Genomic DNA, 288,358 nt, shown 5'->3' on the forward strand with positions numbered 1-288,358 from the left:
AAAAGGATTAAAAATGCAATAAAAAAAAAAGTTCCCATAAATTAAAAGATTTCTTTTCAATTTATCATTAACTTTCCATCTAAATTGCAGCAAAAAAAGCCAATTTAAAAAATTTGCTATAAAAAATGTTAATAAAAATGAGAAGTTATCATCACAATGATATCATAACGATGTTCTTTTAATGTTTCACAAGATACAGGAACAAGCAGCAGCAAAAAAAATCATTTAATTATTTTCAACGAGTTCATAAAATGCTCATCAAAGGAAATTAAGGAGCGATGTAATTGCTTTTTTTTTATTCATTTTCATCTCCCAAGATGCTTTTGCTACTTTTTTGTGTACGTCTAAAATGACAGCGGACGCGAATAATTTTCACCCTTAAAAAAGGAATTCTTTTCAGATTTTGAATCCCCCGTGCCTGAATTTAAAAAAAAAAAAATCTTTTTAAAAAAGATAAAAAAAAATGCGGTTTTTTCTCAAATCTTTCACATAAATTTTGTTCCTAAAAAAATCCTCGCCTTTTTTTCATCCCCTTCCAAAAAAAAGAAATTTAGAAAAAGGGATTGATTCTGTATACATATCTGTGCATGCATTGCGAAGTCTAAAGAGGCCCATGAGTGATATCAATTTATGCAAATATTGTTTGATAAACACATGTGATCGGTTGAGGATTACGAAAGGATTTAAATTTAGAGCATTTATGCACAAATTTTCGTTGTCTATGAAAGCTATATTTTCTCACATATTCAATGGAATTTAGCAATTTTCTGACTAAAATATGTAGGCAATGTTTTTGGATAAAATCGTTTGTTTTGTCTGTGCATTTTGGCACAAAATTTGTTAGCATGTATTGCTTAATTTCAACTTCAAACCAGTAATTACCAAACTATGTTCTGTGAAACATCAGTGACTACAAGGGCTTTGCTACAAATTTACACTATATATGCGATTTTATTCAATAAATTGGAGTGACTTGATGGCGTAGAGGTTTAGCTCTTGTGCACTTAGATTTAACTCATCGACCGAGCGATCATGGGTTCGAAACTTGGAATCGGAAATTTTTCACGAATCCGTTTTTGAGATGTTCTTCTAGTTTGGTTCTTCAAGCAAAATTTGATGTCTAATTTAGGTTCTCAATCCGGATTCAATCTTAGGTCGCGTTTAGTTTGGGGAACTCATTGCTTATTTCACTGAATTTAGTCAAAAAGCTGGATTTTTGTGTTTGAAGTAGGACTGTAGTCTTCGTAATTAAATGAGTCTTTTTTTATTAGTCCTAGTAACAAAATATTTGAATGCTAGTTTAATATGAATTTGTCCTTGCTATACGTGATCTTAACACCAACAATTCAATTTTCTAGTTATTAAAATAGATGCACACAGACATATTAGTGTATTCATGGTTTCTTTACGTCAATTTAGCGCGTAAGAATTGTAATTAGGTTCATTTTAGGGTAGATCAAGTATTTTCAGTGCAGTCAAGGGTTCGTTCAAAATTGCTAGTCGGCATGTAAAAAATAAAAACTTGCAGGCTTGGACGAACTATAATGTACAACCAAAACCTGCAGGCATGCCCATGTAAAACGCAGAAGCGCTGATATTTGCTTTTAAATCTAGCGCCATCATATGTATCTAAAACTAGGACGGGGACCGAGGATACAAAGGAATTCTTTTAAGTCTCGGGACCGACGAATCTTCAAAATAATGCGCTGTTGTTCTCACACTCAAAAATATTCTAATTTAACTTTATCCTTTTTTTTGTTTATTTGATAATGGCCCTCAATATTTCAACTCCCTTATCTTAACTGAAGATGTATATATTCACGAGAAAAAAAAAAGAAAAAAAACATCACATAAAAATTGTGTGCGACTGTTTTAGAGCAATCTAAAGTGAGAAGGGAAAACATTTTTTTTTTCAAAAAGGATGAAAGGATAATCAAATTTTAAGAGTCTTGATATTACAGCATCAGCAACGGAGAAGACTTGAGAGCAAAAAAAAAATGAAATAAAATAAAATTCATAAACTTTTTGTTGCGTAAAATGACATAAATAGACATCAGAAATGTAAACTCATGTGTAGCAAATCGAGTGAAAATTGATGTTGATTGCTGTATATCAGGAAGCAGTCAAGTGTCATAAACACATCGTAAAACACGCAATTTATTTATTCATATCGGAAAAATTTAGACATTTTTATATTGTTGTTGTTTGTTTGTTTTTCTTTCTGTGAAAAAACTTAGGATGGAGTCCTTTTGGATGTTCTTTTGGGATGTGAAGTTGTATGAATAATGAGGCATCGGAAAGGATTCTTGACAGAGAAGTAGACAGAAGGAGTAAATCTCACGTTTCCTTTATTCCCTATTGAAAATTAATTTAAAAATTTGATAACTCAAAACAAAAATCTGAAGTTTTAAAAAATTTGAAAAAAAAAATTGAAAATTTGAAAAAATTGAAAAATTTAAAAAAATTCAACAAAATCGAAAAAATTTGAAAATATTTAAAAATTTAAAACAACTTTTTAAAATTTAAGAAATTTGAAAATTTACAAAAAAAATTGGAAAACTTACATAAAAAATTTGAAAATTCAAAAAAATTTGAAAATTCAAAAAATTTAATAATTCGAGAAAGTTTAAAAAATTTAAAACAAAAAGTTTAAAATTTTAAAAAAGTTAAAAATTATAAAAATTTGAAAGAGTTTAAAAATTTAAAAAATAAAATAATTTGAAAAATTTGCAATATTGAAAAAAATTAAAAATGTGAAAATTTAAAAAAAAATTAAAAATTTAAAAAATATTAAAATTTAAAAAATTGAAAGTAAAAAAAAATTAAAAAAATTTGAAAAATTATAAATTAAAAATTTGAAATATTCAAAAAAATTTAAAAATTTTGAGAAAGTTTCAAAAATTTAAAATTTTTGAAAATATTCTTCATTTTAAAAAAAAACAAAGAAATTTAAAAAATTTAATAGATTTAAAATATATGAAAACATTGTTAAAATTTGAAAAAAAATTTAAAAAAAACCAAAAATTTAAAAAAAATTTAAAATTTAAAAATATATTAAAATTTAAAAAATTGAGAGTAAAAAAAAATTAAAAAATTTGAAAAATTATAAATTAAAAATTTGAAATATTCCAAAAAATTTAAAAATTTTGAAAATATTCTTTATTTTAAAAAATTCAAAGAAATTTAAAAAATTTAATAGATTTAAAATATATGAAAACATTGTTAAAATTTGAAAAAAATTTAAAAAAAATCAAAAATTTAAAAATTCAAAGAATTTTAATCTTTGTATTAAAAAACTCAAATGAATTTAAAAAAAATTTAAAAATTGAAAAAATTTGAAAAATTACATAAAATTCGAGAAAATTTTAAAATTTTGAGAAAGTTAAAAAAAAAATTAAAAAATTTAAAAATTTAAAATTTTTAAAAAAGTTAAAAATTCGAAAAATTTGAAAAAATTCAAAAATGCGCTCTAAACACCACCATTCAAAGATCATACCCAACAGACTCCAACTCCCATTTTCAATTCCACCGAGAACACTCAAAACAGCATAAAACGTAACTTTCTTTATTAAACAAACACATGACAGCACTTACCTTCGATAACATTTTGATTGATGCTATAAATGTTTGAGATGAGAGTATCTTACAGAAAATATCTGCATAAAAGACAAGAGAGACATGGAGACTGGCAAAAAAGGAGATGGCACTTGACGTTCTTTTTACATTACAACAAGGCAAAGTCAAACAATTTTTTTCCAGGATTTTGATTTTTGTGCAGCATGAATTATGCATAAAATTGTGTCTACTGAATGAGATTCGCGACTTCTTTTTTTTTTGAGATGGCACAACATGTCAACATGTGAACAAAAGGAATTGGAAGTTGAAGGAGAAAATATTTAAATTTTTTGTTCTTTTATGTACGACATCATAAAGCCTATCATGCGCATGAAATCAATAGCAAATTTTAATTTTTATGCCTTGCTGTCACGATGATGCCTGCATGATGAAAAAAATCTTATCAAATATTCAATCTTTAGTAAATCCATCATTTCACCAATGAACAATTCAATGGACTGATTTGCATTTTTTACATTCAGGATGAGCATCTTTTTATTGAAAAATCATTTCTATCCCTCACAAAACATGAAAGTCATGTCAATTGATACAATATTGCTATCAACATACTCGATTCTTGAGACATTAAGTCTCCTACTGCTTACCATTTTCGGTCAAATAAAACGAAACTTGACTTTTTTTTTCTTCTCTTTTTTTTATTATTTGACGAGCTGCCTTATTATTGTGCCAGAGTATCAACGTATTGCCATGTCAATGAGACAGAAAGGAAAGGCAGCTATAACAGTATACACAAAAGAAGAGAGAGAATGAAAGATTTATTAATCCAATTGACATTCCATTCAGTTTTACAATTGAATCTTTGTTGCCTCTTTAGATGCTTTTGATTTTTTTTTTTTGGGATGTTAAGTTGGTGCGAGTATGTTTATGTATTGATGATATTGGGAAATAGATTAGAATAATGGATATGATAATGGATTGGTATTCATAAATATGTAAAGAGGATAGATAAATGAAAAGTCATATGAAGAAAGTGAAATTGACCCTAGCAGACTAAGAATGTGCCTTTAATACCAAGGGCAAGATGAATCTTACACTCGAGAGCATATTAGGAAAAAGGTCGTTCACTTATTGCATAACATGACATATTTAATTTTTAGCTCTTAGTTTGACATCTTAAACTGCTGTACCTATAACTAAACCTATCTAAATTTTCTGAAAATTCACTAGGCTGGTGGTAGGGAATTTGAAACAAGAATTCTAAATTCAACACCAATTTTGGTGACCCGAACCTTCCCAACTGAGCTATCAAGGCTCTTTAGCTTTTAATCAATTTGTGAACGATCTTAGTGTAGTCATAACATTAGTACAAACTCTCATTATATCTCCTCCTACTGTTCTTAGCGGAGTAAAATTTTAGTCCAGGGTCAGAGACTATCGTGAATATGAAGAGTTTGATTTAGATTTTTACGATTGAATCGGTCCTGACCCTTAATTCAACAAGACTAGTGTGACGCTAAAAATTTATGGAAATGCAAAGGTTGCCCTATGTCATAACGTTTAAAATAAATATTAAAAAAATGCAAGAAAGGAGGCAGGAGCCTACTGAGGGAGGCCATAGATCACACTTGATCTGTACGGCAAGCGAATTAAGTAAGTAAGTAAATGCAATAATTTAACGAAGCATATTGAGATAATGATAGTATTATCATATGTTAAGTCAGAAATCGAAGTTCGAATCCTTCTTAAATTGTCATTTAAAAATTATACCATCATTTTTCTGATATCATTTTTTTTGAAAACTAATTCAAATTCATTTTTATTACTTTTTGCTTGATTATCAAAACCAGCACCCAACTCAATCCATTAATATCCCCAAATTCTCATCTGGATCCTTTAAAAATATACATTTTCCACCAGAGTTGCAAAACAGATGTCTGTGACAGGCAAAAACCGTACAAATTCTTGATATTTTATATGGTTTTTCCCACAAAACCATACAAATTATCAAGAATTTGTACGGTCTTTGTCTTTCACAGGCACCTGTTTTGCAACTCTGTTTTGCAACTCTGTTTTTCACCAATTTTTCATTTAACACTCTTAAAACATTTTATTAATCATCTCATAATCAGCTCTAAATACTCAAAAAATTACAATCAATTCCTAGCGATGACAAAGATACCCACCGCATTCCAAAGGCACTCATAATCGCTTTTCGCAAAATATAAATAAATTTTCACTGTCAGCTTTCATAAAAATCCACTTTTTTCCACGTTGAACCCCCCAACAAGATATATATCACTTTTCACCCCTCAACTATCTATTCTGTACACAAAAAATCGGAGGAATATTGAAACAAGGAAGGAAAAAAGACGGTCGTTGTTGTTGCTCATCAATTCATTTCATGCGAAGCGAAAATGTCTTTGAGAATCACAGGAATTAATTTAATAATCAGTGACAAAATAAAAAAGGAAGGGAAAAAATTTTTTCTTTCTGGTCGCTTTGTTTATTCCTTAATTAAATTACTTGCTGTTTGTATAAACACAGTCTGAGAACGAAAAATGTCACAAAGTGGCGAGAATGAATGTCGTGTGTACAAGAAGTAGCTATAAGCATTTATTGCTATAAATATCAGTAAAACATTCATGCGAATATCGTTGTCGGGGATGTCAAGTACTTTTTATGTATCTACGTAGAATTTAATTCATTATCATTTCATCTGATGTTGTGCTGCAAACTGTTTTACAGATGAAATCATTGACATTTTTAAAAATAAAAAATCTCATAGAATGTTCTCACAGATTGATTAATAAGCCTTAAATTAATGAGTAACCTTTATGGGGTATCTACTTTGTAATGACATATGTCTCGTATGTGCAATAAATCATTTTGCAGTGTCAATGTCTATAACTCAAATCTGGTTTCACACTCGTTTTACTCATGCTGGACGCACCTTAGATGCAGGGATGTTGGAGGAAGTGGATGTATTGGTATACAATTGATACCGTGTAGTTCGATTACTTTGTCATACTAGGTTGTCCATTGTACCCCTGATTGTACCGTACCTATTCCATAGTTATCAGATTAGTATGGAACTGACTGTTGCTTGCTGTGCCGTACCGTACCACACCAGAGATATTGCCACCCAGGCAACATTGATTGGGGCCATGTCATTGATACATTTTCAATAAGAATTGTCGTCAGTTTCTTAACTGACGACTTTTCAAAACGAAGTCAAATATTTCATCAAATCCTATCTTCTACTATTATGATAAATAGGAGAATATTAAAACTAGTTACCAAATATAAAACAGTAACTCTTTTAAAATTGTGTAATGTATTGGGTTCAAATCCCATTCTGGATCTTCAAGCAAAAATTATAAACTCAGGATGTATGTTTAGGTAATTTTTTTTTTTTTTTGAATTTATTTTCAATTCTTTGAAGGTTCAAATCCTAAAAAATATAAATTTTTAAAATAACTAACTAAATACACGCAGAAGCAAGCAGACACAAAGTTAATTCAAAACCTCTGTCTTTCCAGCAAAACAGAGCACTAACAACAAAACAAGATTATGAAAGATGTAAGAAGCTTAATACAACAACTAAGAAAAGTCGGCGGAGAATGATGAAGAAAAATAAAGTTGATTTACTTATGGAATGACACTAAAGCAATTACAGAGTGTCACCTGCATACATCGTTAAGTATTAATGGCAACAAAAAGTTATACTTATGCTGCTCATGTTCTGAGGTTTGTCAATATGTTTCATCATTTTTTCATCATTTCGTGATGTGATTTGGGAATGTTTTTGAGGAACTGCTTCTTCAATTTTTTTTTTTTCAATCAAAATTGTTTAAAAAAGTGTAAATAATTTCAATTTTATCCCAATCACGACACTTGAAAGGCACTGCAAAGGAATCTTTTGCCATCGGCAGTGAAAAAAAATCCTTTAAAGGAGAGAAATATAGTCGTTTAGGGGTTGATGACATTGCAGCAAGTGCGAAAAAAAAATCATTTTTTTATTGCCATTTCTGCTGTACGAGGATGAAAACATCACATGACATGATGATCCAATAAAAAAGCAACAACAAAATCGATTAATGAATGAAATTGAAAATTTCTATGCACTGACTTGACTGTGAGAAAATATGATAAATGATGTTGATGTGCTGATGAAAATAGGAAAATTTTAATGCAGAAAATTTTATGCACTTTCATATTAGTCAGTAACATATTGCGGTGATAAGAGACTTTTTTGACTTTTGGAACGTTGAGAGTGAGGAGAGAAATTTTTGAGGTTATAAATTGGACATTTATTAATGATTTTTAGTCTGTAGACTGTTGTACTTAGAATATTGAGTAAGAGTTTAGGATTATACAATTGAAAGAGACTAAGGAACGACACAATACTGAGTAGAATTAGAGATTTTTTGGACTTGCCATGTATTTTTAAATTTCTTACTAGATGAATGGTCAACTAGTCGCAGGATTGATGTTAAGTTACAGTCATAACTCCATTAAGGCTTACGCTTCTATTTAGCTTCCAAATTATCATATAATTATCATATAATATTAGAAATTGTCAAACTTTTGAATTACGTATTAAAACAGTTTATAGGATATGAACTGGAAGACGATAATGATGGAAGTTCGACTCTTACAATTTAACAAAATTAGTTTTCAAAATCGCGAGTAAATAAATAACTTTTTTTTTTCAATTTTCAAATTTAAAAATTGTTTATTTAAAATGAAAAAACTTCAAAACACCAGTTTTTATAGGAATTCCATTATAAAAAACCAATATTTGGTTACATAATTTATAAACAGCCCCATATTAAGTTCAACTTTTTTGATCAAGCTTCATATCACATCACAAACATTAAAACTTAAAATTCCAACTCAATCAAAAAAAAATTCAAATAATATTTTAATTCCCAATTCTCCAAAAAAAAGCCTCATCAGACATCATCACAACAAGTCATAAAATTTTATATTTCACCTTACAACCGAACATGATGGATCATTAATAAGTTGGATTGCATGGTCACTATAAAAGAGAAATGAGAATAATAAAGACAACTATTAGCACCCATCATCGTGACTACAGACGAATTTTAATGGTCAGCCACAATATGCAGGCAATAATAAAAAAAATCATAAACGTATCGCGCTCCTTTTGATGAAGTGCTAAGTAAGTGCCGCACTAAAATCGTGCATTTCAAGCTGTAAAAAATGGAAAACTTTAAATTTATTGATTAAAAATTTTATGAAAAAAAATTAATGTAATTCAATTAGTTATGCTCACAAATTGTATGCTTATGTAGCTAATGACCTAAAAAATGACTTTTTATTCCTCATTGGATGGATTGGCAACATAAGTCAGCAAAACATTTACAGTGTTTTGTGTACGTATATCTTTCAATTCGTAACGGTATAGAATATTTATATATGAGGGACGTCGTTTGTCAAGGCTCAGACACTCAACAAAAAATTGTAAAAATTGTACAATTTTTACAATTCGTATGGAAAAAATTGTGAAAATTGTAAAAATTGTACAATTTTCACAATTTCGGTATGAAAAAATCTGGTACAATTTTTACAATTTTCACAATTTTTTGATGTAAATCTCAAGAAACTAATAATTTAGTAATCCAATTAATAGATGGGATTATAGTTTTGCAGGAAAATTAATTTGTGAAAACATGGAAAAGGTAAAAAATGTTTATTTTAACTGAATTTCTTGAAAAATCATGTTTTGATGCATAATTTATTGGCAAAATGTGATTTTTTTTTAATGTTTTACTTACAAAATGGGAAAAATATCTTGTAAATTGCTATTTTTCGCAATAATTTTCTTAAAATATGATGAAAACTCCAACGGAAAAACGGAATTTCACCTCGGTTTTCTTATTAAGGGTAAAAAATGTCTCAGAAAAGCAGAATTTTACCTCGAATTTCTCAATTAGTGTGGAAATACTTTCAAAAAAGCCGAATTTTGCCTTGATTTTCTTAATTAGGGTAAAAAAACTCCTCAGAAAAGCCGAATTTTGCCTCGGTTTCTATATTTGGGGTTAATTACCCCTCAAAATTGCCGAATTTTGCCTCGGTTTCTATATTTGGGGTAAATTACCCCTCGAAATTGCCGAATTTTGCCTCGGTTTCTATATTTGGGGTAAATTACCCCCCAGATAAATCAAATTTTGCCTCGGTTTCCATATTTGGGGTATATTATCCCTCAGAAAAGCCAAATTTTGCTTCGGTTTCCTTATTTGGGGTAAATTACCCTTCAGAAAAGCCGAATTTTGTCTCGGTTTCCTTATTTGGGGTGAATTACCACCCAGATAAATCAAATTTTGCCTCGGTTTCCATATTTGGGGTGAATTCTCCCTCAGAAAAGCCAAATTTTGCTTCGGTTTCCTTATTTGGGGTAAATTACCCCTCAGAAAAGCCAAATTTTGCCTCGGTTTCCATATTTGGGGTAAATTACCACCCAAATAAATCGAATTTTGCCTCGGTTTCCATATTTGGGGTGAATTATCCCTCAGAAAAGCCAAATTTTGCTTCGGTTTCCTTAATTGGGGTAAATTACCCCTCAGGAAAGCCGAATTTTGCCTCGGTTTCCTTATTTGGGTTGAAAAATCTCAAAAAAAATAAAGCATAAGCTTTGATTTCTTTATTAAGGATGAAAAACCTCTCGAAAAATTCAAATTTTGTCTCTATTTTCTTATTTGGAATGAAAAATTCCTCGTGTAAGCCAAATTTTGCCTTATTTATCTTAAATTAAAATGAAAAATCCTCGGAAAAGGCAAACTTCACCTCAATTTTCTTATAAAAAGTTGAAAACCCCGTGAAAAATCAATTTTTCACTTACATTTCCCAAATATGAAAATCATTCGAATCAGTTTGTGTTGATTTGAAAATTGTACAATTTTGTCAGTTTTGTATGAAAAAATTGTGGAAATTGTACAATTTTTACAATTCGTATGGAAAAAATTGTGAAAATTGTAAAAATTGTACAATTTTCACAATTTCACAATTGTTGTATGAAAAAATTGTAAAAATTGTAAAAAATTACAATTTTGATTGAGTGTCTGAGCCTTGTCGTTTGTAAATTACGTCAAGAATTATTTAATTTGGTATTCTGGAATTTTGGACGTTTTTGAAGAGTTGTGCATCCATTTTTATAACGTTAGACATGGGTGGCTCTTCGATTTCTGTTTCGTAGCTATTGACTGTCTAGCGAAGGTGGGGTCGCCAGGTTTAATACTCAAACTATCCTCCTCCATTAGTACTGTACTGCTTGAGCGATTTGGCATAGCCAGGAATGTACTGCAATGAGGTAAAAGTAGGTACTTGGGTAGAAAAGGCTAAAGGGCGTTAAAGATCCTGCTTTCGACGAACTCTAAATGAGACAATGGGCCCTCGTGCGCTTTCACCAAAGAAGGTAAGTAAGTAGGATTGTGGCGAATTCAGGTAGGGGGAGGAAATTGAGAAAAACCACACCCCATCCTCCACCAACCCCTTTCAGATATTTTTCGAATTTTTAAGGGTTCTCTTTGAAAAACTCAAATATTTCCCTTAAAACAGACTCTCTTCGGATCCACACCCTTCTACCTAAGGAACTACTCATTCTCCCATCCGCATCCACTCCCTTCGCACCCAACTCCTCCTATCTCCGCATCCACTCGCTCCCCCCCTTTTGCACCCAATCTCACTCCCCTCTGTACTTGCTCTGCAATCACTCACTCCGTCTCCAAAAACTCTAGACTATGCCCGGGTTACTTTGTGGATGGCAAAAATGCACTTGGGTATCCAAACAACTCATGGACGACAACTGTCGATAGAGTCAGTATTGCACTTTGAATCAGGAATTGGCAAACTGCCGCCAGTCATAGAGCTAGTTTTAGGTAACATCTATGGGAGCCTATAAATCACAATTGATCTGACCGTACAGAAGCGAAGAATGTAAGTAAGTTTCCCCAGGTACACCCCTAAAACTAGAGTTATTCTCCGTATAGAACATGCAACCCCGAGAGTAGTGACATCATTCTTGAATAACCCCCCATATCGAAATCTGCACTCATAATTTATTTAATGTCTAAACTCTTTCACATGTTTCCATATAAATAGACATAAAAACTATAACAAAACATGACACAGAGAAATAATATCTCGCATCAAAAATTTTATTTTAATCATTTCACAATTTTTGTCCTGTAATGAAACAAAAAGTGAGTGAAGTGGGAATATATATTTTTAGGGTTGGCAAAAATTATGAAACGTGAGGTGCCAGTTGTCCATAATTGTTGTTTAATTATGATTAGTTATTTATTTGTGTGCCCACAGTATAATTTGATGATGATGATGAATTTTGAGTTTTCTTTTTGGAGAATTTAAAGATATTTTTTTGGAAATTTATTTGATTTTTAATAGGATTAAAGTTAGGAAAATGTGATTTTGATGGAAAATTTTGAATTGTTTTAGTGATTTTGAAATGTTGAATTTAAATTTGTAAATTGTTAAAAATTTATTAAAAAAATAATTAATTAAAATGAATATTCTAAAGAAACTACTTAAGTCAAGAGTTCGAATCCCTGACAAAGAATAAGCTTTTACGAATTTAACCTTTTTTACACATTTTTGTTTAAAATTCCATTCCAATTCTCCACGCCTCATTTAAATCTACATTTAAAACTTTCATTAAGTTGTACATAATTTTGAATATGTTCAACATCACATAACCAAAACCTTTTTCCCGCTTTTTACGCCAATTATCCATTTCAAAAAATATGTCAGTTGACTAATTAAACCCAATTTTTCTACTTTTTTCATGACATTTTATTTTATTATTCTGGAATTTATCCAGCTAACAAATGAAGCCAGAAGGGTTGAAGCAGCTACTTTAAATTGAATTCTTACAAAAATGTTGGGGTTGACGTAGCTGCGAAAATAAAAATGTCAAAACAAATCGAGTCATTTAAGGGAGCATGTTACGAAAAATTTTGGTGTTTTGTTGCCTCATTTTAAATGTAAAGTATGTGTTTTATTTTTATTAATGTGCTAAGGGATGGAAATTAGTAAGATACTGATGAGATGACATTAATTTAATGAGCAAACAGTTGTTCTAATCGATTCTCATTTTCTTTGTATGTTTGATAGTTGATTTTGTGATTCTAGTGGGGTTTATGTTGTGTAGTTTAGATGGATGGTTAATAAAAGAGGATGATGATTCGATATGCTAGCTTTATAGACATTAATTTAGAGTAAATTGTTAAAATATGGTGAAATTTGTCACAGAATATGTCTCTTGTGAAGTATGTAATTTTATACAAAAATCCTGAAATTGACTTTTTTTGCCTCTTGTGAAGTATGTAATTTCATTCAAAAATCCTAAAATTGTCTCTTGTGAAGTATATAATTTCATTCAAAATTTCTAAAATTTTCTTCTTTTGTCTCTTGTGAAGTATGTAATTTCATACAAAATTCCTAAAATTGACTTTTTGTCCCTTGTGAAGTATGTAATTTCATTCAAAATTTCTAAAATTTTCTTCTTTTGTCTCTTGTGAAATATATAATTTCATTCAAAATTTCTAAAATTGTCTTCTTTTGTCTCTTGTAAAGTATGTATTTTCATACAAAATTCTTTAAATTGACTTTTTGTCTCTTGTGAAGTATGTAATTTCATACAGAATTCCTAAAATTGTCTTCTTTTGTCTCTTGTGAAGTATGTAATTTCATTGGAAATTTCTAAAATTGTCTCTTGTGAAGTATGTAAATTCATACAAATTTTCTAAAATTATCTTTTTCATAAATTTTGCTTCCAAAATCCTTCATAATTCTTTTTTTACCCAAAAAAATCCTAACCTCAAAAAAAAATTCATTTAAATTTTAAATGCATTCAACTAAAATAATATTTGACATATTTTTCTCCTATCCGAACCAAAAAAAAAACTTATTAAATTCATTTTCTATTTCATTGCATAACAAAACGAGAACAAAATCTACAGCAATGGGATCAAAAAAGAAATTTTCATCTTCATTTTAAGCTTTTCACATCTCAAAAAATTAAACATGAAAATCCTTTTTTTTTTCATACATTTCAACATAATCATATGTTGAATGACATGATAATGCTATGATCATAGTTTTTTTTTGCATATTTGACAGGGAAAATCCCAAGTTTTTTCATGCATAATTTTGTACTTCAATTTTTTTCTATGAATATTTGTGATATTGAGTCGTGCATGAATGATATCTTTTGTATTCCTTATTTTGTAGATTATATTTAGGGAGGGAGGAAAAATGATGAAAAAATATGCAGAAAAAAATTGTTAAAATTGAAGAAAAAAAAATGTAAATCAACAAAATTCACAAACATTAATATCTGTTAGGATTCGAACCCAAATTTAATGAAAGTGCACAATTTTTATTTTTATATTAATTTGTTAAATTTAATTATTTTGCACAATATTAACCAATAATTTTTATAAATTCAAATCCATTTGATTTCTATTTTTCCACAATTTTTAAACTAATTTCGTACAACAATCAATTCACTTTCTCAACAAAATCACATGCATGTAACTCACACAGCAACTAAACGATCAACAGCAAGAAAACAATGAATGAATGGAAATGAGATAAATCACAGAAATTGTGTCTATTATTAGAGAGTTTTATGATATGAGGAAATAAATTGTAAAAATTCCACACCAAAATGTATGAGTGGGATAGAAAATCGATGATGAAATAATAATAAATCCATAAATTTTGTGAGAATTAGAATGAAAATGAGTCATGAATCATGACCCTAGAATGGGGGAAATGGAAGATGTTGTTGAATAAATTTTTGACAGTTTTTGTTGATTTTTGAGGAACAAAAAAATGACCCAAACATTAGAATTGTTTTTATTTAAAAGGTTTGAACTTTTACCAAAAACTGTTAAAAATTTTTCTTAATTTTTTTAAGAAAAGTAATTTTAAAATTTATAAAACAGTTTTAATTTTTTAAAAAAATTCAAATTTTAAAAGATTTTAAAATTTTTGAATTTTTATAACAAAAAATTTACATTAAAAAAATTGGATTTTTAAAAAAAAAGTTTTTAAAAAGATTGAAAATTTTTTTTAAAAAATTATCGAATTTTTAAAATTTTTGAAACTTTAAAACAATTAAATTTCTGAATTTTCTAAGAGATTTTCAAAATTTTAGAAACTGTTTCAAAAATTTAACAATTATGGAAAAAAATGAATAGTTAACGATTGAGTTTCAATCGTTTAGTTGGTTTCCCAGTAATCTACACTCTAGATTAAAAAACTATTCATTAATAAATCACAAAATTTCAATTTAAATTAAAATTCAAAAATTAATTTTTAAATTTTTAAAATCAAATTTTTAAAGTTCAGCATGAAATCAGCGTAAAATCTACCACAACACCATCTTATTCATCATAAAATCCTAAGATACTTCCAAAAATCCTAAAGACACACACGTGAGAATAAACACACAAAAGAAAGTCAAAAAGTAGAGTGAGACATAATAATAATTAAGTCATTTAGCAACAAAACCATGATTCACATTAAAGCAGTGAGGAATGTATTGTAATTATTTTTATATGAATGCGACACACAATTATTTATTAATTTAATATTTCTGTTCGGTTGTTTTTTTTTTTGCATAAATTCATTTATAGCAAAAGTCAGTTGAGCTCATACATGCAGCACAGCATTAGTATTTATTTAATAATAAATGGAATTAAATACAACATTTTATTTTTATTGCCACAATTCCTCCTTTTATTTCTCATTGCTGTACTGTGCTGTATACACACCCACGTTGTGTAACTTCTACCTCGAATATATGTGAATGTTGCGGTATGTTTTTCAATTTTTTTTCATTTTCATTCCATATGTACACAAATCTGTATGATATAGGAGGTTAGGAGTGAGGAAAATTTGTAATATTTGCGAAATATGAGGGTGCAAAAAAAAAATATAAAAGAAGCAGTCACAAAAATCATTTTTCATTTCTTCTACCCAAAAATTTTTGTTGACATGAGGAAGTTTTAAAAATTTTTTTTTTTTTTTTTCAATTTTAAAGCAATAAAATTTTCATGGTTTTTATCTTTTAAGGGCATCTTTCAGAGTCAACAGTAGTGAAGTGCATTTTTGGAGGTAAATATTTGACATGTTTTGTGATGTGTGAAGTGAGTTAAAAGTATTTTTTATGGCTTACTTCTTAATAAAAATTCAATAAAATTGTTTAAACTGAATTTGATTAAAAAAAATTTATGGGATGAAGTTCTGGAAGGGTTGAGTATCTTGATACTTCAATTTAAAGAATATTGAGATTTATTCCAAAAATATCAAAAAAATTCGATTGATTAAAAATCTTTGGTTCACAAATTATCAATTTAGACTCAAGTTGGAACTGTTTCTCAGGTACTGGTATGTTACCATGCGGTAGAGTCACATCATTAGAATTTTCTAAGTTCACACTTATTTTGATAAATTGGTACATCTCTTGATCGGCACATATTGAAATGTTGCCACCACTGCGACGAGGTGGCAGAATACTTAAAGCAAAGTGGCTGCCACTTGGCGAAAACAACCGGATTTGCCAATTGGCAGCCACTTGGCTTTAAGTATACTCCCACCTCGTTGCAGTGGTGGCAACATTTCAATATGTTTTAAGATGTAGCAACTTTAAAAGTAACAAAGGTTATTAGAAATTTATCTTAGAAATTCAAAGTGTCTTGATAGCTAAATTAGCAAGCAACAATTCATAGAAAATGTTGATGAATTTGTAATTCCCGTGTTTGAATCTTACCATTAGACTAATGATTGTTCACAAGATTTGATACTTCAGTTTCTTCGTTCCGTAGACTTTTCCTCTTAGTATTATAAGAATTTAAGTAAGAATTTAGAAAAGTGTAGCTAAAAATGTTGCTTTGAGACGACAATATACTTAGTGAAAAGTAACGGTCACTTGGTGGCTTATTACATCCAAATCTATCGTATTCGTCACTCAGCACTAACTGTATTGCTTTGATGTCAACATTTCAGTAGCATTGAATGAATGCCGATCAGGAGGCAATGTACGTTTAAGAATAGATCATGCATTATGTAGTTAGGATAAGAAAGTTAGGTACAAGAGCTGCAAATTCATCGTTTAGGACTTTTACTGTAATTAATCTAAATCGAAGCAGAAGGTGACATTTACATAATTTAAGTACACATATTCTTAGACCTGATTTATATTCAATTAGCTTCTGTCTACATTCAGAGATGGTAATGTGCTATACCGTCAGAGCAGATGTAATGAATTTGCTGCCAAAAAACGGAGAAAAATCTTAAAATTTAACTGAAATTATTTGAAGGATTTAAGGATTGATTAATTTTTCAAGATTCAAGTTACTAGCTTTCCAAAAATCTCAAAATAATAACAACCGACCATTGAATCTGAAAAAGTCATCTTCTCAAAAGCATCCAAACCAAACCACAATCATTCCTTCTTCTATTTCATTTCATTAATATTTCATTTTACGCATCATCTCATGAATCACAACAACAATAGCTAACCATGAAAATTAGGCTGCAAATAACAAGAAATAACACGATGTCATCCCTACATTTGTCATTGAACTGATTCAAATCTGTAAAGTACAAAATTCAAAAAGGCAACAGCATCACAGAATAAAGGAAAAAGAAGCAGAGAAAATTCAATAAACATAAATTTCACACTCGAAATACAAACAACAACATGAAAAAAAGTCAATAGTAAGTATTAGCATCAATGATCATATTATGAGACATAAAGAGAGCACCTGGGATATTTTTTCAGCAGTACTGCATTTTAATTGTCACATAGGCATTTGCCGCAAAAAAGTGATCATCAAATTTGTCTCAATGAATTGTTGGCTTTCATCGAGAGATAAATAGACATAACAATACGAAACAAGGGGATGGAACGAGGCATACGAGCATAATGAAATTTGTTCCGGTTACTTACATTTTACTGTTTAATGCTCATTGTTTGCCAAAAAAAATATGAAAATACAGGAATCTCTCCAGTCGTAGCATGAAATTGATGTTTACCGACACAGATAATAATTTTTTACGTATTTTTTTGTTCAAAAGTACAAAAATTTAGTGACAAGACAGAGATTTTTTGTTGACTTACAATGATTTATGGCAGTTCAATGATCTACTATAGTAAAAAAATTAAAAAAAGGTTCTCGATCTTATTGAGCAGTTTCAGTGCATTTTTGTCCTTGCGATCAGAATTTGAATGCTAAACTACTATCCAAGCTAACCCTAAGACCAAGCTAACAAGAGCAGAGTAAGCTAAGAGCACGCTTGTGAGCACCCATAGCTTGTACTCTGTTAGGACACTTCAGCATGATCTGGTAAACTCTAAGTCACTATCCCAGACTGTAAACCAAGATCCAGTAGAATCTAAGTTACTTAAAAACCCATAGAACAGGATCCAAGTCCATTCCCTTAAGAATTAAAGAATATTATGACTTAACGGTTTTTTGAAATTCAAATTTCCTAACGATTTCAAAAAATTCTAATTTATTGAAAGTAACGCTTTAAAAACACGTTTTTTGTTGGTTTTTTGCGTGTGGAACGAAAAAATCAATAATTAATGAATATAAACTTGGTTTTGTGTCTATAGAACAATCGATAACGGAATAACTCGACAGCACAGAGCTAATTCTTCAAACTAAAGGTTTCAATGACGTCTTGTTGTCGAGATTTTGTTCTTTATACAGCAAGCAAGTCACCTACTTAACCAGCCAGGCAACCAACTAACCAACCAACCATTCAGGCTATCAACCAGCTAAACGATAAGTAAGTAAGTAAGTATAATTTTATTACCGCTGAGGTATTTGGAAACAACCAGGTGTTGGTTGGCAACCAACCAGCCAGTCAACCAACCAGCCAGTCAACCAATCAACCAGTCAAGCAACCAATCAATCAAGCAAGCAACAACCCGGGTAATCAACCAACCAAGCAATCAACCAGCCAGGCTACTAACAAACCAGGTATTCAACCAGCCAGGTAGACAACTAGCCAGATAATCTGCCAGCCAACCAACCAACTAACCAGGTAACCAAACAATGTGTATTATTAAGCAGCCTTTCTATTCAAAAATGCGTTAAAAAGGCAGTATTTGTTATGATATTAACAATTATGCATGATCGAGAATCGAGAATCCAAAACAAGAGAAGTCACATTACTTTATTGGGCTTTCAACTTCTTATCAGCCATCAGTATGATGGCAAACGAAACTCGTTTCAGATGCCAACCATATTCATATTTCATTAGTGCATTCAACCAACTCATTTCCATATTTTTTCATGCTTCAATGCACAAAACTTCCATTAGCAACTTTTTTTATGCTTGTCTCATTCAAATGTATTAAAAAAAAACTATTAACTTGCTTGATGTCTGCTTGATAAATGGAAGGAAAAATTATAGCTGGAGGTGTGGTTTGGTGTATCATGCATCTTATAATTCATTTCATATACTTCGGTTATTTTTAACTTCTTTTTTTATTTTTTCGAAAAAGCGCACATAATAAAAGAAAATTTACATAAATTTATGTATGTTGTTCAGCATTCATTGGCTCAATTTTTTACACTTAGTTCTTTATGGCACTCGATGAATAGTTTTTGTGTGTGTGTCTGTTGATGCTCATTTTGAAGTGAATAAAATATTCATTTAGTGATCTTTAACTCTATTTTGTCGTTAATTTATTTGAAAATTTAAATGTAAAATGTCTGTGATTGTTTGCTGTTATTAAGCATTTTGTGGATAAATTAACACTTTTTAGGTCATTAAGTAGGTTGTTGAATTTGTTGAGATAAACTTTTAGTCTTTTTATAAATTTTAATAAATTTCACTATTCATTTAACTATTCAATTATTTTTGTCGTCGGATATAGGATTCCACTCTGAATTGAGAACTTAAACAGCATGATCTACGCAACATAACGGTGCCATGGTGACCATACTAACCTAAGATACTAGTATAAGCTCAATTCCGGCCTGGTCTCAATTTAAATGCTTACTAGTTTCCGTATTTACATACTTCGCTTGTTCAATTGTGATCCATGACCTCCCACAGGAGTTGCCTAGAGCTGACTCTATCGCTGAAAAAAAAAAATTTGCGATACCAAGCGCAATACTTTCTCTATCGACGGCTTCCTTACAAGAGTTCTTTGGACGTCCACGTGCTCTTTTAATGTCCAGAAAGTCAGCTTTGTATACCTTAATTAATAAAATTTCCCCTGGTAGCAAGTTTCCGTACAATGAGCATATTACTGTACAAAATATTTGTAGAGAGTATTCTAATTAATACCGTAAGATGCTCGTTGATCACATGCACTTATGTTAGGACTGGGATGGTCCTGGGATTGCGAAGCTGTAGACATTAATAAACCTAGCTTCAAGCCAAAGCTAAGTATAAAAGGTCATAACAGATCTGCCAAATAGTGACGGAATTAATTTACATCTAATACCATTTATCTTGTAATATTAACAATGGATTGTTTATTGGCAATAGGCAACTGGCTTGGGATGAAGCCAGTTTCAGACAGAAACTAAGAGAATCCATGGATCAAAGCTGATCTGGAAAACCAGCAAAGCAAGTAAATAACTAATACTATTTTAAACAAAAACATTCTAGAGAATAAGAGTTATAAAGAATCTGTTCTATAGATTTTAAAAAAGTTTTAAGGTTCAAATCCTAAAATTGGAATAATTTGGCAAATACACGTCAGTTTAGCTTTTTTGTAGTTTTTTTTCCCTAAAACCATCATAAACGCCTTCAAACAAAAGCTTTTTAACAAACTAAATAAAAATTGATTTATTTTTTTATTTTTAAAAATTCATTTTTTATTCTAAATCATCAATTCCACCGAAAAAACACACTTCTTACTTAAAACACACAATTTTATTACAATTTCAATTTTATTTCTATTAAAATCACTGAGTCATGATCAATTTTATTATTTTTTTCACAACTCACTTCAATAAAAATATTTTTTCAGCTCTTAAATTTCAGCATCTGATACACAAAAAAAAAGTATTTCTAGCTGACTTTGCCAAACACTTTGTTTTTTGTTAAATTTCTTTCAACAAAAATTTCACATTTTAGAAGTTAAAAAATTAAAATTTATTAAGTAAAATTAGCGCAACAATAAATTTTGCGGTAGCTGTCGACAATCTCAAGTTAGCAGCCAAGTTTTTTCCTTTATATTTGAACTTTAAAGTGAGATACAGCGAAGAAAAATGTAGTAAATGGCTTGTTTGCGATCATTTGATCAGGTCGTAACTTTTGATGCTTAATAATGATGTTGAAACTTTGTATGAAGGAATGTTTTCGTGGGTAATTAACAGATTTTTGATTGGGATTGGTGCCAAAATAATTTTGATATTTTTACTTGGGAGAGTTGAGTCCATAATTGAAACTTTTTGATGGCTGAATTGAGTGATCGGAACGAAAATAGCTTTAGAAATTTAAGCAGTTGTATTTTTGGCTAGATTAGGTATCCTTAATTGAGTCAGTTGGTGATTCTGATTCTATTTCGAGCACCAATAATGAAATAAGCTCTTACACTACTCCTATAAGATGAATTAGGCAGTCATTTGTTGTTTACAAAAGAGGCTATGAATAGCAAGGGCACGGCTAGTAGTTGTTTAACTTAGTAGTTAAGCTAATGAGGGTAATCCTGACCTCTACACTTAGGAGACCTACAGTTTATAGTTAGGGCGGATCATCTGCTGTATTTATGCCGAGACGCAAGTGTTCTTTTCTCTACTATAACCTGACAAAGCCAAACTGAGAAATTTCCCGATTTTTTCTTATTGTGTCCCGATATTTTTTGAAACTCGGTAGATCTCCAATTTATAGTTGGATTATAACCACTTCTTTCATGACTTACTACCTATAGGTTACAAAAGGAACACAGCCTCAATTCCACTATAAATGATTCGAAAAAGGACAAGCAAAGAATTTCTCTTGTCTCGAACTCATAACATTGGCAGAAGCTATCGAAAGATAGAGCTGTCTACAGACGTTCTTTAAACGCGGATATGGGCCCCCGTGTGCCCCAGCCAAGGAAGTAAGTAAGAAATCATGATCATATCACAATAACTGAATACTGAAGTACTTAACCTTAAATTATGTCACCGATGCACTTCGAAAAAAAGATTCTCTGATTAAACATTAAGGAGGTCGTAAAAATCTTTTATCATTTATGTCGCTCGTGTTTATTGTGTTTTACAAATTTTTAACTTTAATTTCATACAAAACAGTAACTCTTTGAAATATATGCCGAAGAATTGGGTTCAAATCCCATCAAATCTTGATTACTTTAAGATACTGAATCTATTAGAAAAGGGTTTTTTGCACGAAATTAAAAATTATTTTTTTTTTTTTTTGGTATTTTAGTAAATTTTCATCCAAAGATCCTTTATAAAATCCAAAAATCCAGCACAAAAATTCAACAAATTCCCGATCAGTCAGCCATTTTTCCATAGTTTATTCTACACATTATTTTATTACATATTATATAAACCATATTATTCCTACTAAGTATCAAGTAGAAAACAACAAGAATATTTAGTTTCGAGAAGAACAAAAAAAAAAAAGACGAGAAAACTCAATAAATTAGCAACACAACTACTTTGAGTTAAAGTCCGTCGAATCACTTCAACTTGATTAAATATTGTGTAGTATAATTTTTATTATGTTTAGTTGGAACTTCCTTCATGTGTTTGTATTTAAAAGAAAAAGACACACAACCCAACCCAAAAAAAAAGAGATATAACAATACAACTATATATGCGAATAAGAAGTCAGTCAGTCCGATGAGTACACTTAAAGTATAGAAATATAATATGATAAATTGTGAGATCAACTCAACTCAACTCCTAGACTTTTAACTTTGTCCGATACTGCTACTGCTTGCCAGTTTTTGTGTGTTATTAAATCTAGCTTGCTTAATTCCTAATAGACTCCACCTCTCTACCTCGGCATGTGTACGGCAGAGAAAAGAAAAAGCAGTGCTTTCCGCTTGCGCTTACTATATACAATACACAGACACAAAAGGAGTGAAAAAGAAGAGAATAATTTTTTATGATGTTTCACTGTGAGTAGTACAGTCATGCATCAGAGTGAGACGGCAACTACCCGAAACAACAAAAAAAAAAGCAGCAACTGGGAGTTCTGTATGTAGTTGTTAAATACACAACCGAAAAAGGGGATAAATTAGTTGTGTAACGAAGTGAAGTGAATAAAAAATAGATTGAAATCAGTATATTTTCGGTATTGGATATAACTAGACGTTCCGCACCTTTTTTTGTGCCTCTCTCACTCGAACTACACGAAGTACTTTTTTATATTCTTTGCAAATTTTTTTTTTCTTCTTTTTATCAAATGAGCAAAAAAAATCAACTTTTTTTTTATTGTGTTTATGGTGATTAAACATAGTCCGCGACTGGCATTGGATGAAGTGACTTCGTGCTAAAGACACATTTCTTGAAGGTTCATATCGTGTGCTTATTTTTTTGTTTTTGCAACTGCTACTGCCTTCATTATTGTACGAAGGTTTTTTAGTGAAGTGGAACAATTTTTTATATTGTCAAAAAAAAATAAGAGTATAAAGGATAGAATACATGTGAATTATGGAAATGGAATTCATATAAAGAATTATGATTAGTAGTGTCAGTTGTAGTTAATTAATCTTCATGTTGTGTGTGGATTTCATGTGATATTGTATTAACTATATAGAATACCTTAGTTTTTGAATTATAAATTCAAAAGGAAGTTAATTATGAATTTTAGTAAAGTGAAATTAATTGGAGGATTTTTGAAAGGAATTTCTGAATAAATAGGAATGAGATTTACAGTTCAAACTCTACTGTACAAGCTGCAAAAATACAAAATTGAAAGAAATCAATTGAAATTAATTGAAAAGTGAAATAATTTCTAAAAAATACGCGATTTGTTAAAATTTAGAAGCAAATTCTTCAAAAGTGCATAATTACGTCCTGCAAATCATCAATATCTGAACTAAAATTAACAATTAAAGGTTTCCTGAATTTCAAAATTGAATTCAGAATTGTCAACTGACTAAATAAACAAATATAACGATTAAAAGTGAATTATAAGGATCCAAATCATAAATAAATTGAGTTTCCTTAATCAAACTCATGTCAAACTCAGCAACAGTTAAAGACAAATCAATCTAATTTGCAAATCTAAATGCAAATTGTCAAAAATTAAGCAAGGATTTATTAAAATAGCAAAAATTCTTGTTTATTCAGCAGTAAATCTGTCTTGAATAATCAAATTAATTCAATCTACAGTTTAATTTAAACTTCAGTCAAACTGCCGCATTTGAAACGTTAAGTGAATTGAGGAAACAACATTTTTACGAATGCTTATAAGGAATCTAATTGATCAAGTTAATTAAAATTGAAAAAAAAAATCGTGAAGTTGAATTGATCAAGTAAGCTTAAGTTGAGAAAATACTTTTAAAAGTACGTGAAGTTGAGAAAATACTGTTAAAAATACGGGAAATTGAGAATATATTACTGACTTTGAATATAGAATCAGATTCAGTCAACCAAAAAGAACATAAAGTCAACCTAAAAATTTACAAACATTTGAAGATTTTTACTCTTAACATCCAAGAAGATCAAAACATCATTTAAAAAGTATCTTCCTTGTTCAACGCGGAAGTAAAAAGTCAACTTGAATTTTAGAAAGAATTTTTAAATCATCAAGGTTCAGAAGCTACTAAATTAAGGTTCAGAAGCAACCAAATTAAGGTTCAGAAGTTCAAACTACAAAAAAAGCTCCTTAAATCGTCAAGATTAACTTAGTTTTGAAGCTAACTTAAAGTTAGGAAGCTGTAGAAGAAATCTTTAAATAGTTGAGATTATCTCTAAAAGCAACATAACGGAACTTCAGAAGCTCACCTTCGAGAAAAAATCTTAAAACAGTCAAAATCCGTCTTAATAGCAACAATATCAAACTTTAGAAGCACAATTTGCTAATCTAAAGAACAATCAATCAAACTCAACTTGATAATCAAAAGAACAAACTTCAAATCAATCTAGAGATCCTGAACAACTTCAGACAATGACATAAAACTCCTAGATTCCCAAAAAATCTATTAAAAGTCATCAAATCAAACCAAAAAAACAAATTAAAATCAAGTCATGGACAATTCAAATTTCGGATCATCACATCTCTCATCCCCAGCCCTCGTTGTATTTTCACAAGCCGCAAATGGATTAAGTGATGCACTCCGATTACAAAGACCATTTCATTCACAATTACAAGATGCCAAAGATTTGCATCATTTATCATTAGTGAGCAGTTACGGTACACATTTATTGCATGGCTTTCAACCGCACTTTTTACATCAACATTTAAATCCAGCTGTATCATCAGCATCTAGTCCATTTGGTAGTGGCGGTGCATTTGTTAAGCCATTTCCATCAAACATTTCCCTTCCGTCTGCCTTTCAACCACCAAAATGTTTAGGTTTTGGTCTTGATCAAGTGAGTATTCTAAAAGTCAACGACAATGAATGTTTCCAGGCAGACTAAATCTAATTATTAAAAGTTCTCCAAATTTAAGGGCTTATTATTTGGCTCGGGAAATAATTCGACAAGTACAGGAGGCGGCGGTGGTAGTGAATCATTTCGTACCGATTCATCAAGTCCAGCGTGTGCCTCATTATCACCACCAGCAAAGGATGAATCAATGGAGGGACATACGAGCGAGGAAGGTGATCGTGATAGAATTTGTAGTCCATCTCGTAGTCCCGAGACACCTGGCTTTCGAAGTGAGTAAATATCTTTTAATTTTAATGTTCTTAAACATGCCGAATATAGAAAATTTCGTGCCATTCCTTAATGGAAATTCATTTAACACATTTATGAGAAATAAAAAAAAATCTCAATGGACTGAAAAGGCACACACGAAAAAATCTCGTCGAGATGATATGGACAACATAAAATTATTTTAGAACTTTTAGTATGTACATATCGTCATGTGTGTTCAGGCGGAAGGTCATAAAATCATTTAAGTAACAAGACTGAGTAAATGTTCTTGTTCGGCAACCGATGAAAGGACTTTTTAGTGTGTTTTATTGTTGCTAAATCCTAAAAAAGTTTACAACACTAACCAAAAAATTAGTTTAAAATGTGCATCTCTTCGTGCTATGTTCCTACATCTCTTCCGATTTATTTGTGTTTATAAAAGTTTTTGTTGTTGTTGATGATGAGATGGGAAGATAGGGGCAGGCTAAAATATGGATGTTTTAGATAATGTAGTGATTTTAGAGTATGAATGACGCAGTTATGGAGAGTATATGATTTGACTTAATCATAGGATCTGAGATTTTTAGCAAATTCCTGATCCTCAAGCATTGAAATGTGGTCATTATGTCTCCGAGATGGCAAATTTGTTCGTTTTGCAAAGCTGCCGTTATTTGGTAAACTGATACTTAGTTAACTCCCGTCTTAGTGCCATGGGGACAATATATCAATTTTTCTATATGATTAAGTCAATGTAATGTCGAATTTGTCATCAATTGTCAAATGGTAAAATGAGCCTATGACCATTTAGGTACATATATATGAAGGAGTTGGCTCGATTCCCTTAAGAGATCAATTCCTCAATTATTATCAAACAGTAATGTCGTTATGAATTATACAAATCAATTGGGATTCATGACTTCTTTCAGATAATTCCTAAATTTGCCTCAATCGCTGATTTTGATCAGTCCAATAATGTCTTTATCCCAAAAGGACAAAAACACGTTATAACAAATTAAAGGCAAGTTAATCAATGACTAGTTCCAATGGTCTTTCGTTCATTCGGGCATAATATCGGTATCGATACTTTACCCTGGTGCAGAGCTTGGATTAACCTCGATTTATAAAAGTTATGGATATATAGACATCGTCTGCTCATAGGCAACTTGAACAGATAAAGAACATGCTATTATGAATGATCGTACTCAATTGGTATAATGTGCTCATTTGGTGACCATACTCATTAGCACAGTCTATATTTTAAGGGATGTATTTTAATCTGAATTAAAATTCACAATTTAGTGGACATTATATGACACCAACTTATCTAGTGAATCACTCATCAACTTCAATACGATTAAAATTCAATAAACTTGTTGAAACAAACTGATCATCTTAAGCACATAATTTTCATTGCCAAAAAAAAATTGCTCCTCATAAATATTAGACATGCACATCTCTATCTCTATTTCACCCTCACATTACAAACCTTTTTCCTTCCTTCTTTTTTTTACTGCCTATATAATTTATATTGAGAGACTTATGAGTGATGATGTAAACAGTGTGGCAACATATTGCGTGAATCTTCCTAGTGCCATTCATACAGCTATCTAAATCATATTTTCTTCTTCTTTGTCGTGGTTCTCCTCTTAAGTGCTCACACTTGTATGTGCCGAAAATAGATGAAACGTTCTGAGGAGGAGATGATTATTATTTAATTTTTAATATTTTTTTCATACAATAAACAAATTTCTTTTATATTTTCATTGTTTAGACTTCATATCCACTTAAATAATTATCATTTTTGAAAATCTTTTTATTTTCATGTCTATGGGATTTGTTTACACATTTTAAGAGATGAATCTATAAATTATGACATGGATCTATTTAAATTACAAGTTAAGTTGTTTATATTATGAATTGTATGAGTTTTTTGAGAACTCGTGCTACTGGAATAATGTAATTTAATTACTTTTATGGGAGTTTTATTTAAATTCAAATTTAATTAAAGAATTGTAATTTAATTACAGTTGAAATTATTTTTATGATAAATTGGGTTAAAAGGAAATGTGGGTTGATCGCATTTTAAAAGTTATAATAAAAAAATGGAATCGGTATTTTGAAGCTTTTTGAATCTTAATTTCAACAATTCTGAAAAGATTTTAAGCACAAAAAGTTGAAAATTTCTCACTTTGCTTATGATTGAAATTGAAAACTTACCTCTTCAATTCCTTAGACAAGACATATGCAAGCTTTGTTATTGTCACAACGCATCTCAGGACTAGAAATTTTCCAGATCAAATCTGAGAATTTTTAAAGAAAAATCGTATTTTTAAGAGTTTTTGGTACATTTTTGCGAAATACCTGGAATATTCTGAAACGCTTAGGTTGCCCACTACTGCTTTAGACCTAACTTGACCTAACCTTAGATTACTGGGTCTTAATTTCTATTATTGAGTATTCTAGTTTAGTCTAGTTTGGTCTTATTCTAGCTTAACTTTCAATTAATTAAAAATTTCTAAAAATCATTAAAAATGATTTAAAATGCTTTTTTTGTTTGTTGGCTCGAAGTTTTGATAAATTTGACGAAATAAAATTTGAATTTTCAATGACCGTTAAATATGCCATTTTTAGATTTTTAATCCGAAATAATCAAATTTGTATTTTAAGAAGGAAAGGATAGGAAGTGTAATCAAAATTATGTCTAATAAAGCATCTAAATTAAGGATTCTTTTAGATTTTCTTAGAATTTTTAAATGTTAAAATTGAATTAAGCAAGTTTTATTTTTTTAATTGAATTACGCCATAAAATCAATGATTTTGTCTTAATCACAGCTGAATTGCTATACATTAATCAGTGGTATACATTATATAATATTCAAGAAGATCTTAATTTAAGGCAAGATTGATTGTTTTGCATGCACATTTTATTAACTACTCAAAATAATTCCCCATTCATTTCCTACTAATGTTCCACTTTTATTCAGCCTATATCAACAAAAGAACATCATTTAACCTTTTGCATACACCTCAATCACTTCAAAATTTCAATTCTATAACGACACATCTAAACTCTCATGTACACTTACCCATAAAATAACATATTAAATTGTAATCATCGATTTTTGTAGCCTACACGAGGATGCTCGGTAAAAAACCGCGAAACATTTGGTGGTGGATATAAATTTTTCATATGATTTTCTCCATTCATCCTGACTTTAACATCCTGCCACTTTTTGGCTAGTTACGTGATATGAAAGTGTAATTTGATAAAAATTATTAAATGTTCGTGATTCTTTTCAAATTCAACGCCGTGTTTTTTACGTTGGATATGCTACACGTTGGGATATACACGAAAAAAATAAAAGATTTTATTAGTGATGCAGATCATAAAAATCAAAATTTTTTGTGATGAGTCAAGAATTGAAAGATTTTTAAATTGAAATTTTACAACAACTTAATTCACTGTCCGTCTGGATTGTTCCTTTTGTTAAGTTTATCAGACAATGACTTTTTCGATACAAGAGACAATAACGGAGTGAATAGTTCTTTTTTTGGGATATTGACAGGGACATAAATCATCAAATAATCTCCTAAAAAATTTTACTGTGTGTATTAACGAAACATTTATTGCGCAATTTATGATCACTAAAAGGCTTCTAAAAATATTTTTTTTTACAGACTAAAAAGGAATTTAAATACATCATATTGCCCTGCTTTTTGTGACTGGATTGTAAAAGGGGTTGATGGCTTTGAAATGATTATTTGTAGATTTATGAATTTTGATATTTTTTCTGTTTTCAAAATTTAAAATTTATAAACTTGAAAATTTGAAATTTTAAAATTTAATAAATTTGAAAATTGAAAAATAAAAAAAAATTAAAATTTAGAGAATTGAAATTTTAAAATTCGAAGAATATGAAAGTTTGAAAACTTAAAATTCAAAAAAATTTAAAAAAAATGTTTGAAAAAAATTGAAAACCTAAAATTTGAAAATTTAAAATTCAAAAGGTTTCAAACAAATGAAAATTTAAAATTAAAAAGTTTTGAAAATTTACATTTAAAAAAAACTAAAAGTTTGAAAAAAATTTCAAATTTAAAAAAGTTGAAATTTTAAAAATTTTAAAAAAGAAAAAATTTAAATTCCTAAACTTTGAGAATTTAGAATTCAAAAATTTGAAAATTAAAAAGTTTTGAAAATTTAAATTTTAAAAAAAATTGAAAGTTTGAAAAAAATTTCAAATTTAAAAATGTTGAAATTTTAAAAAAGTAAAAATTTAAATTCCTAAAATTTGAGAATTTAGAATTCAAAAATTTGAAAATTTGATAACTTAAAACTTGGAAATTGAAAATTCAAAAAGTTCAAAATTTTCAATCAAAATTAAAGGTTAAAATAAAAAAATTATAGATTTTGAAAAATTTAAAAAAATTTGGAAATTTATAATTTCTAAAATTTCAATTTCCCCAGCTAGCTTCCCCTCGTCATCCACACATCCAAATCCATAACATTTATTAGGTTCATGATTCATTGTTCACAGTTATAAACGCTTCATTCTTCAGCTCATCTTTAAGAAAGAAGAAAAAACCATTTAGTTTTTTTGTACCCTTTTTAAGGAACATTAACCTCATAAAAGTATCACCATCTATCCATCTCACTCACTTGCTTTTCTTCCTTTTTTGTGTGTCCGAAAAAGATTAGGAAATTGGATCATAAAGCGCCATAAAAAATCTGTTACATTTACACAAACTTTTTTTTCTTTTCTTCTTCTTTTACGTCTTTCTTTACTTTACTTTTTTTATTGCTGCGATGATTTGTGAAAAGAATGTGGACGTCTTACTTTAAGAATGTTGAAATGAATGAGTAATTGAAGTCGTAGATGTAAAATTATTTATTTTTGTTTGAATGTTGGAGATGCAAAATTTTATTGGCATTTCTGGATTTTTTTTCTTGATTTTCGAACTTCGTCCTGGATTTTGCGTGCAAAATTCAATTACCTGAATTGAAAATTTAAAATAAATTTTTATCACATAAAATTCACTTAATTCAAATTAAAAAGTTAAAATTTCAATACGTGCGCGAGTTCGAAACTCAAATTGACTAAAATATTATTCTTTACGAAGTAGCCTTTGAAATATTTTTTTTTTTTCAAATTTAATTCAACTAAACTCATTTTAGACTAATTTTCCCCAGACAATCTACCTATAACTGTAATCTACCTCACATCCGATCCAACCAAATTGCCCTCAAAAAATAAATTTTACAGTAACAAAAACACAAAGTGCAATAAAAAAGTAGAGAAAGAAACAGTACTTTTATTTCAATATTTGAGTAAAGGATTACAATAATAAAAATTTATGAATGTGAAGTATCATAAATGTAAAGAAAGGGTTGAGTGAATACACACACGAGAATGTACATACATACCATAAGTTGTGCATAACTATTTGCTGAGCTCGATGAATTTTCAATTTTTTTTTATTTTCGGGATGTAATAATCTTTCCGTTAAGAGAATTTTGTCAGAGTTTTTGGTGGAAATGGGTCATGCTGCAGCATGCTGTCCAACTTAAAGTAGCTCTTGGCATAGGGTTCATAGAGAATATTCCTTAATTACTTCGTTGATGGTACAGATCAATTGTGTTAAATGATCTATCTTAGATTGTGGCTAGTATTGAATATAATAGCTTATAGCAAAGTTTGCACTGTGATCGATGATCTGTAGTACCATCCCAAAGTCTCTACAGACTGCCTATGTCATTGATGTGCAAATAGGGCTTTCTCTTTAGCTTATGTCTGCTAATTTTCAAAGCCAAGCATGGCTAAGTGCGATGGACGTTCAGAGTATTCAAGAAGGAGGCAGGGGTAGGGTTGGTGTTTGAGGGTCAACCCCTTCCCTCCATTTTTTTGGCAAAATTCTTTAATAACGGACTATTCTCTGCTAATTATTGTTTGGCAAATGAGGGTATACCAGACCTCTGCACTCAGATGATCTGCGGTTAGGATCGGGAACCACTCTTATGTTGACATTACTACATCAAGTCTAGAGGTATGCGCATGTGAACTGCATATGATTTGAAAAAGAACTAATGAAAAGAAACTCTCCTTACGGGTCTCGAACCCGTGATCTCAGGATGGGTATAGAAATAATAAGATATCGAAGTCCTAAATTATTCCACTACTGAGCCATTTCAGCTCAATAAAAATCCTAAACAATCAATAAACTTAAATACAGCATCACATCGATAACAAAAACCCTGACAAAATTCACCACAACATCCCCAATTGTTGTTCATATTTCGGTCCGAAACAGAACAGATTGAAAAAAGAATTTTCAGGTATTTCACGTAACCACAGAAAACAATTGTTCGGCGTCATATTAAAAAATGCATTAATTGGATCGCGAACAGCACACAATAATTTCATATTTTTTTTTTTTTGTTGTCCTCTCCTCGTTCATATACTAACCAGCAATATCAGCAGCGGTCTGAAAATTGATGAAAAAATAATTATGTCTCATTGCACAAAACCTCGTTTTTTTTTGTCGTAGCTGGAAAAAATTTAATTGACGTGAATTTTAATTCCTTTTTTTCATCTTGTCGTTTTTTAGGGATTGGTCCAAAAAAGCCAATGCAAATCACAACGCCGTCAGCAACAGGTCACAATTCATGTCCAATTTGTGGCATACAATTATCACTTGATGAGCTGGATCAGCATTATTCATCGGAACTCCAACGCTTAGCTAAACCAAACATGTACAATGAGAGACAAGAAATTCGTCGAACGCTCAGCATGGAGCTGCATGCTGTTCAGGGCAGTTTACAAAGTCGAACTAGTCGATGGGAGGTTTGTGCATGCATACATCCTTAATTAAACTTGATAATTTTTCAATGTCATAATTTTACAGACATTTCAACGCATTCGGGTAAATCGTCAAGGGCGATTGCGAGGTAAATTGCGTAAGAGGAAATTTGAGGAGGAGGCATACGCAAATATGACATGTCAATCATGTCCAGTTTGTCACGGTCGTCTGCAGAGAACGCAAGAGGAAATTGCACAACATATTGAAGAGTGTGTACGAAAGGTAGGTAAATTGTGGCTTTTCAACTTCTGATTAGTATGTAAATGATATGGGGTGATGTTGGGAATTAAGGTGAGGGAAATCATTATTCAGACTAGATTTTTCAAAATTCATTTGAAATTAAAATTTCAAAAATAAAATTTTAAAAATTCAAATAATTTTTGACCGTTAATTTTTTTCTTCAATTTACAGCAAAACTCGCATTCTTCGCAGATGCAAGATGAAGACGAGACGGTTGACGTCGAGAGCTATGGCGAGGAGACATCAAATGGTGCTATCAACATGACATCACAGAATCATCATTTCAACAACAGTAACAATAATAATAATAACAATAACAGCATAAATAATAACAATAATAGCAATCAAGTAATAAATAATAATAACAATAATAACAACAATACAATCATGCATAGTAAAATTGATAAAACAACTCCAGAAGATCATCATACGATAACATCACTTAATCGAGCCGCCACAAATTGGGATCATAAAAGTCGCATGTCATTAAACATGAATTGTACAACACAACTAAATGAGAATGCAATAACACGTGTGACGCCAACCAGCAGCGATCAACGTATTGATGTGGAATATGAATTGGACAATGAGCGTGATCAGAGTCAAGAGCGAATGAGTGATAATGAGGAAGAGTTGATTGTTGATAATACCGATGATGAGATCGATTGTAATGGGATGAAGAGGAAGCAACTTCAACAACCGCCGTCGGCTCAAAGGATTGTGAATGGATTACGTGAAATGAAGAAAAGGTAGATGATTTAATTTCTTGGGAATGCATGAATGTTATGGTTTTAAGCAGAGTTGCAAAACAAGTACCTGTATCAAGCAAAAACCGTACAAATTCTTGATAATTTGTAGGGTTTTATAGGAAAAACTATATAAATTATCAAAAATTTGTACGGGTTTTGCCTGTCACAGGCACCTATTTTGCAATTCTGGTTTTAAGTAGGAAATGAGGTTTGAATATGATTTTATTTTGAGGTCCAGTTTAGGTCCTTTAAATTAAGGAATTGTCAAGATAGGCGTCGTATAACATAATTCATGATTTTATTGTGAACAGCTTTGAATAAAAATTGAGGGTTCGAATCTCATATATACAAGTTTGACATATTATATTCTTTTGAAGAATTCCTGATATTATTTTTTACTTTAACTATCCTTTTTTGGCTAAATTTCTATATCCGGGTATATCCAAACCTCAATTTAATAATAAAATTTAAAAATCACCCCTAATAACTCCCCAAATACCTAAAATTAACGAATAAAATCTAATTAAGATTTTACAACAGCACAGAAGAAGCAACATCATCAGTTGAAATTGATTCCGCAACCGAGTCCAATAATCACACAATAATACGTACACCAAACGACACAACGCCAAATTCAGACTCATATGTGAGTACATCAGAGACGATTGAGCCGCCAGCATCAAAGGCTCAGGTTTTAGAAGAGCTTAAAGCTCGCATACGCGAATTGGAGGGATCACCGCATTATAAATGCTTCATGTGTAAGGTTAGAATTACAGTTTGGAATTGAGTGATAGAATTTTAATTTAATTTCTCGTCTCATGTCTTTAAAATGTATAGGAAAAATGTAAAACATTCATTATCTCAACAATCTGTGGTCATTATCTCTGTGAAGACTGTTGGATTACTGTTTCTGTAAGCATTGGGAATTACTGTTTCTGGGAATTTGTATCAAGTGTGAATGATATGTGATTTAGAGTTGGATATGGAACGTTTATAAGTGATGTTAAGCAGAAATTTGTTTGTAGTGAAATTTGTCTTAGTGGCGCATTGGATAGGTGCTTAGGGCAAACTAACATAGTAATGCACTTGAGGCGCATGGGTTCAAGTCTCATGAATAATTTTCAATTTTTCCACAGAACGTGCAAATTTTGTTCATTTTTTGCCATATTTCGAAGAAAATTTCCAGGAAGAAGGCTAGGGTTCGAGTCAAGCCTGTTTTTTTTATTTTTTGGCACTTTTTTGCAATTCAGAACCGTAATTTTGCTGGTTTTCAAATATTAAGTCATGTTTCTAGCTTTGTCAAATTATTGACATCATTAAAGAATAGAACCCTCATTCAGACTTCCGTGATTCAGATTAAAATGGTTCTTAGTCTTCTCACTGATAAATCTCACAAAATTATAGTCATAAAATGAGAAGTCAAAATCAATCAGTTTGAGTTCGTCACAATTCGCTAAGAACAAAACAGAATTTGTATGAAATGTTATACTTCACAAGAACCTGCAGAAAAAAATTCCATACAAACTTCAAACGATTTGAACCCAATTTGAGTTCATTTGCTAAGAACCGAATGAAATTTATTTAAAATGTTATACTTCACAAGAACTTGCAGAAAAAATTTCCATGCAAATTTTAGCCAGCTCAAATCGTCTTTAATCTACATAAAATTATTAAACTGAAATTCAAACACTAATCTTTATTTCTTTTCATCCACAGGACATCGAGAAGCAATGCCCACGATGTAAAATCACAACATTAAATATCGACTTTAGGAAAATATCATGTTTAAACTAATAACTTAACGTAACACACAAAACAAATTATTGATCTAGTTAAAGAAATTTTAATTTTTATTAATTCATAAAAAAGATTTCTGTTGATTAATTGAGTACGTTTTAAGGCATAAAGAAGGAAGAAAAAAAAGTTTTAACGTGCAATAGACATTTCATTAAACAAAATTAAAAATCATTAAATATGTGTACATAGTATAATTAATAAAATTAGCACAATTTTCTCTCTCTGAGTCTCTCATTTTACTTTAACAATTACTGTAAAAGAGCTTTTTTCCCCAACAGCACCCACAAAAGAATTATTGAAAATTGGAAATTAAATGTTACAGAATTAGAGGATGATTGGTTGGTTCTTTTGGAAATGTTTTGTCAGAATTTGGGGTACATCCCGAGTGATTTAAATGAAGAAGACTTCGCTAAACCTTTATTATTAACATCATTTGACGTCCATATGGTAGCCAAAAAAGGCTGGTTCCATTTGATGCTAATAAAAGAGGTTTGGCGGAGTCGCAAAAGTTCTGTGGAAGAGTCTTCTTTATTTGTGTCGCTCGGGTAATATAGATTTTTTGAATTTTTTAAACAAGCTCATCATGATCCGTCGGTTTCCAGAGTATTTCTATGTGGAACATAATAAGCTAATATTGGATCTGTTATCTAGGCAACAGTTCGATCTAATGGATGAACCAGAGTGTGGCCGTCTCAGATTCGAGTTTTTCGACATTAGATTATCGAAAAATTCGAACATTTCAAACTTAACTTATTTTAAAATACAAATTTCCGGTACGAAGAAAAATAAAAATAGCGGTCAAAATAAATTCAAATATTAACGACAAATAATATTTTTTTGAAAAAAACTAACAGTCGTTTTTGAGAAAGCCACACTCTGGGATGAACATTAGAATATTGTTTGAAATTCAGTACATAAGCAACACACATTTATAAGGCTCTTTCAAGGAGTCGTCATGACCACATGAAAATGCAATCTATCTGAGTGAGGCAACCATTTGAAAGCCACAAGAAGACAACTTTCATTTAGCGTTATTAACTGTCTTCGTGATAACATTTTAACGGAGTTGTTGCAAAGTCTTTTTCAAGACATATTTCAATTTTCGTCGTAAAAATGGACTGAAATCAGCAGTTAGGGCACTAACTTTTAATATTCACATCGTTTTAACGTGTGTTTTGAATTTGTTCAGATTGAGAAACCAGTTTTTTGGATTTTCTAGTTTTGCCATCAAAAAGATCACATGATGACGCCCAAGCGACTACATTGAACTGCATAGGTTATTCATTCTTTTACAATATATCAAGGCTCGAAATCTCCTTAATTTTATATGGACCTGTCGATTTGAGTCGACTCAAATTTTATATGGAGTTGAGTCGGCTTCGAGCTCAAGAATATACGTCGACTCCTATTAACTTAGAGATTATCAAAAAACACAAATTACTGTAAACTTGCTGAAAACAATCTGTTCCAAAAAATTACAGTTAAACAGAAACAAATTCAAAAGTCGAACAATACTCGATCCCTAAATTCTGACAAAGTATTCCCATAAAGCCTCCCATAAGCAAAAAGGTTAGAAATTTTATGTATCAAAGTGAACAAAAAGAAATAAAGAAAAAAAACAAATAAATTCAATGGAAACAAAACAAAACAAAAACTTTTTCCTTTATTAAATTTCTTATCAGTCTCTGCTCGTTTTTCCTATCGTAGCCATTTTGTACCCCAAAAGGAAATTTCCTTTAAGGAAAAACTTTTTTCAAGATCGTTGACTTTTTCCATTAAATATTTTACTCACACTGACGCAGACAAAGCTGTAAGTATAAAAAAAAAGCAGCACAAAAATTATCTTACACACTGCCTTTCTCTCTCTGGCGCACTTAAACAATGGGGAAAAAAATGAAAGAAAGAAGACAAAAAAAAGAACTCCAACAAAACTCTTTTTTTATGCTGTATCGTATTATAGCGCAAGCGGAAAGTATTGTACGTATATGTGTGGATGCTCTTTGTTGAACGTATAGGTGGAGTCTATTAGGAATTAAGCAAGATATCTAGATTTAATAATATGGAACTACAGTATCGGATGAGGTATAAAAAAAAAGACTTGGGATTGAGTAGATTTGAGCTCATAATTTATGGGTTGGAATTTCTTTTGCTTTAAGTGGAATAGTCGAATGACTTTAATGCTTTGGTTCTTTGTTATATGTAGGAAATATGCTGTATCCATTTAAACAGGAAAATGACATTTGTAACAAAGATGACAAAAATAGAAGCATTTAGTGAAATGTTGTTTTAGATCTTTAAATATCAAATTCTTATTTAAATAGCAGTTCACTTATTGCTGCTTATTCCAATATAAATTTTGAATGATAAATCGTGAACAATCCTTTAATAAAATGAAGTAAACCTCTTTTAAATTGTCAAGATAAATCGATTATGCCATAATCAAGTAGATTCGAATATGAAAACTTAAGTTTACTATCGACAATTCTGAAGCAGATCAAGAAGTAGACTTGAATTTTATATGGAAAAATCGGTTTGACTTCATATGAAATTTGAGTCGACTTCAAGTTCTGAATTTCTGATTTATTTTTTTGTCGATTCTAAAAGTCTAGTTTAAGGCGTATTGCACAGTATCATCGGAAGAATCACTAAATAAAATCCAATTGAAGATACATAGATCGAATTGTAGATCCAAAAATAATCTAAATTACTGAGATTATTTGCATAACCATACCTACCCACATGTAAACTATTCTCGAATATACCCTAGTTCAGTGATTTCTTTGTGGCACGGATCACTTTAGTTAGATCACTGCTATCACCGCTTATATACTCATTCCTTCACTATTTAATGTACATATAAACATATTTCTTAAATACAAAGCTGTAATCTGAGGTGACGTATATTTCATAGGATGATGCTATTATTAGTGGTGAGTCGAGGTGGCTCGGTGGCGGAATGGTTAAGTACTTCGGTACATAATTATTGCAACACCGATCTAGCGATCATGGGTTCGAGACTCGGCATGGGAAATTTTTCACATGTCCTTTTTCGAATCATATGTAGTGGAAACGCGGCTCACAGCCTCCCTTTGAAGGCTACAGGCAGTAATGTCATCAAAGAAGTGGTTCGGATTCCACTATAAACTGTAGGTCTAGGTTTGAGCGAGAGATCTGGCGAATCCTCCCTCGTTAAACTCCCAATAACCATGAAACGCATATAAACGCGCAGCTATGGATCTTAAGGTCTGCAAAGCTAATGTTTATTTATTTTTATTTTTATGCTATTATTAGAGGCAGCGTTGTACTTGGTATTGATAACAAACCAGCAAAAGTGTCAGCTTCAAGGATCACAATTGGTATGTTCAGTCAGTGAAGTACAGGTTAGATTCAGCAAATAAGCTTCTAAATACTCAATAAAATAACCTGACAAGTGTTCGGACTAGAGCTCAAAGTCCACTCGGATTTTATTTGGATGAGTCGACTCGATTACATATGAAATTCTAGTCAACATCGGCTCTGGTTTGTACCAGTTCATACTTAATAAATTGCATCCATATGCCTCAATCCAGCAATCAAATACAAGTAACTAAACACAATAAAATTACATAATTTACAACATTTAATCAAGTTAAAGTGATTTGATAAACAACAACAGGCAAGCAAAGGAAATAAAAGAAAATTCACGTCTCATATTTTTATGCCTTGTACAAAGCCTTAAATTATCATAAAAAAATCCCGACAAAAGAAATTGACGAACATCAAAGTTACTTTTTTTTTGTGTTGTTTTATTCTTCTGACCCTAACATGCAATAAATATGTTCATGTACAGAGAGATACATAAGCTTACATATGTCCGTAAAAAATATTTTTTTTTTTTATGTATGGACTTATGGAAGCAATGAAAAGGCAAAAAAAAAGAAGGAGAGAAGAGTCATGGCAGATTATATTTCATAATTTTCATATTTGTATGATAATCACTAGCCAATAACAAATAATACATGTATAAAGTGGAAGTGGCAGGATGGATATTGATCGTAATTTAATCTTCAATTACATGTGCTGGATAGGCAAATAAATATTCGTATTCGAACCCTTATCAATGGGTCAAAAGGGCAATAAATCCCTTCATGTTATCCAATCATCTCCTTTACTCCCATTGAACTGCCTGCTCGCTTTCCATCATTTCTCATTCCTCATTCAATTCTTTCGATTCGGTTCAGTTCAAGAAGATGAGTTGAACAAATTTGTTTTCATACAATTTCACAATTTATCATCAAACAATAAAATTGGGATTATCATGTACATTGTACATACATTTTTTTGCTTCTTTGTATTTTAACAGGATTCACTTCTCTTCTTACAGATGGGATTTTTTTTTTTTTGTTCTTTGGAGAATTTGATTCTTATTTTTGGAATAATATTGACATTAATGGTAGTGTCTTCAAATTTATATAATGTTCTTCATTTTTAAGCCGCCAATGTTTTAAACTATACCGGATTATACCGGAAAGCACATGTCGTATTAATGACTGAAGATCAAGCCTCCATCCAGCATGACTCTGGTCTTAGCCCAGAGTTACAGGTCTAGAGACGGTTTTCAGTTTTTCAGTTTAAACCGCGTGTCTTCTGGGTATATACACATGTTAATATGGTAGGTCGGCTTCCTCGAACTCTAAATTTTTTTTTGCATTGAACCATTAGACACGACACTAAGATAATCACTGATTATAGTGAATCTGGAGGGAATTGTGTTGATTTCTTTTTTTGGAAATAGTCATTTGTAAGCCCTAACATCCCTAATTAATTGTAGGGCTGTTACGCTTCAGACAAGGTTGTGTTAAGATAGCCCTTTTAGTATTTCCGTTATGGCTCATATCTCGTCTCTTTACTAGATCTCGACACTTTTTCGACGTTTAATCAAATTTCAGTTTTCTCAACCGCAGTCACAAGGGATTAGCGTTATACAAAACAAAGGGAATTGACACTAAATTTCATCCGGATGAAGTTTCATTTTTTCGGACGACAATTTCTCTTAGCATCGGATGAAATAACTTTGAGTCTCAATGCCTCGGACAAAACTTCTTCAATTTGCTAAGTGGTGCTCATTAGCACTTGTCTCTATCATATCTGACTAGTTGCAAATGACTGATCTAGTGAAACCGTACCACATTTAGTAATGTCGAGAGCATTACACGAATCCTTGTAATATTGAGAGCACTCTAGATAATGAATGATAAGATCGCTCTCTGGTGAGAATCAAACCCACGAACTCACAGAAGAGTAATACTGATATCCAGTCTGTTACCTAATCACTCAGCCTCAAAGGTCATACCATCGGTCTGGCAGATTCGCAAATATATAGTTTTATACCCCAGATTCCTATTTGCATTCCGCACATCTCGATCATAAACGTGTTGTCAAAATTTATATTTTTTTGTAAAGCTTACTAAGTTCACCATAAATTCATAAAATGATTAACTTAATTACAATTTTTCAATATCATCACATATTTTATACAAATTTCCCGAAAATTCTCAAAAAAATCAATTAATAACTGATAAAGTGACTCAACGACAGGTGTAATTACATGCCTGATTACACATTTATCATGACTATAGATTACAAATACTTTTTTTTTCTTTTATGTCTCTATTAAATATCACCGTATATCATTTTATATCCATAACAACGCAAAAGAGGCTCATAAATCTTGCGAACTAATTAAATTCAACCGAAATAAAAAAGTCAGCATAAACAGCGACACCGAAACAAAAAAAAACCTGAGTTGTTGATATGTATAATAAGTTCTTATCAGTTTTATTACCGCACCGGGATAACAAAATATGAATAAACGAGGCGGACACTTTTATGATGATCATATTGGAACTTATGGAAATGAGTTAAATTGATATTCAAAAAAGGATTTAAATATTCACATAAAAATGTATATGATTAATAAATTTCAGTTTACTTTTACATTCATCGATAAGCATGCATGAGACCTGCTTTGACTTGCTTACAATATCATGAATAATTGTGATAGAAAAAGTGTGATAATACAAGTTGCGAAAAATTTGCATTCAATTGAATATTATGATACTTGTCGTTTTATTGTTGGTACTTCTGTTGTCTGTTATTGGGGTTAGAGAGAGGAAAACAAAAAAAAAAAAATTGGGAAGTGATGAAAAGTTTATGGAAATTTATGCAAAGAGTCGGAAGGTAAAGTAAAGTAGGTTGGAATTTTGTACTTTTTTGCGGTTTTGACGCAGTTTTTGGATGTTTTGGCTTGGTGAGGGACATTAGATATTCAAGGCATGCAACTTTAGTAAAAATACCAGTTTAAAAGCATGATTATTGAAGATTAATTTTCGAAAATATAGTTTTAGCTGATATCTCTGGAATTCTTGTAATTTCGGACGTCATAGGGTTGAATTTTGAAACCACTCGGAGTTCGGTGTTCATCAGGGCCTTCTTATGAATTCCTTTCAAATTCACAATTTTTACAAAGATATGCTTTGGATAAACTCTGGTTCTCGTTCAGATCTTCAAAAGGCATGATGTGTACTATCAGATAAGTTCAGTTCAATATTCCCCCAATTATTAAAGGTAATCAAGTAAGCTCTTGTCTTTTTATCTCTTGCTACACATCAAGTTTCTGACTTCTTAATCTAATTAATATTTCGAGCGACAGAAACGAACAAGGCTCCGACCATGAAGCTATTAACAAATCCCTTTTATTAACACCAAATCGAGGAAGCTGATTTTCATTTTGTGTCTTTTTGGCAGCAGTATGGAGCCTTAAAAGTTCCGTGGAAGAGTCTGCTTTATTTGTGTCATTCGGGTGTTGACCAAAACTCCAATTTAGACTTAATTTCGTACATTAAGCAACTAAAGTATCTAAACTTCCCCATAATAAGAAATTTGGAATGTCTGGGATTCGAACCGACTAGTTTCAAGTTACCATCCCAAATTTGAGGCAAACACTTTACCCACCATCAAGGCATTTTACTGCATTAATGAAATGTTTGTCTTATTTTGCAGAATAAATTAGATCTATTGCAGATAGTGACAACTATCTTGTTCGTCTTGAATGCAATTCATCAGTTTCCAAAGATATACGTTTTATGCAAAATGCTGATTCCTGACTCAAACAAATCAAAAAGTGGAAAAGTTGACAAACCAGGAAAAATCATCATAAAACCCAAACTGCTCAAAATTCCATCAAATCTCCACCTCAAAAGCAATTCCAGCTTACGTAAAAATTTCAAGAGCACTTTTTCTCTCGTATTTAACATAATCCACAAATGCAACATTTGGACGTTAAAACATTATCATAAGTAAGTGGAAAAGATAGAATGAAATGAGAAATTTATTGAAGTATCTTTTGGTTTCGCGCAATGCAGTAAACAGAAGCAGCAGCTGAAAAGTCTCCATCTAGAAAAAACATAAGGAAAAAAAAAATTAATGCACAATCGCAAACAATAAGCAATTTTGGACAAATATTTATGAATGAACAATTGAATTTTCCGCAGTAAATGTGAATGCAAAAAAAAAGTAGACAGAACAGAAGGAACAAAAAGACAAAACAAATTCAAGTATCAAAAAAAAAAAATAAAATGCATATAAAGGCAATCGTTTTAAGTCTGAGGGAATTAAGAGAAAACCATTGAGGAATTTTGAATAATTTTTATGTACAGAATACTTATTTATGTGTTTTATTATGTTCGAACTACTTGACATATATGGTAAGTGTGTGTGATAACATTTATTTCGCATTTGCATTGAATATAATAATAACAGTCGTTGGAGAAGCTGGATAACTTAAAAGTTAAGAGTTGCATCTTTTGTCAGCACATTCTTTGGAATGACTTCGACTGTTTAGTAAATATGCGAACGGATGTATAATATAAAATAAGCATAACAGTTGAATTTGATTGTTGATTTAGAAGTTTACTGAATTTAACCAAGTGTAACGACTGCTTAGTCGACTATTTATTACTAAAGTCGACACCTTTAGACAAAGTACATCGCCAAAGTCGAGTTTACTATTTATTAGACGCCTATTGTTAACCTTGCTACTAAATAGGCGACAAATGTCGATTTTACTTGTTAGTAGATGACTAATGCTGACCCTTTTACTTAGTAGATGGCTAATTTTGACCTTACTTCATAGGACGATTACTAATCTCGACCTAATTACTTAGTAGTGTCAACTTTACTACATACTATTCGACTAGAGTAAACCTCACTACTTAGTAGACGACTAGAGTCAACCTTACTACTTAATAGACGACTAGTGTCAATCTTAACATCAGTAGAAGTCTTAGTAGACGACTAATATTGACATTAGTAATTAGTAGACGACTAGTGTCGACTTTAGTACTTAGTAGACGACTAATGTAGACCTTAACTACTTAGGAGATGGCTACTGTCGATCGTTACTACTTAGTAGACTACTGGTGTCAACCTTACTATTAAGTAGAAAACTAGAGTCAACCTTACTATTTAGTACATTGACTAGTGTCGACCCTATTGCTTTGAACGCGACAAATGTCAATCACTTAGTTGCTACTTACACGATGAATGTCTTAGACTTAGTAGACGACGAATGTCGACCTTAGAAGACGACTAATGTTGACCTTCGTCTAGGACTACTGTCATCTTTAGAACTATGAATACATTTTGTCAAATCCAGTCAAATTAAAATCCATCAACTCAGAGTAGTTTAAAGCAAGTCTAAAAAAACTTCAATTCACATTCAATCGATTAATTAAATTTTTTTTAATAAACTTCGTCATGAAAACAATTAAACCAAAAATTAAGCGAAAAAAGTGATATTTTTTGTTAACGGCCTGGTCGAAAATTTGAGGAAATTTCAATAACGGTTTTTCATAATTTAAATATTTTAGAAGAATTTGTGTGAATGCAACAAAAATTTGGATTGAAAAAAATCACTAAATCTATTCCATTACCTTTGATTAAAATCGATCATCGCACAGAATTAAATTCATTTAATCATTTTCTGCCTGAATATTAGTTTAATTCTATTTAATTAATTAGTTTTCCATGAATCTTTGTTTGTTTACATTAATTTTGCCGACTAAATTTCGTTGAAAAAATTCAAATTTATGGCCAACAGTTACAAAATTTTTCAACAAAAATGTTAATTTAACTATCTTAAACAAGGTTAATTCATAAATTTAATAGTCAGAAATGTCAGCGAGAAGCTCATACACAATTGAGTCCAAAAATTTTTAAATTAGCTGGTACACAAAGAAAGTTATTAATGGCTTCTTAAGCTCAAATTACCAAATCCCTAAAATTCTTCGTCAGTAACGGTCATATAAATGGCTCTAACTAAGGAACCAAGAATCGAAAATGTGTAAAATTGGTACCAAAGTGTGTGTTTCGATGAGTTCTATAGGATAAAAATATAAAATCATATTGCATAATGGAAAATATTCGAGTAAATTAGCAAAAACTATCCGTTACTGACGTAGAATATTTTTTCGACCAGGTCGTTAATAAAAACTTGTAATTGCAATATGTGGTTAAATTGCAATTTGACGAGTTATTAATTTCTAGTCAATCAATGAAACAAGTTGCACAGCCACGTACGCAAAAATTCTACATCCACATACAAATTTTTTTGTGTCATAATTCCCCATTCATATAATGACATGAGGTTTGAAACAGCATCATTAATTTTCATTTGTATCGATTTACACGCAGAAAATGTTATGAGAATGTGTGTCTCGTATGGAAGTTGGGAAAATTGTCGTCATACTGCTAATGACATCATATTTTTCAATGACATTTGTCACCCTCGATTTCTTCACATTTCACTCATTTATTTTGTAAAACTCGCACAATATTTTGATGCCATTCCGTCCTCGTCGTATGATTTTTTTGGATTTTTGTCGTTTCTATAAACAGTCGAAATATTATTAAAATTAAACCCGCAACAGCTCGTTACAATTGTGTCTGTTTAGAGCAGTGGTGGACAACTTTTGTGTCACGGCACATCTCTAGCGAAACTGAACACAACACACAGTTCATGGCATTTTCAGAAAAATTCAATTGAGTCTGTTTTGACCAGTGGTGGACAACCTGGGATCCGCAGCACATCTTGATTACCACCAACTGAAAATGGCTAGGACACACAGATCTTGACCAGCACTGGACAGCACTGGTTTAGATCAGTGACAGACAACCTGTGTGCCGCGACACACCTTGGTCTTGACTAAAACTGCATCCTGCATACGGTTCATGGCATATTCGAAAATATTTTGGCGTCACATTAGTGTATTGCGACACACAGTTTGGACAACACTAGTTTAGACTAGTGACAAGCAACATGTGTGCCATGCCACACTAGTGTGTCCAAACTAATGTGCTGTCAAAATTGTTTGGAAATCCCATGAACCGCATGTAGTGTGTTGTTTTGGTTGAGGTTTACTATCAAGATGTGTCGCGACACAGGTTCCTTACCATTAGTCTAAACTAAGAGTTGTCCAAACTTTGTATCACAATACGCTAATGTATCGCAATACACTAGAATGTCGCATTACACTAGTGTGCCGTAATACGTTAGTGTGATACAGAATGGTGTGTGCCATGACACAAAAAAGGTTGTCCACCCCTGACAAAGACTGTTTCATAAACATCTATCACATTCAAATCTAAATATTTTCTAAAGCTGGAAATGTTCTTTATTTATTTTATATATTTTTTTGGGTAAATGATACAAAAATAAAATAAAATAAAAAGTTTCAAGCTGATTTCATACAAAATTGCGTGGTGGGGTGGCACCAGCTTTAACCTTTTAAAATTTATTTGTTTATTTTTCTTTCTTTACATCCATTTGAAAAGGATCTGTTTGAGGATAAGGAGGCAAAATCATGTAAATGAGATGACGACAAGATAATTCCCTTTTAAATATAAACATACATGGATGTGAGGATATACATGCGTGTGCATCAAGCGTGAAAATTCAAAGACGAGATTTTTTTAAAAAGATGTAAAATTTTTTCCAATAAAAAATCTCATAAAACGATTAAAGGTTAGAGTCTTATTTTGAAATTGAGTTTTTTTTGTTGGTGGGACGAAATTATTGGATTTGTTGGAAGATGGCATAAATGTCCTTACTTACTTACATACTTACATGTAACCATGCTCCTATGTACTCTATTGCTGGTGCTGTCACCTAATTTGTACAAATTCTCTGTTCGCAAGTTCTCTGTTCACTGCTCTGCGCAAATTAACATAAATGTCTATGTAGTCTAAAAGTAGCTGTCATACGCTTGATTTGTCTAAAAATTCACACTATGAATTCGATTTTACGCATCTGAATCCAAAGAGTACTCAAGTGAGGCTAGAAGTGCGCATCTGAAGCCAAAAGTCAATTTAGGACACAGGAAAGCATCTGAAGACAAAGGTACTTTGTTTCATGGGCACAGTTGCGTGGATGAAACTAAAGAGTACTCAATTGAAGACACAAACACGCATCTGGAACCAAAATTACTTCATATACATTGATGTGTAGTTGTCAATTGAAAACTCTTGAGTCTAGGCTCAGTATTAATGTTAGTTCTCTTTCATATTATTCAAGAAAACTACAGTATACCTAAATCCGAAAAAGCAGCAGAGGCGTGATAGTTAGGTTTTCGGACTACCGACACTAACGAACCGGAGTTCAATCCAAAGGAAAGTCTAGCAGGATTCGGGTACTTTTTGCTGTTTCTGGTCACAACAACTCGCCTTGTGGGTTCACGACACACAAATTGTGGCTAGGTATATTACTTTGGTATACCCTGAGCCATGTAAATGGTTTCCGTCATTAATCTGCTACACTATAGAAGCCGAAATATCTAAATTTCTGAAAGAAATAATGATAAAACATCACTAGTTTTATGCTAGGATTCGAACCCAGGAGTTCAAATTCCACTCCAAGTTTTAATACCGGCTCCTTTCTAAATGAACAATCTGGGGACTTTTGCTTCTTGCCAGTTATGGCGTTTTCTGGTACAGGTCACAACTAGTAAGAATTCACAACTAGTAAGACTACGGGTTCTATTTTTAATCAATGCTTCCTAACTTCAAACAAATCCTCAATTTTTGCACAACAATATTTCCTTCACACATGAATATTGCAAAATTCCAATGCCTTTGATATTCACTCAATAAACAAATTTGATAATCTTTTACCCAAAAAACACAGAACAAGAAGGAAGAAAACCAACCCCAAAAATAATAACATACGATGAGTCTCGCATATAATAGTATTTGATAATCAAATTTTCATTCATTCATACCCATTGCATGTACACGACTAGATGAAGTAATCTATTGGAGGCAGGAAATCAGCTGTAAACTAATCGCAATATCGATCGTAAAATTTGCACGATATGTGTCGTAAATTTTGACGCAATTTATTGAAGATTGAGTTAAATTTATTTATTTTTTTGTATTTTTAAGCATAAAAAAATTGGAAAAAAATTTTCGAGTTCATTGAAAAAACTTAAAATACATAAAAAATGTCGTCCCAATGGGATTTTTGCCGACAAAAAAGTCTCGCAGTCTCTGAATCAAATGGCAAATTTTGCTTGATGCTCAAACATAACAAAAGGAACAATCGAAATAATAAAAGAATCGAAATCCATAAAAACATTGTAAATTCAGATATAAATTTTGATAAAATAATTTTCTTAAAGTCTCGAATCCTTTTTTTTTGCTCTCGATGCTCACTTGCCAGCTACTGAATTTTATTTTATTGTGTTTCATTCACATTCCATTTAGGCATTCTTCACTATACTCCTGATGTTGCTGTGCATGCTTTTGAGCGAGCATTTGCTTTTAATCATTTAATACTTATCGTTTTTTGTGTTAGCATTTATTGTGGCTGTTTTGTCTTTGATGGGATCTTTTGGGATAGTGACAGGAGGAGGGTGGCCAGAGGATTTTCGCAAAAAATCGGGACACTTTTGGAAAAAATCGGGGCACTTCTATGTTTGGCACTATTGGCGTACTTTTGGACTATTTTGGGTCTTAATATTTAAAGAACTAGTTAAATTACGTTTGGAAATTCGGAAAAAAATATTTTTTGTCATGAGCTTGAACCGGGACCTTCAAAAGGAAAATGTTCAAAATCCAATATTTGTATGGAGTTTGGACATTTTGAAAAATTGGGACATTTTGAGGCTTTGTCGGGACACAGCAGCAAGGTGGAAAAATACAGCAGCAAAAATACAGCAGATGGCCGCCCTAGACAGGAATGTTTTCTATGGGGAAGGGAATTTGGGTAGCTATTATCCTTCACACCTTACCTTCAACCCTCTTGTGAGGACAAAATTTTATAGATGCACCATTTACCCGACTCACTTAATGTTCATCATCTCAATATCTCAGATCATCTTTCCCCGTTCCCACCTGGAAGTTATTTTTCTTCCAATTTTCAAACATTTGATCTTAAAATTGATGCAAATTGCTCTAGATCGCGCTTTCCAATCCCAATAAACAGATCGTTGATTCCCGTTCACGCCTGGAAATTATTTTACCTCACATTCTCAACTTTTCAACCTCAAATTGATGAAAATTGCTCTACATCGGACGTTTGCATCTCGATAAGCAGATCATTGCATCCATTTACCTGGAAGTTTTGTTTCTTAACATTTTCAATTTTTCAACATCAAGATTGATATAAATTGCTCTAGATCTGACTTTACGCTAGTCAAATTTCAGTTATCATTGTCAAGGTATCCCAAAATTAGACAATCTATAGATGCTCATATGGTCCTGTGATGCATTCAAATGTGAGCACGTTCATAGTCTGTTACGGGAAATTTACCGTTAGCACGACAACGAAGTAGCACATAAGCGACTATGTTGTGCCATTTTGAGTTAGTTTCTAGTGAGGACATGCATGTTTATTGAGGCAAACAATTCAATTCAGTTTAATCAGTAAACATATCCTAGTAGGACAGTAAGCATAAGACTGACGGAAGTTATCTAAAGACAGATCCAGCTTTCGACGAATTCTAAATGCGGCAATGGGCTCCCGTGCGCCTTCGCCAAGGAAGTAATTAAGTTAATCATTAAACATCTCCTAATTTCAATCAATAATCTTCACAAAAATGCGCTTTATTCCCTCATTCCTTACCATCTTATTTAAGATAGCACGCGGTAAATGCAAAAAAAAAAAATATCAATAAAATTCAATTCAACGACTACTGTTACACATTCTACTTTATCTCTCTGTTCATGCTCTTTTGCGTTCTTTTTCATAAGACTTAAGTATTTCTTTTGTCCTCTTCATTCCTTTCAATTCACTCATTGCTGCTTCTGTTGATGCTTTTTAACCGAAAAAAAAAAAATGAGAATTACCAAATAACACCAAAAAAGAAGAGCAAAACGTTAGCATTGTGGTGAAAAAGAAATTTTTCAAACAGCCGAGAAAGAAACATGAAATATTTGTTGTCGATTGTGTGTATAAAGATCGCACAAAAATATTCCTTTTTAGTGGCTGTTACTGCATTTAATTCCATTACAATAAAGAAGCGACACATAAAAATATTAAAGTGAAAAATGAATTCACCAAGTTTGGAGGGAAATGATTTGTTGAGAAATTAGGGAGGTTAGGATGGAAGGATGGGGTTTTGGGAATAAGAGCTTCTTATTGCGGGAACTAATTCTTAAGGGTTACCGACAAAATCCCACTGTACATTTGCCCACTGTTCATTAGCCCACTGACATTTTCCCACCGGTACATAAGCTCACTGGTTCATATGCCCACTAGTAAAAAAAAATTACAAAAGTCCTCGTGTTATCGATCGAGGGACTTAAGCGCATTTTTGTCCCAGCGATCAGTAATTGATTAATAAGTCTCTTTCAGACCTAAAAAACGAGATCCAGTTGAATCCAGGTCACTTCCAAACCACAAAGCGAGATCCAGGAGGATCCAGGTTACTTCTCGATCCACAAAACAAGATCCAGTACGATCCAGGTCACTTCCAGACCTACAAAGCGAGATTCAGGAGGATCCAAGTCACTTCCCTACCCACAAAGCAAGATCCAGTAGGATGCAGATTACTTTCAAACCCAAAAAACAAGTTATCAGATAGGTGCCTGTGGAAATGTGTCTAGCTGTATCATGGTTGTGTGCCCCAGTATATAGAGTAACCTTTGCAGACTTTATGGATGGCAAAAGATCAAGAGGAAGACCGAAAATGTCCTGGATTGGTTGTGTGGATAAGGACGCTAGAGTTCTCAATATCCCTAATTGGCAGAAGTTATCGAAAGTTATCAAAAAGGCATGTGATGGTCATCATTAGTGAATTATGTTGTATTTTATCTATTAGTAGTTGCTATACATTGTTAGAGATGATGAAATCATGATAAACTCTCAAAACAGAAGACTCAGATTGATTCTCTCGATATTTGGTACGTCAATAAGATTATTGCCCGAATAGCATAAATTGGTGACCAATGTGACTCTGAGAATTGATTTAAATCTGCAGTCACGCCAACCAGGTGATGAATTTTTGATCCATTAACCAAATTGCGCTATTTAGTGACCATTTGTATCAATCAGAACTAACTCTCTGAATATCTCACAAGTGAAAATCGCACTAAACATCACATCCAAAAAAAGAGAAAATAGTCCATCGTCCATGAAGGAGAAAAATCTATAAACCTGAAAGTAAAGCAGTCGAAAAAGAGAGAAAAAGGCACACAAAAAAAAGAGTGGAAATAAAATTTTGTTGGAGTAATAAATTAAATGCTTCTGATGGATTTTTTAACTGTCCTGTCTGCAATTCTCTCGTCTCTCCACTTTTATTCACATTTCCAAATGAATCTGCTTAAATGTGATGAACTGAAAAAATGCTGTTGAAAATGCTCACAGAACATTATTTCAACTTCTTTTTTTTTGCACTGTTCCTTTTTTTCAGCTGCCTGAATTGAAAAATCATAATGAATCTGCGAGATGACTTTATTTTCGCCTCGAATCGGTCTCAATTCCAATGGTATTTTTGCGATATCAATCAAGTGCAAAAAAATGCATACACAAAACTCGGTGGAACTTCAAAATTGGTTTGTGCTGATTTTTTTTTTTTTTTTTATCTTGACATTTTCTTTCGTGTTCTTGCCTCAATATTATCATTATTTATTTCTTTTTATAGAAACCTGATTTCTTTATTGAATAACTTGCAACCCTTTCTTGTCCATCACATCTTTATCTTTTTTGTCGTCTGAATATCATCAATATATTTAACACGCTTTTGTTGATGCCATCCATTGGTATTCTACTCATTGTTCATCATAATTGAATTTCATTTGAATAAATTAATTTACACGTATGGTCCATGATAACTTAATTGTCAACACTTAAAATAAAGTGTCTGTATGCTGCTGAGATGAGGATTGTGATGGACTGAAATGAGAAAGTTGAATTTTTGGAATGGAATATCAGCAGGGTTTTAAGGCGCATAGTCTAGTTTAAGGGTGGCAACTAGTGTGGACCGGTACAATGGTATGCCTTGAAGGATTCCAAGTGTGACCAAAAAAGGTTCGCATCATCCACACTAGATCCACTACTTTACATACTTCGTTGAATTGTACAGATCAACCGTGATTCATGACCTAGGCTTTTTCGCTTGTTGTTAAAGTTGTCGGCTTACTGGACCCAGATTCTCGTTTGATTTCACCACATTATGAGTCTTTTATTGACGGCCTCCATCGCGAGAAGATTGACGATGTTAAGATAAGAGCAACATAGAGCTGCATATAATCTACGTTAATCTAATTAAGGAGATCAAATTATGGATGATTCGACTTCACCAAAACGTTGCATTTGACAAGTTCTAAAGCTACAAACAAGAAAATTTGATGCTAAACAGTGATGAGTGATTAAATCACACAGATCTTGGATAAGCTCTCTGTACTAATCAGCATACAATCCCAAAACTATGGTTTTTCGATGCTGGGACGGAGATAGCCCCGTCCAGGTCTCGTCCCGATCCCGAAAATCTTCATGGACCATGATTTCGAGAAAGCATAACCAAAACTATGCAGCTTAATCAGATAGAAAGCATTTCATCCAAGCAACACAAACGAAAAGTAGTCGTTTGGTAGAAAAGTCTCCGGGAAGAAGACAGGAACTTGGAGGATTCTTGGCAGATTTCGGATTATAAGCAGCTTATAGCCCAGTCCTGAAAGATACATGATTAAACTAAGGGAGTATATATAGCAATTTTATCCTCCAATGTCCTAAATCACAACAAAACTCAAAATTCATCCAATGTCCCTAAATTCCATTCATTGTACTTGAAGAGAAACTCAAAGACAAAATTCCCCAAAATTGCACACAATCTTAAATCCAAAATTCACAAATCAAGACAAGAATTTTCCCAAGCCTCCTTACAAGACGAATAGAAAATTCAGTCTTAAAATTTATGTTCTATCACATGACCTATGGCAACTTTGGAATTTGACATCAATGTCGCCCTTAGTCTTAAAGTAATTAATTAGATATTTTCTCTTAAGTAAATTTTCATGTATAATACAAAATGTATCTAAAAGTAATCATCTTATGGCAATAAGATATATAATAAGAAGGGTTAAATTATTTCTTGTGAAGTTTATTTAGGATTTTCTCACACAAGAATAAGTTAAAATAGAAGTAAGTCAAAAAAGGAAGAGAATGAGATGTAAGAACAAAAAGTATAAGAAATTCCAAGACGTCTGTGTGAAATTTTTTCATGTCTCTTTATAAATGAATTTCATCGGTCGAGATATTTAAGAATTATGTTAAAGCGGCTTATGACAGAAAGTTATCACGTCAAATCATTGTCATCAGCATAAAAAATCTGCACATTCAACTCAACTTATCTTAACTGGTTAGCTCATTTTTCTTGTATTGTGGTATTGATAATTTGTATGGATGTGCTGTTTGCTGGAAGTCTGTATGTGTGCCTTTGATTTGACAGACTGTCTGGGACTAAGTGCATTGGTGAGTAGCCTGTGTGCCGCGACAAATTAGATGCAAGGTTTTAATCCCAGAAATTATAAGGCTAGATACACAACCAACATATAAGTCCTTATGGACTACACGTGCAGATTATAATGTCACATACAATTACTCCTGGCATTATGTTCTTGACTTATATTTTAAAGTGACGTCTGGGATTATAATTTCTTGGAATAAAACCTAGCACCACAAATTAGTGTGCCATTGAACCGCATGACCTGTGCTTGATTTCAGTCGAGACTCAACACCAAGATGTGCCTCAAAAATAGATGGTTGCCCACCACTGAATTAGTGTGTTGCTAAAATCAGAGTGTGGCCGTCTCAAATTCGAATTCTTCGACATTTGATTTCGAAGTCAACTTATTTTGAAATAAAAATTTACGTTAATTAGAAAAGTATAAGTAACGGTCAAAAAAAATTTGAATTTTTGCGTCAAAAATACTTTTTTTTTGAAAAAAAATTAGCAGTCATTTTTGAGAAAGCCTCACTCTGGCTTAAATATGTAGTTTTGCAAGATAAATACGCAATTGAATGAATAAAGAAAGACATTACATCTTCGAATTAAGAGTTCGAATCTTAAAATTAATGAATTGATAACTGAATGATGCGTCAACAAACCCGTATCTTATTTCTTTTTTTTAATTAAATCCTTAAAAAATGCTGTCAATTACAACTTATTCTTACTTGTATGGCTGAGGCACACATGGTCTCTCATGCCATGCAGAGAGAACGTCTAAAGCTGACTCTGTTCTTTGAGAACTTCTGTCGATTCGGAATGTAAAGAACATTTGTATACTTTTCTGCGCATCCAATCTAGGATTGGTCTTCTTCGAGACTATAGGCATCTATATGTTATACATGTTAAGCAAATGTCCAGAACCACCTCAAACGATTTAGTCGGAGAACTTTAATGATATCAGCCTCTTGGAATATCTGATATAGTTTGTCATTGTGTTGTGAGCGATACAATTGCCTAGTCTTATGCTTCTGCCTATTCGCTCCTGAAATGCGCTTTAAAACCCAAACCATCGACAATCTTCTTATTCACTCTCTTACTAAATCAAAATACTCTTATTCCTCTCTTATTTCCTTTAAACATTAGCAAAGTAACGCGCAACTGAGTAAGTATTTCAAGCACACAAAAAAAAACTGAGAGACAAATATCGCAATAATGACTCAGACTTGCAAGCTCGTTAACATTCGCATGAATAAATTAATGCATCACGACAAGTGAGACTGACTGCAGAGAGTCGGAGAATTGAAAATTTGTGTGATGTGAGAATAAATTGTCGTAATGGAATTAAAATTAGCACTTAATAAATTCAATTCTTTACAGCTTCTTTGTTTGATGCTTCAGGCAATTTATTTCTATCTTGTATGACCTTCCTTCCCCCCCTTTTTCATGTTATCGTGATGGTCATTTTCAATTACATATAAGTCATGCTTCCTTGACCTAATCGATTATGATTCTTCCGGACACTCTCTATCGACATCAATGTTGAGATGAAGATTGAAGAAGAAATTGGATTTTTTTTCTTGTGTTGAGGATGAATGGCAAGGGGTTGGTAACTATTGAATGAGTATTGTTGGAGTGGAGTGGGACATTAGGGTATCGAGTAGTTTATAGACAAATTTACCATTGTGAAGGCAAATCTGCTGTAAGGTCCTCAAACAGCACAACATGTCTAGGGCCGATTTCTCCGAGAGTGATACGGTGCAGCACAGTACGATATACATACTCCAATTCCTGACAGACATGATCACACTCATCTAATTGAGCATGCATATACTCATATAATTGAACATACTCAAATTTGTGGGTATACTCATGAGCCTTCCTTGTCTGTTCGGAACTCGAACGACAAAATGGTAAACCTGGTATGGTAAAGTGATATGCATGACATGTATCAATGATGCACCGTTGTTCACCGAAGAAATTACCTTCTGATTGATACCGCAACATCACCGTACTAACGTGAAGACGCGAAATTACCCTGATGGAATGATGATGACTGATTCCGATCCATTTTTATGGCAACAATATCAATTAGTCTTATTGTGTCACTTGGGATGTTAACAGCCGAGTGGATAAGCAACATGTTGGTTTTTAGGCTCATCTGCTTTAAACTGGCATGGGTTCGATTCCTATTCAAAGTTCATAATTGTTGCTTAGGGTTGTTCACCTACGACGGATAAAGGAAGAAGCAAAAATATGAATTTAATCTGTTCTGAACTGCTTTAAAAGTCATAGAATCCGAAAATTCTTAAGCAACATCCCAAAAAAACACAGCAACCCACCCCCTGATCAACAATAAGAAAACAGATTATCATCAAAGCATGAAAAAAGGGTGAAATAAGACGAGAAAATTACTTTAAACATTCAGTTCAGCAGAACATTTATTTCCTTTACATTTAAACTAGATGTAGAACGATTAAGGATATTTTTAGGGGTAGAAAGTGAGATATATAAATTTATAGGCATAATATTTTAAAGTTTTTCCCACTAGATTTAACCACAACATGTGTGCAAATGTTGCTTCCTCGACAAAACAAGAAGAAAAAGTTTTTATTTTTTTTTTTTTTGTTCCTTATTTTTTCAGGAATGAGACTACAAAATGTACACACATACAGCATTAACCATAACAAACAATTGCTGTTCCGTTATATGAATTACAATGTGATACAAGATAAATCTTTTTGTCGAAATGGTTATGAGGAACAATAAGGAAGGAATAAAATTGTTATCGGAATTGAGATTGAAATTGTGGGAGATTTTAAAGGAAGTATGGAATTGATAAAGTAGTGGTTGGGATTGGAGAGGATGTTGTTGGAACTGAGATTATAGCTAGTTTGGAGTAAAAAAAATCCTAAAGGATAACTAACATCTTATACAATAGTTCTAAATTTATTAGGATTTGAACCTTTGACAATAACAGATTTTCATGAATTTCATTCTATATTTTAGGTAATCAACTGTTAAATGCTATACTTAAGCTGCAGCCAATTTCCAATTTGCTGTATCAAAAATGTTGTATCAAAATGACCGTTAATTTTTTTTTTTAAAAATTGTGGTTAAAATTCAAAAATTTTTTAACCGTTATTTCTTTTTTTTTCTTCGTAACGTAAATTTTTATTTTAAAATAAGTTGAGTTCGAAAATTTTGAATTATTCGAAAATCTAATGTCGAAAAACTCGAATTTGAGACAGCTACACTCTTGTTAATGCTTAGGTATTGCACCTTACTTATCGACCCCTTATTCAAACTAATATCCCCAACTCATCATCCTTAATTCCATTAACAATTTTGATTTATTCACTTTTTCAATATCCCCAAACTCACAATACTCAAACTTATTCATCCATCACTCAAAATTAATGGGAAAGTTAAATAGCCAATAGGCAATTTAAAACCTAATAAAACGGTTCATCCCAAAAAGCACATGACTCCTCAACTCTTAAGACACAACAATAATAACATTTAACTCAATATACAGCTCATCTCTGATCTTCATCTAAACGTGTACATATACACAAATATGAGATGCTGTTGGGAAGAGATGAAAGAAGAAACGATAAAGATTTCTTCCTTATATTGCTTGCCGACAAATGACGATGATGCCGCCAAGTTAATAAAGCATTTAAATAATAATTTTTATGATTGCCTTTTTAGCTGATTTGGGATGCTGGATTTTTTGCGAGATAAGATGGAGTTAAGTGATGCTATTTGGGTTGAAATGCAGTTTCAATCATGCTTTTTCAAATTTCTCACAAAACACTTGAGATTGAGATAATCCGGATATCGGGAAAGTATGGTTCCATTTGATATTTTCAAAGTTGGTTCTTAGATTTTTCTAATAGAAAATAACCTCAATTCAATATTTTGTTATTTTTTGTAACATTTAGGCAATTTACATTGTTCGTTTGTCTGTTGATCTGTTCTTGCCATTTTTTGCTGTCTATTGTACTAAACTAACTGTCAAAATTAGTTATATATAGCGTTTAATTTGCAAAAAACTTTTCGAAGTGAGAAAATTTTTCACTAAAATAAAAAACACGTGTTTTGTAACAATTTTCAAATTTCAAAGGTTTGTTAGATCAAAATTCAATGGAAAGTAATTTAAAATCTGGAATTTTAAGAAATTACTTGACAATTTAGTCAACTTTTGATGATTATCTTAAAATAACTTAAAAATTCAAAGGATTGAATGCGTTTCTATGATCCAGCACAAACTTTAACCCTAAAAATTCACTATTTTTCTCCTCCATATAATCTTCATATACATGTCGTTAATGCATTTTATGGTGAACAGCATTAAATCAATAAAAAAAAGTATATACTATATTTTATATGAGTTGAGGATTTAGCAATAGAATGAGGTAGAAGGAAAGAAATATTATTATGCATATATGCACACAAGCAATTCATAATCGAGATTTTATTATCCAGCAAAAAAATGTTTAACGATCCAACAAGCACAAAGCGATTGAAATGAGTTTTTAAATGGCTATTTTAGTTGTCAAAATATGATGACTTTTCTTTTAAACTGATAAATTATGTGCCAAAGTTTGCACATTTATAGCAACTTATGAACTCCGTCCAAAAAAATAAAAAAACAGCTTGAAAGGATTTTTGCTACATTGTAACACCTAATAATGTTGTAAATCATAAGATTTCTTTACTTCATCCTCTGTAAAATGATGATGCTGACTGATACTTTATTAGAGAGTCTTTAAATGTTTGTGCCTCGCTAAATGTGAACAACGTGCTACATTGAGTTGAGGATTAATGAAGAGTTAATGATTTATAATCGATATAAAAGTTTAAATGCTAATTATGAATTTTTTCCGTTTTTTTTGTTAAAGGAACAGAATGTTGTTCATCATCGTCGACACTATCATTATGCGGAGTCATCTTTTGAATATGAAAGTTTATGTTTATGGATTTTTAGAGGTTCTTTGTGGTTTGTCTAATGTGAAACAGGAATTCGGTAAGAGTTTTAAATATGTTTTTGTGGTTTGTGTCAGTTATGAGTAAATTGTATGTTTTTTGGGGTCGAGGTTTGCTGATGCATAAAAAAGGTTGTTCAGCACTAGTTCATGTTAGAGTAAAAAGTTGGCGGGACTCAAAATTAGACTGCAATTAAGTCTGAACTTTGCTGGAGTCGGACTTTGAAGTCCAGTGAAATTCGACTCAATGTGTTTTGCCAACTATGTTATTCTATAAATTAAGAACTTCTCTAAGTACTTCTCAAATACCTTTCAGTATTAAAAAAGGCAATTTTCTCATCTCATTGCCAAAAACGGGCTAAAATCAGCCGTGAAGTAGCCCTCAGGACACCCTAACAATTTTCCATCAATACTGCGACGTAGTGCCACTCTGACTCACATTGTGCTGCTCAGAATTGTAGGTAAAAACTGTAGTACTGCAATGACCAAGTCTATAAAACTAGACGACTCAAAACTCCAATTGACAGCTATTTGAATGATACACGTTGTAAAGAGTTATTAAAAGAGCTCTAAGTCGACTTGAATTTGGAAGGAATCGAATCGATTATTCCATTCAAAATTCGAGTATGGTTATAAGGATTTATCCTAATGGATTCTAAAAGAATCCGATCTCACATCTTTACAGCATAAAGGTTAAATAGTTAACTTTAATACAATAGTTAAAGGGCATGGCCGTTTAGAAATTCACACTCAGTAATTTGAAGTTAAAGGCATTTTTCTCCTTAGTTGGACTTTTTAGGATCACTTTTGATTGTTATAATTGTAGAAATTCATAAAACCAACAATTTGGCATATAATTTGCTATGATTAGTGCTTTAATTAATGCGAAAATTCAAAAAATATCTCAATTACTGAGTGTGAATTTTTGTTCCATTTTTTAAAATTTTTCAGAAAAATTAATAAAAATCGCTAAATTTACGTGTTTATTATGATTTAAATTGTGGGAGCATAAAGATTTTATGTTCCTTTTTAAGATTAGATTACTCTACGGAAGCAAATCATGCTTTAAATTAGTTTAATTAACATAATTAGTAATCTGTTTTTGAAAAAAATTATTTTTTTCCGTTGAAATTTTGAAAAAAAATGGAACGTTATTTGCGGCTAAGCCCTAAAAAAATAGTTAAATATTGTCGTGTATAAATCAATCAATGGCTATTCCGAACAGCACAGCGTGATCGCAAGGGCACTGTTAATTCGCTGTATTCGCGGTGAGACGTAAATTTGCCTTGATGACATCGTAACGGCTGATTTCGACCCATTTCTAAGAGTAAAAGAGGTGATTTGTCATATTCTGCTGCTCATGATTCTCTTTCCTTTAAACTTTAACATGATTTTGTCCTTCAGATTTCACTCATCTCTGAATCCACAGTACAAACTATGGATCCGAAAACAATCAAAATCTCATGAATGAGACTGAATTTTTATCTCCAAAATCTACTTTACATCCATTAGAACCTCTAGACGATCCTAAAATATGCTCATTTGTGCTCCTAGACAATGCCATTGTTTACTCATTCCTCTACATTAGCAGAGAAGCACATAAAAATAATAAAAAAACAAAAAATTTTCACACATCATAAAGTTTTATTTGAGACACAGGACGACGGAGAGAAAAAGGATATTTTTCTACTGCCTGCCTGCATGCATGCTTGCTGTACATTCAGTCTTGTATTTACTTCTCACATAATTTCCCATTACATAAAAACATACAATGCATGTAAAAAAGGAATTTAAATTTATGCTGTACGCAATGATTCATGTATTCACAGTATGAAGTTTTATTTCTGTATCCAAAAAGACATAAGACACAAGAAAATTGTGAAGGAAAAGCACCGCGACAAGCATAAATCAAAAATATAAAGTCAATTAAGCTTATTAAAGGTTGATATTTTTTTTTCGGTGGAAGGTGTTGACAATCACAGCATGACTTTCAACAATTTCATTGCCTTGGTGCCACAGCAATAGCAATGACGACAAAAAAAAATCCGTACATAATTGATGTTTGTCAAAAGAAAGGCAAGAAAAGAAACAAACAAGCTATAAATCTGATTCAGATACAGATAGGAAGCTGTTACTTTTTTGTGATTGTTGTCCTACATACTGTAGCTTGTCGCGCAACATTTTACAATTTCCAATCAATATATCACTAACAAGCGACAATCTCACGTCTTTTGACGTGTTTTTTTTTTTTTTTTTTAATTACCAAAAAAGCAACTTTTCCACAAACACCGTCATCGTCAGGCAGCAACTGTCTATCTGTAAAATGGGAAAAATTTTTTCTTCTTGCTGTCGAATATTTCATCCATGCTATTTGTTTTGTTAACGCTCACTGGTATTAGCAAGTGGGCGCAAAATTTTTTCTAATTGAATATCTAAACAGTAATGTGAAATAGGCAATGTCTGTGTAAATTGAGGGAAAAGATTTGCATCAACAACATTCATTAGACATGGAAATCCTCAACGGAAAAATTTCATTTGACGGCGTTTTTTACGGTTAGTTAGATTTGCAAACCAATGAATCAAAGTTTTTTTTGTTGGGTGAACATTATGAGGAAGTAAGATGAAGTGATGTGGCAGTTTGGACATGTGGCATTTAGGTTAAGTTAAAATGTTCGTGATTTTTGGAAGATTTGTTTGATTTTTGATAATTATTTTGATTTGGTTGATATCTTGCCACTTTTTTCGATTGATTACAACACAGAAACCATTGATTTTAGTGAATTAAATGCATTTAAATTGAAAAAAACTTTTTGAGGTGAAGGAAATTTTTCATTAAAATTTTTCAAAACCGTTAGAATCATTTCTTATTTCTAACTGATTAAGGATATAGAAACCAAATTCTAATCGCAATACAGAATTTAATCCCGTATTGAATTAGAATGCGCAAAAAATCCACTCCCCGTCGGTGACTTCACAACTCTATTTTACGTATTTCGTTGCTCATGAATTTTTGATGAAATTGTTGGTTTTGAAATTGGTGCGATAAATCTTAAGAGCTTTCTTTCTCTTTTCTCGTTCTGCTTTCGCACAATAAAATTTATTTCTGATGATGAAAAATCTACCAATTGAGCCGATACCGGTAATATTTACGGACACAAAAAAGTAAAATATGAAATTGAAATGTTTTCTCCTTCATTTCATCGCATATCATTTATGTTTATGAGAAATGTTATAAGTTGAATGTCTTCCGAAAATGAAAACATTGTGTGAAATGATAGGAAAAAAAAAGAAATTTCATCTTTGATGTTCAAAGAACAAACTTTTTACATTCTTTTGTGTAAACAATTCGTCTTTCTTTTGTTTTTTGTGTGTAGCTCATGGGGAAAATATTATTAAGAAATTGTTGTGGAAGAGAAAAAAAATTGATTTTTTATAGATAGAGGAAATTATTAAATAATTGAATTCTGTGCTGTTGATATTCAATCAACGAGTAATGAATTGTAACGATAAAAGATTCTTGAATTTTTGAAACCATACAAATGTTTATGTGGTGATATTTATACGGTTGTTGAATTTTAAAGTGACATTTGTTTATGTTAATCCTTACAAATGTCTTTTGAATGATTACAAAACATTTGTACAGTTTTGAGTTTTGAAATCACAATTACTTAGAATAAACCTTACAAATGCTGTTGTTGTTGTTGATTATCTTTATTAAGGTCCTTTTTTTGATAAATTTTAAGACCGTTTACATTTTCATTTTAGTGTTACATATTTTGTTGTTTTGATAGTGAGAGGATCAGGACAGTATGTGCTTTGGTGTTATATTTTATCATAAATGTTAATTTCATGTAAAAATTTTAAAATTTTATCTGTTTCGTTTTTGTCTTCCGATTTTAGTGTATTAAACGTTATATTAAATTTATCTATAGCTGGTTGGTTGTTTGTACACTCAAAAATATGTTTTATTGTAAGAGGTTCGTCACAAGTACAATTTGGGGATGATTTTTTTTCGATTAGATGGATGTGTGTTAGTCTTGTGTGTCCAATTCTAAGTCTGGTTAGTATGGTTTGGTCTTTTCTATTGTATAAGTTTATGTTATTCCATTTGTTAATAGTTGATTTTATGTTACCTAATTTATTTCCGTTTCTGATTTCCATTTCCCATTCTTCTTGCCATTTATTTTTGATATGAACTTTAATATGTTTTGTTACATCATCAGATAATATTTTGTATTTTGTGTATGGTCTTTGTTTAGTTGCTTCTTTTGCATTTGTGTCAGCTTCTTCGTTTCCTATGATTCCTATGTGGCTTGGTATCCACATTATTGTTGTGATGTAATTGATGTCTCTAAGTTTGTCTTGCAGTTGCTGAATCAGTGTGTTACTGGATCTTGAGTTTTTTAATGCTTGGACGGCACTTAAAGAGTCAGTGCATATTAATGTTTTGTCTGTTTGTCTGTGCTTTAGAGCTTTAAGGATCGCAAATAATTCTGTTGTGTATACTGTACAGTAGTCGTTGCATTTGTATTTGTATGTTTTGTCTCTTGTTATAACTGATGCTCCAAAACCATGTTCTGTTTTAGATCCATCTGTGTATATTATTTCATATCCTTTTCTGATATATTTTGCTAGTGTCTCATTAAATGTTTGTCGCATGACTTCATGTGATGTGTTGTTCTTGTCATATTGTGTCATTTTCAGATTCGTTTTGAATTTTGACTTTCTCCATGTTGGATGTGTACTTTGTTGTTGATTATTGAACTTTGTGTGTTTATCAATGTTAATATGTTGTAGCTCTCGTCTCATAGTAAATGTGATTGGTGGATTTGTTAGTTTACAGTATTTGTTGTCTTTTGTATCATCATTTAGGCTAGAATATAAAATATTATTGCTGTTACTTTTAATTTTACATGCATACTTTATTAATTGTATTTTCCGTTGGTGCTTAAGTGGCATTACTCCTGATTCTGCATGGACACTTGTATTAGGTGACGTAATAAATGCTCCTATTGCGTATTTAATGCTTTTTGTTTGTACTGAGTTTAATTTCTGTTCGTCCTTTTTTGTTAATTTCGTGAAGATTAGGCCAGAATAATTATGTATAGATGTTGTAACTGCTTCGTGAATTTTTATTAATGTCTGTCTTTCTGCTCCATATCTTGTGTGTGAGAGCATCTTAATTAGATTTATGTTTTTCGTTGTTTTGTTGACTAACTGATTAATTTGTTCTGTCCACTTGAGTTTGTTATTAAATATGACTCCCAGAAATTTGTAGTTTTTCACTTGTTCTAAAACTACATCGTTGAGTTTTAGTACAGGTATTTGGATGTTCTTTTTTTGTTGGTTTGTAAAGTGAATAATTTTGGTTTTGTCTATAGATATTTCAAGTCCGTTTTTGTTCATTTGTTCGCTGGTCTTTTTAATTGTTTCTTGTAAGCTTGATTCTGTTGATTTCGTGTCTTTTCCGTTATGGAAGAGGACTAAATCATCAGCATAAGCGCAATATTTTGTTGGTGCCTCTATGTGATTCAGTACATCGTCGAACACTATATTAAATAGTGAACACGATAGCACAGAACCCTGGGGGATTCCATTTTCCATAAGTCCAGTTTCTGATTTTATGTCTCCTAATTGAATGTTGAATGTTCTATTCTGTAAGAAATTGTGAATGTATGTGAGTAATCGTCCTTTGAATCCGAGTCTCTTCATATTTTCTGTAACTTTGTGAGTCCAGATTCTATCGTAAGCATTTTTTAAATCTATAAAAATGGCTGTTGTTTGTTCCTGTGCTGCAAATGCTCTTTGTATATTGTCAACAAAGTATGTAATATTGTCTATTGTACCTTTTCCTTTTGTGAATCCCGATTGATATCTGTTTAGCAGTTTTTTGCTTTCAATTGTCCATTGTATGCGCTGATTAATTATTTTTTCCATAAGTTTGCATGAACAGCTTGTTAATGCTATCGGTCTGTAGCTTGTTGGTTGTCGGGGATCTTTTCCGGGTTTTTTTATTGGTATTATTAAAGAGTGTTTCCATTGTGTTGGCAGTCCTTCGTCTAAGACTTTATTGTATAGTTTTAGCAATGCTTGTTTTCCGTTTTGTGTTAAGTTTTTGATCATGTCATAGTGAATTTTGTCAGGTCCTGGTGCTGTCCCTTTTGTTTGTGAAATTGCTTCCTCAAATTCTTTCATTGTAATATTGTCGTTATATGCTTCGTTGTTTGTGTCTTCTGGGATTGGTTGTTGTATATTTGACTGTTGTTTTAGGTTCTTAAGATTTGAATTCAAGTTGTTGTCGCTGTAGATAAACTCAAATGTGTTTTTAATTGTATTTGCTATTTCTGTCTGGTCTGTGGTGAATGTGCCGTTCTCTTTGTAGATTTTTCTTATTTCAGTATTTTTGTTTTTTCCGTTTAGTGTTCGAATTTTGTCGTAAACTTCTTTTGTGTTGGATGTGTGATTAATCGATGTTGTATATTGTCTCCAACTTTCTGTTTTTGCTTTTATTAGCTTTTCTCGTATATCTTTTGTAAGTTCTGTTATTTTAACTCGTATATCTGCATTGAGTGTATTTTTGTATAGTCTGATGTTTCTTTTTCGTTCGATTACTTTTTGTTTGATGTCGTCATTCCAGTATGGCAATTTTCTTTTGCCTTTAAATGGATTCGTCAATGGAATTGATTTGTTAGCTGCATGAAGAATTCTTTGAGTTATGTCTCGTTCCATGTTATTCACGCTAGTTGTGTCTATGTTTTCAAAGTTCAGATTTTGTTTGTATATCTTCCAATTGGCTTTTTTGATGTTGTATATCTGTCTTTGTGTTTTTTCATATTGTGTGAATGGGAAGGAAATCAGAATCGGGAAATGATCGCTACCGTGTAAGTCATCAAGGACAGTCCAATCTAAAAAAGATACTAAATTTTGTGTGCATATTGTTAAATCAATGGACGTTAGTCTACCATTAGTTGCTATATGTGTTGGTAATTTTTCATTTATTATAGTTAGTGAGAATTGGTTTGTTAGTTCTGTTATTATTGTGCCCCGTCTATCTGTCTTGTGAGAACCCCATACAATATTGTGTGAATTAAAGTCTCCTGTAAGGATAAATGAATGACCCAATTGTTTAATTATGTTTTCTAGTTCGTCTTTTAATGTCTGAATAGGTATGCCGTGGTCTAAATAAATGTTGCATAAAATAAAATCAAATGGATAAGTTATGTGTACTGCTATAGCCTGTAAATTAGTGTTTATTTGAAAAGGGAAAGAGTAAATATTTTTATTAATCAATGTCATAACACCTCCACAAGCCATACTGTCCTGGAGACATGTCTTATTTTTAATATATGTAGTATAATTATTTAAATTTGTGTCTACGTTTAATTTTGTTTCTTGTAATGTTATAAAGGATGGTTGAAATTCATTAATTAATACCTGCAGTTCGTACTTGTTTGTAAAGTACCCACGAATATTCCAGTTGATTAGTGAGATTGAAGTATTCATTATGTTATCATGTCATCATCGTCCCTCTCATTGTGATCAATATCTGTTGTGTTAATTCGTATCTTCTTAGATACCTCTTCATCAGTCGTCAGTTCTTGAATATTTGTTCTTAGTGGTCGTACTCTTTTGTTTTTGCTGTTTATTGGTGCTTCTTGTTCCTCATTGGCATTTTTGTTGTGATAGTTGCAGTGCTGGCACTTGCATTCGTTTTCTTTTTGGGTTGTAATCATTTGTGCGTATGTGTTTTTGTTAAGGTTTGATCTTTTGACTGCTTCAGCCATTGATACATTTTGTGTGGTTTTAATTGTTAGTATTTCTACTTGTCTTTTGTATTCCGTGCAGTTTCTGTTGTAACTGTTATGTCCATTTTCTTTACAATTAACACAAAACGCCATCTTTGTACATTTTTCTTCCTTGTTGTGAATATGTTTTGATTCGTTGCAGTTATAGCAGACTGGTGTATCTCTTATACTGCAATGCTTTGAAAGGTGTCCAAAATTGTGGCATGCGTAGCAACGCATTGGTGTTGGGATGTATGGTCTGACTCGAACACGAAGAAGTCCAACCGTAAGATACTCGGGGAGTATGTTGACACCGAAAGTGACAAACACTACTCCTGTGTTGATTGCATTGCCGTTAATTGTTTTTTGATGCATTCTTATGTCTATTACGTTTTGTGATTTTAGGTATTCAAGCAGTGAATCTTTGTCTTCATGTTGTAGTTCATATGCTCGAATGACTCCTTTGCTGCTGTTTTTTGTTTTGTGTTCTGTAACTTCGATAGATGCATCAAAAATTCCTGTTAATTTTATTAAGTTTTTTGCCTGTTTTACGTTTTCAGTTTTGATGAGGAGGTCTCCACTTTTTAAGAATTTACATTCTGTTGTGCCGTTTTGTGTTGCATTTTTTATTACTGTTTCTAGTAGAATAGGTGAAAAATCTCTCATCGTCTTGTTTTCGTCTACTCTATGTATAATTAAATACTTTTCGCCTTCTGTTTCGTTACTTAATTTTTTTGTCGAATCGTATCGCAAGTTCTCATTGTTTTTCCTTATGATTTGTGTTGAAGTTTGACTTTGTTTTACCTTGTCTATTATGCCTTTCTGTATACTTTGCAATTGAGCTGGAGTGATCTTTATCGTTGATTTGTTGTTCTTAGTCAGGGCCATTTTGGCAGTTCCGGCTGTGCCGGGACTTGACACTTTTCCTTCACTGAAATTTATTTTTAGTTTTTTTGTTTCTTATTTGTTGTTATTTATCTTATTTTAACTGTTTTTGTGTTTATCAGTTGTTTATATATATTTTACGTCTGTTTACGTAGTTATTTACTTGTTTAAATCGTCTAAATTTAGGTATTTAGCAAAATTGGTTGTGCTCAATCTAAGGGGCAAGCAACTTTTTTTGGCTTACAAATGCTTCTTCTTAATTATCTTTATTAAGGTCCTCTTTTTAATAAATTTTAAGACCGTTTACAATTCTGTTTTTGGGTTTACATTTTTTGTTTTTTTTTCAACTTTTAAATACGAATTACAGGGTTGAGAATTTTATGTTATATTTTATCATATAAATTAATTTCATTTAAGAAACTTAAAATTTTGTCGGTAACTTTTTTGTCGTCAGCTTCGAGTGAGTGATAACTTAGATTGTGTTTGTTTAAAGATGCTTGATTATTACTGCATTCAAAGATGTGTTTGACTGTAAGAGGTTCATTGCATGAGCATATTGGGGGTGAAGTTTTTTCAATAAGATGAATATGTGTTAGGTTTGTGTGTCCGATTCTAAGTCTTGTTAGTACTGTTTGGTCTTTTCTGTTATATGTGTTAATTTCTGTCCATTTGTTAGTAGTTTTTTTAATGTTACCCAGTTTATTTCCGTTTCTGATTTCCTGGTCCCACTCATCTTGCCATTCTTTTGTTACATGTTCCTTAATATGCTTTATTACGTCTTCAAGTAAAATTTTGTATTTTGTGTACGGTCGTTGTTTTGTAGCTTCTTTGGCGTTAATGTCTGCTTCCTCATTTCCTTTAATACCAGTGTGACTTGGTATCCACATTATTGTTGTTTCTGTGTTGATGTCACGTAACTTGTCTTGTATCTGTTGTGCCATTACATTTTTTGTATGTGTATTTCTTAGAGCCTGTATAGCACTTAAGGAGTCTGTGCAAATTAGTGTTTTGTTGGTTGTTCTATGTTTGAGTGCTTTTAATAACGCGAAAAGTTCTGTAGTGTAAACTGTTGAGTATTCGTGACACTTATATTTGTATGTTTTGTCTTTCGTTACTACTGCTGCTCCGTATCCTTGTTCTGTTTTAGATCCATCTGTGTAGATTATTTCGTAACCGTTTCTTGTGTATTTGTGCAATGATTCGTTGAAAGATCTTTTGATTTCTTCATGTGATGTGCTGTTTTTGTTGAATTGTGTCATTTTACACGCTTTTATTTAAGTCACTCTGTTTGTATGTCTGCGTCAAATCTTGGAATCGATTTTTCGACCACTTCTGTTGCTCCTATTGAGCTCAAAATTTTTCTACAGGTGTATTCTCGATGACAATACAATATTTAAGCAATTTGAAATCTCAAAAATTCTTAATTATGCTATAATTAATTAAATAACATTTGAGATGGGAAAAAAATCCGAAGTCAATTAAGTATATTTCCAATGTACATGAATTAGACCAAATATAAAGTTGAAAACCAGTTTCTATGATTTATTGTGAATTGATTAATAATACCAACTATTAATTATGTTAAATATAGTATTCATTCAAAGTATTTTTGGAAGAGAAAAAACAAAGCTAAGTATTTTTCTCATGGAATATTTAAAATTCAAAAAACCGTTATCGTTTGAATCTTAAAAAACCGTTAAATTAAAATGAAATTTCCATCAAAATTTATTCAGTAACATTGAATCGGGACATAATGCGCCTGGATCTTGATATTATGGAAATAGTGTGTCTGGATGTTAACTGAATCTTAACATAATGTGCCAGGATGTTACTGGATCTTTCTAAACTGTATAAATATGGTTCTAGATGTTACTGGATCTTGCTACATTGTATAAATATGGTCTTGGATATTACTGGATCTTCCTAAACTGTATAAATACGGTTCTGGATGTTACTGGATCTTCCTAAACTGTATAAATATGATTCTGGATGTTACTGGATCTTCCAAAAATGTATAAATATTGTTCTGGATGTTACTGGATCTTCTTAAACTACATAAATACGGTCCTGGATGTTACTGGATCTTTCTAAACTGTATAAAAATGATCCTGGATGTTACTGGATCTTCCAAAACTGTATAAATATGATTCTGGATGTTACTGGATCTTCCAAAATTGTATAAATATGGTTCTGGATGTTACTGGATCTTGCTACATTTTATAAATATGGTCCTGGATATTACTGGATCTTCCTAAACTGTATAAATACGGTTCTGGATGTTACTGGATCTTCCTAAACTGTATAAATATGATTCTGGATGTTACTGGATCTTGCTACATTGTATAAATATGGTCCTGGATGTTACTGGATCTTGCTACATTTTATAAATATGGTCCTGGATATTACTGGATCTTCCTAAACTGTATAAATACGGTTCTGGATGTTACTGGATCTTCCTAAACTGTATAAATATGATTCTGGATGTTACTGGATCTTGCTACATTTTATAAATATGGTCCTGGATATTACTGGATCTTCCTAAACTGTATAAATACGGTTCTAGATGTTACTGGATCTTGGAGTGAAGTGGAGTCCGACTTTACTGTGACCTATACACAGTCGGACGAACGAAGCGGAGCGAAGTGGAGTCCGGCACCACTGTGATCTATGCATAGTCGGACGAACGAAGCGAAGCGCAGTGGAGTCCGACTCTACTGTGATCTATGCATAGTCGGACGAACGAAGCGAAGCGAAGTGGAGTCCGACTCTACTGTGATCTATACACAGTCGGACGAACGAAGCGGAGCGAAGTGGAGTCCGACACTACTGTGGTCTATACACAGTCGGACGAACGAAGCGGAGCGAAGTGGAGTCCGACACTACTGTGATCTATACACAGTCAGACGTACGAAGCGAAGCGCAGTGGAGTCCGACACTACTGTGATCAATGCATAGTCGGACGAACGAAGCGGAGTGAAGTGGAGTCCGACACTACTGTGATCTATGCATAGTCGGACGAACGAAGCGAAGCGAAGTGGAGTCCGACACTACTGTGATCTATACACAGTCGGACGAACGAAGCGAAGCGCAGTGGAGTCCGACACTACTGTGATCTATGCACAGTCGGACGAACGAAGCGAAGCGAAGTGGAGTCCGACACTACTGTGATCTATACACAGTCGGACGAACGAAGCGGAGCGAAGTGGAGTCCGACACTACTGTGATCTATACACAGTCGGACGAACGAAGCGGAGCGAAGTGGAGTCCGACACTACTGTGATCTATACACAGTCGGACGTACGAAGCGAAGCGCAGTGGAGTCCGACACTACTGTGATCTATACACAGTCGGACGAACGAAGCGAAGCGAAGTGGAGTCCGACACTACTGTGATCTATACACAGTCGGACGAACGAAGCGGAGCGAAGTGGAGTCCGACACTACTGTGATCTATACACAGTCGGACGAACGAAGCGGAGCGAAGTGGAGTCCGACACTACTGTGATCTATACACAGTCGGACGAACGAAGCGAAGCGAAGTGGAGTCCGACACTACTGTGATCTATACACAGTCGGACGAACGAAGCGGAGCGAAGTGGAGTCCGACACTACTGTGATCTATACACAGTCGGACGAACGAAGCGGAGCGAAGTGGAGTCCGACACTACTGTGATCTATACACAGTCGGACGAACGAAGCGGAGCGAAGTGGAGTCCGACACTACTGTGATCTATACACAGTCGGACGTACGAAGCGAAGCGAAGTGGAGTCCGACACTACTGTGATCTATACACAGTCGGACGTACGAAGCGAAGCGAAGTGGAGTCCGACTCTACTGTGATCTATGCATAGTCGGACAATTTACGTAAACGAATTGAATACACATGGGTCGAAAAATCTATTACTTCATATGACTAAAAAGAATAAAATAAATTTATATAAAAAAAAAACTTTTTTTAAAAAGTACACGCTTTTATTCAAGAGTGAACTAAAAAGAAGAAAATAATTTTTTTCCGGACACACAAATATAAAACAAAATTTTTAACTAAAAATAAAAGCGTGGGGCGCTCATAATAGACATAATGTTATACATTCTTAGTTACTTGTATATTCAAGCCCCTGATCAACAAGCTATAACAAGCAGATTTACTCCAATAGGTATTAATATGTTAACTGATAAGATTCTAAATGTACTTCATTTCAAATGAGTATAACCTACTTTAGAATATTTTAGCATTAACAAGAAAAGTTATGTTAGTGCATAAAAAGAATTAGGAAATTGTAAGCAAGTATTCCGAAGAGACAAGGAGCATGCTCATGAGTATGCTCATATAATTGAGCATGTTCAATTATATTAATTCAGTATACATATAAGCACGCTCATTAAAATGAGAATGTTCATTGTCTGCTAGGGAATGCGTTAACTTTATATGGTAAACACTGAAATATATACAATTTCAAAACTATATCCAAGTAACTAAGAATGTATAACATTATGTCTATTATGAGCGCCCCACGCTTTTATTTTTAGTTAAAAATTTTGTTTTATATTTGTGTGTCCGGAAAAAAATTATTTTCTTCTTTTTAGTTCACTCTTGAATAAAAGCGTGTACTTTTTAAAAAAAGTTTTTTTTTTATATAAATTTTTTAGATTAATTTTGAAGTTCGATTTTCTCCAGAAAGGATGAATGGATGTTTGAGGTTTTTGGAATTTTGTGTCTTTGTCAATCTTTAGTTTTTGCAATTCTTGTCTCATAGTAAACGTTATTGGTGGGTTTTTGAGGTGTTTGTATTTGATGTCTTTTGTGTCGTCATGTAGGTCATTATGGAGAATATTTTTGGTGTTTTGTTTGACTTTACAAGCGTGTTTAATGAGATGGATTTTCCGTTGATGTTTTAGAGGCATGATTCCAGACTCTACGTGGATGCTTGAGTTTGGTGAGGTCACAAATGCTCCAATTGCATACTTGGTGCTTCTTGTATGGATAGTATTTAATTTTCGTTCGTCTTTTTTTGTGAGATTTGTAAATATCAGTGCTGAATAATTGTGGATTGATGTTGTGACTGATTCGTGTACGCGTAGCAAGGTTTGTCTTTCTCCACCGTATTTGGTATGTGCAAGCATTTTTATCAGATTTATGTTTTTTGTTGTTTTGCTGTGTAATAGGTTTATTTGTTCCGTCCATTTCAGTCTGTTGTTAAATATTACTCCAAGGAATTTGTAATTGTCGACATGTTCAATGGATTGGTTTTGTAGTTTGATGTGTGGTTTCTGAATATTTTTTTTATACCTTACAAATGCTTATTGAATGATAACATTTGAACAGTTTTGAATATAGAAATGGCATTTGCTTATATTAAACCATACAAATGTTTATTAAATGATAACATTTGTACAGTTTTGGATTAAAAATGACAATAACTTTTCATGCTTGGCATGCTTAATCATTACCACTACACTTATAAATGTCATCAGAATTTGTCATCTGAAGAATCTTAATGAAATAATTAATAAAAATAATATATAACACAATTTGGAATCAAGAGTAAAAAATAACACAGAATGAACCATACAACAGTTTTTTGAATGATTACATTTGTATAGTTTAACTCTTCAAAGTGACAGTTTTGAATTTAAAATGACAGTTGTATAGATTGAACTGTACAAATGCACTTCGAATGAAAAACCATACAAATGCTTAATGAATGATAGCATTTGAACAGTTTTAGGCTGTAAAATGGCAGTTACATAAATTTTCAATTAAAAATCAAAACTCAAGTCAATTAAAAATCAAACTGCTTCTGTTTCTCATTAAGCACTACTCCTGCAACAAACTTGCATGCCAACTTACTCAATAAAATTCAATTTATGGTCACAATTTAACTCGTAATACCTTAAATTCTCTCATTAAATACAAAAATTTACACACCTAACTATCATAAATACCTTAATTCAATTAATCAATGCAACATATTTTTAATATTCAATGAAATATTCCACCCAAAGCAGTAATTTACAATTTTCAACTAGTCGACCTCCAACACAAATTTTCTATTCCCCTACATACTGGATATCCAACAATATTTATGAATTTATGATATTTTATGTGTTTGTTATGTGAGTATTTTTTGCTGGAAATAAAAGAAATCTAATGTGAAGCAATTCTTTATCGTCATGTGACGACAATGGTATCAAATTTATATGGACTGAGAGTCTTGTAAGTAAGCAGTAGGACGTTTTTATTAAATGGCAATATTAGGTGCAATAAATTGTGTCAGACTGTAAAGGAAAACCTCACTTTTCAAGCCACATGTGTTAAGTCCACACAACCTTAATTATTATTATTATTATTATTATTATAAAGTTAATAATTCTCTTAAAATGTAGCAAAAATAATGGCCACAAACTTCACTGTTAAATGAACATAAATCATATTAATGTAAAGTGGCGACCGTTTAACGTGAAAACATGAAAACCTTAATCTTTACTTGATTGGACGCTTAACCATCACAATACAAAAATGCTGACCATTTCACAGCTAAATTTAAATTTATTGCCATGTATCCTAATTTATGGGTGAAAGATACAACAACAATATAAAGCGACATAAAAAAATGAGAATTTTGATGGGAAATTCTTCAAACCAAAAAATCCCCATTTCAAGCATATATATGAAAAACCACAAATTCTATAAGTCATATCATCATGAAAAGCGGCTGAAAATTGACAGTCGAATTGGTCGTTAAATTCTGTTGTGGCTGTAAATATGTTTGTGAGTTGGAAAAGACATTGAATTATTATTAGAAAATTGCCTCGTTTTAATAGAATGACGAGATGTGAAAATGTTTGATGGATATGATATTGTGTTGGGGATTTTAAAATCGTCATAAATGGGATTTTGTGCTTGTTTGCAATGTGAAATAGAAGAAAATTTGCTGAATTCTCTATTAACGGTCGTTTAAAATTCAAATTTCAAAATGGAAGCATGCTTCCACCTCAAAAAGTATTTTCTACTTTAAAATGCTTAAATCTCATAAATCTAACAATCTATATCTTAAATATCATACAAAAAGATGGCAAGAGCATAAACTACAAACCCAAATACACATAACCGATGTCTAGTCCTAACTAATGCTTCTAAAAGTCAATTCTAAAACACAATCCACACCCGAAAACCGCTTAGAATCCTCTCCAGAATGAAGAATGACACAAAAGCATTTGCTAAAAATTTTATAAGAGGCATCAACAAATTTAATAACCATGAAATTTAGATGATGCATATCCTCAAAGTAAAACATCCAGTTTTTTGTGCAATAAACATAAATTCATTTCACACTCGAAATGTAAACAACAAAAAGTCAACAATAATGATGACAATGATGTGAATGAGAGTGAGACAGCACCTGGGGTTTTATGCTTGCAATTGTTGTATTATTGAGAAGCGAATGGCACTGCATTTTAATTGTCAAATTGTGATTTGCCGCAAAAAGATCATAAAATGTTTGAATATCTTGTCTCTTGAGGGATATAACATGGCAATGGATAATGAAATTTGATTTGGTCTTCTGTATCAATGTCTTGTTGTTGTGTGTTTTATTATAAGCTTATTATAACTCTCATCGGTTGTTATCCATAATGGGTATGGATGAGGACGCATACATCACTTTTAGTACCGTGAAATTTATATTTACAAACATTTAAATTTATCATGGAAATCAAATTGATTCAATTAATTTTTGGGAAAGTTGTCATTTTGATGTTTTTGAGAGCCATTGATTGTTATTTACTGTAGTAATTTGTTTGAGGGGTGATTTTAACGGACTTTGTGTGATTTTTTTGAAGATTCATTAATGATCATGGATTAAAAATGGTTGTTTTCTCATGGATCTTCCATATCAGATTTTTGAGGATCGATTTTTAAGTCAACTTAGGTTTAATAATAATTATTTTAATATATTTGTGTATTTTGGTCCGGAGCAAGCACATTTCTGGAAACAATTCTATATTTTAAGTGATAATCACGAAATGACAATGATTTTAACAATCTCTGTGTGATTTTTGAAGATTCATTATTGATCATGGATTAAAATTGTTGTTTTTTTACGGATCTTTCATATCAGGTTTTTGAAGGCCGATTTCTAAGTTAGTTTAGGTTTTAAAATGATTATTTTGGTATATTTGTGTATTTTGGAGAGGAGCAAGCAGGTTTCTAGCATAAATTCTCTAGTTTATCTAATAATCATGAAATGACAATGATTTTAACGGACTTTGCGTTATTTTAAAAAGTTCATTATTGATCATAAATTAAAATTTTGGTTTTTTCATGGATTTTCCACATCGAGTTTTTAAAGATCGATTTCTAAGCTAGTTAGGATTTTAGAATGATAATTTCAATATATTCATGTGATTTAGGATGGAGCAAGCACGTTTTTACTTTAATTCTTTATTTTAAGTGAAAATCCAATGAAAATTCTTCATTTGAAGCAAAATAACCTCACTTTTTTTTATAAAATGTATACAAAATTGGATAAAAGTCAATTCAACTCTTTTGATTGCCAATCTAAATCTTCAGTTACGAGCCAATAAATGCAGCATTTTAAAATATATTGTTAACTTTTAAAGCATAATAAAAAAAAAAAACCCGAAAATTTTCTGCACCATTTAATTTTCGAATCATCAAACCACATAAATACAATAAGAATTATTTTTATTATTCACATCATATTAATTTTCGGACATTAAATTTAATATTCATAAGCATAATTCAACAAAAAAATAGCAAAATATATATAAAAAAAAATTTAATAAAGCACTCGATTAATCATATTTTTTTCTATAATATAACGAACGTGATGAGGCTTTTTATGATCTTCGGCATGGAAGCGATAAATTAATGATATTGGCAATTATAACAATAACAGATTTCATTCCCCTACAATGACTTCTACCCTCTCGACAATATGTATGTTCTCTTTTAAGTGGCTGCCGTCAAGTATCAATCTTCAGTATAAAAGTCAGTTGTGTATTTTATTTTACAATTGGCTGTGTATTTTTAATTTTTTTTTTTTTTTCTGTGGTGATCCAGTTTTTATGTTTTTCACATAGGATGTGTAACTGTAAATGAGCACACAACCCTCTTGTAATTTGTCAAATTAGTGTTTTATTAAAATGCACTGAAATGAAATTCTTCTTAACTCTTGTTATGTCGCATGATGCTTGCAATTCTTAGCTGAATTTTCTGGGATATTAGTCTAATGTATGGTTGTCAGTTTGGGGTTTTCCATTAAACCGAAGTCACGATTAATGTTTCCGAAGTCACAGTTTCGACAAATTCTCGACAATTTTTCGAAACCAAACTACATATAAAGAGTATCTAAATATCTAAATATTTTGGACTTTACTTCTTAATGCCAAGATTGAAGTATTAGAATGTAGAACTTTACTTGCTCAAAACCTTCGCCCGAATGGGATTCAAACCTATGTCCTTTTGAATATATGTTTTTCAAGGTGAGTCGAGGTGGCTCGGTGGCGGAATGGTTTAGTACTTCGGTACATAATTATTGCAACACCAATCTAGCGATCATGGGTTCGAGACTCGGCATGGGAAATTTTTCAAATGTCCTTTTTCGAATCATATGTAGTGGAAACGCGGCTCACAGCCTCCCTTTGAAGGCTACAGGCAGTAATGTCATCAAAGAAGTGGTTCGGATTCCACTATAAACTGTAGGTCTAGGTTTGAGCGAGAGATCTGGCGAATCCTCCCTCGTTAAACTCCCGATAGCCATGAAACGCATATAAACGCGCAGCTATGGATCTTAAGGTCTGCAAAGCTAATGTTTATTTTTTTTTTTTTTCAAGTTGATATATGTTAGAACTAATGATCAATTACATGGCATAAGGTTCAAGGCATTCCCAAAAAATTTGACGGCACGCAGATTGTCTATCACTGTTATAACTCCTTTTTTGCCAAAATTTCCTTCTATCATCCTCAATAAACAGCTTCGATAACAATTTTTGATGGATATCATGGAAAACCATCAAGACTACCTTCATTGTCTCCAACTCATGATTACTGTATCTGCAATATGGATCATGAAATTCAATATTGAATTTGATCAGTCAAGTGCCAAGTTGAAAGCACTCTTAAAAGGAGTAAGTAAGAAAGTACCAAGTTTTATAGTGATCTAAATTATCAAAATGTGTTTGATCAATTCCTCTAAGCTCCACATCGTTAAATCAGTCTAGTGATTTATCAGGAGTATATAAACATATTTCAGCTTCTTAAGCGACTGCTGCGAAGGGTTTCCGAAGACTCTGTCTCGTCATATTCTCGACACCGAGACTTATCGGGAAGTCTTGGTTTCGGTTTCGGGAACCCTAATTCCTGCGCTTATTAATAGAAGACAAAGATATAGGCAATATGAGTCGGAATAACGAATAATTGATGTTATTAGACTTGCATGCTCAACTTCACTTAAAATCAAAAATGCGCAACAATCACAAAAAACTCCAATTCTAACCTTAACTTTCACTCTTCACTCTTTTTTCCTACACATTTCGATTCTATAAACATTGCAAATAAAAATCCTCGTGAATGTTCATACACTTCAGCATCAAGCATCACATATAAAATAGAGTATAGAGTGAGTGAGATTGATAAATTATAAAGTCAACCTTTTGATGTGGGAAAACACTGAATGTGGCAATAATGGCAACAAAAAAAAAAAACGGCATGTCGATTTCCAATATTTATGATGTTACTAATTAGTTGGCTGAACAATAAAAATAGCTACTATATAAGCAATAATGTATGTTATATACATAAATCGAGAGATATTGAAGCTTATTTTCCTATTGTGATGTGCTGCATAAAAAAAATTTAAATTGTACATCTTGACACATTGAAGAATTACGTGCTAAAACTTTACGTTTTTGAATATTTATTGGCATTTCAATGTAAATTTTTGTTGCTGCTGCTGCTGCTCATTCTTCTGTAAATTGTCCGAGAAGCAGCAGAAAGGAAAAGGCGATGATGAAAAGAAGAATTTCCATTTGATGTGCGATAATGCGTTTAAATTACTCGAATGGACTTTTTGCTCTCCCTTCATCAACGCCCGCACACTTCTTTTTAGTGAAAATTTCAAGTTTGTTGGAATTTATGAACGTACTATGAGACTGTAGAAGTGAGAAAGTAATGGAGATGCTTATCACAAAGCTAATAAAACAGAGGAAACCAAAAATTTTTAATCGTCTCTCTGTTGCTGTCTTCTTTTCTTCATTAACGGTAAGTTAGAGGATGTTGGGGTGATTCTGGAAAAGATTAGGTTCAGTTTAGTCAGCACATTATTGCTTGCTGCTTAAAATTCACAAATACTGGAGAATTTTGTATTTTGAAATCTAAATAATAACGAATTTTTTAAATTTGAAATTTTTTTCTCCACTTCGAAAAGTTTTTCTTGATTTTTAGAGCCATAACAGCTTATCTTTATCCAGTAATATGGTTAAACTATGTAAAAAAGTGGCAACAATCATACCTTTCAAAAATTATCTAAACAATTGCTTTAATTTCAAATTTATCATCAAAAATTCAAACCTAACCTCAAAACACTAACAACAACTTCCCAAAATGAGCTCAAAAGTCACAAATGCTCATCAAACAAAAGAGGAAAAAAGGCATCAGAAGATTTGCAGTCAAAAAGGCATGAAAAAATCGGCAACATTAAAGGAACCCGAGAATTTTATTACATCATTTCAGAACGGAAGATTCATCTCCTTTTTACTCACTAGCGATGCTGTTGCTGTTCGTTCTTCCGTGAAAAACAAAGAAAAAAAGAAATCAGCAATGAGGGGTTGAACAGCTCAAAGATTTTTCACAGTTTTTTTATACAAAATAAAAATTAAATTAATTCCCAAAGTCGAATCATTGCAACCTGACGAGACTCAATTGCTGCCCTTACACATTTTGTTCCTTAAATCTGGCAACTATAGTCGCATCATTGAGATAATTTGAATATTCACAAGAAATTTAAGGGACATTTAATAGCAATTCTTTTTGATAACAAGATGCTTAATTAAAAACAAGAAGAATGTTCCGAGTTCCAACACCTTTTGACCATTTTTGGTACCCTCTTGAAAATTTAATTAAGAAATTAAAAATACGAGGAATTTTTTTTATGCTGCTTGGAAGGAAAGGCAAGAAGGAAAGCATGAAATAAATGTAGTGAGAAAAGGGCATTAAATTACTTACATTCTTATGTTGTACAAACGATAAAGATACATGATGATGACATGCTGATTAAATACTTTCACTAAATTAAATGTAAATTATAATACTGTTCGCAGTTGATAGTTTTCAAGTAATTTAAATGAGATATTTTTGAATGGGTAATTGAATTTTCGCTGATTATCAGGCTGGACACTTATAAGTATACAGTAATGGACCGGAAAGAGTGTTGTTCCAAACTATATTTATGATAGATAATTGGTCATAAAATGCGTTCGTAAGCGACCTCCCCAAACTGGCGAAGAGACTTCTTTTAGGTACCGTAGTGGTGTTACTGTACCATGAAAGCATGCCTTTGTCTGTTCTTAACCAAGAACTCTTGAAAGAAGACTGTTGATAAAAATAGTGCTGATCTTGGCATTTTGAATTGGTAAGTGAAAACCAGGAACAAACTGACTTCAGGTGATATCTATGGGAAGTCATGGATCACAGTTGACGTCATGATACGGCAGCAAAGTAAGTAATCAGAGATTTATATTAAATAAGAGTTAAAACATCTTTCTATAGCCACATTAAATAACTATTGACTTCATCATTAGACTGTTGCAGCACTACTCAGATTTTGCATGAAAAATCGATTCAAGTCGACTTAATTCCATGCAAAATTTGAGTCGACTTCGAACTTTGGACAACCTAACAGTCATTTAATATTTAAATTGAATTCGTAACTAAAATTATGTAGTTGATGTTCCCCTTTCGTAAATAGTTGCAAATCCCTTTCATTAGAAAAATTAGTGTGTTTTCAATCTTCAAACAATAAACTCGTTTGTTTGTTAAAATCAACTTCATTGTTCTTGTGCTGTACAGCATTAATTAAAAAGCAGAATTCATATTATTGTTAAGAAAACGTTAAACATTCAGCAAATCAATGCATTTTTGGATTCAAAATTCTCAAAATAAAAATTTTTCAATAAATAATTCTCAGTAAACAGTGCTACAAATTCATCAAAACAGGAACGTGTGATTTTACAGGAATCATATCTAGATTCATTGAGTATTTAATCTTTCATTTACAAAATATTCCATAATCTCAACTACCATGCAATACTTACTGCTAGCGCCATCTTCATTATGCTCACGAAAACTCATCGGCCAGACAAAAATTTTCTCAGTTCCTCCCCACTCAATACTCTTTTTATTGCTTATGTTTCTCAATACGCAATCCACAGGTGATTCCCAGCAATTTGTGATTTTTTTCAAGTAATAAAATGTGATTGCAATGGAATCAAAAGACATCGCAATTGAAGATTTAGTGTTTTTAGAGGAAGATCTTTTGCCAGATGAGTTGATTTCAATTGCCTTCCTATTATTCGGTACAGAAAGACCGAAATGGGTGCTGGAACAGCTGAAAGAAAAACAAATTGGAAACAGCTTGCTGCAAGAATATGCAAACTGTCATGATAACTGGAAATCGATAATAATTGAGGCACTTGGAGCAATTAAAGCATTCGAATGTATTCAAAACTTGGGAATTCCCCTCTCAATGGCTCGTGAATTTGTAAGAAAAAGTTCCTTAATAAATCCAGTTCTTAAGTTACTTTATCAGTTATGTGAGGCATGTCCAAAAGCTTTAAATGATCAACTTATTAAATTTATACAAGACGAATGTGATTCATCGACTTTAACATTAAACGATCAACTGGAACTACACTTATTGCAAGCAATAATTGAACAAAAGATCAAAGTAACTCCAGCTGGATGTGATTTATCTCTGATCAAAAAGTTCGAGAACAGCACCACGATTGATGATCCTGCAGTAATTGAACTTTTAAAGAAGTTCCCGACAAAGCTTAATACATTGGACACATCAGCAAATGGTGACTTTAATTCTATAAATCGAGAACAAAGCAATTCAGCACCACGATTAGAACAAAATGATGTACAAGCTAATGCGAATCCACTTGAAAATTACAGGACAAAGAAGATGTTTGCTTTGATCATCAATCAGCAACATTTCAGGAAGTCAACAAATATTGAATTAATTAATTTACTTCCAAAAGAAGTTCTTACAGAAAGAAATGGAACTGTAAAGGATATGGAAGCACTTAAGAAACTCTTTGAAGACTTCAAGTATCATGTCGTAGTCAAGAATGACTTGACACATGTTGAAATAATCAAGGAAGTGGACAAAGCAAGCAAGCAGAGCTCAAAATATGATGGATTAATTGTCTGTGTATTGTCTCATGGACATGAAGGTTTATTTTATGGCAGTGATTCAGTTCCTGTATTTGTTAAGGACATTAAGGCAAATATGTCATCAAAAGTTTTGCTTAATAAACCGAAAATTCTGCTGATTCAAGCTTGTCAGGGTGACAACTTACAGCCGACCGTCAAAAAGATTGTTCAAACTGAACTTGATGGACCGAATCAATCGAATTTAATTTCTGGATCAACACGAGCTGACTTCTTGATCTTCTGGTCGACAATTGAAGGATTCGCTTCTGTTAGACATGTTGAAAATGGAAGCTGGTTTATTCAAGAGTTGGTGAAAAAGATTCAAGAGCTTCATAAGAACCAGCACTTAATGGACATTTGTACTTCTGTCATTAATGAAGTATCCATGAAACGTGGATATAGAGATCAGTGCATGTTACCCAAATTGGAAAGTACATTCACAAAGAATTTCAGATTCCAGACATAAAACATTCCGAATTTTTGTGCCTTACAAACTTCCAATAACTTAATATTTGCAATTTTATAGACAAAATTCTATTGTTACCTAAAAATTTACAATAAATTATACACAAAAGGAACTTAAAGCTTTCTATTGAGTGCTATGACGTTATCAAATAGTCGCGTATTTTTGAATTCTCCTTTCATGTCCAGGAGATAATAAAATCTTGTGTCCTTTACTTTAATAGGTAAATATGCTCGACTGGATGTTCTGGATTCAGATACACTGATATTCTTAATTGGTACATCCATGATTCTGTTCTTTCCAAACGGTGTATAGCACACTAATGAGACTGTTTTACCATCCTTTCTCATGATTAAGTATCTAAGAGATCGTAGAGTAAATGTCCATCCTAATAGGATTGATAAGTAGCCTAAAGATTAAGATAGCTATAAAATTAGGATTGCACTATGAGTTAATTGATATTCACCTATCAGAAAACATCCAGCAGCTAATGTATTCTTGTATCTAGCTTCTCCAAGATTGATTTTTCTGTACCAAGGCATCTCTTCATGCACTTCTTTTACCTAAAATACAAATATCTCATGATCCAGATAAAGTAAACATCCAATAATACTCACTTTAACGTTTCTCATCTCTGTATAAGCCCAATTTCCTAGATATCCCCAAAATATCATCTGACTTATTGCAAAAACGTTAATTAACTTGAATCTTCTTGGATTCTCATAGCTGTATACTATTACATCCTTTACAAATTCATTTTTTGCCGATTTTGGTAATTCTACTGCTAATTGCTTTGATGTGGATGAAAATTGCCTACTTATTGTAGGTATTACACTAGGTAATCTGATTTTATCAAATAGGAAGCGAATCATTGCTGTTTTGATTGATTTTTTTGATTAATTAATTTTTTTTCCTTCCGTTCGTGGATTTTTTTGGATGTAAACAACAAAGTTATGAAAGTACTCGACATTATCGAACGACTTCTGCGCATTTTTGTAGCAACGATCAGTAATTGGCATACAAATAAATGAACCAATTCAATTTTATAATTCAACGGATTTCTTAAATTCAAAATTTTAATCGGTTTTGGAAAAATTTCCGGCAAAAAGTTGTTTACATTTTGTACCGATACCAAAAATTCATTAATTATCATACTAAGACACTGTTTCGCGGCATTTAAATGTATATGAAGCCAAAAACTCGATAGAACTAAGCTAGTGAAATAAATCCGAGCTCTCTACAATGTTTATTTTTACTTTTTTTAGCAGTTGAACAAAGTGAATTATTAAACTGTATTTTGTTCAAAAAATTTGCTAAAAATACTTGAATACCCCTCAAATGTGACAAACAGTCAAATAAGACCAAACTCAATATTTTTAATAAAAACGTGCTAAAAACATTGTGATTTTGTTCTCGTGAATTTTTAAATTTAGTTAGAATGGATAAAATAGCTAATCAAACAATTTTACAACCACTGACACTCGATAGGCAATCACCGGAAGGCTCAAAGCAACATAAAGATGATGACTGGTTGTGTATAATTTGCGATCATATTGAGAAAAACGAAAAAGACAGTAAAAAAATCCTGCAGCACCTCTATTTTACTCATCATTTAATCATATCTGATGCTAATGATATAGCTGATTTAAGGGAATATCTTAAGTTTTGGAATAAAGAATATAAAGGTAAGCAAAATGATTCACAAAAGTAAAAATTCAATATTAAAATTATTTTTCATAATAGGGCAAAAAATCGAAGAATATTGCACGACAATGCTATGGAAACAGAAGCCTGACGGAACTAAAACTGAAGAGGATGAGAAGTACTACTTGTTGAGCGACATAGTTCCCAAGGACAAAGAGCTTCGTATGAATTTACAAAAGAAGAAAGTTGAAGTTGCACTTGCCAGGCATCAATTTGAGCGTAGTGACAGAAATTATATTCGTGGCTGTCTATACTGCCGGTCAGCAATCGATCCAACACGATACAGCTATATTGAGCATCTCTATTCAAAGCATTTCTTACATCTTGGAAAGCCAGAAAATCTTGTCTTTATAGACGAACTTATTGACTTTCTGGAAGAGAAATTAAGCAACTTGGTGTGCATTTATTGTGAGAAAATATTCAAGGATCGTGCAACATTAAAGGAACACATGCGAAAGAAAGGTCATAAAAAGATTAATCCTGAAAATAAAGCTTATGATAGATTTTTTATGGTAAATTATAAAATCAAGGAACCGACAATAAAGTCACAAAATCCTCAAAAATCATACACGCCACGTGATTTACATGAAAATAATTTCGATGATGACGATAAGGAGATTTTTGAGAATGAAGATTCAGAATGGAATGAATGGAACGAACAAGATAAGGAAATCCTTACAACATGCCTGTTCTGTACACATAAGGATAAAGATTTTAACGAATTACTAGGTCACATGAAATTAATTCATAATTTCAATTTTGAGGAAATTACAATTAATTTAAATTTTTATAAAAAAGTCAAGCTCGTGAACTATATTAGACGAAAAGTCCATTTAAAGCAATGTTTATCATGCGACGAGAGTTTTGAGAACGCAGAAATTTTATTAACTCATTTAAGTCACGAAAATCATAACCAATGCGACGTAAAGTCATTTGACAAGCCTGAATTCTTCTTTCCAACATTTGAAGACGACAACTTTTTGTGTCATTTAGATAATTTTGATGAGAATGATGATATGTCGGATGATTCATTTGGTGCTGTCATTTCGGAAGATCGATTACTCTCAATTAATGAAGATGCTGAGATGTTATCTCGTGAAAAATTTATTGATATTTAAATAAAGTGAAATATCAAATTGGTTTATTTACATAATTTTTGAGTGTTGTTTGATCTAGATTTGTGTTTGTTGTGTTCATTTTCAGGGTATTTAATACTATGCTTGTTTGTTTTAATCAAATTAATGAACTTGACTGGAGAATCTGTGAATCATGTTGCACAACATGTTGTGTGACATAATATTTCTAAATGAAACCTTTAAAAACCGGTACAAAATCTGATGTTTCATGTGTTTCATGTCATATTGTTGCTGTTTTCTTGTCACACCACGTCAGTGCAACATTCATATGACAATAATTTATTGAATGAAAATCAATGTTTCTTGCATGTCATCTCAAAGCTGAATTGCTCTATTGTTTGCCACATTACTGTTGCATCTATGCAACATTTCTGTTGCATCTATGCAACATTTCTGTTGCATCTATGTAACATCATTGCTGCTTCTATGTAACATAGTTGTTGCTCTAATGTCACACGCATGTCAAATCCAAATTATCAGAAAGACAAATCAAAAATTTATTAAGTTCGTCAAGGTTTCACTTCAAAATCTGAAAATTTGTTGCATGCTACACGAAATGCCGTTCATATTCATTTTCCATGATAATACAAATATCACTTTCCAAACAAAATGAAATGAACAAGAAAGGAAAATCAATGGAACATTAAGCCAATTTAATTTAAAAATAATTGAAAAGAGAAAGGCATTAATTTGCATATCAAAAGAACTATTCAACATCTGTTGTAGTTTTGCATGAATGACAATTCTTACGTCACAACAATGCACGTGCTAGATAGCGGGAAAATATCCTCGAGATGTAACAATTGCGCAAGGCCGGGAAAACTTCATTTGTATACATGAAAAAAGAGGAAAAAGTCTCCAGAAGTGGAGGAAAAAAAGTCTTATCAACCTCATTCTCTCCCCTATATTTGAACAAAAACATACACGTAGAATCAGTATGACTCACAGTTTCCATCCTTGTTGTTGTAGAAAATTCATCTCGTGTGGAAATGGGAAATTTTTGAATAAATTTAAATAGTGCAAATTTTAATTTTAATGGAATTAAATGTTAGATATTAGTGAAAATAAATATTTATCTTAGTACTTGTGCAACAGTTGAAGGTGAAAAATGATTAAATTAAGTGAAAATATTGAGGAAAAATCATTTAAGATGAGGGAAATTTCCAATTTTCATTCCTCTCCTCAATATTGTTGCCAAATATAATTCAAATATCGATAAATGTCGATTATTGAATCACAGACCATCAATTTTTTTACAATAAAAACTATGCGTAAATGCTCAAAATGCGAGGGAAAATGTGCGCCTTGTTTTTAATCATAGCTTATCGGAATAATAAAATTCCTTTTCGTGATTTTTCGTCCCCCCATAAATAAATTTAACATAAAAACATAATTTTTTTTTTTACTCGCTCCTTTCATGTTCATTGTCACACACGTGATGCCGTTTCTGATGGTCTCGTTTTTCATTCCCTGCTTTTCATTTCCTCAAACACTTTTTGCTTGCCGTCTATTTTTTGAAGACAAGTGAATTTTTATTTACATTTTGACTGGGTATGATTGACTATATTTAGCATGATAAGATCTCCGAGGACGGGTTTCATGTTTATCGGGGTATGAAATCTTGATTAGGTAGCTTATACCATTGATGTGGGTTTAAAGACTATTACTTTGAAGGGAAATTGGGAAAATCAACGAGTTTAAGTTACTAGAATCTTCAAAAAAAGAAGAATTGACAGTGGAAATTTCTCAATTTTTCATTATTTAGGGGAAAATGTGAATGTGGTGAATTTCAATGCTTTCTAACGTATTTTGAAATTTTAAATTATTTTAGTTGTGTTGAGTCGAGAAAAAAATTCCGTGAATTAAAAAAATTGTAAAGTTTAGTTTAAGTAAGCAATTAAGCAGTAAATAATGAACAGAACATTGTATTTTATTAGTGGGACTTGAAGAACAGTGAAATCTCATGTGATAAGTGCTTAATTTCATTACATTAAAGAGTTTTACAAATTTTTCATTTTTTTCGAGGAATGTGTCTTGGCTAAATTCATACAAAAATTGTGTCTTGAGAATTTTCAAATAAAAAATGTTCGTTTATTGCGCTTTTTTAAACTATTTCAATTAAATTGCTGCCATTTACTGTTCTTGCTGAAGATTCTTGATTGATTCTTATTGAATCACTAAAATATAGTTCAAGAAGTCAAATGCGTCTTAATTCCATACCATAACACAATTTCACACTCTCCTTTTCGCGTAAATTTCGAATCTAAAAGCCTTTATATCTTTGACTGCTTCTATACAGAACAGAATGAAAAGCATACACACGAAAGGAGATGAACGCGAATAAAAATTAAAAATCGTGCGGCGACAACATTTGAGCATTTTTTTTCTCTTCCAACATATTCTCTAATCAACAAAACAGTCTTTAACAAACCGGCCTTCTGTTAACGTCGTAACTTGTGTATGTGCAATTTTTAGCGCATTTTTGTAAACTTGTTTACAAAAGGGAGCTTAATAATGCACTTTGTTCGTTCGTTCGGCTGTTCGGTTGTTCGGCTGTTCGGCTGGAACGCGAGATCTCGAAAACTAGACATCGTAGAGTGCTCTGGTTTGTTTTAATAGCTTCGTTCTATCAAGTTATTGGGTTATCGGTCATTTAGAAGTTTCAAATCAACGCATAAATACTATAATTAACAGTTTTTCATTTTCATATACAACAACAACAAAAACAACAACACGTTTTTTCATTGTTTTACAGTGTTTTTCAATGTTTGTCGATGTTTTCACAGTGTTTACTGAACAATGTTTGAATTTTTTTTGACCGTTATGAGGTTTGAATTATGAAAAATTCGTTAAATAAAGTTCTTAAATTTGTGGAAGTTTTATATGGATCTTGTTTTTAAGATCTGGAAGTGACCTGGATCTTACTGGATCTTGGTTTTTAGGTCTAGAAGTGACCTGGATCTTACTGGATCTTGGTTTTTAGGTCTGGAAGTGACCTGGATCTTACTGGATCTTGGTTTTTAGTTCTGGAAGCGACCTGGATCTTACTGGATCTTGTGTTTTAGGTCTGAAAGTGAATTGGATCTTACTGGATCTTGTGTTTTAGTTCTGCAAGTGACCTGGATCTTATCGGATCTTGTGTTTTAGGTCTGGAAGTGAACTGGATCCTACTGGATCTCATTTCGTGGGCTAGGAAGTGACTAGAATCCTACTGGATCTTGTTTTTAAGGTCTGGAAGTGACTTATTAATCAATTACTGATCGCTGGGACAAAAATGCGCTTAAGTCCCTCGATCAATAACACGAGGACTTTTGTAATTTTTTAATTGTTTTCTCTGTTAAATTTTTATTTTAATTAAGGAATAAAAGTGTAGAATCTAATTTTGGATGAATTAAAGTAGCTATTGTGAGTGGATGTCGATGGGAATGAAACACAAAAAATAAATAAAATTTGAAATGCAAATAACGCTGCCAGTGATAAATTAATTGTATGGAAATTTTATATGGAATAATTATCATTTGTGCCAAATTAAGACAGTGAATATTCTAAGCCATGGATCAAATGAATAATTTCCCCAGACATCGAGTGCTAAGAAGCACATCAAGAGGATTAAAAGAAAAGCCATGGGTTCGCGATGAGCTCAACGTCCTACAATTGGATTTTATGGATAGACATGTCGCAAAAATTGCAGGTAAGACACATAATCCACTCATATGTCTGACTCAGATAATTATAATTAGTTGTTGCATAAGTAAATTTGTGAGACTGAGTGCAATTCCCGCCTTAAAAGCCTACTAATTTAATTACAGTTTAAATTTAAATGCATTTGGAATTTTTATGTCTTTTCGTAAGCAAACAGAGTCTGTGTGATAAAAATAATCATGCATGTAGAACTGCAGAGAGTAAATTGTGATAAGTAAATACTTCAACATATAGAGCATAATCTATTTAAAGAATTCTATCGCAAAATAAAATAAAATAAATAATACGAAACGTCATTAACTCTTCGCAGTCGGTATCAGCACAAAAAGGGTCTGAATTTTAAATTTCAAGTAAGAAAAAAGTCAATGTGAAATATTAAATGGGACGATAAATGGTTAGCAATAATAATAAGTCGACCCCTTCAATCTTTACTTTTAGTACTTTGTGGGATGTTGTTAGAACTGCTGAGAGGGTTTGTTCTGTATTTTAATGAGAAGAAAGGAATGTTACATTGAAGTTTTTTAATTAAATAGCTGTAATCTAAAAATGACTAAGTGAAGGATGTTGAGATTCTGTAAATGTAAGGGATTGTGACATGCTGAAAAATTGTTGTTTTGAATGTTTAAATACGCCAGAAGCAATGCTAGAAATCTTTCAAGTTTGTCTTATCTCTTCAGGAAAGATAAGAGATGAATCCTGATTTATTTTTCTCGTTTATATTTTGGTCTCGAAGGAAAGTTTCGAAGCATTCGAACTTTAGGTTACTGATGACTCAAATTTGACAGAATCTTGAGATTGTGACATTCCTGCACTGTCTAAATGATCGCAAGAATAACTTTGAATCGAAGTATACCTGCCATAAAGCAGCGAAAATGCAACAATGGTCCAGTTGGTTAGGAATACTTGAGATAACTCAGTCTCGATCCCATCTCGAGAACAGTCAATTAGAAACCTACGTTTAAAACCCTTTTATTGGCGCATTTGTGAAGATTCATTACTAATCGTTAAGAGCTTATGCTATTTATTTTTGAAACATTCATATTCTCTTGGTTTTCTCTTTGAGTATTTGAATTTGACAATTAAAATCGACTACTCCTGAGTTTCCCATGCAGGAATTGCCAAAGTACTTGTCTGTCACGACAAAATCTCACAGAGAATTCGTAGAACTACGTCTAAAATCAGACTAAATTCTTTCGCTAACTAGTTTGAACTTAAGAAAGGGTCAGAAACGTCTATTTTCATTAATTTTTGATAAACTGAGCTGCATTCTCGAGAAACACATCATAATCACTAGAATACTTCAACATAGCCTTATAAACGAACATCAACATGACTTGAAGGTGTTATAATAGCAGCCACTGTTGCACAAAAAATACGATTTTCCACACTGTGTAGTTTGGAAGTAAAGATTATTGAAATACAAGTGTTGATGTCTTTTCGGTACAAAACAATTATCTGTAATTATCTGTGCTTCTGAACCAAATAGTATTGACATCAAGAGCCCTTGCACAGCCTAAAACAACTCAACTTATGACAAAATGCAACCTTATTGCTCATTCTGTCTTAAAAAATATCAAAACATAAAATTATCCCTCATTTTATTATACCTGGAAATGATCAGAAAATACAGACGTTCTAGTTTTTGCATGGTTGAATTTTAGCATATATTTACACATTCATACCAATTCGTGTTCTGACCTTGAAAATTATTCCAATTTCTTGTGCTTCCAATTTTTTTCTTACCTCCCAAAACAAAACTAACTCAAACATCACATCGCATTGCGTAACTTTATTTTCATTAGCGGTAGTGACTAAATTCTATTATCATACCCTAACAGACAATGATCATGATCACTAGTTTGTGATTGCAATCACATTACAATCACAAAGTGTTTTTTCATGATCACAGCTTGTGATCACAATCATTATCGTATCTGATCGTGATCACTCTGAAAAAATTTCATCATCACCGTATCATAATCACTGAACATAGTCACTGAGCGTAATCAGAAGTCATCTGAGTACGATCACTCCAAAAATATCTGAGCATGTTCACTGATCGCGATCAATGAGCGCAATCAGATGTAACCTTATCATAATCACTACTGGAAATTTTTATTTTCAAATTATCATAATCACTGATTGTAATCAATGATCGTGATATTTGATCATGTTCACTGATTGTAATTAATGAGCGTAATCAGAGCATAATCACTTCCAAAATTTTTCGAAATTTTTCAAAGTCATATGACCATGTTCACTGATTGTAATCAATGAACATAATCAAATGTGTTCTGAGCATGATCACTTCAATCAGGGGGAAGATTACTTGGCCTTACTGGATCTTGTTATTTAATCGGCAAAGTAACTTTTACCTTACTGGATCTTGATATTAGTTCGTGGAAGTGAATTTGACCTTACTGGATCTTGGTGTTTGATCGTAAAAGCTACTTAGATTCTACTGGATCTTGATTTTAGTTCGTGGAAGTGATTTTGACCTTACAGGATCTTGATTTTAGTTCGTGGAAATGACTTTGATCTTACTGGATCTGGAGTTTTGTTTGTAAAAATGACCTGACTGGATCTTGTTTTTAGTTCGTTTAAGCAAAAAAAGATCCAGAAAGTCCAAAGTCATGTCCACGAACTAAAAACAAGATTCAGTAAGGTAAAAAATAATTTCCCGATCAAGTAACAAGATCCAGTAAGGTCATGCAAGATCCAGAAAGACATTAAAGCAAGATCCAGAAAGATTTGAGTCATTTTCAAGGAACTATCATAAAAAAAACTTGAAAAAATGTGAATTTTTGCAAAGATATTCGCAAGATTTTCATTAGGATGAAAAACGATTAAAAATACATTTTTGATATCGATTTTCCTATGCTTGTAAGAAAACCCTTCAAAAATTTATTTTCTGCCTTAATTTTCTGAAGTTAAAAAGAAAACCTTATAAAATGTAAGGTTTTGCATCTTTTTTCTCAAATTAGGATGAAAAACCTTAATAAATCCAATTTTCCGTAAATTTTCCTTTATTTGACTAAATAATGGTTTTAAGGAATCACTAATTTTAATTTGTATACATACGTATGCATATGTATGCATATGTATGCTTGCACATGCAAGCACATATTTCTCGAACCCTACTTTTTTCATAATCACATGATTATGTTCACTGATCATGATCAGTGAGTATAAAAAGTAAAAAAGTTAATTAAGTTAACTAATAAAACCCGAATGGTATCCGAAGTGATAAAGAATCATTACTTCTGGAAATTTGCATCATCAAAAAATATAATAATTTAAATATGTCTTTTGCCATATTTTTATTATTATATATTTACAGATGGTGGCTTCAAGGAAAAACGTGAGATCTCGAAAGTTAAGCAACGCAGCAATAAGATGGGTGACCGAAAAAAATTCTAAGTTTTAAAATTTTCAGAAAAAAAAAATTAATAATTTCTACTAACACACATACAAAAAAAAATACTTAAAAAAATTCAGCTAATACCAAAAAAAAATTGGTTAACTTAATTAATTTTTTTGTTTTTTCATGATCACTTACCCGAAGTGATCATGATCACTGATCACGCTCAGTGATTGCAATCACTGATCATGTTCATGATTGCGTCTGATTACGATCAGTGACCACAAAAGTGAAAAAATTGCATGCAAGTTTGCACTTGCATACAAGTTATGATCGTAATCAGACGCAATAATGATCATGATCAGTGATCATAATCACAAAAGCGCGATCGCGTCGGTACCGTACCGTCATCAAATAATGTATGGAGTGATGATGAAAATTTATCGTGATCAAAACTCAGTTTCATCATCACAAATATCGCATCTGATCATGCTCATTGCCTGTTAGGGATAAAGTCTCACGACAAAAACATTTTACTGTTCATCATTAGAATGAAGCTAAATTATTATTATGAATATGATCATCAACTCGAATCTTCATAAACAACACGAAAATTGCTAGCGGAATGTTGAAGGCGTTTATTGTCTCTGTGTTGATTAAAGGAATGAATTTATATGTCATTCAATTATCAGTCGTGATGTATATTTTAGAAATTCGACTCGGTCAAAAATATTAGACATAAATCCATGGGTTATTGGGTATAATAAAGAAAGCTATGAATAACAAATGTTGCTACTTTGCAGGCTATTTATAGCTGAGAATATGGAATGAGAGTTGTTTTGATGAATGTTTGGGTCAGTTAGACTAGTTTATATGCAGAAAAATCACATGATTAATGATTTGGATAAGCTAGAATGGGAACATTCGGAAATTACATAACATAATTGTTGCTTTTTTAAAGGAAATCTTGAGTTGAAGGTTTTCTGGGCATTGCATAATCTACCCTACTCGGAAGCATAAGAGATGGACTCTAGCTTCAAAACATATTTGATTAAATCCGGCTGTCCGGTGTCACCAAAGTCAAATCGATCAAGGGCGTTATATTTGGTCATTTAATTTCCATGTGCTTTTTGATGACAATAAATTCCCAACTGTCCACACTGCATGATCCAGTGTATATCAATACAATGTACCTATCCACAATTAGGGTGTCACGAATGACACAAACCGAATTTACGGGGCTGAAACAGCGAAAAAGCATCCAAATAAAACTAGTCCTTTTCTGGGATCGAACCCGAACCGTTAGAATAGATTGGCTGATATAGAGTATCACTGCGCCACTGTTGCTTTTTCGTTATTTAGACTTTTGGGTTACCTTTACTACATAAATATTCGAGACATATCATAGATGTACAATTTTACCCAAGATCCTATAGATCCTATAGAAAATAACCAAAGTATCAAAAAGTCCAAATTCCTTTCTAAAGGTTGTATCCTGTCCCAAAATATGCGCTCTATTCCCCATCCCTTCAACTGATTTTCCCAACAATACATTTCCATTTATTTTGGACATAAAATGAGTCATAGAATCATCAAAAATTCATTCAATGGATATAGTATTCATGTCTAGTAAAAAAAGCATTCTTTCATTTTTTGTTCTTCTTTGTTTATCGATTTCAGTCACCGAGAATGACATAAATAGAAAAGAACGTATTCAAAAAAATCAGTTTGAACTTGTGTGTCAATTTAATTGATTGAGAATCCCATTGGCATATAAAAATCTCACTCAATAAAAATGAATTGACGAGAGAGAATTAAATAGTTTTATGGAACGAGTAAGATTGGCTTGATTTTCAAGGTTTGGATCTATGCTTGAGTGCAAGACACAAATTAACAACTTTATAAGAATTAATGAAGCAATAAATGAATCGACATGTGCCAACAAATGTCACAATAAACTTGAATTGTAACTATTGAATATTATCTGTAGCTGCAAATGACTACTTGGGTTTCATTAAAATTCATAAATTTTCAACTTAGCAATTATCAAGTCAGTTGTGTATTTATCATACGCAACTTATTTATGAGAAAAAAATGTTGTGTTAATTTTCATTGTATCAGTTTGCATGCGATCATCGTGTTTGTTCTTGTTATTATTTTTGATTGAAGCTTTGATACACAGAAATTAATGTATTCAAAACAATTAATCAATGTAAAATCAATATTTTTTCTATGAATCGCATTAACTTGACCTATATTTATCTGTCGATAACTGGGTATGAAATTTTCGTGTTGTGTAAAATGTTTCTGTTAATGTATCGAATGTCTACAATATTACGTGTTATCCGGTTCGATACAAGCCCGTGCCTCTCCATGACTGATTATATGCGGATTCCAGATGTACCCAGTTTGGGTGCTGAAAGGCCGTCAAATGTGTCATACGTCGCTTGAGTATTCAATCTGCACAACATTTGCTAAGTACAGTACAATCCTAAGAATACCCTAGTATTCTGTTCTGAATAAAACCTAATGTATACTATCTAGAAATACCTAAGAACACATCGTGTCTGCTAAGGTACCACTAAGTCACCGCATTAACGCTAGTACGTGAAGTTGCCCACGTGGCATCGTAACGGTGAGAAACCAAACCTTTTTACGGCGAAAAATGCAAATCATTGCATTATGCTGCTACTCCGGGGCACCAGATACAAAAGCCAAAATAGAATCCCATCAGATCTTTGGTGGGCAATCTGTGTGTCGCGGTACTTTGTGTCTGTGTGCCGTTAAAAATTATTGAAATTGCCAAGAATCATATGTCGTTTGCGATTTTGGTTGAGACTTATTAACAAGGTTTGACGCGAAAAACAAAAGGTTGCTCATCATTGCACTAGATAGAGATCATACCTGAACACTCAGTCTAATGAAACCTGATTTCTTTGATTCATTACTGATCAATCCCAAAAATCGCTTTTAAACCTAATTAAATCAATTATTTTCCAACTTAGACACATTTATCTATGTTGATACATATTACATATTGCATATAATTATACTGACAATAAACCTAACAATCTTATGTCTTTCCTGTATCATTTTAACATGAAAAAATTTCTTAGAGACATATCAATTAGTTTTACTTTGTAAGTCGTTTAAGAAATGTCAATTTATAAAGCATAAAAAAAATTCCTGCATTCAATAATTTCACTTACACGCTTTGATTTTAATGATGCTGTACATTTTTTTTAGATCAATGATAGGTCAATAAATTGCGATAATTGATTTAAAACTCATAGAGAATATGTTAATGATCTTTCATATTCCTATATAAACCTTGCTGAAGCTGCATATTACAAAACATTTATCTTATTTATTTACATACAATCATGTGCATTCTTAATTGAGATGGGAAAATAGTAGTAAAAAGCAAGGATAAATGTTTCGCATTGAGCATGCTTTGTGGGTGGATTAAACGCATAATTTAATAATAATTTAGAATTTTTCATGCATTTCAAATTATTAGTACAGCAATTAAGCTTAAATTTCAGTTATTTTAGTTAGATTTTTAAATTTTTAGTTTAAAAAAATTCAACGGATTTTGAAAATTTGAATTTCACAACTTTTCATTTTGCATTAAAAAAATTAACGGATTCCCAAAATTTTGAATCTCGATTGAATCTCGAAATTCTTCCTTTTTGAACAAAAAATTTAACGGATTTTGAAAATTTAAATTTTCCACTTCTTCATTTTGCAACAAAATTTTCCCACTTCAAAAAGTATTTTTCAAAAAACTATTACAAATCTCAAGGTTTTTGTTTTCCTTCAAGTAAACATCTAAGCCATAAAATAGCACAACTAAACCGCAATAGACAAAAAAGTCATTAACGTTTGTCGTTCCTCAGATATAGACAATTTATCATCCAAACAAGCAAAGGTAAACAGAAGCACGTGCAATTTTTGTACAAAAACAAAATAAAAACAGTTAAAAGCTTTCGCTTACAACTCACGGACACATGATAAATGGACACGATGAGAAACCTATTAAATCACTGCATTTTTCAATCAACCTTTCTACTGCATGCTTTTTTTGTTTTCTTCAATTTTCTTTTATTTACTGCATTTTTTTTACTTCTCGAACATCGACTAGAAACATCAATTGAAATTCCATTTTATCAATTAACAAACATTAAATTGAGGATTTTTTTTCTTTTCAAAAGAACGAACAGAATTTTAAAAATAGAAAATAGAGAGTAAAGAGACTTAAAAAGAAGTTCACGGCTCTGCAGCCTCAGATGTTGTTATTTTAGGTATTCCATCGCCCTCATTTGAGTACTTTTTCTTTAAAATATTTTTCATCGCACGCGTTAGTAACAATTTTTTGCGATCAGCTGAATCGTCGACTAATGTTGCTGTTATAGTTGGCGCTGTCATCATTACGGATGGCTTTGATATGTCAAGAACTTTCTTCCATCTCGCTGATAATCTATTTTTTGAGATACTTACTTCATTTATTTTATCTTCCATTAATTTCATCATTTTCTTTCGTTCCTCGGTTCGCTCTTTGTGCAATTGTGTCTTTAAATCTTGATTGGCCTCACGTAGTGCACCAGTTAATGATATCAGATAGTAGATGAATAGTATTAATAGTAACAAAAGTGGAATAATTGCCGCTGGACTAACAAAATATTGTAAATATTTGTGCGTTGTGTCGGGCATCAATGACATGATTGTATCAGTAAATAAATAGTACATGAGTTTCTTCTCGGAAAATGGTCCGCAATGTTTTGATGGTGCGACCCATACGATTGCGTATGAGACCGGCAGAACACATAGGAATAACATTGTGAGAAGTAATGTAAGATAGAAATTATTTGATCTTGATGCTCTGAAATTGAAGAGATTAATGAAGTCAGTGAGAGTTCATATGAATTGCGAATTAATTTAGCGCGGTTTTCTCGAAGAGAATTTTGAATTAGAATTTGACACGACTTGAAATTTTGAATCTTATTGACCTAATAGCACAAATCGGTTGATTGATTCATGTTCTAACCGAACCAGTCACCAGGCTGGCATGACTTTAGACCGAATCTGTCACGATCCCAAATTCAAACCGATTCTGGGATAGTGCCAGATTTAAGCCGAATCTGATATGGTGCAAGATTCGAACCGACTCTGGTACGGTGCCAGATTCAAACCGACTTTTGCATAGTGCCAGATTCAAGCCGACTCTGGGAAAGTGCCAGATTTAAACCGACTCTTGAATAGTGCCAGATTCCACCCGATTATAGTTTGGTGCCAAATTTTTACCGACTCTGGTATGGTGCCAGATTCAAACCGAATCCGACACCATGTTAGTCACGTCATCCTGCGCCCGAATTGATTGATTAACCGATTTGTACAATTCAAATTCCACATCAATCCTTAAGAGAAAACCGCGCTCAAAACTATCATTTCGAAACAAAATTCCGAAAACAGCTTGACAAAAAGACTAAATGTGCATACCTAAAAATAACCTCATGCGGTACATTGCAAGTAAGAACAGCCCAAGATCTCAAATACATGATTAATACGAGCTTAATCAGATTAATGATTGCCAAACCGGGAGAAAAGAACATTCCCTGATGAGATATAAGAAAATAATATTAAAGTTAATTTTGCATTCCATTTTGGCAAATTTATTCGTATGTATGCTCACCATCCACACCATTCCTTGATTGTTCACTAAATGCAGAATATTTTCGGCAATTTTAAAATCGCCGTACTGCAAAAAGAGAGAAATGAATTTAAAATTTGTCAGTAATCACTTTTGAGATATCTTTAATCTGATTATTTACGGACACCATACCTTGGGAAATTTCTTTTCCAAATCCCAACACCAACATCCATTCATGTATCGTACGAATAATGCACGAAAGAAATCAAACATGAGAATTTGCATAACTGTCAGTAACTGTAATTATGTGAAGGAAATGAAAGATTATTATGCATATTGAAAGTAAATTAAGTATGTACGTACCAGATCCATGACAGTTAGCTTCACCAATTCTGCAAATGAAATGAAGTGTTAATTAACATTCAAATTAAGAAGAAATTGATATGAATTTTGGGTTGGCAAGTTTTGGAATGACTGATTTTGGGAAATGTTCAAGAATAGGAGGTCGATGGCTTGATATGACATAAAGTATAGACAACCATATAGCATAGGAACATTCAGGGAAGGGTTTTGACACCCAAACCACATAACACCTCCCTTAGGGCATATTGAAGAGGACGAGGTTTGGGGGCCCACTCTGAGTACGCCATATGCGAGAGTTGACTCTTTTGAGTAAGGGGTACACAGCTCTTAGATGTAGGAAACACAGCTTTTGAATAATGGGTACACAGCTTTTGAGAGTGGGGGTAAACAACTGTTGAGTGTAGAGAACACATCTCTTGATTAAGGGCTACACAGCTTTTGGTTAAGGGGTACACAGCTATTGAGTGTGGATACACATATCTTGCTTAAAGGTTTCACAGCTTTTGGTTAAGGGTCGCATCGATCTTCAGTATGGGGGACACATCTCATGGTTATGGGGCACACAGCTCTTGAGTGAAACGTACCCAGCTTTTGATTAAAGGGTGTGCATCCCTTGATTAAGGGGTACACAGCTTTTAAGTGTGCGGCAAAAATGCAATTTCTAATGAACATTGACGTCAAAATAGAAAAATTCTCATTCCAAAACTGCTAAACCCTAATTAACCATAATTATACATCACCTTGACCGAACATTGTTTCCCAACACAACTTTCTCATCTCCTCCTTCGTTGATGCATTCAAATACTTCATCTCATCATTAAAATTACTATTTTGATAATCATACCGATAATAATTAAATTTATTAGCTAGCATGCTTGAATATTTTGTATCAGCATTTGTTCCATTAACAGCATCTGAATCATTATAATAGTCATAATAATATTGATCCATGTCAAAAAATGGCGTAACACTGTTAATCAAATTTGATATATTAAAATTAGTTAAGACTTCGGATGTTGCATTTGTAATATTGACAATATCATTTGTAAAATTTGCATAGTCATCGTAGATCATTGAGTCATTAGGTGTCGTAAATGTCGTTGAAAATATATTAATTGTTGATGAATCAACTTCAAAGTAATCAGGATTGCTGTAATCATAAATGTCTGTTTTATCATCAAGTGGATATTCCGTGGTTGTTGAAAAATTTACAATTTCCTGCATTTTATCGAAAACAGCTTCGGTAATTGATTTTATAGTAGAACTGGTCGTTGTTAAAATTTCACTAGATGTTGTTGGTTCCGTTGTTGACATTTGTGTCGTTGATGTTAATGTTGTCGATTTCGTGCTAGTTAATGTGGATAGGATTGTTGAAGATAAAGTAGTTTGAACACTTGATAATGGTGGAACAATTGTGCTTGCAGCTATTGATGCATTTTCCATTAGACTCTGATAATATTCAATCTCAGCTACTCTCTTCATCATGCCACGAACTTTCTCGAACAATGCCCAAATTAGAGAAATTAAATTCAACAAATTAAGGCTCATGATCCTAGCTAGTTGAAGTCTTAACTGCATCCTCGGATGATAATATTCAATTAGTCCAAGAATCTCAAAAAGCATCGGAAAGATGAATGATATCAATGACATAACAATTGTAATCTCATTTCGTCGCCACCAAGAACCTCCATGATCCTCTTCTGAACGCTCAACAACTCGAATGACAGCATATGCAGACACAACTAAAAGAAATATTACATTGATGTTCGCAAATATGCGTAAAATGATTGTTTTCCAACTGAAATGCAAGAAAAAAGTCACAATGAATTATTGTTATTGGATGAATGACAGACCGGAAACAGACAACAAATATGAAAGGCTTCTATTTTTGATTGTCAAACAATGGTCACTAATTTTAGTATAATTAAACAATTTGCCGCGACTCGTGTTGAATGAAATGAAATTCACGTGATGGTATTTTAAAAGGTATTAATTATTATCAAAATGGAATTGTTAATTATAAGAAAGGGACTAATTATGGTTGTGTTGAGGGTGGCCATATGTATTGTCAATATTGCGTCTAGTCTACTTTTGATACTTCTATGTACAGTGGAATACCCTAGAGTATTGCTTCGGTAGGACAACATTTAAGAACCGCTACCGTTGTAGCTAATTGGAATTAATTTTGTACGAATTTGCTCCCATAAGCTCGACAATTGAGGCCATTTGATGATTATTCTAGACATAACCCGGAAGGCACACTACAAAAATCACCGAAAATCTAGTCTTGATCAACTTTACTCCCACCTCAAGCCATATTCAATGAAATGCGGCCTCATTCCAGAGTGAAGGTGGCCAGTAGCTGAACCATTTTTGTGCTGTGTGAAAAATTGGAAATACTCCAAAATTCGTTCTGAATAGATGCTAACTGCTTGTCTAGGTTAGCATTAGTACAGAAATTAGCTTGTTAAAAAGAAAAATATCTTCTAGATTCAATTAAAATTTCTAGTCAGCCTAGCTATAAATACTTTAATGACTCAAATGAATCATTAAATGTATCATCTTAATGGTCATAATTTGATCACTAGACAGTAAATTATTCTAATTGCAAAATTTTGTTGAAAAAGAAATGAGCAAAAAGAAGTCATGATCAATATTTGACACGTGCTTAGTCTTTTTTCTACTTTTGTAGGCAATAATAAGAACTGCTAAAACTTTTTCAAGCCATTATCATACTTGTAATCGTATTTCATTATTTAATGTTATGAACAGAGTTGGGAATTGGTTGACGGAAATCAACAAAAGTTTCTAATTGGGATAGAGCATTCTTTCATGATACAGAAACACTACAAAATCTATAAGCAGCCTCTTGGGCTGTTAGAGCGTCCGCTGAATATCAATTGTCATTGGTAGTCACCGGCGGTTGATGACACGTTCCAACAACAGTTGATTGCTTGCCCGTAACACTTGCCCCCAACAGTCGGAATGTCGCCGTTGGCTACCGATGAAAGAAGACAAAAGGTGGCCAAAGACAACCAATTGCCAACTCTGAACTCATAACTAATAAAACTTCTCAAACAAAAAGCACTCACTTCTTTTTATCCTTCTGCTTTTCGGCTTCTTCAAGCAACGCCTCTTTAAATCCCAATACAACAGAAGCAATCCTATTAGCTGCCGTTTCAGAATGTCCAATCATATAATCCCATCCTGTAAATAGTTTCCATGAAAATATACATTCTTCTTCTTTACTGCCCAATTTTGATGTTCGCGAATTTTCAGCCATCCTATAATATTTAATATTATAATGGAAATGAAGAAGCTCTCGTTAATTAATGAGAAACGTAAAAGTTGATCGTAAAAAAAAAAGTTAGGAAAAAATTCTTACTTTCGTAATGTGGCGAAAAATGAGTAAACGTAGACGAACACGCCAGCAAGAAAGTAAGCAATTGGTAGATTGTAAATTCCAACAATATTCAAATAGTAGCTGAAATAGATAAAAGAAGTTATTACTATTATTATCATAAAAAAATTCCATCACGCACGAACTATTTATTACCCATAAAATATTGGTGAATATTTCAAATATCCTTCAAAATCCCAAACGGTGAGGAAATTTGGTGCAATTTCTTTTTCACTTTTAAGCATTATTTTCCTCTCGTAGAACTTTACCGTCTCATTTGAACTTAGCTTTATATTATCAACAATCATTACCTTAAAGTGTGACGTTGGATTATTAATAGAATTTAATTGGAATTGTTTAGACATTTTTAGGTCAGTTTGTTGCGACTGGATTGAATATAGCTTTAAACTGAAGAAAGTAAGAGCATTTATAAACTGCACAAGTGTTCTAAAGATAGATTTTCTTCATACTATCCTTACTATTTGGATTCGAATCTAGGAAATAATATTGAATTAATGAATCTACTGTAGAATTATGAATGGCTGTCACCTGAGTTCAAGCGACCAAAAACATGTAAATGTAGATAAAAACGAACGAAACAAAAGTCTGACAGATTTGGAATTTTAGGATAGAACGAATTAATATTAAATTTTTGATTGGAAAATTTACGTCAAAAAAATTCCATCTTAAATACCCCGAATATCACAAATCTGTTAACCGATCCAATATCCGACACCAGAATGGCGTGACTTTAGATTAGTGTCGGGTTAGGTTTAAATATGGCATCATAAAATCAATGCCTTGCTGTCTTCAAACCGAATCAGACACCATGCCAGAGTCACATCGGTTTAATGCCGGACTTCGGATTGATTACCCGACTTGTACTATTCAAGTGTACTTCTTAATCTGACATAACCTCCGCGCGAAAAGCACATGTTAAAAAGTTGTTGGACATGAATTTAAAATTACTATTTTTTGCATCCTTTTAATGTTAACATCCTTTTGATGTTGAGTAAAATTTCAAAACTTTTGCATGTGTGATCAAACTTTTCGTGCTAAATCTGAGGATTCTTCACAGCAAACCAAAGTTCTCCGATGCATCGTTTGACCAGGATCGATCATTCTGGTAAACTGGTGGACAACCTTTTATTTCTCGCGACATGATGTTCATGGCATTTCCAAAAAAAATTGACGATACACTAGTGTGCCATGAAACACCGTTTGTCAAGTACTGTTCTAGTGCATTGATCACTATCTATTTTAAGCATGCACTCATCTAGTATTCTAGAATTTTCTGTCACACTCATGATATTTAACTAAAACTATGCCATTATCAAGGTTTCCACCTTTAAAGACTCTATTCAAATAAATTTTCAGCCCAGTCACAACTGTCAATACATCAACTTTACATAAAGAGCATTTACCTCTGGTACAATAACAAACCATATGAAAATGTTTGCAATGACTATATTCACCCAGAATAGCCATCGAAGGAAAATGAAATATGATGCCACAACCGATCCAAAGCGCGATTCAATTTCTTTTATACGTATTTCCCATGGTATCAGTAAAGCGCAAAAATTGAAAAACTCGCGCTTCAAATATTTGAATCTCTATGGACGATAAAAATAAATGTGATTTTTATTCATTGGAATGGAAAGTTTTTTCGAGATTTTTTTAAGTTCAAGGGATGGTAACTTTGAGATTGAGTCATTGACTTGAACTGAATGTTAAAAAGGGAAGATTATGAATAATGAGAAAACTTTACAGTGTTGCTCAATTTTTGCGCCAAAAATTTAAATTTCCTTGAAATTTCTTTCACAAAAGCATATTTAAAGGGAGCAAGATGGTGGTTCAAGGAGTTTCCACAGTTAGCAGGACTTTGGGAGTCCGAAATCCAAAATGTCAAAAAGACGCATCCATCATGGAATCCGTACTCCAGTGGAGAAGCCTCCATCATAGAGTCCGGACTACACTTGAGACGCATCGGTTATTGAATTCAAACCCCATTGGAGACGCCTCCACATTTCTTGTGTACTCTGGGGGTTTCTAAAGAACAAAATGTAAAAACCTTCCTCTAAAGTTGGCGATCTACACAAAGAAAAAAACTCCTACCCTCTCCCCCTCTGGCTTTACCCATCTCTCCAGATTTTCTGGCTCTACCGCTCCTCCCCCATCACAAGTTTCCATCCCTTGCACACAATTAATTCCCTTACATCAGCCAAAACGATTTTAAATCGTGCATATAGATCCTTAGTATTTCCCGATTGTGCAAATCTCTCCTGCAATGTATCCTCATGCTTTGCAACATACTGCTTTGCTCGCTGTACGATTTTATACTTTTTCGATAGACTCCATGGCTGCAATTTAACTGACTGTATTATTTCCTTGTGTAATCTTATATTGTCATATAACTGTTCCTGTGTCGTTATTGACAATGAATCATCAAATGATTCTAATGATTCAGCACTTGAGCTGAATATGCTCCGCTTTCGAACTTCTAAACTTTCACGTTTCACATTCATTTTAATCCACAAATTTGCACTAACTTCTATCCATTCACTTTTAACTCAACAACTAACAGTAGCAAAATAAAATATGTAATATAAAATAATCAAACACCATTTGGAACAGGAAGGATCCACTCACGTTGAAAGATGGAAACACAATGATGGGACAAATAGTTCAACATAGTACGATGAAAGGGACTCTATTAGCGAATGATATCGAATACACTGAAAAACCGAAAAGGATTGTTGCACATTATGAAAATATTCATTTATTGTTGTTATACAACACTTTTAGAAGAAATTCTATAAAAGCCGCGCAAAAGGTCCCACACCCTGTTTTTTCCTTCTCTTTCTGTTTTTCTGCTATGTTATTAAAAAGGGTTTCCATCGTCCATCGCCGATACTGTCGCTCATATTTTACATAATATACAGTTTTATTTTATGGAATAGAAACTTTACAATAGACAAGGTGATAGCCCTGCGAGAAGCTCAACTATATCCATATTGATTCATAGTTGTTGTCTATATGGAGCAAAAAAATATTATAACACACCCTGATTCACTTTCACCCCCGCTAAATAATATTTAATGGCATTCCTTTGAAAAGAGAATTCCGCGCCTTTGAATGAAAGTTTTGTTTGGGAGTTGTTGAGGTGATTGGGCTTTTGGTGGCGCATTTGATTTCGCTGATATAGAATTGATTGTTGAGTAAATTGAGAGATTTTTTGGGGATTTTCTGATTTTGCAGTGATTTGATTGACCACTGGAAGTTGTCTCTCATTTTTACTGGTGATGACGATGGCATAGCTTACTATTAGCAATGTTGTGAACAAAGTATTGAGTTACTATGTAAAGTGAGAATTTTTTGGTGATTCTTCTTGTATTGTGAAATCAGTAGAGTAAATTTTTGGCTTTGGAATTGTTTGCGAATGTTCAATATTGGCATAAAGTTCCTTTAATTCTTTGTCTTTGTTTCTCACTGCCAGTTGTGTTCTATGAATTTAAATTGGAACTTCCATTGCGTACTCTAATGTACTTGATCTATCTCTGACTGATTTCTACTGAATTCCTGTCTCAAACTGTGTATTGTCATTTCCATCAGCACTTATTTAAGTTATTAGTAGCTGATTCGATTGTTCTATTAACAATTTAGCTACAAAGAAGTCGAAGTCTGACACCGAATCCTACCTCTTGTTTACTTTTCTCTGAAATCTCTATGATATTGCTGAACATTTCATTAACCGCCATACTTTGTCCCGAAAGACAGACGCTAAAGGATAGATTGAAAGCTTATTCAGAATGTAGTAGCTTACCATGTACCAATTTTACCGACCATATCCGAAATTAATTTGTATAAAGAAAACTGAAATCAGTGCTGCAAGTCACGCTGGGTTTAGTATGGAACATTCGAACTAAAAGTGTCAGGATTAGCTTTTTATCTTATGAAGAGATTATCCGAATAGTACAAATCGGTTAATAAATCCAAAATTTGACATCTGACCGATGCGATTCTGACATATTGCTAAATTTAAACCGAATCAGTCATCAAGACAAAGTTATGCTGGCCAAATTTTTAATTGATCTGTGCTTTTCCGGTATGCGCTATGCAATAGAAATATCAAGCTCCCTAGTTCGCACATCTCAATAGTGACCATTATTCCTTACAATATATAACACCATGCTTTTAACTACCCAAAGCGTCTAACAAACACTCCATCTTATCATAAATTTCTGCACAATAAAAGCACCTTCGAGTAGAATATGATTGTATCCTATTCCTATGAAACAATATGAAAGAAGCACATGTGTATGAGAATGTATTTGTTTGAACTTTTTTTCGTATATAAAACTTATACATTTTTCTATACGATGAGAAAAGGGATTTGTCCAATTATACATCAGTCATTAGTGAACGTTCCACGGAGATTTAAGTCAAAAAAAGTGAGAGAAAAAAGCCAAAAAGTAAAATATATTTTTATGGCTCTATGTCATGAAAGAAATAACTTTCCTTTCATATTTTTTCATATTTTATTCGACGATGAAAAGAAAATTCTTTACAATATATTTTTTGTGAGAAAAATGAGTCGTTTGATATAGAAATATAGATATAGTCATTTCGGTGTGGTCGATGATGTGTATAAATTAGCAATTTATGCTTGGCTTTAAATGAAGGAATTTTCGTAGCTTGGTGGATGGAAAGGCAATGGAAGGGACTAAATGTTGAGAATTAGAGACGCTTTTGGAATTTTAAGGATTGAAATATTGGTGAGCATTTCTAAAGGTCGTGACTTTATGTCTTTATATCTTTGCTTACTTACTTCGCTGGTCGTACAGATCCATTGTGAACCATGAGCTCCTTAAGTAATCCATGGGCTTCTTTAGCGATCCATGTGATCCTTTAGTGATCTATGGACTCCTTCAGCTTAATTCTATGAGACATTAAGCTTGATTCCACTATATGCCAATCTAACCTTCTTGCGATGGAGATCGTCAGTTTAAGCCATAAAGTGGAGCGACACTCTTGTTAATACAAGATGAATTGACCTAACAAGCCGTAATCTTTAAATTCAAGCTAAAAGAACCAAAGAGAGAGTTGTTCTGAAACTTAAAATGAGGACCAAGACTAAACGGAAACGGATAATTGACTTAAACTCAGCAGTTGGAATATGCAGATGTTCTCAGGATTGTGAGCGTTATCAGCATTAGTGTTTGAGCTTCGGTACTGTAGGTTGCATTTGGTATTACAAATTGATAAGCGATAGCCAGTGGTAGAGTTAGTTTCAGGTGATATCTAATCTAGCCATGGATCACAATTGAGCTGTACGACCAGAATAGGAAGTAACTAAGTATTCATAGATGACTTCAAGTCTAAATTTAGAAAGATGTCGTTAATATTAGCACAAATATCATTGCATTTCTATTTATGGCAGTCAAGTCAACAAAACCGTACGAAACGAATTCGCAGACTTAAGATTCATTCTGCAAACATAGACACAATGACGATACAGAAGACATAAAACAAACAATGTTCCCATGGTTCTAAAAAATCATGTATTATTACCATCCAATTCCACGAAAACACAAAAATTTGTTTTTATTTTTTCATCAGCAACCACAGCTTTAAATTCAATTCATATCATAAAAGGCTTCAAAATCATTAAAAAAATATTCTCATTATTTGCACAAACGCGACAGTCAATCAAAAAGTTTATTGATCTTTTAACAATAAAAAGCCTGATGCCAGCTGTAAGTAAATAATTATTTTTATTCATATCGTAATGGCAATGCTGATGCAAAAATTTAATTCCATTTATTGCGTCTCGTCGAGTGCTAAAATGATTTTTAAGTCATGCATAATATTTGAGTTGTTGCTTGATAAATTAAACTAACACGAAGTCATTATGGACTGAAATAATGAAAATTTAATATGAATGGACATGAATAATCTTTTTAATGGTGATATTGATGAGGATGTAAATTAATTTTTATGTCTTTGACTGATGCAGGAGATGAAAAATGTAGTATTTTAATTAAAGATGCATTTTGAGGTGCACATGGTGTATAGATTGAGTAAAGATGGTGAAAAATGCCTCTGTATCCTGGTCTGGTGCTAATTTCACCGGTGCTGATACTGTTCTGTGGTACATCAATAGTAAGGCACATGCATACCACTTTGCCGTACCAGGTGTACCATACTCGAGGTGTACCTAAACCGCACCCGTATCAAAAAAATCGGATTCTGACTCCAAATTCGATGAAATTCTTCCTCTGACCAGAAGCCAGACTCACGGTGACCTAAAACTTAAGGGACAGCCCCCAAAATACCCAAGCAATATTGTTTAACATACCCGCACAAATACCGCAAATGGTGAAAACAAATTTCAAAGCTATAAACTGGCTTACCAACTGATTTGACACAAATTTTTCTGCTGATGTTATTTCAACCCAAATAAGCATTTCAGTTCAAATCACCTTGGTGAAATATTTTTTAATTAATTAAAGTAATTTTCGTGATGATATCAAAGTAAGCTGGCAATTTTTCAACTCATAAAAGGCTTTTGGCTTTAAAACCAGATTAAATAAGATATTTATTTTAATTAAGTTATCAAGTCCGAGCAGCACAGTGTAATCGCATGGGCATCGCTAAGTCGGCTTATTAACGGTGAGACACGAAGTCGCACTGCTAGTTCTAGACGGCTCACTTCGTCCTGATTTCGTAAAAATGTGGCTCGTCTCATTGTGCCTCTCGGGAACTATAGGAAGGGAAATTGTTGGGCTATAGAAAAAAGATTATACAGGATTGTGGAGCCACACATGGAATATATTGATAATGATGATGATAATATGATGATGACGTGACTGCGAGACATTAAGATATGTGTTAAAATGTGTTATTCACTCATGTATGTCCTTATTCACAAAAAAAGAACATTGTGGGAAGTTATGAAAGTTTATTTACAAGAGCTTACAAGGGCGCGTGCTACAGTCAATCAATTTAGATGTAGATTAACTATCATAATTTCTGGAATTGAGTCTAATGATATGGAATTTTTATTCTTTAATTTTATGATTATTTTACTGAAGTTTTATGGAAAAAGTTTTCAGTTGTGCTGGATAGATTAGGGCTGTTTAATAAATTTGCATGATTTGATCAATTTGAATTACTTACTTTGGTGACAAAACCGATCAATTGTTATTTATGGTATGTACATATCAGATGGCGCCTTAAACTTGCTCTATCGTTGACTAGCATCTGTCAATTATCAATACCAAGTACAAGACTGACCAACTTAATCTTATTTTAATATAATAACAACTCTTTAATAATTCAAAGTTCATTTCGGTTTGTTCACAAATGACGTTTCTAGTGAATCAATAAAGTATGACCTTGACAGTGGTCAATTGTCTCGGATAAGCCACAGACTTGGACTATAAGATCATTTTTCTATGTTTTACACGCATAATATTTTGGGAGAAGATAACCAGCGATGGAGTCAGCTTTAGACGTCAACTAAGCGAGTCCGTGAATCACAGCTGATCTGTACGGTCTGCAGAATAACTAAATAAATTCAATGAACACTTCAAATCTACAACAACACCAACTCTACCTTCAAGCATTGCATTCATATCATAATTAATTTCAAATAAATAAGATAAATAGACAGCAATGTCAATAAATTTAAAATAAAAAGGTATTTAGCTACCTTACGTTGTCATATTACAAGCTCGTTACACGATCTTATCTATTGGTAATAGACAAATGACGATTTTATTACGAATTTAAGTAAACGAGCATGATAACCTTGCTGTAGGCATAGGCATGAATCAGAAATGCGGAAGCTATGTTGTGCTACCTTAATGTGTTATTTGTCAATCGATTACTGATAATAGGTATTAATTTTATTGATATAGAGGTTTTTGGTGGAAGAAATTTGTTATTGCATCAACAAGAATGATTCATCATGTAATTTGGATAGATAAATCATAGTTAAATGTGTGATAAACTAGAATGTAAGCCCATCAAGCAAGGTTGGGAAGGTTTAAAATCAGCGGTTCCCCGGGTTTATAAGAGAATCTACATATTGCAATGGAGCAAAGGATTACTTAAGGAAAGGACGGGTCTTGAGTCCCCATCAATAGGTTTCTGGTTGCGCTCCTGCAACTGAATATCTGAGATTCTCAAAGGTTTAAGAAAAATGCATAAAATTAATGGAAATCCGCCAATAATAACAATTTAAGACCAGTAAACTCAGTCAAAACAATAACAAAACTCATCCATCAGAATCAAAACATCGCAATAACATTCAAAAACCATTCACAACCAAATAATGCACGTCGTAAAAAAATTGGAAAAAAAATAAACACGCAATTAAATCAAAAAGTAATTCATTATCTCTACAGCTTTTACCCCAACATGCATAAGTTATTAAATTCTTTATGAGAAACAACGACACGTATGCCGTGATTGTCGCATGGTTTTATATTCTATTCTGTAATGCTTTATCGATCGATAAGAAGATACAATTATATTGTAGTGAATAGTTTATGGTTTTTGTTACAAAGAATAACAATGGGGTTGTAAACAGAATGTAAATATAGGTATAGAATGTATGAATTCTAAGAAGATTTACGTTATCTATTATTTGGTTTTGTATTGTGTAAAAATGTGCAGTTTGTGGTTCACGTTTTGAATGAATTTATGAAGTTAAATACTTAAAGCTGCTAACCAGAGTTGCAAAAACAGGCAACTGTGAGGGGCCAAAACTGTACAAATTCTTGAAAATTTATTAGGTTTTTCTTACAAATTTTCAATAATTTGTACGGTTTTTTTCTAGGTGGCTGTTTTGCAACTCTGTTGCTAACATGTTTCATGCTTGGATTGTTAAATCCTTAATTTTGATACTTAATACCTTGTTTCTTGACTGTATAGCAGAAAAAGGAACACTTTCACAACATGTTGATCCGAATGAGGATCGAACCAGCGCCTTCTGATTTCCGGTCGTATGCTCTTACTGTTTGAATTGTCTCTTACCACTGAGTTATCTGGGTTGTTTAAATTGCTTGACAAAATGCTAATTTAAACAATTATTCAACTCTGAAGGTGTCTAGACAGTTTATACAATGTAGCCAACACTGATTGAATTCATAATTTACTTAATTAACTAGCTCATACTTTATCTTGAATACCAAAACCCATCCCCGCGTGAATTCTTCAAACATTCTTCAGAATATTCCAATTATCACCCTGTGACACGCCACCGAGCACTCAACAACCAGATCAATGTTAAAGAAAAGATCACCACATGCCATAAAAAAAATCATTCAATTCATTTCAATATTTTTATGGGTTATTTGCTCTTTACATGTCGACTTTTATAGTAATTTTTCCATTACATTACAACTTCATTTCCATTCATCTATGAATAAAAATTGGTATATTAAATAGTTCCTTGACCTCGACGCAAGGCTGTAAATTACATTTGTCAATTATTTATGAAACCATAACAGATCAATAGAGATAATCATTCATCATTCAAAAAAAATATATAAACTTATTAATTGTTTACTTTTTTAAGTATTTATCAATTACTGCATTTATTTTTCCATTTGTGAGTGAGAAAAATATCGAGCCAGAGAGTATTTAACATACTAAACTGACTTACAGTGCTAATCAATTTACATCCCATACATGGAAGTAAAATAAAAATAACTAAAAACACAAGGGAATGAGTAAGCGTGCATAATACTCTCATGTGCAAAAAGGTATGTGCTCAAAAGAAATCCGCAAAAGTGGTCTCTATTTATCTTTCGACATACGAGTTTAACTCTTGCTGGTTCTTTTATTGTTCGCGATGATACTGTTTCTTGTAAGGCAATCAGGGTATGGAAATTGGAAATGTTTTTTACTTGGAACGGAAATTTATGAGGCTTCGAAATAAAATAAACTTTTAAGATTTAGTCTTTCCGGGACATACCAAAACAACGCTATTTTGACATTGTTGGCTTCATCAAGGACATAGGCATTTTGTAGAGAATTTGGGATGGTACAACAGATCATCTATGGCAGTGCCGTTGCTATAAGCGAACCCAACATTATATTCTAATATATTCTAGTCTTTCTGGAGTATTTAAGGTCTATTCAGTACTTCTATGAGTTAAAGCAGTGACGTTAGTGCAATACCGATGCTGCGATCATGGATTCGAAACTAGACAGGAGACATTTCTCCCAGAAGCCTTCCTTTGGAGGCTAAATGCAGTACTGTCTTCAAAGGAGTGATTCTGATCCTACTAAAATCTGTAGGTCTACTAAGTGAGGAGTCCTAGTTCTCCCTGAATCGTTAAACAATCAATAGCCAAGAAACGTCTTATGTAGTGCTGGATCTCATTGATCTAACCAGCTGAAGGCCTATCTAGAGGTTTTATTAGTACTTCTCAACCCATAATCCATGATTAATTGGTGTGTCGCCAAAAGGGCTATTTGTATCGCACCGCACAGGTTGCTCACCACTTAATTAATATGCAGCGCTTTCAAAAAATACACTTGCCTATTTCAAAGCATCCTTAATAAATTAATTCCTTATAACAAGCCATAAAATGCAAAATTTCATATACCTAGCAGTTCATAATTTAAAAATTATACTGAACTGACACATCACTAATAACTGTTTTTAATGCGAGACATTTAAATCGCATTTGGCATTAGGATCACTGAATTAATTAATAAATATCTTAATGCCAAACTTAAAATAACTTCATCGTCTGAAACCTGATAGTCCAATAAAACACTAAAAAGTTCATCTGCTGCTTCAAAATTCAGCTAATTTGACGATAAAGATGTAAAATCATAGCTTTTAGTGCGAAACTTCTAACTGTTGACTATTAAAAGTGTATATAAAACTGGCAATTTTATGTTTTGGCTAAAATCAACATACATAAATTTACCAAAAAGTCATTCAGCAGAAAGTTAAATATTGAGTATCATGTTAAGTCATTAATTTACTGTATGATGTAAATTTTTTTCATAAGCAATGTCCATACTCAATGTTGCATAAAAATGCTTAAACATATGTTTTATGTCTTCCAATTCCTGTTCTACATTCATCAATATTTAATGTTTTTATAGCCCGCAGCAACTTTATCTCTCGATTTTAAAGTTGACCATTATAATTTACTCTGTACAATTGCATGCAATTATTCCTTTTTATCTCTCATTCCTAAAACTTAAGAGACATTTGAAATTCCATAGTGACTTAATACGCGATTAGCTGTCACAACATTCCAACAGGTATTAAATTTTGTGCTTTACGAAATTGCGAATTGTGAATCACATGCGAATGTTGACTCTCTTTTACGTCGAAATAATAAATCATCATATGCTGTGTGCTGTGTTTCTGTTTCATGCGTCTGATATTATTTTATTGACGGTACATCGAATTCATAATAATAAATTATGACACACAAGAAGCATGACTTCAATAAAAAATGACATTCAAAATAGTACCAAGAGAAGTGGAAAGTGTAAACATAAGTCATTTTTCACCGTCTTTCTGTCTCTTTCTGGTGTCTTGAGTACATGTACAATCGCAATTTTATGTTGGTTGATATATCCGTCATGGTTTGGTGTTTTGTGCTTAAGTTTTTGCGAATTTAAAGTGTATGAAAAATAGTATTACGTTGATTGAACTAAGTTTGATAAAAATTGGAGTTTTAGTGCGAAATATCAAGTTCGAATCTCAAGAAGAAGAGCAAAAATTCGCATACTTTCATGCAGAAAATTAATCAAATTTATTTGAATTGAAAATTTCCGTTATAAAAAAATTGCACTTGAAAGAAATTTAAAGGAATCATTTGTTAATTACGTCATTTATTACCAGATATGCTCTCTCTAAGTTGCTTGATTTACCTCCTCTGAAACATGTTCTACTATTTGAAATATTCTGCCATACCTGATATTGCGACTGATATTGCCATAATTAATGATCCTGAATAACATATATCGATTAATCGACCAAAAGTCCGGCTGCAGACAAACTTGAATCTAATTCGATTTAAATTAAACACCAGACCGATGTGACTGTAGCAAGGTCAAATGACTGTTTTATGGTGCCGGATTTTTAACCAATTAACTAGGGTGGCCAGAGGATTTTCGCAAAAAATCGGGACACATTTGGAAAAAATCGGAACATTTCTTAATTTTCCACTATTGAGGTTCTTTTTTACTATTTTGAGTCTTAATATTGAAATAACTAGTTAAATTACGTTAGGAGCTGGCAAAAAAGTAAGGTACGAATTAGTGTCCTAAGTTTCTGTCTCTGAGCATATATACGGAAAGCAAATGACGTAAAAAAAGGCTGAAAATCAAGGCCCAGGCAAGTGTGTATCCGACCCTGGGCCAAATTCGATAATATCTTGTCACTTGCTCACTCTTAGTGACAATATAATTAAGTCAGACTGGATTTTCAGACTTTTCTATTCCGTGTGCCTTCCAGCCTAATTGCTCTTATCTACAGCTAAGAGAATCTTAATGTTGCTGTTTCAAAAGCTCAAATGATCAGATCTTCAAAACTCAATATTTTGCCAAACATCACTTCCAAATGAACCATTTCCAATTCGCAGTACTCAAACAAAAGCATCCGTTAATCCAAGCGAACTTGCTGTTATACAGCAATGCTCAACAATATCCAATTGTAGATAAGAATATTATGTTGTGTTTCTTATTCTCCAACTCTCTTCTTTCTCTCATTATTTCTCATGTTCATTAACAGATACTCTGTTTGAGAATTTCTTCGCTTATCGATAATTTATCAAATAAAAGGCACCGTGTATGGATGTGATTGTAGATAGTTCTTATATAGTTAAAGAAAAAAAAATACATACATGAAAAATAATCGTATATTGAGTTGAGTTTGAGTTGAGAGCTTTAAACAAACTTTAACAAAAAAAAAATCATTTTCAGTTTCATTCCGACTGCGGTCTACGATTCAACTCCGGCAGTATTTCCTTCATTATTATTATAAATAATATATTTTTTTTACTCTCTTATTTGTACTTTCCGTCAAGTCTTTAAGTCGGATAAAGTGATTTTTTGTTGTGGTTAATTTAACAATTTATTTAGTGCTTCTAGTGACTTGCTAAGTGCGGCGTTCAAGTCTAAAGTTTATGTTTATTTAAGATGTAATTGATTTTAATTAGTGATTTAAAAATGAGAAAAATTGAAGTCAAGTGACATGAAAATTATAAATTGTTGATGATCAGTTCTTGGAAGTGAAAATTTAAAAAATAAAAATGTGAAGCATAAGTGCTCGAAAAATGACTTCAAAATCGTCAACAACTCTTCTTATTTTCACATTTTACAATCATTTTTTTGGAACTTAAAAGAGACCGTTATTGTGAATTTTTACTATCATTATACTGTATTCCTCAATGTGTAACTTATGTGTTATCATATTACTCATATGCTTAAATTTAATGCCCACCGTACACATTTTGTGGCTCACTTTATTCTCAGGAAATGTGATAAAAAAAATAATGAAATTCCTGTCACAGTCAATGCATTCGCGTAAAATTAATTAAACTTCAATGGAAGTGTGGATGTTGCTTCTTCTTACAAAATATAAATTCTTATTTGCCTCTTTCGTAAGAAAAAGAATTGATTTAATTGATCGATGAATGAATGAATAAACACAACAAACATTGGGGGGCTGTTTATAAGTGATGTGTTATGTTTTGGTATTTTGGAATAGACCAGTGGTAGGCAATGCCTGTGTGCCGCCAAAAATATTGTGAAATGTCAAGAACCGTGTGACGCGTACGGTTTCAATCGAGGCTTTTCACCAAGCTGTGTCGCAAAAATAAAAGGTTGTACACCACTAGAAAGGCCCTAATGCTGTTTAACTTTTTTTTGTGCTACGAAACCACACAGGACATGCGGTTCATGTCATGATATTTCCCAGTAAGGCCAACACTAGAATGGTCTTTCAATGGTATTAATGACTTTTTGTGATATAGTCGAATAACCCTCTATAGTTCAGAAGTGGAGGTATGCGATTGGGACTCATTAGGCGTTGGTCTGAGTCCAACTCGAGACCCTGACTTACTTCGCCATTTTTACTGATATATTATGGTCCAAGGCTCTCTCTGATGGCGTTTGAGCTGGCTCCATATTTGGCTTGCGTCTGCCAATTATGCCGAACCAAGTTCAATAATAATTCGGAACCCGTTATTCGGAAGTATACTTTTCCTCGTTAGATCAATATGATGAATCAGATTTGAACCTTATTTATGCAACCAGGGGTACGTTGCCAGAATTTTGAAGTTGGATTTGTAGAAAATGCCAAAATTTAGCAGGGATTTTAGGATTTTTCGCAAATTGAAGAATTTTATCAAACAGGGAAGAGAGCTTGGGAGTTGACCCTCACCTGAATATGCCCATATATGCAAACAGGGGGTGGCAGGGATTGACATCACTTACAAACACTCTCAGAACAAAAGAAGTCTATTTTCATTCAACAAGATTGATTATCAATTACTATCATGAATTACGTCATCGTCTGGTATCATACACACACTTGATAACACACAATAAGTTAAGTGATTTAATAAAAAAAAAATTTAGAGAGGCTTTTTGATAAAAATGGTGATAAGAAGAGAAATAATAGAAATGATTGCATTGAGGAAAGTCCATTGTAATTGAATAGGTTAAAAATATGTCATTATATCCCACTGATAACATTAAAATTGAAGATTATGGACAAAATTTACAACACAAGCCTAATAAAAAAATTACTTTCGTGATCGATGATGAAATGTTTGTTTTTTGTGCAAAAATCTTAATATACTTGCTGATATCATAATTATGAATTGGCCATTTTTTTGAAGGTGATCGAAGAATTATTTTATTATTGTTGATGTGCCTAAGTCCATATGCCACAATTCCATTTTCAAAAAGTGCAAAAGCGCAAAATCGCAATTAAAGTGTATATCAATAAATAAATGTATATACACCATATGGGCTATAAAGTTGTCATAAATTGAGTTGGTTTTATTCTGGCGCTCGCCTTCTTATGACATTCTTTTGGTGCAATATACGTTTAGAGGATTTATTGCCTCAAAGAAGGCTGAGTTAAATTGCAAAGTGCATGACAAATGGTATTAATTGTGAATAGGTTTGACATAGTCAAAGTTGGTCGAGGAGGTTTAGTTCTGCTGAGTTTTCTGATGGAATAAAGTGAGAATAATCTTGTGGCAACAACTAGAATGCTGAGTTAAGTGCTTCTGTAGAGTAATCGGCAAGATACTTGGCTCTAACTTGAATGAGTAACACAGAAGTTTTCGGTTCAAATCCTACAATTTACACATTCGAAATTTCGCAATATAATAGGTCCTATAGCAGTTGTAAGGCACCCGATAGTCGTCAATATTGCTTGGGAATGCCATGAGTCACAGGCCGTCCGTAGTTTAAGTCGTGCCTAACAAAAACTTGCCCAACACTGTTCTATAGAAAAATGCAAATCAATTAAAAATGACCTTCAGCTACGTAATAATTACAAAATTTCCCAAAATGTCAATCCTTTTCAGCTGGATCCTAAGATATCTGGATTATTGTATCGCTATTTTTCAAAAGCAAAGCTTGAACAAAGCTTCTCTCAATTTATCTCTAATTTTTAAGCATACTTAATAGTTTTGCGTATCTAGTTTTTTTCCCGTATGTGATCACTGTTTTTAAGAATAAGAAATACGCTCGACTTTGCCAAAAATTCATGTTTCTTGTTCTGATTTAAAATTCACGAAAAAAAAAAGATAAAAATCTTTCTTTTTTACGACTATCGCTACCGTTATGTTGAAGCATGCAAATTAAATTAAGCAATCATAAAATTTATGAGGAGCGATTTATAAATGATGTCACAAATTATGACTATTATCAAAACACAGATTGTCTCTCTAGACCAGTGGTGTGCCGTCAGAAATTCTTGGAAATGCCGTGAACCGTACGTCGTGTGCGGCCAAGAAATATAAGATTGTTCACCACAGCTCTAGACTGACCAGAGAGACTTCCATTTGAATGTAGAATGCTTCACCAAGAATGCGTTCTTTAATACTAAAAAGAAAATACTTGCCTTCATTGGGAAACCAATCTATTGGGCATCTAATGGGATCTATTAAAAATTTCGGTAATTTAATCATAACTCATCAAAAATGCTTAAAATTACTAATAAATCTTAATTAATATCTAGTCATAAGCACGATCAATGAACTCATCACATTTCGATTAAATTAATATATCCATTCGTCAAACAGGCATAGAAGAAGCGTCTTATCGCGATCGATTAGATAAAATAGACATTTCGGAAAAGTTACAAAGCGAAAAATAATGAAGCAACAGCTCCATAGGAAGGTGCAAATATCACCTTTGAGAATGCTTTCATGACAGAAAACAAACAGAATCGTTCTTTATTTAGGCATTGCATTCTGATTTACATAAAACTTTTTATTCTTATTTTTTTCAACTGTTTTGGTTTTTTTGTTGATGCCGCATTATAATTTCCGCATAATCTAACTGGTTTCGTGAGACCAATTTCCATGCGAATAATACAAAGATGGACTTAATGGACATTAAAAAAAAATATCATGTCAATTTATGAAATTATCAGTGATTTGTGAATGAAAAGAAGTAATTTATGAGTGCTTATTTTGATTGTATCTTGAGTGGACATGAAAATGCAAAAAAATCACTGAGTTTGCTTAGGGAGTTGTTCACTGGTGACGTCCAATATTCTTATGAGGTTCTTTAGCTGATTAGTTGGTCCAAATTTTGACACCTACTGACTTAGTGTTAGCGTGACTCTCACTTGGTGTCAAAGTGACTATGACTTGGTGTCAGCGTGACTTAGACTTAATGTCAGCGTAACTCTGACTTGGTGTTAGTGTGACTCTGACTTGGTGTCAGTGTGACTCTGACTTGGTATCAGTGTGACTCTGACTTTGTGTCAGCGTGACTCTGACTTGGTATCAGTGTGACTCTGACTTTGTGTCAGCGTGACTGTGACTTGATGTCAGCGTGACTCTGACTTTGTGTCACCGTGACTGTGACTTGGTGTCAACGTGACTCTGACTTGATGTCAACGTGACTCTGACTTGATGTCAGTGAGACTCTGACTTGGTGTCAGTGTAACTTTGAATTGGTACCAACGTAACTCCGACTTGATGTCGGTCATGTCAGCCTGGCTCAGAATTTTTGATCGATTAATCCACAACATAAAATAAGTTTTATTGTCGTCATTTATGATCAGCCCCCTAAACAGCAACCAGCATTAAGTTCAATGAATCTAACATTTTTATCAATTCTCAAGTCACTATGCCACCTTGATCCATTACGTTCTATCCACTTTACATGTTCTTTTGAATTGCGTATATGCACCATTCGCATATATTTCAATTCTGTATTTTTACAACCGCAATGAAATTTCAATCAAAGAACTGTAAAATCAAGAATGGCAATGAAGAAATTATTCAATCAACCGTCCAGACAGACTACTAGATGTGTGCAACATGTGAATGCATTGAACTAGATTTGCAAAACCTACGTAAATTTTTATTTAAAATCTGACAGCTCAACACAAATTCTAACGTAATTTCTAAGGTCTTTAATTGCATAAACAAGAAAAAAATATAGAATTTCAATATTTAAATCTATGTGCATAAATAATATCAGCGTGAGGTATCGTGGGAGATTACAATTGTGGATTTGTGAAAAAACAACAAAATTGTGATTCGGTAGAGGGAAAAAAATAACAAATTTCAATGCTTAAATAAAGGCGAGAGAGTCATTAATACTTTTTTTTCTTTTATTATATCCATACGACAATCGAATCACATAATGGCATTCTCTTAGAATCAATTAACAGACGAAAATAATAAAGGATGAATAGAAGTAAAAATTGTCCATAAAAACGAACAGTTTTAATTGATTTTGAAGTTAAGCTCTTTTGTCATTAAATGTTAATACACGAATAATCTTTCTTAGAATTATGCTGGATATAATGAAGGTTCATAAAGTGTCAATTTGCTGTTTAAAAAAATTGCATGGTTCTCTTCGTTTCCTCTTTCATGCTAAATAGAATATTATTGTAAAACACGATATAGAAGAGAAGAGAGAAGATGGAGTAAAATGAGCAAATTTACATCAATATCATTAGTATTTTGTTAAATAAGCATGCAGAGTTGGGAAATTTGGAAGAATTAAACGCTTGCCACTTTTTTCTAAACGAATTTTAGTTTAATTTTGTACAAAAAGCTGATAAATCTAGAATTATTCAATTTTTAAAACTCGAAGTGAGAACATTTTTGAAAAATGGCGCTTGAGAAATTCAAAATTTTAAGAACCGCTCAACTTTTTTCAAATAACTTTTCTAGTATTTAGCATTTTTCTTGGAGTTTCAAGCTTAAAACGAGTGTTTGGGCGAGTTTACCTTCAGTCCTAACATTGTCTATCTTCAACTCTGCCTTAAGAAATCTGAAGCATTAATTACATTCGCAACATTTTTCTTTTGCCTTTAAATTCTCATCCTTCCCTCTCCCTCTCTCTTTCTCGTTCCTAATGATCTCTGTTTTTGTTGTTTTCATTTTTAACTTCTTTGGTCGAGATTCGCTGTTATTTTGCGAAGCTTTAGTTTAGTTATAATTACATTCAACCTGCGAAATGACGTAGAAAATATATAATCAAAGTGTTGCTGTCTAAATTAATAAATTAATCAACAAAATGATTAATGATAGTAAATTTTCATTGAGTTAATTATTTTAAGCAGTATAAAAAGTGTGAAATTAAAAACTCATTTTACGGTCTCTTTTATCATCAAAATGGACATAACCTTGACATAATAAGTTTTGTGTCTTATTTATACAAAAAAAGTGAAAATATTTTTAGTGTTAACCATGCATGACATTCCTTAATTACTTAAAAGTGTTTTAAGCTAATTTATTGTATTATTAAGCAAATAAGATATAAAAAAAATAAAAAAAAATCAAAATCAAAACAAAATCATAAGAAAAAATGGCAAATCATTCATACATGAAGGATCGTCTGGGTTTTGATCCAGACGACATAATGAACGAAGTTGATGATCTCTTTTTTAATGGACCAAGTGATGATGACTTTGATTCACCATCACATAAAAAATTTAAAGCTTATAAGCCATCACCGTCATCATCATCATCATCTATATTAACCTACGAAAGTGCATTAAGAGATGTAAAAGGTAATAAGAACTGACTTGTAAATGGTTATGGTGAAACATTTTACTGTTGACATCGAAATTATGTAGATGAAGATCAGCCGTACCTCACACATTGCATAATTGCGTGGGTTATTTCCCTCATTCATGTTTATGTGTGGAATTTCTTAGGTCATAAAGAAAATTTGTCATAAGTCACGCATGTGGCGAAAATCATGGATGACATAAAGAAGCTGAAAGTTAATATTCTTTAATGCTTTTCTAATGAAGTCAGGGAATATTCGGAAGTTATGTAACGTTTAGTATTTTGTCTTCAGACCAGAGTTGGCGAAAGCTGGGTTTCGGCGCTTACCAGTCTACCGTAAGCGGAAGACCCCTCGCGCAGGATGACACTCTCAATATTCAGGGGAACCTTCCCTGTTCCCCCCGTAACGGCCACCCGCGGACTCAGTAATTTAGTGGACTTTCGTCGATTATTTCAACCTGCACGTTAATTCTGCTTCAGACTCTCCTCCTCTATCAACCTTTACGTCTTGTAATCTGAAACATCTTTTTGACCCCCACCCTTCTCTCAGTTGGGGCTCTCAACCATAGTCCTAACGGAATGCCAACTCTACTTCAAATTCCTAACCCCACCGTAACGCTCCGTAATAAAATTAAATGAGTATGAAACCCTTCCAATCCCCCATCTTCCCAGCTCCCCATATGCATTCCATAACTCCCATACATTCCCTCAACTACAATATAGCAACTAACTTCATTAATTAATTAGAATGATGATAAATGTTTGTTACGAACATATTGCGTTCTTATTCAACACTTCCTCAAGGACATCCGGAGAACCGTGAATTTCATATTATTCCCATTGTTCTTTTGCTTAATTTACTTCGTATGAGAATAATTCATTATTCATACACATTGTCCTATTTATGGAATACACAAAAAACCAGCTGATTAATGTGCTGAAAATATGAAATTATTCATTTATTATTAAGTTATAAGCTTGAGCTTGAAATTATGTGATTCATATGAGATAAGGTCAAGTTGAAGACTTTATTATGATGCAATTGGGTATTTTTGGTATAGGACAATGGATGAGCAGTGATACTGAGATGATTCTGTTTGTTTGTTGAGTTTGGAGTTAATTTTGTAATGTAGTGAGGAAAGTGGTGAGTAAGGGGAGAGCATTGACCGGAGTAAGGTGGTTTGAAGGATGTGAATGTCAACAGAATTGGTAGGGGTCGTTCATTTATACGAGAAGGGAGAGAAAGGGTTGTTGGGGGACGGCGAATGAGATTTTGGTACGAAGGGAGTGAGGCGGTTGCTTAATGATCGCGCTACACAATAAGTAACGGCCCTTTAACCACTAAGATCCACCACTCAAATCTTCATGCTATAATAATGTCAATTAGCTGCAAAAATAGCACAAGTCGATTAATAGATTCGGAACTAGAACGGCGTGACTCTTGCATAGTGTCGAATTTGAACCTAAACCGACATCAAGACAGTCTGGACTGGATTTTGATTAACTTAATCAACTGTGATCCATGGCCTCTCTCAGTAGACGTTTAAAACTGGAACTATCGCTGTCTGTCCTTTGCCAATTGCAATTTAGATTATTGATCGATTATCCAATTTATGCTATTCTGGTATTGTACCAGCATCAATCATATTTACTGTCAAATCTTCAAATTCTCACACTCAACACTCAAGTCCTTAACATAATTTCTCACAACTTACGATCAATTTACATCAAAATGCTTTCAAAATTAACCCAATAAAAAATGTTGCTTTCCATCCCACCATTAACAGTGGCATTCCAACTCCATTACCTCTTCTTTCTCGTAATCAAATTCAATGAACTGCGTTGCTCATGTACAAATTGCTAAACTCAGTCTCACATTTTATTTTTTTGTCTTAAAAATAATTACAATTCTCTCTGTATATGCTGAATAAGAACATATTCATTCAAATTGTTTATTTACTTTAACAGACGAACGAGATGCTATACAGAAGAAAACGTTTACAAAATGGGTCAATAACCATCTACGTAAGGCAGGTGGTAAAGTTACAGACTTATTTGTTGATTTGCGTGATGGGCATAATCTCTTAACGTTATTGGAATTACTGTCTAATGAGAAATTGGTAAGTTATACTTCTCAGTAGCCAATTCAGTTAATTGAAGTAATAAAAAATTTGCCTTTTTTTTTCTTCGAATTAGCCACGTGAGAAAGGTAAAATGCGATGGCACATGCTGCAGAACATCGAAACAGCATTGAAATTTTTACAACAGAAAAACGTGAAAGTCGTTAATATTCGACCTGTGGATATTTACGATGGAAATCCCAAATTAATACTTGGATTGATTTGGACAATAATTTTACACTTTCAAGTAAGTACATGCACGTATTTTATTATTTATGAAAATGTTTTAGATGACAAGCTTATTTCATAACAGTCGTAAAGATTTTTGAAATATTATGTGACTTGTTTTGAAATAAATTTGACGGCTATTGATATTCTAATGATTCATTTTAAAATGTGAGAAACTAATAAAGAGATTCAAATAAGGGAATATAAATAAGAGAAAGAGAATTCTGAGAAATTCGAGACATGAATGCTGGATAGGTATATATAACAGGCGCCAGATGATCAAAAAGAAGAGGTTTTGAGTAACGGGATATTTTGTGTTAATATCAGATTAATATGTCATTTAGGTCTTGATTTTGAACTGATTGAATAATTTGCGAATTAAGTAATTAAGCAATTTTAAAATTTCGGAAACTACAACACATTTTAAAAATTTGAACTTTTAACGTATTTTAAATATTTGAATTGTTAACTTTTTAAAAAAAATTAAATTTTCAACTTTCTTAAAAAAATTTTTTGTTGAATCTAAATTTTCAACTTTTTTAAAAATTCAAATTTTAAATTTTCTTAAAAACTTTAAATTTTTAATATTTTTAAAAACTTTAAATTTTTATTTTTTTAAAAATATTTGAACTTTCAACTTTATTTACAAATTTTGAAATTTTGACCTTATTTAAAAATTTCAAATTTTTTTAAAAATTAAATTTTAAAATTTTTTAAAATATTTTATAAATTTAAGTTTTCAATTCTTTTTAAATTTGAGTTCAATTTTTTTTTTTTGAATTGGAATTTTTAAATTTTTTGAAAAAATTTAAACTTTCAGCCTTTTTCAATAAATTTGAATTTTCAACCAATTTAATTATTTAACGTATTTTGAAATTATGAATCTTCAACTTAGGAATTTTAAAAATCTTAATTTTTAGTTTTAAAAAGTATTTTAATGAACACTTAAAATTGCAACAAAACACATTTTTCCCATTAAAAAGTATCAAGCAACGACAACAACGTCAAAAAAACTCCAGCAGTTCATTTACATTTTCGAAATTCTTCAAGTCTTCAAGTATAAAAGCACATATCTGCATGTGAGAAAAAGAATGTCAACACCAAAAATGTCCAAAAGATACTTGACAGAATAATTTACATACAAAAGCATTGCCTGCAATATGCGCAATCATCTCAACCATTTAATACATGTCAAACACGAGTTTAATGGTGGCAATAACAACAATAAGTAATGTAGATTGATGAATTAAAATGTGACATCACTTAACGATTTGTTATGGCAATCAAATGGCTCTCTTGAAATCCACAAAACAAATGTTCAATATGTGGCGTCATGTAACGGCTCCTCGAAATTGACAATTCATTCAATTTCTCTCGAAAAAAAATTGTCAATTCAAACTTAAAGTCAATAAGCTCATTGCATTTCATTACTTCATTTTCATGGATCAGTAAGAGATATTGAGACCATTCAATTAAAATGATACGCTTCCAAATATGTTCATTATATTGATTGCTTCTATATGCATTCTTTACAGCGCCATATACAAGGCGTATATATATTTTTTATATTATTAATACAAACTTCTTTTTTTTTCTTACTTTTTTCGTCGATGCGATCAAATAGATTGCCGCATTAAATTAACTACTTTGAATTTATACATAAATTCCCTCGCGTCGATCATTTGCAAAAAGTCTAATTGCCCATAAACTGCACCAATTGCATTACTGATGCTGACTTTTTACTTCATTTTAGTTATGTTTAAGGTAGAGGATGGTCAATTTTGTGTGTCACTTTGGGTGGGCTGATGTTAGTTTTGGTATTTATGAGTTTGTGGAGAGTTGATTTATATGTCCAGAGATAAATTTAGTTTGTATGATTTATTCCATAGTTGGGGGACATCTTGATTGAGCGTGTATCTGATCGGGTTATCCGGAAAATTGCACATTATACGCCACTTAATGCCATATAAACATTGATTCAGATTTTAATATTCTACTCACAAATTGATGCGTCAGCGTGTCTCACAAATATAGAATAAGTTCCCCTTAACTAATATCTCGGATTAAATACATGGTATCTGAGCAAAGAGGAATCTGGATATCCATGTATATATTGGTAACCAAATAGGGCAGTGTTGCCGCGGCAAACTAGTGTGTCGTCATAATTTTTGGAAAATTTCATAAGCCGTAAGCCGTTTGCGGCTTCGGTCGAAACTAACTACAATGGTGTGCCACGAAAATTTAAAATTAATCACTGATCTAAGGTATACTCTATAAAGGTGAATTTATCAGTACTAGGCCAATGTGGACGAGTGGCTAGGCAACAGATTGGATTTCTGTATCATTATTCTGTAAGTCCGTAGGTTCGATTCCCACCATAGACCGATCTCTCAATCTATTCAATAATTCAATTCAAAGTCTAGTTATGAAAACTTTATTATTGATCATTAATAGTCAATATGAAACGTATTACTATGTAGAATACATAAACAAAATGTATTACCCCGGATGAAGTGACGTTGACAATTAAATATGAGTAATAATGAGTGTGTCAACAGATGTTCTTTAATTGCGGCTATGGATCATCCGTGCGTTCTAGCCAAGAAAGTAAGTAAGTAATAATGACAAGGACTTGCTCAATACTCACAAAATTGCAAAATGAGCTCTGTAATACTTACTTAATTACTTCCTTGGCTTTAGCACACGGGGGCCCATTGCCGCGTTTAAAGAACGTCTGTAGACAGCTCTATCTTTTCATAACTTCTTCCAATTATGGATATTGAGATCTCTAGCGTCCTTATCCACACAACCAATCCAGGCGATTCTCGGTCTTCCTTAGCTCTGTAATATCAAATGAAAAAAAAGCTGTCGATAGAGTTAGTATCACACTTGGTATTGGTACTTGGCAAGCGGTAGTCATTGATAGAGCCAGCTTTTGGCGCCAACTGAGGGCGGCCATGGATCACTTTTGATCTGTACGGCCAGGGAAGAAGAAGAAGAACAAACCAAATTTAATTCCCTAAAATCTTCCAGAAATTCATTAAAAAATTCCCAAAAATCAGCAAAAAGCGCCTAACTCCATTCATGCGTTCAAACATTTCCAATCAATTTGTTATCGCGATATAATTCGAAAGGGAAAATTTTTACTTACTTGGAAATCAAGCGTATCGGAATATATTATTGATTTACATTTAAAATAAGCCATACATACTGATTACCTTATTAAATTATTTGTAATACATTTAAAGAAAAAAAAAATTCATTTATTAGTTTTGTTATTTTCAGAAAACAAGTTCAGCTCACGCAGTTTTATATTAGTTTTTTGGGAGGCTGGTTTTTCTATTCATTTTTTTGCTTGTTGTCTGTATTAATAACAACAAAAAAAATTGTCATAAAAATCACTTTAATCTCTGTATCACAAACAAACAATCAATATGGACAACATTTTTTCCTACTTAATGTTATTATTTTTTAATTTGAGAAGAGAGAAAAAAACTATCGCCAAATATGGATGGTTGAATGAAGAAAGAAATGCAAGAGAGAAAAAAAAAATAATAATAATGAGAAGATTCAATTTACATAACTCAACGAATATTCATACTTAATCTTTCGATTGATGAGAGAGAAAAAAAAGCTTCTTTGCTGTTGTATGCCCGAGATGTAGATGATATGTTGTGGGATGGTGGATGTGGTGTGGTGGGCATGATCAGTTGATACTGTCACTAACTCACTTTCTTCGCTGATCATCAATTGTGTTCCATGTTCATTCATAGATGTCACCTAAATCCAGCTTAATCACTGTGAAATTACATTATTTAGGCAAGGGTCTTCCAAAGTATTCTTCAAAGTTGTTCATTTAAGTTCAATACCTGAAGCTCTAATTTTGTCTTGATTTAATATTGATGATTAGTTAGTTATTGAATCACTATGAATCAGAGTTGCAAATCAGGAAGGTTTTGTAGGAAAAACTATATAAATTATTAAGAATTTGTACGGTTTTTTTCTGTCACAGGCACCTGTTTTGCAACTCTGCTATGACTCATATGACCAAAATTTTCAATTCTGGGATGGAATTGTGAATAATCTCAATATCAAACCCAAGATTAGTATTTATTTACTTATCTGGGTGTATAGATCAATTGTGATCCATAGCCTCTCTCAGATCCCAAGATTTCGTGGATTTTAATCTCGAAACTGGGTCCCTTCTACTCATGAGTCATGACGTCAATAAAGCGGTTTAACAGACTTATATTTCTAGTTAAAACGCCTACACACACTTCTGCTAGTTTATTATAGTTGCTCTGCTTTCCTGCTGACTTGTTATAAAGCTTGCCTTCTACGTATCAACATAGTTTCTGTCTGTTCCATGCTTCCTTTAAATGTGACAGAATCTAATTTCACTTCCTTCTGCTGATCTCAACTGCAACAACTTGCTGATTTGTTAACATTTTGTCTTAATCTTGATCATTTATTAATCCTTGAAAGTAGCAAAGTTGGCAGGACTCCAATGTAGAGGCGGTTTTCACTTTATAGACTAGATTGAAGCGCTAATTTGGAATTTTAGTGTCCAGACTTACGAAATACTACCAAGATTTGTACAAACTTCCGAAAAAGCTCATTTGTGGATCTAATAGGATTTGAACCAAAGACCATCGAGATATTGTTACAAATTTGAGTAATGTGACTAGCCAATTACTCTACCGACGCACTTCTGTACTTCACACAATCGACAGACATAATCACTTATGCATCTCTCACGCAGCACCGCTCGGGTTATATGCAGCGCACACACAAAATAAATATTTTTTTTTTGCCCACTACCTTTGAATTTTTTTTGTGTGTTGTTTGATAAAAAACCTTTTACATCCAAGTACGGTCATAGCGAGTTATTAAATATTCGACAAAAAAAAAAATAATAATATTGAAAAACTTACATATTGGTAACACCGTGAAACACCGACACCATCAACATCATCTCAGTCTCATTTTCAATCGACCGTTTTTAGCAGTTTTCTCAATTGTTGATCGAATTTCATTGGAGACGGTTCGCTTTTAAGTCGTGCTCGCGTCAATTTAGTTTCTTGACGAAAAAAAAAAAAAACTTTTTCTTTATTGTCGTAAATTCTTGTTACATTCGCGCGCGGGTTTTGCTTGCTTCGGTAAATTATCAATCAAATTATTGTGTGTTTGTGTTCAAATTTGGATGTCTAAATTGACATTAAAAAAAGGCAGAAACGGAACAGCAAAGTTAATTAAATAATTAAAACATACTTGATGTCATTCAGCTATGTTCAAGTCAAATGATAATAAGAAGCCTCGTAAGCGTTCGCTTATGAATTTTCAATGTGCACCAGGCAGGTGTGCATCGAATGATGATAAAGATAATGACTTTTATGACGTGTCGACAGATCAACAAGAAAAAGTGATAAATAAGACAGTCGAGTATAATGTTCGGTATAATCTTGAGGATGCACCAAGTCATTTGATCCGTAAAACGATGAAATATGAGGAAACGCATTCGCATAGAAGTAGTGAAGGTGTTGATGTTGTTGATAATGCAGGAACATCATCACGTCATGTTACTAAAACATATTCATTGGAATATCCATCTGCTTTAAAGAAAGGTTCTAAGGTAAAGTTTAAATAAGCAATAAAAATGTGAAAAAAATCAATTAAATTGGATCAAGGACATGAGAATAACATATTTCAAGTGTACGGTCCACCCACGACATCACCAAGATTATAAGTCTCAATACAGAAATGAGAAAAAAAACGCAGCTCAGGCACACACAAATGTTTGAATCTATATGAAAATACCTTTTGGCAACCCACACGTGATTTTTGCGTCTTCATGACCATATTGGGTAGAAATGAAATCAAATAAGAACTAAAATTGCACGCGACATCCGAAAAGAAGCTTAAAGAATTTTATTTTGAATTTTTACTACTCTCGTCAATGAGTTGTTGTTGTTATTCAATAGAAAAAGATGTTGAGTGGAGTTACTTGGCAATAATTCATGAATGAAATGTGCTATTTGGTTCTATGCTGTGTAGGCTTAGAATGAGGAATAATTAGCTTTAAGGGTATGAGATGTTGTTGTGACGTATGGCATTGTTGTGGCTTTTTAAGGGGGTTTCCAAAAGTTGATAGAGTCTAAAACTGGATATGCAGACTTTTGTAGCCTAACTCAATAAGGAATTCAAAAAAATTTCCAAAAATCTCTCAGAACTTTCTTAAAATTATCGAAAAATGCAGCACATGTTCACTAGAATTTGCTAGCTACTCTAAATGTTTCCTATAAATTCCATACGTTTCCGGCAAATTTTATTGTGATTCATTTTACGAGATACTTATGAATAAATTCACTTATCAAGGCTGACTCATAATCCTCTGATGTGAAGTTTGCATATGCTTGTAATGTCGTTGAGCATTGTGTGGATTGAAGTCATATTGACAACGCTCTATATAATGATTGAGGGATCGGTATTTGGTGGAAATCGAACCTTGATATTTTTTAAAGAGTGTAACAGTTATCCGGGGCAGATTCCTTCTGTTGTGGTATAGTACGATATAGGCACAACACTGGTATGGTACAATAGGACTCCTAGAATGGAAAAGTATGGTACCGTACCAGTGGTGTACCTATACCTATACCGTACCATACCATCAACGGAGAAATCGTCCAGCAGTTTAACCACTCGGCCATAGATGCCTTATTCTCGTAATGGCAAAATAGCCTCTATAAAAGCCTCTACCCCAGATTCCACGCTGCTCAGAAGCCACAATACTTACTTCTCTGGCCGTACAGATCAATAGTTGTTCATGGCCATCCTCTGGTGTCACCTGAAACTGGCCCTATCGCTAGCTACCGCTTTCAAATTTCCATTACAAAAGTAATGCTTTCTCTGCATTTGCTCTGAATGCATTTTCTGTCTCTGTCAACAGCTTCCATCCATGAATTTTTTGACCGTCCGCATCATGCACCACGATCCTCTAAGCATCCCGTTAAATTCTCACAGATTCTTAACAAAGCTTCACACCCTTTATAGCACTTATTGCTTGTCCAAATAGAATACTGACTCAACAAATTACTATTTAATGATTCTAATAAGTTCTATACCTGTAAAAGCAAATAAAGAATCTTTTTTTATGAATGTCCAAAAAAGTAGATCGTGTTGTCTGATATTTACAAACTAAGATGGACATTTTGAGTAACGCGTGCTAAAAATATTTTTCTCATCATTTATAATTAACAGCTTAAGATTCTTTTAACTGGATTTTCTTGATTTAACTTCATTATGTCTTGTTTAGACAACACCGGAGCTGATTTTCATTCACAAAAAATACCATAACTGAAATGATCAGCCCACAATGTTTTTGTTGTTGGTGAAATATTGTTGATCATTAGAAATTTCATGACCTTCGACAACATTTTTGCACTGAGCGAAATTTATATTAAAAAGCATTATTCACTGAATGGTCCGATTATGGTCCATAGTTACATGTACTTGGTTATGAAATCATACGGCAATTTAGTGCTGATGAATTTCTGTATTGGAAGTGAAAAAAAATCTGTATTTTCGGTGTGTCTCGCCCAATGGCCATATTTAGAGAGATTTATGTGGAAAAGAAATATGAAAAGTTGGTGGGAAAAATGGAGGTACAAGGCGCATTTGTGATGACAATGACTATACCCGAATATGTAGCGAAAATCGGCTAATCGATCCATAATCCGAGATCTGACTTGCATGACTCTGGTATGGTTAGAGTCACGACCGAATGGCGCAAGACCAGTCGATTCAAAATCTGAAAATCTGGCACCTGGCAAGCTTGACTCTTTCATGGTAAAAATCTGGCATGGCTGGGTCTGGCATGTTCAGAGTCTGTCATTGTCAGATTCTGGCATAGTCAAAGTGGTATAATTATAGCCTGGCATGTTCAGAATCTGGCATATTCAGAGTCTGGCATGGTCAGTGTCTGGCATGGTCAGTGTCTAGTATAGTCAGAGTCTTGCATAGTTAGAGTCTAGCATAGCCAGAGTTTTGCATGGTCATAGTCTGGCATGGTCAAATTCTGGCATAGTCTGAATCTAGCATGGTAAGAGTCTGACATAGTTAGGGTCTGGCGTGGTCAGAATCTGGCATCGTTTGAGTCTGACATAATCAGAGCCAGATGCCGGATTTTGAATCAATTAATGGACTTGTGTCATTCAGTATTAATATTGCTAATAAAAATCTAATGACTTGTTGATATTCCCAGAAAATTGACACCTTTGATATCTTATTTACTCGTAAAATTCAGAAATGTTTTCATTTCTATTTTTATCCGAAGACAAACTGAATAAAATTAAATCTCTCACATTTTACCACAAAAGATCAATTTAGAATTCGTCATGGCTAATAAATAATTCATCTTAATCTATGTTTCCAGCTATTCAATTGTGATTTATAATCCATTTTTTTTTTCTCCATTCAATTCATTCATAGATTTCTGATATTATGCTTGGTAATGATGAGAATGTATCAGCACGCGAGGCACTACTGAGATGGGCAAAGAAGACAACTGAAAAATACCCTGGCGTACAGATCAATGACTTTACATCATCATGGCGTGATGGTTTAGCATTCTCGGCTGTTTTACATCGTAATCGTCCAGATTTAGTTGATTGGCGTAATATACGTGAAATTAAAAGTCGTGAACGATTGGAAAGAGTTTTTAGTACGATGGAAAAGGAATTTAGTGTCTATAAGATATTAGATCCACAAGATGTTGACATAAGCGCACCAGATGAGAAATCAATGATTACATACATCAGTTCAATCTATCACGTTTTTCCACAACCACCTAAAGTACATCCACTTATGGATAGTGATTCACAAACACAATCACAAGAATATCGAACTCAAGCTCAAAAGTTGCTTATTTGGTGTCGTGAAAAGACAATAATGCTTCAAGAACGTACACTGGATAGGGACATAACATCGTTAAAGAAATTACTTGAAGATCTTAAGAAATTACGTAACATTGAAGTGCCTGAAAGACAAAAAGACAAGCAACGTTTGACCGTTCTTTACAGTCAACTTGAACGGTATTTTTCATCTGTTGGTGAAACGTCACTCGAACTTGACCTTCGTCCGGAATCATTGGAATTATTTTGGTATCGATTAATAGCAGCATTAGCAGACAAGGAACACGAGTTACTCCTCCACATACAACATTTGCAACAACTTGAAATGTTGGCGGACAAGGTTACACGAGAAGTTGAGCAATTTGATCAGAAAATTACAGACATATCATTTAGAATCTCAAATGAAAGTAGTAGAATTGATAAAATTCATCGTCTTGATGCTCGGACAATTGTTGAAACAATTGAAACTGAAATTGAGTTGCTTGAGAAGCCAATCGAGCAAATGATTAAAGATTGTCATGCGCTCATTGACGGAAATCATGCAAAATCAAAAGATTTGTATAGCGAGTAAGTGTTGGAACTGCTTTTTTTGTTATGTAAATGATCTGAATATTTTTCTATTTAATTTAATTTAGTGCAACGCAAGTCAATCAAAAGTATTCACAACTTCGAACAACATTCCACCTTCAAATGCTTTCAAAAATGTCACCAACACGTGATTTAACAAATGGTAGAAGTTTGGAGCATAATCCATATTTGAGGGACATTGAACAGCATATAACATGGTGCCAACAAAGGCTGGTATGTTTATTCAATGGAAATGTGATTTATTGAATAATGTTTTGATGAATTTAATGAGCTTTATAGGCTTCAATCATCAATGACATTTTAAATTCAATTCTATAATTTCCTTAATTTGAATATTTCCAATAATTTCATTAAAAACCTTCACATTTCACTCTTATTTTTCAAGTCACAAATATTGCAAGCAACATGGGGATCAGATTACAATTCAATTACATCTGAACTTGACAAGCATCAAGTTGAGCACAAGACAATTGATCAATATCATTCAAAAGTACTTCAATGTGAACGTCAGCAAGCTAATTTGTCAGGCGATGAGGCACATCTCTATCAACAAAAGCTTAATCAATTAAAGAAAATTTATGCTGAACTATTGAGCTTATCAACAAAACGTTTATGTGACCTTCATGCGTTACATGACTTTATAACCGTTGCGACAGATGAATTGAATTGGTTATCGACACACGAAAATATTGAATTAAATCGTGATTGGTCGGATACGTCAATGGAATTAATGCAATTAAACAGCAGCTATAAGCAACTGGTTAATGAATTTAATGGACGTGATCAGCAAATAAGAGCAGCTATGGAAAAAGGCGAAGGACTTGTTGCACAACATCCTGCATCCAAAATGGTAGCAAGTTATATGCAAGAAATACAAGAACAAAGATCATGGATATATCAACTTATTCATTGTTTTGAAGTTCATTTTAAACATCTGGCTGATTTTCAGAACTTTTATAATGATGTCAATGAACAGAAGGAATGGCTTGTTGCAAGGAAGGACTTACTAGAGACAAAATATTCCGATAGTGATTTCAATCTGGATCGCGGTGATATTTTATTGCGTGGAATGCAAACAATTTTAGAAGAATTAAATCAATTTAGTGTTGTTGTTGATAAATTAGCGAAACGGTCACAGTCAATTGTGCCATTAACTGAACGAAAATATTTGATTCATAACAAGCCTTATACAGTGCAAAGTTTATGTACATATAAACATGATGATAAAATTGCTTTAGAGAAAGGTGAAGTTGCTGATTTGATTGATACATCACAACAAGTTTATTGGAAAGTGAAGACAGTTAAAGGCGGTGAAAAAATTATACCGAGTGCATGCTTAATGATTCCACCACCAAATGAAGAAGCATTTGAATTAGTTAATAAATTGAGACTTTCGCAACAGAAGATGATTGAGTTGTGGCAAAATAAGCAAATTCATTTACGTCGAAATATGATTCTGGCAACAATACGTGTCGTAAAAGAGTGGAGTTTTGAGCATTTTGTAGCCTTGGGATATGAGCAACGTAACGACATCCGACGTGCTCTTAATGAAGATTCTGATAAAGTTCTTGCTGAAACTGATCCAACTGATCAGCAAATTGTTCATTTAAAACAAGAAATGATTGAAGTTAATCGACTATTTGATGAATTTGAAAGACGCGCTAGTTCAGAAGGTAAGAGCCATAAAAAAAATAGCAATAAACTTAATTAACTGTTTAACAACATTCTATTGACCGTATTCTGCAAATACAATTTTTTATTTCTATATTTATTTAATTTTAATTATCAATATCATCGTATTTTAATTGCAATTACATTTTCATATTTATAAAATATCTGACTTATATTTATGGTCATGTTACATGTAATGAAATTTCTCATAATCATTATTATTACATATTGTCGTGTAATATTTTTAGCCCTGTTTTAAAAAAAATTGTTTATTAATTCACTTTGATCGATTGGTTGGGTGACTTGGAGGGTGAGGCACGAGATCTCAGTATCTAGGCATTGTAGAGAGTGCAAATAAGTTTTGTTAGATCAGTTTAATCAAGTTATTACCGCATCACATAGTCATTAATTTTGTAAACATTCCTAATCTAGATGATTATTGATTTTAATTGCATCCAAATTGCATTTGTAAACATACCTGAAGTTGGCTGCGAATGAAAGATTTTATTAGAAAATTTGAATTTAGAACAACCGTTACAAACATTATTTTCTATATGGATATTAATAAAATCATGATTTTTCAACGATTGCGAATGGATTGATACTGCAGAGTTGCAAAACAGACATCTGTCACAGGCAAAAACCGTACGATTTCTTGATAATTTGTATGGTTTTGTACGTGATAGATGACTGTTTTGTAATAGCTCCTATTGATCTACTGTGAATCGTGAGGCAATGATAAAACGTTTAAACTAGGGTTCGACAGTTGTATGCAAGTATGCGCCTACAGATTTCAAGTCAACAAGCCTACAAGTGCTAGAATTTTCATGAGTAGTGCTACAGAATTTTCTGTAGTGCTACAGTTTCATGTAAATTCTAGCACTTGAATGCATGATTTGCAAATTGTATGCGCATACTTGCATACAATAGTCGAAACCTAGATTAAAGAGGTCTTTGACTCTGACTTCTAGCTGGTCTCTTTCTGTAATTCGATTCGTGGGAAAAATGCGCTTTCGTCCCTCAATCAAAAACCAGAGGACTTACAACATTATTTTATTATTTCTTATTCACATGTAATTTTCTCTTTTTTTTCGCTATGTGTTTTTTGATGGAATGTTAGCTCCGTATGATCAATTAGCAATTAGTCAATTAAAAATGCTTTTATCGGCTTCTTATGTATGCTTTTTCGCGCTGATCGTAGCTACTTAGTGTAAATTATACGAACGAAATTGTTCTTAACGGGATTTTCTCATAAAAATTTACAGTTTCTCAAAAATTCTTGTGATAAATTCGCAATAAAAGCCTTTTTGATGCTATATTTTACAGTTCTTAAATCCACAAGTCATATTTTGGACATCCCACATGAAAAAAGTGCACTTAAAAAATTCCATATTACCAATAAATTTAAAAAATATTTTAAAAATTTTGCAATAATCATAAAGTCTGAACGAGATGTGCTTTTATGGACAACAATCTCTTTCACTTGATCTCTAAACAAGACAATAACTTTTGTGATAATTGATTGTGGGTTGATAATTCTATTGTTTTTCATCATATCATCATCATGTCAATAAATTTATGCTTAAAATACCAAAAATATCGACCAGAGCTGGGTTTCTCGTGTTGACATTACACTTTACCGGTTATGGAGCTTTTTAAGTATATCTCATCTTAAATTAGATAATTGATATGCAATTAACTTAATTTTTGTGTCTCGCAAGACAAACAAAACAGTTTTAGATTAGTTTATTCGTGACTGTTGAAACGGAAAGTGCTCGTTTAAGTTTTATTTGAGACGAAAAGCTTCTTATTTTGTGTAAAATTTCCTGTGATTCTTTTGTGACAAAAGACAAGCTAATAATTGACATTTTAAGATGAAGGGAATGTTCCGTTTTCGATCTTTCCGCGGTAATTTCAGTATTTGCAGAATACAGTTCATGAATTTCTAGCTTAATATCTAATTCTCATCAATTTCCACGTCCATTCCAGAGGAGAACAAGCAAACAAGTCAACTATTTAATGAAAAGTGCCTTAATTTATCATCACGACTTGAAAGTCTTGCAAAAGAACTTGATGGCATCATTTTATCACGTTTACCACAAGATCGTACCGCATCCGATGCAGCACTTGAGACAATACTTGATTTTAATCGACGCCTTGGCTTCTTTGATTCTGATCTTAAGAATTTAAAAGAAACCTTCCGATCAGTTCCAGTAAAATCTCCCGCACAGAAAAAGAACTTGGAGAATTTGAATGAGTTATATAAGGAGTTGATAACTCAAGCTAATTTGCATAAAGAAAGATTGAATTTACTTGAGACATCCCTAACTGGACTTGAGAAGAATGGCGATATCATTAAGGATTTGGAGAATGTTCTTGCCAGTCATATCATTATGCCGTCGACAATCGAAGGTTTACGTGAACTATTAAAACAGTTAACAGCACTCCAGGAAATTATCTATGAAAATCAATCGTCTATGGATAAGACAAATAATTCAGCTAATCAACTCGGACGTATGGGCGTTCCAACAAAGATTATTGAGGATCTTAAGCATCTTCATACCCGAGTTGAGCGTCTTAATTCGAGATGGAATAATGTTAATCTACAACTTGCTGACAGGTAGGATTAAAAATTGCAAATTATGGACGATCGTCAAGTTAGAGGAGTTGTGGGCAACATATGTGTTGTTGCACACAAGAATATGAACTTAGAGCAGTCATGAGCAACATGTGTTTCGCGGCATACTGGAAATGCCATGAACTGCATACCTTGTGTGGTTTCCGTCATGACTTACCATCAAAGTATCATGTTGCGCAACAAAGGTTGCCCACAACTGATTTAGAGCAATGATAATCATCCAGACTTTTTCAAGCAGTTCTTATGTGCACCTTTTTCAAAGTCATTTAGCCTTTAGTGATCTGATTTATTTCCTCAATAAGATCCGATAACTTTCAATTCTCCTTAATGCCTAAGTCTCTAAATCAGTGGTGAGCAACCTTTTACTTTTCGCGGGACACATTGGTTGCATGCCTCGACCGAAACCTTACACGATATACGGTTCTTGGCATTTCCAAACAATTTGTTCACCATATTGTGCCGCGACACACAGGTTGCCCACAACTGCTCAAAATAATCCAAAACCAGTCGCATTAATCAATCCAACCCTGAGCCATAACATTAAAAGTTTCTCTTCTTATTGCTTTTCATGTCCACAGAATTCAGAGCGTCGAAACAGCAATTGGTCTATTAAAGAACTTACAAACATCTCTCATACTCGAGGAGACGTGGGTTGAGACGCAAACACAAAAATTAAAATTACTTCCAACCATCAGCAATGCTCTTGACTTAGATGTGAGTATTCGATTCTTTATTTGATTTTTTTGTTTCATTTCGGTTTGAATTAATTTATCGTTGATAGAAAAATGTTTTTTTAATTAAATTATTTATTGGAAGTATTTTATTCGTTACTACAATTTTTAGTTTTTTGTTTCGTTGATTTATAATTTTTTAAATGTACGAGTGATGAATGCTTAAGGGTATTGTGACACAATAATATAAAAATGTTTTTAAGGTTGACAATTGACAAATGGTCAAATTTCATAGAATTTTGATTAATCTATTGTAATTTATTATGCATGTGATATAAATGAATACTTGATGAATACCCCGGAAAGCACATGAAGTAGAAAGTCGATCTCGGGTACCTGGACGTTTCTAGTTAGATAAGAAACCGTCAGAACTAGACAAGGAAAGCACATGACGTTGAATGTCAATCTCGGGTTCCTGGGCGGTTCTAGTTTGATATAAAACCAACAGAACTAGACAACAACTAGTTAGGCTTGACTGGGATGTTCTTGTCCATTCTAGTTTGATAGTCAACCCCAAACCAGAGTTGCAAGGCACCTGTTACAGGCAAAAACCATATAAATTCTTTATAACCTTTCTAACAAAACCATACAAATTATCAATAAACTGTATGGTTTTTTGCTGTCACAGGTGCTTGTTATGCAACACTGCCCTAAACCCTTCCCCTTCCTCGTATTTGGTAACAATTCTTCAATTTACAAGGAGTTTTCGTGGAAAAAACCCTAAAACCCTCCCACAATCTGAATTTTTTGAGATTCATACTCTAAAAATGTCTGGCCACGATTCTGTCACTTGGAATTACGGCTTTAGTTGAGAATCATGCCGGATTCAGCAAAACCAAGCTAGATTCAGCAAAGTTAAGTAGACCAAGCCGAGATCTCTCGAACTTACTACGCCATGTGTCATCCGGGCTCATTTGGTGATCAAAACTTTCTACATCTCTGATTAGGTCATAAAAAATGACATAAACTCTAAATTTGATAATTTTCGTCGATTAGTCAACCCACCCAAAATGTGCTAAATATAAACCTTAATGCATTTTTCTTGCTCAGGAATATCCATATACATATTCCTATTCATGCAATCAATGTGATGATAAATTTATGGATATAATTTTTGTGTTTTTATGAATGAATATGAATGCGCTGAATGAATGATTTCCTCGTTTAATCTCTCGTCAAAAATAAGATATTAAGAAATCTCGGAGATACAGAGTAAGTTTTGATATAAAATATAAAATAGGAACCGGTATTAAATCATAAATGCTAATTTCTTATTCAGGTAATCAATCTGTGATCAATTTTATCACAATTTAATTTATAATTTTGGATAATACTAATTAAAAAATAATAAAAAAAATAATCTTCTTTATTTATTTTAATCGCGAGCACTCAAAAGTAACTTATGGATCAGTAATTCCAATAAATTGACAAAGACAATAGAGTATTGAACAAATAAAAATTAATAATAATTAATATTCATATTTAATTCAAACATATACAATACAATATAATAATTTAATACTTTTGGTATGCAAGTTGAGGTCATTGAGAACTAAATTAAGAGAAAATAATATTTTTCAAAAAAAAAAAAAACCTTTTAAAATATACATTATAAAACCTTATATTTAGTAGGATTCGAACCTATGAACTATGTTGAAATTTATAAATTATTATTCAATTCTCAACATTGACTTTTTACTCAAAACAAATATGGCAGAATGCTAAACTCATTCATCCAAGTGCACATTCAGCTGATCTGTCTAGTTAGATGAACGATTGATTGACATCCGGAAGCAATTAGTCGTCCTTGTTACTAGACAGATCATCTGAATGTCCACGAGTCGAGTGCTGCTTGTAAAAATATTAATTTTACATAATAAAGTATATCAGTGATGGTCAAGCTTTATTTTTCGTGGTACACCCTTGGTAAGCCTCGACCGAAACCACACATGACATATGGTTCATGCCATTTCCAACAATTATTGGCGATACACTCACGAGTGGACAAAAATACGTTAAAACTAGACATCGACTGGCAATAATTAGTTATAACGTATCTTTGTCATTTGAAACAAGTGTCACAATACACAGGTTGCCAACTACTGTAATATATAGATCAGTAGTGGACAACCTGAGTGTCGCGGAACAATAGAGTACCTTCAAAAATTGAAAGAATTGCTTTGAACAGTATTTCGTGTGCAGTTTCGATGCTGGCTTATCATCTATGTATGCCATGATAAATAGAAGGTTTCCCGTCACTGATGTAAACCAACATAGAACACTTAATTTCTCCCCAATGACCAAAACTTGTACAAACCAGAAAAAAATTCAGTAATTAATTCATAACACATAATTTTGACATGTCAAATAATAATTTCACCCATGACAGACATGTCAAAATTGTGCGGAACTAAAATAAAAATAAAAAAATCTAATTATTCATAACAATAAATTCCCCCCATCGTATTCATCATATTACACAATAATATTAACCCGATGATAATTAATTATTTACATATCACACAACACACAAAATCTCAGAGCCTTTTGACGGAAACGGTCAGAAGAGGAAATAATCAAATAAGCGATACTAATCTATGTGGTGGAAAATTGATAAAAGTTTCAGAGGTATGTGATTGTTATATGTAAATAAGTGGATTAAAAAACAGTTATCTCATAATAATATAAAATATATAGCAATACGTTGACAAGAGCAATGAATTCAAAGCTACGCTTAATGACTATAATGCCCCTGAAACATTAAATGCTGAACCTGAAATTGCTGATGTTTATGGCACATTACTCGACGAATTGAATGGCAAATATGAACGGTTGCTGTCACTTCTTCAACATTCTCTTGATGATCTGGCTGATGATGCTGTTAAAGAGGTGAGTTTTGTTGTTTTTTCTATGTTTTATCATCAATTTGTCGGATCTTTTGGTTTGGTTTTGTCGGATTTTTGGAATATTTTGGAGATATCGTCAGAGTTGGAAGGACTTTGAAGTCCGAATTCCCGATTTTTTCGGACACCCTCTTAGCGAATTTTTGAGATTGAATCAGAGTAGGCAGGACTGCAAAATCTAAATGCCTGCATTAAAATCCGAATTCCCGATTTTTTCGGACAACCCCTTCTCTCCGAACATCACAGCACTCCGGATTCCAATGGAATCTTTTGGGGTCCGTACCCCTAATGTCCTACTAACTCCGAATTCCATGGAAATACTTCAAATGTCTGACAAACTAATTCCAAAGGTGACGGTCATGGTCAGAAAAATTAACCTTGAATTCACTTAAAATCATGAATTACACAAGAAAATTGTGCAATATAATTAAAATAAATGTTTTTCTATCTCCTCTCACATTCGGTTAGTCCATAAAACGTTTTAAATTGTTTAGGCTATAAAAAAAACATTCATCAATTATCGCGACGCTCGAATTCAATTATTTAAAGCTTTTATAAAGTAAATAAATAGTCGCACGATATTCATTTGAATACAGTCTTTTCTTCTCTTTCGTCGCTAGCCTTTTGTCGGCAACAATTGTGTTAATAGCTTCAACAGCTCCTGTTTAACATCAAAAATGTCACTTTTTTTTAAGCAAGATTCAAAAATAATTTAAGAAAATGTCAATCATTAAAGTAAATTACATATTGCGAAATTGACTACAATTACCATGACATGTACAAGAGGTGTTCATTTAGTACGGTCTTTAATGCGATTTATTGTTGAAAATTATAATGTAATCAAGTAAATAGTCTTTGCGTGAAGATGATGAGGGTTAAAATGGGAACATTATTAAATTGGTCATAATCTCATGGGATTTTGAGACTTTATGACTGTTTATGACTTTCACTATTTTTAAATAGAAAAAAAACATTCAATCATGTCAATCAATTTTGCATCTGAATGAAGAAAAAAAACGTTTATCTGCTGTCATGACAGATGAAATGAAATTCAATTTTATAGAATTGAGGGAACGTTTGGATGTTACGTGACATTGAGAATTGCTGATTTAGACCCCCAATATCTATGCTTTCTCGATATCGAGACCGGGACCTGGAAATCGGGTGTTTCGGGAAAATATACAACCATCGCCATACAGGAATGCTTGTATCAAAACCATAAACCAAAATTGTAGGGTTAAAGAAAAATCAGTTTTGGGATCTAACTTATAGTTCGTCCAAGACTGCAGACCTGCAATTTCGAACGAGCTCTACAAAGTTGCAGGGCATCTTTCCCTCTTCTACTGTCTTTTCCTTTGGGTCTTCAATGTTAGTTCAGTCCTGTTTATCTTAAGTTGACTTAGGAAATGATCAGTTGTAAGACTTACCATCCCTAGTCTGACTGTGCAGTCTGCAACCCTTCAGACAAAATGAATTGGATAATCTTTAACCATAGCTCAAAGTCTATTCAGATTTTATATGAAAAAGTCTACTTGAGTTGACTCGACTCGATATGAAATTCAAGTCGACTTCAAGCTCTGACTTTAACTCTATTCTTTAATGAACTTATCCTGCCACATAGCTCGGTTAGCAGCGGTGTATTTAGTGATATCAGGGAATACCACGAAAAGGTATACACTTGACACTTGATCAGCTTCGGGTTCAAATTTCGCCCTCTGCGAAGGAAGAGGGATTCCCATTCCTTTGGCGTCACGTAACTCCCGTACATTTCTTAAAATAAACTAAATCCATAATAAAATTTTAATCAATCAAATAAAAATAAAATAAAAACACGCAAAAAGTTTTAAAAAAAATCATTTGAACTGCAGCATTGCTTCTTAATTACAATCATCTTATTGTATACCATATGTGAGCGTGTGGGAGCTAAAATGTTGAAATGCGAAACCCACAGACACATTACAATGAATTTTTTTTAATTTAATTCAATACATAACATCAACAAAAAAAAAGATCCATAAATTTGCATCGCTTATATATCTTGATGCTATGCACATCTAAATGCGATTCATTTCCAATGTTATGTCTAAGCTGATGAAACACACAAAAAAAATTCGAAGAAATGAGGCAGCTGAGAGAGCAAAGGAAATAAAAAAAAAAATGACATCATACCATATTTGTGTAGCTGACAGCATTTGAGAGAGCTAAAAAGAAGAAGTATTGTTGCTGTTATGTTGACATTGAAACTCTCGTCATATAGATTATTATTGTTGAGTAAAGTGAAGCTTTTTGGCTAAAATAATTTCACGGTACGATACTTGTTAGCTACTATTAGCTTTGAGAATTTTACTTTTATGGCGTTCTTGCAAATTATCTTCTAAAATAAGTCTTTAACGTGACATTTTTATTAACATCAATTTTTGGAATGTCTGTTTTGTTTGGCTTGAGAGAGAAATTGGCCTTTAAAATGTAAATGTTGATTTGAAGATCAAAAATCATCGAGAATGTTATTCTTTAATTTTAACGACTATCATGGAGATCAGTGGTGAGCAACATGTGTGTCGCGTCACACTTGAGCGCTGCCAAACATTTTTGAAAATGTTACGAACCGTATGTCGTGTGCCGTTTCAATCGAGGCTAACCAACAAATTGTACCACGAAAAAATAAAGGTTGTCCACCACTGATGTAGAGCAGTTTTGTCCAAATTGTGTGTCACGGGACACTAATGTGACTGTAGTTGTGGCTTACCACCTAGGTGTGTCATAGCACAAAGTTTGGACAATACTGAGTTAGAACAGGAATATCAAAATATCATCCAGAATTTTATTATTAAACTTTAAGTCCAATTACGTACACTTTTGAGCTATTCCATCGACCCAAAAAATGCACACTCAAATAGAATAAGACAACAAAATTTATGGTGGCGTTCCATATCGTGGAACACTCCATTATAACTTTATTTATAGCTGTATCACTTGAAAAAAAAAATATTGAGTTCAGTTTACGCATTTCACACACGAACAATGATAAGAAGAAATTTTATGTTGACAAATTTTCCCCTCATTTTATCGATATTATTTATCAGAGGTGGACAACCTGTGTACCGCGGTAGAATGATGTGTCGTGGAAAATCTCAGGAGAGCCATAAGATCCTCAGGTCATCCCAAGGTCATCCCGAAAATTCTAAAAATTGACAATTTTTTAATAAAAATTCAGATTTGAATAGAAAAAGTTCAAAAAAGACCTGATTGTTCCTAAACAGAACCACCTTTTTTAGGCTTAGGGGTTAACCTTTAATCCTCATAGGGTTTTCAGTCTTGGGATTGATAACCTCAATTCTCAATCAATATAAATTTGAATCAAATTTGAACAAATTTACTAATATTTATTAAAAAAATATTAGTGTGCAGTGAAATAATTTGTAAAGCCAAGGTGTGTCATGCCACAAAAAAGGTTGCCCACCTCTGCATCATACCGTCATAGGATATTTTCCAAAGACATAGTCAACATATCGATTGTTTTTTTTTTTTTGTGGTTATTTGATAGTAAAAATCATAATAAAAGTTTCATATCAGTTAGATTACATTCAATTAATCTTCTTATCGATTTGATTAACTCTGATCGACAAAAGCAAGTCACGATTGAAAAGTTTTATCAAAAACAACTTTATTAGCAGTTGAAAATGCTATTGGAATGCAATATAATTCAATTTGATGAGTCAAAATTAAGATAAGACTGGATATTGATTAGTCGGATTGGGTTAATGTAGATTAGATTATGGGAAATTAGTTTGATTGGGGAATTGTTTGGAATCAGGCACAAATTGATGAATATTTTTGGAAAAATGAATTATTTTTTCCAAAAAATCCTAAAAAATTGAAGAATTTTATCCAAAAAATGGGATAAGTTGCATGACGTCAACCCCCACTTGCCCTAGATTTGACCCTGCAAAGCATTAATTGAACTTAAAAGATCGCAGAAAATTTAAATCAAGATTAATAAGAACATTGATTAAAAAATTTTATTATCAAATTTCAAAACTTATTTATAGCAAATTAATCTAATCAAAATTCCACAACAATCCAACATCGTCATTAATCAAAAAGCTTAATTTAATCCAAATCATGCATCCAAACAAATTATCTCATCCAAGAAAGCGAAATCTCGCAAAATACGTAAATTCTATTTATACAAGTCATCAAATAACACACTTCATCCAAATTCGTGCCTTAATTATATAACAGTAGCAATTTAAATCATCACAAACAAAAAAATATAAATCTTTTAGAACAAAACGTTTCCGTTTCACTTTTGCTCTTCAAATGCCATCAATTTTAGTCAATAATAAGAGTTGGAAATGAACAAAAAGTTGATGATATTTAAATAGTCATTGGCTATTGCGCATAATTCTTGAGAGAAATGCTGAGTCGAATTACTTTATAAAACATGATGCACAGTAGCATTTTAAAGATGCTCAAGTTCAATTCTCATTAGAATCATTTTATTCAATTTAGAATCATTTTCTCACTTATTAATCATATGCTGTTTATAGAAACAGCGGTGTTTTTATAAACAAACTTTGTTGCAATTTCTGAGTCATGTGGAAAATTAAATGATTTAATCATTGTAACTTAATTATATTTCAGAGGACATAGCAATTAGCTGAATTTATGCATAAATTGATATTAATAGTATGATTCGTATCTAGTTAACCTTACGCAGGGGGTGTAGCCAGAAGTTTTTTGAGGGGGTGTTATATCGGAAAAAACTTGAATTTTGAGAAACTGCCCAAAGAGTGGGGTTGTTCTTGGATATGTACCTGACCTTGTAGCCCTTTAGTGCTTTCGATTATAATTTATTATGAGGGAAAATCTTGGGCCATTGACGTGAAAAATAAGCTTTTTGACTATATCATCCTCCACAACCCACATTCTTAAGAAAATGTAATATCAACGGATGTAATCTAGGATGGGTCCAAAGAACGTCATACAATAAGTGAGCAGTCCCATAGAGAACGTTCGGAAATTTCGTATCATTTAGGGTAGAGAAGAAGCTTCCAATTTTGCAACAGAATCCAAATTTCGGTTCATGACTTAGCTTCAAAGCTTTCGAGGTATGAGAAGGGGGTCTAAAAAAGCTATTTTTATCGTTCCGTAATTTACGCACATTTCCATCCGCCCCTTCCCAACAGAACCTTAATTAAAAGCATAACTGTATTTTACAATCTCAAAAAAATGCATTACCCACCTTCATTATCAGTCCTTAATTTTCATTCCATAGCTTCTTGCATCGATTTATCATCATATCCAATCTACCATTAAAAATCCGCCCATCTTCATCGTTCTGATATATTAGACTCAATAGCATTGTTCCCAGTTGTTCACTATGAATAAGTGTCTACATTAACCATCTTCATTTAAAATTAGTAGTCAGTTGTGATCATTCAATTAATGAGTAATAACATTAGCGCTTATAAGAGGCATCAACTGAGTATTGAAAAAAAGTTGTTCTCTGTATTAAGTTTTTATGCTCTTTTCTCTCTCGAGCGACTATTTAGTGGACCTTAATATACATTCTCGCTCAATATCGTCATTCATTCATTTTTAAAATGACACACGCGACTTGTTTATTACACAATGTTATGTTATGATGTCATTCGTTCAACAATAACTTGGGCTTAGGCTTTTATGCTTCGTGACATTGCAGTAGTAATTGTGAATTTAAGTTTTAATCGAGGATAATAATCTGAGAGAAATTCCGCAGTTGCAGTCATTTGTTTCATGGCATTCAGCTTATTGATTTTAAGCTGTGATAAATTGTTTGATGAGGTCAATTGCTTGTAGAAATGTATTTAGGTGACAAAGGGTTTGGGGGTCAATGCCAACAACCCTTCCCACACCCCTTCGTGAATTTTTTTCAATTTTCTAGAATTTCTTTTTGAAAAAACCTAAAAAATCCTCAAACTTGCAATCCATACTTAAAATAAATCACCAATGGGGGCTTGGGGGGTCAAACCCTGACTACACCACTGCCTACTGCAGTAGAAAGTCGCAGGAATTTCATGGACGCAATGTTAAATTTATAAATGTCAATTCTAACAAAAAAAGCAAGCAATTTTTGACTCATCAGACCATGAAAGTGGCTTCTTCTTCCATTCATTAATTAATCATGTCCCAAAGATGCTCAATTAGAGGCTATAAATACTCAATATGCTGGACACTCAAACAATTCATTTTAAAAACAAAAACTAAGTGTTATTTTCCGGCTCTTATGTCTTAGTGAATGCTTGTTATACTCACAATTTTTATGGAGAGTCGCGAGAGAATCTTTTTTTTTACTGTTTACTATACATACGAAGCCATATCGCTGATACCATGCCGCAAATTCTTGTATTTTTTTTTTTATTAGTGTAAATATACAAACGAAAAGGAATATTTTTATTATTGTTATTTCACATTGAAACTGACTGAGCGAGAGACCAAAGCCGAGTCTTACTTTCAGTTTGCAAGTGAATTCTTAACGTGCTAGACGTGAAACTGCCAAATCCCGTTGCGTGCGATATTTTTGTTATTTTTGTTTTTTTTTTATGTGAGATTTTTTTTGTATTTTATTTCTACAAAGTTTGTTTCTTACCGGCATAAAAGAAGAATCAAGAGCAGTAAAAAAAAAATATTATGAATGTGATGATTGAAAGCATAATTGTAATTAGCGAGAGATAATACATGTGTTGATTAATCTATTTGTCTGACCAGTTCCTAATTAGTCGAGTCAAAAATGTTAGTCTCGGATGAATTTTTATAACCTTTAAAAAATTGATGGAATTTTAAGCTTAGCTCAAGTGCAAATATGGAATAAAAATAATTTACTTTTTTTTGTGAAGTTTATTTTAATATTTTGTTAACTCATTCCTTGAGCAAATGGGTAAATATTTACTGTATATTAAAAATGTACAGGAAGATGAAAGAGATGATGTGACATAATGGATATGAGTCGTTGGTAGAACAGCAGTATGAGATGATTAATGCATTTTTGGCTTCTGGTGTAAATGATTCAGTAGTTTTGACCAGTGGGAATAGGTGACTAGCTTGAAAATATTGATTGCAGTCAAGGTTTGTCAAAAAGTGCAGGTTTGCAGCCTTGGATGAGCTATAACAGTTGTAAATACCATCCGGCATTTCTCGGTTGAGGCTTACAGCCAAGGTGTGCATCAAAAAATTCAAGGTTGTTCATCACTGAACTGTAAGGTACAGCCAAAGATTGCAAACCTGCCCATTTAAAACGCAGTAAATTCAGGCCTGCAATCCTTTACCCAAACCCTAATTACTGTGAATTCTAGAACACAAAACCGGATAAATTGACACAAAAATTCAATTCATTATTTTTAAACAAAAATTTAATCTTATCTACCTTTAAGTACGTCAAAATTCCCTCAAATTATCTGTTTGATAGATAAAAACCAGAAAATCGACCAAACAAAATTATTACGACTATCCAATGCAGTGCTGTTTAACCTTTTTCGTGTCATGACACACCTTGATGGTTAACAACACTCAAAACCGCAGGCAGCATGCGATTTATGGCATTTTCAACAATTTTTCCTATCGTGCCGCGTCACACAGCTCAAACAACACTGAATTCCAATTTAAAAGCCACTCTAAAAGAAGAATGATGACTCTGCATGAACATCAAGTCACAACTTTCATTTAATCAATTCTCAATAGTCCTCTACGTGCTTTAAATCCTTTATTAACCCACAAAACCTGACATCAACCTTGAAAATCATTTTTATCGTCCAGACAATAAATTACCTAGTCTCGAGATCTCGACAGTAAACTATGAGATCATAGCACTTAATTAGACAACAAGCCACTTAGAATACACTTTAAGTGACTAAATTGAAATTGACAAAAAACCGCAAAAAAAAAGCCAATAAGAATAAATGTGTTAAAAAGGCACACGAAAGTGAGAAAAGGAAACAACAAAACATGGCACCAAAGCTTAAAAATGATGACATAATTCTTGACAAAAATAAACACACACAATCGGCTATGAATGTTTATTCTATTCTCAAAATTCCATATCAGTTATCAATTAATGCACTAAAGATTAGCGTGTTTCAAGGACATGATTGGTACTTTATTTAAACAATATTAATATCAAGTAAACAGAAACCAGAAGGTGTCATAAAGCAATCATAATTTATCAATTTACCAATAAAGCAGTCAAAAGTCGAGCATAATAAATAAATTTGTTTATTTATTGTTCACATTCGTTCCAATTCGCTACATCTCGCACGTTATAAAAAATTGATTTATATAGGCGGTTAGTTTTTGATCTTATAAAGCAAATTTTATTCATAGCTGAATAATTGATGTGAATAGATAAACTTCATCCTACGGTGGAGGTCGATCTTATGCAGGAACAATGTCATTGCTTAATTGGGGAAGTAAATTTAATTTAATTTTTTACCTCCTAAGTTTAATTGAGTGGTTTAATGTCATGGAGACGCTACATTGAATTTTTGTAACAACGCGATGTGTTTTTTTGTCATTTGAAATCTTATCAATTTTATATTTATTTTCATTACAAACGTTACTTTTTTGGTGATAAAATTCCTTAAACAAATTCGTGTGTTTTTATATGCGAAACAAATTTTTAAAATGTTTTTTACCATATTTTTAGATTTTTTTGATTTTTCTTATTTGATTAAAAAAGTCAAGGAAGTCAGAAATATTTTTAGAAGAATTGGGGGATTTGGTCTACTTTTCAATTTAGATGGGTGCTACTATGACCTTGCCTTGACTCATATTCATATTAAACTAACAGAAAAAGTAAAGATTCCGGAATAATGGGATTTGAACTGGGATTCGAAGCTTACTCTAAGATTTCCGATTGGGACTCGAACTCGCATTAAATGATTTCCTGTCACACGCTTCTACCATTGAACTATAGGGGAGTGAATGGGCTCTTTCGGCAATATAACAAAGTGGTACATATAAATTACACATTTTCTGTATCTTCTTTACTACTGCACTTGCAATGATAGGCCATTATTTAAGTCACATTCTAACAATGTTGTGCAACAGTTGTAAGCAACTTGTGTGCCTCCAAAATATCATGAACCACATCCCGAGTATGGTTTCGGTCCTGCCATACCGCCAAGATATGCCGCTGCACAAAAACAGTTGCTCACCACTGTTGTACAGAAAAGTCGGCTAAAGTAAACTCAATTATTCAAAACTATTTACTGTGAATTTTAAAATTCTTTTAAAATCCATGAAAAACACAGTAAAAATGCAATGACTAAATTAAAATGCCCTTGAAAAAGTAATTTTTTTCTCCAATTAATAAATCACATTAGAAACGGAAGTTAGATTCACTGTATAAAAATTCAGTCAACTATTTCCTTTAATTATTCTCAGAAAATTCACCTTAATAGATTCCTCAGAAACCTAAAAACTCAATTCAACTGACTCAAGGCAGCACCAAATCATTCAACAATTCCCTTAAAAATGATTCAATGCATGAACAAAAAGTCATTCTATCCTCAATCTTTTGTTGTTTTTACTCAACTTTTTATTATTATATTTTTCCTTCATAAATTTTCTCGTCACTTGCATTGATGTTCTCAACTGTTGTTGATGAATACGTTTGTGATTTCATACTTATTTTTAGAATACAAATAAAAAAATATGAATTCAAAAATTTTTCAAAGTGACTTCTCATATTTTTATAGCCCATTTATGAGCGAAGAATCGCGTGTGAAAGGAAAATGGTTTTTTTTGGTGAAGCATAGCAATATGTGCTGTATATTAGGTGCTGAAAAATGAATGATAAGAAGAGGAACAGAAGCTTTTTGAAAGATGTTTATGCGGAATTATGAATTTGGTTTTTTGGGAAGCTAACACTTGAGAATTGTTGTTTATAGTCAGAGTAGTTCCAAGCGGCAAAGAAAGGCGAATGGCATTTTGCGCCGTAAAAACAGGCCGGGTCATAATTAGGCGCCGGAGGCCTATCAGGGTGTGATAACTAATGAAATGCTAACTTCATGACTTGGCGTTAATACGACGACATGAAGTTACGCTAGCGATTACAAAAATGCTGTTCGAGAGTCACAAATGTGCACTTTGATATTTCTCAAATGCAGTCATTTACTGCAGTATTAGGAGCGTAATTAGTGGGGTTTTTGGAGTCAATCCATCCCTTCCTTTCAATTTTAGGAAACGTTTTTCAATTTCTGGCCACACCCCCAGATACTGGTACGATATTGCTTAGGCGTAGCACACTAGGTATCACATTACATCGATCCAGTGTCGTGGTTATACCATCCAGTACCATATTAGTACAGGAGAAACCAAGGAGAAACCCCGAATAGACACAAATACTTTAGAACTGGACATCCACTGGAAACAGTGTTGATATGGGTCGCCTTTGCCTTTAAGCTGACTTTGAAAGATTTTTTTTTTTTAAGAATCTTTGCCTTTTCATTGCCTTTGCAAAGTTTGCCTTTTTTAAAGTCAAAAGCAAGATATCAACACTGTCTGGACATTATCTTGGCATTGACTAGTAATAACTAATATCGATCAATTCTGGAACCGACCCCTGATTGCACACAATATTTAAGAATAATATTTTCATGCTCTTTGCTGTTTAAACGCTTCATAAGTTTCACAATTATTACAAAATTCTAAACATAAATCAGGTTTCTTTCAACAAACTCTAAAAAATAAAAATTCTTGCTTAAAAAGTCATGAATAGCTTCTAGTTTCAATAATTTTCATATATGATTCGCTCATTTTTTTCAAAACATTTCCATAATTTAATTCTTTTCTCTCAAACATGTTCCTTCTATTTTGGTCTTCTTTCCATTTTTTTTTGTGATTATGTAAATACAAGATTCTACGCTTCAAAATTAAGCAAAAAATATTCTTACCCTCAAAAATTCATTTTTTTGTGCCTTTTAAAATCATTCAGAATACACAGAAATTGACTATTGTGGACATACAAAACCTTTCTAAAACCAGTTTCGAGTAGTTTTATGAGATGTTATTTCCAGACTGTGGAAATCTGAGTGTCGAAATCCTTCGACACTGAATGTCGAAGGATTCAAAAAACGTCGAAAGTTCAAATTAATTTTGACCGTTAGAAAATCGATATTAAAATCTGTAAATTTTTGACTTAAACTGTCACATGAAGCTTGATTTGTTATTACACGACCTAAATATGATTCATAGTTTAAGAAATAATTAATTTCGTAATAATTTTTTGGTTTTATTAATAATAAAAATTTTGGAAGCTTTATAACGGTCATTCAAAATTCAAAAATAAACGGCCATTTATATTTTTGAAAAAATAACGGCCATCTTCGACATTTCCACAGTCTGGTTATTTCGTACAAAAAAAAATAATTTAAAGATTTTTGCACAAAAATTCTTTTCTTTATTTTTATTCCTTCTCGCGAATATTCACGGACTCTTCATAAATCAATGTGTGGATGACGAAATTTGTTATGCAAATCTGTTTTTTGTGGCTTTTTTTATAATTTTTTGGATATGTGGGTAAAGAACTGTCTTTTTGTCTTACTGGGTTTATTTAAAACCTTTTTGTCTTGCTGGGTTTAATTGATGTGAGTTGATTTTTGGGAAATTGGGTTTTTACGTTGATGCTTATATACAAGATACCAGGTTGTTGGGGGGAAATGCCCCAGTGGCTCTGTTAGAAACAAGTTAGAATAGGGCTCCTGTAATGGCCTATCAACGGTTTATAATCGAGAATGCATTAGAAAGAAAGAAACAAATAATGAATAATATATCAATGCCAATCTGTCATGTAGTCAAATAACCCCCGATAGTTCAGTGGTAGGAACATGCGACTCAAAATCATTGAACATGGGTTCGAGTCCCAATAAATGGTTATGTTATTTTAAATGTTCCCTTTTTCTGTTAGATCAACAGAAACATTTGTAAAATACTCTGTCAAGACTCGATTAAGACTCCGTCAGGAACACAATTCTAGCGTCAAATTGGATCTGCCTTCATGTAGCTTCTAAATGTCTACAATGGCTCTATTTGACGTTAATATTTATGTACATCACAGAGATTTCTCGAATTGCACAAATCTTTTTATCGATCCTAAATCTGGTATTAGACCAACGCGACTCTGGAATGGTACCAGATTAAAATCAAATCCAGCACCAAGTCAGAGTCATACCGGCTTAGTGAGGGATTTTCGACAGCTCAATCTATTTGTGTTCTTCAGGTTTACAAGGTCATGGTCGAAGCCTATTCAATTTGTGTCGATAGCGAAGTGATTCCTTATTAGTGCTATATCCAAAAATTATTTATACCTAAGTAAATGTATGTTATTTTGAAAATATAAAATGTGTCAATGATTTGTTTACATTGTAAATGACATTGAAGCTGATGATGTTAGGCTGATGATGATCATGTGAAGCTAGCTGATGATGTAATCTGTATTCTAATCTATTTTTTACTGATTTACATATAAATCACAAAATCACATCAAACAAGTTTTTTTATTATGATAAACAATTGCAATTTGTTAAATGCGTCGTAATAATTTTACACTTTAGTAAGTGACCTCACATAACACACGTTTTTCTATATTTTTTAAGAATTTGCTGTCTTTGATGTCGAACAAAATTATCACAGAAAAATAGATTGAAGATGTATAAAAATTTACTGTCATTCCATCTTAAAATACTTTGTTATGAATATTCAATATTAAAAAAAAAGAAATAAACATTTATGAAGCACGCCTTTAACTTCACTCAAAAGTCAATTTTTCATCAAATACAGCCAAAAAATATTTTCTTTAATCCCCGAAAAAAGCGTAAAAAATTTTAAAACGAGCTCTGTTGAACTTGTTTCTGCTTCTAAATATGCACAAAAAGGTTTTTTTAAGTATTTTTTATTTTTATGATTACTGGATTGGCCATGACATTTGAATGTATAGGGAGAGAGACATTCATTCTGGCCAGAATTTCTCACCAGTTTAAAATTTCAAAATATCAACATTTAATTTTTTTCGCACATGTGTTTGTGTGCCTTTTTTTTGTGTATATCGTCGTTTTATTTTGGTCGGAATAAGAATGTAAATAAGCCTCTCGGTCTCATTAACAAGAAGACTATAATTCTTTACGGTTTCTTTTTTTTCCATCCCGAATGTGCGCACAAAATGTATGCGAATGAGATAATCGTTGTCTTCTTCATCGTCAGCATTAATACATAATATTTCTTATTGTATACATTGTGTTGCGAATAGTATGACTGATTATTCAGTTGAAGATTTTTTTATAAGAAATTCCTTTTCATTAAATTAATTGTAACAATGGGGCAAAGAAGCTATATATAGCATAGCTGAATTGCTAAATTATTCACCTCGTTTGTGCTTCAATTGCTTTGAATCGATACTTTATTGCTTTATTTGATTATGAGATGGTTCTTATTTTTTTGCTTAATGCTTTTTCTAGATTATTGAATATTTTCTGTGCAATATGGCAAAGTTTTCTTTATTGCGTTGTAGTTTATTGAGGAAGCTTTTTAAAGAGTTATGTGACAGTCGATAGATATTCTATGATTTATGTTAATTTTTATAATATTTACGTTAAAAATGACGTCATTAGGGGTTTTAAAATTATTTTTATGTTGAGAAGTAAGCTAAGATCAAGATCTTAACATGATTCTCGATGACTAGTTTCTCGAATTGCTTGAAATATATGAAACAATTCTTGTCTAGATAAACATCTTATTTAACTTTAAAATGTGTTCTTCAAGACAGTGTTGACAAACCTTTAAGCCATAGTACACTGATGTGTCTAAAAAAAAATCTGAAGTGAAATGAATAAACCTTAAAAATCGTGATTCTTGGGATTGCGTTGTGATTTTTTTTTTTTTGCAGCAGTAAACAATAAAATTTGGGCACTGAAATGTATCGTGACTCGAAAAAATTGCATTGATCTAAAAGATAACCAGAAGCAAATTTCATTTCAAGCTTTGCGCTAGGGTAAGCTCAAGTATCGGTCTCGTTATCGGGACCTTTAGTTTCAGCTTTGTCTCGGACACTCTAGTAGAAACCCGATCGTGGCAGCCACTTGGCTTTAAGTATACGACCGACTCGTCGCCGAGGTAGCAACATTTCAATATGTGCCGATCGGGTTAAGCTTCATTTTACAATGTTTTTTATTCTAAATATTCTCAATATTCAAAAAATAATGCAGGTCATAACGTCAGTCAGGGGCGCTGCCAGAAATCTTGAGTCTTGTTCTACTCATAGTCGTATATGATACACAATTATTAGTATTTCCAACTAATTGCATGCATAAACATAATTTAAGCATTTTTTAAAGCAAAAAACATTTTGAATATTATGAACGAGTTTGAAATTCTTGGAAGGTTGACTGTATCTCAAGCTCCCTTTCTCCTAGCTATGCCCTGACATCACTTGTCATCAAATCCATATTCAAATTTCCTTCAAAAAAATTCTTTTCTTCATTACTGAATAAATTAGCAATAAAAACAAGATTCTAAGATGTTGCATCAGAATCACAATCTGGTTATAGTCAGTTATGCAACATCAAAAAAGAATTTCTATTCAATATTTAATAGATTTTTTTAAAATCCGGATATACCATCTTGTATTCTATACAAAAAATCAATAAAAAATATGAAAATGTTTCGTACCACATGAAAACATCCAATAAAGATTAAATCAATAAAATGTGTAAAGAAGATATGATTTATTTCTATTCACCTAATAAAAAATAAGAAGGTCACGATAAACGCACGATACTATACAAAATTTTTGAAGGTCGAGGACATTTGATAAAAGTTAATTTTTTTTCATTCATGTAATTTTTTTGTTTTTGTTATTCACATTTTATGTGTCAACACAAGTGGCTACCCGGCTTTTATACTGCACAAAATTTCTCTCAAAATTTTTACTCTCTGAGCACAAAAAAAGAAATTCTCTGACACAATAGGTCGGATGGAGGAAATGTTGGACGCATGTGGAAAAATCATATGATTATTGAGTTTTTTTCTATGTAGAGCAGACGTGTCAGACGGAAAAAGTTATTAACAAAAGTGAAAATTGGGATTAATTGAGCAATCGGCTATAAATATGTGATGATTTTACATAAACACCCAAAGACTGAGTGAATATTTTTAATGTGAAAAAAGACTCAATTGTTTTATAAGAAATTTTTCAATTTTTTTCTGCTCTCTATTTTTATGGTAGTAAGAAATAACCTCATAGAAATAAGTGAGACAAGTGACAAATTTTAATAAAAAAAATCATTTCTCTTCCCTAAAGGCCATAAAGCTATTAAACTTAATGATTACAAAATAATAAAAATTTTTGTGAAGTGAACAGAAAAATTTCTCTCGAGAAATCATTAAAAAAATCTCTCGGATTTCATCATCATCTTGAGAAAAATTATAAATTGATTCTATGTCGCATTGCTAAAAATAAAAAAGGAAAATATTTTAAGGCATAAAATCAACTTTTTGAACATCTTTTTTTTTTGTTATTTTTTTAATGTGTGAAACGCGAAAAATAATAAGAATACAAAAGAGAAGAAAAGAAAGCAAAAGTGAAGAAGAATTAACGATAAAGATTCTATAAGATTCGCGATTCCGGCGACTGACCGTGAGATGGAGAGGAAAAATGAATATAATTTTGCTTATGAATTCAGGGTTAGTTAATTAACTGTGACCGAAACAGAGTTGGCAGTTATTAATTGCTCATGAGACATAATCCTTGGAAAATTTGTTTGAAATATTCCCTAACAGATGTTGACTTATTGTGCAAGATTTCAAGATGACTTTGACTTGATTTCAATATTGACAGTTTTACTAATTGGACATGATTTCATGATTCTTCTAAAAATATACAATTGTTGTCATAAAATATTAATTTAAATGTGTAGCACAACAAGATATAATAGCACAAAGTCAGTCAATCGATCACAAATCGGCATGGTGTCGGCATGCCTCTGGCATGGTGTCACAATAGGTCTGGCATGATGTTAGCATGACTCTGGCATGGTGTCGACATGGCTCTGGCATGGTGTCATCATGACTCTGGCATGGTGTCATCATGACCCTGGCATGGTGTCAGCATGATTCTGACATGGTGTCAGCATGGCTCTGGCATGGTATCGGTATGTCTCTGGCATGGTGTCGCCATGACTCTGGCATGGTGTCGACATGACTCTGACATGGTGTCGCCAAGAGCCTAACATGATGTCGTCATGTCTTTGGCATAGTGCCAGATTCGGCTTAAATCCGGAAACATGTCAGAATGGCTTGGTGCCAGAACATGAATAGATCAACACGACTTGTGCTATTCAGGTTTCTTCATATAGACTCTTGACTCTTAGCATACTCATAAAAATCTTCAAACAATGTCCAAGGTCACAAATAACACAACAATCAATGAATTATAGTAAGATGATACTTGAATGATACCATCAAAATGACATTCCAAGTTGTCAACATTCTTAAATATTAATGAACTGACCAACTCTGACTCATACAACTGTAAAAATTCATTTCATACACGAGTTGAACAGAAAATTCAGCGTTCATAATTAAATCCAATTAATCAGAAATATTTATATACAATTTTTTTTCGTTGATTATCAACAGCGCTATGCAGAAAGCTTACGCAAACCACTGAAAACATTCAGACAGAGTTCAATTCAGGAAGAAGTTGTGGTTGAAGATTTGCAAAATGAGAATGTGGCAAGGTTTGTAGACACAATTAAATCTAACTGACTAATTATTCATTTTTAATCCATTTCATCTCTTAATTTCATAATAAATAGAGCTAATGATCCTCAGACACAAGAAAGACAGCTATTATGGAAGTTACTGAATGTATTGGGTATAAAAGATCCAAAAACAGGAAATATTTTGACCGTTCATGATGCCATAAAATTAAAATTATTTGATTTGAATAACGGAACACTTCATTTAGAGGGGCAGGAAGCATTAAGCATTGACGATGCTCTGAAACAAGGTATTATTGATACACAAATGTGTGATAATTTGAAGACATTAAATGATCTTTCGAAAAAATATGAAATAACAATTGGCGATACGGAAAGTACTAAAGTTGAGACCGTAATTCATGGCGATGGATATTATGATGATGTTGATGGATCAGAAAATCGCGTAAAGGTAATAAAATTTAATGAAAATGGTGCAAAAAGTTTTGCCGAAGCTATTGACAATGGAATTGTTGATTCGGCATCTGGTCTATATCGTCTTAATGATGGTACATTTATAACAATTGCGGAAGCCTTAAAATTCGGTTATTTGATAAGAAATGAAACGGTCAAAATCAAATCGACACCAATTAGTTTCACCGATGCTCTAACACGTGGATTATTTGATGAACAAGGCTACATGATGGATCGTAATTCCGGTGATAAATTTCAATTACATTCGGCAATCGCGAACGGTTTAATTCTTGATAATTTACGTGAAATTATTGATACAAAGGATGATTCGAAAGTCACGGTTAAAAGAGCATTAGAAATCGGTTTACTTGATTCAAAGGCAGGTCTTTTTAGGAATTCACTATCAAATGAAAAATGCACATTCAATTATGCGCACAATAGTCATTTGATAAGCAAACCATTAACGTTAAAGGACGTCTATGATTTGTCATTAATAAAAGACAATTGCAGAATTCTCTCGCCAACATTTACACAATGGCTTTCAATTCAAGAAGCTATTGATGTTGGTGTTTTAGATTATGATAACTATAAATGCATAACAAAAGAAAAGGGGAACCTCGTTACATTACGTGAGGCAATTGAATGTGGTGTTATTACTTTAGATGGAAATTATAAAGATATTATTACGAATGAAGTTATAAGCATTAAAAATGCTGTTGAGCGTGGCCTTATATCATCCGTTTCACAAAAATCCATATTTGATATTGATGGCTTTAAAGATCCTAAAGAGGAATGTTTTGTGTCTTTAAATATTGCCTTACAAAAGCGTATCCTGCGTCGCGACGATAAACATTTTGTTATAACCGCAAGCGGTAATAAGTTTTTAACACTTAATGATGGCGTTGAGGCGGGCTTAGTCCGTCCGGAAGTCTTTTCCATGTTAATGCGTCACATTGGTGTTTTTGATGATGATAAAAATGAATTGCGTGTAATTGACTTAGTTTTTTATAAGCTTATTGATCCAATTAGTGGATATTTATTAGACATAAAAACAAATTCCAAACTTCCCCTTGATATAGCAATTGAAAGACAAATGATTACAGCACCAGGCGCCCTATTGCTTAGCAGCCTACTCAATATAACATTAACGACGGAAACAATCACAAAAACAATTAAACGTTATGTAACCATTAAAGATCGTGAAATGATTGACAACCAGTCAGAAAATGTAAATCCATCATTTTCTGAGGCGGTACAAAAAGGTCTTATTACAATTGATGAACAAACATACCATCAACCAGAAGAAGAGAAATATTATAGAGTACAAGATGCTCTAAATCGTGATCATGTATTGGCGGATACAGAGAAATTCAATGTTAGTGGCGGTGCCAAGAGAGCCACATTAACAATCATAACAAAATCATTTTTACCATCAAATGGCGCAGCATCAACAACTGTTGTGAGACAACCATCACAGGAACAACAAAAATCAACAATAAAAATATTAAAGAAAATGCAAAAGAAGGTTATTAGCCTCAGTGACGCCTTACACATGGGCTTAATAAATGAAGAAACATACGAATTGTTGGAGAACAATGTGACATTTGCACACAACCCAGATTCATTCTTAAAGAGTAAAAAGTATAAGGTTAAAGACCCACAATCTGGTCTTAATTTAACATTGGAAGAAGCAATTGAACGAGAAATTTTGAATCCAAATGACATAACGAAATTCCACATTCCATTTTGTAGAAGTTTAACAATTCCTCAATTAATTGAACGTGATTTATTGGATATGGAAAGTCAAATGATTATTCATCCAGAGACTGGCGATTTACTAACATTGAATGAAGCGATTGCATGTGATATTGTTGATAAATACTCAATGATACGAAATGATAAGAAGCACAAAATTACATTAAAGGAAGCATTAAAGCTTGGTTATATTGATGGACATGCTAATGTTATTATCAAGACAAAGAAGGGTGATTTGAACATCAAATCAGCCATCGAACGTGGCTTGTTTGATGTTGAAAAGTCACCAAGTAAGGAAAAAGGTGTTGATGTGTATAAAAATATTCCATTAATTGGTCAAACTTTCCCAATTCTTGTAAAACGTCATCTTTTTATTCTTGAGACTCAAGAAGTCATTCACATTATATCAGGTAAGAAAATCCCATTAAAATATGCTATTGAATCCGATTACATAATGTCAGTTCCATGCGTTCCAAATGTTTATGAAATTTTCATTCCCGATGCAATTGATCAAAATTTAATTGATATTGATTTTGAGACATTTACATGTCCACAAACGGGTGACATTATGACACTTCAAGATGCACACAATCATGGTTATTTATATGCTAAACCATTACATGCTATTATTTCACATGAGTCATTAAAATCTACACAAATTACAAAGGAAGTTAAAAATATTTCGCATACTGTTAAGACAAAAAGCATCGACATACTGGATGGTTTTACAATGGTCTCAGCAAATGAGATTACGAATAATAAAACAGGAGAATCATTCACATTACAGCAAGCAAAAGATCAAGGAATTGCTATTGAAAGAGTTGAAGTTAATCAATTTACAACGAAAGAATTACAAAATTTGCCTGAAGGTCAATCAGCACCAACACCAGTCGAGTCTGATTTTACAAGAACTACAGACTTATCTGCTAGATTCGATAACGACGAAAGTCAAGAAATGGAAATTTCACAATTGGAAGAAAAGCACATAAAGACAATAAAGAAGATCACAATCATTAAGGAGATCAAGTACGACGAAAATGGAAAGGAAATTATCACAGAATCTGTTGATAATGAACCTGAAATATTCGAAAGTAACTTGCCAACAGCTGACAAAGAGTTTGATGAAATGTTTACAAAATTCAAACAAGAAAATCCCGATTTTGAGCAAGAAGAAATTGTTACGCAAACTGTCAATAACGAGACAACAATCACAAAAGTCATTAAAGAATATAACATAACAAGAAAAGAAACAGAATTAACCAGTCAAGACGATATTGATGAAGGTGTTGAAGCCTTTGAAGAGTATAATCCACCAACTGTTAAAGAAGTCAGTCCAGGTCCACGTGATCAACTCATATATAGTGAGAGATTAGAGAATATTCCACAAGATGAAATATCCCACACATCATCTAGGACAATAACAAGAACAACTAAATTTATCACATTGCCTGAAAATGAAATTAATCTTTTGGTCAATAAAGAAAGGCAAAGAGATGACCAGCCATCACCAATGTCACAAGACACAAATGTCTCCGAGACAACAACAGTCGAGGAATTGCCAGACGAAAACCGTCAAAAAATTGTCATTACAACGACACGTGTCATTACAAAGAAACCAGAAAATGAGACCGAACAAATTGCCGTAAGTGATCCACAGCAATCATTGCCCTCTGATGTGACAGAAAATATTGTAAATGAGCCAATAATTGAAGGTGATGATACAACTTCCCTCACAAAAACAAAAACAATCATAATTTCAACTATAAAGTCAGTTACTGAAAGAACTGATAATAATCAACAGCTTCCAACTGAGGAGCAAATGACCGATGAGATCATTAAAGAAGAAGAAAATGTGACAAAAACTGACAATGAAAATGTTACGAAATATACTAAAAATATCACTAACATCACATCTCAATTTATTGATGGTGAGAGAACACAGATCGTTACTCCGATTCCCGCTCCAAGAAAGAAGAAGCCAACAGAGGAAATTAAACCAGATGAACAACCTGAAACTGTCGAAATTCAAGATGATCAAACTGATGAAACTAGTAGCACATCCACAAAAACAGTTGTAATTACAAGAATTACTAAAACAATCATCGGTGGCAATGAAACTGAAACAACAGTGTCTGATGAGGCAGAGAAAATGAAGCATATCGAGCACATCATTGATGAAACACTTGCAAAATCAACACAACAAGTTACAGTTGATGAAAAAGTTATTGAAGAACCACAACAATCATTAAAAGAGGAAAAACCACAAACAGAATCAATTAAGCAAGAACCAGTCGTTGAAAAGAAAGAAAAACTTGAAAAGGAACCGCCAAAGCGTAAAGACAAAAAGAAGAAGAAGGACAAAGTGCCAACGGAACCACCAAGAGAAAAAGAAAAGTCTCCAAAACCAACAGATGAACAACATCATGGCATCTCAGACATGATGAAATCATTAGTCACAAGAACTAAAGTCATAACATCCAAAATTGTTGGAACAAAAGATGCACCTGAAGAGGTTCCTAAAGACAATGAAAGAGAAGTCACACCAGAGAAAGTCGTTGAACCAACTGATGATCAAGAATTGTCTCAAACGTCAACAACTACAGTAACTAGAACAACTGTAATTACATCCAAAACATTTGTAACTGACGAACCTGAAAAACCAGTTGAGGAAGTGCCAAAAGAAATAGTTGAAGCTCCAAAGGTTGATAAAATCACTGAAGAGATTCCAAAAGAACCAGAAACAAAGGAAGTCTTACCAGAAACTGATAAGCCTGATCAAGTTGACACAACCGAGACTACAACAAAAACAGTCGTAATTACATCAAGAGTTTTCGACTTTATTGAAAATGAACGAAATCAGTTCACTGCTCAACCATTGGAACCAGTCGAAACAGTCACACAAAAAGAGATCACAGAACCATTAAAGGAAGAAGCAGTTCCAAAGAAAGATGAACCAAAAGGAAAGAGCCCAAAACCTCGCAAAGGTAAACGAGAACCAACAAAAGAGGCACCAGTACCACAAGAAAGAATAACTGAAATCAAGGATGAAGTTGTTCCCGAAGATAAATCAGAGCCAAAAGATGAATCTTCAGGGCTGTTTGGAGCTATTCGCAAAATTTCCAAGAAGACAAAAGCTACAACAACAAGAATAAAGTCAAAGATAATTGGAGTACATGACAGTTATGATGTACAGCCACAACCAGAAGAGGAATCATTAGAGCCTAGATTGAAGAAATCCAAACCCGATGCTAAACCAGATGAAGAACATTATGTACAGCATCCTGAAGAAACAGAGGAAGTTGTTGAAACCAGTTCAGAAACAACATCCACTCAATCAGTAATCACAAAAACAACAGTGATTACATCTTACATTACTCAAGAGAATGGCACAATAATAACTTCAGAACAATCCCCAGAAAATCTTCAAGGCAAGGAAATTCCACAACCAGAAGTAATTGAAACAATTGAGCCTGAAGATTTTGAAATTGTTGAAATTCCAAAGGAAGACATTAAACCACAAGAAAAGCCAACTGAAGATACAACAACCACAGTTACAACTACAGTAACAACAACTCAAGTTCAACAACCTCGAGGTTTTGATCCACTCCAAATGTTCCTCAACAATGAAAGAGTTTTACATCCAGATGAAACAGTTGAGCCACAAAAAGTAGACAAACCAGAAGAAGTTCCTTCACAAGTAGATACTGTCACTAAAGAAGATGTTCCAAGAGAACAAGATGATCAGCCAGATACTACAGGTGCTTTGAAAACAATCATCACAAAGACTACATTCATCTCTTCGAGAATTGTTGACTCTAGTCATACAGAACAAGAGATTAAACCCGATGATGAGCCTGAAAAACCAGATGAGAAAGTGCCAAAAGAAGTAGTCCAAACCTTAAAAGAAATTCCAAAAGAACCAGAAACAAAGGAATCATCACCTGAGCCAACTAAACCAAAAGATGATAAGAAGAGTAAGAAGCATCGCAAAGGAAAACGAGAACCAAAAGAGACTCAAGTTCCACAAGAAAAGGTTCCTGAACAGAAAGAAGAAAAGGTTCCTGAAAAGAAGGAAGAAAAGATTCCCGAAGAAAAACCAGAACCAAAAGAAGAATCTTCTGGTTTGTTTGGAGCTTTCAGAAAAATTGGCAAGAAGACAAAATCTACAACAACAAAAATCAAATCCAAATTTTATGATGTACATCCAGAAGATGAAAATTTGGAACCTGAAACAAAGAAGTCAGAACCTGAACCCAAACCAGATGAAGAACCTAAGACACAAGTTCCTGAAAAAATCACAAATGTTACAGAAGAAGTTGATGTCTCCACCAACTCAGAGTCAACCACCACAAGAACAGTAACCACAAAAACAACTGTAGTCACATCCTATATCACTCAAGATAACGAGACTGAAATCATCTCTGAAAAATCGCCAGAAAATCTTCAAATTATGGAAGCTCCTAAGCCTGAAGATTCACAAGTAAGAGAATCTCCTGAGCCTGAAGATTTTGAAGTTGTTGAAGTTCCAAAAGAAGACAAACCACAAGAAAAGCCACTCGATGATTCAACAACAACAATTACTACCACAGTAATTACATCAAAAGTTCAACAACCTAAAGGTTTCGATCCTCTTCAAATGTTCCTCAACAATGAAAGATTTGTACATCCAGATGAAACTGTGGAACCACAAAAAGTTGTTAAACCAGAAGAAATTCCTTCAAAAGACGATACTGTTGATAATCTTCCAAAACAACAAGATGATGAGCCTGAAATTTCAAGTGCTATGAGAACTATCATCACAAAGACAAGTTTCATTTCCTCGAGAATATTTGATTCATCTGAAGTTGAAGATAAGAAACCGGTTGAAGTTACAGAAGTTGTTGAAAAAGTAGAACAAGAGAAACCAGATGAGACGATTCCCAAAGAAGTAGTTGAATCTCCAAAGACCGAGGAGATTCCAAAGGAATCGTCACCTGAGCCTTCTAAACCAAAGGATGATAAGAAGAGTAAGAAGCATCGCAAAGGAAAACGAGAACCAAAAGAGACTCCACAAGAAAAAGTCCCTGAAGTGAAAGAAGAAAAAGTTCCTGAAAAGAAGGATGAAAAGGTTCCTGACGAAAAACCGGAACCAAAAGATGAATCGTCTGGTCTGTTTGGAGCTTTCAGAAAAATTTCTAAAAAGACAAAAGAAACAACAACAAAAATCAAATCCAAATTTTCTGGTTCGAGTGATGTACATCCAGAAGATGAAAGTTTGGAACCTGAAACAAAGAAATCAGAACCAGAATCCAAACCAGAAGAAGAAACTAAACCACAACTTCCTGAAGAAGTCGTTAAAGATACAGAAGAATTCGATGTGACTAGCTCAGAAATCACCTCAACACAAACAGTAATCACAAAGACAACAGTGATCACATCTCATATTACTAAAGAGGAAGAAACTGAAGCCATCCCAGAAAATTTGGAAGTCACGGAAACTGTTAAGCCTGAAGATTTTGAAATTGTTGAAGCTCCGAAAGAAGATAAGCCACTCGAAGATACAACAACCACAGTTACAACTACAGTATCTACAACAAAAGTTCAACAACCTCAAGGCTTCGATCCTCTCCAAATGTTCCTCAACAATGAAAGAGTTTTACATCCAGATGAAACTGTTGAGCCACAAAAAGTAGACAAACCAGAAGAAGTTCCTTCACAAGTAGAAACTACCACTAAACCAGATGTTCCAAAAGAACAAGATGATAAGCCAGAAACTACAAGTGCAGTGAAAACAATTATCACAAAGACCACTTTCATCTCCTCGAGAATTGTTGACTCAAGTAATACAGAACAAGAGAAGCAACCCGTTGAACCATCAAAAACTGAAGAACCTGAAAAACCAGTTGAGGAAGAGCCAAAAGAAGTCGTTGAATCACCAAAGGCTGATAAGATCACAGAAGAGATTCCAAAAGAACCAGAAACAAAGGAAGTTTTACCAGAAACTATTGAACCAAAGGATGATGAAAAGCCTCAAGTTGACACCACCGAGACTACAACAGAAACAATTGTAATCACATCAAGAGTTGTTGATTTTATCGAAAACGAAAAGAGTCAGTTCACTGATCAACCATTGGAACCAGTGGAAATAGTCACTAAAAAAGAGATCACAGAACCATTAAAGGAAGAATCAGTTCCAAAGAAAGATGAACCCAAAGGAAAGAGCAAGAAGCATCGTAAAGGAAAACGTGAACCGCCAAAAGAAACACCAGAAGTGAAAGACGAGAAGGTTCCTGACGATAAATCAGAACCAAAAGATGAATCTTCAGGTCTGTTTGGAGCTATTCGCAATATTTCGAAGAAGACAAAAGCAACAACAACAAAAATAAAGTCAAAAATAACTGGAGTGAATGAAAGTGATGAGAAACAGCCACAAGATGAAACATCAGAACCAGAAACAAAGAAATCCAAACCCGAAGATAAGCCAGAAGAAGAACCCAAGTCACAGCCTGAAGAAGTGACAAAAGAAGAGTTTGATGAAACAAGCTCAGTCACCTCCACAAAAACAGTAATCACAAAAACAACTGTGATAACATCCCATGTCACTCAAGATGACGAAACTGAAATCATCTCTGAAAAACTGCCTGTAACAGAAACTGTTAAGCCTGAAGATTCACAAGAAACTGAATCTCCTAAGCCTAAAGATTCGGAAGTTGTTGAAGTTCCAAAAGAAGACACTAAACCACAAGAAAAGCCAACTGAAGATACAACAACCACAGTTACAACTACTGTAATCACAACAAATGTTCAAAAACCTAAAGGTTTCGATCCTCTTCAAATGTTCCTCAACAATGAAAGATTTGTACATCCAGATGAAACAGTTGAGCCACAAAAAGTTGATAAACCAGACGAAACTCCTTCACAAGTAGATACTGTCGATGATCTTCCAAAACAACAAGATGATGAGCCTGAAGTTTCAAGTGCTATGAGAACTATCATCACAAAAACAACATTTATCTCCTCCAAAATTGTTGATTCAACTGAAGTTGAAGAAGATAAGAAACCGGTTGAAGTTACAGAAGTTGTTGAAAAAGTAGAACATGAAACACCAGATGAGACGGTACCAAAAGAAGTTGTAGAGTCTCCAAAGACTGAGGAGATTCCAAAGGAATCGTCACCTGAGCCTACTAAACCAAAGGATGATAAGAAGAGTAAGAAGCATCGCAAGGGAAAACGAGAACCAAAAGAGACTCCACAGGAAAAAGTCCCTGAAGTGAAAGAAGAAAAGGTTCCTGACGAAAAACCGGAACCCAAGGATGAATCGTCTGGTCTGTTTGGAGCTTTCAGAAAAATTGGTAAGAAAACAAAAGAAACAACAACAAAAATCAAATCCAAATTCTATGATGTACATCCAGAAGATGAAAATGTAGAACCTGAAACAAAGAAATCAGAACCAGAATCTAAACTAGATGAAGAACCTAAGCCAGAACTTCCTGAAGAAGTCACAAAAGATACAGAAGAACTTGATGTGACAAGCTCAGAAATCACCTCTACAAAAACAGTAATCACAAAAACAACAGTGATTACGTCTCATATCACTCATGAAGACGAAACTGAAGTCATCCCAGAAATTTTGGAAGTCACGGAAACTGTCAAGCCTGAAGATTTTGAAGTTCTTGAAGCTCCGAAAGAAGACAAGCCACAAGAAAAACCACTCGATGATTCAACAACCACAGTTACAACTACTGTAATCACAACAAAAGTTAAACAACCTCAAGGCTTCGATCCTCTCCAAATGTTCCTCAACAATGAAAGAGTTTTACATCCAGATGAAACTGTTGAGCCACAAAAAGTTGATAAACCGGAAGAAACTCCATCTAAAGATGATAAGCCAGAAATCTCAGATGGTATGAGAACAATCATCACAGAGACCACTCTAATCTCCTCAAAGGTTATTGATTCACCTGAAGTCGAAGATGATAAGAAACCGGTTGAAGTTACAGAAGTTGTTGAAAGAGTAGAACAAGAGAAACCAGATGAGACGGTACCAAAAGAAATAGTTGGATCTCCAAAGACTGAAGAGATTCCAAAGGAACCAGAAACAAAAGAATCATCACCTGAGCCTTCTAAACCAAAGGAGGATAAGAAGAGTAAGAAGCATCGCAAAGGAAAACGAGAACCAAAAGAGACTCAAGTTCCACAAGAAAAAATTCCTGAACAGAAAGAAGAAGAAAAGATTCCTGAGAAGAAGGATGAAAAAGTTCTTGACGAAAAACCAGAACCAAAAGACGAATCTTCTGGTCTGTTTGGAGCTTTCAGAAAAATTGGCAAGAAGACAAAAGAAACAACAACAAAAATCAAATCCAAATTTTCTGGTTCAAGTGACAGTTATGATGTAAATCCAGAAGATGAAAATTTGGAACCTCAAACAAAGAAATTAGAACCAGAATCTAAACCAGAAGAACCTAAGCCAGAAGTTCCTGAAGAAGTCGTTAAAGATACAGAAGAAGTTGATGTGACTAGCTCAGAAATTACCTCAACACAAACAGTAATCACAAAGACAACTGTGATCACATCTCATATCACGCAAGAGGAAGAAACTAAAGTCATTCCAGAAAATTTGCAAGTCACGGAAACTGTTAAGCCTGAATATTTCGAAATTGTTGAAATTCCAAAGGAAGACACTAAACCACAAGAAAAGCCGACTGAAGATACAACAACCACAGTTAAAACTACAGTAACAACAACAAAAGTTCAACAACCTCAAGGCTTCGATCCTCTTCAAATGTTCCTCAACAATGAAAGATTTGTACATCCCGATGAAACTGTTGAGCCACAAAAAATGGTGAAACCAGATGAAAATCCATCACAAGAAGATTCTGTCACTGAAGATGATAAGCCAGAAATCTCAGATGCTATGAAAACAATCATCACAGAGACCACTCTCATCTCCACAAAGGTTATTGATTCAACTGAAGTTGAAGATGATAAGAAACCTGATGAACCTACAGAAACTGATGGTAAGAAAGAACCAACCGATGAAAAAACTGATGAAAGTCGCGAAACTTCACCTGAAGTTGATGGAAAACCAGACAATACTAAAGAAAAATCGTCGCTTTTCTCAGGAGCGAAGAAACGTATGAAGAAGATCTTCGGCACTAAGGACACTTCTGAAAAAGATAAACCAGAAGAAAAGCCTAAAGATGGTAAAATTAAACCTGAAGTACCACCAAGAAAAGAAAAAGAACCTGTTTTGTCATCGAAAGACAAACCAATTGATGACGTTGTTGGATTTGAAGAACCAACTGAATCAGTTATTGTAGAAGAAGTTCCTACAACTGAATTTACTGAATCAGGCACAATTACAAGAGTCGTTAAAACAACCAGAATTATCACAATTAAAACTACTGGATTTGAAGAACCAAGCGAGACTGTTCTTGTAGAGGAAGTTCCAACAACTGAGTCTGTACCCGGCAAACCTGAAGAAACAGTCGAAACATTCGTTGAAACATCTGAACCTACAGAAGATACAGAAATCACTGAATCAGGCACAATTACAAGAGTCGTAAAAACTACAAGAATTATAACAACTAAAACAACTGGATTTGAAGAACCAAGTGAGACTGTGGTTGTAGAAGAAGTTCCTACAACTGAATCAGTACCCAGCAAATCTGATGAAACAGTCGAAACATTCGTAGAAACATCTGAACCTACAGAGGATACTGAAATCACTGAATCAGGCACAATTACAAGAGTCGTTAAAACAACCAGAATTATCACAACTAAAACTACTGGTTTCGAAGAAACAAGCGAGACTATTCCTGTTGAAGAAGTTCCAATCACTGAGTCAGTTCCTGAAAAAGCTGAAAAACCTGAAAAGTTAATTGAAGAACCGAAAAAGAAAATAATTTCGAGCATCACTAGTTTCATTGAGAATGAAAGAAACTTGGTTGATGTAAAGCCAGAAGTCACTAAACCTGCAGTTGTTGATAAAGATGCACAGAAGCCTCAGAAAGAAACGGATATTCCAAGTGATGTTTCCACAATAATCAAAAAGACAACTGTAATTACATCCAGAATAACTGGTGATGAAGAACCAACTGAATCCGTTCTTGTAGAAGAAGTTCCTGCAACTGAATCAGTACCAAGCAAACCTGATGAAACAGTTGAGACATTTGTAGAAACATCTGAACCTACAGAAGATACTGAAATCACTGAATCAGGCACAATTACAAGAGTCGTCAAAACAACCAGAATTATCACAACTAAAACTACTGGATTTGAAGAACCAAGCGAGACTGTTCTTGTAGAAGAAGTTCCTGCAACTGAATCAGTACCAAGCAAACCTGATGAAACATTTGTAGAAACATCTGAACCTACAGATGACACTGAAATTACTGAATCAGGCACAATTACAAGAGTCGTCAAAACAACCAGAATAATCACAACTAAAACTACTGGATTTGAAGAACCAAGCGAGACTGTTCTTGTAGAAGAAGTTCCTGCAACTGAATCAGTACCAAGCAAACCTGATGAAACAGTTGAGACATTCGTAGAAACATCAGAACCTACAGAGGATCCTGAAATCACTGAATCAGGAACAATTACAAGAGTCGTTAAAACAACCAGAATAATCACAACTAAAACTACTGGATTTGAAGAACCAAGCGAGACTGTTCTTGTAGAAGAAGTTCCTGCAACTGAATCGGTACCCGGCAAACCTGAGGAAACAGTTGAAACATTCGTAGAAACATCAGAACCTACAGAAGACACTGAATATACTGAATCAGGCACAATTACAAGAGTCGTTAAAACAACCAGAATAATCACAACTAAAACAACTGGATTTGAAGAACCAAGTGAGACTGTGGTTGTAGAAGAAGTTCCTACAACTGAATCAGTACCCAGCAAACCTGATGAAACAGTCGAAACATTCGTAGAAACATCTGAACCTACAGAGGATACTGAAATCACTGAATCAGGCACAATTACAAGAGTCGTTAAAACAACCAGAATTATCACAACTAAAACTACTGGTTTCGAAGAAACAAGCGAGACTATTCCTGTTGAAGAAGTTCCAACCACTGAGTCAGTACCTGAAAAATCTGAAAAACCTGAAAAATTAGTTGAAGAACCTAAAAAGAAAATAATTTCGAGTATCACTAGTTTCATTGAGAATGAAAGAAACATGGTTGATGTAAAGGAAATTCCAGCAACCGAGTCAGTACCCGGCAAACCTGATGAAACAGTCGAGACTTTCGTAGAAACATCTGAACCTACAGAAGATACAGAAATCACTGAATCAGGTACAATTACAAGAGTCGTAAAAACTACAAGAATTATCACAACTAAAACAACTGGATTTGAAGAACCAAGTGAGACTGTTCTTGTAGAAGAAGTTCCTTCAGCTGAGTCTGTACCCGGCAAACCTGAGGAAACAGTCGAAACATTCGTAGAAACATCAGAACCTACAGAAGACACTGAATTTACCGAATCAGGCACAATTACAAGAGTCGTTAAAACAACCAGAATTATCACAACTAAAACTACTGGATTTGAGGAACCAACTGAAACTACTGTAGTTGAAGAAGTTCCTGTAACTGAGTCAGCGCCTGAAGAACCTGTTGAATGGACTGAAACAATAGTAGAAGAACCTACTATCACTAAAGTTGTCAAAACAACAAGAATTATCACGAAAACATCAGACTCTGCAGAGCCAGAAACAACAACTACAACAGAGGAATTCACAGAAAATATTCCAGACACGGATGATATTCCCGACGAAGTTAGAGATTTAGTTGAAAAACTTACCGAATCTTACAGAAAAGAAATTCGCGATAGTATAACTCAACCTGATGATAACTTTGAGGTTGTGGACAGTAAGACGACTGAAGATGTCCAAACATCAGTCTCGGAATCATCAAGAACAACTATTACAAAAACAACAGTCATTACATCCAGAACCTTGATATCTGAAGACGAAATTGTCACTGAAGACTCACCACAAAATCTTCAATTAATGGAAACTCCCAAACCTGAAGATTTGCAAGTCATGGAAACAGTAAAACCAGATCACTTACAAGTCATGGAAGTTACAAAACCAGATCATTTGCAACTTATGGAAGTTCCAAAAGAAAAGGATTTGCAAGTTGTTGAAGTTCCTAAAAAGGACGACCAAATTCCAACTGACCAGATTGTTGACACATCCAGCACAACAGTAGTTACAACCACAATTACTACAACAACAGTACAAGAAGGCAAACCATTCGATCCACTTCAAATGTTCATCAATAATGAAAGAATGGTAGCACCTTCTAATTCTGTTGAGCCACAGAGAGCTGTAAAAGAGTCATCACCACCACAATCGACAAAAGTCTCAACAACCGAAATGAAAACTGTAAAGCAATTTTCAGTTACTGAAAATGAAATTGAGGTTATGCCACTTCGTGATGCTATAAGAGCAGGCAAAATAGAACCAAAAATATGTCGCGTTATGATCAACGGTAATGAAATGCCATGGACAGTACTTGATGCATTACAATCAAAGGATTTATCACCAACAGATATTGTACAAATCAATTCCAGTCATGTCGTTGTCTTACTTCCAAATCAACAAAAAGCATATCTTCTTAATTTCAATGATCGTTTCTCAGAAAAGCTATTACTTGAAATGGGTCTTTATGATCCAAATCTTCGTTCCTTTATCGATCCATGGACGGGCAATCAAATATCGTTTGAATATTTCATATTCCATCTTGATGTTATTGATCCAACAACGATTCATGTTAAGAATCAAAAAGCCCAAACATATGTTCCAATTCAGCAAGCATTTAATGAAAATCTTATTGATCCACAACACGGTACAATGATGGACATAAAAACTAGTCAAACAATTCCAATATATGATGCAGTCGATAGAAAATTTGTCATTCAAAAGCAACCTAGTCAATTGCGAATTATTAAATTTCCACCAACAATTTTAGATCTTATCAATAATGGAAATATTAACTTTGACACCGATGAGATCATCGTTAATAATGAAAATTTAACATTTAGTGAGGCATTACGTAATGGTGTTATTGACACAAATCAAATCATGATACGTGATCCGGCGACAAATGATGTTATAGGCTATAAATATGCAGTTGATCGCGGTATTGTAGACCTACCACGTGGTGTCATTATAAATTTAATCACACTCGAGCAAATTTACATTATTGAAGCGTATAGACGTGGATATATAATAATCGGTAAAATGAAGCCCATTTCACTTAATGCGGCTATTTCATCAGATCTTTATGATAAGAAAAATAATAAATTTGTTTCTCCATACGACAAAGAGAAGCCTTTATCATTACAAGAAGCTATCGACTGTGGCATTATTGATCCAAAACTTACCAATATAAAAGACACTAAGGAAAATTCTCTTGTCCCATTACGACAAGCTATTGAGTTCAATCTAGTCGACTCTAAAGTGGGAATGGTTAAAAATAAAAAATCATCAGTTCCGTTAAATAAGGCAGTTAAAGATAAATTGATTGTTGATAAATATGAACCAATTGATCTTGCTGAAGTTATTATTAAGAATTATTATGATCCCGATACCGGTATGATTTTAAATCCCTATACAAATAAGTATATCACATTAAAGGAAGCAATTTCTATTAAAATTATTAATATTTATCACATAAGAATCTACGATGTCCTTCATGATCGTGTGTACTCTGTTGAGGATGCAATTAAGAATGGCTTGCTTGATGATAATAAGGGTATAATAACACGTCCTAAAATGCCACTCGATAAAGCATATCTTCAAAGAATTTTAATAAGCTTCAATGGTCCATTGTCACTTCCAAGTGCTTTACAATGCAATATCTTCGATCCAGAAACAAGAAAATATAATTTCGATAATCAGCCATTGAATTTGGGCGAAGCAATTGAGAAGAATAAGATTGCTGGTAATGAGCTTGTCCTTTATGAACCAAATCGTCAAAAATTGTCAACTCTAAATGAAGCAATTAGTGCTGGCTTCTTAGATCCAGTTGAAAGTATCATTGTTGATCCAATCAATAATAAGGAAGTTCCAATTGATGATGCAATGGAGCAAGGTCTCCTTGTTAAATCACGTTCCGATGTCAATTTACGTGATGCAGTCTTTGAGGGCTTATACAATCCACAAGACGGATCATTTAGCAATGCAGCATCGTCTGATGAAAAACTTCCACTTGACATTGCAATAAATCGTAATGTTGTGGATGTAAAGTCAACAATAGTCAATGTCAATAATGTTACATTAGACTTTGAGCAAGCTATTGAGAAAGGTGTCATCGATCCACAAAATGCTGTCATACGAACAAAATCAGGCGAAAAATTGAACTTGATTGAGGCATTCGATCAAGGCATATTGAATACTATTTCAAAACCAGTTCGATTGCATGAGGCAATTATTAAGAATTTATATGACGAAACATGCGGCTTATTTGTTGATCCGGAAACGCGTAGGAAAGTTAATATTCAAGAGAGCATTACAGAAAGTCTTATAGATCCAAATTCTATTCAAATTCAAGATCCAAGTAGTAAATCCTACCTTCCAATTTCTATTAATTTTGCCATCCAAACTGGTCTGATTAATTCCAAAAATGGAACCGTCAACTATGATAATAAGGTCTATACTCTAAAAGAAGCATTCGATTTGGGAATATTAATTGACAGTAAAGGCCCGGTAAGCATACAACGTACAATCCATCAAGGCACATTCGATGAAAATTCGGGTCGAATTTCAGATCCATTTAGCGATAAGAAAATAACAATTCATGAAGCCATACGAAAATTCGTTGTAAATCCACACTTACCATGTTATTTTGATGAGGAAAAGGAAGTCTTGTATTCATTAAATAACACATGTAAGCATAAATTAATTGATCGATTCCAAGGTAACTTTATCGTACCATATTCGGGTGAAAAGTTGACATTAAATGAAGCCATGAAATTAGGATGGATAATTGATATTGAAGGTGGAAATTTCACACTATACAAAATTCTGCAATATCGATTATTCAGTCCACAAAATGGTAAATTAATACATCCAGTAACAGGTCGTCATTTAACGCTCAATCAGGCAATCGAGCAAGAGCTCGTTAATCCTGACTCGTCATTAATCAAAAATCGTAACGGTAAATACATAACATTGACCGATGCACTAAAATTGAATGTAATTGATGGAGACAAAAACGTTTATTGGCTTAATGACTCACAGTCAATTCCATTGCATGATGCAATCGACAAAGGCTTAATTGTTTCAAGTGAAAAACCATATTCACTACTTAATGCTATAAAAATGCGAATTTATAGACCTGAAACAGGCAAATTTGTCGATCCAACGACTAATAGCTATTATGATCTTAAAGCAGCAATTGAAAATGATTTGATTAATGATGATTCAGTAAAGTTCAAGAATATTTTCACAAAACAAACAAAGCCAATCCTCCAAGCCATAACAGATGGCGATATAAACTTACCAAAAGGTCGCGTATTTGATCAAAAGACTGGTCAGTCATTCAATTATGACGTAGCATTCGAAAAAGGTCTCTTGATTAATGTGCCACGAGGTAAAACGGAACAAAAGAGAGAAATAATTCAAGAAGAAATTCCAATGATTAAAATAGATTTGGTTGATTCAAGTAAGCCACGCGAAATGACACTGGATGAGGCTATAAAAGCTAACCTCATTAATCCAGATGTCGCAATGATTAAAGATCCAAAGACAGGCAAATTTATCTTGTTGAAAGTTTTCATTGAAACTTATCAAATTATTTTAACACAAAAGACTACAATCGATCCAAAATCACCATTCTTTGTATTCAGTCCGGGTTGTATCGTATATTCGCGCGAACCGAAATCATTAGATGATGTAATTGAGTCGAATGAGTTGAATTTGTCAACTGGTAAAATCGTCGATCCACAAAACAAAGATAAGGAATTGACCATCCAAGAAGCAATTGACAATGGAATTCTTGATCCTGACACCATCCTCATTAAAGATGGTTCAAAGAAAAAGCTATTACGCGTTAATGAAGCATTAAGGAAGGGTCTCGTTGATCCTGAAAGATCTTATGTCGTTGATACGTCATCGTCGAAACTATACAGCCTTGAAAATGCTTTAGAAGAAGGTCTTCTTAAGACACCAAAGAAGCAATTCGATTTGTTGGAAGCAATCGAATTTAATCTCTATGATGAGACAACTGGAGAGTTTATTGACCCATTTGCCCCAACATCAATCGAGGATCAAAAAGAAAAAGCTCAAATCACATTCGAAACAGGCATCGCAAAAGGTTTGATTGACCCTTCAACCACAATGGTACGTGCAACAAATGATAGTGAAATTATACCAATTTCGGCCGCTATAACATCGGGTCTTATCGATCCGATCAAGGGTGAAATTGTCATTAAAAATCCAGAAAATGATAAACAAGAAGAAAGAATTAATTTCGTTAAAGCAATGGAACTTGGTTTGCTAGTTCCAGCTGGCGAACGGGTAAGATGAGACAAAATCATTAATCTGGTGACTGTAAATTTTAATTTTGGTTGCACGTTCACTAATCGGCTTCATTAACATAAAGATCTACGATCAAACTTAACTTTGACCAATTTTAATTAACACAAAATCACAAAGAATTATTTTAGGTGATTTATTTCTACTTCTTCCTATTTTTTAGACAGCTGTGCTTGCATTCTATTCAGATATTCTTCGATTTAAATGATTGATATGTCTTGTGACTGTGAGAATGAATGGATTGGATGAAATTTAATCAGATTTTATTTTATTTTTCCTTTTTCTGTAGAATTTTTTATTGCATTAAGTAGAGTTGATGGACATTTACAAAAATCAGACGTAACTGATACTTTAGTGATTGGATTGAACAGCAATTTGCAATTAAATGACATTTTAGGCTTATTAATTGCGAGTTCTCTCTTGCTTGAGCTAAATGATTATTTTATGGCAAATTGCAATAAAGATCCTGATTACTAAAGTCTGTATTCATGTCCATACATCTATATTATTTCATTTATTATCTCTTTTTTTGGACTTTTGCATGAACATCATTGCGTGTTACAGTCTTAAATTAATTAAAATTTTTATTTGCTATTTTTTTCATCTTTTTGTCTATCAATAAACAGCAAGCAGTCATCGAACGATTTGCACTATGTGAAGAAAACATTTCAATTTTGTTGAAGTGGATTAACGACATTGAACAACGACTCTCGAAGATTGGAGGACCACAAGAGCATGTTGAGGAATTGCAAGCACAAATCAATGTGTTGAAGGTATTAGTTCCTTATTTTACAAGATCCACAGCTGGTTTTTATATCAATTTTAAATATTTTGAAGCATATCAAGAATGACATCGATCTTCAAGCTCGTCCAGTTGCTTCGTGCTTAGAACAAGTCCGTCAACTTGTATTGACAAGCGGAAATGTTTTATCAATCGCTGAAGTCACTCAATTGGAGAATTCAGGACGTCAATTAAGATTCCGTGTTGATCGTGCCCACGACAGCTCAGTCAAATTGATTAAGCATCTTCAAAACAGCTACGATGAACTTGATAAGTTACAAGGAGAAATGCATGATTTCTCAAGATGGTTACAGAGTGGACAAGAAGTTTTGGACAATGAGCATGCATACTTGTCAGATTTGAAACAATTGCCAGCACAATCAATCCGTATTAAGGAATTGTTAAAGGAAATCATCGCCCATCAAGCCGATTTAAGATTCATTACGATTTCAACCCAGAAGTTTGTCGATGAAGGCAAGGACTATCTCAATGTTCTTAATGACCTTCGATTATCATTGCCTGAACGATTACCAAACATCGAACCAATCGCAAGCTTCAAATCTCCAGTAAGACAAACTGTCTCAGACTTACAGCAACGCTACAGTGACTTACTTAATCAAGTCAATGCCTTTGCTGATCGTCAAAATAATATCAAGGAAAGCTATCGCATCTATATTGAACAACTTGAGAAGTCTCGCACATGGTTGAGTGATGTCCAATTGCGTGTATCAAGCGTTATTGCACATCCAGTTGGCACTGATATTGAAACTATTCAGGAACAATCAAATATCGCCAAATCTCTTTACAATGAGTTCTTAGCAAATGGAAAATTGATCGATCATTTGCAACAAAGCTTGAATGGCTTACTTGTGTCATTAACTGGAATCACAACACCATCTGAAAATGCACAACTCGAAATTCCAGTTGATGAAGTCAAACGTGATTACAAATCACTTTTGGATGCTGTTGATAACCGATGTAAACTTCTCGAAGTTGCCTTTGTACAAGCACAAGGTGTCCAAGATGCTTTAGACAATCTCATTGCCCATATGAAACAAACTGAAGATAAAATCCATATGCAGTCACAACCAGCATCACTTATTGTTGAGAAATTACTCGAACAAATTCGTGAACATCAATTCATCTTGTCAGATTTGGAGATTCATCGTTCAAGCCTTAACAGTGTGACAGAATCAGCAAAGGAATTGCTTAAAGTTCCATCAAATGCACGACTTGCTAAAGTAATTGAAACCAAGTTACAGAATGTTACTGATCACTATGCAAGATTAAGAGACAAGGCAGTTGCTCACAATGAGTTCTTCGAAGCAATCCTCAAGAAATTGACCAAATTTAATAATGACTCGACCATCGTTGAAAATGAATTGAAGCATCTCCAAGAACTTTCAAATATTGAAGAGAAGTCAGTGGAAGTTCTAATGAAATACTTGCAGGATATTGTTCAAAATCGTAAAAAGATTCAGCCAGCATATGAAGATTGTATTTATCTCGGTAAAGATCTTGTTGAACGTAAGGACGTCACTGACAGTTACGTTGTCAGAGACAAATTGAAGCGACTCCAAACATTATGGGAAAGTCTCGAACGTCGTCTTGATGACAAACTTAAATTGACTAAACAAAAATCCGAGAAATTCGGAGCTTTTGACATTTGCAAGACCGAAATTCTCTTGTGGCTCTCACAAATGGAAACAAGAACATCCGTTTTTGATCCTGTTGCACTTGACTTGACTGTTATTCGCAGACAGTCCGATGAACATAAATTGTTATTCAATGAATACAAAGAGTTCAATCGTGTCATCCAACGCATTAATGATATTGGTGCTGAATATGATTCATTGATCAGAACATCAAGTCCAATTATGAATAATCAAGTTGATCGTCAAGATTTGACTGATTTAACATCAATGCAACAAGAATTATTGGAAATCAATAATCGCTACAATTTCATTGGAGTTCGTCTTAATGACCGTCAAAAGGATTTAGATGATACAAGAGTCGCTGTCCAAAAACAAAAGGAAAATCTTGAAGGATTGAATTCATTCTTGGACAAACTTGAGAAGAATCTTCCAAAATACAACTTGACAGTTCGTGAGAATGCCGAAAAGTGCATCAAGCATGTCCGTAAACAACAAGACGAAATGTACGAAAGACAATCCACACTTGACACAACCAAAATCCAAATTCGTGAATTGCTTCAACTTAAACCAAATGCACCAGGTTCTGAAACATTGAAATATGAATTGGACAGCTTAGTCGATCGCTGGCAACGCCTTGCTGAGTTATTAAAGGAATGTTCAATCTATTCCGAGAAATCACTCGACTTTATCGAAACTCATGACTTAATCTTCAATTGGTTAATATCAAAAGAAAAATTATTCTCAGTTTTGGGTCCAATTTCATCAGATCCACGAACAGTAAGCAGTCAAATGCAACAAGTTTCAGTTCTTCGTGACGAATTTAAGGCACAGCAAACACAATTAGATTATTTGAGAGATATTGGTGGTGGTCTCGTTAATCATTTCGAGCCAACATCACAAGAAGGCAAGGCAATCACGAATAAGATGAATGACATTGAAAAGAAGTGGAATGACTTGGCTGATCAGCTTGAGAAACGCTACAAAAATCTTACAGAAGTCGCAGACACATCTAAAGATTTTGATGCAAGCCTTAATCGTTTGCGTGAGAATTTGCAGCAAATCAGCGATTCACTTGACAATTTACCAAACGACAGCGACTTTGAGGGTAAATTACATAAAATTACGCAATTGGAAAGACAACTTGAAGGTCAACGTCCATTGTTGGCTGATGCTGAAGCAACGGCTGCTACATTAACAAGTGTAATTAGTGATGCCAAATCAAGTGCTGAAATCAAGGCTAAAGTTCAAGCACTTGGCAAACAATATTTGGCATTACAGAGGAAGCTTGACAACATCAAGGCTGAAAATGATGCAGCATTAAAGGACAAGAAACATTTCTTAGAAAATTGTGCCAAAACTATTGGATGGATCGGAAGCAAGCTTGCCAACTTTACAAGTCCACTTCTTATTTCAGCCCATAAGCCAACATTGCAGTACCAAATTGAAACTCATGAGCCAATTTACCGTGAAGTCATATCAAAGGAATATGAAATCATCATGCTGCTTAATCGTGGCAAAGATCTACAACAAAAACTTGGAGAACTTAAAGATCTCGAGAAAATCAACAGCCAATGGACACGATTAAAGGAAGAAGCACAAGATCGTCAAACAAGATTACAGAAAGCTTATGATGTATACAAGAATTACGAAAAGACATCAAGTGGATTCTTACAATGGCTTTCAAATGCAGAACGTGATCTTGCAGCAATGAAGCATGGCATCCTTGTTAAGAAAGAACTCGACAAGGAACTTCGTGATGTCCAAACCTTACGTAATGATGTCCTCAAAAAGTCATCTGATTACGATAAGACACAAAACCTTTGTGGTAACTTCCTCACAGCATGTGATGTTGATAAGGACACATTAATGTCCGAAATGCAAACAACTAAGGAACGATGGGATGAACTTAATCGTCTTATTAATCTCAAGATCGAGAGAATTAACGGTTTTGTTGAAAAAGTCATGGACTTTAGTGATAACTTCAGACAACTTAGTGCCTTGGTTCAAAGAAATGAGGATGCATTTGATTCCTTAGAGAGAATTCATGGTGCCAATGCAGGAAGAGATCCAAGATCTCTTGAAAAGATTAAGACAATCAAAGATGATAATTCAGAATTGAAGAAGAACTTCCAAGATTTGAGAGCTTTAGTAGAAAACATTGCAATTGAAGCACGTCCAGTTGGTTACAACAGTGACAATCTTTATGCTGATTTAGAACGCCTTTCCGATCGTATCTTGACATTACAAGCTCGTCTTGATGATCGTTTTAATGACTTGACAGTTGCCTCAAATGCTGTTGCCAAGTTCAACGAGAGCATCAACTATGTCACATTAGATCTTAGCGCTTTAGAGAATGAAGTTGATGCATTATCAGCACCAGCTCGTGAAGTTAAGGTTGTTAGAAGTCAACTTGATGCTGGCAACGATTTACTTCAGAAGATCGAAGATGTCGGCAATAAGATTTCTGGAATTGAAGCCAATGGTGATACAATGATTGAAAAAGGATACGTCACTCGTCCATCAGAAGTTCATGAGCCACTTGATCAAATCAAACGTAAACGATCACGTCTTGAAAGTCGTACAAAGGATTATATTGAAGCTGTACAGAAAGCACTTAAGAACCTGACAAGATTCTATGAAGATTATGAAGTCGCTTTGAATGAAATTTCTCAAATCGATTTTGAGTTGAAGAAATTGAAGACAATTGGATCTGAAGCAGCACAAATTCGCCTTCAACAACAAGATTTCCAACAATTCAGACGTAATGTTGTTGATCCAATGGAAAGAAAAATTGATGATTTGAACGACTTGGGTAAAGATTTGATTAGATCAGCACATGAAACTGTATCGACTGGCAATTTGGAACATGACCTCGAAAAGATTGTAGAAAAATGGAGTGAGATTAAGTCAAGAGTCTCTGAACGTGACCGAAAATTAGATCAAGCTTTGTTGCAAAGTGGCAAGTTCCATGATGCATTGCAAGGAATCTTAAGATGGCTTGCTGATTCCGAAGAAATGATTAAGAATCAAAAGTCACCAAGCATCGACTACAAAGTTGCCAAGGCTCAACTCCAAGAGCAGAAGTTCTTAATGAAAATGATTGGCGACAATCAGAATTCAGTATCATCGATTTTGAAATTGGGCGAGGAAGTTCTTCAAGGATGTGAACCTGGTGAAAGAACCAACATTGAAATGCAGCTTAAGGATTTAACCGGTCGATTTGATCATCTTAAGAACCAAGCTGGTGATCGTACAAAATTACTTGAAAATGCAGTTGATGTCGCCAAAACATTACAAGATCAGTTGACTCCATTGGTCACATTCCTTGACCGTTCTGAGAGAACTTTGAAGAATCTTGAGAATATTCCATCCGATGAGGACAAGATTCAGCAAGCAATTTACGAACATGACCGCTTGCATAGTGAAGTTTTGTCAAAGGATCCAGATGTTGCAGCCCTTGTGTCATTAAAGAACAGCATCAGAAAATACTTCGAACCTGAAGAAGCCGAATTGGCAAATGATAAAATTGATTCCGTTAGTGATCGCTACAACATGCTTCGTGACGATTCCGAACGTCTTGGTTCTCTTTTGAATAAAACTAAGCAAGAAATTAAGCAGTTTGCTATTGCATACCAAGATCTTTTTGCATGGTGTGACAAACAGGACAGAACTTTGGCACAATTCAAGAATGCATCCGTTCATACTGATGTAATTAATGAACAAGTCAACAAGTTAGAAGATATTAATCGTGAGATTCAAAATAAAGAATCAACAATCCAAACAACGATTGATATTGGCAATGAGCTTCTTCGTAGCATCTCACAAGATGAAGCATTAAAATTGAAGGACAAACTTGATTCATTAGGCAGAAGATACATCGAAATTTCTAAGAAATCATCAGATTATTTGAGTAACGCAAAGGATGCACTTGCATTAGCACAAGACTTCCATGGAGCACATAACCGACTCGTCAACTGGATGCAAAATGCTGAATCAATTCTTGTTGGAAATGCAGCAAGTGAAATTGAAATTCTCACTCTTGAAAGTGACTTGACTAAAATGCGTAGTGAATTGGAAGCACTCAATTCTCTTGGACCACAATTGGCTCAACTATCATCTGAAGAAGGTGGTGCTACAATCGAAGGAATCATCTCACGTGACAATCGTCGATTTGATGCAATTGTCGAACAAATTCAACGTAAAGCTGAACGTCTTCAAATGATTGCACAAAGATCAAAGGAAATCAATGTTGATCTTGACGAACTTATTAATTGGTTCCGTGAAACAGAAGGCAACTTGAGAGATGCAGCTACACCATCAGTTCAACCAAAGGTTGTCAAGAATCAATTACTTGAACATCGTTCATTAAATGACAGCATTTCAAGTCAGAAAGGAAGAGTTCGTGAAGTGACATCAAATGCCAAGAAATTGATAAGAGAACTTCAATCAAGCAATGATAACTTGGATAATATCCGTGAGAAACTTGAAGATCTTAAAGATGTCGTTGATTCAGTCGGAAATTTGAGTGCTGAAAGATTATCAGTTTTGGAACAAGTCGCTCCATTATCAGAGCACTTTGCTGATGCTCAAGATGAACTTGAAAGATGGTTAACTGATACAGAACAAGAAATTTCCATGTTGACAGCACCTGGTGTAAGAGCTGACCAGATCATGCAGCAACAAGAGAAGAATGAGAGATTAATGAATACAGTCGCAAATCATAAGCCATTGATTGACAAATTCAACAAAACTGGTGACGCATTCGCTACTCTTGTAGCTCGTCATGATGCTAATCTTATTCATGATGTTGTTGAGGGTGTAAATACTCGATATAATGCATTGAAGACCGAATTACGTGAAAGACAACTAGCACTCGAAAGAGCATTGCAAGAAACATCGCAATTTGCTGACAAGCTTGAAAATATGTTAAGAACTTTGGCCAATGCCGCTGAACAAGTCAAAAATGGTGAACAAATTTCCGCACATCCACCAAAGATTTCTAACCAAATTGATGAAAATTGGACAATTGCTGATGATTTAGAAAAACGAGAACCAACATTCGTTGCTATCAAGGTAGCTGCTGATGAAATTATTTCAAAAGCGACGAACCATGCAGATCCAGCAGTTAAGGAAATCAAGATGAAACTTGAGAAACTCAATGTTCTCTGGGTCGATGTCCAAAAGGAAGTCAAGATTCGTGACAGCTCATTGAATGACACTCTTAATGCAGCTGAGAAGTTCTGGAACGAACTCCATGTTGTTATGGACAAATTGCGAGAATTGAAGGACACATTAACATCACAAGAACCAGTTGCAACAGAACCAAATGCAATTCAAAGACAAAAGAGTGAATTGGAAGAAGTCGGTCGTGAAATCCAAAACACTAAGCCAGAAGTTGATCAAGTCAGACTCAGTGGAAGCAACTTAATCACTCTCATTGGTGATGCTGAAAAACCAGAAATTAAGAAGCACATTGAAGATTTAGACCAAGCATGGGGTAACATCACAGCTCTTTATGCACAACGTGAAGAGAACCTTATTCAAGCTATGGAAAAAGCAATGCAATTCCATGAGACATTAGAAGCTTTATTGAGATTCCTTGATGAAGCTGAAGAATATATGAGTGGCTTGAAGCCAATTGGTTCTGAAATTGTCCTTGTTAAGCAACAAATCGAGGAACACAAGAACTTCAAAGATCGAGTTGATCCTCATGGAGTGGAAGTTGAAGCACTTAATCGTCAATTGAATGAATTGAGTGAAATTACATCCGTCGATCAAACATCACAAATCCGTAATGGAGTTAATGGAATCAATAAACGATGGGAATCATTGAAACAATCTATGAATGATCGTCAGAAACAACTTGAAAATGCTTTACTTCAACTTGGTCAATTTGAGCATGCATTGAACGAATTATTGGTGTGGATTAAGAAAACACAAACAACATTCGAACAGATTAAGATCGTACCTGGTGATGCTAAGCTTCTTGAAATTGAAATGGCCAAACTTAAGATTCTCATTAATGACGCTCAAGCTCATCAAAATTCAATTGATACAATCAATGATGCTGGAAGGAAGTTACTCGAAAATGATGATCTTATTGATGCATCATCGACAAAAGAGAAGCTTGACAATTTGAACCATCTCTGGCAAGATTTACAACGTAACATTGGTGAGAAGGAAAGAGAACTTGATGAAGAACTCGTTGAAGCACAAAACTTTGCAACAGAAGTACAAGATATTATCACATGGCTTAATGATGTCGACTCAGTTGTCAGTTCAACTAAACCAGTTGGAGGATTACCAGAAACTGCCACAGAACAGCTTGAGAAGTTCATGGAAATTTACAATGAGATTGAAGAAAACCGTGCAAGAGTTGACAATCTTCTAGCACAAGGTGCCAACTATGTCAAGAAACATGCTGAATTGAATGTTAGTTCCAGCAATTTACAACATTCTTTAAGAACACTTAAGCAACGATGGGAAGCTGTAGTATCCAAAGCTGGTGATAAGAAGATCAAATTGGAAATTGCACTTAAAGAAGCCACAGAGTTCCATGAATCTCTTCAAGCCTTTGTCGAATGGTTGACTGATGCTGAAAAACGTCTTACAACAGCTGATCAAATTTCACGAGTTCTTCCAACCGTCACCAAACAAGTTGAAGAACACAAAGCATTCCAAAAGGAAATTGGAACTTATCGCGAGTCAATGTTACAACTTGACAAGAAGGGATCACACTTGAAATACTTCAGTCAGAAGCAGGATGTCATTTTGATCAAAAATCTTCTTGTTTCCGTACAACATCGATGGGAACGAGTTGTTAATAAAGGCACAGAAAGAATGCGTGCATTAGATCATGGATTGAAGGAATCGAAGGAATTCTACGATTCATGGGGATCCTTGATCAGTTGGTTACGTGACAATGAAGCTGAGATGAATAAGATTGACAGTGATCTAAATGGAAGCAACGATTCAGTCAAAGTTAAACAAGCTTTAGAGAAGGTTCAAAATATCCATCGTGGATTATCTGGAAAACAAACTGAATATGATGCACTCTTAAGAGCAGGAAAGGCACTGATTGAAAAAGCACCAAAAACTGATGAGCCAGAATTGACAAGAATGCTTAATGAAATTAAGGAATTGTGGACAAAGAGCTGTTCAAGAAGCATCGAAAGACAACGAAAATTGGAAGAACTCTTGTTATTGTCTGGACAATTTTCAGAAGCACTCATTGCCATCCTCGAATGGCTTAAGAAAGCTAAGGAAATACTTACAGACGAGACTCCAATTCATGGTGATATTGATACAGTTTCAGGCTTAGTTGATAAGCACAAGAGATTTGAAGCTGATCTTGAAAAGAGATCTAAACCAATTGATAATGTCATTGAAAATGGAAAGAGACTTGATCCAAATAATACAACACCAGAAATTATCAAGAATCTTCGTGAAGTTGAGTCACTATGGGCCTTCGTAAAGACTATGAATGAACAAAAGACAGAAGAATTACAGAAAGCAGTTAGAGAAGCTGAGAAATTACACAAGAATGTCAACATCCTTATGGAATGGCTATCTGATGCTGAACAAAAACTGAAATACGCTCCAGCAGTTCCAAGTGATGAAGCTGAAGCACAACGGATGCTCAGTGAATTCAACGTCTTCCTTTACGAAATGCGTGATAAGGAAGTTGAAAAGAATGATACTCTCGAATTGGCACAAAATATTCTCAACAGAGCTCATCCAGATGCAATTAAAATCTTGCGTACAATCATTCAGACCATTCAGCAACGATGGGATGAAATTTCACAATGGGCACTTAATCGTGAAAATAAACTATCTAGTCATTTACAATCATTGAAAGATCTGGACGGAACAATTGATGATCTTCTTGCATGGCTTACAGGATTAGAAAGAACATTAAAGAATCTTGAAGCTGAGGATCTTCCAAATAATGTTCCAGAGGTTGAAAAACTTATTGAAGATCACAAAGAATTCATGGAAAATACAGCTGGTCGACAAAATGAAATCGATTTGATTTGCAAGCCAAGTAAGGCCAAGCCATCGCTAAAGGAAGCTAGAAAACCTTCCAGAACAGCAATGCGAACTACCAGGTAAGCTTTTGTGTGACTTTCGATTTGTTTTTAATTTCTATTGAGTGTTAAGTCAGTAATACATCAACTTCCGAACTCTACACTCTTGGCTGGATCTTTTGAGCTAGAGATAGGAAGCATAACTGACTCAATCTAACAATTCATATCTTGGTGCTTATTTAAAGAACAATTTGCATCAAACTTTTTCTGTTTTTGTTTTGATTAACAATTATTTTAAATTTTGAAATCGCCAGTCGTCTCTCGCCATCGGCAATTTCTGAAGCGAAGGCTGCAGCTGACAATGGTTTACCGCATTATGGACCTAAATTTTCACCTGGGTATGTAAATTTGTGTTGCTTTTTGTGATGTTTTACAATTTTCTGTGAGTAATTCCTGATTATCAACATTATTAACATCTTTTCCTTCCATACAGTGTGGCTGAAATCGATTTCCGCTCACCACGCGCCAGAACATTATGGGATAAATGGCGTAATGTCTGGATGCTTGCATGGGATCGTCAAAAGAGACTCCACGAGCATCTCATGTCGTTACGTGAACAACAAAAATTACAGTCATTCGATTGGGATGATTGGAGAAAGAGATTCCTTAAGTTCCACAATCACAAGCGATCACGTGTTGTTGAATTCTTGAAGAAGATTGATAAGAAGCAGAATGGATTAATTCCACGAGAAGTCTTCGTTAATGAGATTATATCATCAAGTAAGATCACTCATATTTACCAAGTAGATCCTTGGAAGTAATCATGTCATTTTAAATTAACAGAAGCACCAACAAAACGTTTTGAAGTTGAAGCAGTTAGTGATAAATTCGATCCAGTGAGCGAAGGAGTCATTGACTGGGAAGAATTCTTAATTGCCCTCAAGCCAGAATGGCAACAAGAGCCAAAACACGAAGCTGACAAAATTCATGATGAAGTTCGTCGTCTAGTCATGCTTTGTACATGTCGTCAGAAATTCCGTGTCTTCCAAGTTGGCGAAGGCAAATACAGAGTAAGTTATTGTGTTTTTTTTGTTGTTCCTGTTTGATATGTAATTTTTATGTCCTTAATGTTGTCAATTAAAACAGTTTGGTGCTGAACAAAAACTCCGTTTAGTTCGAATTTTAAGAAGTACTGTTATGGTTCGTGTTGGAGGAGGTTGGATAGCCTTAGATGAATTCTTATTAAAGAACGATCCATGCAGAGGTAAGTTGTGTCTTCTATTCCTTTTTTTTTTATCTATCAACTAACCAAATCCTTTTTGAATTTTGTGACAAAAAAAAATATATTTTTGACCACATTTTTAACATTTCTCATTCTTTAATCTCTTCTTAAACTTGCAAACATGAATAATGTTGGGAAAATTTCGTAAAAAAAAATCTTAAATTCATTATTATGTAAAATAGTGGCTTTAGTATTGCCTCTAAGAAACCCATTTCATCCATGGGAGCATGAACCTTGTTGTCCTTTGGGTAAAGATACATGTTAAGTCGTAGAAAATAGACATTTTTGTTTGCTTAAGAATTGAAAGTTGATTTGATAGCGGAAATTTTAATTTTGAATTTTTGAAAACCATGCAAATGTTATTTGTTTTTGAAAGCATTTGTATGGTTTTGAAATTTTTCTTAACGGTTTTTTTTTTTTGCAAACAATTTTTGTAGGAAAAAGTTTAATTATTGATTATGCCTTTTATATCTGTTTTTGTGAGTTGTGCTTTCACATTTTCAAATTTTTGAGTGTTTTGTCATATTTGAACTGTTTCCAATATTATCAAGATCCAGAAGCTTATTCATTAGTTATAGTCAGAATCATTCATTTCATTGCATTAAGTTATGTATTTTGGCACCTTATTAGATGACCTATGCTACCAATCAAATTACCAAAATTCTCTCTTTTATCATTTTTTCTTTGAATGTTTTCACTTTTCAATACAAAAGCCAAACCAGGATTTTGTAAGTAACACAATTTGTGGATTTGATACACAAAAGTAGCCTGGAACTTTTAATTAATTTCCATTTTTTTTCTCTATTTTACTGTTTAATGTGATTCTTTTTAAATAGATTCCAATTGGCGCTATAATTACGCTTAATAAGCTTTTCGGATAATATTTAATTAGTATATAATAATTGCTTGTTCCTTCCTTCCGTTTTTTTTATACATCCATAAACCCATACTAAATAATAAATTTGAATTGAATTTTTGAAGCACGTGGCAAAACTAACACAGAACTTCGAGAAGAATTTGTCCTTGCTGCCGGTGTTTCACAGACCATGCAAGCTTTTACACCTCGCCAATCCATTTCATCCGCTAGTCCTGGACAGGTAAGTTTTGTGGTTTTTTATAAATGATTAACTATCGACCATTTGTGATGCATGTAATTTATTTATTTTTTGTGTGGCAAATTAACGACATTATGGGAGTTCTTCTGTGTGATCCAATACTAGTTAGAATAGATCCAATCATTCCTTTTTATGAGACGTCTCTCAAAACGTTAAAAAAAATTATTTGTTATTTCTATGTTAGCATCAGAAACTTTGGCAATGTTACAGCCGATATTTGAAAGTTTGAGAGCTGATTCTGAAAATTCATCGATGTTTTCGTTTCCAATGTTAACGTCCAGTAATGTCAAATACCATAAAGTTAATTCTTTGTTGCGTCGTACGAATTTGCCACGAATTTCTGTATCACAATGTCATTCGGTAAGGAATCGAATGATATCAAGACTGTCCATAAAATTATAAGATCTTCAAAATATTAATTAAATTTACTATATTCCATAGCCATCCCGCGACTATTCATCAAAATCACGACAAGGTTCGACAACAGCTGATTCCGATCACTCAGATTCCGTTAGTGTTGGTCGTCGAACACCATCGAGAACTCCATTATATACGAAAACATCGATTCCAGTAAGATCGAGTCTTACGCCATCGACATCGTCACGACCCACGAGTAAACCTGTATCACGTCACGGATCGTCAATGTCTTTAGCAAGTAATGACGAATCGACGCCTACAAGAATACCGACAAGGAAAATCGGTACAACACCGAGAACACCAACATCAAGTACTAAACCGCCAGTATCGTCTGCAAGCAAGGCACGATTATTATCAAAGTAAGTTAAATTAATTTATGACTTAAATATACAACACTAACATAATTTCTACTAAACTTCACTCTTAAGTACTCCTTCAAAAATACCAATTCGTCAGCAGTCAATTGATGAGTGAAATACACTCAATCGGGTAAATCTTAATGTGTGCCGTTCTTGTGTTTCTGTCCATTTTTTGTTCTTTTATTTTGAATCGGTTCTAATTAACGGTCGTTTCAAATTTGAATTACTTTATTGTTTCGTTTTGTGTAGTTTTACGCCCTTTAAAATATATTATTTGAATGTTAATTAACCGTTATTTTCTTAATTATTTTAACAGGAAAGCAGAGGAGAAACCACCATTTAGATAATTTAAACACCACAAAGTATGATTTTCGTGGGACCATCAACAAAATAATTAATTAATCAACTAACATCACAGAGATACAATTGTTCATGAAAATTACAATAAACTATATAAACGGCAGACTAATTTAGCAATTAAAGAAATGTGACATGCTAATTAACTAATAGTCATAAATATAATTAAGTTTCAATTTTTAATTTTGTTTTGAATTATGCATATAAATCAGCATAAAAACATATTTTTAATATTAATCATAAGAAAATTTATCTTTTTATATCAATAATAACAATCATAATTGTTGCTAAAGCATTGTTGAACCTTACTTTTTATTACCTATGCTAAAAGCACATTTTATAACGCAAAAATGAGATAGTCAATAAAGAAAAATGTTACTATAATTATCGTCTTAGTCTACTTTATTACTATGTATATCAACACTATTTAGTTATAGTTACTTTCAGGTATTACATCTACCATTTATACTTATTATGAATAAAAAAAATCGCTAATTAATTAAATGTAATTAAGGTTAATTTTCCAATGTTTTAATGTACTTTTGGACTGCTCTAGTTCCTTCACTAATTGCATACTTTCCTAATTCTCCTGGCAATAATAACATTGTGCTGGTTTGAATATCGCGGCTTGTCATTGTTGCATGCTTGTTGTGATGTGTTAAGCCTGATGCTTCCTTTGCCAATTTTTCAAATGTATCGATGACGAAGCTGTTTAAGATACTCATTGCGCTGGACGAAATGCTACATTCTGGATGAACTTGTTTTAGTACTTTATAGATAAATCGTCCATACGATTCGTTGCGCTTATGTTTACGGATTTTCTTCTGCATATTAGGAATGATTTGCTTTGCTAAAGCAGCTTTCTTTGATGCCTCCAATGTTTCCTTACCAAATGCCATTTTTATATACTTTAATCAATAAATTTTTAATAAATATTTTAGTTTACGTGTTTACTCTTTAATGTCAAAAAACTGAATGAAAATTTGGCCAAAAATGTGCTATTTTTATAGGAAGAAAAAACAAAATGGCGGACGTAAATAAAAGAAAATATTAATTCTAATTTATCTTCTTTAATTTGAATTTTAATGCTCAAAAAATTAGATTAAACCTTCGAAAACATCACATTCTACATACTTAATATCGTGAAATCACTTAATTTGTATTATTTAATGTCTAATTTTGGCTGAAAAAATGTTCAATTAAAATCATTAAATTATGCATCTAATACAGGAAAGGATCTGCTCACACAACGATCAAAATGAAGAACAAGGTTAGTATTAATAAGTTATTTTAAGTAGAATATGAAATTTTACCAGAATTTGGTAAAATTAGGCTTTGAAATAAACAATAAAAAATGTGAATATTATTATACTAAAAATAACGAACTTTTTAAATTTGAAATTTAACGGCCATTGAAAATTTAAAATGAAAAACCTTACAAAAGGGAAAATTGTAAGGTTCTGAGTTGAAAAAAAAGAACGCAGCTGCGAAAAATCATAAAAAAATTAATTAAATAGACGACAACAGAGTAAGTACCTATTAATGTGCATAAAATTTAAGGATTTAAATGAAATTTAATTGGCAGTAAAACTCAAAAGTAGATAGAATTACTGAATTATTGTCATGTTTTTATTTATCAATGTCTTAAATGAATTAACAGCTTTTATCTAATTTATGAATTAATTCCCCATACTTTCTGTTCAATCCAGTCCACATAGGATTCAACATTTGTATAAATAGCAACAGAATTTTCACCTCCACATAATGAAATTCCATAACTTGTGACTCCAGCTATGATTTGCACGCATTTGTTTGCTGGAGATGCTATTTGAAGTGGACCTGTGAAATTCAAAGGCATACGTTAAAGACATTGTAATATTGAAGGATGAAATAGAAGCTTACCTCCAGAGTCTCCCTAAAAGTTCAACGTATGAAAAAAGGAATGACATTTTAGTGATTTTATAGAATTTAGTAATAATTAAATCATTTTACCCCGCAAGTATCTTTTGTTTCTGAAATACAGACAAAATAAAGCTGATTAGAATCAGTGAATATTGTAATTAAGTGAGATAAGCAAGATTTCTGGAGTTGTGATTGAATTGAACTTGATTGGATTGCTACGATTAGTTTTCTAAATTCTATTGACAATACATGACGTCAATTTCAGTTAAACATCATTGTCTAGTTCCACGAATCTGTACATTATGGATCTTTGCAAACTTGGAACTTTTTAAAAGCTAATTAAGCTCCAGAATCATGCTTATTTCCTTAACACTCTCAAACTTACCATGACCAGCACATATTTGTGTATTGTCTAAAGTCTCATCCTCCATATATTCTCGACATCTGTCAATATGTTGGATATTCAGTTCCGCTTTTTGCAAAATATCAGAACCTTTATCTATATATGGTTGTGTCATTCCCCAGCCAGTTACAACAGCTTTTTGAATATTTACATGTTTGCTTGGTGTCATTAAGCATGCAGGTCGAACGAATTTTGAAAATGTCACCTTACTGACAAGTTTAATTACAGCAATATCATTTTTCATCCGACTTGATTTATACTTTTCATGACTTATAAATGATTGTATTCCTATGTCTTGGTACGATCCTTGTACAGTTGCATTTAAGTTTAGAGCTCCAAGACGAACAATTGATGATGGTATACCTTCGAAGAATTTGCAATGTGCTGATGTTAATATAAATTGATCAGAAATTAAGGTTCCACCGCATATAAAACGTACAACTTGAGATCTATTAACATATGCAATTGCTGCCATGTGAGGATATTCCCCATCTTTTGCATTCTCTCCATTAATGATTAATCCTTGTGATCCTTTACAGTCATCAACTACGACATTATGGATTGTAGGCCTTATTGAAAGAGAACCAGTTGGCACAATTCTTTTTGACAATTTCAGATATTCTTCGCATTTCCTGTCACTTACTCGAGAATGTCGTGCTGGTTGTTGCGGAAAGAAGAAATTTGAAGCTTGATGTTGAATATTTTGCTGCACGGGTCGATAATAACGATTCGTCGTTTGTTGAAAATTCTGACGGAAGCCTAAATCATTCGGAAACCAAATGTCTTGTGAGGCTGCATACTCAAAAATCACAATAAGTGTGATAAAGGTGATAAAGCTTCTCATTATCGATGCTGCATACAAATCAGGAGATCAAAAGATTATCAAGCTTTATAGACTGAAATGCACAACAATCCACTGAGATGATTGAATTAAGACTGTCGAATTTGAAGCTGTGCGCTGTTTTATTTGTGCTACTCATGTGAGAACATCCATCCCTTTCTCTCCGCGTATTTTCCCAATGATAGTTCTCGATTACGTTCATTCATTAACTTGTGATGATCTTTCGTGACACAAAATAAAGTGAAGAATTGATTATACTGCATATCGAATAACTTATTTCCAAAAAATTGGCATTACTTAAAAATACAATTTAGGATAAACGATAAAGAACTAGCCATAAAGATTTTTATTCTCGCCAATAACCTGTTCGATCCTTTATTGTTCTGAATTGCTGAATGGCGATGCTGTGAATCGATTGTTGATTTATTACTTTCTCGTGCAATAATTCCTGATATTTCCAATACAACTGCTTTATGAGTGTTCTAAAACTGCAGTCAAATATATGGGATATTAGATTTAAATGTTTTATCCCTATTAGCCAGCTAGGCCAATGTACCTTTCGTCTTATTGCGTCATTTATGGACTTTTCCACGACTTTCTCTGACGCTTTAGTTCTACAACTCATAATTTGAAAGTGATAAAATCGCTGACGAATTATATTCAAATTTACGTCAATAGGTGCTTGCGAAAGACCGTTGACACCTACCTTCTAAATATAACAATTAGCATAGATCGAGGTCACTTAAATCGGCGGCTAATAATTGGAAATTGGATATTAATTCATTCATTTAAGGATGAAGGCGTGAAATAGACATTGCTTTGGAACATAAAAGGCAAACGTTAGAGAAGGAGGCATACCAACAAAAATAGAAGCTAGCAGAAATAGCCAGGAACAGAAATCTGTTCAATCGCTTTATTAATGTCAAACGATTCACAGAGGATCAATAGGAACTAATCATTTTTAACAGGAATTCAAACAATGTAGTTTATGTTAAAAAGATTAAGCTAATATAGAATCTAATTTCAATTTATAGATATCAATCAGCTTGTTAAATCTTCGATTTTCAGAAATCAATTCTTAAACTGCATAAAGATGATTAACGGATATTTTATTTAAAAAATTTTATAGCAAAGGGGCATCAAACTACATAAATATTATTTTTCAAATAAAAAATGGTCGTTATTATGTCAATCGGTCTCTAAAATCCACAAAAGTTTACAGTGGTTTTGTTAGATAATAACCTTACATGTTTCAACAATTAAACTAATTAAATTTCAAGCCAAACTAATTATTATTTATTAAAAAGAATGGATTTATTTGGAAACGTAGTCCATGATGTTGAATGGAAAATTAATAATGTTAGTAGGGAGTTAGAAGAAGCAAGATTTACCAATTCTCCTCCTTTTGACATTATTTCAGATGAAAGAGTCTCAACATGGTGAGTGTGTTTAGTGAAATTTCTTATTAATTAGACTCATATTAACTTTGTTGTAGGTTTATAAGACTTTGGCATTACAAAAAACACTTTGGTGTTTTTCTTTATTCTGTACGTACTGATGTTAAGTGGTACACAGTTAAATTTGATGTTTTTATTCGTACGGTGAACGGTAAAAAGGAAAATTCAAGAAAATTCTCATCAGATTATTCTACTCACAAAAGTTGGGGCTGGAGGTTTTATATACAAACTGAGAATTTTTTTAAATGTTCTGATCAATATCTCAACAATGGAACATTAACAATTGGAGCAAGGGTAAGTTTAAATTTTAATTGACAGATGAATATTTCACTATTAAATCATCTTAGATAAAAATCGTTAAGAAAGAACCAGTAGATAATGATGAAGACAGATGTCGACATCTCGCAATGAACAAGGAATGTTTCAAAACAAAATTATACAGTGATTTAACATTTGTGTGCTCAGACAATTTTGAAATTAAAGGACATCGCACGATTATTGCGCCTGCTTCGTCTATTTTCAAAAAAATGATCGATGAGGAACCAAGTGGCATAATAAAAATTGACGACATAAATGGTCAATACATGATGGAAATTTTTCGATTCATTTATACTAAAACAGTAAATGACATTAAAGAATTTGCACAGAAATTGATTTATGGAGCTGAAAGGTTGGAATTAGATGATCTTAAGGAGCTTTGTGTACGAACAATGATCAGAGGTGTGTCTGCTGAAAATGTTGTGGATTATTTCCTATTCGCTGATGAAAAAGGCATTGGAAACTTGAAAGAACATTGCATTTGGTACATTAAAGAGTAAGTATTAAGTTTATGAATCGAATTTGAATGACATTTACTAAATTATGGATCATTAATTTTCAGTAAGAATATGCCCGTTGATGACCAGGAAAATTGGAAAAAGTTGGAGAAGTATCACCAAGAAATCTTAAATCACAAATTTCTTGACACTCCTTTTACAAGACTTGTTTCGTCATTTTAAATGATTGTCATCGAAATTAAGTCATAAGCGATATTCCTTCATTCTCCTGCATTAATTATTCAAATTATGTAAGCGATATGAGAAATTAAGTTATTGTTTCTGTTATATATGTTAAGTTTGTTCTCATTACAATTAATTATTTAATATTTCATCAATTTTGTATAAATATTTTAAATTAACCAGAAATTTCTGGATTTTCCAATAGTACTGAATGTTATTAAATTAGCTGAAAATAAATAAAGTATTAATTAAAGTAAAATCTAAACTCAATGTAACGTTTTATTGAAAGAAATCGTTTATGCTGTTTTATACAGTTCCATATTGTATTATACTTAAGTCAACTTAATCCTTAAAAATCATAATTTATGCTCGTTCTCCACGAATTCGTCGTGCCAATTGAACATCCTTTGGCATGATAGTTACACGCTTTGCATGTATAGCACATAAATTAGTATCTTCAAATAATCCAACTAAATAAGCTTCAGATGCTTCCTGCAATGCCATTACTGCTGATGATTGGAATCTTAAGTCTGTCTTATAGTCTTGTGCAATTTCACGTACTAAACGTTGGAATGGAAGTTTGCGGATCAACAATTCCGTTGATTTTTGATAACGTCTAATTTCACGTAATGCTACAGTTCCTGGACGATAACGATGTGGCTTTTTAATTCCACCAGTTTGGACTGTTGTTTTACGTGCTGCTTTGACTGGAACTTGCTTTCTTGGTGCTTTTCCACCTGTTGATTTACGTGCTGTTTGCTTTGTACGAGCCATTTTGTTATTAATTATGTTTTTGATGGATGTTTACTCTTTAACCTCTAAAAGTATACTAAAATTTGGTTAAGAATGTTGTAGGATTTTATACTAAAATTGTGTGACTGTGTTAGTGAGTGTAAACAATTAAATATTTTAGGTGCATTTTGTGACTTATTTGATGAAAATTTCATAAGGACGAGTGATGAAAATGATAAAAGATTGTACAGCTAATGGAATAAAGGTAGTAAATGGATATGGAGCATGTAGAAAAATGTTGAAAATAGATAATTAACCAAATTTAATACTTTGATTGTGTTAGTGTGTTACATTTTCGTTAAAAATTTTGCTAAATTTAACTGACATTCAAAAATCAAAATAGAGTTTAAAGAAATTATCCGCCATCTTGGATTTATTTTTGTATAAAATCCGAGCAATTTGCAATAATTTATCATTAAATTTTTGTATCTCAAAGTAATAACATTAATAAAATTAATTATAACGAAAAAGTTATAAAAGATGTCAAAAGGAAAGGGAACATTGAAAGCTAAAGCAGCAAAAGCAAGAGAAGCAGTTGCCAAGAAAGGCGGTAAACGTGTCCACAAACGCAAAAATAAGGAATCGTATGGACGATTCATCTATAAAGTATTGCGTCAAATTCATCCTGATGCTGGAATCTCATCGAAAGCAATGAGCATCATGAACAGCTTTGTTATTGACATATTTGAACGACTAGCTGGAGAAGCTTCACGTCTATCACATCATATGAAGCGTCCAACATTAATTAGTCGTGACATTCAAACAAGCGTCAACTTGATTGTACCAGGTGAACTAGCTAAACATGCTGTTTCGGAAGGCGTTAAAGCAGTAACTAAGTATACAGCAGCAGTGACACAAAAATAAATAAATCTCTGGAAGCAACTACACACATTCATTAAAACTTTTTTTTGTTAAAACCAGTATTTTAAGATTAAATAAAGGAGGGTAATTTAGTTAAGCTTAATCGACCAGATTTATTAATTAACAAAGTTATAAATTTCTCTTAATTTCAGCAACAATTTTCGGATCACAATCGTCAATATTTGACAAAACATTGATTATGTCTGGAAGATATATTAATATAATCAAACATTCAGTTATGTCTTAAAATTCTCACCATCAAGGTTATACTGCATGACTTCCTGCTGATTTTCAGTTTTGTTATTTTCCTCGTCTATATCATAATCATGCTCAATATTCTTGGCTGTTTTCCATGACAGATAAATATGCTTCTTTATATCCTCATATTCAGCATGCTGAATTATCGTCTGATCTATTTCTGTAAGTCCAACATGAATGATCAGACGTTCTCTTGGCAAATTTTCATTAATTACAGATGCAGCTTGGAAGATAAAGTCATTTGTGAATCCATAACAGCATGAAATGTCAAGAAACTTTAAGGATCTGATGTTGAACAGCCTCAAGACATTTTCAGCTGATAAGTAGGAACATCCAGCGATATGAATTTCCTCTAAATCTTCCAGACCTATAAGATAATCAATCAAGTCGTCAGACACGGCTGTTTTAAAGTTCATGATCAGTTTCCTTAATTTTTTCATCGTGCTGATCGCATAGATAGTCGTTAATGTCAAGTTCCCATAAGATATATCCAAAATTTCAATAGAATTATTCAAATTTATTGTCCTTAAAAGTTGATCACATGGTGGATAATTAAGGTTCTGGATAGACAATCCTTTCAAATTAATCATAGGATTTATATTAGGTATAACAAATCTGGATGTATCCTCGTCCACATAATAATTATTTAATGTAATAAATGTCAATTGTTGTGCATTAATAAGCATCTCATTAAGTGCTCGTCCATAAATATTTGGACATCTTCCAATGTTTAGTGACACAAGATTTTTATTGCTTTTAGCATAAGGAATGAGATGCCGTCCATTAACATTTCGACATCCAGAAATATCAAGATGATTAAGGAACTGAACATTCTCAAGGAAATCACCAGTCACATTGCTATTTGAGACATCCAATGACTTTAAATTGACAATTTTTGACATTTTAAAACAATTCATAAAACTTTCATGTATTAAGCTATTGTCACTAAGATCCAGTGTCTCTAAACTTAATAAAACTCTTTTCATTTGACACCAAAACTCTTTGGAATCAAGTCTGAATCCAATAAGCTTTAAATGCTTCAGATTTGGAAAATATTTCGGTATGAAGCTTAATATCCTTTGATTATTGAACTTCTCACTGTCAATTGTCAATCGAGTGACATTTTTGCCGACTTTTTCACAAATTAATTTCGCTTCCAACAAAGTCATTCGCTTAAATCCAGTCATCGTTGTCAAACTTAATGTCTTTATGGTACGAAAATAGTAGTCAGCAAGGTCATGAAATTTGCTACAAACTGTTTTCAGCATAAACACATCAATTGGTTCAAGGAAGGACATCACGTGCAACAAGCAATCATCATCAAGGATCGATAAAATTTCTGATTCATTATTGTCGATTTTCACATTGACATTGAGCATGTTTGTATATCCAATATAGTCTGGTTGTAGCCAAGTGTCTGCAGCATTAAGGTGGAAATATTCTTGGAAGTTCTTGCGGATTAATAGGGCATTTTTTGCGTCACAGCATCTTTTGTATGTCACATAGCCGCGATTCTTCATTCTGACTTTTTCAGGTCCAACATTAATTTTCATGTCCACTATTTCTCCACAGATTGACAGCAAGTACTTCACTTCCTCGACTTTTATGGATTTATCGAGGATTTTTATGAAAAGTTTCCGGATGTTCATTCCGTCCTCAGTTTTTAGACAATAAAGATTTGATTCCTTTTCAATGGCATCTAGGAGAAAACAGTTAGGTATGGGGTAAGTAATTAATTATATCAAGTTACCAGTAAGCTTCTTGTGGAGCTGAATAAATTTATAGTTCGGATGGTATCGAAACATTTTAAATTTGCCCTCTGATCAGCTGGAACTGCTGAAAAATAAATGATCAATTTAGGTATTTACGTATCAGACTTGGAAGAACTTAATGCAGTTGCCAGGAGACATAAATATCTGTTAATTATTTGTTATTGCGCTATGCGATATATAAAATATTCGGTTTTATTTCATTAATTATAATACAATAAATTAGGTGCAACAAATCACATTTTAATTGGAGATATTGTAAGCATTAAAATTCAACTGTTTATATAATATAAATATAAGTTAATTTAATTTGAACTTAAAAAAGTTCGTTACAGAATAATTTAAAATTTGAAAACCGTCAAATGTTTAATTTAAAACCTTACAATTTCTATAAATATGAGGGAATTTGTATGGTTTTGAAAAATAGCAACCTTTTTCAATCGGGTAGGTAAAAATAATTTCTAACTGTCAATTCCATTAAAAAAGCTTAAAGCTTATTGTTCCTTATCAATTTGTAGCTTCGTTGAGGACTTGAGTTTAAGGAAAAATGGCGCTTCTTGATTCGGGAGATAAGTACTTGGACGAATAAGATATTTTCCGGCAGGCAGATTCTCAAGATCCAGAACACAAAATCCACTCCTAAAAGTATCGGTTGTCTTACTTATAAATGGCGCAGTTAATGATGAATCATCAAGTTCCTTAACAGTCAATTCTAGTCCAACTTGAAAGACTTTTGGTGCACGTAATTCAACAGCTAAATTTCCATCATGTGCTAAAGTCACTTTATATAATGGATTGTTCCTGTATGTTTTATGATTCTGACATCCGCCAGCAGTTGAATTTGATGAATTCCATTCACCCGTAACTTGAATATTCGTCGTAAAATAGCCGTCAAGTGACTTTAGTTCAAATGGTTCTCTACAGTAAGCACGTAATGTGTAGAATATAGTCGTGGTCTTTTCATACTGTGACACGACTAATGTGTACCTTCTTGCTGAATTTGGATCAAGTCGAATTTTGCAGAGATAATGAGGACTATTAATACGAATGCCATCAATATAAGGTGCTGGATCATGTGGATAATAAACACGTTTGCCATTCTTATGCTGATAAACCAGCAATGTGATGTATTCCTTATTTTCACGGAAATCCTCAATAGAAGTAATATGTCTTGTGAGCAGAACATATACAGACCCACGTCCTTGTGGAACTGATAATGAAAATTGTGGATTGTCACCAATTGTGTAAGCATCTTTAACGGGTCCGATGCCTGATTGCCACATCTTATGAGTACAGTAAGTGTATTTAAATAATTCTGGATCCCAATTTAAATAAAATACATCAAAAAAGTTCAACAATGAGTAATAGTCAATCCAAAAGATTCCATTATCAATTGACTGTGCAATTTTTGGATCATAATTAAGTATCCTCTGCAATTCTGGTGTCCATCTGCTATCTTGTTCTGAATAATTTCCTTTCCATCTTAAGTGACTCCATGGATTTTTGAGCATTAATAGCTTAACGCCATCTACTTCTGCCATGTTTATAACAGCAAATGCATGAGTACTGACTAGTCCAGTTCTATCGCATTCAGCATCTGATAGCTCACCAGTTGCGACTGTAATTAAGCAACGTCCTTGATGAAATCCTTCCTTCAATCTATCAAAAACTTCATTTCCATTAAAGTCTGGATCGTTCTTCCTGATGGATATTCGTTCAGGTATCCATCCAGTCAATGCATAAGCATCAATATTTGAGTTACTTCCGGGAAAATCATAGCCATTCATAAGCTTCATATAAGCTTTTTCAAGCAAGCTGACCCAAAATTCATTCTTATTACTCGAATAGCTGCACAGAAGCTGATTGTGTCGTCCAACAGGCAAATAGTCATCAATAACAATCTTTCTGGCAATTCCATTAACATGTAATTTAATTAAATACTTTCCACTTGGATTATAAACTGGTTCATCCTTACTATTTCGTGGATATATTATGGATGTAAGTATGCGACGATTAAATTTCTTTTCGTGCAATGCAGCAACTGTTAGTGATGACACAAATGAACAATCAGATACAACAGTTTGTTTGATTGCATGGAAATCAGGATTAGTTCCAATAATGATTTCTGGATGTTCACAAAGTTCACTAATTCTCAGCCACTGAACGAATTCCCTCTTCTGCTTTGGTGACAGCTCTAAAATTCCTTCCTTATCAGAAAATGGAATTGGAAAGTTGAATCGCTCTCGAGCATCAATCTCCATAAATGGAACATAAACTTTTGCATTAATTGTGGATGTTTTTTCTAAAACTTTCTTTTCTTCCATTGTATATCCTTCCTTTGATGTCACTTCTAGTTTTGGTGAATGTGTTGGCACTGTCGGTACCTTTACATTTGGTGCATTAGTTGCTGGCAATGAGGCACTTTGAGTTTGTATGCTTTTCTTTCCTGGTTGTTGTGGGGATTCTTGCTTTTTGATTCCTTTTAGTTCCTCTGCTCGATCGAGAGCTTGTCGTGCAAATTTGTTCATCTTCTCACGTTTCTCCTTATCTTCTATGCTTAATATAAGCTCGACAGCCATTGTATAGTAATGAATTGCTTGTTCCTGAAAATAATTTTGATGATTCATCCATGATAATGACTAATTAAATGTTTTTTTACCTTGTCTCCTGCTTCATCGTAATCTAAAGCTTTCATCAACACTTTGTGACAATTTGAATCAGCCATAATAGTCTATTTGATATTTAAAATCCCAAAAATTTCAATTACTAACAATTTATTTACTGTAAACAAAAAATTTATTTCCAAAGTAACAAAACAAAACAAATTTTTTTTTCAAATATTTTTAACGGTCGTTAAAAATTTGAAATTTTTTGTGTGTGAAAGAGACAAAAAGATCCAGCTTAAAAAGATAAAATTATTTAAAAGTTGTGCTTTTCAGCATGACATAAAAATTAAATAAAATCTATTGAATTTCACGTTACTCAATTTTTGATTCAAGTAAACTTGATTGCTCCAAATTTTTCAGTGCCCTTTTTGCTTCTTTTGCAGCATGATTAATTAGCTGTCCATTTAGAACCAATCGAATGCTTCCTTCAATATCACAAGCCAGCATTGTTTTACGTTTACTCATTTCTGCTAAATTACTTGCTTCACGTACTATTCTTAAAAATAAATCCTTAATCAAATCATCTAATATGGCAATTGATGTGGATGAAAGCTGCATTTCAGGACATACTTCCTTCATCATTCGACGATAATATCTTCCATATGATTTAGTGTGCTTGTGATGAGTTCTTGTTCTTCGATTATAAATTAACGTTGAATTGGCTCCTTGGAAATTTGCGAATTCTGAATATTTAAACATTCTTAATTAATCACTTTTAGGTATTTACACCACAACGACAAACAATTAAATGACAATTTTTTGCTTTGTTTACAAAGTTCAGTTTTTGAACTTAAAATTCTATTTCTGAACTCTTTTTTGAATTTTGGAATGTCAGTTAAATTTAATTAATATTTCACACTAACACAATCAGAGTAATTTTTTTGTTTATTTATCTATTTTCACCATATTTCTTATGCTCCATATCTCCTCACTACCTTTATTCAGATAATTGTACGTTCTTTTATCATTTTCATCACTCAACCTAATGGAATTTTCATTAAATAAGTCACAAAATGCACTTAAAATATTTAATTGTTTACATTCACTAACACAGTCACAGAAGTTTTAGTATAAAATCCTTAAAAATTCTTAACCAAATTTTAGTCTACTTTTAGAGGTTAAAGAGTAAACATTCAACAAAAACAAAATTAGTAATAAAATGGCTCGTACAAAGCAAACAGCACGTAAATCGACAGGTGGAAAAGCACCAAGAAAACAAGTTCCAGTGAAAGCAGCACGAAAAACAACAGTCCAAACTGGTGGAATTAAAAAGCCACATCGTTATCGTCCAGGAACTGTAGCATTACGTGAAATTAGACGTTATCAAAAATCAACAGAATTGTTGATCCGCAAACTTCCATTCCAACGTTTGGTCCGTGAAATTGCACAAGACTATAAGACTGACTTGAGATTTCAATCATCAGCAGTAATGGCATTACAGGAAGCATCTGAAGCTTATTTAGTTGGATTATTTGAAGATACTAATTTATGTGCTATACATGCAAAGCGTGTAACTATCATGCCAAAGGATGTTCAATTGGCACGACGAATTCGTGGAGAACGAGCATAAATTATGATTTTTAAGGATTAAGTTGACTTAAGTATAATACAATATGGAACTGTATAAAACAGCATAAACGATTTCTTTCAATAAAACGTTACATTGAGTTTAGATTTTACTTTAATTAATACTTTATTTATTTTCAGCTGGTTCTATTGTAAAATCCAGGAATTTCTGATTTCTATGATTTTTTGTCTAAATTGATGAAGAACAAATGATACATTTATGAGTAAATTATTTATTTTCAGAGGTACCAATTTAAACGTATAACAAAATAGCAGTAACTTTATTTTCGTGTCTTTTACATAAAATGAACATTAAGTACAGAAGAGTTAAGAAATAAAATGTTTTAAAAGGACGATTCAAGCTTTAAGATAGAAACTGGATTCTTTTGATAATGTGTCAAGATCATTTTTAAATGGTTATAGTCTAATCTCATCCAAATTTCCTCATCTTCAACTAAAACCTGATGTCTGAAAAAATATATATTACTTACATAATTTAATGGTACACAAATCGCATAATACTTACTCCTTAATGAACACAATGCAACGATCTAACAAGTCCTCAATGCCATGTTGATCAGCTAACAGGAAATAATCCACAACATTTTTAACAGACAAATTTTTGATCATAGTTAACACGCAAACCTTCTTCAGTTCATCCAATCCATACTTTTCAGCTCCATAAATCAATTTCGGTGCAAATTGATCAATGCCAACAACTCCCTTAGTATAAATGTATCGAAAAATTTCCGTCAAGTTTTCACCATCAATGTCGTTAATTTTAATTATGCTACTCGGTTCAATATCGATAAGTTTTCTTAAAATAGGTGAGGCAGGAGCAAGAGCAAATCGATGTGCTTTTATTTCAATATTGTCTGAGCAAACAAATGTCAAATCACTGTATAATTTTGTTTCGAAATAATCCTTGTATATTGCGAGATGTTGGCATTCGACTTTGAACTTTCCATTAAGATTCGCTGGTGCTGTTTTTAAGACTTCAATCTAGGATGATTTAATAGTGAAATGCTGTAAAACATTCTTCTAACTGTTAATTGAAACTTTATCTTACCTTTGCTCCAATTGTTAATGTTCCATTTTTGAGATATTTATCAGAATTATCAAATAATTCAGAAAGTGAAATCAACGGCCAACCCCAACTTTTGATGTCTTTAAAGTCTCTTTGCAATCTTTTTTGATTTTCCTTTACATTGCTAAACATAAGAACAAAAGCTTCAAATTTGACTGAAGACCAAGTAACATTAGAATGTATAGAGCAAAGATAAACATGAAAGTTTGATTCTTTAACTATAGCTTTTAAATTCCTACAAAAAAGTTGATTAAAAATTAATTTTCAATTTAACACCATTTGCTCACCATTTTGTGACGTTTTCATCAAGTTGAATTTCAAAAGTACTAGAAATTGAATATTTTGCTTCTGTTAAGAGCTCCTTAGTAATATTATGAATGTTCCATTCAATATTACGTGATGGGCATTCATTTAAATCCATTTTTATAAATAAATAATAAATAGTTTAGATTAAAATATATTTAATTTTGATTTGTCAATTACATGCGTTACTAGCAAAACTATTATAAACTTGTGACCGACAGACATAATAACGATCATATTTTATTTGAATGTATCATAGTTTGATGCCCTTTAAGTTTGCTGTAATTTTTTGAAAATTTATACCTAATTCGTTATTTTAGTTATAAAAATTACTAACACTATTAAATGTATTTTACAAAATGAATAATGAAAAATTTTGATGGTTTTAGTTTTGTTTGACGGAAGTTTGTTTGCTTGACCATATATTTTTAATTAATTACATCAGAAAAATACAAAGAAACTTTAAAATTTCTACAAAAACTAATTCAAAAATGACAAAGAAAATCAAAAATACAAACACATCATCGAACTACAGTGCATCAGGATCTCCAGCTTACAAGTCTAAGGCAATATCACATACAGACTGGAAGGCTCAAACTCAGACCGAATGCAGCTCAAAAATTATCAAACATCCAATCCGAAAGATAAAATCAGTATCAAAAGTCAAATGTCAATTCTGCGATATAAAACTGTTGAAAGTTACCTTAAGCAGGCATATGAAGAAATTCCATCCAGACGAATCAAATCTAAACTTTGTCTGCACAATTTGTGGGAAAGGATTTAGCAGTCGACGCAGTTTAACTCATCACGAGACATTGATGCACTTGAATGAATTAACTGAACATTTTATTTGTGATTATGATGGAAAAGTTTTCAAATCCAGAACGGACATCATCGATCATATGAAGAGTCATCAGACAGCTAGACTAGTCATAGTCAAATGTAATATCTGTGAGATGGAAGTACAACAGAGAAACATCGTCAGACATATGAAGTATGTCCACACATACTACAAAATTAATTCAGCCCACTGTACAATATGCTCAAAAAAATATAAAAATAATACGTCATTGACCAGACATTTGATGTCAGTTCATCAGTATCAAGGCAAGCTTGCATGTCCAGTGTGTTGGGTGATATTATTTAAAGATAAGACGGCCTTAGACCAACACATTATACTATGTAGACAAATTCAATTACAGGACCTTCATTGTTACTTGTAATTCCTATTAATTTTTGAAAATATGAAATTCGTTGCTGTTTTAAATTTTGTATCACCATTATAAAAATTAGTCCTGAAATTAAAACAATGATTCAATGCACAAAATTATATTTTAACGACCTTTCTTTATTCTCCAAAATTACTAATTGTCTTAATGATACATGTCTTTATTATTGTTCTGATAATTAATTTTCTCGTACTTATTCATCATTGCTACGTTTGGTAGTCTTCTTGGGCAACAAAACTGAATGGATGTTCGGTAAAACACCTCCTTGCGAAATTGTTACTCCACTTAACAATTTGTTTAATTCTTCGTCATTTTTAATGGCCAATTGAAGATGACGCGGAATGATTCTGGATTTTTTGTTATCACGTGCAGCATTTCCAGCCAATTCCAAGATCTCAGCAGTCAAATACTCCAAAACAGCGGCAAGATAAACAGGAGCACCTAAATGGAATTATACATAAAGTTAATATTTAATCAGAATAAAAACTTGTTTAATTATATTTACCGGCACCGACACGCTCAGAATAATTGCCCTTTTTCAATAAACGATGAATACGACCAACAGGAAATGCTAATCCTGCTCTTGTTGAACGGCTCTTTGCCTTTGAACGAACTTTTCCACCTTTTCCTGACATATTTACCTTCTATTAATAGTTATTAAATGATGTTATCTACTTAAATTCTCAAAGTATAATGAATTATTCTCAAAAAATGTGCTCTTTTTATAGTTGATTTTTTATAGCAAATTATAGCAACACAAAAACTCATAGCAAACATTTCAAATTTGGAAAAACCGGTAAAAATACATTCTGATTGATGGATGAGAAAAAATAGCTTTAATTACATTTATTGCCACTATCTATAGTGCAAATACTATATTTATTTTTGATCTTTTTTTACAAAGCTTTTTACTAATAAAACTTCGTTAATTTAATAAAAATAATTATAGCAAAATTTATAGAAACAAATCGAAGATGGCGGCAAACGAAATAATATAAAATGGCGGTCAAAAAACAGATGAATATATTTATCATGAAAAATGTGCTTTAATTCATGAAAATTGACTTAGAAACTTGCTCAAAACTGTAAACAATTCATTAGAGTATCAAATTACCATGGTAAATTATTTCTTTAAAATTGAATTAATTAATTTAAATTTTCATGCGAAAAACGTGGAAAATTAATTTTGCTAATTTGTGTGCTTACCTAAGGATGGGATCTTTTAAAAACACATTGAATTTAGCTCACCCATGTAGTTTATTTATGTAAAACTGTATAATTTCATATCAAAAATATTCCAAAATTGTTTACATTCACTAGCACTAACACATTCAAAATTATATAATCACTAACACTACAACAAATGTTTTGTTTAAAAGAACTCAATTTTCATAAAGTTGTTCATTCAGTTTTCGGACATCACTGAGTAAAGATCTAATTTAAAATATTAAAATATAATATAGTATAATTAAAAATGACTGGACGCGGTAAAGGAGGAAAAGGACTTGGAAAGGGAGGTGCAAAACGTCATCGTAAAGTTCTACGAGATAATATCCAAGGAATAACTAAACCAGCAATTCGTCGTTTAGCACGTCGTGGTGGAGTTAAACGTATTTCTGGATTAATTTATGAAGAAGTACGTGGAGTATTGAAGATCTTCCTGGAAAATGTTATTCGTGATTCTGTGACATATACTGAACATGCAAAAAGAAAGACAGTTACAGCTATGGACGTAGTTTATGCACTCAAACGACAAGGACGAACATTGTACGGATTTGGAGGTTAATTGACAGGAATTCAAAGAATATAGTTTAATTAAGTTTATATAAAATGTAATTTCAATTTATGGATATCAATAAAAAGCAATAGTTTAAAGGAATATAAAATTGTATTTTACTAAAAGAAATCTTTTTCAGCTTGTCGATTAAGAAAATAAAAACGTAATATCATGAAAATTACATGATTAACATGTAATAACCTGAAAAACAAAATCCAGAATACTCGCTGCCTCAAGATCCTGTACTGTAATTTATTCCTCAATCTACTACTTTAGCTTTCAATAAATTAATAACAAAATCGAAGAGCAGTATCACAGTTCTAATCAGATCGAACAGAATGTGTATCATCCAACAGTTATGACCATATTTGCAGTTACATCTCAATTTGACAAATCTATGTATGTATGAAAAAGCGATCTTATTGTGATTAAGCCTAAATTTTTATTCAATTAAAATGATTTTTCTTAGTTAATGAAAATTGTTGGTCTTGAAAAAGACCGTTTTAAATATTCTTTTGTTGCTAGAGTCGATTTAACCTCCAAATCCGTACAATGTTCGTCCTTGTCGTTTGAGTGCATAAACTACGTCCATAGCTGTAACTGTCTTTCTTTTTGCATGTTCAGTATATGTCACAGAATCACGAATAACATTTTCCAGGAAGATCTTCAATACTCCACGTACTTCTTCATAAATTAATCCAGAAATACGTTTAACTCCACCACGACGTGCTAAACGACGAATTGCTGGTTTTGTTATTCCTTGGATATTATCACGTAGAACTTTACGATGACGTTTTGCACCTCCCTTTCCAAGTCCTTTTCCTCCTTTACCGCGTCCAGTCATTTTTAATTATATTATATTATATTTTAATATTTTAAATTAGATCTTTACTCTTTGATGTCCGAAAACTGAATGAACGATTTTATGAAAATTGAGTTCTTTTAAGCAAGATATTTGTAGTAGTGTTAGTGAATGTAAAGTTTTGAATGGTTAGTGCTAATGTAAACAATGAAATTAATTTCACATGAAATAATCATGAATTCACTACAAACAGGTGAAAAAAAGACATTAATTTTATAGCTTTGATGATCATCAACGTTCCAATAATGATCCAGTGACATTTGAAAAAGACTAAAGTCATCAAAAAAAGTGTAGAATCATTTTATAAAAAATATAACTTCAGCCTTCTTTGGACAGATTATAAGCAGATATTTCAAAGAATGAAGCATAAAGTACTCATATAAATGCATTATCGTCAGTTTATTAAGATATTTGATGATTTTAAAGTTTTATTGTTTTTTTTTGGATCCGCCATTTTCAGATTTTTTATCAATGTGTATATGGCTAACAAGAACCAAAATAGTGTCAATTATCTCCATTTATAATTTTGACTTCAACGAGGAAACATCGTGCAGATAAGGATCAATATTAATTCAAGTACCAAAACAAAATGAAAAGGACAATAAGGATAAAAATTAATGGCCATGAGGAATCTATTATTAGCGATCGAAATAATAAAAAAATACGTAGATCTAAACGGAAACAATCAACGTTCTCCACTTACATCCACAGAAAATTAAAGCAATCGGCTCCAAACTGTACCATTTCATCAAAAGCTTTGGAAATTATTGACAGCTTTATATACGACTTTTTAGATAGATTAGCTCAAGAAGCTTCAAATGTAGCCAGACAAAACAACCGTCCAACATTATCTTGTCGTGAAGTTCAGATAAGCGTTGTTTTGTTAATCCCCGGAGAATTGGCTAAGCATGCCGTCTCAGAAGGCGTTAAAGCTGTAACAAAATATATGATGTCTAAAGAAAAATAGTTAAGTTAAATAAGAAGATTCTACAGGATTTTTGATAATAAATAATTTAATAAATAAAGATGCTTTTACCCCGGACTATGGACACTAAACTGAACTTTTTTATTAATTAGAATTTATCAAATTATCATTGAAAATATTTCAGATCAATTTTGGTAAGTTAAATTCAGTAACAATGAGTGACGAAACTTTAGCATCTAATCCAGACACAACAAATTATGAGTATGATGACAAAACGGTCCATAAAGTTTTCATCAGCTACGTGAATTCATATCATTCAAAATTCATCGCCAAAAACCTTTTGTCATACAGCATTTCATTCAGTAAAGGAAGTAAATATAAAATTTATGGAACTTTCCAAGAAAGTCAAGCTGCTCAGCTATCTGATTTTGAATTCTGGACTTCAAACAGTGAAAGCTTCTTAAATGATGTATCTCAATGCGATTTCATTATTTTGGACATCTCACAGGACAATTTACAGCTACTAGAATCTAAAGCAATCGTTAACTATTTAGAGAATCTACTGGAAAACGGAACTGAATTAAAATTTAAATTGATATTAATTTCTACGATTTTGACATGGGGAAAAACAGCACAAAAGGACGAAATAGTGACAGATTCAAGTTATCGGAAACGGCGTCCACATCCATGCTTTAATGATCACTTACTGCTTGAAAGGAAAGTCATGAATTTGCAGAAGAAATACAAAGATTCTGTTAAAAGTATGGTTGTATGTCCAGGAATTATTTATGGGGAACAACAAGACATTTTTCACTACATCTTCAAGCAGTGCTACTTTAATCATCCATATGTTGATGTTTTCATGCCAGGAGTTAATTATTTGCCAATTATATACATTCATGATTTTGTTAAAATTGTTCTGGATCTTATAATTAATTTTCCGGATGTTTCAAGCAATTACATATTGGCTGTTCAACCAAATCCATTAAATGAATTTGAAATTGCTACAATATTTGCACAATCAATTAGCGAAAGTGAAGTAATGATCAGAATCTGTGAAAAGGATGAGATATTGGCTATGGGCAATGATAAAATTACGGTAAGCAAAATTGAATTTTTAACGGTTTTTGGAAATTTAAATTTTGTTATCAATTCGAATTTTTAAAATCCGTCATCAATTTGAACTTTTTAAAATCCGTTATTTTTATAGCAAAGAACCTATAATCACATGATGCTTAATCTTCGCTTGGAGTCTGACTATCTAAAAAACTTTGAGTTTACAATTAATGGACAAAATTTAAAGGACTATGCTGAACAAATCGCAAATGAATTTTACAGTTCCAGAAAATTAAAGCCAATAAGAATTGTAATTGACGGAAGTCCACATACTTATCAGGGAAAACTTGGAAAAAAGCTTAGTCAGTTCTATTGCATTCATCCTATTGATCATAAATGCTTTTTAAAGTACTATCAATGTCGTTTGGTGAGTTAATGATAGTGGAAATACATGAAATCTTAGACAGTGTACGAGTGGACTAAAATACGTTAGAACAAGTCATTAACTCGCCATCAACATATTTTTGTCCACCAGCTGGACTGCTTTGAATGTCTCCAACCGTTTGCTCTTTACGGTTTTTACATTACTTACTTAATGACTGATTTATAGGCATTGAAAGTGCATTATATCGAACAGTATTTGTCATACATGGAAAGGATGTCACTTAGATGTTCGCAAGAAGCCTTAGAGACCATAAAATACAATGAACTGATCAGCAGCAATGAAAATCTTTTGGAAAATTGGAAGCAAGAAAAACAAAAAGTCGATGAAATTTTACTGTCCAAAAACTACACTTTTGATGATATTAGCGATTTTCTGGTTGAGAAATTGTCATGTCATGGATGTACAATGCATCAGGGATATGTCTTAAGTAACTTCCAGTTAGATAGCACAATGGCATCAAGGATCTTTCTAAATAATGATCATTTTAATGAGAAAACTAAGCCTGACTATGTGATTATTATCAATAGAAGTGCGCAAATTAATGAGAATTGCCAAGATGAAGACACAAGACAAGAAAAGGATCAAATTCAACAAGATTTAACAGATTATTAGTAATTACTCAAATTTGTCTGTCTGTCATGATTTTTCAAAAATAATTTGTCCGTTATTTTTTTAAAATTTTTCTAACCATTAATTCAATTTATGTTTTAGTGATAAGCACGATGAAGAAGTGTCGATCCTCAACTTCTTTCTCGATCGTGGCATTGTTCCACTTGAAATAACAATCAATCATGACTTGAATGATCGAGAAATTCAAGAAATATTTGAAAAATTAAAGCTCAAAATTGGACATCCACATTCTTATGAATTGTCAAAAGAAGAGCAAGATGAAATAAATGAAATTAAAAGTCTGATTGCTGACAAAGAAGCAGCCGAACGAAAAGAAATGGAACGAAAAAGAGCTCAAAAGGAATTTGAAGAGAATCAAATTAAGCTCGAAGAGTGGGTAAGAAGAGACATTTAACAGCTGTGTGCTAATTGTGACTTATGTAATTTTATAATTAACAGAATAAGCAAGTTATGGAACAAAAAGAGAAAGAATTTCATAAATTAGAGCAACAAAGCTTACCAGTTCGTCAATACTTGATGAAATATGTGCTGCCAAAAGTGACTGATGCTTTCGTTCAAGTCACAAAGCTTCGTCCAGAAGATCCAGTTCAATTTATTGGAAATTATTTGTTTCAAGGTAGTTTTGATGTAAATTGTGACTCTAAAATTGACCAGCAAATTGTGGATGAATTTAAAAGCTTGTCAAAATGTGATCCTGAAATTAAAGGCACCGGACATGAATAAAAAGCTGTGAATTTTGATTCATTAGAAAAAATAACTTTTTAAAAACTTTATTTAACTACCAAAAACTTCTCTTTTAATTTCGTCATTGTGTTTCTTCTTTTCCTTATTATTCAGAATAAATATGTACAGCATGTAGATCTTTTTTTTTCAAGGAAATTTTAATAATACAATATTTTCAATGGATGAGAAATGTGGGATAATAAGAGAAATGTATTTAATATCTAAATAAACAACAACAAAAAATAAAAGAATTCATCGCAAGAAGAGGAAACAACAATTCTTTGATTCAATCTCTTCCTTAATTGATCATAAATAAATGAATATTACTATTACTGATTTGAGTACTTGAGATTTTTTCTTTTTGTTTCATTTTGCTTTTAAATAATTAATCTTCACACGATTCATGTCTTATGCTTTTTTGGAGGTCTGAATTGCTTTTAAAATTCTAACGGCTTTTTAAAATTCAAATCAGTAAACATTTGTATGGTTTTTAATATATTATTTTAAGTTGTACGGTTTTCAACAAAACCATACAAATGCAAAGTAAATTTGAATCCAATTCAAACTTCCACAAAAAAATTAATTTTTCTTTAAATATAATTTAATTTACAAAAAATTCAGAACGATGGAATGTGGAGTTTATACAAATAAAATATTTGTAATAAAAATAATTTCGAGTAGGTACCAACAATATGAGAATGAGATAAAGGCACACACATCAGTATTTCTGTGTGACCGTATATCACGTTTCCTTAATTTCATTTTCATTATGTATGTCATGAATATAATTAATGTTCATAAATAAGACGATCCTCTTATATTGATCATGAGTCTGGTAATTTTACAATAACTTCTCCTGAAGGCGTAGACGTTGTTATAAGTTGAGGAAGTTGAATTTGAACAGGCAGAGTCGTGTTATTACTCGTCACCTAAAATAACAAATATATATAATTAATTATCATAAAATTCTGGACTGATTCAAAAATGGACTTACATGTATAGTGACTTCCCGTGGCAGTGTATATTGTGGCATTGTTACTGCCGTATTCGTGGAAGTCTCTTCACTCGATTGCTGATTTGGTGAACAGTTAGGTGACGTTGCTTCGCGTTTAATTATTGGTAAAGTTTCACAATTACTCGTCGATTCCGTCGTTGCTTGTTGAATTGTATTTGCTGCATTTGCTTCCTCTTTCGCTCGCTTCGTTTGGTGTGATTTTATGTGTTTTCGAAGGTGATCTTTTCGATAAAAGCCTTTCCCACATTCCGAGCAAATCTAGATGATAATGAAAATTTAATAGTAAATTAACGGTCAGAAAAGATTTAAAAACTAACGGTCAAAATAATTTTGAAAAATTTCAAATAAAAGACGGTAGTTATGAATGACATAATTACCTCAGTTTTAAGTCCACTATGAATCACAATGTGAAGATTTAGATGCTCTTTTCGCTTAAATCCTTTCATACAAACATTGCAGACATACGGCCTTTCAGGATTGTGTCCAAGTTTATGCCTTTCAAGATGCTCTTTACGTTTTAGTCCAGCTCCACAAATGTCACAAATATACCTGGAAATGTCAAAAAAGTTTTATTAAGTATTTCAGTGTAATTAAGTGAATAGAAGTGGCAGAAATTCAAAGCTCACTAAAAACGGTTTTTTAAAATTTGAAAATTGTAAGAATTTAAGTTGAAAATTTGAATTTTAGAAAACCGTTATTTGAATATTTCATCCAACATACCTCCTCTCAATTTTATGAACAGCTAAATGCTGCTCGAGACTCTCTTTCTCCGGATAGGCCATTGAACATTCGGGACAACAAAATAGAATCGTTCCATCAATTGCCGTCGCTATATGAACTTGTCCAGGTTTTGGTCGTTTTGGTTTCGGTGCCTTTTTCTTAACTTTTCTCTTCTTTTTCACTTTCCCATTAGCATCTAATTCAATTTTCTCTTCATCGCCATTCTCAACCTGTGATGTACTTTCCACATCCGGATTTTGTTCATCATTATCTTCTAACTGATTCGAACTTGCTGTATGATTATTGCTATTATCTGAATTAAAATTGTTATTAATGCTCAACACATTATTATTGTCTGTTAATTGAATTTGATTTATTGCATCATTATAAAGCTCCTTTTTAATATTGATGCCTTCAGTATTAAATTTTAGATATGGTTGCATATTTATGCTCCGCGTATGAAAGAATTCACTAAGATCAGTCGTTATTGCATTTGGTGCTGTTGAAATTGTTATGGGCGATTGTCCCCAAAATGATGGCTCCGTTTTAATTATCCGCGTTAATTCCTTTTCATGATTCTCATCAGAATCTGATCCCTGTTGTTGTTGTTGCTGCTGCTGTTGCTGCTGCTGCAACTGTTGTTGTTGTTGCTGAAGCTGTTGATGATGATGCTGTAAAGTCTGTTGTAATTGCTGTTGTGCAGCTAGGCCATTTTGTTGTGCTAATAGCTGCAAATCTTGAGGTTGAATAGCTGCTAAGACAGTCACAGGAGCACCTTCTGTCTGATTTGGTACAATTTCGCCATCCTGAGGCGAATATGCAACAGTTAAAACAGTCGTTCCATGTTGCTGTAAGCCTGCTATTGGAATTTGAAATTTTGGCGGAACTGGATTTGGATTTAGTACTTGAATTTGAAATGTTTGAGTAGCATCGCCTGGCTTTGCGGGCGGTATCGTAATTGGCAGTGTTATATACGTTTGTGTTGGATTTAATGTTGTTTGTGGCGCTGTCATTTGCGGTTGAGCCTGTAAAAATTGCACATTTCCATCGCTGCCTGACACAAGACTGAGTACCTAAAATGACATTTTTTGTTTGTTACTTCCATTATTATTTCCTATTCAATTCAATGAAAGAAAGTGAATGCAGAAAAGAGTCGATGAATTTCTTGTTTTGAGCGCATTTGTTTGGTGCTACGATTTACTTGAATTAAATTTTTGTTAAATTGATTTTTAACGGTTTTTTGAAATTTAAATTTTGAAGGGTGTTAAACTAAATTTTTGAATTTATAAAAACCGTTAAATTTCAAAATTTTGAAAACCGTTAAATTTATAAAGTAGAAATTGACGAATTTTAGAAGAACTAAACAAAGTGCCTCATATGCAGCACATTTTATGAAAGAAGAAACGAGAGAGAAATTGTTACACAACTCATTGCAATCATACTGTGTGTGGGAAAAATTGGCATTATGTTTCTCTCCATGTTGCTTACATTTTTTCTACTATTCATAAAAAAATTCAGAATTCACAACCAGTTCAAATGCACTTTTCCACAAACAAGAGAGTCAAAGACAAGCACCAGCAAAATCGTTAAATGTTAAGTGAAAGTTTTTCGCTCATTACATTTTCAAGTATAAAAGAAAGAAAATAAGTAATAATAATAATAACGAGCCAAGGCAGGCAAAAAAAAAGAAAGAAAGATTAAAATTGAAATCTAAAGTAAAAGTAAAGTTACAATTAAATCTCTGCTGGTTTTGCTAATATATATTTAAAGGCATTCACAAAACTAAACTTTGTGACTGTATTTAATTGACATTTTACAACTAATTATTAATCTATATTATGTAGATTGGGCTAGTTACCTGACTTGGTGTCGGCAAATTTTGGGCAAACTTTGCAAATTGATTCACATTCACGTTCGCTTGGTGAAAATGAAATGGTGAAAAATTCATTTTGGAAAGCTATAAAAAGAAATGATTAGAAAAGTAAATATAAAAAAAAATTTATTTCTTATTGCTAAATTTTTATGTGTGTAGTGACATTGATTCTCCATTATTGATCATTCATTCAGTTTTGTTGATAACGGAACATGTTGTGTTATTTTTCATACTTTTTTTGCAATATTTGTGCGATACGCTCATATCTAAACTAGCTCTTATTCTTTTCTAATTTTTTTGGAATTTTTGAAACATTTTTTGAGTTCATGATGTAGGCCTTAAGTCTATTAATTCACACAAAAGCTCAATTGACTTTGAGATTTGATCTAATTTAATAATAAAATTTAACGGTTATAATTAATTCAAATTTCTCAAACATTTGAAGAGTTTTGATCAAAGTTTAAACATTTGTAAGCTTTTGAAGCACTACGAAGAGCAGATCAAAATTTAACGGTCAATTTTAATTCAAATTGCTAAAACATTTGAAGAGTTTTGACCAAACTTTAAGAATTTGTATGGTTTTGAAGCACAATAAAAAGCCATTGTGAGGTCTGTTCATTTACGCATATAAATTTTTAATTAGTTTTTAAACTGAATTCCAATCTTTAATTTGATCATTTCCAATGATTTCTTTGAATATGAAGCAAATGAAAATTCTAGCAACTCATCATTCAAGTCCATTTTATAACAAAACAGTTTAAGATTCGCTCAGACGCACAGATGATTATGAAATTCACAATGTTAATTAATTAATAGGTTTGTTGACCTTTTTCTCCTAATTATTCCAAAATTGTCTAGAAGAGTTAATTTCACATTTTTAATAATTATTTAAGTGTAAACTAAGGTTTAAGGCTAACAGCCTAAATTACTATCTAATTACTCATGCAGTATTTGCTTTTCACTCAACACAAATGACAGTAAGCTGATCAAAATCGTCAATTTCCAGGAACTTATTCGATTATGTGTGTAGGAAACCATTCTAGACATTAATAACAGTTTATGTGGACTTTTTAAAAATTTTAATGTCACAGACAGTGATTGAATCAATTGCGATCAATTGCTAATTTATTAAATTGAAACAGGATATTTGGATTTGATTGTTTTGTAAAAGTTATGAATGCGATTTAATAGATATTAACCGCATAATTTAACAAAATATACGGGTATGATCGATTTGGTAATGTATGGTGTTTCATAACTGAACATTTCCATATCACATGTATAATTAGTTATAAGGAAATTGCTTAGTTAAGGTAAAGATTGATTTTTTTTGTGAAATTTCGTAAAAACCCGTTATTTTTTGAAATTTAAAACCATACAAGTTCTCAAGGATTGAGCAAAAACCCTTCAAATGTTTGAGAATTTGAATTAATTTTGACCGTTAAATTTTTTAAATTGTGAAAATTTCAATCTAAGCTTAACAAACACTTTCTAAGTATCAATCTACATTTATTATCACTTAAACCTGTGTCAAAAGAAGCAAATAAGCATGAATTGCTAAAATTAAGATCGATTAGCAAGATCTTTTTCCTGTGAAGTTCTGTTATTTATGTCCACTAACACTATGATTACACTCTAAAATCCACTCAATTAGTTCAATATCAATAATTAAAGCTTCAATAAATTCCTCAAATTCCAGAAGAAAATCTAAAAAAAACTTTCTAAAAACCTTGCAACTTGCTCACATTTTTTATTACTGATATCAACACACATGTAGGCATAGAATATTGAAAGAATTTCTGATTACTGTCACATATTAAATACGCCGTTATCCTTCCACAAATATATGTCTTTTTTTACACTTGTCTCTCATTTAAATTAATATCAATAGGCAAAGAGAATGCATTAAAAATTCGCATATACAATGCCGTATGCGGAACGGAACCAAAGAAATACACGAGAGATATAGGAAATTCACTAACTATTCACATTCCACGTAACACAAAAAGTAATTTTGTTTTTTTTTTCAAATGCTTATTCATTCATGAAAGCAGTTGTAAAGCAGCATTTTAGTAGTAAGCAATCATTCTGGACCAGCTCAAGGATATAGTGATTTTCTCACCTCAAGGTAATTCTCATTGTCGTCCATCGTACTACTGTTTTCTGTGTCTGATTTCTCAACCATTTGGAATTCAGCTATTGAATGTTTTATTGTATATTTATTTATTATTTTAAAGAAATAGCAACACACACAGCTACTTCCATCGGTTCTTTAAATTCCTTCATGATTTTTTTTATATTATTTTATTATTTCTTGTTGTATGTTGTATGTCCGCAAAAAAAAAAAATAACAAAGAGTTCGTCAACAACTTGACTTAACTTAAAAGCTTAATATACCGAAAATATGTATGATGAATGTCGTTAGCTCACTTCTACGTTCTATTTTTATTATTATTATATTATATATATAGCCACATATATTTATTTAAATTATTCACGGAACTATGCGAGATATTGATAAATTTTACATTATGTATCGAACTTTAAATTTCTTATTTTTATAGCACATTAGCATTGAGATCAACAGAAGAGATTCTTTCTCCCAAAAGTCTTTAAATTGATACAGTTAGAACTTGTGATTGATTCATTAGGATTGATATACACTTTTAAAAAAAACACGACTTTTTTTCTTCGAACTAGCACCAATCATATGATGCACGTTGATCGCTCTTTCATAAGAAACTGATGATCAACAAGCAACACGCGAGAAGAAATTCCAATTGTTGTTGAAAGTACTTTTTTTTTTCATTCTTGTTGTTGTATTGTGTTGCTGACTGTTGTTGCATTAAGCTGAGCGAGAGAGACTTTTTTTATGCAGCGAGCATTAACCAACATTATCAAGAGAATATAAAGAGAGAAAAACTAGTTAATAAACACGTTGCCTCAACTAAATGGACTGACTGTTGACTGTTGTTGTTGTTGGACTTATTGTTTTTTGCAGTTTATTGAGTAGTGAATGAATTAAGTGAGTAAAGACAATAACAACTAAGGTATCGATACCAAATGTTTTCATAGATAGTTGTTAAAAATACATGCATAGGATGTATGTAGATGTTCCCCAATGAACGGTAATTTTATTTTTTGCCCAGTTGTTTTTTTATACGGTGTATTGGTTTCATTTCATTTCTCTTCTTCCTTCTCGCTCGAATTGGTGATCACATTAAAGAACGCACGCACATAACAGTATAGTGTTTACTCAATTCCATGGCTGTATATATATATGAATATATTTATTATATTTGTAAGCATAAATCGTCAAGAAAGCTGTTTGATGCAGTTTTATTAAATTAATAACATTGAGTCGAACTGTCTGATTTGGTCGGATGACTAAATTGTGCTTCAGAACCTCACAAATGTTAAAAACCCTACAAATTATTTTGGATTTATATGGTTTTAATCGACTGTTGTATGGTTCCGGAATTTATATCAATCCGTTAAAATACCAATGTCATAGATAATTACTAAATGAACTACATGCGCTGTGGGCAAATAAAAAGTAGCCACGACTACTTGCTTTCCGACTAACTTGAGAAACTTGAAACACAAGACACAAGAATGAATGCTTAAGTGTTCGGGCATGGTACAACTGTGATGATACTATTGAAATGGAATTTCTGTTCACTCAATGTCGCAAACGGAATTAGAATCTATGACAATTTTTTTAAAGTTAAATACAGACACGTAAATATTAATAATGAGATAATTTTCTAATCGATTCAGCGGTATTACTTTATTACATTACATCAATAAATAAATACTTTTATTTTTTTCACTATTCATCATTATCAGATGATCCCATCTAATATTTTCTAGCGAATTTTACGTGCTTGTGTTACTTAATTAACATTTTCTATTTCACTCTCTCGTGTATTTCTTGTGATCATATATTTTTTTTCTTGTGAGCTTTACAGCAACAACACACAGACATTTTCTTCGTTACTTCTTTCATGCGATCTCTTCCACATCCATCCAATTCATTCATTCATTCACAAAAATATGTGTATTAAATACTTTGAGCTTGTTTTGGTTGAAGGAAATTTAGAAAGTTTTTTTTTTCTGTCTTGCTTCAATGTCTATTAAATTATACTGCATTGTACAATATGAAGCTTCGAGCATAAGAGAAAAAAAAAACTTGAAGAATATGAGCTTATTTACCAGTTATAATGCGATTTTTATAGTCATTAAATTTACATCCCTTCTATGGACACTAATTCACACAAATTTAGCACACACTTAATTGAATTAAAGTAAGGGAAGGAGAATTATTGGAATCAAAAATTGGTTTGTTTATATTTTTAAACTTACAAAATCAGTCGTTTTGCACTTTTTCTATAATTATCATGTTTTAAATATGAAATTCGATGTAAACTTTTACAAATCCAGATACTATTCACTTTTATGTACACGTCGACACTATTTAATTTATTTTTTTCTACTTCTGTCTTTAGATTTTAATTAAATATTAAACTATATCATCAAAATTATTCAGAGAGAAAAACACAATTTGAGTTCTTGTAGCGCTGATTTTCTATGCTTACTATTTTGCTCCTACTCTGTCCAACTGTCCGACTGTCTATTAACTTGGGATTTTTAACTTTTCTAATTCATTTTTTCATGGACTTTTCAAAGATCTCTGACTTTGGAATTTAAGTTTATTGAATCTGAAAAAACCGTTAAATTATTTGAAATTCTGTACTAACTAATTTTCAACATTCTAAACAGTCAATCAGAACTTTTGTCTTGAAGTCAACCATTCTAGATGCAAAAATTAATGTTTCACTACTTAATAACATGTTATTAACCATTATTAACAAGGAATTTAGAAAAATGCGCCTTTGGTCTATGAAATCTTGAAGAGTGACTTTTTAACGTTATAGTGTGCTATGAAATTTTGAAAACAATAAAAACCGTTGAATAATTTTAGGGCACGATTTTATCTCGTCAGAATCTTATTCGATTTTAGTGCATAAAATTAGTAATAACCATTAAAACCAATAACAAGCTTATCATAAGAGACACATAAATAACAATCAGTTAAAGTAAAGTTGTAATTAATAAGATAATTAAAATAAATTTTTTAAAAGATCCAGATTAGGGTTAGTCGATTTTTGCAAAACGCAGTATAGCAATCTGATTTCATTGAGAAAAATTAAAACATTAAAAATAATCTATTAATAGTGATAGTTTATTATATTTAATTCATCAAACGTATAAATAAGATCATCAAAAATGGCAGACACTTGGACTAAAGCCGCTGAGAATCAGGAGCAACAAGAAATTCAAAACTTGGTAATTTTTTGTCTTTTCGGCGAAAAAAAATGACACAAAAAGAAATATAAAATAAATAAATGTGCTAAATATCATTGCAGAACGAGAATATTAATAATGTGACAATTAATAACGAAGCTAAACCACCTGCAGCGGTTAAAGAGGAAGAATTAGATGAAATCAAGTGAGTTTTTAACAAATTATTAATGCATTATTTGCGCAATTTATGAAATTCAACTTCCAGTCCCGCCGATGCTTCTTTGTTAATGAAAATAATTCGCAAAGGATTGATTGAGACCAAAACCGATTTAGATATTCAACGTAAGGATCCAAATTCACCTCTTTATTCCGTCAAGACTTTCGAAGCTCTTCATTTGTAAGTTAATTAATTTATTTTCATTGATAATATAACTAACAAGTGGTTGTAAATCTTAGAAAACCTGAGTTACTTCGTGGAGTTTACGCAATGGGATATAATAATCCATCAAAGATTCAAGAAACAGCATTACCGACATTAATTGCTGATCCTCCACAAAACATGATTGCACAATCGCAATCAGGTACAGGAAAAACGGCAGCTTTTACATTAGCAATGCTTACAAGAGTTGATACAGCAAAAGATTTTCCACAAGTTTTGTGCCTAAGTCCAACTTATGAACTTGCTATTCAAACAGGAGAAGTAGCAGCTCGAATGGCAAAGTTTTGTCCTGAAATTCGTATTCGTTATGCTGTCCGTGGAGAAGATATCGCTAGAGGAACCAAATTAACCGACCATGTTATCATTGGAACGCCCGGAAAAGTACTTGATTGGTCGCTAAAATTCCATGCATTTGATTTATCAAAAATCACTGTTTTCGTCTTGGACGAAGCTGATGTCATGATCGCACAACAAGGACATCAAGATCAATGTATCCGTTTGCATAAGCATCTCTCTAAAAAGTGTCAAATGATGTTGTTTAGTGCTACATACGAGAAGAAAGTTATGGAATTTGCTGAATATATTGTTCCGTCCCCAATTACGATTCGCTTAAAGAAAGAGGAAGAAGTATTGGACAATATAAAGCAGTATTACGTGCGATGTCCAAATCAAGATGACAAATATCAAGCTATTGCTAATATTTATGGTGTCATTACAATTGGTCAAGCAATTATTTTCTGTCATACACGTAAAACTGCTGGTTGGCTGGCCAGTAAAATGGCACAGGAAGGACACTCTGTTGGCGTTTTGTCTGGTGAATTGACTGTTGAACAACGTTTGGCTGTTTTGGATCGTTTCCGTGAAGGACATGAGAAGGTAAAATATAACGGTCAAAAATTATTTTAAATCTGAAAAATACGTTAATTTCTAATTCAATAGGTTCTAATCACAACAAACGTTTTGAGCCGTGGTATTGATATTGAGCAAGTAAATATTGTTGTAAACTTCGATCTACCAATTGACCAAACTGGCCGTGCTGATTGTGAGACATATCTTCATCGTATTGGACGTACTGGACGCTTTGGCAAACATGGAATTGCCATCAACTTGGTTGATTCGGAACAATCAATGAAAGTTTGTCGTGATATTGAAAGACATTTTGGCAAGAAGATTATGCTGCTCGATGCCGAGAACTCTGATGAAATCGAAAAAATTGGATCATAAATCATCGTTACCTCATCCTTATTTTTATTTCAAACTGATATCCTTATTAAGTTACTTATAATTCTTTTCAAAGATATATTTTTTTCTGCGAGTCATAAACTGACAGATTCTAAAGTGACATTTAAGTATGTCCTTTGTAAATGAAAACTGAACATTCTCAAACTTTTTATAATACGAAGAAAAATAATTAAAAATTACATCAAATTGCGGCATAAAATGCTTATTCAAACGTACAACCTGTATTTTAAAGAAGATTTAATAAAATATAGGCATGAAGATGTATAAAAATAATTTAATTAAATTTTTATTAATTTTTCTGGTTCTTTTGAGTCCTTATTATTGTCATCTTCAGATGCTAATAAGTATGGTCTAAAAATTCTTATGTGTATACATGAATTGAGCCTTTTCTGGATTGAGAAATCGTCATCATCGTCTTCAGGGAAATAGTCGTCTAAAATAATTAAATTAATTAAGTTTTCTTAATGATTTTATGAATTCCTCTAAATTCTTACCAACAAGATTTATAGTCGACGTATTGACTTCATATTTAAACGAATGATCCTCTTCAAGCTTTAATGCTAAATTGATTGCTCTATTGATCGCATTGCCAATGCTGTGGATGAAAACCTCGCCGACTTCACTATTTAATATTTTTATGCACTTATTAATCTGTGCACCAAAATCTGTCTTATTTGTAATATACACGTCATTTGGTCTTGTGAAGTTCTTTGGTGGCTTCCTTTTCTTGAAGTTCTGTCTATTTCTGTTATTAGAATTCATTATTTGAGGTAAATTAATTGATCTTTGTCAGAATTTCTTATGGCAATGTTTTGATTTTTGTAGCACTAATTTTAAGTATGAGCAACTTTACAAATATGTATTTCGTCTTGCTGTCATCCACTAAGTACTAATAAAGACTATAATATAAACGTGTTAACAGCAAATTAACAGATCCAATAACTATTTAGTGAAATAGTTTACAATTGTTTATATTTCATGAAAAGTTTCCAAAATTTAACGCTTTTTTTGAAATTAGAATTTTGCGTCTAATACTGCATCAATGATGATGAAATCTTCAACAGTTTATAAATCATTAATAAAGAACTGAATATGGAAACAATCAAGTATAATGAAGTGAAAAGCAAAATATTTACTTAACAGACTGCTTAAAAAATGCGCTTCATCCATAATATGACGAGTTTCAGTTTATAGCATTTTGTATTTTTTGCAAAGGGGCCTGTGACATTCAACAACAAAAGACTCATTGAGAAAGTTGCACTCCCTTCGAAACAGAAAAATTTTCTCAACTTTTAATTTAGTTCCTGCAATTCCAAAGGCTTAATTCATCTATTAATAGTTAATTTGTTGTATCAACATTAAAAATGGCTTTAAGAATCCTTAAGCAATCAAATTGCGCCGTTCTTCAAGCACTGAAACGAGTAAGACAGAAATTTCATTGAGAAAAAAAAATTGTTATCTAACTTTTCACAATTTTCATGCAGTTTATTTTTGAAAATATTAATTTAACTCACATTGTCATTGCGCATTAACCTGTTTACAACTTTTATCATTTATAGAACTATTGCTCAGCCTTTGAATTGCAGCACAAAAATCCTATTCAAAAGCAAGTCGCCAAAATCCCAAAAGCTCAGTATGGAGGCAGACACACTGTCACGATGCTTCCTGGCAAGTTCCTTAACATAAACCTTAATCTTCAATGATTCTAACTAATAACAATTTTTTATAGGTGGAGGAATCGGAATTGAATTGATGAACTGTAAGTTAAATAATTAAAGAAAGTTCTAGTACTTTAATTATCACATTTTCAGATGTCCGTGAAATTTTCCGTTATGCTGGAGTTCCAGTAGATTTTGAAGTCCTTGACATTGATCCAAATAGCGAATCAAATGATGATTTGGACAATGCTATCACATCAATTAAAAGAAATGGCGTCGCAATTAAGGGAAATATTGAGACTAAGAGTGAACAGGTTGGAATCATTTCAAGAAATGTCGCATTGAGAAATGAATTAGGATTATATGTCAATGTTTTACATTGTAAATCATATCCTGGAGTAAGATGTCATCATAAGGATGTTGATTTAGTTGTTGTCCGTCAAAATACAGAAGGAGAATATGCCATGTTGGAACATGAATCAGTTAGCGGTGTTGTTGAATCTCTTAAGATCATTACTGTTGAGGCTAGTGAGCGTTTAGCACGTTTCGCATTTAATTATGCAAGAAATAATGGACGCAAGAAGGTCACAACAATTCACAAAGCCAACATCATGAAGTTATCTGATGGATGTTTCCTCGAGACATCAAGACGTATTGCCAAAGAATTTCCCGATATTGAACACAACGATATGATTATCGACAATACTTGCATGCAGTTGGTTGCTAGACCAAGTCAATTTGATGTCTTATTAACAACAAATCTTTATGGAAGCATTACAAGCAACGTTATTTGTGGATTAATTGGTGGCGCTGGATTATACTCTGGAAGAAATTATGGTGACCATTTCGCAATTTTCGAGCCAGGTACTCGTAACACTGGAAGTGCCATTGCTGGCAAGAACATTTGCAATCCATTTGCTATGCTTAATGCTAGTGTTGACATGTTGAACCATTTGGGACACACTCAACATGCTCAAGCTATTGAAGCTGCTATTTACGATACAATCGTTGTTGATAAAATCCACACAGCAGGTGAGCTTAATTAATTATTGTAGAAAATCCGTTAAATTTTGATTTGAAAAAAATGCAAAAAATTTGAATTTGAAATGACCGTTAAAATGTGAAAATCTCTTATTTTTAGATTTGGGAGGCACCGCATCAACGACTGATTGCATTGAAAACGTCCTTAAGCATCTTGCCGAAAAGCATGTCTCATGGTAAGTTAAAAATGTTATTCCATAATCCTTTGGTTACAGGAAAGTATCAAAGCTTTGAGTGTGTGATAATTGTTTAATTCATTTAAATATATATTCATTAACAGGCATGGCGTTCTATAAGATTTTTTCGGCGTGATTTCCTAGTATCGTACTAATGTTAACAAAATTCTTCAGCAAAAAAAAAATCCTTTAATTCCAAATAATAATTTTCTGTTTTATCCCACCTTACCCCATAGAATCTTAAAAGCTCAAAATTAATTTAATTTCATTTGTATAATTTTCATCAAGGCAAACGTTGAAAGAAAGTGAAGAGGATGAATCTGAAAATACTACATTCTGGCGTTTTGCTTGAATCAAGTATTAATAATGTTATTTTTAAAATAATGTGAGTGGATTTGGAAGTTTTGAATTTTTTTAGACGCATTGTTGCTAAAATAACATTATCATGTCAATCTTGGCCCGAGCATAACACAAAAAAAAACGATATTAAGACATAAATTTAAATCTCAAAATTATTATCATTCATAAATGTCACTAATGAATTTAATTAAATTTTTTTAGTTACTCGTTTAATTATGCACCTCCAAAAATCAGCAAACCATTGGCAAGAAATCCGGAAAATCCATAATTTTATGATTTTTTTTAATTTTTCTGTTATCCTTAATTAAAGCATTTTTATATATTTTATTTTGTCGCATGGAGATTTATAATTTTATAATGTATCTCAACAATAAGTATTCCAAATCAGCACCATCCATCCAAATACATCCCAACGATTAAGTTACTTATCCTTTTTTTAATCTTTAATTTATCTTATTTCAGATTATTTACATAAAGAATTAAGTAAACTTATGTAAAACATAAATTTATTGATGAAAAATAAAGAAAAATGTAATGTTTAACATTAAATTAACGGTTTTTTGAAATTTGAAATTTTTGTATTATTGCAGGGGATTGTCTGCATATTGAACAAAAACATTTGATTTAACACGTGAATTTGAGAAATATTAATTAAAGTGTTTAAAACGTGAAATAGCAAAGAAAATGGCAAAGTTTCGTAGTAAATTAAAGCGTAATAAGAGTGGAAAAGCTCTCCAGAAAGGACAGTCCTCATTGTCAAATCCAGAAATTAATAAACATCGTTTAAAAGCCAGAAGCAAATTTTTTCAACCGAATTTGCCAAACAGTAAGTTAATTACACAATTTTACCCTGAAACATACCTTAATATGTTTACTTTCTTGTAGATTCCAATTCAAATGGCTTGACAATGGAAGCTGTTGAGAAACATGAAGCAATTCAGTCATTTAAAATGTCAGATCCAATTAAGTCACTTTCAGGATCCCTAAAAGACTTTTCGATTGATGATGATGGAGAATTTTCCCAGTCACAACGTTCCATGAGTCAAGCTACTACATTTGCTACACAATTTTCTGCTACATCAAATATGTCATTTAATAAATTGCTCATGAACTTCCAGCCAAACTCACAAGTTCATAAGGAAATGCTTGCAATTTTAGCGGCATTAACAGAAATAATTAAGGAGAAAGGTGGAAGTGAGACAAATACAGAATATTTCTTAGCATTAATGGAGACTATAGAGAATGTTAAGGATGATAATGATCTTCATGCAGCATTAATGTTGCTTAATATGGGAATTAAATCTGTTTCACAAGCTGTTTTAAGGAAAAAGTTCAATGAAACTGCAGAAGTGTTACTAAATTTGATAGCAAGATTTGCTGATAAAGAGAATAACATAATTAAGATAATATTAAGCAGTCTCTCAGTCGTCTTACGTGCACAAGAATATTCAGCATGGAAATTGAGCAGCACAATGAAATTCTTTGATGCAATTCTTGCATTTGTTACTCATTCAAAGCCTAAAATCAGAAAAGCAGCACATCATGCAGTTGCCGGTGTCTTATATGCAAGCTGTTTTATGCTTCCACCAAAAAGTGAAGATGACAATGAGGAAATGAAAACAGTTGAGGCTCCAAAAATCGTCCATCCAGCATCGTCAAGAATTGCTAAATTTTGCATAGATCAATTTAAGCCTGAAATAATCAACAATAATCAAACATTACTTCTTCACGTAATCAGCGTTCTTCAGTCTGTAATCCCATGCTTTGGAAAGGATGACATTAAGAACATATCTGAACATCTTTTATCAATTATGACGTCCTCAAACATTTTGGTACGCACAAATTGCTTCCAGACTTTTCATTCATTATTCAATTCGTCCACAAAAAATAACAACTTGTCGACACAACTTGTTGGACGATTATTATCAGCACTTTATGAATATCGACCAGATCGATCTGATTTTAGACAAATTCTTGCATGGATTGTTGTTATGAAGCAAGGACACATAAAATTAGCATCATTAAGTCAAGACACTTGCATACAAGCTCTACCTAAATTCTTTGAGATTTGTATTAATGATTTATGGCTAAGTGACAAGCTGGATGTGGTCGCTGGAACATCAAATGCATTAAAGGAAGTCTTAGAAGAATGTATAAAGCCAATATGCAGTAGTGAGGAGGAACCGCCAGTGTTTTATGCTTCATATATTAAGAAAATTATCTCAATGATTACAAAAGTCTTAGCAGCACCATTTAGTTCCACAACTAATCATGTCCTCGTCATCAGTAGTGTCATGTTTGAATCAATGGGTAAATATTATGGAGATGAACTTGAGGAAGCATTGACAATTCTCGGTCAACGATATGATGAGCAAAGTGCTCAACGTGTACATATTGAACATGCTGTTTATTCAGCTATTTCGACAATTGAAACAGCACAAGTACTGAAATGTATACCGTTAGTTGATGCACAAGGAACTATGTCTGTTAAAAGATCTTGGATACTTCCATTATTACGTGAAGGCTTACACAATTCATCATTTGAATATTTCAATAATCACATCCTTAAGCTTGCTTATCAGTGCTATACAAAATGGCAGAAATTTAAGGAAGCGGACAAGAAAGCTGAATCACATATTTATGAGCTTTTGTGCTGTCAACTTTGGGGTCTATTTCCAGGATTTTGTCGTAAACCTAAGGATGTTCATAACTTTAAACTTATTGCACGTACTCTTGGTGATGTGCTGAATAAAAATCCAGATTTACGTCAACCAATCCTTGATGGATTTAAGGAAATTCTGGAAAATCTTGAGGATGAAAATGATAAGCAGGTGTTTGCAAAATATGCTGAAAATTACTTGACTAGATTCTTCAATATTTACACTGCTAAGCCATCAACGTCGTATGAACGGGAAACAAGAACGGCAACATTTGAAGTAGCTCAATTATACCTTAAAATCACACCAAAAGATACACTCGATAAATTATTTGAGAATGCATTAAAGGAAATGGCATCAAAGCCTCCTGGATCTTTTATTTATGATTCATTATTTGATCTTGTTGAGGCACTTGCTATGTATCAATCATGTGATAAATTAACGGAATTATACAAGAGCTATATAGTCACAACATTGATTAAGGACAAAAAGGATGTTGAGGCTGAGGACAGCAAGAAGAACAAAGACAGCAATTTGCGTAGAAGATTAAAGAAGGCATACAAATTATTACAGGATCTACTCAGCAGTGAGAATGATGGATGTGTAGACTTCGTGTCATCAGAATTAAATAATATTGAGAAAATCTTAAGCAGCACATCATATAAAGTGATTGAAGGAACACAAGTTATGCGATTAGCTTGCATCAATTTAGTACTCGAGAAGAAGGAAGCTGTTGGAACTGCCAATAAAATTGTTAAAACAGCAATTTCTGAATCCATTGCTGGATTTAATAATGAAGCTGTTTTAAAGGACGGAATTGCTTACAATTTATTAAGAACAATTGGTAAAATATTCCAGGATGAAGAGAAGTTGAATGACTTTGTTGATTGCATTATGGTTGGACTTGTCGGAAAGGATCATCAATTAATCAGCAACACAATTTATGCACTTAAATTTATCCTGCAAGAATTTGGGGAAGCAATGACAATTGAGACGATCAAATTTATGCAAGATCAAGTACTCGAATTTGTTGTTAGTAATCAAAGGAATGAGGCTAATGCTAGTCTTTACTTCTTAGCAACATTTACGAAAATTTTGCCATCAGCATTTGTAGCAAATCAGTTAGGTCTTATAATGAAGGCAATAACTTTAATGCATGAAGATTGTCGACGTCATTCACGTCAAGTTTTAGGATATCTATTAAAAAAACTGTGTAAACGATTTACAGCCGAAGAAGTCATCAAACTTGTTCCTGGTCAATGTGAATCACTTCATAAAAAGTTGAAAGTTATTAAGAAGCAAATGGCGAAAGCTAGACGAAATCAATTAGAGCAAATGAAAAACAAATCAAAGAAGAACCAAGATGATGATTCCGATGATGAATTTTTGAATTTGGAGAAGAAGAGCATGACGTAAGTATATTTACTTAATTAATGGAGAAAGGTAAAATAAGTTAATGGCAATAATTATTTTTAATCCAAACAGAATCGACGATATTTTGGCTGATAGTGATTCAGACATGAGTGATGGCGAAGATGAGAAGGAAAAGAAGAAAACAAAGTCAAAAACAAAGGAACCTCAAACATTTATTCGAGAAAATGAAGATGCAATTGTTGACTTGGCTGATCCAAATGCTTTCAGTAAAATTACAAGTAAGTCGTGGTGATAATCAGTTTTTACTGGCTTTTTGAAATTTGAATTTTACAAAAATTCGTTGCGTTTTGAAATTAAAACGGCCGTCTTATGTGCTATAATTTTTTATAGCAAGCTGATAATCTTTTGAAATATCCATGAACAACTTTATAAATTAACTTAAAGAAGAAAACCAATTCTTATTAGGTATGTTTCGATTTAATTACAAATCATCCTCAGAAACGATTAAAAATTACAAGAAATTAATTAACAAGCATACTGCGATATTTACTTGTAAATTAATTTATTGTAATATTTAATCGTTTCTGAGGATGAATGTTAAAAAACATGGATGATACGATAAGAATTGGTTTTCTTCTTTAATTAAAATTTAGTTTTTTAAAATTCAAATAGTACGAGTTGAAATTCAAATTCTAAAAAGTCGTTAAACTTGAAATCAAGAAAAATTTGTTAACTTTACTAATAAATTCACTTAATTCTTCATCAATATTTAGCCACAAAATCCAACAATCAACAGCTCAAACAAAAGACCAAGGATCCAAATCGTGGATTCAAAACAGCACCTGATGGTCGTCTTATTATTAAAGATATCGAAGATGATGAAACAGATAGTGATGATGATGACTTAACAGGATATAAAGAAAATGCAAAGGAAGAGCTAGATGGAAGTTCATCAGATGAAGACGATGATAATGAAGAAACAGAGAAAGCTGGTCCATCAAAGAAGAAAATAGCTCTTAATCCATACAAAACTGGTGGATCTGGTATTCATCGTCCATTGTCAGAATCAGTAAAGTCTGGAATGACCAACTTTTCAAAAATATCAAAGGCTTCAAAGATGACAAGTGCTAGTAGCAAGGCTCCAGGAATAGCATATAAGGCAAAGAAGGCTGGCGGTGATGTGAAAAAGAAGGGACAACATGAACCTTATGCTTATATCCAACTAAGTAGAAATGCCTTGAATCGTCGAAAGAGAAAAGCTGCTGGAAGTCAGTTTAAAAGTATTGCCAATAAGTCCAAAAAAAAGAATAAAAAGTAAAATTTTTTGATTTTGTAAAAAAGTTGAAATTCATAAAAATAAAGAAAAATTATATTGAATTATTCAAAGTAGGCTTTTAATTTCACAATATTCAAAAATTTAGCCAAAAATGGAAGACGACGAGTTTCAGGACGATGTTCAGGAAGAGAAGGTTCCTTTAGTTATTTCCGATGAATATTTCTCAACATCCTTACAAAAGGCTGAAGATTTCATCAAGGAACTTCGAAGTCAAGAAAATTATGAGTTGGCTAATCAGTTCCTTCATATAGTCACGATACTCGAGAATGTCTTCTACCAGTTTAAGAATGAGGAACAAAAAACTCAATATTTACTTGACCAGCGACTTGATGCGACTGGGAAAATAGAAGCTGCATTAAAAATCTCTCAAAAAGACAATGAAGTGATATCGAAGCTTAAATCTGAAGTGCTGGATGCATGGAAAGAGACTGATGCATCAATAATGAGAGAACAGCACACAAGTGAGTCATTGAATGTCACTCGAGATCGATACCTGAACTTGAAAGAGAAATTGCAGAAAATGTCCTCAAAACTTGAAATGAATGAGGAACTAGGTGAACATAAATTAACAGTTTTACAGCAATGTGAGCGTCTGCATGTAGAAGTTGAGGAACTAAACAAGAGACTTTTTGTGCAGCGTGAATATTCTGAAGAGCTGCAAAAGAAACTTGACGACTCGATTGAGAAGAATCGAGATTTATTTCGTGAATGGGATTCAGCCACAAATGACAGTCTTGCGAATAAGAAGAAGGCTGAAAAGTTACAGAAGGAACTTGAGGAATTTAAGGAAAATTATGAGAAAAATTTGGAAAGTTTAATTCATTATCAAGAATCGTCTGAAAATTACCTAAAAAGACTTACAGAACGTGACAAACAAGTCGTAAACTTAACAGACAGGCTGGATAAATTTCGTGGTGACAATTTGTGGCTTAAAGAAAACAAATCCAAACTGGAACTAACAATAAAGTCATACAAGACTGAAATCACTCATATCAAGCTTGAATTAAAACAATTTGAATCTTATGTCCGTTTAAAAGATGATCAAAATAGAAAATTAGTAATTACACATGAGCAGGAGGTGAAAAAAGTCGAGAATCTTGTGAGGAAAATTTGCAGCATCGAAAAACTTTTGAGTCGTCATGAACAAGACATATTGATTAAGAAGAACGAAATTGTGACTGCTGAGAAGGAAAGAGACTTGATAAAGAAGTCAAGTGATGACATGAAGCGTGAAAATGATAAATTAAGTCAGAAGATTGAGCAATTGATGAAGGAAATCGAGCGATTGAATGGTAAGGAAAGTAATATTTCTTAACGGTCAAAATTTATTTGAATTTTAAACTGACAAAATAATTTTGAATTTTCAAAACCTTACAAATTTTTCACTCAAAACCCTATAAATTCTAAAGTTTTCAACTTTTGTTGATTTTGTCAGTTTTTGTGTTTTATTAAATTTAAGAGTGCAAAATCCAGTTCCTAGTCAATAACTAAACTTAAAGGCCAATATTGCAACATTGAAGGTATCCATTAAAGTAACTTCCATACAAAATCTCAATTGCATGAGAAAAAACTGATAATTTTCACATAAATCTCTTTCTAGCATCAATTTTGACACTAAAGCAAGAGAAACAAAAGCTTGAGGAAGACCAACTGCTCATCAATAATGATTTAAAAGTATCAATAGAACGTGAGAAACGATCCAGTGCGAATGTGAAGAAACTACAAGCAAATATTGAAACAGTTGAGGCTGAAAAATTGTATCAGACTGAAATAATTAAGCAATTAAATGAAGATGCTGAGTTTAGAAAGAAACAATATGAACAAATTAGGACAGAATTGAATGAATCGAATGAACAAGTTGCATATTTTAAGCATGAATATAATGTGGCATTAAAACATCTTAAAGATGTTCGTTCTGATTATCAGAGATGTCACGAAAAGGAATCAGAATTGAAAGACATAATAACAAAGTGTAAGAATCAAATTGATGATCTTAACAACAAAATGACGTTAAAATTGACTGAAATTCTATCATTAATGAAGAAGGTCCAACAAATGGAAAAGAGGAATCGTGACATAAGACGTGAATTAGAGAAAACCAATGCTACATTGAAGCTATGTCGAGTAGAATTAAAGAACATGGAACATGACAATACTTTGTTAAAGGAGGAAATCCACCAAAATCATGAAAGATTTATCAAAATGAAAACTCAGGCAGACAAAATTGTCCGTGAACGAGATTTAATAGCTACACAAATGTATCGTAAGAATGATGAAAATGCATTACTGGAAGATCAAGTGTCAGTGCTGAAAATGTCAATTGAGCGTGGAAATGTAATGTATAATGAGCGATTGGAGGACATAAAAGTAATGAAAAATGAGATACAAAGTTTACGGTCACAATGTAATGTGCTGAAACGTGGTCTTGAAAATACAACGGATATGCGACATGAAGTGCTGCAATTGCATAGAAAACTGAATCAAGAACGTACAAAAGCGAAGGTTCTTGAAGATGAAATGCAAACGCCAATGAATGTCCATCGATGGAGGAAATTAGGTAATCGTGATCCTGGTAGGATGGAATTGATAAGGAAGTGCCATCGATTGCAGAGGAATTGCTTAAAAGAGTCAACAAGAGTTGTTAGGGCTGAAGGATTGATAAAAGTATTGCAAGATCAAATTGCAGAATTAGAGAAAAAACTGTCGAGATGTCCAAAACAAGACGTATCTGAGAAACTGCTACTTACTAGGGTAAGATCATCTGCGAATATAGTTAATTAATTTAACACGTTTTCCCATATTTACAGACTAAATTACAAGAGAATACAAAAAGAATGAAAGCAGCAATTGCAATATCTCGTGCAACGGAATGTGATGTTTATATGAAAGAAAAAGAAATTGCCGAGACACAAAAAGAACTGAATGTAATTAAGTGTCAATTATTCAAAGAGGTAAGCATAAATTTCAACGGTTTTTATTAATTCAAATTTCAAAAGGGTATGAAAGTGTGAAATTTGAATTGCAAAAGTTCGGTAATTTATTAAAAGTAAATTTAATTCATGAAAATTAATCGATTAGTCAAAATAATTAAAAACTAGACTTAAAAGCATCAAAATGCAAAAAAAAGATCTTCATTATATCACGCATGTCTAGCTGCACGATTTAAATATTATGACTTTCTCACGTTTTATGCAGCAACAAAAAATCTGCACACATACATTGCATGCGTATTTTCCCATTATTAAATATTCTTACTAAAAAATCATCTTCATCGTGTGTAATGTGCAATTAATTGCAGACTATTTTCATTTACCGATAAAAATATAAAGTAAAAATTGAATGAATTAATGAAAGGAACTATGCAGCCACAACAACATGGATATAACATTAATTAATAAATTTCTTTCCCAGAAACGAACTAAACACAAATTGATGCAAAAACTGAGTGAGTCGAGGAAAAATTCGGAAAATCTTGATTACCAGAAGGAAATGAATGAAAAGCTGAAAACTCTTGGAAATGCATTAAAGCGTAGTTTATTGACTTAGTCTTCCTGATTGTGTAATTTGTGAAATTTTGATGGTTTTTTGTCGTGGAATCTTATTTATTTGCAATTCAAATTAACAGCTTTAACAGGTTCTGTTGACATTCTCCATTTTATGATTGAAATTTTAAGTTTTTTTTTAAATTCCTTTTATTTTGGAATAATACTATAAAGGCTTTATAAATACTATCAAATCTTTATTGAAACTGGGATGAAGAAGGAATGAGGTCCATTTGAATATAAATTGCGATTAATATTTTATAATGTAAAGTATGCAGATACTAACGCATATTGAGGACTTTATTTATATTACTTGAAGCAGTTTCCAACAATGGATCCTCATCCATCAACTCAGATCCCTTAACCATTTTATATTCAGAATCATTATGTTGAGCTTACTTCTTATTTACATCTCTAGCCGTACATACGATTATAATCCATGATCTCCCATAAATATTGTTTACATAATGCGATCACTGACTACAGCTAGCTAATTCTCAAATCTAATTTGTTTAAATGACTATCGACACCTTCTGTCCATGAGGTTGTACCGAATAGTCGCGGATTATTCGGGTCTAATTGGATCTTACAACACTGTGTCAACGTAATAAGAGAACGGCCCCAAAACGGTGTAATAATGAATTCGAAGTTGTTTTTTGTGTCATATTTTGTTGTGTTAATTTTTGGTTTTTACGCTGCCCATAGAATTTTGAGACACCAGAATGTGCGAAGTCATCTACAACTGGAATTTATCCAAAGATGTTTTTGAAAAATATTGGATTTAAAAACATCCAAAGGTAAAATTCGCAATAAATATTATTTATGCTCAAAATTTTGGGAAGTACGCTAATATCGAGTAAGATATTATCAGGAGGAACTGATTGATCAAGGTTCATAATAACCAGATTTTTGTGCAAGTCACTTCATGTGAATTTAACACTTGATTAAAGAATTTAAGAAGAAAAAATTGCAGTAATTAACATATTTCTTGGAATTTAGCACTTTTTGGTCAAAACTTGTTTTGAGAAATTAAACTTAAAATCCACAAAAACAAACAAAAAATATCTGGTTCTTCTTCAAGCTCGTGAGATTGCGTCACGTTAATTCTTTTCTTGCGTTGTAAAGACAATTCTCACAGAAGGTTGATTAGGCAATTAATGTTGTTAAATATTTAAACATGTTTTTACATCTAAGAGACTTTTTGTCAGACATTTTATAAAGAATTTAAAATCTTATTAGTCTTGCGCCTTTTTGTCTACGTTGACAACTGCTTAGAATGATTTTTGTGGCAAACACGGAATCAAAAGTGCTAAATGAATTAATTTATTGCTCGTGTATTGACAATTTTTTATGGATGAAATGATATTCGATTGTCATTTTGGATGGAGATTGGAGTAGAGTTGGCAGGAATTTGGGAGTTTGGATTCCTTAAGTCCAGTAAGGTGCAAGTTGGCATTGACCAACGAATCTTAACGACTCGAGTTAGATCCCAACTCGGTTTGTGTATTCGTGACACACAAATTGTGGCTAGGTGCATTGCATTGGTATGTGAAGAGTTGTAAACAAAAACAAAACGTCATTTATGACAAATAATCGCATTAAAAACAACAAATTACTATCAAAATCTAAATTTAAGATGAGAAAAACTGCTATTAGAACTTGCTCGTGTGATTAAGCCATTTTGAGTCTAACGGAGGCTTTTTTAAATTTTTTTTAGCTCGGGTTTTGAAAGTTCTGGTTCTTCTGACAATCTAGTTTTAGTCAAATTGTTTAAAATTTCAAAATCTTAATCAAAAAGCCTATATTCTTAAAATAGCTCTAACCTAACCTAACTTTATAACCTCTCCTCAATCATTTTTTACAAATTTAAAAATATATCATGTCAAGACACGTAATGAACAATCTAGTTACACGCAGTCAAGTGCAATTTTTCAATGACGACTAGAATGAATACATATTAGTCTTTAATTACATTATGATAGGCACTTAAATTAAGCCTTTATCAATGATTCATTTCCATAAACTATAGTAATATATCGATTTTGCATTGAATTGAGTGTCAATTTTATTGATTCAGACTTCAAACAAGATTAGCTTCCTCTATTGATTATTTAAGAAAAAAAAATGAAAAGCAACATTGATGCATTCAGCCTGAGATAGATAAAATTAGAAATGAGTGAGAGCAAAAGAGCTAATAACCACTTTCTAACACTCTTTTTTTGGTGATTGAAAATGAAGTCTTTTTTTTTTTTTTTATTTCTTTTCTCATCTCATAACTTTAATTTATTCGCATTTCATCTGACTGACCATCATGCACCTTGCAATGCCAAAAATAGCCATTTTTCTTTGAATGTGTGTCCGTTTACGCGTTGAAATCCGGAACGTAAACATTAATTCATAGAACGTGCGGCACCAGAGAAAAAAAAGTTGTCAAATCATGCTGAAAATGCTAAGAGACATGATGATCGAGCAGATGACTTTAGCAAATCACCAATTGTTTGTGCTAAGTACAAAAAAAGACTCGTTTGTTTTGGTGTGTTTTTGTACAAATACAGGTAAAAGCTGCTGTGAAGAGGATGAGAGGAAATGAGAGTTTCTTTTCTTAAACGATAATAAGAGTGCAGTTGATAAGTGATGTGACAAGGCCAGGAATTAATAATTGATTTTTCTATCAATTAAAATAATTTTGAAATTTTAACGGTCTTTTGAAATTTGAAAATTTTACCGATTTTTAGAAATTTAAAAATTTTGTCTTTCAAAAATTTAACGGAATTTAAAGCATTGCTTTGCAAATTTACCAATTTTTTTAGGGGTCTGAAACTAAGAAAATAACGGAAAATTCACAAAATTTAAATCTAATAAATAAGTTAACTCGAAAATTAGTTTAAAATCCAAAACAAATCAACATGCCGAAGAAAATACCACAAAAACAATCTCTTCACATTGTTACCTTAACGATAAAAAAGTCCGCAAAACAGAATTTTTTTATCTCTCATTCTCTCATTGCTCAATTTTTTTATTTCTGCTGCTACCTCTTCTGTGTCTTACTTGTGGCTTCATTTTTCTTCTGCTTTTTTAGTCGTGTTCGGTTTTTCGATTGCGCAAGCACCTTTTGCGCTCATCGTCTTTGAATTATTATTATTTTTTTTTAAAAAAAGTTCAGTTGTATTGTGGATCTGTGTGAATTTATCTCTCAATTCTCAGTCATATTCTCGGATATATTAAATATAATTTACGATTTTTTGTTTTTGTCAAAGCCAAAAAGTACTTGACTAATTCAAGTAGCAACGTGTTGCACACATTATAGTGCATGTATGTTTTTGAATGCCATGAAAACTATAAAGCTATCAGTTGACGCTTAACTGTCGATAAAATCAGTTTTAAAACTTTGAAAGTGAATTTTTCTTTTATTTTCTATGAAAAAAACAACTTCTCAAGTTTGAGTGAAGAGCTTAAAGCGTGAGTCGCCTGTGTATGTGATAATATCCGGAAACTTAAAAAAATAGATTTTTTTTTAAATATTGTGTAAAGATCACCAATAGCTCATCTTTAATCAATAAATCTTACCGTGGTTGTGGTGCTTAATTAAATAACATCAAGCTCTTGTGAATAATAGTGAATGGAAATATAGTCGAGGATTTTAAAGTTAGCTAAATAAATAATTGTTTTATAGCATCAAGTGAGACAAGGAAGTTAACAGAGATTCTTATTAAAATTGTGTGACTTGTGAATTTGAAGAATAAATCTTAATTAACATAACAAGAATCATGGATGCAGAAAATCAACAACAAATTCAAAGACCAAAAGTCAAGAAAATGTTTAGCTGGTCTGATGATGGAGCTCCAACAATTCCTGTCCAGTAAGTACTTTAGATTGTTGTATTTCTATATTGCGGTGCTAATTTAAATGCGAAATATGTTGATTGATTGATTTATTTTTAACTCGTTACATTTGTTGATGATCTTTTAAAATGACTGACAAGTTCTATTGCTGCTCTGAATTAAATCGAGCATCCTTCGATTGACTTTGTTGGAATTGAAATTTAATTTTAAATTGTAAACAGTGATTTGCTATAAAATTATAATTATTTAAAAGGGTGTAAAACTACTTAATTTGCTATAAAATTGTGAATTATCAAAGGGTGTAAAACTATCAAATTTACTATAAAATTGTATTATTTAAAGGATATAAAAATACATAATTTCCTATAAATCTAAATATTTAAGGGTAAAAACTGCGCATTTTTGAAAGAAGATCTTCATACAAGTTTGAATTAAAAATGATCGTTAAATACTTAATTGGCAGAATTCCTTGAAATTCATCTTCCAGCTTCATTAGCACAATTTTAATTGTTCATGCGTCTTACCAATTTAACCAATGCTAAACTGGATTAATAAAAATCACAGCAGTATCATTCTCATTGACTTGATGTCCATTCTTCTTACCATTCATACAACAAAAGAAGTACGTCAATCGTGGCGTAAGTCGAAGTAAAGAAGAAGAACATTAAGAATGTAGACACATCTTCCAGCTCATGATTACCAATCAAATATTACGTCAATAAGTAAACTTGAGTTTTTTTCCTTCATAATTTTTATTGAATTGTTTTATTGTTTATTAACAGACATGAACAGAAACACATTTATTTAAGTTTAATTTTAATTGTATAGGAAGAGAGAAGAAAAAAAAGTGAAAATCGCTTCACTATTTTACCGTAAATTGTCTATAGATATTTTTTATTTTTTGAAATTATTGCGTACATGCACGAAATAATTTCTTTGCTTTAATTTATTTTATTTCACGAGAATAACGGAAAAATTTACTTTGAAATTTACAAGTTTTTTACTTAATTTTTAAACAAAGACTATGAAGTAATTAGTAATTATAGTATGGAAGAATCATTGTTGTTGATGCTATGCAAAGCTAGATACTTTATCGGCATTAATGTTATTTGAAGTATCATAAGAATCTTCATTTGCGTATATTAACAAGATGTGTAGATATTGATGGGAATATTAAGCAATGAATTGACTGCCGCAAGCTGTTATTTACATTGAATTTAATATAGTCAGTGATCATCAATTGGGAATAATTTTTTTGGTAATTTAAAATTTTAACTGACTTTTTAAATTTGAATTTTTAATTTTTCTGCAAATTTTGATAAATTCAAATTTTAAAATTGTTTTTTGATAAAGATTTTCTTGAAGACAAATAATCGTTTTGACGTAATAACAAAATCCCTTCCGAAATACGTATTGATAAAATTTCAAAAGTCAAAAGAATAATCCATAAATAAATAATTAAGCTCAAACTCACACAAAGGATTTAAACAAGATTTAAAATCGCAATACTCAAACTTGTTTATAAACAAATTCCCCGAAAAAAACTATTCTAGAATGTTCTCCAGTAAATGGTCAAGAACAAGGAGTTCATGATAAATTTTTGCATGAGCGACACAAATGAGCTCGGCTCCGTCACTGAGCTTTTAGGCTCTGCTAAAGCTGTTTTATCAACACCGCCAAATGTATGTCATATTGATGTCTAAAATAGGTCTCTTCATGGCTCATAGATGCCACATGGAAGCAGTTTCCATTTGGTGCTAATAAAACAGCTTCAGCACCACCTCAAAACCTCATGACGTTGTCATCTTCATTTGTGTCGCTCGGTATTGTCATTCAATTAACACCATTTTTTAAGGTCAAAGACGTCACAGCATTTCTTCTATAAAGTTGCTGCACATATGAGCATCGATGCGTCACTCTCTGAAATAAAAATTAAATACCATGACAAAGACAGTAGATTATAATATTTTTAAGCATATCATCTAATGAATAAATGCCATTGTTCTTGACCTCCGAGAATTTTTGCAATCGTAATCATCATTTAGCTTAGTGTTCCTATATACTTTAGATATTAACAATTGAAGACGAACTTGAAAAATATTTTGTTGAATTAAAGTGCTTAGTATGTCATAAAAAATGGGAATTTCTTAAGGTCTTTGGATTCATGCTCAATATTTTGTCTCTTTTACTCTCTTTCTCGTCTAAAAAATCAACTGTTGTTGCTAGAAAAACATCAAAAGAATTTATTGTATTGGATATAAGAGAGAAATAAAGAAGTAATGCGAACATACATATCCAAAGCCAAAGAAAGTGTGTCATAAGTAAAAATGCAAGAAGTAAAGCTGTGAGAGAGAGAAATGAGAAGAAAGCAATCAAAACAAAACTATTTTTGAGAGATGTTGACTGTATGGACTTAATTCTTCTGTTTTACATACAATTTTAAAGATTTTATTACCTGGATCTTTAAATTCTTATTCAAAATCAAAGTAAGCATGTAGGTAGTTATCCAATTTACACCAAAAACAATCAGCATAGCCTGTATTACAGTTATAAACTGGATTTTAAGACTCAAAACACTTGACTGATGTCATTCCTTTATTCATCCTCACTTTAAACTTCAATTTATTGATTATTGTAAACAATGGGAAGGTAAACACATGCAATAAAATTATTAATGTCTACATATTTAATTAATTTAATCGACAATGTCATTCAAATTGTTCCTCTTGATCGAGGGGTGCCTTATTTTAAAAAAAGTTAATAGTCGATTACGGAGGAGGTCAATGTTGACAATTTAAAATGATAATTACAAAATCAATAAATCATAGAATTATAGTCACGAGAATGTCTTTGAAGAATCAGAACAGGTTGAGCGTTGGCGCGGGAAAATTTATTGAATATTAAACGTTGTGTTGTGGTTCTTATTGGAACTGGATGTCCGAGTAGCACAATCCTGCGAATTTCATGTTTCGAGATCCAGTTCAGAGTCTTTGGATTCAAAGTTTGGACAAAATCGAGCTCTAAATTGTTAAGTCCAATCTAGAGTCGTTGGACATTCACAGCTACATAAATTACATTTAGTAAAACAGAAGCATTAAGTTATTCATGGATGTATTGTTCTGAAGACGAATATTTTTCCACGATCCAAGAATCATGGTCAATGATTAAGCAGATAACAAACAGTTGCTGTTAAAATATTTGAGTTTCATGAATTTTACTGTCTAATAATGCCATTAATCCACTACCTGACTCAGATAATTTGCGTATCTACAATCGTAATTTTGAGTGAAAATAAATTTCTCTAAGACTGACCTTAAGTTACCTTAATCGCTGTACAGAAATCATCAAATCGTGAATAAAGGGAAAATTTTTCCTCTTTAAATTCATGCTGAAAATATAACAATGAGTTAATGGCTATTTTATTAGCTGTAGAGAATAATGACTCATTGTTCTGAATGCAGTTAATGATCCATGAAGTAGATTCGCTTTTAAACGTGACAATTTAAACTGTGTTGATTTCAACAATCTTGGGTGCATCTTAACCATTAGATAAGAGATCACAGTAGCTTGTTTATTATGCAGTAGCATCGACAGGGAGGTACTGAAATGGAAAGTTACCTTCTTGGGTATAACAAGCTATTTCTAAGAATACGGTTGAGGTTTACTGAGATCTACCAGTTGTTTACTTACCTAGCATTCAGTTGCCATCTATAGCTGCCTACCTATATCAGTGCTTCTCAAACTTTGCTCAGACAATCAGATCTCAGGTGTGTCAACCCACTGAACATACATAATTTCAAGTTTAGGGTATCGTTTGCTAACATATTTGAGAACCATTGACTTTCATGCCTAGAGTCTAGTGTCAGTTCAAACTTTTGGTTGCGGCACACAGATTGGATAACACTGACCTAGATCATTAACCCAAACAGACAAGGAACATGAGTTTGCTGACAAAAATTGGACATTTTAATGAGCATGATCATGTAGGAGAGAATATGGTAGTTTAGGTCAATCGTAAATGTCCAAGAATAGTGTTGACTTAAAGCATGCAACATACGTCATTAGGTACACTTCCGACTTTGTCAATTAGCATGCCAGCTCTCCCACCAACAACTCAGACTGATCATTAAAGGTCAATATTTTGATCACAAAATTCACTGAACAACACCCGGAATAAAAGCATAATTTCAATAAACAATAGAAAAAGTGCTTCCAATAACGAAAGAAATGTTTCATTTGGAAAGTTATAGTGTGTTTCACTTCCAACAATTTGTGCTGATTGCAATAAAATAATAATAAAAAAAAAATCGCATGAAAATGAAAATTTTTTTTTCTCTTTGTTTTTCATTTTAAGCATAAAAATCAAGCTTTATGTTTTGATAAATGTGCAGTCAGGTGTCAATGTCACGTGTGAATAAGTTTTCATTATTAATTTTCATAGAATTTAGAGTGGGATTGGCTTCCAGCTATAAAAAAAAATGAAATGACAAAGTGTTGACAGTAGTAATATGCATGATCAACGACTGCATCAGCTTAAATCACGTAGACGAAACGCTTGACTTGTTGATAACAAAACTGAGAATGAAAAAAATGGCAATAAAAAAATGCAGCTGCAGGCTGTTAAAAAAATGAATTGATATTAAGTAGGCAGTGAGGGAGTTAATTTGACTACATTCAAAATTTGAGCCAGCTTAATGCTCTGGGTAATAATATTTGAGTGATCAGAGCTAGTCTGGACGGGAAACCAATTCCTCGAGTTCTTTGATCTAGGGGCGTATGATTAAGCAAAGTGCGTCTGACTACGCATGAGGTGTCAAGCTACATAAGGAATTTTATGGCTCCGCAAGGGGCGTCTGACTACGCAAGGGGCGCCTAACTACGCAAGGGGCGTCTGATTATGCAAGGAACATCTGACTATGTAAGGGGCGTCTGACTATTCAAGGGTCGTCTGTCTATGCTACACAAGGGGCGTCTTGTTTCCTGATACTGAGACCAAGACTTCCCGGATTCCCTCTCGACAATTACCGAAATTTCAAAGAATTCTCTTGTCTAGTCTTGATTTCGGTCCAGATCTTGATCTTGGTCTCAAGAATTTGTCAATACCAAGACTTCAGGAAACTCATTAACCAATTCTCTTATTTGTTACTTCATATCACATTCAATTTAAATACTTAGAACAACTTGATCCGGCACTGACCATTAAAAAAGTCAACACGTAATTTGAAAGATCAATGTCTATTAAAATTACATCTCATACACAATGTTCTTGGCGCTTAACACACACAATATACCTAAACTTTAATCATAGTCTTACGCGACTTAAACACTACGGGAAAAAAAGCTCAATGTGAGAAAAATTAACTTTTAATAAGATACTTCAGCACACAAAAAGGTCGTACAGCAGGGGTTCCAACAAAATTGACGATCAAGATCACGGTCATCATCACTTAACAATTTTATTATTAATAGCTTTTTATTTCTCCTTAATAATGTATTACAGTTTAATCCAACGACGACAGACATTACTGTCTATAATTGCATAATAATTTACAGAATTGCAATGAATTAGTAACGATTAGTGATATTGACTATTATTGATTTTTTTATTGAGCGCTGAGCTGGATTTTGATTAGTCGATGAGTGCTTTGTTGTTTGAACTTTGGGTTAATGGAATTGAAATTTTAATGAATGTCCAGTTAATTGTTATTTGATTGTTTGGAGAATAACCTGTTATGGAGAGTTAGGGGTGTGTTTATGGTGGAAGGGGTGTTTAGGGGTCAAGTCAAACCCTTCCTATTTTAAGAAAAAGGAAAAAAATAATCTTTAACTTGATTACGCTTGTCGCAATAATGGCCAAGCTTTGTGCACTACTACTGTGCCGATAAAATAATTAAGAATAGGCAAAAACCGTATACCGTGTAGGGTTTCGGTCGAGGCTCACCATTGGATTATCGAGACAAAAATCCAAAACCCCGACTCGACATCAATTAGACATTAACTGGTTATAACTGGACATTCCACTTGAAAATGATACGCCCTGAATTGATTAATTCCATATTATCTCCTGCAATTAATTCAACAATATCTGAGGCTATTGATCACAATTGATCTGTACGACTTGCGTATTAAGTAATTAAGTAAATAATTCAACATTTTGACAATTCATTTGCATTCTCGTTTGCAATAACGTCTTAATTATAACTTCACAAATATTTCCTCAGCTGAATTAAAATTCTTAATAATCATCTACACGTGCTGAATGAGTTCATACACTCTTCTGTCAACGCATATTGTTAATAATAATAGCTAAAGGCTTTATTATTAGCTCCAAGACAGAATCGCATTAAAATGTTCATAAATATTATCATTTGGTAATGTCTGTTTAACCTTCATAGATAAATTGATTAAGTCTACATTAATTTTTTGCGAAAAAAGTAAGAAGAATCTTGTTTTAAAAGCTAGAATTTGATATTTTAAACTACTGTCCTTTTATGACATTTTCTATTCTTGAAATGCAAAACAAAAATTAGCATAAAATAATAATAAAAGAATAGAACGTGGCATTTTGAAAATATTTTTATGCATAATTAAAGTTAGAATTCAGGAAAATATTAAGATTATTCAATCAATCATACTAATCCAATAGCAGGTGTGGCAGTTATAGCCCGGAGCAGAAATCTGTTCAACTGTTTAATTACCATCCTAAGATTTTAAGTCTATCAAATGGAGCAAAACATCATCTTTGATTTTCTTACTTACTTACTTCGTTGACCGTACAGATCAATTCTGATCCATAGCCTCCAGCAGATGTAGTCTGAAACATGCCTTATGGCTAGCTACTGCTTGCCAATTTCGTAAACTACCAAATCCAATACGTCTCTGTCAACAGGATCTTTCTATGAATTTTTTGGCCATTCTAGTGATCTTCTGACACTTCTACCAATACTTTGTAGAAAATAGTATTTAAGTCGTTGGAATATGATTCCTGTAGTAACGTATCAATGACATATCATTGGAAGTACAGTAGCAAGAGGAATGCAGAATAATATATAATATAAATCGCCCTTTTCCAAACAGTCGGGTAGCCTCAATAGTCAAGTGATAGTAGCATGTGGACAGAAATTGTAGAATGTAGACTCAAGTCTCACTTATGATCTATTATTCAAAATCGTACTTTTCTGTTACATCAACATAAGCATCTAAAAATTCCTATTCTGTCCATCCATTAAATACCTCAAAACTTTCATTAAGAACTTAGGAATCAACAAAGAATTTTCCATTATCAATTCATAAACGAACAAATTTCAAATGATAAACTTGAAGCTTTTTCATGACGACCTGAAAAGTTGAAATTATCTTAATAATTTATTTATAGACTGTAAAGTTTGTATTTGTCCAAGTGCTCCTTAAAAACACTTGTTTGTTCTCATTGAGTCCCACTAGCTGTTTAGCATTTTCTTTTATTCCTCAATTATAGCTTAAATTTAAATAAATCCTTCAATTTTAAGGCTAATTAATGATTTGGGCTAATTGTTGATTATTAAAAATTATAAAACTAAGAAAACTATAAAAGCACAGCCATAAGGACTAATTTACTGCTCAATAATTCCGTCCGAAAATTGTGTGAATTTATGCAACCCGCGTCTTATATGATAGTCATCATAGATATGAAACTTTTGTAAGGTTTTTTATATATTTTATGGCATCAAAAGAGCTTAACATCGACAATTTTTATTTCTTTTGGATTTCCATTAAATCTGTGATTAGTCAATAATATCGCCATTTATTTTTAAGCATTTCTTAAGAAATTGGCATTAAACTTACATGAATATGACTTGATCTCTATTATCTGCCATTTCTAATACGTAATAAAATATTTATAATTACTTTAAAGCTTTAAAGGCTGAAGATTTTCAAAATAATCGCAGAATTTTTTATCATGATCGCATTAAAGAGCAACAAATTGCTGTCGCATGTCTTAGTCAACAATTTATGAGATAAATCAATTATACACGGCTATTATGAATGAAAGTAGAAGCTTCGTCTGACAAATATGGGAAATTTGTTTTTTATCTACATCGTCTAGCTAAAATGAGACGTCTCGGATTTTGATGTATTAAATGTTTTGCGGTTCTTTTGCTCATTTCCGAGATATTTGGTTAGGTCTTCTTACGGAATTGAAGTGATATTTATGGTATTATTTGCGTTTTGTGGACAGAGTTGTAGCTATGAGTATGATGAGATTTAAGGGTCGGATATCTTGTTCAATAGTCTGATAGAGCAGCACAACCTAGTCAATATATGTAGCACTCCCAAACAACGTGTTAACGACAAAGGTGCCTTAAAGCCACTGCAGCTGTTGTCAATAACCTCTTTTTGCAGCAGAAATTAAACGAGTCTCATCTTGCTGTTCGGGCAAGCTACATTCATGTCCAGTAAATGTCCCCAAGCAGCACAATTCGACAAATCACATTTCTTGCCGTAAACATGATTAAAAATCAGCTGTTGTCCGAACAACTTCATGTCTTACCGTTAATGTGACGATGTAGCGTTGCTCTAGTAAACAGGTTGTGCTGTCCGGGTAGTTCATTGAATTGTTGATTCCTGCAGCAACATATTGAATATTCACAACCAATTTTGTGGTTAATTTGTCTCTCCAAGAAAAGTCATCCCAGTCATAACATCAAGATCATTCACTTCAAAATCCGATACTTACATGCAGCATACTTGATGTTATTTTATTGTTTAATACAGTAAATTGCATCACTTTTTTTGTGAAAATTCATCGTCATTACTCAAATTTTTATCTTCAGCACTAATCCTAACAAAAGCTAATTTCACGAAATCTTGGAACTAAAATCTTTAAATTATTCTATTCGCAAATCCATCGATTTTTCGTGTGTCACTTAGCAAGCTGCGAGTCGCGTTACATAAGCTGATCACTTTTTTTTTGTTTGAGTTTCCAACAAGCAGCGATGACAAAAAAATAAAAAAATCCCCACAGTCGCTTGAACTTTATATTTTGCTTAGTGTGTCTATAACCGCGATTATCGAGTGGCTTTACGAAAAATCAATAAATTTTTCATTCACATAACGAATTTCACTCATCACCTACACTTGAAATATGGATTTACACACATGAGAGAAATAGTTATGTGAATTTGCAAAATATGAACTAGACACGCTGACCTATTTTGTTATGTATTGGAATTTAAATTATCGCATTCGATAGTTATTGAGGTATTTTCAAAATAATTTACTGCCTAATCGTCTGCATAAATTAATTGCAATGTGCTGTAATGGATTTTTGAGCTGTTTTTTTTGCATTGCACCAAAGCGGTCAAGAAAGGGTTTAAATATTTTACTTAATAATTTCATGTATTTTCCAGCTTGTTAAACATCTTATTGGTTCAGATTGTTTAAGTCTTAACTTCATTTCTTCATGCATGTAGGTTTTATGTATGGATTATGCTGTTTATTGATGTTAATACTGATTAGATTGTATTACAATGGATAATAAAATTTATGAATCTTTGTAATAAAATGGTCAGCCTACGTCAAGTTTGCGTCGTCTTCAATAATCAGATTTCGATTTTATTTGATTGGAATTTTGAGTTTTTAATGACATTTGTCCAGCATTTCTTCAAAATTGGGAATTATCAAAGATATTTGTAACGATAATTTGATATTCAAATCAGTTGCTCAAAATTGAGCAATTATTTTCGTAGTTTCAAACCCTTTGCTTTCTTAAACACATTTTGAAATATTGTGTTGAAGTGAAAATATCAAAGTTAGCTTAATTAATTAGCTGTAAGGCTTTGAATTATGTTTAGAAGTGTTAATTACGTATTTAAAAATTGACAAATTATCAACAATAAATCCTCATTTGCGATAAAAAGATAAAAAGCTTGACAAAATTTCAGTCTTTTTCAAACAAGTATTCATGGCGGCTTGGAGATAGCCTTCCTGGTAAGTTATTCCTTAAGTCAATAGCCACATACAGTTTCACATTCCAAAATTTCCAACCTATTATCTCTTACTCAACAAATATGTCAATTTTTTTCCTGTCATTATCCAATAAACAATTGCATTTGATTGACAAATTTTAAAATAAACATATTGCAGCATGTGTAGCTAATCATTTTTGGGACAAAACTTCTTCTTAGTCACTTATTTCACGCACATTTTGTAGTTGCCGCAATTCATACAAGATGAATGTTATGTAGAATATTTTATGTAATCCTGAACGACATGGTGTTATATCTTTAAAATATTTAGACCATCATGCTTGAATAGCTTTATGGAACATTTTTGTTGGATGAAAATTTCAGTCTTCTTATGAATTAATGTTGCTTATTCAGAATTATGAATTTTAATGAGGAAATTTTTGAAGCTTTTCGGGATTTAAAGTTGCTAAAAAATTGCACACGATGCACATTAGCTTATTACATGTCTATACTCTAAAATTGAATAAGTTTCAAGGAGATCTTGATTTTTAAAAATGCAAAAAAACATAACTTTCGGACAAACCACTTAAACTGTTCTAGAAATTCAAACCTTAACTTCCACAGTCCTTCAACCTCAAAAGTTGAGCAGCAAAAAACATTTAAATTGACATTTAAGCTCCAAATTCGACAAAACCGGAAGCTAATTGATCAACAATCGCTAATAATTTGACAAAAAATTGCTCATGTATTAATCCACAGATTTTAATTACCAAAAGTGACTTCCTGTAATTTACTTTTACTAAAATATGCAAAAACTAAAGTTCCATAGCCTTGACTATTAATTAAACCATTTTAGCGACTAAAAAGCACATCAAAAAGAAGGAATTGTTGAATAATTTATTCCATTTTCTTCTGCATTGAAACTTTGTGTAAGTTGAATCATCCATACACCATAATTGCATGTACAAACATATTCAGCGGCGATCAACTTAAGAGCATTTCTTTTCATGTCGAAACATTTATTGCAATAAAGTTGGTAAAATGTTTATAAAGTTGATGCAATTATGATTCCATTGGTTAGTTGAATTCAATACAGGATTAAATGTTGAAGAAACTGGATTAAAAAATATGGAAATATCTCGATGGCAAGGTGGATAAGTAGGTCAAAGCTAATCCTTATTTGGAGAGAAGGGGGTAGAGTTTGGGATATTAAGCTCTCTTGCATTATTGGGTTATTGTTTTACTCCGGTTTATAACGTTCATTTGAGATTTGAATAATATTTATTGCACATAGTTGAACACCCTTTTTCATACAAAAATTAATTTTATTTTTAAACTCTGAAGAATAAACATCATTGTGAATAAAATAAAATCCGTAAGGAGTTCTTAATTACATTTACATCCAAACACATTTGGAATCATCATCCACCATTCCTTCTGGAGGTGCCCTGCAGTCAGCATTCCAAATCCAATTGTGATTCCCAGAACGATGTACTCGTAACTTTGCATTTCTCAAGCTTTTTGCGACTACCATTCCACTATGAATTGAGTCGCAGTGCTTCTAGCCTATAAATTAGAGCCCTTCACATCTCATTACTATTCCTATTACCAACAATCTTTACAAGCAATTTAAAAACAAATGCACTGATTACATTACATAATCCTATCTAATTTACCTCCATACTCAATCGCGTACCAAATTGTTTCATATCCAGATTTAATTGCTGTTAAATAATTTGCATTTTCTTCTATTCAAATATTTTTGCTGCTTATTATCAAGCGTACATTCTCGTTTATAGGACAGAGTAAGAGAGAGGGCGAAGCAGATCGAGAGCGAGAGTAGAAAAAATGTGTGTCAATTATTTATGTCTTTTACTTTGGTACGAAAAAAATGCTGTGCTGCTGATCAGATGATTTCAGTGAAATTTTTTTTTTCTATGCTCCACATTTCTCCAATTGGTGGTGTTTCTCTACTGTTTTTGGCGTATTAAAGTTGCTAACCGACTTCACCTATATACCTAAATATGTATGTCTTATTCACTAAATAACAACTCATATATACATGAGAAAAAAAAAAATGAGAAGAAGAAATTATGTAATAAACCCGTTTTTGCTACATTACTTGTATCCATAACAACTGGCCGCATAGTAAAGGAGAAATATCAAGTCAGTAACTATCTCTTGTTGTTGATATTAAAAAAAAACCTTTTACTTGAAAATTAATGCTTTTAAATGCTATCGCATCAATGTTTGGCTGTCTAAAGATACCAGCATCGCTCTATTTCACTCTCACGAGTTTATGATGGATGAATTTAGACTCCAAAAAATAAAACTGGTTGCTGACATGACGATAAGTTTACTTTCTTTTATTTTTTCCCTTATGTGTATCCATCTATGTTTAATTACTCAATTTAGTCATTAGACTACACAATTTTCCATCTGTATGTTGTTGATGCTTCTCCATTCATCTTTGAGATTTCATAATTGACGTAATAAGTTGTGGATGGAGCTTTTTGTAGCTTTTATTTGATATTTGGATGTTTGTAGCTTTTGAAATTGAGTAGAAAGGAACATAATTGCATTTATTTATCTGTAAGATCGATGATGGAAATAAATTGTTTACATTTCCACATGGAGATTTTGGCTTCAAAATTTGGCTTCAATTTATGTTTTATTTTGAATTAAATGGTAGAGATCTATTAAATTTATGTGAGCAAAGCATTTTCAATACATTTGATGAGCTAATAGTGCTTAATAATCCAAAAAATTGGTAAAATTTTCAAAGCAATTTGTAAACAAATCTGAAAAAGTGCGGGAAAGTTCAAGTACTTTAAAATAATAACGATTATTTCTTCACATGCCTTTTATTGACAAAACAATAAGATGCAAAAGACAAAACAAAATGCAAAAAGCTTTCATCATCGCCAAAATAATCGCATTCTCACCCACTTACCTAAGCTGCTTTAGTCTACAATTATTTTTAAAAATCTCCAAAAATGCGCTTTTGACCTTCACTTGTGATAATTTTCACATAATAATTTAGCTACCATCCATACACATTTAATATAAATCCAGTTAAATGTATAAAAGTGTATGTAATCAGCTCATACAGAGCTTCATATATCTGGTGAAGATATGAGCACATGTAAGATCACATTGATTATGCCGACATTTGCCTCAATAATAATTATATCATAAACGAGTCTGTACAAGTATGCATATACACATATAAAAGAGATAAATCATAAAGGAAAGGGAGAGTAAGCGCACGTGAGAGACGAAACTTGATAATGTCATCTATCAGATCATGTATTGTGCATTGCATGTTAAGCCTAAGTCCATGTCAACATGTCAACAAAAAAAAAAAAAGAAAAACGAAAGTAAAGAGAGTATTAATTAAATGACCATATATATATTTCTTATTTTTGACGGAAAATAATAGTAAAAATAGTTATTTTATGAGAAGAGCATGCGATTGCGTAACTGACCAAGTTTGTAGCTTTATCTACCTTAAGCTAAATTGTATTGGCGAACTTGATATGGATGATGTTATGAATTTTTTTAGTTTTGGATGGGGATGGATCATGATGGTCTATTTTATTGGGTAGGAACTGTACAACCTTAGTCATACATGAGCTCAATGGTAGGCAACCTGTGTGCCGCGACACACTAGTCCCGAATCATGAATCGTACCCTAGATCAGAATGTCAAGTTCGACACATTAAACTGACATGTGGTTTAACCTAGTGTGATGGGTAGTCATTCTGTTCTTTGTACATTTATGGTTCAATACCCAATACCTTCCTATCCTGATTGTAGGACTGCCACTCTTTAGGATGGATTGTTTGGATAGAGTCCTAATCTATCCTATTAACTACACACCCAGACACATTGCTCGGTCCCTAGCAGAACATTGAGTGCTAACAGAGAATACCATGAGAACCAATGCACTTGACATTAGTCTACTTTAGGTCGCGTGAACGGCCAAGGTCCTCATGGATAGAAGCTGTCGATCGAGTTAGTATCGCATTTGGAATCAAAAATTGGCAAGCGGTAGCCGGCGATTTAGCTAGTTTTAGGCGGCATCTGAGGGAGGTCATTGATCACTATTGATCTGTAATTCCAGCGAAGTCTAGTCAAGTCATGTCTAGTTGACCGATATCATGGAAATTTCCAGAAATGTCAAGTCGAACTAGACAAACGGTCGACTTACCACATCCTGTTCCATTCGGGAAATTCAAATTTAATCATATCAATTTATAACATAATTCAGCTACTTCCAGTGCAATAAAGCTTTTATAGCTCAAATTAATAGTAATCTCATAAAACTTTCCCACATTTTTTTTTCCTTCACAATCAACAAAAGGTTTAATAAAATGTAGCAATTAAATCTGCATTCACCATCATGTATGAATACACATCTCCAACATAATGAGCATTGAGCATAATGAAAACCTTCGATTTGTATAATTTTACACGATTTTCATTTTCTTTCTGTCAAAAATGAGCAAGGAATTACATAAGTCATACATACTGTTAAGCGACAGTTTCTTTGGTATCAATAATTTTTGGAAGTGAGATCAATACACTCGTCAATAAATTTGTGTGTATTTTTTCGTCTTTTTTAATAAAGTTCACGTTCAGTTGGTCAGTTGGTCTTCGAAACGATTGTATGCTGTATATGCTTGACAACACCTTTTTGTCGTTGAGATGTTATACAATACATTAACTCATACACAGACTGATAACAGCTTAACATTTATGTCAGATTTTACAGATTTTTATTTTACTTTTTTTTTTTACGAAAATATTTGCATATCGCAATTTAATTTTTGGAATGACCCAGAAATAAAGAATTCGCAGGTTACAGTAAAAATGGTGGATGATTATGATAGCTGGTGACCGCAATAATGGGATTATTGTAATTTTGGACTGGAATGGGTTAAATTGTATTGTATTAAATATCTATGATGATAAGGATCAAAATTTAGCTATTGTTACAATAGAGGTCAAATGCTCTTGTGTCCGGAAGCTTCATAATATTAAAATTATGAAATTATGAAATATTTTCAAGATTTATAAAATTTGAATATCTAACGGTTTTGTAAAATTTAAATTTTCGACGGTTTTGTAAATTTTAAAATTTTTAACGAATTTTAAAAATTCGAATTGTTCAAAGTTTTTGTAGAATTTAAATTTTTTAACGATTTTGAAAAATTTAAATTTTTAACGGTTTTGTAATTTAAATTTTGAATGGTTTTGTAAAATTTAAAAATTATTTTGTAAAATTTTGTCTTTTTTTTAATAATTTTCAAGTTTCTAAAGAGTTTGCAAAATTTTAAATTCAACGGATTTGTAAAATTTTAAAACTTTATATTGTTTTGTAAAGTTTAAATTTCAACAATTTTAAAATTTGAAATTAATTTAAATTTTAAATTTTTTTTTGTAATTTTAAAATTTTTAACAGTTTTGACAAATTTAAAATTTTAAGTTTTTAACAATTTTGAAAAATTTAAAATGTTATTAAGGTTTTGTAAATTTCCAATTTTTAACAAATTTTTATCGATAATTCATCGATTTTGTAGATTTAAAAATTTGAAATTTATTTTGCAAAATTCAAATTTTTTAACGATTTTGTAAATTTCATGTTTCAAACGCTTAGTTTTTGTAAAATTCAAATTTTGACGATTTTATAATTTTAAAAAGATTTTAACGGTTTTCAAGTTGTTTCTGTTCTTTTTGTTGTTTCAACAAAAGTTGAATTCCCACAAAAACTAATTGCTTCAAACAACAACTTAATAACACTGTGTCACTTAACAGCCTATCCAATCAAAGTGTGAAATTGCAAAATGACAACAAAAAAAAATCATTTTCTTTCTTCTCGATCGGTTATTGAACAAGACAGAAAAATTGTGCGAGAGAAGAAAAAAAAGCAGCATTCAAATATGTAATAAATGAAATGTGGGTCAACATGAGCGTTATTTAATTGATGACGAATGAAAACAGTCTTTGGCTTGATCACTGACCTTCCTTAAAAAAATTATTTTTATCACACTAAAAATGGAGGGAAAAAAATTGATAAACAAAAAAGTGAAAGATGTAAATTGATCATAATTAAGATGATATTGACATCAAACAAATGTTATGTCCAAAATTCATAATCACGAATCACCCAATTAACTAGATTATGGCAACCTTGATGATTTTACGGTCATTTTCCAGTCGTTTTCATTTCACATCCAGATTATGAGCTGCGAATATGTTTTGCAAATAATTTCACTTGATTAAAGTCTTTCCGAAGATGTTCTTGAACTAGCCACAAAATACACAATTCTCAGAAATGTTTGAGGTCAATCGAATGACGTACACAACGAATTTATTGACGGAAATTAAGAGCTTAAATTTTACTACCAATAATTTTGGTATTTTAGGTAAAAATCTGCAATGAATTGTTCTTTTTTTATTTAGTTAAATGCTCAGCCTTAATTACTCGTTCAATGAATTTCTGGCAAAAAAGTTAATTATTGTTTAGTGTATTTGGATACACATTTAGTTAAAGATGTATCATTTTGGTTTTACGTAAATGATTTTCTTGATTTTTAATGTTTGTGAAGTTGTTCCGAATAGCACAAATCATTTAATCGATCAGAAATCTAACTGAGTGAACAAAAATACGTTAGAACTAGTTCATCTACTGGACATTAACTTGCCGTCAACTAGTTATAATGTGTGACTGTCAACTCGACCCAGCTCTAGGCAGACTTGTTGTCGAATTTGAACAACATTTGTTAATAAATTTACAATTAAAGAATTTCCTTACGGATTTAAAAAGATCCCGAAGCCAAAACAAATTTTATAATGAATCAAGTCGACTTGATTTGACTTTTCCATACATAATCCGAGATTAATTTGAGCTCTAATTAAAATAATGATGATGTTTATTGTTTGAAGTTAGAAAACAGACTAAAATATTTATATGAAGGGGTCAACAACTATGTATAAAATGGGAATGTTGAATGAAAATCATCATTTTTTTATCTTCATAAAATGTCATCTTAGAAACCTTTGATTTATCAAAGTCTTCACTTCAATCTCACATCTTAAACTCTAAACATCTCATTATTTCAATATATTTACAATAAAGATACAGTCCATTAATAAAACATTTCATTCTCATTTTACCACGCATTTCAGGGAAAATCAACTAATTACAGTTGCAAATACAAATACAATTTGAATATTAAATGACAGTTGACCTTTTCTCAACAGAATAACATGTTGAATTTGTTTTATTACTTTTTTAATCTGATTGCTGATAAAGTAGCAATAAGTTGAATTTGTAGATTCTACAAAATTGTTAATTGTAAATGAATAAATTATAGTTATTTACTTCACTGGCCGTACTAAACAGTTGTAATCCATGACCTCCCTGTGATGTAGTGGCCCTATCGAATGCTACCGCTTTCCAATTGTCAATACCAAGTACAATTTCATAATAATTATTTTAAATAGTCATTTAAAAAAAAAGTTCACATTATCATAAATTCAACTGTAATAATCTAGCTTATGAGAAAGTCTTCGGTCTCTTTATATTTAAATGTTGAACTTTTGCTTCATATATCCCCTTAAAACAATGTCTCATCCTCATTTTAATCAAAAAATAAACAAAGCAGTGCCATAAAAAATGTAAATTATTAAATAAGTTAAATTCCCAGTAAAAACGATAATGGAAGCCCATCCAAAGATAAAGTTCATTGAAACATGCAAGCTACAAGATCACGATAAATCATGTATTATGAAACAGACATAATAGAAGCCTACACCGAAGGTGGACTGCAAAAAAACAGAAGTGATAAAAGCACAATAAACTTAATGGACATTCTTTCACATCTTAATGTGTTAATGCACACAATGAGACAGCATATAGGCAAGTGCAAGCACCTTTCTCCATTCTCAATAAATTGAGGTGTCAATGATCCGAATGTGAAGGTTGTAAATCCGCATTGGAAAGATGTCTTTTTTTACTATTTCATAATTTATGTCCTGCGGTCGACAATATAATAATTACTCTTACTGCATAGCCAATAACAACTAGACTTTTTTTATGGCTTAAAATCATTTGACGGTCGTTACTGCTTAAATTTCAATTATCTTAAAATTGATTTGATACGCAACTGTTTTGAACTTCTCAATTTACATGAACAAGTGTTGTTGCTTCTGTTAATTCCTTGTTGTTCCACTAACGTCATGTGGCTTAATATGAAGCATGAAATGTGGTTGATTTATAGATAATTTCAAGTGAATCCTTGACGATTGTTCGCACATAGAGAAATAAAGTGTCAATAGACAATGATGACAGGAAATCTGCTGTACGACATTGTGGGAATTTAAATGAAGTACAACTAGTGGATTAGATGTTTATAGGAAATTATGAAATCTGAGTGTGTGTTTAGCAAGAGCTTCTTTAATGATGCTCAGTAATAGAAAGGGAGATGATTTGAATATGCAGCATAAGATAGGAACTATAGTTTATGGCTGAGAAGTTTGGTAATCTGATTTTGACTTTCTTCTTTGTGAATGACTCTTTTGAAAGTAAAAGTCGAATAATTGATTCAAAATCCAACACCAGGTCAGCGTGGCACTGGCTAAGTACCGGACTTCAATCCAAACTGGCACTAATTCAGAGTCACTTCGGCCTGAAGCAGAATTTTCGATCGATTGTCAGATTTGTGGTTTTTGGATCTTCTTCTTCTTCCATACTTACTGATATTTCGTTTATATGTCTCCTGAAGCTGATTTTATCGCTGACTACTACTTGCTAAGCTCAAATACCATTACTGTCTCTATTGCTGTGCTTCGTTTATTCAATCTTAATATTTATAACACTGATTTTGTTTACATTTTCATGAAGTTCAAACTTTGAACCTAAAATTTTGTAGAAATTTCAAAATTTAACGACTTTTTGTAGAATTTTCAAACTTTAACGACTTTTTGGATAAATTTCAAAATTCAACAGTTTTTGTAGACATCTAAAGAATTATAAATTTTTCCCAACATTTAACTAGTGTATCAAATTCCTAAACTGTTTATTTCCAGTCAATAACAGTAACAGGATTATGTAGGTGTTACTTATATAACAATCTTACTGATATTTATTAAATGACTTGACGCAAATTCATTGACGTCATGGAAATATTTGCTGTTTATTATCCGTACTAAATGCATGGATTTTCTAAGCATCTGAATAAATCAATGATAATGAACATTTCTTATTCCAAAATGTCAATAGTCACTAGACTTGTTAAAAAGAACTGTACACAATTTTTCAGAAATTTGATAGGATCCATTGTTGATCATGACTTTGCAAATTTTACTTCCAAGAATCTCGAAGAGAATGTGTTTGCAGTCTTAATGATTTATTTCTGGCAATTTTAGATGTAGGATTTATTTATTTTGTAAGAATCTGAATTAATTTTGTAAATTGACATTAGGACTTTATTTTTATCAAATGTCTTGTTGAATTTTGTGATTGATTTATAAAACTTAAGAGATTCTATTTGGAATATGAATCATTATGAGAAGTAAATTGAATTTCCGAGTAGCCTGATCGAACAAAATGATCTTACTTAGAATCAAGCTGCAGCTAATTAGCGGATTTGATTGTAAACTGGCGTCTTGATGCCGCCAATAATTCAATGTATACTAATCGAGATTGATTCTTAATAATAAGAGCAAGTGGAACTGCATTAACTTTAGAGATCTATACACTGTTTAGATACCTTCGGAGCAAAATAACAGTTTAAATTCGCAATTTCTCAAGCACTTCAAGCAACCCTCGATAGCTTAGTGGTAAGAGCATACGTCCGAAAATCCTGGGACGCGGGGGACCCGGGTTCGATTCCAGTTCGGAGCAAATTGTTAGGAAAGTGTTCTTTTTTCTGCTTTCCAGCCTAGATTCTAGTTATTGAGTATGAAAATGAAGCTTAAACAAAATTCCCACGAGTTTCAGGAATTTGGAGTCTATAGGACCAAGGACACACATGTAAATGTCATTGATTTTGAATATTCAGATGCATCGTTTGATCCAAAGTTGCAAAACAGGTGCCTGTAACAGACCAAAGCAGTACAAATTATTGATAATTTATATGGTTTTTCTCACAAAACCTCAAGAATTTGTACGGTTTTTACCTGTCCCAGGTTTCTGTTTTGCAACTCTGGTTTAATCTTGCATTTCTAATGTTAGAAATTTAATATTCAAGTATTTCTATTAATAAAATCATGAAAACAACAGTAAACAAAATCAAATTCGCACTTGAAATATTCAAACCACAACTCTGTTCTATTCCTGATTCTCAGCCGTGCATTGAATTACAAGTAATTGAATATTCTGAATAGATTAAGTAGTAAACAATCAAATAAGGCTTAACTAGATTTATTTAATTATTCATTGATATTCTAGATAATTCGAGCCCCTTTAGAAAGCAAAAATTTTAATAGAATTAATATATGTGGGATATTCCAGCATCCAGCACAAAAATACGGAAAATTTCGGAATTTTCAAACTTTTTTTCTCATAATTTGCATGACTTATATTGAGTAAATCCAGAATACGACGCTTATTTCACTCAGTAAATTAATGCAAAACTTGCACTTCGGCATCAGCACTTAAAATATTTTTACGACTTGCTTCAAATTTCAAAACATTACAGACCGCGTGTATTATTATGACAAAAAAAAAAAAGAATTCGCATTTAAAAAATTTGTTCTATCGACATTTTTGCCCATTATGGGAACTGAAGGAGGAAGTAGACAATTAAAATTTATGAATCAGTTATAATATCCATAACAATTACAAAGAAATTTAGCAGAAGCAAGCATTTAAATCTTAATAATTGAAATTTCTCTGTAATTAGTGATTAAGTTTTGTTGGTTCAGGTGAATCGCTATGTCTGACTGTCTGATCAATCGATTAATTTGCGTCATAGTGACTATGCATTAATGGCAATTTTAGTATCATTTACTAATGATTCAGACATGGCACTTAGAATGAATTTTGTTTATTAAATTTACATACATTAAATAATTGGGACTTTTTTGACTGGATTCTGTCTTTTTAATTTTGCTAAGGAAATACCAACGTACAGCATGATTTTTTGGACATTTTATTTATCCAATGAGATATTCAAGACTGACTAAAATTTCCCAATTCGCATCTTTTATTACACCTTTCAAATTGTAATCATTCGACCAAATCAAAAATACTTTAAGATGAGATCATTGAAACTAATTGATTTGCGTACTTTCCCTCAATAACGTTTTTATTGAGAAACAATTTGCTTTTAAGTAATGCAGTGTTGAGGAGGGGCATACAATAAGCGATAGATCCATAAAAGAATTCAGTCAAGAACCACAGACTTGGGTTTCCTGCATTTCAGATTTGCTGGAATGTACCTTAGGAGCCGGGCCGTGCACTTCTTACGTTCGCAATTTAGGGGGGATTTTAACGATTTTGTAACAGCCTAAACAACAAAATTTTTTTTGCATGGCCATTTTGTAACTTGGATGGAGGGGGGGGGGTCTAGAAATTCGTTTTTTTGCGTAACGTAATAAGTGAACGGCCCCACATATAGTTCGTCCATTGCTGCAGCTCTGCATTTAATGTCTGCATTCATAGTTTAGGACGAACACTAGATTTGACTCTGGACAGACACATGACTCTGGTACACTGTAAAATGCTTTCTAAATACATTGCTGACAAGTGAACTACATATGTAATTAATATTTAAACTCGTTAACTTCTGCCAAACGGATGTCGATTTGCATAAATCTATCTGCTTGGTGTGATCATGTGAACAACACTTCAAATTCAGAGCTCGATATTGACTCAGATTGTTGAGCTAACAGAAAAATGAATGATTCGAGATTTCAGACCTCGAATGGGTTTCGAACACACGCCCTATGATTTCTGGTAACATGCTCATACCACTGAGCTATTGGGGGGTTATTGGACTATATGGCAAAGTGTCAAATATGAATTATATATTTACTTCACCTGCCTTACTGCGTTTGCAATGATATTCCGTTGGCAGGCCATTACAGGAATCCCATTCCAATATGGATTTTGTATGAAAAATTCGAACCTAGACGATTCGACTCAATTCAAGATTCAAGTTGACTTTGAGTTCTGTTTCAATTGTTGCCCTTAAGAAAACTTTAAATTTTGCCCTAATTTTGTCACAAACCTGAATAGACAAGGTGCATGCTTATGAGTATTCTCACAAAATTGATCTTATCTTCATAAGCACGCTGATTGTCTGCTAGAGTAAACCTCAAAAATTTGCTTAATTTCTTTACTATTAAAAAAATTCCTCAATCTACCGAAGAATGTGAATAATGAGGTGATGCATTAGATACCTAATCACCTCCTATACCTACATACCAGCTAGTACATTATCAATATATTGACATACCACAAAATAAATCATCAAAATCCCATTAGCTGTTCATGTTAATGAGCAATTAGCAGAAATATAGATGCGCAATTTTCATTGTATGCACATGCTAAGCTTTAAAAAATAAAATGAAATTTTTTCCAATCTATTCCAATTTTTTTTTGCATCTTGCAATCAAGTTCTACAATGCACAATCATCATAATTCGTCATCAAAAATTGCGAAATTGTTGATGTTATGAGAGACGTTAAGAGAAGTTACAAATATGCAGCATGTACGTATGATTAAGTCATATGGCTAAGATACAGCATTTACTTTCAATTCGGCATGATCTCCGTGCTGGAGATGCTTTTTTTGTGCTATTTGCCATGCCGACATCACTTTATGCTGAGAATAAGCCACAACTTTTCGGAGAGCTAATCGAGTTTACATTGTGTGAGAAAAAAGTGAGAAATAGGTGCTCGGCCCCTTCTTTATGGACTAAATAATAAGTGCAGAATGTCTTGAGAAAGACAAGTTGTATAAAAACCAGCCGTCGTTACCTCACAGCACATCTCACACATACAATCACATCAATGTAAACTCAATTTCCACCACTTTATGTTCATTCGTTCACAAGCATCACACACTGTACACTTTTTTTTTCATTTTTACTGCTGCTTGCTGTTTTTTTTTTTTTTTTGTTGGACTTTGTGAGTTGTTTAGTTATTCTTGGACATTCTAAGTTGTTGGATCGTTCGTACAAAGATATTAAACTTATTTTTTTTTCATATACGCGCTCGTGTATAGGATGTCCATAGAGTCCGAGTTACTCTGAGAGAAAATAAAAAAAAAAACTTTTTTGAAGCAGTTTAAAGACAGAAAATTGTGATCGTTTTCAGTTTCATTTGGAACGTCTCGCGAGTCACTTTAAATAAAAATCGGAGTCGGGAACTTTAATGGGAATCAATATTGTTGATGTAATTTAACTAAGTGCTAATTGATTGTGCACTACTTATTTTTTTTCCACCAATAGTACGGAGATAAATCTATAAATAAAATAAATAATCTAAAATGTGAGTTGAGTCATTCAGTGAATGGACATTAAGTAAATAAAATTAAAAGAATGGAAAAATTGATAGTGGAAAATTTTTTAATGGATTTTGATGGAATAGCTGAATTTGTGAGCTTTTTTTGTGGAATTTATCAAGATTTTTATAAAAAAAATCATGAAGCTTTGTGGATTTTTATGAAGTTTTTTTTTGGAATTTATTGAAAATTTCAATTGAATTTTTTGAAGATTTCAATTGAATTCGTAGCAGAGCAAGTTTGAACATCAAGAATTTGTATGGATTAAACCAAATTAGTCAAATAAGGTCGACTCGACTTCATACACTTGAATAAATTGTTTTTGAAATTATTCAAAATATCAAATTTGAAAAGTTTAAATTTTTGAACAAAATCCAAAATTAGACAAGATTGTTAAAATTGTGATTTTTACAATTTTGCTGATCAAAAAATCGAATAAATTGTAAATTTTTGCAACTTTTGGATTGAAAAAAATCTTAAAAAAATTCATTTTTTTTTTTGGAATTTTTATGATAGTGTCGTACCCTGTAAAATTTTAAATAATCCAATCGACACAAATGATTCATGGTTGTTAAGTGGCTGGCATATGTTCATGGTACAAGTGGAATTTTTAAGTTAATTCCCTAAAAAATGACAATTTTTATCTAAACTTTCTAAAAATGGCAATTTTTAGGTTAACTTCCATAAAAATTGCAAATTGAACGTCATGTGGCCGCCACAATTCAATACTGCCATTAAAAACTTGTGCTGATCGGGAAGAAATCTCAAAAAAATGAATACTTGAATCAAAGAATCAATAAAATTCAACAAGTTTGAGAAAGAAAAGTCACTTTTTATGTCTGACTCGCTAAAGGCTGTTTGCGATTAGCCTTGTCCGATTAATTATATGCCTTTAAGAAAATGGATTTAAATATAACCAGTTAGTCATTGACTTAGGCTAAGTAAGATTCTCGATTGAATTGCAGTTACTGAACTGGTTAATGGCAAATGAATATCCAGTTTATGGTTAGTTCTATCGTATTTTTGACCCCTCGGGATTTGAGTCAAATCTAGAATAGTTAGCTCTAAAAGACAATGACCCAAAGATAAATACTTAAAAAGCTTGAAGTCAATTCAGATTATGTATGGTAAAGTTGACTCGATTCCATACACAATTCAAGTAGTCTTCGAAGATTGGAGCCTAATACAGCATATTGATGAGTAAACTCAATCAATATAATTAAAGATGTTCAATTTTGTGAGCATATTTATGAGTATGCTTCTTGACTGCTCGGACTCAAACATTATAATTGAGGATGTTCAATTTTGTGAGCATATTTATGAGTATGCTTCTTGACTGCACGGGCAGATAGCTTGAAGATTGATTTTGACACATAATAAACAACTCTAGTCACTAAAATGTATCAAAAATTCCAAAAATTATTAAGTTTCAATGATGAAATTTCAAAATTAAATCTAAATTTAAGTAGGCTTTTTTAAAAAAATATTTAATTCAAATCAACATTTTGAAAAACTTTAAGAGTGCAAAATTGCGACTATTTTAAGTTTTTAATAATTTAACCGTAAAAATATTACTAATAACTAGCAATTCCCACATATAAATGCATTAAGTAATGCATATTAATGCATAAACTCCTAATGTGACTAAATTGCCAATTAAATCGATCAAAGTAACATTTGAAAAAATATTAAATTTTTGCCCATTTAAAAAATATCAACAAAAGCTCACAAAAAATCAACCCAACGGATGTTGACAATAATAATTTTCTTATCAAAAGCTTTAAATCAAAAAAATTCCATCAAAATTGTTCTCATTATCAATTAAAAAATACAATAATTTGAAGACAAAAGGTGCACAAAAAGTGAACAAAGCTCGGCCAACAAAAGCTGAAATAAAAAAAAAAAATAAAAAATCATTGGCCCCGAAATTAAAGTCTTCAAAGTTACTCAATATTTGGTTATTTCGACAATCCGAGAAGAGAAAAAAAGCAAAAAAAAAGAGCGGAGCTTGTGCATAATCAAATAATAACGCGTAGTGCTGTGTATTTCTTAAGTTTTGAAGAAGAAAAGAGTATTTTTGTGGCTTATGGTAACAATATACAGTCATGTGTGTGTCTGGTATCTAATTTTGGTGGTGCTTTTTTTTTGCTATAAATGCCATCAGAAATGGCAATCGTTATGCTGTAATTTATATGAAATTCATATTAAAAGCACAACAAGCAAGCAACACTGCATCAAAGCTAATAAATGAAATTGAAAGTTTTCTTTTTGCTTTATGCTTTGCTTTCAAAATAATATTATAAAAAAAAGCTCAAATTGTGTCTAATGTTACGTGATCTTCGCACTCTCAGCAACAACAACAAAAAAGTCATGTCTTTTTTTTTCTTTCATTTCATCAATTCTCCTTGATCATTACTAAATGGATTCAATAAATATATATATATGTGCATAACAGGGTTGGGAATGTGATGGACTTTGTGTTACTTAACTGAGCGACGAATTGGAGAGAATTGAAATTCGCGCTTAGAAATCGGTCTTGTCTGGGTAATTTCGGGTCTTGTCGTTGTGGTAACCCAGGTTGGGACGCAGCTAGGATTTTCAAAGTTGCAGAGGGTCAAATTCAACCTGAAAACACCTTTGGGCACAGTGGAACCTTAGCAAGGTCGGTATGTTGTTCGGGTTACATGCTAGAATGGCATCTTGGATGATGATTTTGGAGATCGACTTATCTTGACTGACACAAGCGAAGAAGACTCCGCTTAGAAGCTTTGGATGCCATATGGCAGCTGTATGGATAACATAGTGTGCATATGGATACCATATTGGATATTTGACTCACTCGAGATATTGGGAATCGAACTTATGACTGAGCAGTAATAAAAGTTCCCAAATTTCTAGCCAGTTGCTCAACCAGCTGACAATATAAGCTATATTTACATCCTGACAAGATTGCCTACTGGTGACTTGATACCTCAATCTCAACCGTCCTAGTAACATTTCCATCTGCTACCAGTCAAATCTCTTCATGCATGCCGAGTTATATCTAAAAAATTCAATAATTTACCAACCCTGCTCCATACAAATATTATGTATGACTAAAGCTTACTAAACAATTTTTTTTTTCCATTTCATTGCTGTAATGTGCGAAAGAAAAAAAAAATATATAAAATTGGAATCGAGAGAGGTGAAATTATGAGAATTGCGACACATCTTGCATGCAAGTCAAGTCAAGTAAACAAGCAAGTCCAGTGAGTGTAATCGAAATGGATAAATTTTTTTTGTGTTATGCACAATACCTACGATCAGATTGGAAATGGAATCGATAAGTTGTGGAAAATTGAGATGAAAAATCGAGTCTTTCGTCATGCAATTTCAACAAGTTCATGTAAACAGAAATAAAATGCATGATGCGATGGCTCTTCATTGTTATTTTGAGATTTGCAATATTAATATTCATTGACTACTTTGCGAGCAGTGAGCATTTACACACTGTTAAAATTTGCATAATTGAATTGTTCGATGATTTACAATAGAATATGTACGATGTAGTGAAAAAGAGCACATGAATATAATGGAATCATGATTATGTCGCTTGGTGTGAGACGATGAAGCTAACAAGTGGAACTGAATTGACAAATTGACAAGAATCTTCAGAATCCAATTTGCAACGTTTTTTCAATTTTTGAATTTGAAATTTTCGTGAAAATTTAAAATTCAAATTTCAAATTTCCGTTAAAAAATTTCAAGAATAACAAAGCAAATTCCTCAAATATCAACATTGTAACAAGTTTTAATTTCTAAGACGTTGAAAAATGCGAAATCATTTTAAAAATTATATAATTTGCGATCTAAAGTTTAATAGAAAAAAAATTAAATATATTACTTTATAACAAAAACAACAACAAAATTTTTGTTCAATGAAAACCACATTCGCGCAAGTTCCATTGAGTTGAGAAAAAAAATACTCGTCTTACAAAACAACATCAGTAGCTGTTGTGTTAGTAAGGAGAATTTCTGAATGTTTTTAGAGACTTGGACGCATTTTATTGAAGGTTATGGAATTTCACTGGATGTTCTGGATGTTTTTTGAAGCTGGATCTTTGAATGTTTGGCAATATGAAGCTGTTGTTGTTGATATGAAGCTTGGAAGTCTTGAATTTGATAAATCATGGATTACGTTGAGGAGAAAACACGAAATCTGAAGTTGAATTGAAAATTCTCTAAAAATTCAAGTCAAATTCAAGCATTTCAACAAGGATTTCATCGAAATTAAGACAAAACCTGTTGGAATGTGATTAATAAGTTTAATTAAAGACTCTACACGGATTTAATTCAAAAACAACAATGTTTATTCTTCAAAGATCAGAAAAATACCAAATATTTACATGAAGGGGATTAACAACCATAAAACAGGGTAAACAACTACAAAAGGGGTAATCAACTAATTGCAGATGCAAATTCAATTCAAATACTAAACGACAGTTGACAAATTCTCAACATAAACCAGACAAACTGCTCAAATTTCACCTCTAAAAACTCAATTTCAAGGAAATTACGCATCGATCGACAAAACTCACACAGATCAACGCTTTAAAAGGTGCAATTTCATGTCATATTCACAAACACACACAGACTGGTTGGAATCAAAGGTCATCACTGTTAAGACCTTTTTCGAAGCAATTTAATTATTTGCAAGTCTCAAAATCAAAAAAGACTTTGTATTGGAAGTAAAAAAAAAAAATAAAAGTCATTTGTCGTTAGTAATCAATGCATAATGAGAAAAGTGTCTAATGTTACTAAATTGGCATGTCTATTACGTGTATGCATTTGTATGTGCAATAATTTTTTTTTGCTGTTGTTTACACACTGAACTTTGTATGTCTCTACCTGCTGTGCTGTTGTGGAAAAAATGTCTTTATTATCATTCATAAAGAAATTCCACAATTGGAGTCATTGAAAGTAGGAAAAATGTTGGATATCAAGGAATCAAGTGATGCAACAGTGTATATTTTCATTGGAAGCAGGAATTGCGCTTTTTATTGAGGAAAAATGATAATTAAATGTAATCTGAGCTGAGATTTAATTACAATTAATGAGAATGGAATAATTTGATGAATTAGAATTTAAATTATATACAGGAGGCTTACAGCTTAACTTGAATTGAAAGATTTATTTTCATTGAGTAACGCAGTGAATGCTTAAATGAGGTTGTTTTGGAATTTTTATTGCAATTGAATTGTTTACTGCTGTTTTTATGGATTTTATCGATATAGAAGTGTGTTGTGGATGTTTTGAAGTGGGAAGCTTGTTAGAATTGATAAGAGAGATTGGGTAGTTAACGTTAGGCTAAGCCATATACCCAGGGAGTAGCAGGGACGCGTAATGGAAGCCCAAACCATGATCTCCAAGCTAAAGTCACTCTTGCCCTGCTGTTCGGCTCAGAGGTAGATCACACCCAGGGGGACCTAAATCCGTTTTTTTTGGTAAAATTCTTCATTTTTTTAAAGTTTCTCGAAGCCAAATTCCCAAAAATCCCTAAAAACATTCTGGCTATGTCCCTGATCATATCTAGAAATACTGATCAACAAACTTATGAAAAACAACAATAAATCTTATAGACGTAACCAAGTCAATCTAATTGTACTACCAAAAAGACAACCATATTCCTAAACTGCATAACCTGCTCCAACCTTATGCCATATTGGATACAATTGTACCAGTAATTTTCCAACCATTTTTCTAAAAACAAGTCTTTTTTTTGACATATACAAGTGTTAATGACTTTTTGCTTCGTGATATATTCTCAAGGATAGATGCACAAATGCAATGCATGGAAAAATTCTGCATATGAAGAGGTTAACTGAACAGCTTAAGAGATCAATTTGTTTAACATTGGCTATTCCCGAGACACTCGTGACTTCCATGTGACTCCTCGTGACATGGAGTTCGAACCGCCTTTGGAATTTGTATTGCTTCCCCGATCGACATATATAGAAATTAAGTGATCAAGGCTACAAGACTCCAGTGTTCTTTGTACCAAAAAGCTGTCAATTGAAGAATTTGGTTGTTTTCATCAAGTGGGCAAGTGTCAACCACAAAGTCTAAGAGACGAAAATCACCAAATTTGCCAGTTGCCTGTCAATTATCTCTAAGAATACTCCCACCTCCCCACCGTCATGTCAACATTACAATAAGTTCCAATCGGGTCGTATTATAACCTCAATATCATCATCATCAATCGACAAATTTGATGCACAATGATTTGCAGAAATATCTGATCATACCTACAACTTAACATATGTAATTGCTTCTAAATGACTTAAAGACATGCAAAAAAACTTCAATCTCATCATCCTAAATTTTTTCTGACTGTCATTAATGGATATTGTACAGCATGTGGGATTATCTAATCCATCAGACAGCCTCAACTACATATATTAAATAATAAATGGAATAAACCAACATTTGTGCCTTCACAAAAAACAGCCCATATGTAACGATAATGAACTAAATATGAACAAATTGGAATGTAAACATTCATCGAGTTTAACCTCAAAAACAGTTAGCAGTATAGGAGGTTCTTACTCTTTAGGTGCCAATTCATTCTTGAAATATACAGCTACGGGATTTTCCTGCATTACGACCAGAAAGCCTTGATTTTATATTAAAAAAATTGTTTTCTTAAGTTTCAAGCAGCACACACAGACACACACTTAGTTACCAATTAAATTGTATTTTTTTGCTCTCTTACTCGCCATTTACGTTAAACTTGCACAATCGATGGCCATTAAGACTTGACTGCTTTTTTTAGTGCACCTTTTACTTCAATAATAACAAAAACAAAACATTTTAGTGAAAATCATAAAAATTGAGTGATTTTAATTCCTGTGGATATATTTTGTGAGATTCTAATCATTGTTTACCTGCCTTTTCTGATAACAGTATCGCCGTAATATCACAATTGAAGGAAATATCGGAAGTGACAAGATTTATAGCTATAGATAATTGCCTAAAAAAACATTTAAAATAGCATCAAATATGCTGATAACGTAAGTATTTCAACATACAGGAATTGAATATTGTGTTGGGTTGCTCAGGAAACATAAAAAAAAAATTACAATTTTGCAATGATTTAATTAACTTTTTTATTAAATAGTTGCAAAAAATGCACAAAAAAATTGAGATAATTTTTATTTCGGCTTAGTTCGCTTCGATTGAGATCAGTGGAGTGAATGCTGTTTGTTTTCTAGTCTTAATTACTTCATTTTACTCTATTTCACAATTATTAATTACTTGAATTAAGAGATTTAGACCAAATTGATTGATTTTTCATTAAAATTGTTGATAACGGTTAATTTTAATTTGAATTATCTGAGCAACTGAAGTGAGTTGATGTACCCTTGTGTAATTTTTGTAGTTGTATACCCTGTGTTGTTTTTAGTATTTATTTCAAATTTTAAAGTTTTACATCTTCTTAGTCCGGCAATATCAATAAATATTGATTGCTTACACTTGCTCTATTGGAATCTGGATGGGGACAAGGTAGATAATCTTAAAATACTGTCGAATCTATAAAAATCAACTTTTTCTTTCTTCTTAAGTTCCGAATTAAAATTCTCTCAATAAACATGGAGTTCTGTCCCAAAAATTCTCAAAATGAGAGAAAAGACATCAAGTTTAACACCAACAGGTGTCCAAAAGATTTAATTCATTCATTACATGGATCTAATCACGTATATTACTTATTTAACCTTGAATTTACATAGATGATGATCATTTGAAGATGAATTTGTGTTACTAACTGTACAAAAAAATGTAAAATCCAAAATTACATGAGATTGTCGTGGCTAATGTCAAGTACAAGATGCTCATTTTTCTATCTCAATTTATTACTCATCGGCAGTTATTTTGAGTGTATTTCGATATATTCCTCATTAAATTAATGTTATTATCCGCTATAAAAATTACTCCGAGAGACACAAATGAAGATGGCTCTTAAACGGAGCTTTTAGGGATCCAGCAAAGTTTATTTTTACCACATGGAAACTTCTTCCTTGTGTCATTCATCAGGCTACAATTGCCATGGCAATAACATGGAAGCTGTTTCCATATAATGTCAATAAAAGAGCTTTAGCGAAGCCTTATAAGCTCCATAACAATCCTTTCTTCATTTTTGTCGCTCGGGTCGAGCTCATAAATTTAACCAACAACTCAACTAAAGTATCGAAAAAATCAACCTTTTGAAATCAATCAATAGCTGACTATTGCGTCAAACGCAAAGGAAAATAAATAATGTGTGCCATAAAGTTGTTGGCAATACTTCACTATTAATAAATACTCTTCTAATTTGAGTCTTTTGTTGTTGACCGAATGTTGACTAAAGAAGAGTATAGGTTAAATGCGTCATTAAACACTGACTTAAGGAGCACATTGTGGTGAACAGCATTTATCGCTGTAAAAATGGGTCAAAATCAACTGTCATGGTGGTGTCAGGGATCATCGCGACTTGCAGTTGATATGGTGATGTATCGCTGAACTAAAGATCAAACTCTCTAACAGGTAAAGCGACTGTTATTAGGTATCCTAGTGATTCTAAAAGCATGATCTTTGCCTGTTAGGGACTGTGCTATTCGAGTGTGCTTTTTACGAATCCTATTGAAAATATTACTAAATTTGCTACTTTAATCAGTAATATAACCTCAATTTTAGAAGTAACTGAGAATCACAAGACGGCATTCCAGCCTATTGGTTCTAAAATTGTTCACAATTGAGCTACTATAGCTTGACTAAAGCTCAATAGCTCAGAATCTTAAAAACAGATATCAAGTCTTCATTCTCAATTTTCAAATCCTCATAATTCAATCATTTATCACCAAAAGTTGTGCAAATCCTATTCACAAATTAAAATATCATGGTTGCATGACATCCAAAAAAAACTTAATTTCCAAAATATACACTAAAAATCCAAAAAAAATTATCAGCCATATAATAATCGACTGAATTATTTAATAATCAGCAAGTCTGAAAAATTTCCTCTCTTTTTGGTCGTCTTTGTCATCGTCGCGCTCGTGTATTTGTGTTAATATATATTTTATACGCACTTCAATGTCCTAAATTTTATTCATTATGTAGTTTCACGTCAAGGTCGTCGAAATCGCAAAGAAATTCACGTTGAATAACATCGCATGTGAGTTTTGCGATCGTAAAAATTTTGCTTATTTTTTAAAAATGAAATTCCTTAATAGCTGGCAATTTCGTTAGGAACTGATTACAATTGATCGTGAAATGGCAAACACGTGACTGATAATTGGCGGAAATATCATAAAAATAAAAATCAGGAAACTTAACCTCAAATTTTTTTTCAACCTTTAAAACTCATTTCTCAGTAATTGCAAGCAATATAAAATTTGCATACTTAAGCATGCAATAAATCTACATAAAATATTCATCACCAGAAGCATCTCAGCACGAGTGTGGGCGACTTTAATGTATGGTTTACATTGCGGGTTCGTTGCCATTTCTTCCATTGATGTTTTTCGAGTTGTTTAGTTGATTAAATCTATTCCGAACAGTGGAATATGCTTGATAGGCACTGATGTGGAGCTGCAAGACATGAAGTTACCCTGAGGCAATAGTAACGTCTGCCCGAAAGGCACACGACTTAGAATAGACCTTAGATGTTGATCCAGGCGGGCGTGACTCCTGGATTGGGCTAGATCAGGTGAAATCCAGTCCCACGCAGCCCTAGAAGGACATCTGTTGCCTTTTCTACGTCCTATGCCTTTCGGGCAACTGTTAAGGTCGCCTCGGGACAAATTCACGTCTTACAGCAACGTTGCAGGACCTTAGTGAACACATTGTGCTTCTGTGTCTGTCTACCTGTTTTTGACCCATTTTCACAACCGCATTGTGCTGCTCGGGTGCATTTGAGGAAAACGGTATTAATTCAGTGCCAAAACTCCTTCAATTTTTTATTTCATGAGTGTTTTTTATGGAAATTAATTTGTAGCAAAGTCATGCGCCAGAATGCTGCTCATGTGCACATTGAGTTCAATGTTGGATTTTTATATTTTTATAGCAAAAATAGAAACAAAACTCGATTAAACTGATGGCAACTGACTTTGGTCATTTAAAGATTTATGTTTTTAATATAATATTGTCATTATTGTTGGAACTAGAGTTATGAAGCTCAATTAAGGATTTATTGTTGAATTGTGAAGTTGATGCGATTGGAATTCGTGCATTTTGAGATTAAATGTGAGTTGATGGCTGACAGTTTTTGTGGATAGTGAATTGATTGGGTTTAAAGTCATTGGATGTCGGTTAACTGGGGTAATGTGAAAGACTTGACTTGGAAAATGCAGTTTAAGCTTCTTAGTGTCTTGGAGGTTTTTGCTGGCATATAGGAATGTTAAAAAACAGATTTTGAGAAGGCGTAAAGCCTGAGTGAACAAAAATAAGGTAGATCTAGTTACTGACAGTCACCTGGTCGTTGCTACAAACTGATTTTTGTTTGATCCTCAACCCCAAATTCCACATCTTGAATACAACCGTCTCAAATCACCAAAAGCAGTTCAGCCTGTTAGTCACTTCCATCTGATTCATTCCTTTAACTCTATTAAGTCATTTGCATCGATATTTTACTGCTGTTAAGATAATAAATCGCTGACGTTTCAAAATCGTTTTTAAGTAGGAAATAAAAAATCCATTAAGTTCCTGTTTTATGTGAAATTCTGTTGACGCAACACGATGACTTTTAGAAAAATCTGCAAAAAGTTATTTGACGCGATTCGTCGTGTCTACAATTCAAAAAATTCCCAATTTTTTGTTGAAGTATTCAAATTAGACATTAAATTGCTTCTACCTGCTAATACTTTGTAAGAATCTTGTCAATGTCATAAGTCTCAGTCAAGATTAAATGTATGCAGTCATTGTAAAGTCCAAAAGTTGCAATTTATCTTAGTAGACAATGAGCATAGTCAATTACATGAACATGCTCATGAGTAAACTCAATCAATATAGTAAGCTTGTCCAATTTTTATAGCATACTCATGGATAGTCTGTTTAGATCAGAGTTGCAAAACAGGTACCTGTGACAGGCAATAACCTTACAAATTATTGATCATTTGTATGGTTTCTCTTCCAAAACTGTACAAATTATCATGAATTTGTAGGGTTTTTGCCTGTCACAGACAGCTGTTTTGCAACAAATGGCCAAAAAAACGATTGCCGAAACCAACGCCAAATTCAGGTCAAAATCAGCAACCATGATTAAGCCAATAAGCCAACTTCGCTACTTTTCGCTAATACGGCGACGTAGGAAGATACTGCTGGGCTGCTGTGTTTGCTGTGCTGCTTGAGTAGCTTCGACACTCGAGTGACAACATCTGAATTTGCGCCGATCAGTTTCTAAGCTCAAATTCCACAAAATACCTTAATCAGTATCACCAAAAACTCCTCTTATCAGTCCATCAAATCATTATGAATGCTTCCGTTAAGCTATTTATTTAATAGTGTTTAAATTGCCTCATCATGTCATATACACCGAACCTGTCTGTATTGTATAATCGATTTTGTGTCTGACAATGTTTAAACTAACTCGAAAATTTGTGACTTATTGTGACATGATGAGTAATTAATGTGAATTGGTTCCATTTTTTTCACTCAAATTTTTTCGAGAATCTGCCTTAAAATTCAGTTTTTGGATTCACATTCAGTTCTCAGATTTCAAGGAACAGCCTCATTGTCGCTTCCAAATTCAATCTCATCTACCCATCAATCGAGTCTCTCTTTTTTGACTCTTTCAAAACCACAAATTAGCAAATTAGCATTTTAATTCAGCAACAAAAATTCTCTATGTGGGTTTTAAAGACCATAGTGCGTACAGCTTCTTCACCCTGAATGAGTTTTCATCTAGCAACAACAAAAAAGAAGCTGATGAACTTGAATATTCACTAATGGCTGTGTGCCAAAATATTATTTTTTTCTGAGGAATTAAACCGGTTTTTTTGGATCGTGTGATTTGATTCAAGCTGTCTTTTGTCAGAGATATGTTTGTTGAGAATCTGCCTTTTTGTGTCAGGTGAATAAGATTTTGATGATTAAGGAGAGGCTTGCGGTTCTTTTAAGTGATGGGATTTTGATGGTTTTTTGGTGAATTTGGTTGGAATTTGGAAGAGTTCCTGAGTGACTCAAATGAAGTAGGCTCTGTAAAAGAGCATTTAAGGCTCTACAACGGAGCTGTTAAGGCTCCAAATGACAGTCAGATGGATGTGACTTCATATGTGTCGCTCGGGTTTCTGATCAAAATGGCAAAGCTTCTATGGTTATAGTCAGGAAGTCGCTCGGGATATCTAGTCAAAATGGCAAAGCTTCTTGGATTATAGTCAGGATGTCATAATCATTAATTCAACTCTATTCAGACCAATTCAAACCTTCATTGACATTTTATTGTCGATTTCTTAATAGACTTCCATAAAAACCCCAAACCACATAACAAAGTTCATCACATGACTCAGCAACTTCAAATCACACGACTTTTATGCCAAAGTTCAACGATCTTCTCTGTAAATTCCTATGGCGAATATCTAACCTGCCCCAGCACACGTGAATACATTATGGAATATTTTCATATTTTAACATCAAATTCACGTTCATTCTCATCAATACGGATATCGATAGCTGCATAACTTATGATAATTCACGTTTTATTGAATGGAAGATCATGATTCTTATCAGCATTGGCCAGCTGTTTGGTAGTAAAATGAGTTGATTTTTTGTTAATGAAATACAGTAGAGAGTTGAGCTTAATTTTAGCAATATTTTTCATGAATTAATTAGGAATCTGTTCCATTAAAATATCAGAATAATTTGGAAATAAGGAAAGAATGTTAAGTGACTTGTCCTATGGCTGATCTTGTGTCTGTCAAAATCTGTTCAGTGGTCGAACAGATCAATTGTGATCCATGACATCTTTCAGTTGTAGCCTGAAGCTGGCTCTATCGCTGGCTTCCATCACTTCATTAGCTACGTAGCGTCCTAACAGGCAAATGGTATGCTTTAATATTACAAAAAAAACCACTATCGTACTTAAAGGTGGTATCATTGGCTGTTAGGGGCAGGACATCGCAGAGTTGATCTGACAGCGCCTCGGTTGAGCTTCGGGTGTGTTTTTGGTATCGTTTACTTTTACAAACAGTGATTTTATGCTCATTCCATCTAACAAATGCATTTTGATACTTAAACCTCCTTTAATGTCACTCGAATCTAGCTCTATTCCTGCCAGTTGTCAGCTTATTTGTAATTCCAAGTGAAACACATTCCGAGCGACACAAAATAAACAAGGCACTCCCATATAGCTTTTAAGGCTCTGCTCGGAGCTTTTAAGACACAGAGTCTTCTTTATTTGGGTTGCTTGGATCATATTACATTTTTGGTGACAAAATAGCTTCTTAAGAGACAATTTGAACCTTTGACAGCAATACGGCATGCATTTTCTGGTAATTGGTCTTCTTTACTGCTCAGGACTGTCTTCCTTCATTAACAGCCTCCTTCCATGCTTGAGAACGCAAATCAAATACTAAACCAGACGTCTGCGGCCTCAATTCATAAAAAACTCGTTCCTAATGATCTTCAAAACAGCTATAAACAGCTACATTTGACAATCAAGTGCAAAAGTTAACGTGACTATTCTCAAATAACACCAAATGACCCCTAAAAATTCATCATTTCACTACAGTCATAATAATCCATCCGAGATGTCGAAATTTTCGCTTCTTATTTGTCTTAATTCTCTTTCGATGTTTCTTTTCTGCTGATTCATGGTTCCACGTAAATTTTTTTTTGGAACGAATAATCCAAGGTCTCATTAAATATTTTTTTAGTTCCATCGGCTCTCTTCAGTCCATTTGTACTCACAACTCAATAGCAATTATTGAACATTTTTATGCCTGACGTCATGACTTGCGTCACAAGTATGCAAAATTACTTCTTTTTTTTGGAATAGATTGAATAACAAGTTGTGAAGTCACTGACTATTAGTTGAGTGGTTAAAGTACAATTTCGCTGTGATTTGTGGTTGTGTTAGTGGTCAAACTGGATCTTGTATCATGGTAAAAAGTTTTAATTAATTCAGACATAATATTCATTCCTGTTTCAAAATCACGTGAAGTTTATGGAACATGTCTGGATGTTGGTAAACAGTTTGAAATGGTTTATAATAATGGAAATGTAATTTGTAAAAGAGCTGCTTAGTGGCACTTAAACATTTTAATCAGATCTGGTTGAAGCTTTGTATTTAAATGCTGTGGAGTTTGAGAACAGACAGAGAAGATTAAAAATCGCAATATAGACCTCTATAAATTGTTATTAATACGGATTGAAGGTGAAGCTTTTGAATAAAAAATGCTGAATTCAGGAAGATTCATGATGCAGGAACTTGTATTTAGAAAAGAGAATCAATTTTATTGACGTCGACCCGAGCAACACATAGAGCTCCTATACTTCCTGATGGTTTAGGACAAATGCAAGCCATACGGACGTCACATGGACACTGTTCCTTCGATATGAACATCAAGTGGAAGCCAATCTCCCAAGGATGTCCATTTAGAGGAATCGTCTTCATTTGTGTCGCTCGGGTTCACTGAGGTTCTCATTGTTTGAAATTTTACTACTTCAAAGACTTTAGAGAAAAAATGGACTTCCCTAAAACATAGCCCGAGTGGGATTCGAACCCACGCTTTCTAAATTACATGTCAGTGCTCTAACTTAGCTTTAAGCTAGTGAGTCATCGGGGATTTCTAAAGATCGTGGCTAACAGCATACTTAAACCTTCTCCTTTGTCCATTGCTTATTGCACAGTTCTTGTCGTTGTATTGAGTCATAGCACAAATTCAACATTTTTGTAACATCTTCTTGATTTTCCAGCCATAAACTTGTGATTGCGGTTTTAAAATTTCAAATATTAGTGGAATTTCCAAAATCTTTTTCCACTTCTTCTGTTTCTTTTCAAAGAGGAATTTGAACCTTTCCTTCTACTTGACTATTGACGTCAATCATCATTAGACTCAAATTGTAAATTCTTCTTCAACCTTTTCTATTTTTACATAACCTTTTGCTTTATGTGAGTTCTTATTCAGTAAATATCTTTTGCCATTTCTCTGTTATTAAAAGCCCGAATAGTCGGTTCGGAATCAATCCGAAATTCGACATAATGTATGCACTCAAATCTAATCAAGCATCAAAACAGAGTCAAGCCCGTCCTGATGCCGGATTTTTGATTGATCAACTGATTTGTGTTATTCAGGAAAGTTTCTGATCTTTGGACTTTAATTGAGCAGCACAGAATTTTAATTAAAAATCGCAATCGATTTAATTCCAATTAGTCAATTAGCAATTTAGAGGATTTTATAATAGGCGTATCTTTGAATACATGCGTCGATAATTAATACTAGTAAACAACAAGTCAGCAAACTTGACTTGATAATATTTTAAAAATAGCTAATACAGCTTCTGATCAATTTGACTTGAACAATAAAATTACAAAGTAATTCGATGTAAAAAGTTGATTTTTAGTATTCAAATGTGCTTATTAAAATATTAATAATGAATGTGGACTTGTAAATAAGTTCAGGGGATTAATAATATATTTTGAATAATTTTCATGAAATTGTTGACATTTTTGCTATTTTTATGCATTGTACATTGTAAGTGTTAATCAATCTGAGGTTATTGTGGTGTTTGAGCAGAGTGGAATCTTGGGTATTGAGTCATTTATTAGCGAATCTGCCAGTGATGAGTAAGGTATCTGTGGCCGAGTGGTTATACAATAGACCGAATATCTGAATCGCTTTTTGGGAGGAATTGGGTTCGATTCCTATCAGAAGTCGATCACTTAATCATTAAAAAGAGCAATGGTGGGCAACTTGTGTGACTCGGTACACCAATGTGCTGTCCAAATCATCTTGAAAATCCACTAAATTGTAGGTCGATATGACAAAGATTCACGGACTTCTCTATGTCGCTGTCTTGAAATCAAGATCAAAACGTGTCTTCGTGCCTTAACGACACTGCAAAAGCTATTTTCTATTCATTTTTACCCCAAAAACTGAAATTTGTCACATTGTGTCGTTCGAGGAATTTGGTCTTAATTGCAATTATTCTAAAGTGAGTTACTCACAGTTAAAACTGATTAACACTCACAAATAGTGACTAATTCGCAGCTCGGAAAATCCATAAATTTCTAGGCCTATGTGTTACTCATTTCCAATGCATATTCTGAAGGTCCAGTTTCTATTAAATTAAACCTTAAACAAGCAACTCACGGAAATCACATAACTGTTAAAACGGAGGTTTAATTCGCAAGTTTTCTGCTCAAAAAGTCGGCATAATTAAATACCGGAATTAAAAAATATCTTTTCAATAAAAATTCCCAAATCATCAATGTAAATGCTTTAATTCCGGCAATTTATGATTTCCATTACATCCAAAATAGTGATTCATACCAAAAATCACTTTAAGCAGCTTTCCTTCAATATTCTCAATGAATTTCATCACTTGACTATAAAAATTTTTATTATTATTTCTTTAAATATTTGTAATGTCTACCCCACATGCTTAATTATGCATTAACTAAAGCGATTTGCAATATAAAATAAAAGTTCAACAACAAAAATGCAAAAACTTTATTGTTTCGATGTCCATTAACCGCTCGATGGCTGGTTTATTGCACCATTGACACAATGTTTGTGTTTACATGCTGAAAGGTTCGATGGCTTGACTGTTTGCGAATAATTGTGATGAAATTAACACAGATTCAATTGCTTTTATCACATTAAAGTTGTTTATGCATGATTTGGAGTAGCTTGTTGTTGCCATTTAGAGAAAAATGTTTGTTTTTGTTTACAAAAAGTTTTTTGGATTCTTGGAAATTTTTCTAAGTTGGTTAGCGGTCTATTGCAGAACATGATGTCAACTGTCGTTTAATATTCAAATTATATGATTTTCCCCTTTTATGCATAGTTGTAGACCCCTTAAAATATGTAAACATTCCAGTCTGTTTTCTAACTTCAAACAATAAACATCATCCTCACTTAAATCCATTACAAATCCAGAATTCACTTAGCAAATCCAATTTCATTTGTCAAGACTTCATATGCACCTCATAATCGCATGTATGACGGAATTATGAAGCAAAACAAGAATGCTAAATAATATCGCGATTAATGTTAAGGTAAAAACTGCAATTAACTCAAGCATATAGACGGAATATTGAGCAAGAGGCAGTAGTGTTTACAAGAAAAAGTTAAAAAGTTGTTTCTGCTTTTTTTTTCATATGAAAATTGACGCATGCAGATTATGTTGTATTACTGACCCAAAGAAACAACAAGTTGAAAAAAACATCAACATAATGGAATGTCTGAAGGCATAGGAAGTAGCTAATGTTTGAAATAGTGTGTATTACTTAGTGCTGATTCAGAGAAATATGTGAGAATGTTTACCTGCGTTGGAATTGCTCTGATCCAGCTCTGACATTCGGAGCATCATAATATGATCAAATTAATGCTTGTTCTGTCAGCTTAATCATCATTAAGATCAATACACACATCATGCAGATCAATACAAGCATTCACCTGCATTTACATGTTCCAAGTTCCTTCCCCTCATCATATGTCGTCAACATCGTCAAGAACGGTTGCATAACGCACAACTTATTTATGTTTCTCTTTAACGGTCGATCATTAATGATTCGCAATGTTGTGATGTGCACACACATAAAGACGGTCTTGAAGACTGAATTATTATTGTTTTATAATTGATTGTTATGATAATTTACGGAAGGTTCTTTGCGAATTTTTCAAACCTTTTTTTTAACACTTCCATAAAAAATATTTTGAAACATTTATTGTGCCTCTTTGTGTGGTTTTTGAGTTTTGAAAATAACTTTACGAGAAAAATGCGAAGAGTTGCTAAATTTTTTTTATGCTTGTTGGATGAAGAATGTTGCTTGATTATTGTCATTATTATGATGCGTGGATTGTAATTATTGTAGAGACATAGAAAAATGGAATTGGATAAATGGGGAAAGAGGTCAGCCTTTAAGAGGGGTTTTTTTTGGGTTGATGACTATTGAGTCAGGTTTGGAATTGGATTGGTTGATGAGACAGTTGTGTCTAGAAGGTCTGATTAGTATCACGAGCATTGTTCGAATCTTAGTCATGTTGGCAACACTCTGCATAATGATTGAGAGATCAGTCTCTGGTGGGAATCGAACCTACGACCTCTAAAATGAGTAATACAGATATCCGGTCTGATGCTTAACCACTCGACCACAGAGGTCTTTCTCTCGCATTGACAGATTCTCCTATATATGACTCGATACCCTATACCCCACTCTGCCCATAATCCACAGGTAATACCTCCCAAACAGCACACCATGCTCTCAATTCTCAAATTAAATTTTTCACGACCACAAAGCCAACCATATGTCTTGTTTGAAGTACAAATTGCGGTAATTTCACAACATTTACTTGCCAAACATAAACAAAAGAAATGCAAAATCAACACATGATAGTGTCTAACTTTCTGCATACATGCCGTAAAAATAACGTCATTCAAAATAATAAATAAAAAAAAAAGCTTTTTTCACAACATGAAATTAAAAGTGAAAACTATAAAGCGCTGAAATTGCATTTGTCGTTACTTTTTCATGCTTGTGTAAGCATATAAGTAAGAAATGTAGGAAAACATAACAAGACGAATGAGATGGAGTGACTGAAATGAGAAAGAGAGGAAATAAATCAGGTCAAGGTTGCATCACAAAAATTTCACATGAAAAGCTTTTTCTCGCGTGTTCATTTTTTTTTCATCATCTCTCTTTCATGTAACCATCACATTTCTTAAGATGGTTGATGATTTTTGGTTGTATTGTGTTAAGTAAGTGGGGAATTTGGGATTTTTGAGCGCATTTTTTGGATTTTTAGTTCAATTTTATTTGGCTTTGCTGAAAACTGATCAAAAAATCATAAATAACCTCTAAAATACTCCAATTCAGCTATATCAAGCACCAAATCAAACAATTCCACAATAAAATCAACTATCAGCCACATTTTGAATATTAACGGCTTTTTGAAATTCAAATTTAACCAACAATTTTAATTTTATTCATATTTTCACACCCTTAGTCACTTTATCAATCAAAACAAAGAAATCATTGCAATTTCTATCAAATTAAGCCAAATTATTAGTCAAAATGAATCAATTACCTCAACATTTCGCATTTAACAGCACCAACGAGACAATAAAGATGGGAAAAAAATAAATCAAGGCCAACTTAATTTTTGTTGTTTTCAATTTTTTAATTTTTTTAAAAATGATTTGTGTTTTCTAATAAAAATGTCATCTTTTGTATCTTCTAGGAGCAGCGAGCAGACAATTGCCACAATAGATGATGGCGGGACGACATGGTCGAGACCACAGAATGCCGTATCGGTACGGCATGCATTCAAAACATATGGACCGAAGTCAAAGCCTAATCAAGTACTTAATAATTTAAATATGACTGTAGCCAAAGGAACGATGTAAGTATTAAAGTTTTATATAACGTCATAAACTGCGCTATATTATACATATTCTACATCTAATTACCTGATTTTCTAGTCTAATTACGAGTCGTTAATGCAAATAGATTGCAATCAATTTTTTTTTTTCATGTTATTTCAATTAAAAAAAAGTTGAAGTGTAGATTTAAAGTTGGTAATGAAAAATGCGATCGTCCTTGGCACTCTCTAAGTATTCATCTCTGCGTGTGTGTGCTTATAATGCACACAAATGGAATTTAAATTATATTTACAAATATAGTAAGATGGATTAGTTGATTATAAGATGTATTAGCAAGTAGCGGTCAATGCAATAACATTTTGAGTCAATGTATGGCAAGTTCAAGCTTGTTATAAGCTTTTGTATTGAGTAGAGATTTGGATATGAGCTGGGGAGAATTGCCTAGAATGGCACAAGTTTGGAATCGATCTAAAATTCGAAACCAGGCGTGACTTTGGCTTCGTGCTGGATTTAAATCGAATCAGCATCAAGTCAGAGTTATGTCAGTGTATCTGTAACTGGATTTTAGATCGATCAACCGATTTGTACCATTTGGACATGCTACACAACTGCTCCATCACGGTGTCTTTAAGTCATTTTCATGTGGCATCCAAATAGCTGCCATTAAGCAATTTGCTGATAAAAGAGCTGCAGCTTTAAATACTCCGCAGTGGAGCAACAGTTATTGGTATCGATGTCTAATAAGATGTCGAAGTCAACTTGATCTTGGTCCAACTCGTCAAAAATCGATTAAAAATTGCATTAAATTTTTTTTCTGCTATCGCTTGTGAAGTATAACATTCCAAACAAATTTCAATGATTTTTAGCAAACTTTGTTGCAAACTTAATTTGCATTCGACCTCTGGTTCATGATACGCGGGGGGTCAACAGATTAACTTGATTCATAAATTGAGAGATTGTACATGCTAGGACATTTCAGCCTCAAATAAATTATTATGAACTTCATGATTACCTTCAAATTTTATTAATTAATTCAAATGTAATAATAATTGCCTGCTGACATTTCCCTCCTTTTTCCTGATGTATACTAGAAGTTGTACACTTCAAATTTGTAGGTTATGGTCATTGATCATTTAGTAAATGTTAGATGTTAATGAACACATTACTTTAAATAACAAGGAAAACAGCCAAAAATTCATTCATCAAAATAAAGTGTCAAAAACCATTAATAAAAAAACAGCACCTTACCAAGCATCGCATTCTCCTGATTCATAATCTCGCTTCACGGCCAATTTGTGTCAGACTTCACATTGCGAGTTGTTGCGAAATGGATATATTATATGATATTACTAGACATTGAGACCGTATTGATGGTATTTATGTATAGACAAATATAAATATTGGTGTGCATGGTCATTTGGACACAAATGTTGAAACAAGAGAAATTTTTTTTCATTTTTCAATAATTTACACATGTGTGTATAGCTTTGTGACCTTCAGTCGATGAGCAAAAGCAGTAAAAAATGAGTAAATTGTGCAAAAATATGTGCAAAATATAATTTTTTTGCTTATCTCTCGTAGCTTCATATGTTATATTATTTATGAAATCTACAATCTATTGCGTGTTAAATAGTTGTAAATTGTAAACACTTGCCGTTTTAATTACAGCAATACTTATACTTACCTAATCTAACATTTCTACACTTTTATAAAAAATTTTTTTAATTTTTCATATATATCTGTGAATCTTTTTTTTGTGTAAATGCGGAAATACATTTAATAATTTTGACTATCTAAATACATGCGTATGATTTAATTTTTCCTGTTTAGGTCCATTTTTCAAAAATTTCAATTCAATTTTATACCAAGTCTAATACTGAATTTCGGTGGTTGCATTTGCAAATTATTAAAATATCGAAAACAATAGATTTGAATGCCTAATTTTGTTATTGCACCGATTAGCACAAATCTGTTAATTGATCAAAAATCCGTCTCCAGGATGGTGTGTTTCTGATTTGGAGCCGGATTCGGGACCTTTCTTAAATCCGAAACCATGCTGCAGTCACAAAGGTATCCCGAAGTCTCTGTCTCTACAAGTTCTTGAGAAGTCTACTATGGATGGTCAAAGATTGATGAATAATCGAAAAGTCTCGGACTCGTTCTCGATCCTTAAGCAATCACATCTGCCTGATGTCAGATTTTGGATCGATTAACCGACTTGTACTATTCTAGTGTAATAACATGACCAATGTGGGAAATCCTCGTCATATCGACAATACTGCTTTATATAATGATTGAGAGATTGGTATCTGATAGGAACCGAACCCACGTACTCAAAATAGAATTATACAGATATCCGTTCTCTTGTTCCTATACGAATTCGGCCTACAGAGGCCTTACTCTTGCATTGACAGATTTGGCATACATACATGACTTGATACCTCAGAATCTACTCTGTTTAGATTTTTTCTCATCTGAAAATTGTAGAAATTGCACACATTTTTCGTAACGTAAATTTTTATTTAAAAAAAAATGAGTTCGAAATGTTCGAATTTTTCGAATTCAAATGCCGAAGAATTGAAATTTGAGAATTTTTGTCAATTTTTAAATGAGTGTCTGAGCAATGGTCCATGGATATCATAGTTATACGTCAGATGAATAACAAACTTAATGCCAGTGTCATAATTCACCGAAGGTGGCCTTTTAAGATGATTCAGCAGAATCTTTCCTGAATCTAATGTTCATATTTGGTAAAGTTGTACCCAAAAGTTAAATTACTCTAAAATGATTCTGCAAAAAAGCTTGTTTCAAGTTGTTTCCAAATTTCCCCAAAAAAATCACAGAACAATTCCATTTTTGTGACTTTGAAGACTAAAAAAGTTTCTAAAAGCATGACAAGAATTAAATTTATGACCGTGAATTTTTGGGGATTCCTGTATATATTTTATTGATCTTTAAACTGTAAAAATGTGAGAAGAATCTAACAATTTTGGAAATATTATTCAGGAACTTACCATTTATCGTGTGCATTTGACAGTTCCTGATTGTTAATAATTTTTCATGCATTTTTAAACATCTGAGGTTAATGTTGTCATTCATATCCTTTGACATTTTGTTGGGATTTCCCAAAAAGTGAAGGCACAGCAACGGTAAAGATATATTCGCTGTTTAGAAGCCTTCAGAGCGGATTTAACGTTTAAATTGGCATTCTGTCAAGGAATTCAAACAACCCTCGATAGCTCAGTGGTTGCTTAGTGATAAAAGTATGCTACCAGGAAGTCTAGGACGAGGGTTCGATTCCCGTTCAGAACAAAAAGTTGGAAAATGGTTGTTTTTCGGCTATACAGTCAAGAATCAACTTATCAAGACCCAAAATGGAAGTTTCATCAAATAGAATAGTCTTAACCATCATAAATCCACACCCAAAGTTCAAAGAACTCCACAAACCTCTCAAACTATAAAGAACAAGAAAAATCAATTGAATATTTGCACAAAAGGCTGATAAACGATCATTTCAAGCTATGTCTGATTATACTTTTAAATTAAATCAATGAAATGAAGCAACGGACAAATTGAATTCATTCCATTCACGTCTCCCAGAACACAAAGGAATACAAATCAATTCCTTACAAGTCCGTGAAAAAAAATTAAAATGTCATTAAAGGTTCTTATCTCAAACTCACTTCTGTTGTCAAAAAGAGCATGAAAAGCTCTCCTCTGTAGGTGGTTCAATTACTGAGAATGGAGAAAAAAGTTCATGGAATTCAAGTTAAGGTAAACAAGTGTTTAGTCTCTTTCATACAGACAGCAACTTACGTCTCTGTCCCTCTCTTTCATCCATCCTGACATCAATTGAGTCTTGACAGATTACTTTGAGTTATTAATAATAAATTTATTTACATTTTTTGCAAAGTCATTAAGAATGTTTGATGGAATTACTTCTAGAATGAATTGACGTATCCAATAGGATTAAGAAGTTGTTCATTTAATGTATAAAACAGGATTATATGGGAGGTGATAAATACTTTAAGTAATGGGAGCAAAAGGTTAAATATCAGATTGTAATTAAACAGGTTTGAATATGTGTCATATAAGGGGATTTTCAAGGATTAATCAAGGCTTGGTGTGGAGACTGGGTGGAGTGGATATCTAGAGGTATCGTGGCTTATATTGGAAAATGTATCAGTGCGAGAATTAAGCCTCTTTAGCCGAATGGTTAGTCATCAGATCGGATAGGTGTAACTCAATTCTGAGAACTTGTGGGTTCGATTCCTACCGGAGACCGATCTGTCAGTGTGAAAGTTAGGCCTCTGGGATCGAGTGGTTAGGCAGCACACTGGATTACTGTTGACTCTGTTATGAAAACATGGGTTCGATTCCCACAATAAACAGATCTGCCAGTGCAAGGGAAAGGTCTTTGTGGCCTAGTGACAAGGCAACATACCGGATAGCCATTGAATCTGTTATGAATGTTGTGGGTTCGATTCCCATTAGAGACGGTGTATGCTTACTTCAATACGCTAGAGTTCTCAATATCCCTAATTGGCAGAAGATATCGAAAGATAGAGCTGTCTACAGACGTTCTTTAAATGCGGCAATGGGCCCCCGTGCGCCGCAGCCAAGGACGTAAGTAAGTAAGTAAGTTACTTCAATACAGAGTTGCATAATCACTATGCTTGAACTATTGATTCTTGAGACGATTTTATCCTGTAGCTATTTTGAATCCCATTATCGATGTCTAGAACTAATTAAAATTGATGCATTAAGATCCCATATTCTAATTAATGACACCTATTAACAACAATCTGATATAGCAATGATTAATGTCACTCATTTAATTTAGGAGCTGATATTCGATACTTTGACTTTATTGCTGTAGAAAATGAGGATGCAATAATGTCGTTAATAGTCATCGCAATATCAGCGATTAATAATGTGGAAAGAGAAATTTGCATTTTTGAAGGATGATTGCTGCATTTTTTTTCGATTTCAAGTTTCTCTTGAATTATTTATTGCTAATTTGAGTAAGTGATTCAGTTTTTGATGGATTTATAGCAGTGATTGGCAAGCTTTGTGCCGTAGTTCGTCAATTTTGGTTGAAATGCCATCAACCGTATGTCGTGCGCGGTTTTGGTCGAGGATTACTTTCAAGGTGTGCCTGAAAAAATAAAAGGTTGCGGACCACTGCTTTACAGTCTTCCAGACATAAAAGACTGCTAATCTGCCCCAATACCTTGATAAAATTGAATAGCAACCCTAATTAATAATCACATTCCAGACATGATTAATGCATGACCGCTCAACAAACAATTAACTTAGTACAATTAACTTGTACAAAGGATGAAACATTTTTATATATTTTAATATTCACCAGACATACAAGAAATTAAATTTTTTTCTGTGCTTTACAATAAGGAAATTTGTATGCAAATTTTGTCTCAAAATGTCATTAATGGCATTTATGTGGTTAGTTTTTCAAGGTTTCTAGCTTAAATCCTCTTAAAAAATTCCCAGAATGATGTTATAAAATAAGAAGTATGGACATGACTAGATACTCTAGTCTAGAGTTATTGTCCAAATCAGGAATTTTGAGGAACTAGATTCATATTGAGTTGAGATCCAATATATTTCATCAATTTTGGATTGTGTTCTATGGATATTTTAGGCGATTCTGTATGTTATACTCGAATAGCACAAATTGGGTTATGGATCAAATTTGGTTCCTAAGCAAGCTGGACACTGACTTGTTGTCAGATTAGATTTAAATCCAGCACGTACTAGAATCACATCGTCCTGATTGGTGGGACACGAAGGATTTAAATTGAATCTGGCATCAGAGTCAAGTCGATTTATATCTAGAACCATGCCAGATTCATACTGGTCTGACTGTTCGGACCAGAAGAATATACATCGAATCTGTCACTATGCCAGAGTCAAGTCGGCCTGATATCGGATTTTGGATCAATTAATTGATTTGTCCGAACAGGACCAGTGCCAGATGGTTCTGGCAAGGTCCAGGATATATACTTAGACGTATGGATTACGCATGGCATGTGCCAAATTCATATGATATACCTTTAGTATATTTTGAGAACGTCAAGGCAATACTGTATTATTTCTCATGATAATCCACTAAATTGTCGTCTCAATAGAATCATAGCAATGATTTCGGTACCAATAGTGCCATCCCAATCCAAAATCATGTACATCTCATTCCATTATGGTTGATTTTTATCAAATTTTGAGCTATTTGACTATTTTCTACATGACTCAATTTCAACGTGACGGATAACGCACATCGACATCCATTAGATCTAATAACTCACACTAATTACACCGTATCCGATTAATTCGACGTTAAATGACTATCGTAATAATCAGTGACTGATAATTTTTTCATATACTACGTAATTTTAGGCTATATAAATCAACAAATTGCACTTTTTTGTGTAGACTGACTACAAAAGATAATAACTTTATATAAAGCCCAATAACACGTGTCACTTACTAGTGTCACGGCTTTAGAATTTCAATTGACTTTAACCTTAATGTCAAGTGCAGCAAATATATGTATAATATGAGCGCAGCAAGTTTGAAGATCATTTTGAGAAGTGCTTTAAATTAATCATATGACAATTTATTTTAGATATGGCCTATTAGGTGCTAGCGGATGTGGAAAGACAACTCTTTTGTCATGTATTGTAGGAAGAAAACGACTTAATTCTGGTGAAAT

General features: G+C 32.6%; 29 protein-coding genes and 1 long non-coding RNA gene across 42 annotated transcripts in view; 15 read left to right on the forward strand and 15 right to left on the reverse strand.

Annotated features, from left to right (window-relative positions):
- The first annotated feature begins 20,148 nt into the window (after positions 1-20,148).
- On the forward strand, positions 20,149-36,680 carry tey (teyrha-meyrha). 6 transcript variants are annotated; one of them, XM_070651413.1, is made up of 9 exons: positions 20,149-20,227; positions 23,428-25,154; positions 25,219-25,441; positions 32,022-32,257; positions 32,319-32,495; positions 32,685-33,262; positions 33,791-34,025; positions 34,100-34,174; positions 34,979-36,680. In XM_070651413.1, exons 2-9 carry the CDS (start codon positions 24,810-24,812, stop codon positions 35,054-35,056), a joined length of 1,947 nt encoding a protein of 648 aa, XP_070507514.1. In that variant the 5' UTR covers positions 20,149-20,227; positions 23,428-24,809; the 3' UTR covers positions 35,057-36,680. The 6 variants fall into 6 exon arrangements, 5 of the variants coding, with proteins under 5 accessions (XP_070507514.1, XP_070507506.1, XP_070507522.1 ...); XR_011545266.1 differs by lacking the exon at positions 20,149-20,227 and having other exon boundaries at positions 22,928-25,154; positions 33,791-34,020; positions 34,979-35,041; XM_070651405.1 differs by lacking the exon at positions 20,149-20,227 and having other exon boundaries at positions 22,928-25,154.
- Positions 36,681-67,083: 30,403 nt separating this feature from the next.
- LOC139098496 (uncharacterized) lies at positions 67,084-67,959 on the reverse strand. Its single transcript, XM_070650727.1, has one exon. The coding sequence runs from the start codon at positions 67,957-67,959 to the stop codon at positions 67,084-67,086; it is 876 nt and encodes a 291-aa protein (XP_070506828.1).
- Positions 67,960-80,136: 12,177 nt separating this feature from the next.
- Dredd (Caspase-8 Dredd) lies at positions 80,137-81,736 on the forward strand. Its single transcript, XM_070651279.1, has one exon. It carries the CDS (start codon positions 80,203-80,205, stop codon positions 81,622-81,624), a length of 1,422 nt encoding a protein of 473 aa, XP_070507380.1. The 5' UTR covers positions 80,137-80,202; the 3' UTR covers positions 81,625-81,736.
- LOC139098908 (transmembrane protein 223) lies at positions 81,664-82,565 on the reverse strand. The gene is made up of 3 exons (XM_070651290.1): positions 82,239-82,565; positions 82,088-82,184; positions 81,664-82,030 (listed from the first exon to the last, which is right to left on the reverse strand). Exons 1-3 carry the CDS (start codon positions 82,491-82,493, stop codon positions 81,738-81,740), a joined length of 645 nt encoding a protein of 214 aa, XP_070507391.1. The 5' UTR covers positions 82,494-82,565; the 3' UTR covers positions 81,664-81,737.
- Positions 82,566-83,000: 435 nt separating this feature from the next.
- On the forward strand, positions 83,001-84,478 carry LOC139098610 (zinc finger protein 277). The gene is made up of 2 exons (XM_070650850.1): positions 83,001-83,306; positions 83,365-84,478. Exons 1-2 carry the CDS (start codon positions 83,060-83,062, stop codon positions 84,441-84,443), a joined length of 1,326 nt encoding a protein of 441 aa, XP_070506951.1. The 5' UTR covers positions 83,001-83,059; the 3' UTR covers positions 84,444-84,478.
- An 11,165-nt stretch (positions 84,479-95,643) lies between these two features.
- Positions 95,644-103,862, reverse strand: LOC139098629 (transmembrane channel-like protein). Its single transcript, XM_070650870.1, has 11 exons — positions 103,154-103,862; positions 102,362-102,550; positions 101,094-101,248; positions 100,923-101,021; positions 100,630-100,821; positions 98,278-99,335; positions 97,538-97,566; positions 97,367-97,471; positions 97,217-97,282; positions 97,024-97,139; positions 95,644-96,406 (listed from the first exon to the last, which is right to left on the reverse strand). Exons 1-11 carry the CDS (start codon positions 103,460-103,462, stop codon positions 95,794-95,796), a joined length of 2,931 nt encoding a protein of 976 aa, XP_070506971.1. The 5' UTR covers positions 103,463-103,862; the 3' UTR covers positions 95,644-95,793.
- A 16,134-nt stretch (positions 103,863-119,996) lies between these two features.
- Positions 119,997-133,758, forward strand: LOC139098506 (plectin-like). Its single transcript, XM_070650737.1, has 7 exons — positions 119,997-120,201; positions 122,171-122,322; positions 122,399-122,411; positions 127,836-128,182; positions 131,038-132,026; positions 132,095-132,260; positions 132,433-133,758. The coding sequence occupies exons 1-7, from the start codon at positions 119,997-119,999 to the stop codon at positions 133,756-133,758; spliced, it is 3,198 nt and encodes a 1,065-aa protein (XP_070506838.1).
- A 142-nt stretch (positions 133,759-133,900) lies between these two features.
- Positions 133,901-152,705, reverse strand: LOC139098657 (uncharacterized). Of its 3 annotated transcripts, none has more exons than XR_011545220.1 (4): positions 146,484-152,705; positions 146,288-146,374; positions 145,236-145,371; positions 133,901-134,206 (listed from the first exon to the last, which is right to left on the reverse strand). It is a non-coding gene; the product is annotated as an uncharacterized lncRNA (long non-coding RNA). The 3 variants fall into 3 exon arrangements; XR_011545219.1 differs by having other exon boundaries at positions 133,901-134,050; positions 134,109-134,206; positions 146,288-152,705; XR_011545218.1 differs by having other exon boundaries at positions 146,288-152,705.
- Positions 152,706-156,162: 3,457 nt separating this feature from the next.
- On the forward strand, positions 156,163-189,854 carry LOC139098515 (uncharacterized). Its single transcript, XM_070650749.1, has 12 exons — positions 156,163-156,171; positions 156,659-156,759; positions 156,838-175,459; positions 176,104-176,250; positions 176,315-186,021; positions 186,255-186,338; positions 186,434-186,720; positions 186,784-187,010; positions 187,087-187,204; positions 188,522-188,697; positions 188,779-189,113; positions 189,430-189,854. Exons 1-12 carry the CDS (start codon positions 156,163-156,165, stop codon positions 189,458-189,460), a joined length of 29,844 nt encoding a protein of 9,947 aa, XP_070506850.1. The 3' UTR covers positions 189,461-189,854.
- Positions 189,855-189,985: 131 nt separating this feature from the next.
- LOC139098525 (histone H2B-like) lies at positions 189,986-190,369 on the reverse strand. Its single transcript, XM_070650759.1, has one exon. It carries the CDS (start codon positions 190,367-190,369, stop codon positions 189,986-189,988), a length of 384 nt encoding a protein of 127 aa, XP_070506860.1.
- Positions 190,370-191,072: 703 nt separating this feature from the next.
- On the reverse strand, positions 191,073-193,002 carry LOC139099052 (serine protease snake-like). Its single transcript, XM_070651451.1, has 5 exons — positions 192,914-193,002; positions 191,758-192,836; positions 191,463-191,482; positions 191,373-191,385; positions 191,073-191,309 (listed from the first exon to the last, which is right to left on the reverse strand). Exons 2-5 carry the CDS (start codon positions 192,617-192,619, stop codon positions 191,143-191,145), a joined length of 1,062 nt encoding a protein of 353 aa, XP_070507552.1. The 5' UTR covers positions 192,620-192,836; positions 192,914-193,002; the 3' UTR covers positions 191,073-191,142.
- Positions 193,003-193,868: 866 nt separating this feature from the next.
- On the forward strand, positions 193,869-195,266 carry LOC139099061 (speckle-type POZ protein homolog). The gene is made up of 4 exons (XM_070651462.1): positions 193,869-194,055; positions 194,112-194,367; positions 194,421-194,887; positions 194,954-195,266. Exons 1-4 carry the CDS (start codon positions 193,925-193,927, stop codon positions 195,069-195,071), a joined length of 972 nt encoding a protein of 323 aa, XP_070507563.1. The 5' UTR covers positions 193,869-193,924; the 3' UTR covers positions 195,072-195,266.
- A 168-nt stretch (positions 195,267-195,434) lies between these two features.
- LOC139098536 (histone H3-like) lies at positions 195,435-195,845 on the reverse strand. The gene has a single exon (XM_070650769.1). It carries the CDS (start codon positions 195,843-195,845, stop codon positions 195,435-195,437), a length of 411 nt encoding a protein of 136 aa, XP_070506870.1.
- A 422-nt stretch (positions 195,846-196,267) lies between these two features.
- Positions 196,268-196,827, forward strand: LOC139098665 (late histone H2B.2.1-like). Its single transcript, XM_070650922.1, has one exon. The coding sequence runs from the start codon at positions 196,344-196,346 to the stop codon at positions 196,725-196,727; it is 384 nt and encodes a 127-aa protein (XP_070507023.1). The 5' UTR covers positions 196,268-196,343; the 3' UTR covers positions 196,728-196,827.
- Positions 196,828-196,853: 26 nt separating this feature from the next.
- LOC139098540 (uncharacterized) lies at positions 196,854-198,535 on the reverse strand. Its single transcript, XM_070650778.1, has 2 exons — positions 196,981-198,535; positions 196,854-196,927 (listed from the first exon to the last, which is right to left on the reverse strand). The coding sequence occupies exons 1-2, from the start codon at positions 198,533-198,535 to the stop codon at positions 196,854-196,856; spliced, it is 1,629 nt and encodes a 542-aa protein (XP_070506879.1).
- A 473-nt stretch (positions 198,536-199,008) lies between these two features.
- Positions 199,009-201,562, reverse strand: LOC139098876 (calpain-7-like). Its single transcript, XM_070651242.1, has 2 exons — positions 201,411-201,562; positions 199,009-201,354 (listed from the first exon to the last, which is right to left on the reverse strand). Exons 1-2 carry the CDS (start codon positions 201,474-201,476, stop codon positions 199,246-199,248), a joined length of 2,175 nt encoding a protein of 724 aa, XP_070507343.1. The 5' UTR covers positions 201,477-201,562; the 3' UTR covers positions 199,009-199,245.
- A 167-nt stretch (positions 201,563-201,729) lies between these two features.
- LOC139098556 (histone H2B-like) lies at positions 201,730-202,116 on the reverse strand. The gene has a single exon (XM_070650783.1). It carries the CDS (start codon positions 202,114-202,116, stop codon positions 201,730-201,732), a length of 387 nt encoding a protein of 128 aa, XP_070506884.1.
- A 460-nt stretch (positions 202,117-202,576) lies between these two features.
- LOC139098565 (histone H3-like) lies at positions 202,577-202,987 on the forward strand. The gene has a single exon (XM_070650791.1). The coding sequence runs from the start codon at positions 202,577-202,579 to the stop codon at positions 202,985-202,987; it is 411 nt and encodes a 136-aa protein (XP_070506892.1).
- A 295-nt stretch (positions 202,988-203,282) lies between these two features.
- Positions 203,283-204,369, reverse strand: LOC139099071 (speckle-type POZ protein-like). Its single transcript, XM_070651472.1, has 4 exons — positions 204,358-204,369; positions 204,053-204,225; positions 203,510-203,985; positions 203,283-203,451 (listed from the first exon to the last, which is right to left on the reverse strand). The coding sequence occupies exons 2-4, from the start codon at positions 204,200-204,202 to the stop codon at positions 203,328-203,330; spliced, it is 750 nt and encodes a 249-aa protein (XP_070507573.1). The 5' UTR covers positions 204,203-204,225; positions 204,358-204,369; the 3' UTR covers positions 203,283-203,327.
- A 1,331-nt stretch (positions 204,370-205,700) lies between these two features.
- LOC139098638 (histone H2A-like) lies at positions 205,701-206,281 on the reverse strand. Its single transcript, XM_070650881.1, has 2 exons — positions 206,108-206,281; positions 205,701-206,043 (listed from the first exon to the last, which is right to left on the reverse strand). Exons 1-2 carry the CDS (start codon positions 206,235-206,237, stop codon positions 205,796-205,798), a joined length of 378 nt encoding a protein of 125 aa, XP_070506982.1. The 5' UTR covers positions 206,238-206,281; the 3' UTR covers positions 205,701-205,795.
- A 721-nt stretch (positions 206,282-207,002) lies between these two features.
- On the forward strand, positions 207,003-207,488 carry LOC139098866 (histone H4-like). Its single transcript, XM_070651230.1, has one exon. It carries the CDS (start codon positions 207,077-207,079, stop codon positions 207,386-207,388), a length of 312 nt encoding a protein of 103 aa, XP_070507331.1. The 5' UTR covers positions 207,003-207,076; the 3' UTR covers positions 207,389-207,488.
- Positions 207,489-207,911: 423 nt separating this feature from the next.
- LOC139098575 (histone H4-like) lies at positions 207,912-208,223 on the reverse strand. Its single transcript, XM_070650802.1, has one exon. The coding sequence runs from the start codon at positions 208,221-208,223 to the stop codon at positions 207,912-207,914; it is 312 nt and encodes a 103-aa protein (XP_070506903.1).
- A 1,157-nt stretch (positions 208,224-209,380) lies between these two features.
- LOC139098584 (adenylate kinase 7-like) lies at positions 209,381-212,020 on the forward strand. Its single transcript, XM_070650814.1, has 5 exons — positions 209,381-210,265; positions 210,377-210,649; positions 210,833-211,278; positions 211,379-211,673; positions 211,736-212,020. Exons 1-5 carry the CDS (start codon positions 209,381-209,383, stop codon positions 212,018-212,020), a joined length of 2,184 nt encoding a protein of 727 aa, XP_070506915.1.
- Positions 212,021-212,080: 60 nt separating this feature from the next.
- On the reverse strand, positions 212,081-220,196 carry LOC139098990 (chorion transcription factor Cf2-like). Of its 3 annotated transcripts, none has more exons than XM_070651401.1 (6): positions 219,994-220,196; positions 215,614-215,712; positions 213,756-214,828; positions 213,413-213,584; positions 213,015-213,293; positions 212,081-212,949 (listed from the first exon to the last, which is right to left on the reverse strand). In XM_070651401.1, exons 2-6 carry the CDS (start codon positions 215,701-215,703, stop codon positions 212,845-212,847), a joined length of 1,719 nt encoding a protein of 572 aa, XP_070507502.1. In that variant the 5' UTR covers positions 215,704-215,712; positions 219,994-220,196; the 3' UTR covers positions 212,081-212,844. The 3 variants fall into 3 exon arrangements, with proteins under 3 accessions (XP_070507502.1, XP_070507485.1, XP_070507493.1); XM_070651384.1 differs by lacking the exon at positions 219,994-220,196 and adding an exon at positions 217,751-219,050; XM_070651392.1 differs by lacking the exon at positions 219,994-220,196 and adding an exon at positions 217,374-217,667.
- A 588-nt stretch (positions 220,197-220,784) lies between these two features.
- On the forward strand, positions 220,785-222,889 carry Dbp80 (putative ATP-dependent RNA helicase Dbp80). Its single transcript, XM_070650436.1, has 5 exons — positions 220,785-220,977; positions 221,058-221,140; positions 221,201-221,332; positions 221,392-222,250; positions 222,314-222,889. Exons 1-5 carry the CDS (start codon positions 220,918-220,920, stop codon positions 222,596-222,598), a joined length of 1,419 nt encoding a protein of 472 aa, XP_070506537.1. The 5' UTR covers positions 220,785-220,917; the 3' UTR covers positions 222,599-222,889.
- Positions 222,890-222,894: 5 nt separating this feature from the next.
- On the reverse strand, positions 222,895-223,378 carry Rpp20 (ribonuclease P protein subunit p20). Its single transcript, XM_070650826.1, has 2 exons — positions 223,111-223,378; positions 222,895-223,049 (listed from the first exon to the last, which is right to left on the reverse strand). The coding sequence occupies exons 1-2, from the start codon at positions 223,376-223,378 to the stop codon at positions 222,895-222,897; spliced, it is 423 nt and encodes a 140-aa protein (XP_070506927.1).
- Positions 223,379-223,854: 476 nt separating this feature from the next.
- Idh3g (Isocitrate dehydrogenase (NAD(+)) 3 non-catalytic subunit gamma) lies at positions 223,855-226,400 on the forward strand. 3 transcript variants are annotated; one of them, XM_070650945.1, is made up of 6 exons: positions 223,855-224,037; positions 224,176-224,284; positions 224,346-224,375; positions 224,428-225,306; positions 225,416-225,491; positions 226,053-226,400. In XM_070650945.1, the coding sequence occupies exons 1-6, from the start codon at positions 223,981-223,983 to the stop codon at positions 226,117-226,119; spliced, it is 1,218 nt and encodes a 405-aa protein (XP_070507046.1). In that variant the 5' UTR covers positions 223,855-223,980; the 3' UTR covers positions 226,120-226,400. The 3 variants fall into 3 exon arrangements, with proteins under 3 accessions (XP_070507046.1, XP_070507061.1, XP_070507054.1); XM_070650960.1 differs by having other exon boundaries at positions 226,314-226,400; XM_070650953.1 differs by lacking the exon at positions 226,053-226,400 and adding an exon at positions 225,596-226,011.
- A 56-nt stretch (positions 226,401-226,456) lies between these two features.
- Positions 226,457-231,217, forward strand: LOC139098935 (RRP12-like protein). The gene is made up of 4 exons (XM_070651318.1): positions 226,457-226,677; positions 226,737-229,920; positions 229,994-230,160; positions 230,656-231,217. The coding sequence occupies exons 1-4, from the start codon at positions 226,536-226,538 to the stop codon at positions 231,198-231,200; spliced, it is 4,038 nt and encodes a 1,345-aa protein (XP_070507419.1). The 5' UTR covers positions 226,457-226,535; the 3' UTR covers positions 231,201-231,217.
- A 92-nt stretch (positions 231,218-231,309) lies between these two features.
- On the forward strand, positions 231,310-234,807 carry LOC139098601 (cilia- and flagella-associated protein 58-like). The gene is made up of 5 exons (XM_070650837.1): positions 231,310-232,510; positions 232,703-232,738; positions 232,819-233,969; positions 234,026-234,169; positions 234,630-234,807. Exons 1-5 carry the CDS (start codon positions 231,310-231,312, stop codon positions 234,762-234,764), a joined length of 2,667 nt encoding a protein of 888 aa, XP_070506938.1. The 3' UTR covers positions 234,765-234,807.
- Positions 234,808-237,833: 3,026 nt separating this feature from the next.
- The window catches only part of snu (ABC-type transporter snustorr), a 56,513-nt gene continuing 5,988 nt past the window's right edge, over positions 237,834-288,358 (forward strand). Inside the window, exons 1-4 of one of the 2 annotated variants that reach the window (XM_070650370.1) lie at positions 261,800-262,055; positions 269,011-269,117; positions 281,484-281,645; positions 288,272-288,358. The exon at positions 288,272-288,358 is cut by the window's right edge and continues 32 nt beyond it. In XM_070650370.1, the coding sequence (XP_070506471.1) occupies positions 269,107-269,117; positions 281,484-281,645; positions 288,272-288,358 (260 nt within the window). In that variant the 5' untranslated portion in view covers positions 261,800-262,055; positions 269,011-269,106. Of the gene's footprint in view, positions 238,620-261,799; positions 262,056-269,010; positions 269,118-281,483; positions 281,646-288,271 lie in introns of those variants that run through there. The other variant, XM_070650362.1, reaches the window with a different exon arrangement.

The sequence above is a fragment of the Chironomus tepperi genome, unplaced genomic scaffold, assembly GCF_022539635.2.
Source record: "Chironomus tepperi strain 1889 unplaced genomic scaffold, CSIRO-AGI_Ctep_v1 contig_37, whole genome shotgun sequence".
Lineage (NCBI taxonomy): Eukaryota > Metazoa > Arthropoda > Insecta > Diptera > Chironomidae > Chironomus > Chironomus tepperi.

Excerpts from the sequence above, each read along its gene's own strand:
- LOC139098556 (XM_070650783.1), bottom strand. The coding sequence starts at position 202,116 with ATGTTTAAATATTCAGAATTCGCAAATTTCCAAGGAGCCAATTCAACG.
- Rpp20 (XM_070650826.1), bottom strand. The coding sequence starts at position 223,378 with ATGAATTCTAATAACAGAAATAGACAGAACTTCAAGAAAAGGAAGCCA. Across the intron at positions 223,050-223,110 it reads GTCGACTATAAATCTTGTTG|ACGACTATTTCCCTGAAGAC; the intron begins GTAAGAATTTAG and ends TAATTATTTTAG.
- LOC139098629 (XM_070650870.1), bottom strand. The coding sequence starts at position 103,462 with ATGAATGTGAAACGTGAAAGTTTAGAAGTTCGAAAGCGGAGCATATTC. Across the intron at positions 102,551-103,153 it reads TTAAAATCGTTTTGGCTGAT|AGATTCAAATATTTGAAGCG; the intron begins GTAAGGGAATTA and ends TATCGTCCATAG. Across the intron at positions 97,283-97,366 it reads TGGAAAAGAAATTTCCCAAG|TACGGCGATTTTAAAATTGC; the intron begins GTATGGTGTCCG and ends CTCTTTTTGCAG.
- LOC139098908 (XM_070651290.1), bottom strand. The coding sequence starts at position 82,493 with ATGATTCGCTTCCTATTTGATAAAATCAGATTACCTAGTGTAATACCT. Across the intron at positions 82,185-82,238 it reads CAGAGATGAGAAACGTTAAA|GTAAAAGAAGTGCATGAAGA; the intron begins GTGAGTATTATT and ends TTTGTATTTTAG. Across the intron at positions 82,031-82,087 it reads TGCTGGATGTTTTCTGATAG|GCTACTTATCAATCCTATTA; the intron begins GTGAATATCAAT and ends CTTAATCTTTAG.
- LOC139098601 (XM_070650837.1), top strand. The coding sequence starts at position 231,310 with ATGGAAGACGACGAGTTTCAGGACGATGTTCAGGAAGAGAAGGTTCCT. Across the intron at positions 232,739-232,818 it reads CCAATATTGCAACATTGAAG|CATCAATTTTGACACTAAAG; the intron begins GTATCCATTAAA and ends ATCTCTTTCTAG. Across the intron at positions 233,970-234,025 it reads AGAAACTGCTACTTACTAGG|ACTAAATTACAAGAGAATAC; the intron begins GTAAGATCATCT and ends CCATATTTACAG.
- Idh3g (XM_070650945.1), top strand. The coding sequence starts at position 223,981 with ATGGCTTTAAGAATCCTTAAGCAATCAAATTGCGCCGTTCTTCAAGCA. Across the intron at positions 224,376-224,427 it reads CGGAATTGAATTGATGAACT|ATGTCCGTGAAATTTTCCGT; the intron begins GTAAGTTAAATA and ends TCACATTTTCAG. Across the intron at positions 225,307-225,415 it reads TGATAAAATCCACACAGCAG|ATTTGGGAGGCACCGCATCA; the intron begins GTGAGCTTAATT and ends TCTTATTTTTAG.
- LOC139098584 (XM_070650814.1), top strand. The coding sequence starts at position 209,381 with ATGAGTGACGAAACTTTAGCATCTAATCCAGACACAACAAATTATGAG. Across the intron at positions 210,266-210,376 it reads TGGGCAATGATAAAATTACG|CAAAGAACCTATAATCACAT; the intron begins GTAAGCAAAATT and ends TTATTTTTATAG. Across the intron at positions 210,650-210,832 it reads AGTACTATCAATGTCGTTTG|GCATTGAAAGTGCATTATAT; the intron begins GTGAGTTAATGA and ends ACTGATTTATAG.
- LOC139099052 (XM_070651451.1), bottom strand. The coding sequence starts at position 192,619 with ATGAGAAGCTTTATCACCTTTATCACACTTATTGTGATTTTTGAGTAT. Across the intron at positions 191,483-191,757 it reads ACAAATATGTGCTGGTCATG|AAACAAAAGATACTTGCGGG; the intron begins GTAAGTTTGAGA and ends TCTGTATTTCAG.
- LOC139098935 (XM_070651318.1), top strand. The coding sequence starts at position 226,536 with ATGGCAAAGTTTCGTAGTAAATTAAAGCGTAATAAGAGTGGAAAAGCT. Across the intron at positions 226,678-226,736 it reads TCAACCGAATTTGCCAAACA|ATTCCAATTCAAATGGCTTG; the intron begins GTAAGTTAATTA and ends ACTTTCTTGTAG. Across the intron at positions 230,161-230,655 it reads TGCTTTCAGTAAAATTACAA|CCACAAAATCCAACAATCAA; the intron begins GTAAGTCGTGGT and ends ATCAATATTTAG.
- LOC139098876 (XM_070651242.1), bottom strand. The coding sequence starts at position 201,476 with ATGGCTGATTCAAATTGTCACAAAGTGTTGATGAAAGCTTTAGATTAC. Across the intron at positions 201,355-201,410 it reads ACGATGAAGCAGGAGACAAG|GAACAAGCAATTCATTACTA; the intron begins GTAAAAAAACAT and ends AATTATTTTCAG.
- LOC139099061 (XM_070651462.1), top strand. The coding sequence starts at position 193,925 with ATGGATTTATTTGGAAACGTAGTCCATGATGTTGAATGGAAAATTAAT. Across the intron at positions 194,056-194,111 it reads GATGAAAGAGTCTCAACATG|GTTTATAAGACTTTGGCATT; the intron begins GTGAGTGTGTTT and ends ACTTTGTTGTAG. Across the intron at positions 194,368-194,420 it reads CATTAACAATTGGAGCAAGG|ATAAAAATCGTTAAGAAAGA; the intron begins GTAAGTTTAAAT and ends AAATCATCTTAG.
- LOC139098665 (XM_070650922.1), top strand. The coding sequence starts at position 196,344 with ATGTCAAAAGGAAAGGGAACATTGAAAGCTAAAGCAGCAAAAGCAAGA.
- Dredd (XM_070651279.1), top strand. The coding sequence starts at position 80,203 with ATGGAATCAAAAGACATCGCAATTGAAGATTTAGTGTTTTTAGAGGAA.
- LOC139098610 (XM_070650850.1), top strand. The coding sequence starts at position 83,060 with ATGGATAAAATAGCTAATCAAACAATTTTACAACCACTGACACTCGAT. Across the intron at positions 83,307-83,364 it reads TTGGAATAAAGAATATAAAG|GGCAAAAAATCGAAGAATAT; the intron begins GTAAGCAAAATG and ends TTTTCATAATAG.
- LOC139098525 (XM_070650759.1), bottom strand. The coding sequence starts at position 190,369 with ATGGCATTTGGTAAGGAAACATTGGAGGCATCAAAGAAAGCTGCTTTA.
- LOC139098540 (XM_070650778.1), bottom strand. The coding sequence starts at position 198,535 with ATGAAAATTAATGTTGGACCTGAAAAAGTCAGAATGAAGAATCGCGGC. Across the intron at positions 196,928-196,980 it reads CATGCAGTATAACCTTGATG|ACATAATCAATGTTTTGTCA; the intron begins GTGAGAATTTTA and ends TATATCTTCCAG.
- LOC139098575 (XM_070650802.1), bottom strand. The coding sequence starts at position 208,223 with ATGACTGGACGCGGTAAAGGAGGAAAAGGACTTGGAAAGGGAGGTGCA.
- LOC139098536 (XM_070650769.1), bottom strand. The coding sequence starts at position 195,845 with ATGGCTCGTACAAAGCAAACAGCACGTAAATCAACAGGTGGAAAAGCA.
- LOC139098866 (XM_070651230.1), top strand. The coding sequence starts at position 207,077 with ATGACTGGACGCGGTAAAGGAGGAAAAGGACTTGGAAAGGGAGGTGCA.
- LOC139098990 (XM_070651384.1), bottom strand. The coding sequence starts at position 217,813 with ATGGTTGAGAAATCAGACACAGAAAACAGTAGTACGATGGACGACAAT. Across the intron at positions 214,829-215,613 it reads ATTTGCCGACACCAAGTCAG|GTACTCAGTCTTGTGTCAGG; the intron begins GTAACTAGCCCA and ends ATGTCATTTTAG. Across the intron at positions 213,585-213,755 it reads GTTCATAAAATTGAGAGGAG|GTATATTTGTGACATTTGTG; the intron begins GTATGTTGGATG and ends TGACATTTCCAG.
- LOC139098496 (XM_070650727.1), bottom strand. The coding sequence starts at position 67,959 with ATGACACAATTCAACAAAAACAGCACATCACATGAAGAAATCAAAAGA.
- LOC139098506 (XM_070650737.1), top strand. The coding sequence starts at position 119,997 with ATGGCAAATCATTCATACATGAAGGATCGTCTGGGTTTTGATCCAGAC. Across the intron at positions 128,183-131,037 it reads CTTTAAAGAAAGGTTCTAAG|ATTTCTGATATTATGCTTGG; the intron begins GTAAAGTTTAAA and ends ATTCATTCATAG. Across the intron at positions 132,027-132,094 it reads TCAAAAGATTTGTATAGCGA|TGCAACGCAAGTCAATCAAA; the intron begins GTAAGTGTTGGA and ends AATTTAATTTAG.
- LOC139098565 (XM_070650791.1), top strand. The coding sequence starts at position 202,577 with ATGGCTCGTACAAAGCAAACAGCACGTAAATCGACAGGTGGAAAAGCA.
- tey (XM_070651413.1), top strand. The coding sequence starts at position 24,810 with ATGGACAATTCAAATTTCGGATCATCACATCTCTCATCCCCAGCCCTC. Across the intron at positions 25,442-32,021 it reads CGAGACACCTGGCTTTCGAA|GGATTGGTCCAAAAAAGCCA; the intron begins GTGAGTAAATAT and ends GTCGTTTTTTAG. Across the intron at positions 32,496-32,684 it reads TTGAAGAGTGTGTACGAAAG|CAAAACTCGCATTCTTCGCA; the intron begins GTAGGTAAATTG and ends TTCAATTTACAG.
- LOC139099071 (XM_070651472.1), bottom strand. The coding sequence starts at position 204,202 with ATGTTTAGCAATGTAAAGGAAAATCAAAAAAGATTGCAAAGAGACTTT. Across the intron at positions 203,986-204,052 it reads CATTAACAATTGGAGCAAAG|ATTGAAGTCTTAAAAACAGC; the intron begins GTAAGATAAAGT and ends AAATCATCCTAG. Across the intron at positions 203,452-203,509 it reads TGCATTGTGTTCATTAAGGA|ACATCAGGTTTTAGTTGAAG; the intron begins GTAAGTATTATG and ends ATATTTTTTCAG.
- LOC139098638 (XM_070650881.1), bottom strand. The coding sequence starts at position 206,237 with ATGTCAGGAAAAGGTGGAAAAGTTCGTTCAAAGGCAAAGAGCCGTTCA. Across the intron at positions 206,044-206,107 it reads TTCTGAGCGTGTCGGTGCCG|GTGCTCCTGTTTATCTTGCC; the intron begins GTAAATATAATT and ends AATTCCATTTAG.
- Dbp80 (XM_070650436.1), top strand. The coding sequence starts at position 220,918 with ATGGCAGACACTTGGACTAAAGCCGCTGAGAATCAGGAGCAACAAGAA. Across the intron at positions 220,978-221,057 it reads AACAAGAAATTCAAAACTTG|AACGAGAATATTAATAATGT; the intron begins GTAATTTTTTGT and ends ATATCATTGCAG. Across the intron at positions 221,141-221,200 it reads GAAGAATTAGATGAAATCAA|TCCCGCCGATGCTTCTTTGT; the intron begins GTGAGTTTTTAA and ends TTCAACTTCCAG.
- LOC139098515 (XM_070650749.1), top strand. Across the intron at positions 176,251-176,314 it reads CACAAATCAATGTGTTGAAG|CATATCAAGAATGACATCGA; the intron begins GTATTAGTTCCT and ends AATATTTTGAAG. Across the intron at positions 189,114-189,429 it reads AAGGCACGATTATTATCAAA|GAAAGCAGAGGAGAAACCAC; the intron begins GTAAGTTAAATT and ends TTATTTTAACAG.